General features: G+C 43.4%; 3 protein-coding genes, 1 non-coding gene and 1 pseudogene across 11 annotated transcripts in view; 2 read left to right on the top strand and 3 right to left on the bottom strand.

The window, feature by feature from the left end:
• ADAMTSL1 (ADAMTS like 1) overlaps positions 1-76,041 on the bottom strand; it is a 591,693-nt gene extending 515,652 nt beyond the window's left edge. Inside the window, exon 1 of the mRNA XM_044427603.1 lies at positions 75,823-76,041. Within this exon, the coding sequence (XP_044283538.1) occupies positions 75,823-75,909 (87 nt within the window). The 5' untranslated portion in view covers positions 75,910-76,041. The remainder of the gene's footprint in view (positions 1-75,822) is intronic.
• Positions 50,863-56,089, top strand: LOC123022209 (annotated as a pseudogene).
• Positions 76,042-140,034: 63,993 nt separating the features above from the next.
• On the bottom strand, positions 140,035-247,538 carry SH3GL2 (SH3 domain containing GRB2 like 2, endophilin A1). 2 transcript variants are annotated; one of them, XM_044427917.1, is made up of 9 exons: positions 247,374-247,538; positions 166,613-166,681; positions 161,788-161,860; positions 155,811-155,954; positions 154,727-154,860; positions 150,930-151,088; positions 149,112-149,215; positions 144,374-144,498; positions 140,035-142,058 (listed from the first exon to the last, which is right to left on the bottom strand). In XM_044427917.1, the coding sequence occupies exons 1-9, from the start codon at positions 247,416-247,418 to the stop codon at positions 141,859-141,861; spliced, it is 1,053 nt and encodes a 350-aa protein (XP_044283852.1). In that variant the 5' UTR covers positions 247,419-247,538; the 3' UTR covers positions 140,035-141,858. The 2 variants fall into 2 exon arrangements, with proteins under 2 accessions (XP_044283852.1, XP_044283853.1); XM_044427918.1 differs by lacking the exon at positions 161,788-161,860 and having other exon boundaries at positions 247,374-247,436.
• A 6,673-nt stretch (positions 247,539-254,211) lies between these two features.
• Positions 254,212-254,283, top strand: TRNAH-GUG. Its single transcript has one exon. It is a non-coding gene; the product is annotated as a tRNA-His (tRNA).
• A 28,331-nt stretch (positions 254,284-282,614) lies between these two features.
• CNTLN (centlein) overlaps positions 282,615-288,358 on the bottom strand; it is a 213,942-nt gene continuing 208,198 nt past the window's right edge. For all 7 annotated transcript variants that reach the window (XM_044427774.1, XM_044427777.1, XM_044427780.1 and 4 more), the window contains one exon: positions 282,615-283,522. In XM_044427774.1, the coding sequence (XP_044283709.1) occupies positions 283,421-283,522 (102 nt within the window). In that variant the 3' untranslated portion in view covers positions 282,615-283,420. The remainder of the gene's footprint in view (positions 283,523-288,358) is intronic.

Here is a 288,358-nt window from a genome sequence, read left to right as displayed (position 1 = left end):
TCAACTTGTCAAAAGACAGCCAAAGGATGGCTCTAAAGGTAGTCCTAACACAATTCATACTCATGGCACCAATTTGGAGCCTAAACAGAAGCTAAACCATTATTATCTTACCCATATTTTTTAGTATTTGATAAAAATTAGATGGAGATGGAGAACCTTGCTAATGGGGCTTCCCCTTAAGGTTCTCAATAAGATTTATGACTTGTGCATTTCATTCTAGACCTTTGGTTTGAACTTTGTGACAGCTTAAGCTTACTTCTTCACTCCCTTGGAATCATAGCTATCCATTCTTATTGAGCTTACAGAGTGGCTGAACAGCCTTACAGGACAAACCGCAAATATGTGTACCATGAACACAATTTCAAGGACTTAATGGGCACTTTACAGAATGTGTAAAGTAATAGATTCTCTGAGGCAATGTAGTTATAAGATGGTTCAAATCAAAAAGCACAGAAAGGGAAACTCTACCTGGGGAAATGTGGAATTAGAGTGGCACAGGTAGTTGTGCTTGAAAAAAGTAAGGAAGAAGAATGTTAAAAACAATTGGACCCCAGGTAATTCTCAGAGCTGAAACAAACCAGCATGGGCAATAATCAGAAAGACAGACAGACAGAAGAAATGGGCAATGGCGTCCCGAAGTCCAGGCACAGTTTTAGGATTCAAAACAAAGATAATAAAGAATGTGGTAGCTCAGAGGCTGGATCCATCAAAACAATATGACTAAATCGTATAGTTATGAAGACTGAATAGGAAAGCTTCAGGAAAATACCCTTGCTCCTTGAGTAATTTACACCACTATTCTAGCTATTCAAAGTAACCTATTAAAATACACAAAACAAAAGGTGTCATTAAGGTAGTGCTTGATTTTGCTGATTTGTCTCCAAGGTTGGAGGTACTTATGATTGGGCCATTTTTGTTCTAGTGCTGAAAGGTGCCCTGGTGAATTAGTTGGCTGAGTGTTAGTTGGCAATTAACCAAGCAATTAACTTTTCTTCAAGTAGCCTTCTTTAATCTAATTCAGGAGAAAGTATCTGCTTTTCAGAACAAAAATTGATTTTTGAGCCAATCCATGAGTCAAAGAGACAGAGCATGTGAAGCTCCTCTGTTACAGTAAGAGCATGTCAGCTTCAGAGATTCCTGAGTGAAACAAATTCTCCAAGCTGATTTCAATCCAGCTCCAAGCCTGATTCTGGGGCTGAAATAGCTTTAGTCACTTTGCAGATTATCTATGCCGGGAACTAGACAAGGGGATTTCCCAGTGGTGTTGGATTAGGGAAGAAAAATAGTTCAGTGGTAAAGAACATATTTGCATGAAAAAGATTCCAGGTCAGTCTCCAGCACTAGGGCTAGAAAAACCCTGAAGAGCTATTGGTGTCAGTCAATATTGGCATTACTGGCTAGGCAGACCAGTGTAAGACAACGCCCTATGCCTGTGATACATGAGCCACTGTGAATATCTGGACAGCCTGGTGGGAATTGGTTTTGATGCTTCTGTTTTGCATTGTTTTAATCTTTCCTTGGGGAACCATTCCAGTGTGTGATGTGGGGGATCCCTTTTGGATACCTAAGTGATTGGCATATGTGGTCCTCCTCGGATCAATTCTGTCCCCCATGTTATTTAAGATCTAAATGAAGAGGCAAGGTTTAGAATCCTTTGTTGTCAATAGGCTGATGACACACGGTTCTATTTCTTTAATAGGATATGAAGAATGGAATTAGAAGGAATGAAGGAAGCTGCCTGGGTTAGAATGAATCTACAATGAAAGAAGCTGCCTGGGTTCTGAACCAGAGACTGGATGAGGGCTGGCAAACTGAATCCTGCTTAATCAAAAGGGAGATAGACTCCAATGTGGTAATTAACTTTGGTAGCATTGTGCCCTGAGCCTCCATAACTGATATACCATCGTATGATAGAATTTGAATGGTCTTTCCTACTCTCACTATTTTATTTTCCTTTCTTTCCTTTTTTGGTTTCATTATTAGATCAACAAAATAAATTTAAAAGCTGTTAAGTGTGGTTGTTCAGTTGTGGATTTCCCCCCCTTTTTTTAACCTGAGGCAGTATAACCTTTTCCTCCTGGCAATTCCACTATGAAATCATTTTCCATTTAGTTTTTGACAACAGACCATGTATTTTCCCTTGAAACAATATAATAGTTTATTGTACATTCTACAGTTTGCCAAGACCAAAAGAATGTTAAACCCACAAACTTCCAAAATTCATTTTGCCTTGACAATATTAGCTCAGGTTTTTCTTTTTATTCTTTTTTAAATGTTTACATATATTACATGCATAGTGCAAATGTATCATTAGATTATGTTTTCTGTGAGATCCCAGACTGTTTCACTGAGGTCTATGGCTTTACACAAATTTTTATTCTAAGCATCTAATTTTTGCTACAAATGTGGAACAGACAAACTCAGCCATATTCACTAACTGCATCATCATGTTGAATCAACCCTTAACTAGACCATGGATTTCTCAAGTAGAAAATATCGAGTACAACTTTTCAAGCAGCGGACTGACTACTGCAAAACTATACAGCACAGTCTTACCCCAACAGTATGGGGCACACCATGGAGTTTAACCACTTCACTCTAGGGCACATCATCATCGTCATCATCTTGTAGCCCTTGAATAACTCTAAAGTTGTTTAATCTCAGAGCCAGTGTGGTGTAGTGGTTAAGAGCATGGGACTGGGACTCAGACAACCTGGGTTCTAGTCCCCACTCAGCCATGCAGCCAACTGGGTGACTTTGGGCCAGTCACAGACTCTCAGCCCAACCTACCTCACAGGGATGTTGTGGGGATAAGATGGAGGAGGAGAATGATGTAAGCTGCCTTGAGTCCTTTGAGGAAAAAGGCAGGATATAAATAAATAAATAAATAAATAAATAAATAAATAAAAATAAATCCACATTCACCAGGATTGCACATTAATCCCCCCAAGTGGGATATGCAAAGAGGCAATTTTTTAATAATTCATGTGAATCAATATACTATTGGGCCCTCAGTAAGATGGGTAGGAGCACTGAAAAGTCCCAGAGCAGGTTTACCAAGCTGGTGCCCTCCAGATATTTTGGGCTTCAGTTCATATAAGCGCAGCCAATACAGTTAATGGTGAGGTAACCTGGGAGTTGCTTCCATAGACCCTGCTGCTGTATGTATGGTTAAATAAATAAATAAACAAATAAAAATAATGCCAGGGATATAAAGTAATGTTTCCCATGCAGGAAAAACTATCCAAGAAGAAAGGCAATCTGTAAGATGCTCTTGGTCCTAAGCAGCTTGAGGGTTTAAAAGCTAAACCTAGCACCTTGAGTTGAATCTAGAAAAGAAACTGGCAGTGAGTGTAGCTCCAATAAAATGGGTGCCTCATAGACTTCTGGCTAGGCAGGGAAGCAATAGACTTCCCTGGTCCCACATTCTGGTTCCTATCTATCAGGAATGAATGGAATCTCTTCAAGAAAAAATCAGAAGGATGCTATGTTCAACAGTACTGAACGCTTCTGAAAGATCCAACCGAATCAACAGGGTTGCATTCCCTCCATCTGGCTCTTGACATAAGTACAGGTAGTCCCTAGATTACGAACATCTGGGTTACTTACGAATGCACAGACTACCAAAAGCCCTCTTTTGGTTCCATCAACAGAACCATTTCCAAAACTGAAACATCAATGTTTGATTCAGTCTCTGATGGTGGGAGTTCTGTTCATGGAACCTTTTAATCATGGACAGAAGGGGCAATTTTCACCAATCCTTCCTTGTCCTGCAATCATTGCTCCCACTAAAATCCGTTCCACAGGATGGAGGGATCCTTCATAAAAGTATGGAGGTGACACGGAAGGCTATAGGGGGAGATCACCAAAATTGTCCCCTTCAGTGACCAACCTCCTTTGGATAGCCAGCCTTTCTGTACTGCAAACAAATGAAGTCCATCTGGTCATGCAAAAGCAACTCTGAATCCATGTCCTTTACTACAGAACCACTGCTGTGGCTCAATTAACAATGGTTATGAAGGCAGCAGGATCACAGCTGTCCCACTTCCACGTATTAAATTTTATTTATTTGTTATTTATATCCTGCCTTTTTTCCTTCAAAGGAATAGATGGTGGCTTACATAATCCTCCTCCTCTCAATCTTATCTCTGCAACAACATCCCTGTGAGGCAGGTTGGGCTTAGAGTCTGTGACTGGCCCAAAGTTACCCAGTGACCTTCATGACTGAGTGGAGACTAGAGAGTAAACTGTCCATTTCCCAATCCTACAATCTTAGCCACTACATCACACCAAGGCTTACTCACATCACACCTGATTATTGACTGATTGATCGATTGATTCATAATATTCTATGCCACTCTCCATCTAGCATGATTCTCAAGGAGCGAACAATAAAACAGAAATAAAATAGAAGATTAAAAATTGTAAATCAGATTATGCCAACAAAATCATGGCTGGTCAGACAGAAATATCTTAAGCAGATGCAAAATATCACAGGGGCCACAAACAGAGTTCCACAGAGAAGGAACTGATACACTGCACATTGTATTCTTAGCAGCCTCCAAATGGACTAGAAGGCCATGCAAAATTATCAGGACAGGCATTCATCAGCAATCCCAGTTGGTCCCTTACATAATAACCTCATATGGATAATGCAGTATTTTCTGGAAGACACCATTATTTGCTGCAGAAGCCTAGGCTAAACCCTGGTCTCCAGAGTCCTGGTTGAATATCCTACATATACCACATTGCTTGGCACATGAACAGGGCTTTTTTAATATATATGTATGCAAGCATTATATATTTAATATGCTCCCAAGAACAAATATTCTCTAGGTAGATTATAAATTGCTAAAAGACTAACATGCCGTGCGCGCGCGCGCACACACACACACACAATTAATAATATAAAATACAATACAAGCATTAAAATACCCATAACAATCTAGAATTAGATTTCTAAAATGACTTGGAGAAAAGAAATGTCTTTGCTAGGAACAAGAAGATGGCAGTGTTGCTGCCAAATCCCAACTTCTTTGGGTTCAAAGATGTTCCATAAGTGGGATGCCAGCACTTAGAAGGTCCTTTATCTTATAAACTCCCCATGCAACTTCCTTTGCTGGAACATGCAGAGGAGGGCTACAAAGATGACCTAAGGATCAAACCCCTGAATACAGGAAGAGACATTCCTTTACAAACTGTGGCCTCAAGTGTTCACAGCTTTCAAGGTCAACAATAACACTTTGAGCTGAGCTCAAGAATAGGCAGGAAACCAAAGCAACCTATGAAGGCTTGTGAACTTGCTATCAGAGAGCACAAAGTAGTAGTCATAATGTATCAAATAAAGAAGCACATACTTAGCTCTTCAGTACATACAATAAAACATATGCAGAACCACCAGGAAGAAGATGGTTCTAAATATTCAATGTCAAAATGTAAAAGGCATGGTGGAGATCATAAATGGAAGTGTCATTTCTCCCAGACCAGGAGATGACCACGTCGACCCTGACGCGATGTGAACATTTTCCACATGTTAACATGGCAGGGCACTCTTCTGTTAGCAGTGTAGTTCCAGGGTAGACAAAACTCTAGCAGGCTATATACCATACTACAGATACGCACACAGGTCAACTGATAGTCACATGAACGGTAAGTTTAGGTAGCCTTACTGAGTGGGTCCATTCAAAATCGTCTTAAAAACAATGGGCTTCATGCCCTGTCTCACGGTTTGTAGTCTTTGAACTGATGTTGCATAAGTCTGAAGTGTCTGCATTGCCCTTAGTTCCTGCTAAAATGAAAAGCAGAGAAAGTTATCCACTCCCATTCTAAAATACTATGAAAAGTATGTCATACACTTGCTCTCTCCACCCCCATTAGTTAAACTCTTCTACTGATTTGATTATTGTGCAGTGAAGAATTACCAAAAAAAAAAGCAAAAAACTGGGCAGCTGTCAACATTGCATTTGGCAGGGCCTGAAGTTTATTATGTAGTCCAGCAGCCATCTGCCAGACTTGACCCCTGCATCTTCCCTGTTAGCAATCTTCATATACAATCTCTTTCCAACTCCTATTGGTCCAGCCAACAGCATTCACACAGAAAGACCTTGCAAATTTCCCCTTGTGAATTATAAGCAATACACAACACTGATTCTCCTAGGAGTGGAGATACCTTATGGTGTTGTGTGCAGTGCTTGCAAATTGTCTTGTAATCCCCATAATTATACTGAAACATCACACAAGCTTGTAATTTCTGTGAAGAGTAGCAAAGCAGGACAAAATGCACGATTCCTCCTTGCCTTCTCCTGCTAATAATTCAGAGGCTGCCAAAGTAACATGAACCTCTCCCCTCTACACACCCAATCCCTAGGTCACTAACCTCCCCAACAGCACTGACTGCAGTAATTCCCTGAAAAAAAAGTAAGAAAGAAAAAATCTAAAAACAACTTCCCATACAGAAAGAACAACTTGTCAAGGATCTGAACGATGATCAGAACATTATACTACCCACGACATGTCTGGAATCTTTCCCTTTTGTTGTTACTGTAAAAACTATTTTTCAACTTGCCCTCAGTTCTCCTATCTTCTTGTTTTTATGCACACCCACCCACACACTTTATGTCGTTATTACATCAGAGAATACTGCCTCAGTGATGTAGAAGAACACAGGACATCTGGCAAGTGAGGCAATAAATCATGCGGCTGGCTTTTGGAGAATTTCTTTTTTAAATGAAAATGAATAATTTTATCAGCTGCCTCTGGCCTACTTGCAGCTCAACTCTTTAGGCTCATACAGCCTATTTTAGCTTAAAAGAACTTATTCACTAGCTAACCCCCCCCCCACATGCACGCACACGCACACAAACACACACAGAGAGGTGATATGCTGTGCTTCATTAACTCCAAATCCAGAGTGACATTATAAAATTTCATTTAATACTCTCTTCCCCTCCCCCACATTTCAGATTTCTATTTGCTGTATTCTGACAGAATGACAGACATATTGAAGATCGGCCCAGCCCTCTTGTTTGGCAACAGAGTTCTTAAACAATCCTAGTTTTTTCAAAGCTAATCTTCTGGTTTAAGAAACTCCCACTGCCTTCTAAAACTGCTTGTTGTTTCTTAAATAGTTCAGCAAGGCACCCCTCCTCCTTCATTGCCTCATATTTTCTTAGCATTCTGGGAAGCATAATTTCTTCAACAGTTTTTTCTAATTAGACTTAGAATATGCATGTAACCAAATTAAAGGTTTTTACTAGTATCAGGCATATACTGGTCAAAGCGTCTACCAGTTATGTGTTCTCCCATAGAAAAAATCTTTGAAGTTCAAGGTGGAAAATACACACTCACACAATAGCGGGAGGGAGGGGGGAGGACTCCTTTTGCTGTTTCTGATGAGCCATTAAGTTTGTTTTGCAGAATGTTTCAATTGTGAAGTTACATGGCAACAGAAGGAAGCAACATATATTAGGTTTTCCAAGACCAACAAATGCCAGGTGCATTCCACAAAGGTATTCTTGCTACAGAGAGTCTTCTAAGTGACACAAAAGATACTTTAATTATAAAACAATCATTGCTTTTCATGGACCAGAAGTTGAGTTCAAACTGTAACAGCTAGCAAAACTTTATGTATTTATTTATGACATTTGTATCACATGGCAAGACATAAAGTTCTCCTGTGGGTTCTCAAATGTTTCAAGTCATGAGCAATGCCAAGTATAACTGTTCTCCTCAGATTGGCCTGGAGATCCACTGTAACCTTTTGATGTAGTGGTGCTGAGAAACTATAGAACAAACTGTTGTTTCTGTTTGTGTTTCTAAAGACCAAACATACCATGCTGAAATACCATGACAGGGTTCAGATGACACAAGAGACCTTGGCTTGTTGTGTTGTGTAAAGCAACCCTTTGGATCAGTGATTCTGCATGTCTGTTGGACCAAGAGATAGGCACTTCCTATTCTACGTCATCTTCCAATGTCATAGGTATCCTATTATTATGTCACACATCCAAGGAGATATACACGAAAGCCTTTTGTTTAGCAGAGAACACTGTCACAATATCTATACAAAACACATTTTCCATTGTTGGGAACATGCTAATGAATACAATAGTTTCCACTGTGTTGAAAATATCTTGTTGTATCTCACAAATTGTGGAAGTAGGAAGAGTTTAAAAGTGGATGTATGCACTGAAATGGGCCTTTTTAAAAAGTCCCCCATTTATTAGCTATGTACAAGTGTGAAACTGTAGAGGAATGGGCTCTGGGCAGTTTAAAAGAGATTAAGAATTTGATCATGAATGGTTTGATACATGAATGGTTGCCCCCTTACAGATAATTCGCAGACCAAAGCAAAAAAAAGGTGACAATTATTTTATTTATAATTTATAATTAAATTATTTATTTATGTACCACCCAACAGCCAAAGCTCTCTGTTAAAACAGGAAGAAGTAAAATTATACACAAAAATCTAAAATGATTTACAAATCTTACAAAAAGATTAACAATGCCATATCCAGTCTGTCTATTCAAAAGGTACAGCAGATCTGCTCTTACCAGTATCTGCATAAAACTGGGGAACTACACAACTGGAGCTTCCATCTAGGTGACTAGGTGATTCCTGCTAAAACAACACCCCAGTAGCACATCACTCCCACCAAGGCGTGGGCTGCAAGTTAAAGGCTTTCAACATGTACCTTCTTAGGTCTTTAAAGCAGGCAGTCTTTACACAAACGCCACAAGTACCTACCAACAGTAACTAACGCAGTCACAAAAACTATTAAACAGAAGCTTTGCCCTCTACAATGGGAGCTCATTATTATTATTCTTGTTTATTCTTTTTGTACGCCACTTCATTAGCCATAAGGCTCTCTGCAAAGGTCATGGCAGTAGGACTCCCGCACTGACTCAGTCTTTGTCCAGCAGAAGTAGCTGGTCAGCCATGCTCTGAAGAAGATGGCAGCTGAAGGCAAATTCTCCCACTGGGGAGCCACAGGGAGCAGGCAGGCATCCTCTTACCTCTTCTCCCACACACTGCCTTACATCTGAGTAAGCAACATGGAAGATAATGTGGTTTATTTCTGAGTAGATGCGCAGTTGTTCTTTATGGGAGGAGGGGAAAATGCATTGCATTTATTCTAAAGGATAGTGGGCAAGTCAGAGAAAGAGAGAGAAGCTGGGAGGCTTAGGAGTGCAGGGAGGCTGGAAAGCAATGGAGGCTGATTAACTCAAAGCCTGGAGCGCAGTAGGACCCATCCTCTTGCAGCACCAATCCCCACCAAAAGGCCTCTACCTAGAACAATACCACAAGTGTAGCACGCACTGGAATTTGTACATTAGGAAAAAGTAGCACATAAAACAGTGATGCAACTGGTCTCGAGAAATCTGGAATATAATGGCAGACTGGGGAGAAGGTCAAATGACATACCAGTGAGTTAGGCATTATGCATGGTTTACATATAAAAGCCCCTGGTAACTCCAAATACAGCTGGGAAAGATTCCTGTTTGAAATGATGGAGTTAATACCATGCTAGGCGGATCAGTCTTGAGCTAGATGTATCAGTGGCCTATCTCTGTGCTAAGCCTCCTTCAGGGAATCAAACTGGTTATGCATGTTCTTTGGATCTCTGCTTATTTTTAAAAAAATCAAAAGTGACATCTCTTAAGAACTACATGCTTGGTTATGCTGGACCAACTCTCTTATGAGGAAATATTACAACATGTGGGACAGTTTAGCTTAGAGAAAAGGTGAAGGAGGGGAAGCATGAATCACAGTGTACAGAATTATAGATGTTGTACAGAAAGTGGATAGAGAGGCATTTTTCTCTGTCTCTCAAAATACTAGAACCTGATTGGTAGGAGATTCAAGGTAGATTAAATGAAGCACTTCTTCACACAGTGCATGAACACTGTGGCTTTAAAAGGGAATTAGACATATTCCTGGAGGAGTAGGCTGTCAATGGCTGCTGGTGTTAGGGGCTATATGCTACCTCTAGTAGCAGAGGCAGTAAGCGTACAACAGTTGCTGAGAGACATAGGCAAGATGGTGCTATTGCATTCATGTCCTGTTTGTGGATTTCCTACAGATAGTTGACTGGCAACTGTGTCCAAAATGATGGACAAGATGGTCCTTTGCTATGATCCAGCAAGGCTGCTCTCATAGACTCACCAGGAAATTGTAGCAAAGCAATAATGTTTTCTAAAGAACAACTGATGGTCAAACTAAAGCTTTTGGTAGACCCCAGTCTGTCCCTCTGTTGTTTTCCACTGAATTCAAGTTTCTTGAACCAGTAAGCTTATTTACTTATTAAAATAATGATTTGCAATAACCATTGTTTAAATAAATCATGACTATTACCATCTTTTGATTCAACTTCACAAAGAAAATAAGATGTAAAACAAGGCTTTAATTCATTATGCAAGCAGTATGAATTTTACCATGTGTGTTTTTTGTTTGTTTTTTAATTAGATGGTACATTACTCTTGCTCTAAAATGTTTTCTGTTCTTGTTCTCACTTCTCAAGTTGCTTGATAGCCAGTAGTAGGAAAAAAGTATCTGTGTACTCCAACAATTGAAGTGGAGGAACCAGAATCAGTCTTAACATTCCTCCTGTTATGGGGTGGTACAGAGTTCATGCTGTTGCAGAAAGCATTACTGAATGTGTAATTTTTCTTCACCTTTGAATACACACTACTGTTTTCAGAAGACCCTTTCTCCTCATTTGAATCTGTGACTGGATAATATCATCTTGTTTCTACTATATGTTTAAACCAGCCTTCAGTCATGCTGTTTCTATGTTTGTCTTTGTTTTCAGCTTCTCCATGTGTCTAAAGCAGTCTGCCCCCATGAAAGGCAATCACAGAGAAGTTGGCTTCCTCACCTCCTTATGCATACCAGTCTGATCATGAATAATGAGGGGCATTTCACTTGGCCAGCGAGAGGGGGTCCTAACAGGAGCTGTGCCAACTGCTGCCATGTGTTTCCTTAACTTGAAAGTTACAGTAGGCAAGCTAACATTAGACAAGTGTCCTTGGGAAGTTATTAGCACAAGAGGCTGCTAATTGCTTAAACATTCTTCAACCAAAATAGAAATAAGTTAAACACTCTGCCCTAGGTTACTAGAGAGTTTGTACACAGCGATTACCCTTCTCTCTTTTCTCTCTTCTCTCTCTTCTCAATAATAGTCACAGGCCAATGTAGTAATTATGTTCACCAATAACCACTTCCTGCAACAAACTTACTTAAGCATTATATGAAAAAGTGGCCCTGAATCTGTCCAGTTGAAGCACTTAGGAACCCATAACATACCAAAAGAAATACATACTGCTTCCAAGGCATTTATATGGTTATGTTATCCTTAGGCAATGACCTACCACCAGATCCTTACCTGGATCACTTTTTCGACTTTCATTTATATACTGACCAAATACATAGTGTGACTGCCTGGACAGAAGGACAACCCATGTAGTTCAAGGGGTCTTTCAGGGCCCCTCTCAGTGAGCACAGAGGAAGGAGATCCTATCTTGAGAGTGTCCTATATGTAGCACATATAAATATATGGCAATGAGTCATCACCTACTCAGCAGAAAGTAAAGGGATGCCATTGGAGAGGGGAATCAGCTTGCCCTTTGTCTCTGCTTATCTCAGCAGGTTTGCACATCTCTAGTCTTGATAGCCATAGCCAGGTGTAGTTTGTTCCAAAGAAATCCATGCAAACCATTCAAACCAGCTCTAATGTAAATACCCCATTTGGATTCCTGCTTTCTTGGAGCATGGGGATGTGTTAAAATGCTTACAGAAAGGAACTGTATTTTTATTGGGTATGTGAAATTGATATTTTCATTTAGTTATTCCATTAATTTAATTAATTATTCCAGTTAATCATTTGTTGTCATTTAAGTTTATTAAGGGTACAGTAGTATGCTAGTTTAGACAGCAAAAACGTACAGGTCTTGCTGACTGGGGCATACTGAGGATTTTAGGCTTTTTTTCCTGTGTAATCATCCACAGGATTTCACTGTTAGTCATGGTTACAAAAATGGATGAACGAGTTTCAAAACTCCTGTTGTTGTTTGCCACTGATTGCAATGAGACCCCTACCAGTCTTTAACAAACTGGCATGCCAATTTTTCAAATATTCTGCTATTCCTTCAAGGCATTAAAACCCCCAGTTTTAGGAAATATAGAGACTAAGAATCATGTTTTTACACATATTAAAAGGAAAGTAGTAACCTATTTTTTCTGAATGTTATTACCTTGAAAAAGAAACAAAATGAGTTGGAAGGCATTCAGAGAGCTATTGGGAAAGAGCAAAGTACAAGTTTGAATTCTATTGTCACTAATGATGCCACTAGATCAATGCTGAAAGGAAGTCTACTGGTTAACAAACACAAAGGTGAAAGGGAAATTTGATGCTACTTAGCATGTGTAACTGGAACAAGGAATGTCAGAAGTAGGAATCAAGGAAAACTGCAAACCGTAAATCAGGAAATGGAATGACTAAACACTGCAGTACTTGATGTGAGCAAACTAAAGTGGACTTGAATGGGACATTTTCAATCAGAAAAACCCAAAGAGTTTTACTCTGGAAATGAAATGCAGTAGCCCTAATACTAAGACAAGAAAAAGCACAGGCAATAAGAGGTTATAATGCAACATCCAATCAAAAAATATCAGTCAGGATTTATGGAGAACCTATCAACATACCCATCATTCAAGTCTATACTCCAACAAAGACTTCTGTGCAGGTGTTCAGGAGGAAATTGATAACATTAAAGCCCTAGAAGCCTTGGAAAAATAAAAAGGTTTCAACCTGGCAATTAAAACATCACAACATAGGCAGTAGGTGAGGAAAACATTCCACAAGAAAGATACCACCAGTGAAAATAACTACTCTTTAGTAGCCACTAAGCTCAACTCATTCATCAGGGGCATCATTTCTGGGAGGACAAACATAGATTTTACCATAAACTTTATACTGGACTTGTGTTACCAGGGACTAACTCAAATCACAAACTCTTGGTCTCACCTGTATATGCGCGCATATATATATGTATGTATGTACATGTTTGAATCTACTTTAGGAAAAAGGTAATACAATATGAACACAAATGTCAATGGGAAAAGATACTAGTTTGATAATAGTAATCTGTTGAACATCATTTTTGATTAGAGGTTCCTCCAAAACCAATAATATTCACAACTCAGTCTACAAGCATACTGACTCCCTATTTTTCAGCCTACATTTGCAAGCCAATTGGCTGGCTTTGAAAATGACTGAACAGCAAAGTTCATTTTAGCTATAACTCAGTCTTAATTTTACCTGTCAGCAATTTTATTCAGCTTCCCAGACATAATAGCTTATTGCCAAGTTCATTTTTGAATGAAAACCGCCCTTCTGAAAAAGTACTATATGAATATGTCAACAAGCAAAGAAGTATTTTCATTGCACAGTTCTTGTTATGAACCAACTATTTTTAAATGGCAATTTTATTAGACACTACTATGAATATTTATTTGAAAACATCTCTGTTTAGTGGACTCCCATTTTCCAAATCTCTGGACAGAGCAGCTCTTGCAGAAGACTCTTAGGCCAACTTCTATGTCAAAATCAACAAATGAATACACTTCACCTTAACAAGAAAATCAATCAAGTATCAGCAATTTAAAAGGTTACTTTAGCAACAAAGGTTATAAAGAAGGAAGAGCACCAGAATTGGATTCATTTATGGATTCATTCATCTTGTTGCTAAGATGAAAGAGAATCAAGTGAAGGACCTCTAATTCTGTCAAGGGTTCTTCAGTGCACCTCAGCCTTTGATTGACCCCCATGACTGTCTGAACAAATCAGAGGTTGAAGCATCTCAAAGAAAGTTAATGAGCCATTATCCCAGGATGACCTGTTACACGAACAGTGTGATTCTGGTCCTAAGACAGACCCCAGGTCTTCTCTTGTCAGAAAACCCAGCAAGACACCTTCTGAGGAAAGGACAGATTAAAGCCACTGCTTGTTTCTATAGGCAGGCACATCTGTCTACTCTTAATCCTAACAGCAATACAAAAGGGAATCTGATCCCCTGTCCTCAAACACCAGTTCCTATCTTCCAAACAGAACAATAAACCTCATCATTTTCTTCATCATGAGGGAAACACATAGGTTATTTTCAACACATCTGGTAGACAACTCTAAATTGTTCCCTTTGGCTTAAGATGAAAGATAGTGTTGTTCTTTCTTTCATTATTGGCTAGGAGTTCTCTTTTCTCATCAAACTACAAAAGGTAAGTGTTAAGATGCAATACACACTCTACATGTTGTTTTTATGAAGCGCGGCAGTCCACAATATCTACCACAATTCATCCCTATCATGTCACGTGGCTATATTACTTGCCAGTTGTTTAAGTTAATTTGTGTACTGTTGCTGCAATATTAACCTTTTTCATCATTTAAGTCAAAGCAGACAACTCAGAAAATATTTATCAGGATTGTTTATCTGCTTTTTGAGAGGACCGCATAGAAATAATAGCTGACTGTGACTAATTATTAAGCCACAACACATTTACAAGTTAGCACATAGAAGCAGGCTAGCCTTATCACACTACGCTCATTCAAAACAGCATGTTTCAGTCTTAGCAAATATACCAGCGTGATGTGAAAAGTAGTACCACTGTTTTTGTTACAGATGATTTCTCAATGTTAATTTGAGTTACTGTAAATTTGAAAAAAAATCTGAAATCTGAAAAATTTCTAGAAAGTACATATGCTTTAAGAAAGCTAGAGATGCTTTATTGCAAAGTGTTTGTTCATAATCTAACTGCATGAAAATTTTGCAAGGCTCATTAAAATATTTAACAGGATTATAGAGTACAGGAATATGCAACATTTTTTTGTCAGCTATTAGCTGTTCTGAAATACCGAGAATTCTTTATAAAGTGAGAATAACAAACAGCAGAGTAAACAATGAGAGGATCATCCAGTGTTTGGCCAGGACTCTTCTTCAATCAGAATACACATATGAAGAATTAAGAGCTCAAGGGATTTAGAAACGTGTGTGAATGTGTGTGTGTGCCCACACGTGCATACAAGCGTAGGTAACCTTTCATTAGTTTTGTTCATTTTTGTTACTAATGCTTATTTAATATAAGCAAGCATTGCTTAACTTGTCCTAGTACTCAGCTTTGCCTCTATATGTGAAACTGATCCATCAAGAGCATGTGCTAATGATTTTTCAACAACAGGTGTGCACCTGCACTGTGAGTTTAATTAAATTTGGATGATACTATAAGCATTCCAAGAGTGTGGTTGATTAATTAGTCATTTGAGTAGTAGGCCTGAAGCACAGGTATAAAGACTCAAGCCACTGTGCAATTTTCATTTTGGATATGTACAGTGGAATAAACTCTAGAACTACAGCAGGGGGATGAAGTTAGTGTTTGACAAAGTGAAAAAAAAACTTAGACAGTAAGTATATGAGAACCAATGTGGTATGATGGTTATAATACTGGACTGGAAACCTGGGAGATCTGGGTTCTAGTGCCCACTTGGCCATGAACCTCACTGATTGCCTTTGAGCCAGTTACTTATTATCAACCTAACCTACCTCAGATGGTTGTTGTTGTGAGGATAAGATTGAAAGGAGGAGGAAAATCTAAGTTTGAGTTCCTTGGAAGGGAAAATAAATGGAGGAGAAATATATTAAATAATTAATAAATAAATGTTCAGAGAAAAAAATGGGAGAAACTCCATATATGCTGTCACATTCAAAGGAACTAAGGTCACATAATGAGAAACATAGAATTATTGGAAAGATTTCAGTCATGTAAAAGCCCAGAAACTTACTTTGTGCAGCCTAGTGCAGATAAGGGAAAATCTAAAACCCATGCTTCCTTCTGAAGGAATCTTAGTGCATCTGTACGATGAGTAAATTAAATGGTAAGCAAAACAAACCCTGCCAATGTTTTATCCCACTTCCATTTACCTGACAATAATTGTGGGTACACTCTTTTTATGCAAACATCTCACCAAAGGATACATATAAAAATGCCCTTCCAAACTGATAAAGAGTTAGATCATAAGTCTACAATATTTGGCAGGAGGAATAAGGAACAGGTGTACATCTGGAACTACAGTGAAGTCTTTGTTTTCTAAACTGGCCAGAATTCAATCTGAATCCACTCAATCTGCTGGACATGACAAAAAGGACTAATTCTCCAAGGAGCAACATGGAGCCCCAATTAAGTCAACTAGTTTTTATTAAGTACAAACCTTACAATAAGCTCTAGATACTCACCTATTGAGTAGCAACTTCCATTAAGTAATTACAGCCAAAGAGAGTATTTGTCATGATTTCATATTTCAAACACTTTTTCAATCAACCTACCATTTCAACAGGAAATGACACAGAGCTAGAAACACAATGGTGTGTTTCAGTAGATAATCTTGCAATGTAGTGTTCTAATTTTAAGCTGAAATTCTAAAAATATTATTTGAAGCCTTGGCTTTCCCCTCACCGTTTTGAAATATATGTCATGAAAATAGTAATAGAAAAGTATACCATTATTAAATAATTCACTTGTGCACCTTAAATAAGGCATCAAATTCATGAGAAATAGAAAAGCCTATTACCTTTCATATACCAGGTGTGGACAACCTATAACCCTCAAGATTCTGCTAGACCCAACACTTAGAATTCCTAATCTTTGGCCATGCTGACTTAAAAGAGTTGGGTCCAACAATTTTTGGAAGACTGAAGTTCACAGGTCACATGCTATACTATGATGTAGAATGATACAATTCTAGGTACTAAGGGGATGAATTGTTCGATTTTGCATTCTCTTCCTTTTTATTTATTTGGCCCAGTGCTTTTTTTGTCATAGAACGCACTGGAACAGAGTTCCGGCACCTTTTTTTGACAGATTTTCCAAGTTTTAAAAATAACTTGAAAATTTGATGTTTGGTCCACGTGGATTTGAATCGCCCTGTCGAGTGTAGCAGGTCGGTGGCAAAATCATTAAAATGGTGCATGCGGGCTGCTTGTGTGTCGAATCCGATGCATGAGTACTTCGTCCGCGCTGGTTGTGATGGCGCTGCTCGGCTTGTGATTGGTCGTGTGGTCGCGTGCTGAGTGCTTACTGCATGTGGCAACCGTTATGTTTCGATACACAACTGATGTGTGTGGGTGTGTGTACAGTGATTGACTACGTGCGAAAGGTAAATAATTTCATGGGTTCCAGCACCTTTTTTCTTACAAAAAAGCACTGATTTGGCCATTGGACTTTGTCCTACCTTTCCATTTCCTTCCTGCTTTGAAGGAAACAGAATTCAAAGCAGCATTAAAATTCTTCAGGCCTTGATCTCAAACTTAACTAGTGTTGATACTATTTTGATATAAAGGAACTTTGTGAAACAATGCCATATATGCTAGGTGCAGATAATAACTTCAACCATTTTATGGCTGAATTTCAGTTATTTTCAATGAAACCAAATTTGGAAGAAAAGTAATTTCAGTCTAACTTTCACAGGTAACTAACTGCAAAAGTTTTTTTGATCTGAAAAAGTTAAATATGGTTGGGATCAGGCAGATAAGGGCCAAAGTGCGTGTGAAAGTGTGTCAATACCAGTTCAAATGACCACCATAGTCCACTCCATAGTCTGTTGTAGGTATATTTGAGGGTTGTTTAACACTCATAAAACCCCTGCCATCCAGGTCTAGATGGCACAGCAAAGCATAGCAATGCTCCACTGGGTAGTGAATATTCAAAGTGCCCCAGTATGCACTGCAACCCCCTGTAGATTAAATAAGCCATGATGGGCGGCAGTGATCATGCATACCCAGTCAATGGCATAATGCACTCCTGGGCACTGCATCACCTAGCTTTAGTTATAAGTATGGTGGGGGAATTTTTCAGCAGAGGCATAGAGGGAGGGGAAGTTCTGGTGCCAATGGGAATGTTTTCGTCTAACCCTCATAGCCATAGAAGAAGATCTTTGTTGGGATCACAGCGCAATAAAAAAGAAAGAAGAAGAAAAACCATGTATCACAATTAAAAAATATCTCTGTTCTCACAAAGGACCACCTTCTCCCATATATATGCCACTAAGATCTGGGCAGGAGGTCCATGGAAAGGAGCCAGCACTGAAGGAGATTAGAGGGATGGCAAATAGAAGAAGGACCTTCTCCGTGGCTGCCCTCCGCTTATGGAATAAGCTTTCCAGAGAAAGACACCTGGCACCAACATTATTATCTTTTCATTGCCAGGCAAGTACTCTTTTCTAGGTACAGTGGTAGCTTGGCTCACAAACTTAATCTGTTCCACGACTCCGGTCACGACCTAAATTGGTTGTGAGCCAAGTCAAATTTCCCCATAAGGTTCAATGTAAATAAGGTTAATCTGCTCTGTAAATTCTTTTTTAATCACAGGGAAGACAGGCATGCTCTTGGGAGCGCTTGTGGGGAGACAGGCACAATTGCGGTCACATTCATGCAGGGAAGACGGGCGCGATTGCAGGCGCGCTCAGGGGGAGACAGGTGCAATCACGGCCATCTCCCCCCCCTCCCCAAGTACAACCGCGATAGCACCCGTCTTCCCTGCATGAGTGCGACTGTGATCGCATCCATGCAGGGAAGATGGGCATGAGCGTGATCGTCACCCGATGCGGAGTTCATGTCCTGAGGAAAAATTTTCCTGAAATTTCTGTTTGCAACCCGATTTGGTCATGAACTGAGGTGTTCGTGAGCCAAGGTACCACTATATTTTAATAAATAACACTTGTAACAGCTAGGTTAATGTTTATATTGTCTATTTTGGTTGCCTCCCCAGCAGTTTTAGTATTTTATTGTAATGGCCTATTTGTTGTTGTTGTGATATTAACTATTTAATGTTTTACTGTTTTTTTTTTTTTGTATTGTTTTAATGAGTGTGCTATTATAAGCATCGTAAGCCACCCAGTGACTTTATTAGGAACAGAGGGATGGCATATAATGCAAAAATAAGTAACTACTTAAAGTGCAGAGGAGATCCCACTTCATAATGACACATTAAATATTATGGGTCATTTAGTCCTTAGTCAACTTGCAGTTAAACAAAGGCCACAAGAAGAAAAAAATCTTGTGTTCTACAGTCAAGCAGATATTAAGGGATTCAATCTGAACAGGTTGTGCTTCCTGCAAAGAACTAGGAGGTAGTTAAAGGCAATATCCACTACTTCTGGCTGGAAGAGGGAGATGCTACAGCTTGAGAAAGCTCAGGGGAAAGGCTTTGTTTGAATCAAGGTTACAGGTTTGTTTGAAAAGTAGAGGTTGCGTGATCCTGTAAGGCACAATCCACCAACTCTGAAACCCAAGACTAGAGAAACAGTTGAAGACGTTATCATATTATGTTATACTATGTTATATTATGTTATACTATGTATTTAATTAATTAATTAATTAATTAAAAGCTTTTGCATGCCGTCCTATTATATGAGATGTCAGGATGGCTTACAATATTTAAAGAACAATTAAAACAATTTCAATAAATAACAGAACAGAACAAAACAATAAATCACAAAACAAGCAGAGTGACTGAACTTAAAAGCTGTTAAATTTTAAAAAACTGTTTAAACAAAAAGATTTTGGCCTGGTGCCGAAAAGAGTATAAACCTGGCGCCAGGCGTACCTCTCTGAGGAGTACATTCCAGAGTCTGGGTGCCACAGCAGAGAAGGCTCCACTCTGAGTTGATGACCTTTTTACTGTTCTTAGAGAGGGTTCCCGGAGCAGGGCTTCTCCCAGAGATCTTAAGGGGCGTGAGGGCATATAAGGAAGAATACTAGTATTATTACTGTATATAAAGTAATTGGAATGATACTAGTAACCAAAAACATTGGCTAGCAACCTGTTTCCAGGACCAGTTCAAGGCTTGAAAGAGCAATCTGGTCTGTTTCGCAAGTATCCCAGGTGCCATCTTCTTCTTCTTCCAGACAGACATCACTGAACATTATAGTACGTAGATTTTTTATTGTGAAATTGTAAAGACACCAGCATAACCTTCCTTGAAATTATTTAAATTTTAAATTGTTTTCAAAAAGCACTTACTTAGAACTGTTGATACAGAAATCACTTTTGGCAACCAAAAAACTATTGTCACAATTTTCTGATAACCATCCATCTGTTTTAACTAAGTTTGACTCTATTCCACTAATGAGAGTTCTTGGGGTACCTTCAGTTGCACTATCACTATTTATTTGCTCAATTTTTATTCTGAGAGATATATGCATTTCTATAACAAGTATGTATTCCTTATATGCAGGCTAGTGATAATCACCTGAGAAGCATTAATAACAGCATTGAAACTGCCAAGATTGGCTAATATTGTATTTGCAGTTGGCACCATTCATTTTTATTAATGAACTTATGAAATGGAAAAACCGTCTGCAGAGAAAATTTTCCACCCCGTATCACTAGTAGTAAAGAGCACTTTATTTCATCATGCCATTTCTGTTTAGTGTTTCTTATCTATCTGAGGTCTCTGGAAGCTGTGCCAAAATCTTTTAATCTGCTATTTGCCAGTTTGGCTTTGTTCTGTCAGTCATATCAACTTATGTGTTAATTTATATAAATTTGGTTCCAGAGAAGAAGAAGAGTTCTACTTTTTTACTGGCTGTTCTGACCCGAAAGCCACAAAATGACCTAGTTTGAACTGGGACTCGGGAGGTCCAGGTTCTAAACCTCACCCAGCCAGGGAGCTCATTCAATGACTATGGGTCACCCACGGACTTTCAGCCTAAACTACTTCACACAATAAAATGGGGAGAAGAACCTGGTAAGGTACTTTGGCTCTTTACAAGAAAATAAATATGGGCCATAAATGTAATGCAGTCATCATCATCATCGAAGATATAGGATGCCCAGCAATAGCTAGCAAAGGCAATCAGCGGTAATCAGCCACCCGACCCCATCCCACCCCTAGCAAGAAGAGAAGCCTGCTCCACTCACATGGTAAACTCTCTGGATTGATTGGTTGGTTTTTGGAATTCAAAAACCACACCAATTATCCTAAATAGATGTTATGAACTTCTTTGAAAACTATTACAGTTTATTATAGTTCAACTATCACTATTATAGATGAAACGTAATATACAAAGAACTTTAACATATGCAACTTAAAACAAAGAAGCATTAGAAGAAGAATATGATGAAGGCAAACTTAAACCCACTGAAATCAATGGGCTTAAGCATGCCTAACTATGCACTGGATTTAGGCCTTACAATGAATCTGTTTTCCATGGATGGTATTTTAATGGATAAGGCATTCCTCCATTTTTCAGTCTAATCAACTAGAAAATGAAGATTTATTTTGCCAAATATATATATAGTGAGAGAGCTTGATTTCTTCATAGTAATATTAAGTATTTATAGCTGAAGATGCAGAAAGTTGGTTAAGCATTCTGTTCTATGGTTCAAGGGGGACTCCTATTTAAAATCGTCCCATGGAAAATTTTACAAATGTACTGCCCACGCCTGTGTTTTCAATGACATGAAAAGCTGGTTCAGGTTATTTGCATGGCATCAAATTGCACACACAGCCACTGACAGCTGAGCATTGCAATGCATGGCAGTTACTTAACCTTTGGTTTTGCCAACTATGAAGAGAACCATCATTTGCAGAAGTAGCAGAGTATTTCAGCAATTGATATGGCTGCCCTTCTTCGGGAGCCAGGAATTACCTAAGCTTTGTCATGGTGCAAGGAAAGGAGAGCCCTCCGGAATCACTGCCACCATACTAACTGTACTGCTGTGAGCTGCGGGGGAGTGTGTGTGCATCATCACATTCAATGCAGCCTATTCTACTGGGCCACATTTCCCACTTTCTTTCACACCATACTAGGAGAAGAATGATTTTGTGCAGTGTGCTCAATACCCATAAGCTTCATTACTAATCCTATTTTCTTGAAAATGCATCAGTCACTGCATGGTCACACAAACAATGCCTTAAAAGAAGATAAACAATGACCTCCAGCTCAGTTCAAGCTCTGTAATGAAAAGCTTCTCCGAGGGCTGATTCACAGGTCATGTCCCTTCCAATGAGGAAAGATCTGTTTTAGATTCTAACGCAGAATTGCAAAGCCTACAAACAGCAGCCACTACCATCAGTGGAAATAAAGTACTGCAGTACTGACTTATCAGCCTGGTTCACACATAATGGAAACCTATAGTTTAAATAATCCATGGGCTCTAGTGGGAAAGAGCGGGGTGCTTCTCATGCACCTGCCTGCATAGCTATACATCAAGCTTGCATGTCAAGTTATGTTTGCGAAGTTGGAAGGTGCAGGCCCACAGCTGGACACATGATCACACATGGAAGTGGAGCAAGGATTCAGACTTAATGGCCTTATAGGCCCCTTCCAACTCCTATTCTATTCTATTCATCTGCCACTTCTGCTTTTACTAAACATTCTACATGCTTGATATGTGAACTTAAAATGCTAGTCTGTTCAGAGGCTAAACAACCTAGCAGTTAACCCATAGTCCCAAGATTTGCGTTAACTCATTCTCACCTTGACTCATGATGCTAGCAAGTATCCTACACTATGCGTAACAAAGTGTCCTGTGGAACCTTAGAATGAATATTCATTTTGGCATGATGAACTAATAATCCTTCCATCTTGCAAAGGATTAATGAAATGGACCGAAGAGTTAGTTCCGATGATACAAAGTGCTACAAAAACTAGTTTCATAGAGCAAATCTTTTAAAAAAAACTATCAGTAAAATACAGTGGTGTGGCCATATAGACCATTATTTCATAATAATTATGCACTTGAGGAAAAGCAGAAAATGTTTCACAAAGGCCAACAAATGCCAAGTGTTCATGAAATATCTGGTGCACTTTTCATCATTCTAATGCAGATTACTGGAATTGTCAGGAAAAAAAGCTTTCTTTCACAATATTTTGCCATTAAGTCTCAGTCAGCTATCATGGTAAATATTATTTGGGCTGCAATATCAGGCCTTCTAAAGATACAGTCACACAAGGCAAAAAGGGGGTGTGCAATGCATTGCAATGTTGTACGGGCTGCATCCATACCAGTTAACTGGAAGGACTACTGAAGATTTTAAGGGTACCTATGTCTTTAATTACTTTTGCTTTCATTTTTACACAGCGATTTTTAAGTATGAAAATAAACCAAATGGAACTAAATCACTATTTATCTTCCTCCCATCCTGGCACATTTAAACAGAAAGTGACTTTAAGAAAAAATTAGGGCAGGTTGCTTAAGAGAAAACTAATACGCTATTATTAAACCTTTGAAGAGCCATGCTCAATAAGGAAACAGTAAGACAAGTTGAAACTGTTGGCAGAAAACTTTAAATTCATAACGAATGCACTTTCTAATGAATGGGATTTAATTATGGACTTCGTTTGTTTTAGCAACTTCTCACTTATTATTATTTTTTTTTAAGGCAAAGGATTCCATTCTTGGAAAAAGGCATTTCTGTGTAATATAGTTCTGAATGAAGTGTTGTGTAGAACCACTGGGAGATGTGCAAAAGTCCTATTAAAGGACCCTAGAGTTAGCCAATCAATCCCAAAACAGTTATGTGTGCATAAAAATACAGATGCAAAACTGTCACGAGTAGCTTTATCCATGAAACAGAAGAATAAAAATTCACGTGAATGAAATGAGAAGAAAGTAAGCCAAACAACTCTCTTAATACAAAGTTGGAAGCTGCTCAGTCCCAGGCACTCTTGCAAATCTAGACACTTGTTCCTCTTCATCCAAATCTGCTTGCTTTCAGTGACTTTTAGTCTTGTCCTATTATTCAACACATGATTCATTTGAATACTAAGATCTGTTGAGTCAAGCAAACTTCTCACTCTTCCAACTAATGTATCTCCTCCATACAGCCATAGCATCCATATCCAACTGAGTTTCTACGTGTTGGGGGTTGACCCTGATAAACCCCAGTACTTAGGACTGAAAGCAACTAGCTAGGCATGGCCCATACAGGCAAGTTGTCGCATATGTGACCACTCAGAATATTGTTCCATGAAAATTCTGCCACCAGCATGAAACAGGAGGAAGTAAACACTGCAAGCCATTCGATGGGCACCTCCTGCTGTTGCTGTGTGAGTGACAGTTTCAGGAAACTTCCCTTTAGCTTGCAGTTTGCATTAGAGCATTCAATTCAGCCAACTTCCATGGGGATCCACACACTCAACCAGCATGCCACCAACCAGTTTTCATGCACTTGCCTTTTTAAGCGGTCACCCACATTGTTGCGTAATCATACAAAACTGTCTTTCAGCTATGTATCAAAACAGGTTGACAACTTTGGTAATTTCAACCTACTCTGATAAGTATTTGCATGTAGTTTGCATCAGGGTGTATTTGATTTAAATCAAATTGATTTAAATCTCGATTTAAATCACTTGTCAGTAAGACTAGATTTAAATCATGGTTTGCTACATAACTCGCATGCATGCATGCCTTACCCATAGGTAGAAGCATTTCATCAAAATATTCCCACACTGGGTCTCTTTTACATTTTAGCTGCCATTATAGGTTTTCTCCTCCAGGGAAAGAATAATATGATCAACCTCAGGCTATTCGCAGAAAGAGCCAAAGACTTGTGGAGTAATCTGCTCAAAAAATCTCACTTTCATTTTTATTGCTGCCAATCCCTCTTCACACTGAGCTTCTTCTACAGATCTAGTCTACTCCTAACAAACTTCTAGTCATTGAATTTTTTGAAATTTAGCACTTAGGAGGTAAGGGGTTGTTCTGTGTACAGATATTTGCAAAGGAACAATGGGATTACGGTCTTTTCTCAACTCTGTATATTTCATAACAGTTTTGCTGTGAACAAGAGGCATGTGATCTCTGCAGACACAAATTCACAGTTCTGGTAACTGTAAAACCAAACATCTGTTATAATATCTTCTAGAGAGAGAAATTGCGCAATAATCTTACAGAAACCTTTGAAAGAGCATGACACTGTGAATGGGTTAGTGGAATTCATTTACCAAAAATGTTAAACATTGCAAAAATACACAGCCTCATGTTAAATAATGAAAAACTCATCCTTATTTCATGATGAATAAGGTATCTTAAATAGGAAAGTATCTTTAGGTAGATTTTTCCTCAAAAAGCATTTTATTCTAAAAAACACAATGTAAATAAAAACTGATTTACATAAAATAATTAGATTTAAATTTAAAAATCTCATTATTTTTTAATCATTGATTTTTATCCACCCTGGTTCACATTTGATCCTGCAAGTGCTTGTTGTTCTTGTTGTTGGTTTTGCAAAGTCACGTCTGACACATCGCGACCCCATGGACAGCATTCCTCCAGGCCTTCCTGTTCTCCACCATCCCCCAGAGTACACTTAAGCTCACACCAACTGCTTCAGTGACTCCATCCAGCCACCTCATCCTCTGCCGTCCCCTTCTTCTTTTGCCATCTGTTGTTCCCAGCATTAGACTCTTCTCCAGGGAGTCCTTGATCTCCTCCAAGACTGATTGGTTTGATCTCCTTGCAGTCCAAGGGATTTGCAGAAGTCTTCTCCAGACAGTATACAGCCTCGCCCTGCCTATTTAACTTATATGCAGAGCACATCATGAGAAAGGCAGGCCTAGATGAATCACCAGTTGGAATTAAGATTGCTGGGAGAAATATCAACAACCTCAGATATGCAGATGATACCACTCTCATGGCAGAAAGTGAAGAGGAACTAAAGAGCCTCTTGATGCGGGTGGAGGAGAGCACAAAAGTTGGCTTGAAACTCAACATCAAGAAAACTAAGATCATGGCATCCGGTCCTCTCACGTCCTGGCAAATAGGTGGGGAAGAAATGGAGGTAGTGACAGATTTTATTTTCCTGGGCTCCAAGATCACCGCAGATGGGGACTGCAGCCAAGAAATTAAAAGACGCTTGCTCCTGGGGAGGAAAGCTTTGGCAAATCTAGACAGCATACTAAAAAGCAGAGACATCACTCTGCCAACAAAAGTGCATATAGTCAAGACTATGGTTTTCCCAGTTGCAATGTATGGCTGTGAAAGCTGGGCTCTAATGAAGGCTGAGCGCTGAAGGATTGAGGCCTTTGAATTGCGGTGCTGGAGGAGACTCCCGTGAGTCCCTTGGACCGCAAGGCGATCAAACTGGTCAGTCCTAGAGGAGATCAACCCTGACTGCTCTTTAGAAGGCCAGATACTGAAGATGAAACTCAAATACTTTGGCCACCTAATGAGAAGGAAGGACTCACTGGAGAAGAGCCTAATGCTGGGAACAATAGATGGCAAAAGAAGAAGGGGACGGCAGAGGATGAGGTGGCTAGATGGAGTCACTGAAGCAGTTGGTGTGAGCTTAAGTGGACTCTGGGGGATGATGGAGGACAGAAAGGCCTGGAGGAATGTTGTCCATGGGGTCGCGATGGGTCGGACACGACTTCACAACTAACAACAACAACTGTCCATGGGGTTTTCATGGCAAGGGTACTGGAGTGGGTTGCCATTTCCTTCTCCAGTGGATCACGTTTTGTCAGAGCTCTCTGCTATGACCTGTCCATCTTGGGTGGCCCTGCATGGCATAGCTCATAGCTTCATTGAGCTACACAAGCCCCTTCGCCACGACAAGGCAGTGATCCATGAAGGGGCAAATGCTTACAATACTGATAATTGCCAATATTTCTATGTTTAAACATGCTTATGAAAACCCCTATTTTTGGCATCTCTACTAAGTGGCAAATGTATTCTATTCAACTCTATATCCTCAACCATATAACTAATTTTTAAATAAAATACTTCACAGTCAAGTTATGAGAAAAGTAAATAGTTAATATGCAAAATACAAAAATTGGATCTAGATATAACTTTCTGAAGTTCCAGAGCATTTAAATCAAGAAGCTTGATTTGGCCTTATTCCAGCATCAACACAGAATTAACACTCAGGCAAAACTCCAATATAAAAATATTGCAAACTTTGAATGTAAAGATAGGTAAGCACAGAATAGTTGGCCTTCACTTGTCTTAGCAGCTTCTCTCTTAATTTTATTTTTTAAATAAGTTTATCAGGAATGATAGCTGTCTTAAAAATAAACAAAATTGGTACATTTTCTTGGCACAAAATTACAAAGAAAAGGTTTTATCATATTTGCAGAGATCAGCATTTTTTCTATATTTCCTGATACAATTATGAGGAAACTAGGTTATAAATTTAACTAAAGTCTCCAGAGTTAAGTTATTATAGACAAGCTAAAACATGGAGTTGTGGGCAGACATAGTCAGAGTAAACCCCATGAAATCAAATCCCATCCATTTCTGGGGTTTCTCTAAGTATGATTTCATATGGATCCCAACCATGGATGCAGCAAATGTTTTAGCTTCATTTTGTTTTGAAACTGCATTTTCTACAAGCTTGAAAACAGAGTACTGGCAGTCAAAGTAGAAAACTGCCATTTAAAGTTAAACATGAGTTAGAACAACAAAGAACTAAACTGCAAGTCCAATCCATAACAATACATTACCCAGAGCCTCTAGGAATAACAATATTGGGGTGAGAAGGAAGAAAAGGCAGAGAAATAAAGATGTCTTATGTTACGTAAGTACTCCCGAAACATTAGGCGGAGTAAATTAGACACCTGGGGAAGCAGGTGCTATGAGACCAGGGGTCTCATATGTATGCCACTCAGTCTGTCTTGTAGCCCCCGCTGTCCTCAGGTGTGACACAGGATGTTTCTGGTCCCCACTGCTGAAAAAATATGCAACGGAAAGTCTGGCTGACTTCAGCAGATGGAATGTGAGGGGACTGCCATCGTTTCTTTTGCCTCCAGCAGCAAACTGCCATGGGCCAGGCTTGATCTAAGGGATTTATACTCAGGGCCAAATTAAGCATGTTTAGGGATGGGCAGCTTCTACAGCTTCCCGAAGTTCTTTCCTTTTCAGCAGGTGTTTGTCCTACTAATTTATCATTCTTTCCCAACCATGACACCCTCTAGATGTGTTAGACTCCGGCATGCTGGGAGATCTGGAGGGCACCAGGTTGGGGAAGGGTGCTCTAGCAGATCAATTTGTCCTTGTTGTCTCTGCTGCCTTTGTTTTCAACTGTATCTTTTTCCAGCATCTTAATATTTTGTTTATATTGTAAACCACCTCAGAGATATTTCTGGAAATGTGGCTTACAGTATATTTTACACAAACAAGATATAAAATGCAGAGCTCAAATATAAAACAGCAGTTTTACAAGAAAGCAGTTCTTCTAAACATTAACAAAAGCAGCAGTCCTAGTACAATTACCCTGACCAGAATTCACTGTCTACCTGTGTAAGCTGTCCTTTACTTTCCTTTTGCAAATAACAGTCCATTAACATGTGCTCACTGGAACACATGCGATTTGGCCTCAGTGGAAAAACTGACTGGACAAGCGTGTGCATGCATGCATCCCTGTGAAGAATAAACTCATCTGGGCTTTGATAAGGATAATCAGGATAATCCTCCTGTTTATTTCTTCTGTGGACACTGGTGTGAATGCACTGTTAATATTTAACCGTGTGTTCTGCAAGTGCGGATAAAACTAGTGGATGTCCATCAAATCATTCAGTTATGAAGCAGGTTCCCATTATGCTTATACTACTAGTTGGGCAAGACATTGTGTTACAGAGTGTTGCAGCAGCAGGAAAGCACTGTGGACATGCAAATACACTTGAGGTGGAATGCAGACCCTGTCTATGAACTGCAGTGGCCCAAGCAGAGGAAGCTGCTGTGGCTCACAGACAAGAACAAAGAACGGACATGGACTTTGCTCAGTGGGGCTTCTGGGATATGTGACAAGGTAGGGAGAACAGAATGGGGAGCACAGACACTGCATTGTTGTGGGAGCCACATGATCATCTGACTGTGGAAACAGCACAGGTTTATTTGCTGTGGCACGTGAACCCAAACAATAGATTGCACAAGTATAATGCACACCTACTCTTGTATAAGTATTGAGCTAAAGGTATTGTCATCAACATTTAGTATGATGGTCATATTTTGTTTGAAGTACATGCTATTTCTCTGCAAAGAATTACAATAAAAATGCCATTATAAAATTCCGGAAATGGCATTGCCAAATATTCATATGCCTTTACCAGACTGGTAATGTCTTTGAGGGAATGTTTACCAGTAAAATTAGGATAGTATGGGCTAGTAATTAATGACTTATAATGGAGAGTGCAAAAGATAAATAGCCTTTTAAACAGGAGCATTCCATTAGAGTCATTGTGCCCTTCAACTTTATCCTTCAAGTTCCACATCAATGCTCTATATTCCTAAGAGCGGCTGTACGAACACTGCTGCGTCCAGCACGCAGCCAGCCTATCCACTCTATGAGTAGTTTTCCAGATGGAGTTGAAGAAAGCAGTATTTGTGTATAATACTTAGCTCCTTTTACTTCTCAAAGTCATTAAAGGGAGGAAAACACACAACAGTAACTGAGGAGAGGCAAATGGGAATAGCTGTTCTTGTTTGAGAGTGTGGATGGAAATTGGAGTTGAGTCTGGCTCTTAAGCAGAACAGTCATTCATCAGAGGTGGTTTACAATGGCCAGAGAAAGAGTCTAACAATGGGAGGCATATTGTAAATGAAAAGATTATGTTATGACAGCCAACCATTCTGCAGAATGTATTTTAAACAAGGAACATGCTATAGAGATTTCCAAACAAAATATATTTTCCTTCATCTCTAAATGTGATACTGTTAAAAAAAGTGGAATTTATTCATTTCTTACCTGAAAATCTCCATTCTCTCTGGGAATAGGACCATAACGTGGTCCAATGAGAATTCATTCTGTTTGGGTTTGCTGGATGCAGAATCAGAGTTGAAGACTTCCTCCCAAAGGAGGTGACTTCCTTGAAAGGCCTGTTCATGGAAAGTCCTGTTTAGAATAACTGAAAAAAAATGTGGATGCTGAAACCAAAATGAAGTAGAAAAAGTGGAGAATTCTCCAATAGGAAGAAAGGCAGGAAGGAAAAAAAACAAAAATGCCATTGAGGAATGTCTATAAGAGTTCACTTATTAAGTAATAATGTTCCACCGTTGCCTGTTCCACAAGCTGTCCGGCCAAACAATACTAAGAATGAGCTTTCCTCGTCTCAAGGAAAACACATACACAAAAACAAAGAAAATCTTTATTTGTATTTTTATTTTTTTGTGGAAATGGGATACAGCCTGCTCCAATGTGATATACTGAAGTTATACGCAACAAAAAGATTTTAGAGTTCAGGCTACTGCTACTCCATGAAGAACTTCCCTCCAAAAGGAAAATTCTGTTGATGCCTAAGAGTTAATTTTGTAGTGGCCAGGAATGGTGTGAGTCATTGGCCATGTAACTGTCTTAGAGATAGCTTTCAAGGGAGAAGTAACCCAGATGTCTACATGAACTCTTAAGGAAATGAACTTCCATGGAATTGCCACAAACACCTGATGGATGTTCTTTGCATGATCTAGACCGGGGTCAGCAACTTTCAGCTCCTTTAGATGTTCTGGCTTACAATTCTCAACATTGCCTATGGTAGGCAGAGTTGATGGATGTTGTAGGCCAAAACATCCAGCACAGCACAAGTTGCTTACCTCTGCTCTAGACATTGATGCTCAAGGAATGATAGGGCATGCCAAAACTTCTCTTCTGTATGTTTTTGATCAGGACCAAATGAGGCAGATGAAATTTCTGGGCTTCATGGAAGACTAAGTTGACCTTTTCGAGAACAAGCAATCTAGTTATAGCCACCTTATCATAGTAAAAGACACAGAGCTCCCTCGCCACTGACAGAGCTCTGTACTCTTCTGCTGGAGGTTACGGCAACAAGAAAAACAACCTTTTACTCATAAAGTCTTTCAGAGAAATTTTGTCTACGGGCTCAAAGGGAGAAACTACTAGGTTAAGGCTCTAGAAACAATTGTAATAGATGATAAAATAGCACCAATCCAAGCCTTCTGTTTGGACAAGAGAATAATACCTGCCTTACTGAGGACTGTTTGACAGAATTCTAAGAGATGTTTTCTCTCTTGGAGGAGGAACCTTCTTCAAAGCCTTTCCAAACTGGAATATAGATACTATTGGTAGAGTTTGTTTGATACATTAAGCTTCTAGATGATTGTACAAGTACTCTAGAGCAGGGGTCCTCAAACCTTTTCACTAGGGGGCCAGTTGAAAGCTGCCGGTGCTGGGGGTGGGTCAGAAAGGTGGTGCCGGCCGTGCGCTGGCGCAGGGGTGGCGTGTGTGCTGAGGCACAGGTGGCAAGGGGAGGCAGGGCATGGGCGGGCACGGGTGGCGGGGCGGGTACACGAGGCAGCGGCTTGCTTTTTTGAAGATCATTTTCTCTGAGTTAGAAAACTGCTACCTCCCATGTGCAGAGCAAGGTGGGCAGCGGTGGGCACACGCGTGGGCGTGGGCACACACGCAGCAGGTCCAAATGGGCATGGCAGGCCAGATAAATGGGCATGGTGAGCCAGATCCGGCCCCTGGGCCATAGTTTGAGGACCCTTGCTCTAGAGAATAGGTTAGGCCTCAGTTAGTCCCTGTCTGTGCATATCCAGAATGCTGAGAAGGGGGATTCCACTTCTTGGAGGTATGGAAATAATTACTATTCTTGGCCAATAGTTTATACACCCACTGTTTGGACACTGGAAAACTTTTTTTTTGGGGGGGGGAGTACTTCCTTCCTTTTCTGATAGGAAGTAATTGCCACATACAAAAAAAAAAAGGAAAAAGAAAGAAAGTAGAAATCTAGGAATTCGGTTTCAGCAGTAGTAACTAATGGTAACAGCAAAGGCAAGCATTCACGATCTTTAAATTCAGATCTTATTAACATTTTTTTTCAGCGTTAGTAAGCCTTAAAAATACCCTGACCATGTGTGCAGATAAAGTTCATCATTGTTATACTTATAATGGTGGACTCAAGACTGTGGCTGAGAAAATGTGGGCTACACCAGTCCTACAAAATAGCCCGGTGTTTTTCCCATGTGGGGGAGGGTAGTTTAAAGTAGCATGTAGTACAATTTTGCAGTGTAGTCCAGTCTTCTTACACAGTCTCCTGGTGTGATAACATTTTAGGGAAATGCAGATGGAGCTCTGAAATTAACTGCAGCAGCAGTGCAATTTATTAAAGGCTAGAAGGGTTTGTTGTGAAGTGCTTTGCTTTATAAGAACCTGCCATTTTTACCTTCTCCAGGGAGGCCCAAGTAGAGGGCTTTTCTCATTTCTTCTTGCAGGCCTTGGACATGAGACAGTATTCCATGTATACTTTTCAGAAGTCAGTGTTTTCTCATATATTTTAGCAATACCGAACCTTGTTGCAAAGATACATCAATTTATTCTGTGGTGCCTACTGAGCAAAGGTGAGGAGTAGATGGAAAGCTGAGTAGATCACCTTGTTTCCCTATTCTGTATTAACTATGCTCTTCATCCCTGTAATGGCAGTTAGTGCAAAGGCAGTTACAAGGATAAAAGGTACGAGGGGAGAGCACCAACGTTTTCAGCTGCAGATGGAGACATTCTCTGGTCACCAAATCTACCTACTGAGCAACAGAAAGAAAGACCTAGAATACACATTTCTCAGAGTCTAGATCCACCTGTCTTGCTAGACCTGGTGCCCAGGCCTTATTGCTGCTTAGTCCCCAAAATATCATAAAGGGTGTGTCTGTTCTCTGATGTTACCGGGCCTTTTTAAAAATGCAAACATACAGAACATGCGTAGCTTCAGGAAATGCATACGATTCCAATAGAACATTGTTGCAGTTAAAAGTCAAGCTGGGCAAGAACTATACTGATGTCACTGATAACAATATGAAAATTCAAGTGAGGAATCCAGGCTCCTGTATAACCTCAACCCTGCTCAAACATCCTCCATTCTCTGCAGATCTGACTGCTAGCCTCTAAAGCTGCCTTCCTCAATTGGGTGCCCTCTGCATGTTTTGGATTTCAAAACTTAATACATCTGGAACAGACTAGGTTGGGTAAGATTGCTATAGAGAGTTTTCCCAGTGCTTCCAAGATGAATGAAATCTCCTTTGTACTAGTGCTGCTCATTTTCTAGGGCCTTCTGCTACTCTGTGTAGACTTCTAAACCTCACAGGAAAATGCTGCTAAAGAAAAAGGCACACAGAGAAGCAAACTGTGCAGGTGTGTTACAGCACTGCAGGTGGCACACATGAATTGCAAACACAAATTGTCATGCACTGCAGCTTTGCCCATGTGTTCTGGAAAAAAAATCCTGCACACACCCATGACACCTTAGACTACAGAATAGGTAAGACATATATCACTTCTATACCTGAGTAAAGCTATGTGAAACAGGAAGTTAGGGAATTAGTCAATTTCTGAGTGACAAGCCTTTGACGTACCTGTTCATTTTTTTTATTTTTTTATTAAAACATTTTTACGCCGCCCCATTCGCCGAAGCCTCGGGGCAGCTTACAACAATAAATAAAACCAGTAAGTTAAAATATACATATAAAATAATCATAATAATTTAAAACACACATTATAAAATAAGCCGCCCTGGCCAGATAAAATTCAGTGGTATTAACATTTAAAATGTTGCTTAAATAAAAAGGTCTTTGCCTGGCGCCGAAAAACAAATAATGACGGCGCCAGGCGGACCTCTCTGGGGAGCGCATTCCATAACTTAGGCGCCACCGCTGAGAAGGCCCTCCTTCGAGTAGCCACCCTCCTAATTTCTCTCACGGAGGGCTCCCAGAGAAGGGCCTCTCCCACTGATCTCAGGGGGCGACTGGGCATATATGGATGTAAGCGCTCCTTCAGGTAACCAGGACCCAAGCCATTTAGGGCGTTATAGGTCATTACTAACACCTTGAATTGGGCCCGGACTTCAATGGGGAGCCAGTGAAGCTGACGGAGAACTGGAGTCATGTGAACATAACGTCCAGTCCCCGTCAGCAGCCTGGCAGCTCTATTCTGAACCAATTGAAGTATCCGGACCATCTTCAAGGGTAGCCCCACGTAGAGCGTGTTACAGAAGTCAAGACAGGAAGTCACCAGCGCATGAGTCACTGTTGCTGTGTTAAGTGCTATCATGTCCCCTTGTAGTCTTCTTTTCTCAATGTATGTATCACATATGTAACAGTAAATGAGATTCCATGAACAGAAAGTGTTCTCACTTGCACCTGGGGAAAGGGAAAAGTCTTTCCAGTACCAGCTCCCCACATGAAGTGACAATCAAATGGGACGCTTAAAAGCCCCCATGTACAAACACACCTCTGCATTTATAATATGAACACAGGGCCCATACCTTGAATAAGATACTAATAGTGAACACACAACTGTACCCAATTGTATGGTTAGTCAAGGCTATAGTTTTCCCAGTTGCAATGTATGGTTGTGAAAGCTGGACCATAAGGAAGGCTGAGTGCCGAAGGATTGAGGCCTTTGAATTGTGGTGCTGGAGGATACTCCTGCGAGTCCCTTGGACCACAAGGCGATCAAACCGGTCAGTCCTAGAGGAGATCAGCCCTGACTGCTCTTTAGAAGGCCAGATACTGAATATGAAACTCAAATACTTTGGCCACCTGATGAGGAAGAACTCCCTGGAGAAGAGTCTAATGCTGGGAACAATAGATGGCAAAAGAAGAAGGGGACGGCAGAGGATGAGGTGGCTAGATGGATTCATGGAAGCAGTTGGTGAGAGCTTAAGTGGGCTCCTGGGGATGGTGGAGGACAGGAAGGCCTGGAGGAATGTTGTCCATGGGGTCGCAATGGGTCAGACACGACTTCGCGACTAACAACAACAACATTTGCTAGTGTTTCACATGCTTACTTTTTGTAATGCTCTTTCTTTTACAGTGCCACCAACTGGGAATGCTGGCATTGAAGGTACAGTATACACATTTTAGAAATAAGGTGGAATGCTATGAAAAATAAATGTAAAAAGGCCCACCTGAACTAGGAGGTTTTAGAACAATACTGCCTAGTTGCAAATATTCCATTCCTTTTGCAAATATTCCTTGATCATTTGGAAAAAGTGATCAAGAGGATTCAACCAGTGCAGAGATTCCTGGATACAGCAGATTATCTAGAACAACGTCAGTTTGGTGTCAGTGGTGAAACAGTCTTGGTCTGGATGATGGTTTTTGTGGACCTTTTTGGAACCTTTGGGCCTATGCCTCTTAGCATAACCTACCTCACAAGTTTGTTGTGAAAAGAAAAATGTGAAAGAGAAGAATTGGATTCCTCACAAGAAAAAGGCAGGGTATAAATATAATAAATAAATATAGGTTTTCCATTTTTTCAAATGAGCTCTGTGAGCAGCAGGTGTGAGAATCCCTGTCCTACAGTGTCTGTATAGAACAGCCTCGAATATGGTGGCATTCTCTGAACACAGGGATCACCAAACACGTGGGAAATGACACTTCTAAAATAATATTTATTTATTATTTATTTATGTATTAAAACATTTTCATGCCGCCCCATTCGCCGAAGCCTTGGGGTGGCTTACATCACTAAGTTAAAATAATTATAATATAAATTAAAAATATAAATATTAAATTAAAAATACAACAATACAGTATAAAATAAGCCGCCCTGGCCAGATAAAATCCAATAATATTAACAGTTAAAATGCCGCTTGAATAAAAAGGTCTTCGCCTGGCGCCGAAAAACAAATAACGACGGCGCCAGGCGGACCTCTCTGGGGAGCGCGTTCCATAGATTGGGCGCCACCGCAGAGAAAGCCCTCCTCCGAGTACTCACCCTCCTAATTTCCTTCACGGAGGGTTCCCGGAGAAGGGCCTCTCCCGCTGATCTCAAGGGGCGGGCGGGCATATATGGACGTAAGCGCTCCTTCAGGTAACCAGGACCCAAGCCGTTTAGGGCTTCATAGGTCATCACCAACACCTTGAAGTGGGCCCGGACTTCAATGGGAAGCCAGTGAAGCTGACGGAGAACTGGAGTCACGTGAACACAACGCCCAGTCCCCGTCAGCAGCCTGGCAGCTCTGTTTTGAACCAGTTGAAGTATCCAGACTGTCACTATATTAGAGAACTCATCCAAGTGAGACTCAGGAAAATATTAGCCAGGCACTTCCTTTTGCACACAGTATCTCTAAAACAAACTTGTAAACCCATCGGGTGTTTTCTTTTTTAACAGAAACAGTACTGTATTACTACATTAATCAGAAAATTGAATGTAGCCATTCATCAATCATTAATAGCAGAATCTTGCAACTGAAAACTGTAATAAACTTTATAATCATATATGTCAATTTTTATATGCTACTGGAATATTATTTATTTATTTAAAACTTTTATATGCTTAAGGACGGCTTACAATTACGGACTAAATAGGATTTATGATATCCCACCACAGTATCTAGCAGCTATTTTTTTGTTTTTACTCTAGGGTAGGCACTGGGTCCTCAATATGGATCTTAAAAATTCCCCTACCCAAGGCTTCTAAACCAGATCAGGGACCCCTGAATCTACATCTGAGTAAACATTAAAGAAAAAATAATAATGCTCAACTATCCTTCAAGGGAAACACACACTACTTTGCCCCCCAAATTCCCCCCCCCCCCACACTGATGAAAATGACAGTTTCAGAGCTGATTTGCTTTAGGGCCTTCTGTACAACTTGGCTTGAACATCATTCAAACTGCTGGCAGGTTGTTTTCAGATAGATTCCTGTAGGGTATAAACTTACACAACTGCAGAGATAAACACACGATAACTTACTCCTTTATGAATGATAAAAAATAAGACAGATCATAGTAAAACAGCTATTTAGAGCAACAAAATGACACAAGAAAAAAAAGATAACTATTCTTCATTATGAGTTTGCTTTTAACACAATTTTTGAATTCATAAGCATACAAATTTGGTATCACATATGAGGATGGGTTAAAGAAATGTTAAAACACAGAACACATGGAGTTTCACATTTTTATGCTTTACTCTATTTGGAAACGGTGCACACCTGTGTGTGTCCTTTTAAAAATGCACACTCTTGCGTTCAAAAAGGAGCACAACTGAACACAGGCGCTGCACTTCAATGCGGTGTTCAGAAAAGCTTAGCAAATGCAAAAGGCATTTTTCCTTCCATCCATATTTTTCATCACTGCATGTTGTTCCCTATTTTCAATGTATAATAATGTGATTTCAACTTGTAAGGCACCTCACGTGATACATATGCATCAACAAGGAGGGTAGGAATTATCATCAGGTGGCATTCATTCATCAGTTTCCCAATGCCAATGCTAAGGATTCTTGCACAACATAACTAGTGCAACAGGTAGCAATTTGCTGCAAAAATTCAGCAACCACATGACTTTTTTCAGAGAAAAATTACTTTCATCCTATTCTTAGCACACTAACCAGCTTTTAAGAAAGTTCTTAAGAGGAAAGTTCCTCTTCCCTACTGCACAATGATGCATAAAACCAGAAGAGAGCTCCATCCCATCCCATCTGTTCTGTCTTCCCCTTAAAGCTCTAAATCAGCCTTGCACAAGCTGGTGCCATCCAGATATTCTGAGCAAAAACTCTCATTAGCCCCAACCACCATGGCCAACAGTGAAGTATTATGGAAGTTGTCGTCCAAAATCTATAATGGGTGACAGGGTGGGGAAGGCTGCTCCAGATGGACACCCTGATCAGCTTTTCTTTTAGAAACTCACACATTCTTTCATATTCGTGCATTTATCCAAACAGCCATTTAGCTTTAGCAGCAAGCAACAGACACTGAAATGCTGTAAGAGGCATAACCAATATATCAATTTTTCAGTATTGGTTAGATCTTATTTAGATATAACCCTTATATACACCAAATTTGTGGCTGTGAACAAAAACAGAAGCAGTTAACCAGAGCAGAATAGCAAGTTTATCCTGAAATTAACAATCACAGAAATAGCAGTAGTAGTATTCTTTCCTTGGCACTAATTCATACACTAACTACACCCTGACAGTGAAGCCTTTGTTAGTCTATAAAACCTAGTTCTACAATGCACTGGTTTACAGTAAGCCAAAATGTACAAAAATATCCACAAGAAGGAGTATTGCTTGCAGTTAAACATGAATAAGAACACAAGGGATGTTTGATTTATCTATTGTTTTATCTATTTTTACTATTTGAAATAAGGCTATTCAATAACAAAATACACTCTTCCATTTTCCAAATGTTCACTATAGCTTGAGTATTATGGTATATACCCAGAAGCATATGCTATAATAAAATAGATGTTTCAAGGTGCTACAATTGTTTTGCTGCAATAAACTTGCCTGTCTATATGGAAACAGGTTAATTTTCCTGGATATATTAAATCCACGACTTTTGTAGTGATAGTGCAAACTAACCACCCTGTCTTTTGAATACTTATAGTATAATACGATACTATACAATTTCTTTGTCCTTCAAGAGAGAGCGTTTGATCTCAGAGTAATACACCTGTATGCCTTAGGATAAGCTATAAAGCATCTGTACTGCAACAGACACAAAAACATGTCCCTGTGTACTTCATGGTCCTTTAAAAGAGAGGAGGAAAGGAAGATTTTGCTATGAATTATTATGTCTTTCTTATTATGTCTCTGACTTTGTCAGCCTATCAGCTGCACCAGGAAAGCCAAAGCAGGCAGAAGTAAAGAAATGCAACACCACACAGTACCTCTTTTCTGTGTGTGCCATCTGGTGACTGACAAGTCAAATTATAGGGGCATATTATATAAGTAACTACGAGAATTCCTTTTAGCTACTTTCTTGAAAAAAATGCAATTATTTCACCAGTGGGATTAGATGACTTGTTATTCTATAACAGAGTTTTGTGGTTTTAGACATAGTTTCACAAGCATATTTGAAAAATAACTTGTGGAAACAAAACCAACAAAATTTGTTTGTTCGAACAAATCAACAGTCTGCATTTTTGCAGAGTACTTTTGCTTTGTAAAGTAACTTGCTTCTGCCTGGCATTTAATTTTTAGTATCTTACTGAGAGTGACACTCACAGGAGTATCAGTTCTTTAAAAGCCCTGCATCTGAAAACCTTTTCATAGATGCACTAGAGTGGATGTTATTGGTTTCAGAGCACAGAGAACACTAACATGTATAATATTTTTTCTAATACGATTATACACGTTCAAAATTAAAATACCACCCCAACAAGAGAGCCTAAATAACCAGCTGAAAGTCATGTGAACTCTTTAGAGCCAATTGATGCAAACTGCAATTCATTGAATTCAGTAGGGTTTGTTTTCAAGTAAACATACATACAAATTACCCTAACACTAGAGGAAGAGTTCATGTTTCTTGTGTGCAAGGAGAACAATTTGGTGCCTATAATGTCAAAGAACAGTTCTCACCTCTAAAAGGCCAAGTAGAACACAGCTTTCCCCCCACCAAAAGTATGTGGGACAGATAGTGGCAATCTCTTATATAATCCTGGATTACATGCAGTTGTTTGTGGAGGACTTCTGGCATTCATTATGAGATATATTTATTTAAAACATTTATAACTTCCCTTGTCAAGGCAGCTTCCAGCAGAATAAACAATTAAAACAGGACCAAAGCTAAGTTAAAACAATCAACACTGTACAGGACTACAGGGTCCTTTCAGCATCCATAAGCCTTTTAGAAGAATTAGGTTGTTTCTCTTCCCCAAACAGCCACAAGAGCAGAGCAATTTCTTCTAAAGGTGATTTCACAGCCTCACTGTTCTTCTCCTTGCATACTGTCTTTCTCTTACACAGTTAAGATTCACAATAAGAGAGAGTGTCTAGCTTAGCCTGGTGTACTTTGAAGGCCAGTGTATGAGCACAAACAGCCAATTTGTTGGACACATCACATGAACAGACCAGAAATAGGTGGGACATCTGACCCTGTACAAAGTGATCAGGGAATCTGAGGTAATGAGAAACTCCAAGTAACAGGCATAGTTTTACTTGGTAAAGTAGGAACTTCAGAAAATTTTAACTAGCAGAAATAGTTGTGAGTAGGTACTCGGAGGAGGGCTTTCTCTGCGGTGGCACCCAACCTATGGAATTCACTCCCCAAAGAGGTCCGCCTGGCACCGTCGTTACTGGTTTTTCGGCGCCAGGCTAAGACCTTTTTATTTAAACATCATTTTAATTGTTAAAATATATGATCTGGCCAGGGCAACTTCTTCTTCCTTCTCTTTTCTCCTCCTATATTCTTTATTTACTTATTTTATACTGTTAATTTTAATTTTATATTATTGTATCTCAGTGTATTTTTTGTATTTTTGTATTTAGTGGTAATTTATTATGTTCTATTGTATTTCAATGTATCTTATTGTGTTGTAAGCCGCCCCGAGGCTTCAGCAAGGGGCGGCATAGAAATGTTATAATAATAATAATAATAATAATAATAATAATAATAATATTAAGAAGACCCATACTGCAGCAAATTATAGCGAACCAGAGTAGAGCTTCTGACATCCTTTGTGTGGGAAGCTATATAAAAGATGTGAAAAGTTTGAAAGGGGCCCCCTCTACAACCATGACGTACAGAGGACCTTTATTTTGCAAAACAAACCTTTTTTATTCTTACTCCCTTGTCGTGTGTATTGGGCTGGCACAGCAAGGCAGAACCCTATTGTGGCAAACAAATATACAGTTATATTCATCTCACTATAAGGAGCAGCAAGGAAAAATGATGCTATAGGTAGCTATTTGTCCTACTTTACAAAGAACATTCTTGTTTGAAAGTATCATCTACTGAAGGGCTGTCCGGCCCAAATCCAGGGTAAAATAAAGAACATAAAGAGTGAGAACAAGGAAAGGCCCTGAAGTTGCCCATCAGCAGTCAGCACATGCACAGGAAAATGGGCAGCAGCACTCAGCATGCCAGGTCATGCTCTTCATCATGATGGAAAGTATTGTATTGTTATCACCATTATCTCTAAATACACATAACTGCATATGCACACAATTTATGCAAATCTATCTCCTCTTTTCTGATAATACATTTCCTATTTTGTAGCAATGTACACAAGGCCACCCTTGGTTATTAACATTCAAGGATCTTATCTAAATAATACAGGTATGTACAAATGAAAATCTTCCTGGATGCAGTACACTGCTGGAATCTAATGTTACTCTGAGACCATTTAAAAGCAACAGGTGGTTGCAAGCAAAGTAAAATGCTTAAGCTGGCAGGGACTTCTAAGTGCTACGGAAACACACTGTTTTACTCAGATTACTGCATGTCTGCACTTCAGAGGTGCAGCCATTAAAGTGGCTTTTATGACAACATAAAAGATTTTGCTATAGAAGTGAACATCTGAAGGAGGGAAGGCATGCTCCCTTCTCTGTCCTGCTTGCCACCTTCCTACTCACCCTAATTCCAATTTATAAGGGTATATAGAAGGATTTCATTCTTCTACTTTTCATTATTACTGTTACATTTATAACTCACCTTACTTCTATCAAGGAACCCAAGGTGACTTCTACGATCCTGCAGCTCTCCATGTTATTCTCACGCAACTTTCTGAACCAAGTTATGTTGGGAGTCCATGAGTGCCTCAAAATCATCTAGTGAGCTTCATGGCTGAGTGGGGACTAAGACCCAAATTTCTCAATTTCCCATTCCAACACTCTAACCACCTCTCCATTAGTCAGACCATACTTGTGAACTGCCCTTTTCCTCAGGATGCATTTTTAGGAATAGCTTCCAATGATATCTGCCATGCCAGGAAGAGGCTCAATGTTTTGTTTGGGGCTAAAACCTCTGTGATGAGGCAGCAGGGCAGTACTATTTGCAAAGGTCTAAAGAGGGAGTTATTTAATGGAAGATGAGAATAAAACCAGAAAAGCAAGCCAAAGTCAAGAAAGTCAAGCCAAAGTCAGTTCCAACCCAAGTAGGCAGGATGGGCCAGAGGAGCAAGAAATCTGGCAAGGCTTGAGAGTCAGACAGCAGTAAGGGTAAGATTAAGGGAAACACTGTAAGAAGAACTGATCAATCATGTTAAAGTTGAGTGAAATACAAGAGGACATTGGTGGGGTTTTGGAGACCGATGCAATATATTTTCCAAGGAGGACTTAACTTATATGCATAGTTAAATAGCCAACGCTGTCTTGATATTTATTGCTTTCAGGAGGATCCAGATTAGGCTATATATCCAGGTAATCCTCCCCAAACATGAACTGGGTGAGGCAGCAAATACTCAGGGTTGACAAACTTTAAAACGCTGTTTAATGACCTTAGACTGTATTTGCCACTGTTATGTCAACGCAGCAAGGTGCAGGTGCTTTCCAGCCCATGATGCCCATAATATCTCAGAGCAATTAGTGAGACACCAGCCTGTGCTCTGGGGAGCCCCAGAGGGCCATCACCGCTTAAGCAGCAAAATAAAAGCAGTGCTGCAATGGTCAGCAACAGGAAAAGCAGATCAGCGCCTGGCGCCCCACTCCTCTCAATCTGACCACTGAGGTCTTAATGCGCCTCCTGGGAGAGACAGGCTTGAGGATCAGGGCTTATTGTATACTAATAATATTGCTGCTCTTTTCAAAGGCATGATGATGTTTAGTAAATAGATATAACAGGATGGCTATAACAGATGGAGGATATGCAGCACAGGTGTTCTTTCCTGAAGCAGGTTGTGCATGCTGTGAAGTTGCCAACTCTGTCATCCATATTCTGAGAGACGGAGTGCATGGGTAATGCCACCATACCTGCAAAACACCGTAACTGTGTACTCTGCAAAACAGTGCCTTGAGAAAGTTCCCATGTTGCCAAGCATCAGGTGGCATATGCATTAAGGACACAATTCTATATATACTTAGACAGAAGAATGTCCTACAGCTCCAAGAATTCTCTAGTCAGCTAGCTAGCTTGGAGAGTCCTTGGATGATTGATTGTTGCAATTCTACCAGGCATGGAGGAGAAATTTAACTACTTCAGTCTCCCCTGTATTCCTTCACACCTATGCAAAACCCTGACAAAGCAGAGGAGCTGCACACAGGAATAAAGAGAGAGGAAGTCCCATTGCATTAGAAGACAACCACTGGTATGATGCTGACTTTAACTCAGTTTCTCCAGGGTGACCCAGAGTGTGAAGTTTGGTGAATGGGCTGCAGGCAACTCTGATGGGTATGCCAGGACCAGGGCACAGATGCATCAGGTTCAGAGGATCCGAAGCAAGAGGTATATTTGCAGAACAGTCCAGAGTGAAAACCAAGGAGACAATAGATTCAAGCAATACAGTCCAATAGTGCACAGTCCAAAGGCCCATGTTCTGGAGCTGGCAAGAAAGGTGGGGATGGGTACAGGTACCTGGGGAAACAGGGTCAGGCGGAAGACAAGGAAGACTGAGGCAGGAACAGCCTGGAGCAGAGCAGAAGGCAGGCTGGGGGCCAGGGGCACGCGAAATTCACCAGGACAGCTTGAGTCCCTGTGGCAAAGAGCAGTGGTGCAGGGGAGCCTTTTATGCTGGTCTCCAGGGCCAGCATACTTGCTCCTCAGCTGTTCCCTGTGAGCCCCTGCAAAGGAGTTCCTTGTTCTGAAGGCACTTGCAGGGTCTCTCAGGCTCAGACCCTGACTGGGGAAAATCCTTCTTGTGAAACATCAGAGAGGGTTTTTCCACTCTGAAAAGTAAATTCCGGCTTCAGAGAAGGAATTTTGGAGCACAGCATGGGAGGTAAGACTTAAATCCTCCTGTCTAGGCCTTCTGGCATCTCCGTAATCAATGAGCTCCCGTTCAGCTAATGCTATTTGCATTTTTAAATCATTGCAAGTTAATTGCAAAATGCCAAACATAGTTTGACTGTCATACTCATAGATACCAATAAGAAAGCTTGGACACTTTGACTAGGATATAAGTTTGCAAAAACTTACAAATTCTGTACCCCATTTGGCCAATACCATCCGGTAAAAATTCCTTTGCAAGTACTAGACTAATAGGCCCGTGTAGGAAATGCAGCAGAAAGGGCAGGATACTGAGTGAGGATTGTTCAAGAAGCCAGTATTCAGCATTCTTTTATTTTTCCCTTTTGTTTTGTACTGTCCTTCTGTGGCCTGTGCTCTTTAACTTTACTTAAGCTCTGAACTGTCTTGCAGTAGGAAGCCAAGTGGATTTGAACAAAAAAGTGAGACTGAAGCCATTAATTCAGGGCTTGTGTGTTAAGTACACAAAAGTGCATTAGTTAATTTGAGAGAGAGCGCGTGCTTAGTTAAGAACTAATTTAATCTCATGGGGTTATATTTTTTAACATCTCCCAAAAGTTCAGGGAAAAATGTGAAGCCTAATTCTTCACATTTGTCTGTTTTATTACATTGCCTCAGAAAACAAAAGTGTTTTCCCAACACAAAAAGTGCTAATTGACATATAAGCATTAAAAATACATGCATCTTATCAGGAAGCTTTAACATTAAAATGTACATTATGCTATTGTATATGAATGTTGGTGGCATTCACCATAGGAAAAAGGCATTATGCATGTGTGTGTGAGAGAGAAATGTGTGGGGGAGGCTTAGCTTAATTTCCCCCTTGAGATATGTATTTCTATGGACTATTAGAATGCCATGGCTTGAAAAAATAATACTCTGATAACATTCCCTATAATTCACTCTTACTTCTGAATAAATACGCCTGTTTGCAGCAAACTAGATGATAACAGAAGCAAATCTCTTAGCAGTGGCAGGAGTCAAATGGAACCTTTCACTGTCAGCCAACATCTGTTCCCAATAAACTCACTTGAACAGGTTGCCAACTAACAGGTGTTCTTAATCTCGCATTATAAAACCTCAGTGACAGCTGTCAATAATGAAGGTTTTCCTCTGATTTTCTTCCATGAGCAAGATGTTAAAACATTAGGAAGATACGTTTTCATTAAACCATGTCAATTAAATATGGTCAAAGCAAAAGGGTATTTAAAGAAACTAGCACCAAATGTTATTGGCTGAAGTGTGCAAATATATTGGTAACAAGCATATCATCCATGATTATTTACTGTGGAATCATCCTACCATGAAGGTCTTGAATAAATAGGCTGCTAATGCTTAAACAAATGACAGTTTAATTCTTTTCATTTGTCAAGTACTCCTTGTAATGGCTATTTTTAGAATCAGCTAGTACTGAAACAGGGAATTAGCTGACAACAGGTCTTTCATCTTAAACACAGCATTGCTGAATAATCAGTTTTTAAAAGGTAGTCTTTGAGGCCAGTTCGTATGCCTAAATCCACCACGCAACTGCATATAAACAGGGAAACATTCTTTTTGGCTCACTGAGATTGCATGAATTAGCATGTGTAAAATAAGTCCATTAGGCCCTGCAGTTTGGTTCATAGGCATGTATGTGCATTACTGAATGATGCATATCTCCCTTACAATAATAAAAACCTGCATCACAAGTTACAACTGAACAATTCAGATCCTTTTGGGAAATGTAAATTTGTGCAACTGCAAATGCATACAAGTACTAGAAAGGGGGAGAGCAGAAGATGGAACAAAGGGCACTTCACAATCCATGAAATGCAGACAGAACAAAATCATGTATCCCTAGTTGAGCTCCATGACGATGGGGGCTTCCAGAGTGTTGGTCTACTGGTGTCCCGAAATTTGGGCACTCCTAACCTAAAGGAAGACTCCCAAGTCTCAACACCAAGTTGCTGCACTAATACAAGAAAGAGATGCTATAACGTCCCCAAGTTATGAACAACCCATACTTATGAACAAATTGCCACAAAGCCTATTATTTTTTTTAAAAATGCTGTAGAAGAATTGCCATTACAAAAGAGAGAAAGGAAGAGAAAGAGGAGAGAAGGGGGGCCTTTGAAACATCACCACAGAGAGAGAAGAAGTGAAAGGGTAGAGAGGAGGCCTCCAAAGTATGCCTTCCTGCCCTGCCCATCCAGAAAGGGAAAGTTCTCCAGCATTCCCTGACTGCAAAGAGGAGACACATGAGTGGAAGGTAGGGATATTTGTGGGGGTCCCAGCTCTACAAGTACTTTAACTAAGTGACTAGAAGCATCTTTCACTGAGTGTTCAATAACAGTGGTTTAAAAAAAAAAACAGAATAGAGACAAACTCTTAACTAGTTTGTTGTCCCCAGCATAAGGGTCATACAACGGTCCTGTAGCTAACCTCTCAGGATGGTTTACAAGAATGCATAGAGCAAAACAATAATACAATGAAATATGACATAGGAACGATGATAAAAGAAGGTTAAAATTAATTTTAAAATAGCTTAAAACAGTAAAATAAAATAAGACCCAGCAAGAAGAAGAATCACCAGGATAATCCCCTCTGCCCTCCGGATAACCACAGAGATCTTTAAAGGCCTCTTCATAGAGGGCTGCTTTACCTGGCGCCAAAGATGTCAACTTTGGCACCAAGCAGGGTGCAGCAGGGAGGCTGTTCCAAAGACAGGGGGCTCCCACAGAGAAAGCTTGCCCCCAGTTGCCACCCTCTGAGCCCCTTGTGAAGTTGGCATTTGGAGGAAGGCCCCAAAGTTTGAGTGTAGCGTATTGCCTCTCTAAGTTCCGCCGTACAGGGCATGCATATATATTCCATTTGCTTCCTGTCAGGACTTTCTGCGCTCACTGGGGTCTCAGCAAGATCTGAACAAGTTGGCATTCACTCTGCTGCAGAATTGTTAAAGCTTAAGAACACTGTTTCATCTGTACACAAGCCAACAAAATACATGAAAAGGGTTTATAACTCAACAAAGATCTGTTTTCTTAGACACAAATGTACACTCCTTTAACCTCAGGTATGTTGCCTTGCCAAAGTGACATTTCTGTTTAAACCCATGAATCCAGTACAATTGGACATTTTAAAACTTGAACACTGAACAATGGTTGGATTTCTGTGGTCAATGATCTCACCATCAGCAATGGTATTACTTGTTTTCTAAACTATGAGGTACGGTGGTTAATATAATCATATTCACCATTTTCTATTGATGCTGAAGTTGAATTGCATATTATGAGAATTGCATATTATATTTTCCTCTAGAATGCTAACATAAAGGTGGGGTGAGAGAAATATGATGGGGGCGGTATAGAAATGTTTTAAATAAATGTGCAAACTGAATGGAAGAAGTGGATCACAACCACTCTGTGAGTTGCCCATTTTGCCCTGCAAAGTGTCATTCTTCCCTTTTTTAGTGAGCCCAGCTGGAAAAATTAATAGGATACATCACTTACAGGGGAGAATTAGTGAAACTGGGAAGGAATAAACTCACCCTTCCTGACAGTTGTCCATTGCAAAGGCACCCTGCCCCCAATATTTGCATTACCTCTTTAAATTCAGGTTTGAGAACATTTAATTCTTGCTTTGAATTTTTGCTCCCTGTACTGCAGTTTCTGTTTCTGGCATTTGCTGACACAGATACAGTTCAAAAGGTCTAGAATTCCAATGGACAACCCCTTGTACCAAAAGTTGACTTTGATTCCTGCCCCCGCCCACACTCTCTGAAAAGTTGGATCATACAGTAGGCTCTTTTTGCCTTGTAATCCTATCATGAAGAGCAAGATTAGCGTGAAACATTCTGAGTGTCAATGCCAAAGTACATCTGTCATCCATACCACAAATGTCAAAGAAAGGTCATGATATTATATAATATTTCACAATCAAGAGTCCAGGCAAATATACCATCAGAATACATAGACCTGCCAATTCTTCAGAAGTTTTTCAGTAGCTCAAAAGTGACATGTTGGTAAAGATGTATGAGGCTGGGCAAAAATAACAGAGAGAGAGAGAGATACAGCATCTTTCATACTGGCTGATAAGAGTTTCATTTGGCAGCACTCATAGAAACATACATGTGACTACTTGTTATTCCCCTTACATTATCTGATGAATATTATTTATTTATTATTTATTGTATTTGTATGCCACCCCATAGCCAGAAGGCCCTCTGGGTGGCTCACAGCACAATCATAAATAGTGATACAGAATAAAAAATTTAAAATACAGATAAAAATAAATGACAATAATAACTAAAACCATAAAACTTAATAGAGTAAAAATACAATAAAATACAACAGGAGGATATGTTAGCATGAACACTTTGAATTGGGCCCAGGCAGTAACAGGCAACCAATGCAATTGGCAGAGGACCAGTGTGATCTGTTCTCTAGAGTTGGTCCTTGTTAGTAACTGTGCTGCTCTGTTTTGGATTAACTGAGGTACCCGGACCATCTTCAAAGGCAGCCCCATGTAGAGTGCATTACAGTAACCCAGGCAAAAGGTTACCAGCACATGGACAACCATGGTGAGGCTCCACTCCTCCAAGTAGGAATGTAGCTGGAAAATCAGCCTAAGCTAACAGAAAGTGCTCCTGGCCACCAAGGCCACCTGAGAAACAAGTGAGGGCTCAGCGTCCAGGAGCACCTCCAAGCTATGAACCTTATCCTTTAGGGGGAGCACAACCCGATCCAGGATTAGTTGAAAATTTCCCGGTTGAACAAATGTCCTGCCCACCAACAGAACCTCCATCTTGTCTAGACTGAGCTTCAATTTATTGGCCCTCACCCAGTCCATTACCGAACCAAGGCACTGGTTCAGGACAGTCATCACCTCACCTGGGTTAGATGAAAATGAGAGGTAGAGCTCAGTGTCATCAGCATACTGAAGACTTCAGTCCATACCTTTGGATGACCCCACCCAGTGGTTTCATGTAGATGTTAAAGAGCATGGGGGGCAGAATGGAGCTGTATAGAACTCCATGGTGCAAATGGCATGGCACAGAGTGACAGTCCCCAGCTCTACCACCTGGAGGCAGTCAGCCAGGTAGGAGTGGAACCACTACAAAGCGGTGTCCGCAGCTCTCAGTCCATCCAGCCTCTCCAGAAGGATACCATGGTCAATCGTATCAAAAGCCACTGAGAGATCCAGGAGAATCAACAAGGTCACGCTCCGTCATCTCTCTCCTGGCATAGGTCATCCCACAGGGAGACCAAGGCAGTTTCCATTCTGAAGCCAGGCCTAAAGCTCAATTGAAATGGATCTAGATTGTCTGTTTCCTCCAAGAGTGCTTAGAGTTGCCTGGCTGCAGCCTGCTCAAGCACCTTGCCCAGGAAAGGAGTGTTGGCTATGGGTTGATAATTATTTATGTCTTCTGGATCCAGATGTGGCTTTTTAAGGAGTGGTGGAAGCACCACTGTCTTTAAAAGGGCAAGCACAACTCCCACTTTCACGTAGGCATTCACCACCTCCTGGATACAGTGAGGAGACCCCTCCTTCGATCTTTCGATTAGCCAAGGTGGGCTAATGAACAAGTTGTGGCATAGACATAACCCAGCACCTTGACCACATCCTCAGGTTGCAATAGCTGAAATTCATTCAGTAACATTGGCCCAGATGGCACACTGGATGTGTGGCACTGGACTAACTGTAGTGTCCACCTCAAGTTGAATTCGAGTGACTTTACCCTCAAAATGTTGCACAAACTTGTCACAGCAAGTGTCTGAGGGTTTGATGGTATTGCATCTTGGGCCAGAGTGTAAAGGACTATGAACCACACAAAAGATCTCCGCAAGATAACAACTCAAGGCTGCAATGGAGGTCTTTCTTTCCCCTTCACTGCTGGGGAATAGTCCTGACACTGGGCACTATGCCATGTTTGGTCAGATTCATTCCGAGTTTTCCTTCACCTGAGCTCTTGCTGTCATTCCTCTTGCTTCACTATATGCAGCTCTGGTGTGTACCAGGGAGCTGGGTGGGCTCCGCAAGAGAGGAGAGGGCACCTGGAAGAGATCATATCAACTGCCCAAGTCACCTCCTTATTCCACAGGGTGACCTGGGCATTGACCAGAGCACCAACCATGCCAGCAGGAAAATGCCCCAGATCCCTCTGGAAATCATCTGGGTCCATCAGACTCTGGGGACAGACCAACTTAAGGGTCCCCCAGCCCTCCCGAGGGGAAAGGGGGCCGAAAGTCCAAACCTTAGGAGGAAGTGATATGACCATGACAATGGGGTTGATGACAACCCCCCTACTATCAGATTGCCGTCTGCCCAGTTGCGAAGAACAGGAAGCATGTGACCTTTTGTATGTGTTGGGCTGGTGGCATATTGAGGCAGCCCCACGGCTGTCCTGGCAGCCGTAAAGTCCTGAGCTGCCCCAGACAATGCCGCCTCAACATGAATATTGAGGTCCCCCAAGACCATCGTCTCGGAGACTTCAATATAGGTCCAAGATGATCTCCGCCAGCTCCAGCAGGGAGTCTGCTGGGTAGTAGGGTGGGTGGTACACCAGCAGGATCCCTAATCTGTCTTGGTCACCAGTGCTAGGGATAAACACTTAAGGCCCGCACTTGACTTGTCCACCCAGAGACTCCATTGAAATGGGGGTGACATATAAATGCATAAATAAATAAATACTCCAGCGCCAGGTAAAGACCTTTTTATTTAACCATCATGTTAATAATTAAGGGTTTCAGATGTTTTTAAGATTTTTTTCTTCACAGTCACACTTTCCATCTTCTATCTTCCCTTTGTTCCCTCCTTTTCTTTTTAGTTTATGAGGTTCAGTTTTATACGGTTTTAATAATCGTGGTTTTCTTTATTATTGTACTGTTTCAATTTTATGCTATATAAGACATCCTGAGCACTTGTCGGAAGGACGGAATACAAATGTTTGTAATAAATAAATAAATATTATAATCATTTTTGGAGCAAGAAGCTCCTTAATCTTTCATTCCTCTATAGCCATAAAGAAGTGAGAAGGACTCCAGAGTACATTCCTATTCATTCATTCATTCAAGAAAATATATCACCTGCCCTTCAACTGAAGTTACAGTATCTAACTATATTGTATGATACATAGTAGCCAGTTAATTCTCTTTGTTTTTTACTCAAAAGTGTGCTTGCTTGCCTAAATTTACCTGAATATGCTATGCTATGGGGCTAACAGAAATGTAGGTTGCTTCTAGTATGTTAGGAAATGGCACATTCGGATTCTGCTTTAAAGAAGCAGACAATTCATGCAAGTGATAAGGTATTGAAAAGTGGAATCAGTGACAGTGACCAGAAAGTTTATATTTTAAGCACATAGCCTATTTTTCCTCCTCTATGGAAAGAACACAACAGATCACATCACTTGTTCTTGCTGCAGATTTGGATTAGTTTGAAGCAAGTTGTTTCTTTCTAGTTCTGTGCACAGATGCAGACCAGACTATTATTAAGTCATCTTTAGCGAGTCTGAAAAGCATTTTCCCATGTTTGCTTGCAGTGGTTTGGTGGTCACTGTTGTTTAGATTTCAAAGTATGCCCTATTTTTAGTTACAACATTTTGGACTTTACAAGCACCTTTACCTATTAAGCATGTTACTAACCAGACAGTTCTCGGTCTGGGCTCAAACTAAAAAATTGTCTATAGAGCACCACAAAAGTATTAACGCAGTCAACAGAAATTTATATAAGTGTATGCAAATTATGACTTTTCAAAACTTAGCTGCAGCCAGAAGACTTGTATAACCAATGTGGTCCATGGTGCTGAATATACCCCTTTTAATGCACCAGAAGCAAAATCAGTTTTATATGCATATGCATATATAGCCAAAATGTGGGAATGTGACCTCATGTTTCAAGCAACTAAGAAACACTTATGCTTTGAAGCAGACCTGATAGTTTGGATAGTCCATCCATACAGGTGCCCCACTGAAAGTAAAGACAGAGGCACAGAATTTAGCAATACCCAGGTTACACATGAGAAGGAAGGTCAGTTTTCTATAAGAAACTAATGGAAACTAATTAGAATTTTTTTTTTTTTTTGGTAGACCACTATTGTGGGGTAGATAGTTTCCTTTTGTTTTTTGTTTTTAATCCTGTTTAGTCCTCTGTATGAGTTTCAGCCCTGTCAACTCTAAACTGATTGGTACAGGTCCAACCTTATATATTACCCTCCAAAACAAGGATGCTGCTAAAGACTAATGCTACTCCTGGAATACAGCAATACCCTGAAAACTCTGTTATCAAAAGACAATGCTGTAAGTGAAGTGCTTGTATGAATAAAGCCTCTTTTCCCTGTACCCTCTTTTTAATTTGGAAAAGGCAATGGAGTTTCATGAAGCACACTTATCTCTAGATAAATGGAATTACTTGTACAGTGATGGTAAAAGGTAAAGCATTCAGAAACCCAGAAGATTATGTTACAAAAAACAAGTCAGCAGAAGTTTTCTACTTACCAGGTTTGAGAATATTTGACTGGCTATTAGAACAAAAGAGGGTGTGAGGATAAGAGGACTAACTAATACCTACATGCTGGAAAAATTAAGAAAGAGGTCAGAGATAAGATATATGGGATGAAAGAATGAGAATTGCATCCAGCTTAAAGTGAAAGAAGTTCATGGACTTTGAACTAAAAATTCCCAAATTCTCTGCATGCCAGTGTGTGAAAGAACTGTGTGTATGTCAGAAGAAATAAGTTGGATAAATAATTAAAAAGTTCCTGTGAGGCCAAAGTAAACCATGTGCAGATGAGACGTGTCTGTAAAATTTACTATTTGAGAGGCATAAAAGTAACTTACACAGGAAGCATAGAAGATAATAATTTTTTAATATTTAGCATTGGTATTTAGATTTAATGTTTCATTAATTTCATTTTTATAATGCTTAATAGCCAGAACTCTCTGGGAAGTTCACAGCAATGCACAAAGCATAAAATAAGATAAAATAATAAAACACAGCATGAAATTTCAACATACAATATTTAAAAGAGTTTCATTTTTTTAAAGGTAGACTGGCTAGAACAGCTGTCCTACAACTTGCATAAGCCTCTGGAAGTGGGGGACAGTTTCAACGTGGCACTAAAAAGATGTGAGTGTGGATAACAGTGTGCAGATCACAAATGGGTTGCCACCCTCTGTACTTCCCTTGAGGCAGCACTCAGAGAAAGGCTTCAGATACAGACTGTAGTGTCAGAGTAGACTCAGAGCAATAGTTGCATCAGGTATTGCAATCCCAACTGTGCCGCACTGTACAGGTTAAAACCAGCACCTTGAATCAGGCTCAGAAGCACTGCACAGTGAGTTTAAGAGGGACACAATTGGTGTTGCGTGTTCAGACCTTCTAGCCCCTGTTAATAATCTGGCTGCTGCATTTTGCTGAATACTTTTCAAGATCGGTACCATGTAGAGTGTATTACAGTAGTCTAACTTGGAGAACAGAGATGATAGAAAACAGACTATCTCTGTCCAGAGGGGGGCATACATGGGTCTCCAGCTGAAACTGGTAGAAAGCATTCTGTGCCACTAAGGCCAGCTGAACCTCAAGTGGCAAAGGTGGCTCTAGAAGAACACCAACTTGCAAACCTGCTCCTTCAGGGAGGGTGCAACAGGTTGTGCTCTCCAACCCCTCAAAAGAACCACCAGAATAAGATACTAAATGCATCTTACTTTAGTCCAGTAGCGGGAAAAAATAGGGACTGCAGGTGGCGCAGTGGTTTAAACTGCTGTGCTGCTGGGCTGGTTGATCGAAAGGTCGCCGGTTCGAATCTGCACAACGGGGTGAGTTCCTGTTGCTCCATCCCAGCTCCTGCCAACCTTGCATTTCGAAAGCATGCAAAAGCAAGTAGAGAAAAAGGTACCACTTTGGTGGGAAGGTAACAGTGTTCTGTGCACTTCGGTGTTTAGTCATGCCAGCCACACGACCACGGAGAGTGTCTGCGGACAAACGCTGGCTCCCTCGGCTAGGAAACGGAGACGAGCACCACCCCCTAGAGTCAGGCATGACTGGACTTAATGTCAAGGGGAAACCTTTACCTTTACTAGGGAAAAAAATCACAGGCAGTTGTCTGGAAACATTGAATCTGTAACTGAATTTCAGAAAACAAACACTCATTGTCATTGCTCTCTTCTGAAGAGAGATAGTTTTCCCCTTTAAGCTTTTTGACTTGCACATATGCTCCTTTACTAGCTTTGCCAGTAATGGCTACATGGGATATTCTTTTTCAAAAGATAAATACACACGGGATACATTATGATGTCCATAAAAGGCCATGCTCTGTGAGTTTCAAAGGTTTGCAATATTTGCAGTCAGTGTCATGCTGAAAAACAGAATTACTTGAGGAGGCGGCGGCAGCGGCAGCATGACTTCCTGTACACAAAATATGACATCCAGATTTTTAGAGATGTCTCAACTCCTGTTTTGTTAAAATGAACTGCAACCCATTTCCATGTATTCATTTATGAAATATTTTAGGCTACATTGAAATAGTGGGTGTATCTAGTGGTGGAGGTACGTGCTTTCCAGACAAAGGTTTTTAATGTGCAACGACAACACACACTTCTTCACACACTTTTACTGAGGGACAGAGTATCTGGATGACTTCATATACCAACTGTACTCCTGCATTTTCCTGCTATTGCTTCTATCATTTTTTCTTATTGCTGAAAATCTGTAAGGGAGAAAAAGAGCTAAATAACCTCTTTCCAGGTACAGTTATAAAGATGTATAATTGAGGCAGAGATGGGGGGGGGGTTGCCCCAAAGGAGGCAGGAATGAAATGGGAGGGGTGCCTCTGCTTTCCCTGTTGTTTGCTATGTATTTCCACTTTCAGATCCATTCCAAATGCTTCACTGCAAGTTATTTCTCCACATCTACTGCCTCTCAGCTTTAATTGTTTCCTGAAATGAGGTTTCTTCAACCCACACACTTCAATTAGATATTAAATTAGTAGATTACATTGGAAACAGTCATACTCATTTCCAAGCACAGATGTGTATGTTCTGGCTCTAATCTTGCATGGTTGCAAAGCCCTGTGCTGAGTAAACAAGTGTCAGTTAGTTCCAGCTGCAATCCTTTAGCTCTGTAGTGCAGGCACAGCTGAGGTGGGGCACTGAAGTTTGCTACTGTAAAAGAGCAAAATTAACAAGCAGGGAAACACCAAGCCAGCAGATTTTCTAGCTGGAGTGTGACACTGACTAGACTGGAGAGTAGGCATTCTTACTGAAAGTGATAGATTTCTAGCCCAGGGAAGAAGGAGATTTAGCTGTGATTCTTTTGCCCTGGGTTCATCTTTAAAAATAGCCTTTAACCCTCTTGTTTAAAAAATAAGAAGGCTTTTATAGTGTTTGCAACTATGCTGCTCCAAAAACTGTAATATTCTTCACATACACATCCAAGACAGGGAACTAAAATAGTACTCAGATGCATATGTGCATCAAAATCTTTATTTTTAAAAAATGTTATTCTTTAAAATACAAAGTACAAAAATTACATAATAAAGAAAAAACACACTCAGTACATAAAATAAAGTTTAAAAAACAAAAACAAAAAATCACCCTTAGTGCATCTTACATGGCTGCTTTTTTTCCCTACTCTTTCCAAGATACCCCCTTCCATCCAAAATTGCAATATATCCTTTGAGGGTTTATTATTTTCCCCATTTATTAACACATATTCAGCAAACATATCTCATATATTATAAAAATCGTTCTTCTTTACCAATCCTTTTTTCACCTTTATCTCGCATGTCCACTTGTCATTAACAGTTATATTCTAAACTTCTTTATACCATTCAATTAATCGGAAATCCCTTTTCTCCTTCCAATTCTTTGCTATTAACAATTTTGCTGTGGATAGTGCATCAAAATATCAAGAAAAGGGACTGGAGTTGTTACTGGCAGAAGCTAAGAGTGGAGGTGTAGAATTATCATCTTCTGCTAATCTCTTACTTGGGCAATCTCTTCACTCAGTTCATTCCTGCCATAACCACCATGACCACTTTGAAGGGAATGGCCCCCAGCAGGCACAGCAGTTCCAGGGTTCTTCAGCCTCCAGGTGGTAGTTTCAATTTCAATTTGGGATTTGATTTGCTAAAACAGCAGGCGGGAACAAAAAGGAACAAGATGGCATCCAGTATTTTTGGAACTCCAGAAGAAAATTCACCTTCCTGAGCCAGATCAACAGCCAGGTCCAGTGATGTCAGTGAAAGTTCTGAAGTGCTTGGGACACAAAGGACAGACTCTCCTGATCCAAACTCTGGTGATTATGTAGATCCAAAGGAAAGGGAAGGTGAGGCTCCTGAAAACAAAGCGGTTGAAACAGAAGCTGCTTCAGGCCCAAGTGAAGATAAACCCACGCCAGTGGCACCTGTTCCTAGACTGGGAGCACCAGCGCCAGCCAGGAGAAAGCCACCTGGTGGGAAGTCCAGCCTACTCCTCAGTTAAACTTTATCTTCCTTTTGCTCCTTCTAACTACTTGGAACTCATGTGTGTTATCTTTTTCTTCCATGCTTATGAACTACACAGCGTGAGCCTAACTTTACTTCTCAAACTATCATTAAAAGAAGCACTTTATGTAGTGTGTGTCAGGAAAAGGTACGATGATGACCAATGAGAGGGAAAGGAATAACACGGCCCATTGAGCTATGTCATGCTCATTATGTGGATGGAACATGTTGACCTTCATGACAACCCATGATTTCTTTTTAGGTTGAAATGTTGTGTTGTCTTCCTCGGTAACTCAGAGGGTGATTTGTTGCACATCATGCCAAGCAACCCAGGAACCATTGTTCTCTAGACCAGATGAAGGCAGATGGGCTGCTCCATGATTGGTCCACTTAACAGTATGTTAGCTTTATTTCTTCAAAAGATAAAGAAAAAAATAAGAACAGGGGTTGAACTAGTTGACCTCTGAGGCTCTTCCAACTGTTATCATTATATGAACAGCTCTGTTACATAGCTCTATCACTTTCTAAAGGCAGCCAGACAGCTGCTAGAATAGTCTTCCCACAGCTTCCTCCAAAATCATGTATAGAATACTACATTTTTAAAAAGAAAAGAGAAAATGAGCTAAGCAGTATGATACCTCCTATTGTAAGGCTATCTTCTTCTATTCATTCCCATATGAATAACAAATTAATTGCATATTGTGCTGTTGGCAACTTCGTTTTGCAGTCATCCATGTTTGTTTGACTATCCAAATAAAAACACAACTGATTCTGATAATGGCATGAAAAACAGCAATATCGGTTTTCTTGGTTGCAATTTGCTAAAGTGCAGTTCATTGACAAGTAGTAGTAGTTCCCCTGTACTCCTCACTAGTCAGACCTCATCTGGAATACTGTGTCCAGTTCTGGGCACCAAGATTTAAGAAAAATGCAGAAAAATTAGAAAGGATCCAGGGTTTGGAAACACTGCCCTACGACGACAGACTGAGAGAACTGGGCATGTTCAGCCTTGAGAAGAGAAGACTGAGGGGTGACATATATCCCTCTATAAGTACCTCAAAGGCTGTCACAAGGAAGAAGGACAAGATATCGTCTCACTCATCCCAGAGTGTAGGACATGGAATAGTCAACTCCATGTTGCAACAACACAGATTCAGGCTGGACATCAGGAAAAGCTTCCTCACTATCAGAACAATAGGACAGTGGAACCAGCTGCCTAGAGAGGTGGTGGGCTCTCCCACACTAGACACATTCAGAAGGAAACTAGACAGCCATCTGAGTGGGATGGTGTCCTGCAACAGCAGGTGGTTGGACTTAATGGCCTTCATGCCCTCATCCAACTTACTATTCTAAGATTAAATACAGCGAAATACAACCATATTCTACTGTATGTGCTTGAACTGTGATCTACTGTATTATTTGCCAGTGATTAAGCAAAAAAACCCACTGATTTATGCATGCATGCACACAGAGCTAGGTCCCTGTCATCAGTATAGCCAACCTTTCTGGAAGGAAAACTTTATAATTAGCCAGAATAGCCAGAAAGGGCCAGCCCAGGACATTTTGCTGCCTGATGTAAAGGACGAGATGACTCCTGCATTCCATGTACATCAACTGACCAGGATTGCCAAAGCCTCCTTTAGAGGACACAAGCAGAATGCATGGTGTCCACACCTCTGTCCTTCAACACGTCATCACTGGTTCCTGCATCTTCAATTCTGCTGACTGATATAGCCACCTTACTCTATCCAATACCAGGGCTGTTCATTGTGACAGGGACTGGGACATTCTTAACCAGACAAGGAAATTCTTAAGTCCCCAAACATTAATCTGTTAATTCCATCTGTATTCTCAAGGGCTCTTATGGAACTGAAAATAAAAGTGTGGATTGTCTCCATCTGTATAGCCAAGCAGTCAAAAAAGCTTAGGAGATCAATCACTTTGCTTGAGGAAACAATGCTTTTACAGCAGAATGAAAGAAAAGAAACTTTCTGTAAATTGAAATGTTATTGTAATCAATAAAGCATATCTTCATCAATATGCCCAGTGCAAAGGAAACTGTACTATCAAAAACATGGATTAGATGAGACTGCCACTAAAATGGTACCAACATAATTGGTTAATAGTGGTGTTACCAGGGATATTCTGAAAATCATTTCTGACTGAACTATCACAGCAAGTCATTTACTAAATTAGTCCCCATGCTTATCTATTGGGGATGCAGGTGGCGCAGTGGTTTAAACTGCTGTGCTGCTGGGCTGGTTGATCGAAAGGTCGCCAGTTCGAATCTGCACAACGGGGTGAGTTCCCGTTGCTCCGTCCCAGCTCCTGCCAGCCTTGCAGTTCGAAAGCATGCAAATGCAAGTAGATAAAAAGGTACCACTTCAGTGGGAAGGTAACAGCATTCCGTGCACTTCGGTGTTTAGTCATGCCGGCCACATGGCCATGGAGACTGTCTGTGGACAAACTCTGGCTCCCTCAACTAGAAAACAGAGATGAGCACTGCCCCCTAGAGTCAGACACAATTGGACTTAATGTCAAGGGGAAACCTTTACCTTTTTTACTTTTATTACACTTATATTCTGCCTTTCAAGGAATTCAAGGAAGTTTACATAATTCTCCTCCTCCTCTCCATCTTATCCTCAGAACAACAACCCTATGAGGTAGGTTGCGCTGAGAGTCTGTGACTGGCACAAAGTCTCCCAATGAGCTGCATGGCTGAGTGGGAACTAGGACCCAGATCGTCTGAGTCCCAGTCCTGCACTCTTAACCACTACACCACACTGGCTCTTATTTGGTGATTGTTTCCCTGAATCTGACAACTCTTAGTGAATAATATTCAGGGGAGGCTGGTGGCTAGTTTGAGTGGTACAGCAGGGGGAAGCCATGAGCAACAGAGCCAGGGAGTGACAAGCGGCGGGTGGGGGGGTCGTCACAGGGGTGGAGCAATTTTTGAATTCCTTACAGTCAACAACTGACACCACAGAAGGAGCAAATTGAGGCACAAAATGTGCAAAGGTGGAGAGAGTAATTACACAGCGACAAAAAGTATTCCTTTGAACCCATATTTTCATATTCCAGCAACAATTCATTCCACAGAGAATCAAGTTACTCTAAAATTATTAGTGGGGAGCTATCCACACAGAAAAGTGAGACTTTGAAATACAGGACCACATTGAAAAAGCTTAAATACTTTTGTATATTGTAAAGAATCCAGCAGAGCAGGCCTACTCAGAAGCAGCACAGTACAACATTCCTATGCATATTTTATAAGAAGTAAGGATTCAGTTGGGAGAAAGTATGATCATCCCTTTACAGGTAACACTAATTCCAATAACAAGTGCACCCCTTGAGAAAGTCCCTGGAACAAAAGGACACAAACAAAGCCCCCTTTCACATACACTAAGAGCAAACCATAATAACAAGAGAGATCATGATGATAACAATCATGATAATAATTAAAACAAGGCAATGTTTTCAGTGGCTAACAGAAAAGCAGCTCTTGGACACACTCAAATCCCAGCCTATATACACAGATCCCTAGCCAGAGTACATGCAACACCACATACGCAGTCCTTCAAGATATAAAAAAAACAACCTACTTCTGGAGCTCTTGCTCTTTCTCTGACCACCGCCATAAGGAAGGCACACAGGATGTACCTGCATTGCCTGCTGGGCACCTCAGCTTCACTAAGACAACTCCTTTCCTTGTGGAAGAAGGCCCTGGAGTGGCAGGAATGCTCTGAGCACATGCAGAAGTTGGCACATGCTCAATTGCAAATCTGAAGTTCCTGCACTTCCAGAGGTGCACCTGTGGTAGCTCAGCAGCAGCTGCCAATTATGACAAAGAAAGAAACTTCATTTGAAAAGGTACAGCAGGAGAGAGTGGGGGGAGCAGTGGAGAAACAGCACCCAGATCACTCTCTAATTGCAGCTGCCTGATATTAAAAATAATAATAATAATAACAGCAGCAAACCTGAAATCAGAAGGGACAATATTCAGAAACCATTGAAAGAACATTTCAGCATCTCAGGCCACCTGCTCACCTGAAAGTAGTCTTTGCTGACAAGGTCATTCAAGGTAGACCTCAGAATAGAACTGAGGAATTACATTCATCAAGAAGTTCTATTCCTTAACATCTCAATTGGATCAAGATATGGTTTACAAACATAAGAAGAGATATGCTAGATCAGACCAGTGGTCCAGCTAGTCCAGCATTCTGTTTATGCAGAGGTGAGCCAGCTGCCCACAGGATCCCACAAGCAGGTGGTTCCTATGAGTGCAAAAGCCCCCTCCTGCTCAAGTTCCCTGGCAACTAGTATCCACAGACACACTGTCTCTGATACTGGAAGTTACAGAGAGTCATCAGGACTACTAGCCATTGATAAAATTTGTCTGATTCTCTTTTAAAGTCACCCAAATTGGTGGCCATCATAGCTTCTCATGGAAGTGAATTCTATAGTTTAACCATGCACTGTGTGAGGAAGTACTTCCTTTTATCTGTCCTAAATCTCCCACCAATCAGCATCATGGGATGACTCTGGGTTCTAGTATTATGGAAGAAGGAAAAATGACTCCCTTTCCACTTTCTCCATAGCATGCATAATTCTGTACACCTCTCTCACATCTTCTCTTACACACCTTTTTGCTAAGCTAAACCGGCTAGTCACACCCTCAAAGGCCCGCTGTGACGACTTTGCCAGGCATTTCAGGGAGAAAATCGCTCAGATTCGTCACGAGCTGGACTCCACTAATGAATCAGAGGTCTCTGGGGAGACGCCAATGCTACCATCTGGTCCAAAATTATTGGAGGAATTTCAATTATTGAGGCCCGATGATGTGGACAAGGTGCTTGGACGAGTACGTCCCACCACTTGCCTATTGGATCCTTGCCCGTCTTGGTTAATAAATAACTCCAAGCACAGGATTGGGACCTGGATCTTGGAAGTGGTTAACGCTTCTCTGTGGGAGGGTAGAGTGCCTGCCCCTTTAAAGGAGGCGGTAATACGACCAGTCCTGAAGAAAGCGTCACTGGATCCAGAGATGGCCACTAACTATAGACCTGTGGCCAACATCCCGTTTCTGGGCAAGATGTTGGAGCAAGTGGTGGCGGGACAACTCCAAGCACTCTTGGATGAAACTGATTATCTGGATCCTTTTCAGTCTGGCTTCAGACCCGGGTACAGTACTGAATCTGCCTTGGTCGCCCTGTACGATGACCTGTGCAGGGAGAGAGACAGGGGGAGTGTGTCCCTGTTGGTTCTTCTGGACCTCTCGGCGGCTTTCGATACCATCGACCATGGTATCCTTCTGGATAGGCTAGCGGGATTGGGGGTTGGAGGCACTGCTTTGCAGTGGTTCCGCTCCTATCTCAACGGTCGATTCCAGAAGGTAGTGCTGGGGGACCATGTCTCTGCGCCATGGCAGCTATGCCATGGAGTACCACAGGGCTCCATCCTATCCCCTCTGCTATTTAACATCTATATGAAACCGCTGGGAGAGGTCATCAGGAGGTGTGGGCTGAGGAATCATCAATACGCTGATGATACCCGGCTCTACCTCTCATTTTCCACTAATCCAGGTGAGGCAGTGGCTGCGCTGAACCGGTGCTTGGCCGAGGTAATGGAATGGATGTGGGCCAATAAACTGAAACTCAACCCAGACAAGACGGAGATCCTGTTGGTTGGCGGATCGGGCTTCGGAGAGGGTGGATTTGACCTGGTCCTGAATGGTGCAACACTCCCTCTTAGGGACAAGGTCTGCAGCTTAGGAGTACTCCTCGACCCGGAGCTTTCATTGGAAGCTCAGGTGACAGCGGTGGCGAGGAGCGCCTTCCTTCAGCTTCGGCTGATTAATCAGCTGCGCCCCTACCTGGAGTACGACTGCCTGGCGACGGTGACACACGTGCTGGTGACTTCCCGCCTAGACTTCTGTAACGCGCTTTACGTGGGGCTTCCCCTGAAGACAGTCCGAACACTTCAATTGGTGCAAAATAGAGCTGCCAGGTTGCTGACGGGGACGGGGCGTTATGCTCACATGACTCCAGTCCTCCGTCAGCTTCACTGGCTTCCCATTGAAGCCCGGGCCCAATTCAAAGTGTTGATTATGACCTATAAAGCCCTAAACAGCTTGGGTCCTGGCTACCTGAACGAGCGCTTACGTCCGTATATGCCCGACCGCCGTTTGAGATCTGCGGGAGAGTCCCTTCTCCGGGAACCCTCCAGGAAAGAAATTAGGAGAGTAAGTACTCGGAGGAGGGCTTTCTCTGCAGTGGCGCCCAACTTATGGAATTCACTCCCCAAAGAGGTCTGCCTGGCACCGTCGTTATTTTTATTTAAACATCATTTTAATTGTTAAAATATATGATCTGGCCAGGGCAACTTTCTTCTTCCTTCTCCTTTCTCCTCCTATATTATTTATTTACTTATTTTATACTGATAATTTTAATTTTATATTATTATGTTCGTAACTCAGTGTATTTTTTGTATTTTTGTATTTAATGGTAATTTATTATGTTTTATTGTATTTCAATGTATTTTATTGTGTTGTAAGCCGCCCCGAGGCTTCGGTAAGGGGCGGCATAGAAATGTTATAATAATAATAATAATAATAATAATAATAATAATAATAATAATAATAAACCAACATTTTAGCTTTTGTAATCATTTCAGCTTTCCTCACAGAAGAGTTGCTCCAGCCCCTTGATCTTTTCAGTTGCCCTTTTCTGCACTTTTCCCAACTCTACATTATCCATTTTGAAATCCGAAGACCAGAACTGCACACAATATTTTATGTGCACTCATATCATAGATGTGTATAGGGCAGTACGATATTGGCAGTTTTATTTTCATTTTGTTCCTAACCATGCCTAACATGGAGTTTGGCTTTTCCACAGCAACAGTTCACTGTAAGCCACAAGCCAAATCTCCACTAGCTCAGATCCCATCAGCTTATATTTGAAGTTGGGATTTTTTTGCCAAACTGCTCACTACTTTACACTTGCTTACACTGAACTGCATTTGTCATTTTGATGGTTGTTGCTGGACACCTTGGAGAGAGCCTTCTGGAGTGCCTCACAATCCCTAAACAGGTTGGTGTCATCAGCAAACTTGGCCGCTTCACTATTTACTTCTAGCTCCCAATCATTTATGAACAGGTTGAAAAGCATTGGCTCTAAATCAGCTCCCTGTGGGATCCCACCATTTACATCCCTCCATAGGGAGAATTTACCATTTAGATCTTAACTTTTCTCCCATGAATGAAACAGTTCACATTCACAAAACAGGGTTGCATCCTGTGCATGCATGTACACATACACATAGACACACACACCAAAAACCATTCCTGTATTTTGGCAGAACCTTGAGAATAGAGTGGGATGCTAAGCAAAGAGCTGTGAGTGGGTGGGAGGGCTGGTGTAAGCACCTCCCCATTCACCCATTAAATCCAATCCTTTTTTCCTCCTATGCCATCATAGACCTTAAATGTACTTTCAAATGTTAAGATGTTTGATCTGGTATCAGTTACTGCTGTTGTGAATGGTCACTGTGTTTATCATATACACACATATGCTTTAATGTAATGGCCACTTGTAGTATTTTTTGCATTTCATTACCAAACAACATCACTGTTTACATTACTCTACCTCTCCATGCACACACCCCCACACACACACACACACACGAATGAGGAAAACACTTTATCCATCTCATGACCATGCAAGAAGACTATCACACTTCCAGTTGGAAACTTCTATGTGACTAAATCAGAAAATGTATAACAATAAACACATATAGGGCTACTTTGCATGCAAACATGTGTCTGACTTCTACCTCCTATGCATGTCTACTCAGAAGTATGTCCCACTAAATGCAATGTAGCTTGTTCACATTTAAATAGGTACATAGGTATATATATACCTAAATAGGTATCTATAAATAGGTATATTACAGCCCTAGACATTAACTGTGACAACAAAGTGTTTACCCAAATATCTACAAAAATGATTATTACTGTTGATATCTGAATTACAGAAGGAGAGAGAAAACTGGTTAGAAAGCTCTGAATACGAGCTAGAAAGCAAAGCATGATGCTGGTGTTTGGGTTTTTAAAAGACTGAACTGGGCAGATCCTCAGGGAATTCAGCAGAGGGGAATCATTGGGCTCTCTCCTGGATTCTGAGGTTACATGCTATAACTACTTAATCTAGACTAAGTAACTGGACAAACAAGGAAGCTTCATGACTGCTGAAGACCAACAGGTGGTTCCAGATAGTCAGTGCTTTTTTTGTAAGAAAAAAGATGCCGGAACTCACATCTTGTTAATCTTTTATTTAAAAAATTAGGGTTGTGTAATGAAACATAACGGTTGCTGCCCGCAGTAAGCACTCAGCACTTGACCACACGACCAATCACAAGCCAAGCAGCACCACAAGCCAAGCAGCACCATCACAACCAGTGTGGACAAAGTACACATGCATCGGACTCGTCACACAAGCAGCCCACATGCACCGTTTTAATGATTTTGCTGCCGACCTGCTACGCTCAACAGGGCGATTCAAATCCACGTGGACCAAACATCAACTTTTCAAAAGGTACTTTTAAAACTTGGAAAATCCGTCGAAAAAAGGTGCTGGAACGCCGTTCCAGTGCGTTCTATGACGAAAAAAAAAGCACTGCAGATATTACTCCCAGAATTTGAATATGGCTGGTTTACTATACTAATTCTACTGGTCTATTTAGGCATTGAATAAATGGCCTGGTTCAGTGCAGTGTTCTTCTACTAGCAACTACATGAGGAGGCATCAATGTATTATTTTTGTATGCACACTCCTCTTGATTTCTAAAATATTTCAGAAGAAATAATGTACCAAGATTATATTAAATTCTCCATTATTATGATAACAAAATAAGGCTGCCATACTAGTTGATGAAACAGTTACAGCAAATATAGTGCAATCCTGTACATATCTACTCCAGAGTAAGCTACCGAGTCCACTGGGAATAACTTCAGCTACAATATAGAACCTTAAAAGCCTATTGATCAGCTAAATCATTTCCTCCAATTAATCAGGCTGCAGGAGTGTGACACTTACGTATGTTTGCATTATTTTAATACCAGAATTTAGCAAAAAATTGGGACCTTAGCATAACCTTAAAATAGATACTTCTTTTGTCTCTTCTGTACACACTCTACTGTAATGATGTCTCCCAAAACATGTGTGCATATTATCTGTTAAAGAAAATAACTCTATTTTCTAATTCTATTAATATGCAAATATTTAAGGCACTAATACATTAATCAAATGAACTTAAACATATTTACTTGTATGGCAACCCTTAATAAATAATAAACTTACCAACATTATGGCTATATTTGTTGAGATCTTTATCCCTACAAAGAAATAAATTCCAAAGTCACCCATAAGATCAAGGAAAATCAAACCTAGACTTGTTCCAGCAGTCCTTTCCCTTTTCAAATCCACTTCTTTCAAATTTGTTTATTTGGCATTTCAAGTAATCAAAACATTTAATGTATATTTCCTTCTTTGTTTTTTATTTATTAACTACCTTAATACAATACCAAAAAGCATCAATAACATTGAAAGGATTAAAAAGGGAAAAACTTAAAATACAAATAAATTGAATCATATAAATCAAAGTAATTAACAATTGTTATATAAATTGTGCTTAATATATATTTCCTTAGTACACTTCACACCAGTGTTGCCAACCAAATAGACCAAGTCTCTCTCTCTCTCTCTCTCTCTCTCTCTCTCTCTCTCTCTCTCTCTCTCTCTCTCTCACACACACACACACACACACACACACACACACACACACACGGAGTAGATAGAGAACTGAACCTGAACAAATCATAGCTTGGGTCTAACTGGAAGTTAAATTTCAACTGGAGTTTCCCAAGTTCACACTGTTTGCTACAACAGCAAAGCTCTCTAGTAAGTTCAGCTTTTCCTTTTTGATCTCCTCAACCATGGCAGTGTCAAATCATGTGTTTGCAGCTGTGTGGTCTTTACTAGATACATTTGTCAAACAGACAAGTTAAATAATGGGTCAATTTTTCTCACCTGGTACTTGCTAGTGCAAGCGCGTTGTACTGTATCTTTTGCAGTGCCATGCTAGAAGTAAGACTTGTAATATGCATGCATTAGAATAGTGGTGGGAGGGAAACAGCAGATACATCAATTGAAGGTACTCAATTTGTCTTTGTCAAGAATCCAACATCTGCTCCAAGTTTAAAATGTTAAAATAGCAAATTACCCATCATCCTATGATTGGCTGATGGCTTTTCTCGTCAGGCAGCACCATGGTTCAATTCCATTCCACCCTCAACAAATACTGGAAAGGAATGTACATCAATATTCATTTACAGGGCTATTGACAGTACTCTATCACCCCCAAACCTTCTTCACATGTTTTTCCTTGGGGAGCTGTCTAGATAGTCTCCATCTGTGACTTGCTCTCCATTACTTCAGCCTCCAAAGTCCAAATACAAGCTCCATATGTTCCTTCTGGGCCAATAGTTCCTCTGGCATTCATCATATCTGTCATACTAAGCTCTGCTTCAAGTCTTTGAAGGATCAATAAGAGCTCTTTCAACTGCCACATGTGTGATAGGCATTTCCAGAGTCAACTTCATTCCAGAGTCAACTTCATTCTTTGGAACAAAGTGCACAACACTCATCTTGCGTACACTGCTCACTGTAAATAGTTGAGTAGCTAGTTCTTCCTCTCAGAACTTGTTTAATTGGCCCCTTATCCTGAGACAATAGGTCTTGGACTCTGCTTTTAGCTAGACAGTACTAGGTCTTGAGAAAATTGCTCAGAAAGGGGATTTTCCAAAATATTCTAAAACAAAAAGCCCAATGGTCAAAGGGTGGGAAAAATGCACAAATATGCCATTTTCTGAATGGACTTTCCTGTTCTGTAATGGCACACTGGACACGTTGACACTGATTTCCTGTTTATGTAGAAATATTTCACTTCCCCTGTGCACAAGACAGTATTTTCAAAACACATCTTCAGTTACTATGTTGTCCATAATGAGCAACTTGAATAGGCAAAATATGACCTCCCAAAGAGAAATAGAAATACAATTAAAATATTTCACAAATTAGAACAGGATTTAGAAGACATGTCATGAAAGTTAGAAAAATAAGAAGAGGCAGTATGGGAAAAGGGCCCTCACAACTAATCATAAATCTTCAGGTGATACATGGGTCAGCAAAGGAGCTAGCCTTGGGCTTTAATCAATGCCAAGACATGCGGCATATTTTTTGTGAACCAACACCTACATGCATACTTTCATGTATGGGTAATGTCCACACATTCCGTCCACACCTTTTTCTAGCAGCAGATTAAGGGGACTCATGTATATGTTAGACATCTGATCACATAATGCATTCTACATGTGGAAGGGAGGGGCCACTCATGAGCCCAAGTTTTTCTCTTGCTCTCAACCACAAGCTGAGCCTATATGCCAGGCCACAGCATAATTGAGCCCATGGAGAAGGAGGAAACACCAACATAAAAACAGAGCACAAGCAGCAGTATTCACTTGTGTTTGGCCTGCATATTCTAGTTCCTAATTTCCTGTTTAGGGGGGAAATAGATGAGCAATTGCTAGCAGGATGCAAGAACAGTATATTTCCTAAAGTAGTTCTTTTTACTATAAAAATACCATAAGCAAGTGCTTTTTCAAACAAAACAAACTTTTTTTACCTCTTTTATATGAGATGGGATATAGAGTAGGAGTGGAATCTAAATATTGGTTGATTTCAAACTAAGATGTCCTGGCACTAACAATCAGAAGGCATTGTGTACTTATTCTGTCCTTTTTTTTCTTTTGTACATGTTCTGGAAAGAATAAATAGGGTTATAAATAGAACTCTTCACTACCCATGAATGAGGCAAGATGGTGGTTTGATAAAAGAACACAACTACTCAAACAACAAAAGTTAGCTTTACAGTCTGTCTCCTGGACTTTGTTAATATGTACCCACACCAAGTAGAAAGAATTACAATACAAAAGATCACAGTGGTGCCTCATTTATGGAACTTCAGAAGATACATGCCTGTGTTATGCCTTATTGTTCCAGTGGCCATTAGTCAATACAGTCAGTGGTTTTAAAGGCTACCATAATATCTCTAGAATAATTCTATCTGGTTTCAGAAAATGTGTTTAGAACAGGGGTGCGTGGTTATTTAAAATATAGGAAATTTGCTATTCAGTCCTACAGATCTCAACACCAATACTCCCACTTCATTGTGCATTAAGGCACTGTAAAACACATGAAAACAGGATATTTCATGACTGCAGTATTCTGAAAAAAGAAAAAAAGCAAACACTATTTCATTCAGTCCTGAAGTTTGTGCTTAGAATGCAGAAATTCATCTTAGTTTTTATAGGTACATATGGAGTCACTGAAGCAGTCGGTGTGAGCTTAGGTGGACTTCGGGGGATGGTGGAGGATAGGAGAGCATGGAGGAATGTTGTCCATGGGGTAGCAATAGGTTGAACGTGACTTTCCTAAACAACAACAACAATCCTTATATGCATTTAGGTATGTGAATACACACACCTCTTTAACTGAGCACACAGCATTCGGTCCGAAGTATTCAAACTAAGAAAAACTCTTGGTACCTCCATGTTTCTGACACACACACTTTCCCAACAATAAAATCTTGTATATGTATATTGGTTGAAATAGAGGTATTCTTCATGATCAGGTAGCATGACCCAGCTGTGCACCAGCTGTTTTTTCAGCAGTTGACACAGCTTGGCGCTAGACTGGTTCCCATTCTTTTCTCTTAAAGGCAATGCAAGTTTCCAAAACCCTAGGCAGTCTCAGAGGGACAAATGTAACTTATCTACCCAAAGGAAAGTTAGCTCTCATTGTTAGAAAGAAAGGCAAGTTATAATATGTGTTACCATTCCCTATTACAAGGGTAAACCAGAACCAAGGCAGTTTCAAACAAGCAAGCAAGTGTGACATCTTGACCCCTCTTGTAGTGTCTGCTGTTTATGCATGCAGTTCTATAAATCACAGGACACCAAACCTTTCTATCAACATCAACATTTAATAAGCTGGCCCATGTATAAGGTCTGAACACTCTCAGGGAGGAAGACAAAGCACCAAAGGAGCTTGGTTTTAATTTCACATTTGCAGGAGACGCATTTCCTGCAACTTTTTAAAAGGAAGAATACACCACACTTTTGATTACTGTTTGGCCATGCAGATTAAAATTGCATGTTCCCCAGCTGCCAGGCTACTACAGTTTTCAGATGTGAAGGTCTACCATGCTCATAAACTAGCAAACGTACTAGCAGCAAGTAATGCCAAAGGTGGGGGGAATCCCTAAACATATTTTGATGATGCAGTTAGCAACCCAACAGAGCAGTCATGTTTTACTACCTTTACACATCTCTTACATAAGATGTGGCATCTTGCCCATTTTCCATGCAACCTAATATTGTTTTTAAGAAGTGTCAATTCAGTCTTACTTTAAAAACAGCATAAAGTTTGTTACATCTGATCTTTCTGACACACTTCTTTAAAAACTCTTCAAACCAGCTCCAAAACTGAAAACAAATAATAGTAACCAAGAGGGACAGGTTCTCACATTAGCATACTTTCAGCTTCAAGAAAACAGCATTAAAGTAAATTAAACTTGTGTTTGCCCCTTTACATCTGTAAGGATATCTGTTGCCCCTTCCTCCAAAGCTAAACTATGATCCATTTCCCTAAAGCAACATCTGGGCAATGAAGATTCCATGACTAAGCAAAGGGAACTACCTTGTAGAGAATACAAAAATGACATCAAGTAGGTGTAAATTATACTCATGGGAAACACAATGACACAACCCAGCTCAACATTCTGCTTTCAAGAAATGAAAAACTCATTTGAAAAACAAAACAGGAGACTACATGACTACTTGATACCTTGGAAAATATTTCTTCCTCACAAGAGGATATCTAAGAACTTCAGTCTATAACATTTACTGCAGTTTCTACCATTTATAATAAATACCATGCAACTTCCCCTTCCCAAGAGATAGAAAACAAACTTCATTTGGCTATCCAGACTACTTTACTGGGGAAAGTTAAGCATACATCTCAACATCCCCTTATTTAGGAATCACAACCCCTCCCACCCATTTTCAACTGAAAAAAGCAGTGGACTATGACTCCAGTGTCATTGGGGTAATGTATCCACTGCGGGCTGCAGTCTGAAGGTTAAAGGAACTAATCACGGTGCTGAACCTCTTTGGGGGTCAGAGGACAGTACCATGGATAGTTCCGTAAATGTTTGGACGAAAAGCTCTTGTGGATACACTGCCACATGGACCCTGCAGCTGGCAGCCTTCACTGCAGATTATCCAAGTCTTCTACAAAGAGCAGAGAAGATTTACAGAGCCCACCTGGTGCCTGCTCAGTGCAGACCAATCAGACCAGACAGCCAAGACTCTCCAGTGTATGTCGAACTGCTTTGTCTTGTGCTTCCACTGCGCCTACAGCACTTCCCTAACACAAACATTTATAGTGAACCAGATTGCATTGAGCCACCATTGCCACTAATGATATTTCCCAGACACAAGTGCGAAAAATAGCAACACGGCCATTCTTCCCTTTGTTGCTAGTTGCTTTTGCAAAGAAACTGGATTATTTTCTGTTCCCTGGACTCTACAAACAGACAGAAGCCATGGAAATTTCTACCCTTCCCTGATAATTAAGTCTGCCAAAATGGCATTCATTTATCAGTCTCACTCTTACCTCCCCTTGCCACAAGCCAAATGGCAGGGCGAGGCAATGAAAAGCTCATAATATAGCAGAGAAAAGCTTCTAAGAATGTAAGCAAATCCTAGTTCAGCTATGTGAGGAGGGCTTCTGCTGCTAGGGCTCCAGGAGGTTCATACTGGCAGAGACTAACCTCTTTGGGGCTCTAAATGTGATCGCCAGGAAATTCAGCACTGGTTGCCTATGCATCCGAGTTAGTTCTATATGGTCTAATTGCCCAGTGCATGGATGGGAAACCTAGGATTGACTCTGCCCAACCAATTGTTATGGATGATGCCCACTGCAGTTCAGCTGGTAATCTGCCCAGAGACACTGGTAATTGGATGGCATACAAATTTCATAAATAAATAAACAAACAAACTTCATCTGGAGATCCTCTATTCCTGGCTTGTCCCTGCCGACAACCAGAGTGTTGCATCCTGAACCAAATGAAGTTTTCAAATGAAAAGCACCCCTACCAGAATGCATCACCATAGGAATGTCAGAGAGCAGACTTCCAGATGGACTTCAGTTCCCAGCATTCCTCTCTATTGGTCAAGGTAGCAAGGACTTCTGGGAACTGAAGTCCAACCCATCTAGGGATTTACATTCTGCCCCTTGCATTGCAGTAGTTTACTCTAGATCTAATCAGGATATGAACAATTGCAGTATGGCCTACTTTCTCTAGACGGGGACACAGCCGAAACAACTGAAACTGATGTAGCATCTGTTACCAGGTGGTGACATTTGCTTCCACAGAAACTGCCAGATTCAGGAAAAGCCTGATGCTGCAGACTTGGCTTTCCAGGGAGAATGCAACCCCATCCAACACCAGATCTCAACCCCATCCACAATATTTCTGCTTTTTCTGAATTAAGGATGAGTTTCTTTGCTTGCTTGCTTGCATCCCAAACTACTTTCATACTCTAGACTGGAGTCATAAACACAAGGCATACCCTCAATCCTACCTTGTATCAAAAGCTAGTCAGAAGTCCATGACAACAAGCAGGGTTGCACTCCCTCAGCTATTCTCTGATTTAAGTTATTTGTCAGGGCTGCTTCTGTCCTAAAACCAGGCAGTAAACCTGCATGGAGCAGATCCAAATGATTATCATCCAAGACTACCTAGTGTTATAAAGGCGCCACCTTTCCCAGTATCATATCCAACCAGAGTTCACTGGATACCAGACACTAATTATTCAGAATTGAGGGATCCACATCTGGGGATTTTAAACAAAGCTTTAACCATTTCATTAGCCACTGCTGCGATCCAGATTTTAAGCCCGATCTTGCTTTGTTTCAATGTCTAGGAAGAATATGGACTCAAAGGGCAGGTCTCAAACTTCCAAGTTACTTCTGCACATCATCAAGCTGCATGAGCTGAAATCTGTCCCTACTAACGTGACTGGATATAGCCCTAGCAGTATCCATCTATACCCCTGTCAAAACAATGGCATCCATGCTGAAACAAATGAAAATGGTTTTGTCAGCAAAAGACAATGCAGATCTGTCACATGATGCTTCAAGGGCTCCCTCTGAACTCCAAATCGTACAGAGATCAAGCTTATTTCAATGGGATCAGTGAAGCACTTTTGACAATGCACCAAATCAATGGTAGCAGAGTAGTTAGCTTCTTCACAGCCATCACTACTACAACATAAGTACCAATGATTTTTCACCTGTGTTCAATTGTACTCATGAGAGGTGTTCTGTTACTTGTACTCTGGCTGTTGTACTAGCCATTCCATAGTCCTCAGTTTCTTGCAATATCAAGGTGCTGATACAGTTCTATGACTAGTTTAAACTGTGGGAGTAATTATAATATTGGCCTGTGTCATCTCCCTATTCCACAGAGAGACCAAGGCCTTGACAGAACTGCCAGGTAATAACTTAGGAAGCCTTCCAACACCTCAGGAAAGCCTTCCAACACCTCCTACCATGCACATTAGGTTAAATTTTTCTGAGGCGAGAAAATGGTTGCCTTAGTAGCCAAGTAATCTCAGGTAAGATGCCCTTGTAATACATATTGAAAACTACCAAGTCTACACATCTTGGAGTCCTAAATCTCCCCTCCAAAGCCACTTCTGTTAGCTTGGACAGCAGGGTGGAAAATACACCAACATAATTCCCATTGTCATTCAAATTCCCAACACCAGGTACAGACCCTTGGAAAGCATCTTGTTCAGGGAGATGGAAACCTTATAGACCAAGTGGGATACACTTCATCCCAACCCCCTCTTAAGCTCTACTTGGTGCTGCACTCAAAAACCTGATGAATAATCTGGGAAAAATTGTCCCCACCCGGATTCAAGCAAATTTCAATCAGTTACACACATCTGGTCAGCAAGTTCTTCCAGGAATAGGATTGCTCTTCTGAGGTGATTCTGTATGAGTCAGCAGAGTTATCAAAGCTTGAACCAGAAATGGAAGTGGCACATAGACTCACTTCTCCCTGTATCCAATATCCATGTTCACTCCATCATTTTCACCAGGCTGTGTGCATTACAGTCACTGTGACAGCAACAATTCAATGTAGCACACAACACCTAAATGCATTTTCAACAGCTGTTCTATTTCCTGTCTGTGAGAGCAATCCCCAGCTGGACTAGATATTTATTGGCTTCCCTGCTCAAAGGAAGACTTCAGTTATAACTTACAATGCCCTAAATATTAGTATTGTAGAGAACATGTTCTCACATGAGCTTGCCTTTTCCTTAAGAGTTTCTCAAGAGGCATCACCACAGATGCACATTAAAAACATGAAGTGCCAATACGGAGTAGATCCTGCTGTTTTCATGGATTCACTCAACAGCACTTCATAGCTTTAGATGAGTGGCATGCAAGTTGTAAGGACGTACAACTTCCATCAGTCTTAGGCAGCATAGCCAATAGTGACCAATGATGAGAACTGAGGCCCAAACATCTGGAGGGACACAAGTTCTCCACTTCTGCTCTAGAAACGTCTGAATGAAACATTATGTTCTGTCTTGTCTTTCTGGGTAAGCAATTGCACTTGGAGACTATTCTGTTTTGAGGGCTCAGTTGGATGGCTCATTTAGGGCATCAGTGCCATAACTTTACAGCTAATACTTCACTGGTCTGTTTTTCATTGTTTCTAGTGTTGCTTGTACTCCTTGGATTTTTAAAGCTATTATTGACTATATTGTTCACTGAAGAGTAACCTTAAAAAGAAATCAAATAAAATGCTGGTCTACAAATACATTGCACCCAAGTCAGAAATTTCTTATCAGTAGAATCAGTACAATCATGGTGCACTTTTGAATATGGTGAGCTTAAGCTGAGTTTTTGAGACAGACAAACTGGCAAGTGATACAGGCGAACAAGGCTTTTGAAAAATCATATACTATTGGTATTATGACAGATCCAGCAGTTTATTGGTGTGCTTCTAAAAGGAGAATGTGATCTATTTTTTAAAAAATGGACAAAAATAGAATCTGGCAGTATTCATACTATGGGTTTTATTTTGGCATTGTAGGGATCAGAATATGCCAAATTTATTATTCTTGTGGTAGAGACAGAGAAAAATACCATTTATATTTGCCGAAAGTGGCATTTGCTGAAAGTGTATTTTAAAATTCAAGAGGATGCTGGCATAATCCATCCTGGCATAACTCCCACAATGGATATAGGTGCTTTTGGCAGCATAAATACTGAAGTTTATTCAAAAACTTTGGGGAGAAGAAAGATAGCATTGAAATGTAACTGGTCGAATACAATTTATATTTTAAATTTAGGTTCCATTGCTTTTGAAGAAAAGCAACCAACCTGGCAGCACCCATTTTCCAAGTCAGGTTCAAGTTTTACTGTTAGCTGTTAAGTACTTCCTACAAAGCATGATACAAAGAGAGTTCTATTTCTTTCCTCCAGTTCACTGTTGAGAGAGAGAGAGAAAGAGAGAGAGAGAGAGAGAGAGCAAGCAATTAACCTGCTTAACATACTTTTCCCCAAATGACACATGGCCATAGCCCTGTCCACAGTGCCAATTTGCTGGCAGCAAATGACAGTCTCTGAATCCTGCCCCAGCTTCTGCAGGTTCAGTAAATTCTTATTTCTCCTGCAGAAGACCTGTCCTATATTCAGGTATTTTAAGCAAGTATAAAGCCCAAAGTCAGCTTCTCCTTTTTCCTGCAACTTATATGCACTCAAGTAGAAACGAAGTTCCAGGAAATGGACAGATTCACTCCGCAGTTTCTCTGAACACACCAGAGAGACACAGAAACTGCACAGCATGACAGAAATTAACCCCTCATTAGCATCTCTGCAAGATATAGAGAAATGTAAACGCCTCACACTCACAGACTCGCCTACAGATGCGAGATCAAAACGATTAAGAATCAAAAGGCAATACTCTGGGAGATCACTTGACATATCCTGAAAGTTCAAAGTCCTGGAGTTGTCATGTTCTGGAACAAAAGTTCCATTATTTTAAATGGTTTCAGAGAAAGCAAATGACACCTGTCAACTTTAACTTAAGAGAGTGGGCATTGAACAGCATACGCCTGGAGTTTTAAAGGGACCAGTGAAAGCTGGTTTATCTGCAGACCTCAGGTTTCCACGCCACTCTGCTGCTACCAGTGGCAATCCGCCGGCCCCCCCTGCCCAGCGCCCGGCAGCCTAAATGAGACCCCCTCCCCTTTTTAACAGGGCCACCTGAGCAGAGTCCCTCAAGCAGGCAAAGACGACGAGACACCACCGGCCACTCTGAAGCCACGATTCCTTCCTCTCTTCCGTGCATAAAGAGAACGGCAAGACCACCGCACCTATGCGCCTCCGCTGGCCTCAGGCAACCCCACGGCACGCACACACAAGTGTGTCCACCTGTCATTTGCCCAACAGGGGGCTCAGCAGCCTCGCACCCCAGCCGCGAGGGGACACCGAGCCAGGGAATGCCAGGCGCCGCAGGTTCTCTTACCTGTGGAGCCGAGTAGAGCAGCCACAAAGTGACTGACACGATGGGGGCAACTGTCCGGCTGCACTGCTGCCCCACCGGCGCTGCCATAGTCCTCGCCCTCCTCCTCCTCAGCTCCAAGGGCGGGAAAAGAGGGAGGCGCGCAAATTCTGTCCGGGACCCTCAGGCAGCTCCCGCGCCAATTAATCCCTGCCAAGGCGGCCGCGCGGCTTCTCTGCCCCGCTCCTGCAGCCGAGCTTTCCCAGGGAGCTCCCTTGCTGGCCAGGGATGGGGCACGCGCTCGGCGGAGTGGTACATGCGGAGAGGCCGGGGCGGGGGGGGGGGGGGGGGGGAGCGGCGGCGGTTGGGGGGCTGGGGGGGGCGGGGGGGGGTGTTGCTGCTGCTGCTGCCCCCCCCCCCCCCGCTCCTTGGTGTCAGGCTCGGTGGAAGGCGGAGGAGAGTAACAAACACCATTCGCCATGGGGCTTGCCTCTCCCCCCCCCCCTTCTTTCTTTTTAAACGCCGGGCTTTTCGCCTTCGAAGTAACTTCAGGCGCTCAAGGCACATTGTTACCATTTTTTTATTTTTTTATTTTTTTGAGAAAGTTTGTCGAGCAGGCGGGCGGCTCAGTGGGAAAGGGCCTCGCCTGTCTTGCAAGTCTTAAAGAGATACCGCTGCTTTCCCCTTAGGGTCTCTCTCTCTCTCTCTCTCTCTCTCTCTCTCTCTCTCTCTCTCTCTCGCCGCCGCCGCCGCCGCCGCCGCCCTCAGTTCGCCGCTTTCTACAAGGCGCTGCCAGGCAATTCCCTCGCGCCCCAGTGCAGCGGCGAAGTCCACGCGGGGACGCGCGGCTTGTGCACGCCCAGCTGGGCTTAAAGATCCGTTAAGTAAAAGAGTCTCCAAAAACCCGCGTGGTAGCAGGCAGTGCATTTACAGCATGCACGTTTCGGGGCACCTCATCCGTTTAAGACTTTTTCGGAAGACGCCTAAAGCTGCGGTTCTGTCCACACTTGCTTGGAAATCAGCCCGGAGTACCGTTTGGCTACCTGCACGCAGCACAGAAGAATTAAAGAAGCTGTCATTCTGCGACGGGGTTTAGATGTCGCACTAAATATAACAGGAATGGACTGCACGGTTTATGTTTAATTTTAAAAAGATACCATGCCAGTGTGTTCAACAGGTAACTTCGCAAACGATTTTATTGTATAGGTTCACCTCGGAGGCAGAGGGACTTCCAGACAAGGCTTTTATAGCTTAATTACTCTGACAAATTCTTGGAATTTTATAGGGATCCGAGACTGTTTGGCCTTCCACTTGTAACCAGCTGTGCTTTGCCTCTACAGCTTCTGGGTGCTTTCAGATGAAGCATTTGTTATGTAGTCAGCCTGCCTGCCCCCTTCATGCAATGCTGTGTTAAATACCCGCTGTGCAGCTTCTGCTGCTGATTTCTGAGTAGATCCTTGGGACACAGATCTAGATTGCGGCCATCATGGGTAGGGAAACCTTTCCACCCACCCACTTAACACCCCGTGCCACTTTTGTAACCTGTGGTCTAAAAAAGCACAAATCGAGCTCCTTTGCACGATCAGATGCTAAGTTTAAACCACAATCTAGAAATAGGAACATTTTAAACTGCACATTCCTCAGAAGTAATCCCATTTACCTGGTTTGTGCAATCAAAAAAGCCTGCTGTGGTTTGGTTAAGCCACAATATGCTTGGCATGGGCCAAGCAGGATTTGCCTATGAATTGCTCAGCTATAGCCTGTCCTGCCAGGCAAACCCAGAGACCATGGCTTACATGAGGGTTGTTTAGCCCTCACAGCATCACAGCCACAGCATCTGGGTTCACTTGATGTGACAAACTATGGCTGAGCACTCAGTATGCAAAATGGCTGCAAGCCTCACAGTCCTCTGGGGCTTAAATAAATCACAGTTGGATGTTTAATTGTGTGAACTGCCCAAGGATTCAATGGGACATATGCCAAAGTCTATATACCAGGAAAGAATCATCTGATAAATATTTGTAAGACTGCACAGCAGTAGTCCAGAAATAATATAAATAAATAGGGGCAGCTTTAGTATCTACCAGTTACACTTTGAAAAGGATACCTGCCACTGAATATTTTTCATGTAACAAAAGAACCGAGGTGCATCCCACCTCCAACAGCACCCTACCTCTAGTCCTGGAAATGGACAGGCTACCACCCTACATGTAACAGCCATCGTTACTGAAACGGTTTCTGTAGAGTTTTTGTGGCTGATTTTACCCCTCCTATCCAGTTCTCTGCGTGTGACTTATAAATTGGGTTGGTTTGGCTCTCTGGCAGTTCTTTCATGGCCATTGTTCGAAATATGGATCATTGCCTGAACAGTTCACATGCTTTCTGTGGAAGTTCTGTGGCTTATTGCATCACTTCTAGCTAGCCTTAGCTGGCTGATGAATTTGGTTGGTCTCAGTTGCTTGGAAGTCAGTGTTCTGAGCCATTTGGTTTTGCTCCAAATGGGTTCTGAGCATGGGGTGGAGGTAACAATATTCCAGGGATTTCAGGCCTCAAATATTGTTCTCTGGTGTCTTTGTTTTTGGCTTGGGGGCGGGGGTGAGATGAGTATTCTAGTCTGTTTTGTTCCAGCTTTTGCATTGTCCTATCCTATTGTCTTGCATTGCGTATAGGGGGACTATAATAATTCAGAGTGTAGCCTCATTTCTTCTGAATTTCTTTAAGATTATTAATACTTAAAATAGTCATTATTTTAAAGGAACAGAAGGAAGCATGCTACAAATGTATATATTAGATTTCAAGATAAGGTATGAATATTGGAAGTAGACATCTTTGGTAAACTGATGAATGTTGATAATGCGTAACTGTGCACCAACCAAGAACTAATCTAACATGGAAAACAGCAGATTGCTTACTTCATAGTACTGAGCCAAAGCTAGACTTGTTAATAATAATATAAAATCAGCAAACCTAATTATGCTTACCTGGGAGTAAGCCCCACGTGTGCTTAGTGGGACTTACTCCTGGGGAAACATGCCTGGGAGTAGACCACAATGATTATTCATAAAAGAATTGCTGTTTTGCATTGGCCACAATCCAGTAACTGCAACCTGACACAGAAATGAAGCAGGTGAGGCTTTTCTAGACACATCAGTAATGTGGAATCTTCTATTGGTCTTTAATCTTTTCTTTTGGGCTGTTATTAAAGAGAAAGATTCAGAATCAGTAAAAACAGCAACCCCTCCCTCCCCATGCACCCACACACACAAGCACACACACAACGCTTCAGAGCTGCAAGAAGTGAAGACATCTGAAGATCTAGGCAGTCCTTATTTAGGAACTTGCTAAGTCTCTTAAACAGTTTTGATTCTTATTTTTAAAAACTTTGGACTATATATCAAGCCAGACATCTGTTAATGAGAAAGTCGCAAGACACATTTCTAACAATAAAAAAAAAGAAAATCAACCTGGACACGTTTGTGTTGGCAGCCTGTGAAAGATTCGGCTTGGATCCCCAAAGCCTCTTGCAAAACCACAAGAAAATGTATTATTATTATTACACACATTTCTCAGCTCCCATCATGAGTATATGTGAACACTCCCTTAGCATCTGGGCATATAGTATTTACATACTTGGATTATCCATGGAAAATACACACCTCACTGAAGAGCCAAATACATCATATGGGAATCCTAAATAAAACTATTTGGTGATTAAGCAGCCTGCATGCAGACTGAAGACAAGCACTGCTCTCTTCATCTTTTGTGCACTATGTCAGCTGTAACTAAGACACTTTTTGCCTCCTCCCACCCCACAGAGAAGGTGAGGTGGCTTTTAATATTTAAATTCCAGCATCAGCCTCTAGAACTGACTAAGCAATAGGAAGGTATGCGATATTAAATACCTTATTTAATCTCGTAAATCAACCTTTGTTGTGTGCATGATGAAATCTAAGCAAGTGCTTCATAAAATAAAACCCCAAGATATATATTCAGCAAATCAATGGCTGCATGCCCCCCCCCCCCCCGCGAAATAAACTATGGCTAACTAAAGAGAAAAATACCCTGCCTTGCATTTCCCCATAACACACATTTATAATTCTGCGGCTGAAAATGGTTTCTGCCCTAGAATGATGCATTTTGAAATTCCACCGAAATAGCACAACCCTTTTGCTCTATAGGATGTCCTGGTTTGGCAAGAATAAGCCATTTACTTCATTGGAGAACTGTTTATGGCATTGTCACCTAATGGCTAGATTAGGACAACATTTGAGACCCACTGAGGCCCAGATTACACCCTTTAAATATTTGAAAGCGACAAAATACACACAGTCTTTACACATACCTTAAATACTGATGCCTTGAGCCTATTTTCTCCTAATTCTCACTCAGGAGGGCATTCAGATGAATTTGAGTGTGTGTGTTTTGTTTCATGGAGGCGTTTGAAGTTATATGATTTACAGGGAGGTGAATAATGCACTGCAGAAAAGACAAGGAATTTGCTTCTTTTGACAGTGAATGAAAATCATCTTTCCATCTTAACTTACTGTGGAAAAGATGAAAGAAATGGACACCAGTTTTGTGGCTGCAGTGGTTACTTATCTACAGGTATGGGCCTGATGTAATTGCTTACCTAAGGGAGGGCACAGCAGCACCTCCTGCCACTGTAGCTTGCCCATGGAGCTGGCTTGGTTGTCCATGCCAGATTCGCCCGCTGGAATTGTCAGGTCAGGCCTCAGCCTGCTGCTCTGGAATAGCACCTGGGTTTAGTCTCCACATTGTTTTGATTCCCAGCAGTTGCCAAAATCACCCAGGTGGTTCCCAGCCAACTTTCAGATTTTCAGTTATGAGATGTTTGACTTCATTTGCTATGGACCTTAATTCCCCCTTTTTTTCAAGCTGCTGAAACTATAATAATTTGCTGTATATGTTCATATGGGAAAAAATGTCTAGTACATGATGAATGCGAGGACAGGGACATAAAGATCACTTCTGTGCACTCCAAGTTTTGGGCCTTTCATGCATTCCAATAGGATTGCATCCTTCATCACCAAACAACTCAGAGTGCCAGGTTTGTTCATCACAGGAATAATCCATCAGCAGGTTCTTTGTCACAAAAAGCAGTAAATGTACCACTGTGGTGTGGCAGTTGAAGGTGTGGAACTGGGACTCAGGAGATCTGGGTTCTCTTCCCAGCCATGGAGCTAACTGAGTGACTTTGGACCACGCATAGACTTTCAACCCAACCTACCTCACGGGGTTGTTGTGAGAGTAAGATTGAGAGGAGGAGGAGAATATTGTGTAAGCTGCCTTGAGTTCCTTGCAAGGAAAAAGTATGGGATAAATAAATAAATGGGCAGGGGGATTCCATGTAGCCACACCAATTCCTGAGTGTTGAATATAATATTTATTTATTTATTTTTCGATTTATACCCTGTCTTTTTCCTACAAAGGGCTCAAGGCAGCTTACATAATTCTCCTCCTCCATCTTATCCTCACAACAACCGTGTGAGGTAGGTTGGGCTGAGAGTCTGTGACTGGCCCAAAGTCACCCAGTGGGCTCCATGGCTGAGCAGGGACTAGAACCCAGATCGCCTGAGTCCCAGTCCCACAGTCTTAACCACTACGCCACACTGGCTCTCATAATATGCAAACTGTGTGAGTTAGTATTTTTCATCAAACTCACAGAGCTGAACTAGGAAACACAACAAGAGGCCTGTGGAAGATAGATGGAGGAAGAAGCACAAATAACCTGGTCCCAGTCCAGCATTGCAGCCTTTTTATTACACTTGCTTCTTCGACTTTAACAGAAACCCAATACAGAAATTTATCAAAGAAAACTTTTCCTGGCATAAAGATGGATGGCCAGGACAGCTTCTCCATTCTCTAATATGGATACCTGTATTGTTCTAAAACTAAATTGGTAGGTAGCTTCAGGCATGGTTGTGAGAACATAAACAAATCTTTAAATTAAATATGAGAAGTGGCCTCTTTGTGTTTGTATTACTGCGTGTTCTCCAGTATCTCTGGCAGAATTATGATTCTTGATTTCCAGCATAATAGAAGCTTTTCTCCCATCAGTGCTACAGTATAAGGAAAAAAATTGGTAGCTTAACAGAGGTTGGCAACTTGTGGTACTCCAGATGGTTTGGGTTATAAATCCCATCAGCTTTACCCAGTGTAGCCAATGGAAAGGGATCACAGGAGCTGTAGGTCAAAACATCTGGACAGTCACTTGTTCTCCACTCCAGTTTACAGGGTATTTTGAACCGTGTCAGCCAGAAACAGTGTTAGGTGACAATTTACATCCAGCAACCTTGTTATAGATCTGAGTTTACACACACAATTGATCTGGTTGGTCAGTTGGGTCTTTGTGAATTGCTTGCATACTGAAGAACAAGTAGATAATAACTCACTAGACATTGTCCAGGTATGTTGTTGATTGGTTCATAAGCAAGAGACTTTACACTAGAAGAAATTGGATGGCAGGCCAGAACCTTGATAGGCAGGATATGGTGGTAAAACCAGTCAGTAGGCTTGGTATCAGTCCGATGTTTAAGCACAAGCACATTCATTTAGAACCAAGATTGCCATTGTAGGAATATTTACAAGGACTCTATTCTCCTCAAGTGGAAGCTTCTTCCAACTTTTTGGATCATGGTGCTAAGTTGTAACCTGCCAATTCACTGTATTCACACATAACAAGCCACAGCAGGAATGGCTTGTCATTACCATGTGAAGACTGGAAGCATAGTGAAACGTAGCATGTTTGGTTACCATGAATCACCAACAACGGTTTGTTCTAAGGTCTCCACATTTCAGCATTGCTTCTCATTATATGTGAAGCCAGTTACAGTATTTTTCTTCTGTTTCCTCCTTTCAGCCAGTAAGCTCAATGGCAAGAACATCCACATCCAGCCACCATTTTTCTGCTGGCTGTTCACTCATCAGTGGCTGAGCCGCCAGTGCCAGGGCTTGATTGGCTGCCTCTGCCCTCCCTCTAGGCACACACTCCCAGTCCTGGCCACCCTGCCACCTCCGTGACTGCTGCTTCAACCCCTCACCCCATCACCTCTTCACCAATTCACCCTCATCCCTAACCTCTTTGTCCCTTTGCCCCCTTGCCACTCCACCCCATTGCCTCTTCGCTACTCACTACCACGGCAACCTCAGAAAGAGGTAAAGGGGCGAAGAGATGATGGGGTGGGGCAGCCAAGCTGTGGGCAGGGAGGGAGGATGGGGAGTGCCTCCAGGAGGAGTGACCACGGGGCAGCCAGGCATGGTTCTTCTGCCCAATCCCTTCTCTGCTGCTCCTGCAGAGCTACCATGCTCCTCGAATAGGGGGCGGAAGCTCTGCAGAACAACGGGGTGCTGGGGGAGTGGTGGCCAGCCAAGAATACACCCAGGGGAGTGTTCAGGCCAATGTGGAAGAGGCAGTCTATACAGGCACGCGCGGGTTGCGCCGGGATTCGTTTCCAACCATGGGGCTGATGCCACCGTTTGGAGCATGGGTCCTCAAACTATGGCCCACAGGCCAGATCTGGCCCACAATGCCCATTTATCCAGCCCACCTCAGAGGTTTTGGACTTGCCCCGCATGCGCCCAGCGGCGGCTTGCTCGCAAGGAGATTGTTTTCTCCGAGTGAGTCCAAAACTATTTCCTTGCGAGCAAGCCGGCACCTAGCCGTGCGCACCCGCCCCTGCCTCACCGCATGTGTGCCTGCGCACCCCCACCCTGGCCTGTGCCCCCCACCCGTACCGCCTTGGTGGCCCACGCCCATCACCAGCACCTTTCAACTGGCCCCCTGTTGAAAAAGTTTGAGGACCCCTGATTTGGAGGGAAGATGGCAGTGTGTGGATGCTACTCATAAGTAGTTACCTCCTGAATGTATGACTACAGGACACAAGGTAAGAAAGGTAACTTCCTGGTATTCCTTGGCTTTGTGTGTGGACATCGCCACTGAGTTTGCATGATCAAAGGAACTACCCTGGCGGATTTCTATATAGGATTTTATTGAGTGTGTTAATGTAAATTAAGTTAAAGCGTGAACAAAAATGAATTTACTGAGAAAATATTGCAATGTGAAATAATGAAGGTATACCAAAGTGCAGATGCATACAATAGATTTACTCATCCACTGCAGGTATAACAACTATGCCATTTTAAAAAGAAAGAAGAAAGTGCGAAAGTAGTGCTAGGGTAGGTTTAATCTCACTTGTAGAGATTAAACAACATTTGCATCCTTTTTCTTTTTTGTTTTTCAGAGTCCATTTTCTTCAATCCAAACAGTGATCTTTACATTTGGGTGTGTACAAGGTCAAATATCCAGATATGTCTTCTCCAGCATTAACTGTGTATCCCCTGAGATCATCATCCAAAGAGAAGTGACTATGACCAGAGAAAAAGGCTTTTCCATGGTAGTTACTATCCTTTGAACTGTCCTTTCCAAGAAAGCCCGCCTGAGAATCTTATAATTACCATTTAGGTACCAAGCAACAACATTTCTGTTTCTTCAGGCTTTTAAGAACTGCAAATCTTTACAGTAAAGCTGTTTGATTTATAAGTGTTTCCATTCTTTCCAGCTGCTCCTGGAACTGCTGGTTTCCTGTTGTGCAGGCAGTGAGTCTTGCTAGTGCACAGGAAGGATCGGATAGTTCCCCTAGTGTGGAAGCACAACGGATGTCATAACCTTTCTAGCAGAATTTATTTTATAATGTTCTTTGGAATAACCCCTGCAGCACTGTTAAATTTGGAAGATACTTTTTGTTTTTCCATTCAATTGTACATTTGAAAAAGTCAAGGCAAGTCTTGTTTCTAGGATTTGCTACCTGAAGGATGGCTAGATACAGGTGTAAGAGCCCTGTTTTCTTTTGTATTAGATAAGGAGAAGAGGAAAATTCAACAGGTGTAACTTCTGATGCAGAACTATTTAAGGTACAAGAGCCCTGGCTTCCTTTGCATCTGGCCACCCTAATTACATGGAATCCTTTCATTATTATTTTTGGCTTTGCTGTATGTGAAGCTTTTGGCCAAGATCCTTTCTAACACTGATGTGAATTGCTATTGTTCTTTTCTTTTTCAGTAGAATCAGAATGGAAAATGGCTTAATCATGTGAAATGTTCAGGCAATGCAGCCATATGAATGCTTTATTCTCACATTAGATGCTCTAATACATAAAATCAAATATGAACTGGTCCAGCACAGGATTTAAAACAAAAATCATGAAGTGCAGATTGGTGGTCATGAAGCAATGCACTTAACAGGGTAGCCACTTGTGAATATGCATTAATTTTACATATGCTAATATATGTATAGATGTATATTTTTAAAAGGGTGATAATTTAAGTGGAAGACTGCAACCTTGTGATTATGCGCTTTGCTCCGCCTGCAATTCATGTGCAACTTGTAAAGTCAGCTCAGATTTCCTCTTTTAAAATTAATTAAGATAAAACACAAGCCACAATATTTTTCAGGATGTCTTTCTTCCTAACTATTGTGATTCTCTTTACCTTCATGTGTCCAGTATATGCTACAGTTATCAATTCCTAATTCAAACTTACATTTTATTGATTTTGCTTTCATCAAATTCCCCCAACAAAAGAACAAACACCAGGCTATGACTGTAAAGAGAGCTGCTCACAGTGCTAAGCTAGGCACGCTAATGCAGAAGTGAGTTGCACTGAGTTTCAGGGGCTTATTCCCAAATAAGTGATCATAGCAAACATAGCCAAAGTCAAGTAAATGTATTTGGAATTTCGGCATTGTAAGTCTTGCACTGGGACAATGTGAGCTTTGCTGCCCAATTTCCACTCTTGACTTTTTCAAGATCTGGGACATTCCTGACAATGCTTCTTACAAAAAAATTGTAGGAGCTACAGTCTTTAGAACTGTGAGCCAATAAACATGAAGAAGCAAAGCAAGCTTTTTACATGTTCACCCAACCAGCTATTTATTGACTGTATTCACATCCCCTGGAAGTATGTGAATATGCATGAATTTTTAAATGTTCATTTACTATTTTCTCCTTCCCCTTATGGCCATCAAACACCAATTGAAAATGAAATTGGAATATTTCCATTTGTTTCAGTGGGCGTTGGATCAGACCTCTTGTGAGTAATGAAATGAGCAAGATTTGTAGCTGAAAATGCACAAAAGTAGCTGAAAATAGCAGCTGGAAATTTATATTTGAATTGTACTTAAAAAATATTTTTTTCTTTAAGGATTAACTTGCCCACTGAATGCAAGTTATTTCTAACATGTTATTGTTCCATTAGCAAACTTGACATTTATAGTAATTGTCCAATGTGTCCAATATAGTAAATGTCACTGTGTACAGATCATGCATACTTATATGCTAGAAATGGCATGCAAATCTCAGACTATAAGTACAGCAAACCATCTTTTTCACAGAAACTTAAAAGTGTACTCACACTACCTTATGCAATTTATTCAATATAACCCAGTTTTGGGATTTAAAAATAATGAACTTATATTTTCTGTTTTATCAAACATCTGCCTTAACCAAAGCAAAAAGGCTAGATTTGAAACACTTAGGGTGCATTCCGAAGACTTCCTGACATTGGCTGGAAGGCCATTGGATTATTTAGACCCCAGCTCCAAGGTCGTGTGCCCTGAGACTCTGAATGCACTCCCCTCCCACCCCCTCACAGCCAGTACAGAAAGGGGCTGTTGGAAATTATCCTTGCAGAGCAGGAAAGGGGGAGGAGGAGATGGGCCAACAGCTTATGCTGCACCCGAGTGGGACCCCAGCCTTCTTCCCCCGTGGTGCTCCATCTAGGTGTCTGAAAAACTGGCCAGCTAGGGGAATTGTGGGAAGCGAGGTGCAGGGCGGCAGAAATCTCTGCCACCATGTCTTGCACCATGCTCTGGGTGCACCTAAGCATCTGAGTTCAGAGTTCATCAAGCACGGAGGACATTGGCTTGCGCTCTTAATCCATGCTGTAATAGCATCTAGAAATAGCTGTTTCTGGGTGAGGCTTGCACAGAGAGATTTACTTATCCACATAATTTTTAATATAGTAAATATTAAATAGTTGATATTATCAGAACCATTTGAGTATGTTCATAAATCATTGTCTAGGACCATGAAAGATACTGAGTCATTAAGTTTTGTTGATTTTGCAGAGTTATGAATACATCATTTTATAGTCTTGTCACAAATGAATATTGATAAAGACCAGCCCTCCTTCCTTTAAAAACAATCTGCACTGAAAACTACAATTCTTGTTTTAGGGTAAAATCAATGCAGGGGCCATTGCACTTAGTGGGATTTACTTCTGAGCAGTGGGGCATCGGATGTTCTGCTAAAGCATATATAATGCAGGTCCCCAACGCAGCAACTGCAGGTCTCCAATTCAACAACAAAGCCTTCCATTCGCTGCCCCTTCAAACATTTGATGGTGATGGTGATGGTGAAAATGGCTCCAGGTTTTCCCTCCTATTTCTGAATTTGTGCCAGACAGGAGGAGAAAAACTGGGCGCCCAAAGGCACTGTCATCCACTGGTAACGCTCCTATATTTTCCCATTGCTTCTTCCATCTTTTTCTTTAGTCAACACAATCCAGTCAGGATGAAAAGGCAGAATAATGTATTTTGATTGGTAATGCTTGCGGGAGCTTCCTGTCTGGAAACAACCCTGGAATACTTCTCAGTACTATTGGTGGGGCAAGAAGGTAGATGGAGAATAAAACAGAAGAATGCAGCAGAGAATTTAAAAATACAGGGTGTAGGAAAATAGAGAGTGGCAGATTCAGAAGTAGAAGCATGCCTTTTCAGACCTCTAGTTCTAAAGTCAGACCATGGGCCCATCTAGCCCTTTGCTGCTGTCACTGACTGGCAACATCTCTCCAAGGTTCCAGGGACAATGTTTTTCCTTCCTATCCGGAGATGCTGGGGAAGGAATTTGGGACTTTCTGCATGCAAACCACTGAGCTACAGTCCCTCCCTTCAGGGCAGAACTTCCTTTACCCTCTAGAATTCCTGAAAGTGAGCCATTGGACTCTTGTGTACATAACCACATGTGTGAGTGTGGTTGGGGTGTTGTGAGAAAACCACAGCCAACGCAGGCAGTAGGCAAGCAGCAGATCTTGCACGGGGATTTATTCTTTCCTCTCCGTGTCCCAGCTTGGTCCTACCCAACACCACCTTGGACAAGAGAGTAAAGGAAAAGGCAGGCCTTGAATAGCAACTTAGCAAGTAATTCCTGAATTCATCGCCTGTACTATTAAAGACACAGAACCAAGACCAGGAAAAGAAGCTGGGAATATCCGTGCTGCTTGATGACATGTAGCCCATAGGCCTGTTGCGCATTAGAGCTAAGCCATTTTATAGGGAAATAATCATAGAAACACAAGGTAGAAACAAATCAGAAGTGAAACATACTTGCGTTATTTTTTAACACTCGATGACAAAAAGGTTACATATAGTGAAAGAAATGAAAACTAATGGAAATTCAGGCTTCTTTACAGGCTAGAACATAATTTTTACACAAAGTATGAAGTAGTCTGGAAGATGGCCAGTGTTCATGTGCATCTGTATATGGATGCAGTAGAAGAAATAGTTTAACATTGTATTGCAATTGATTAGGCTGCATGATTCAGTCCATGGTAGAAATGGCCTAATTCCCTCAAAGAGGCCAGAAGTGTTTGAGTGTGTGTGTGTATGTGAGTTTTCCCTCTAACAGCACATTCAGGTGGGTGAACACTGATCTACCTAAATCAAAGCCAAAACAGGACCCAACCCTAACCCTAACCCTTTGGTCCTTTAAGGAGCTGCTGTGATCTCCACCACAAAATGGCTGCCATGGAAGATGTAGCTAATCATGCAATGGATGCCCTAGGATCTGGCTCATCAAAAGACAGGAGAGAAAGGGTGTACCTAAAACTAGCAGGTGGAGAAACAGTGAGAGAAAGAGGTGAGGGCAAGCAATACTTAAGCTAAAAGCTGAGAGTGGAAAGAAAGAAGACTTAGGGATGAAGAAGGCAGAGAATTAGGGAAGAGGGTTGCAGATGCTACTTGTTCATACTTAGCATACATCCTTTACAAAATGAAACACAACCACTTGTCCCAAACAGCTTACAACCTAAGTTAGTGGTGCTAAGATCAAGACAAGCTGATTAGGTGATGATCACAAATGTGGGTGATGGTGATGAATGCAAAGTACCGGTGAATTCAGACCACTGATTCTAGAAGGCATAAAATGCAGCAACCTCACACATAAGAGACAAATACCACCACTGAGTTTCTGAACAATAACAGTCTTTAGATTACAGCAGCATTCCCTTTGCCTGGTCCTCTGATTATATATAATTTTTGTTATTTTCCTTCATCACTCTTATTTAACATGAGAAGCTTAATCAGTTTCCTTCCTTTTAAATAGATTATCAAATGTAGTTTCCTCTCACTGCACAAAAATGTCCATTTTCTGCTTTGGCTCATCATAAAATAATATCCAGTTGTCTGTGGCATGTAATCTACTTAGACAGATTGTAAATCCTTAATGCCTATTGATCAGAAGCAGGAGCATGTTAAACAAGGAAACACAAACAAATTATAACAAGTTCACTTACCATAGTAAGAAATTAACTGCCTGACATTTTTGTGATCAGTAAGATTCTTCCTCTCTTTTGTTTTGTTTTTTGGCAGAAATATCCTCACAAAAGCCTTGTGTTTTAGCCAGGCAGTAACTACAGCTTTTTCTCCTGCATAATATTTATGTCAAACCTAACTGTATTTATGTGCAAGTTAAGTGTATTTCAGCAAATCTTGCTCTCAATTAGGCTAGTTTAGGAATACAGTTGTTCAAAATGCATGTCTGTAGAGTTTATTTCCCAAAACTCTCCTTATGAACCCACTTGCGATCCAGCCCTCGGGGAGGCATGCTGTGGAAGTGCGTGCTTCCTTTTCCCCCACACACTTCTTAACCAACTGCACTTTTCGCTGCTGCTGCCACCTAGCCACAGGGGCTATCTCAGAGGGAAGCAGCTGGTCTCCGCTTGAAGATTCCTCATTCACAATAGCCCGTCCTGTTTCCTGTACCTCCACACTGTTCCAAAGGTCAGTCTCTGCCTCTGCCCTTGAACTAATTGCTGGCTGAATCCTGGGGCCTTGAGCAAAGTTCTGCTCTTCAACACCGTGTAATTATTCCCCTTCTGAATTAGAATCCAAATCAGCAAAATTGATACGGCATGTGTCTGGTAGAACACTTTCCCAAGCACACCATCCAGCTTGCTCCCAATATACATTACCTGCTTTGGCTGCTTGGCAGGTGAGAGGGGTCCCACCAGGTAACTCAGGGTAACTAAATTCCTGCCTAGGTTGCTGATGGCACAGATGAAATATCCCCATTTAGAACTGCCTCTTGATTTATGCAAATGAAAATGCTGAGATGGGTATTTAGAATTATTTACCTTGAAGACACTGTATTAGGGAAAATGGGACCTTCAAAAAAGGCGAGGCGAGGCGAGGCAAGGTGAGGGATGGAGGAGAAAGGCTTGCAGCATGGAGTTTTCTCATAAAGTGTTCCAAACATTCTCCCTTCTAATCTGTTTCCTCTGCACCTACAGCAGCAGATGCTCAGCATTCTGTAACCATCGCTCTGTCGACATAGACTTCATTAAGTTCCCTTTCCCATATCTTTTGTACTTATGCAATCCTGAGAGCTTTCCCAGAGATTTCTGATACCTCCTTTTGTTTCTCAGCTGGGCCAATTTGGCTACAATCCGGGCAGTACTCACCACCTAAGTTTACTATTCGGAAATAAGATTTTACAATGCATATTAAGAAAATTATCATATGGAAGTCAACAGACACAGTAGCAGATCTTTATGTGGGATTTGCAAGGCTTCAGCTGGAATAATGTGTCCTGTTTTAAATCTAAACCAAATGCGAAAAGTCAATCAGAAAAGAGAAACAAAACTGATAGTGCAATAAAAGCAGACTAGAGGAAGTAGAGGAAACATAAGAACACAACACCAACTGTTTCATAGCACATAAAAAAGATAGCTGTGCTAGTCCATGAGTAAAATAATCTAAAATCCGGAGCACAATCCCAAATCCACAATTAGGCAATATTTCTGTTAGGACCAGCCAAAACGCCACAAAAGATTGTGCAAGCTTTCTGGTTCTGGAATACTCTCCACCACCAACTACGTCACCAACTGTGGTTTGTTTGCTTGTTTATTTTAATCCCTGTTGGAATAATGAATTGATCTCCCAAAAGTGGCTGGATGAAAAAAAAAATCAATTCCATACCACATACAGTTCAGAAGTAAGCTTTGAATACTTAGGCAATGCCTAAGGCACTTAGGCAATGCCTCTACCAGGCAGAGCGGGATTGGAGCCCTTGACCTCTTCTTTGCTCTGCTGGCAAAGGCAGGACAGGAGATAGGATGGGGGGAATTCCTCCAGCTCCCTTACCAATGGTGGGCAGAAAAAGAGTTGTGAGATCCTCTGGATCCATGCCTGTTCTGTCCCTTCCCTGTCCCCCTTCTTGACTTCTAGGTCATGCAGGGTCGCTGTTGCAGTGTCTTCTGCAGCACCTGCAAGGGGGACGGATGTAGCCCTGGACCCTCCCTCTCAAGGCTTCAGGAGTATTTACTCCATCCCACGGTCCCTTCAATACTCCCTTAGGAAGCACAGGATTGCTCCACTAGTCTTTGAAGGAAACTGGCTCCCATGCAAGTGGTACAGAGTTGCAAGATACAGCATTCAAATATGTTAATACTGTTCAGGAAAGAGCTGAAGTCAGTTTCTTCGTAGGCAAAAGTGCCATCTTATATTCGTCTAGCATTTTGATCGCTTTTTACTAAATAAATTCTGCACTTGCATTCTCAGCATTTGCTCGGTGCTTTCTCCATGTGCTCTGCAATTCACCCAATACATCAACACTGGTGGAGTTCATAAAAGAAAGCAAGAGGCTGTACCAATATCGCCCACCATTTATTTGCAGGACTGGCCCAAGACTTTTTGAGCCTGAGGGGTAGGAAAAGACAGCACCTATGTCCTATGTGTTCCTGTCCCTGGCTCTGTAAATTCAAATTCCAGAGACAGAAGTTGGCCGGGGTTAAATGGAATATGGGTTCAACACTAGCGATAGGACCACGTCCTCCAGGTTTTATGATACACTGTTCTGTCTGGCAACCCCTTGCCTCTGCTTCTTGCCCACCTGCCCCCCCCCCCCAGCCTCTGATGCCTAATGGTAGGCCAAGCTGTGTGGCAGAAGGGTTGTGGGCCCCTTGCTTATCTCTCAACAAGAAAGCACATAAAAGAGAGGGTCCAGCCACAGGAGACGTTAATCATCTAACATGTAGGTGAGCCTTATCTTTCCTTTTATACTAGAATATGGTGTGTGGCCCTGATTCAGAACTGGACCACCATAAGCTTCCCCACACAGCCATTTGCTTCCCAACTCCCAATTTCCCATATCGGGTGGGGAATTTGAGAAGCAAAGGGTTGTGGGGCCAAGATCAGTCCCTCCCAGTATACAGTGGTCCCAGTCTGAACCTGGATTCTCTGCACTGGGCCTAAAGCAAAAAATAAAGAAAAGATTCAGCTACAGTGCAAAACTAATGCAGGTTAACCAAGAGAAAGAGAGAAATCTAAGCATGTCTCCTGGAAGATAAATCCCACTGAATTTCATGAGGGTTACTCCCAGGTAAGTGGAAACAGGTTGTCACCTGAGGTACACAATGATGTCAAAGAGTTCTTTAGGATCAGGGCTTAGCCAGGGGCCAGCTGGAAATCTGGGAGTAGGCAGGGAGGTTTGATTCCCTGGTATATTTGATCTGCTTTTTAAAAAAATGTTCCTGGGTCTCTTAATGAGATCACTCTTGGATAGGTTTCTAAAAGTTTAAAAAATACTCTTATCAAAAGCTTCACAACAAATGGTACTACCAGTCCTCTCCAGTGGGTTTTTTTTAGGATAGTACAAGGGTCTAGATTTAATTTAACAGCTAGAAGGTGTTTGGTCTTACTTATGCAGCATTCCACTGTCTTTGTAGAAAGCTGGCTACCAGCGGTGTGAAAGGTGCAGAGCTGCTTTCAGAAGTAATAATCCCTTCAGGGCTAAGTCCAAATCGGTATTCAAGTTTGAATGAATAACGAAAGACACATTTAATTATGATGCCAAGCAATATTAATTTCAAAATATATTAAAATGACTGCAACCCATCAATCTGAATGAAGATAACTTTAATGAGGCTCAATTGTCCTTTTCTTTACAAACTTAACCACTTACAATGGAATTTTTGCATGCCAGAAACACTTACATTGTTAGGTCAATGGAAGAAAAAACCTTTTCCCTCAACAAATCATTAATGGCTTTGAATAAATGAAATCTTGCAGGTATATTTTTATTTGCCAGATATATTCTGCTGTCAGTATGCTTATTTAAAAAACCTAAGTTGTTATTGCCAACTAATTTCTACAAAGTCCATTTAAGAAAAGACACTCCTCAGAGATTTCCCTTTCTGCATTAACAGAGAGCCAGTATCATGAAAATGATAAGAAACTTCTACACTGTGGTCATATTAGGATATCTGTTTTCAGTCTAACAGTTTTGTCAAAAAGATGAAGGGATAGGATGCATATGCGTCCAAGTTGACATTAGGCCGGTTTCAACAGTACTCCATAGGCTGGATCCGGATTTAGGCGTAGTGGTGTATTGGTACATTCAGAAGTGGAGTCGGAGCCACACCTCAAGGCCACGCCCCCTCAAGGCCACACCCCCAAGCCACACCTATATTCAAGATAATGCAACCTATGATTATACAATAAAAATGAGCTTTATCACTTGGTTTGAATTTCTGTTGAGTAATGAATACAAGGTAAGAGTATTTCTTTTTGAGGTGAAACAATGACAGCTTTTAGAAGTTACTTATTATTTATTATGAATGAATGATTTTTTAATTACATTCATAGACTGCTCTCCAGCCAAAAATCTTATGTGGAATTCTTAAGGCAGCTCCTGCCCACAGGCTTACTATCTAAAACATGTCATAAAAGGGAAAGGGGACAGGGAGGGAGGGGGGGGGCAAAAAGGAGACTCAGCCACTAATTGCCCACACTTATAGAAACATATATACTTAACATTTTCCCAAGTGCAGCAGTCTGGACTGACAATCACTGCTTGGCTTCTTTTAATTTTCTGTGGTTTCTGCAGCCACTGACAATGTTTGCGCATTTGTGTGGCAGATCCTCCATGAGAAGCCGCCCCGAGGCTTGGAAGCTACCCCAAGGCTTTTGCAAATGGGGCGGCATATAAGATTTCCAAATAAATAAATGAGTCCAAGCATTGTCCATCGTTTAGGGGTTCTGGTTTCTCAAAATCTCCAATGATCTTTTATGGTGCTCCCATTGGATCTACACTGAATCACACATGAAGTAGACTAACTGAAGTAAGAGGAACTTAAGGCACAGCTATTTTTCCCCACTGATTCCAGGGAATACACTGCAGTTACAAAACCTTTATTCCACTTTAGCCATTATTTCTCTGAAATAATTCTGGGGCGTGTAAAAGCAGTACTGATGGAAGGGAAAGGCTGTAATCCTAATCAAGAATATATGAATTTTTGGAGAGGATATGGGTATAATTAAAGTACATTATATACTGTTAATTGTTACAATATATGAAGCGAAATGGAAGTATCAATTGGTCTTCTGGGGAGCAGGTGCCTGTTGTTTGTTAATTTAGATGCTAATATTATTGATATATTTTGAAGAATATGTATTTGTATTTCAGTTGTATTTACGTTTTGTTTAAAAAAGGGGGGGGGGGAATTCTGGGGCTAAGAGTTGCTAGAAACTCTTTGCATCACAAAGCTGTCCTTCCCAGAATGATTTATGAGGGATCCCGTGACCTCCCTGGAGGCCCCCTCCAAAATAAGTGGGGGTGCTCTGACCCACTGAGGACCCCATCCACTACACCCTTGTTTAGGCATATATAACTAGGCTGGTAGAGGTGCTCTTCCTTGCTGCCTCCTCCACACAGCAGCCCCTCCAGCACTCAAAATGTGGTACACAGACGCTTGGGAATACTCTGCACGAATGAGGTGAGCAGTGACATGTGTGAGGAGGGATTTCCCCAAAACTGGGTGGAGGCACCTTCCACAAGCAGAAACCTTCTGTCCATGGAAGGCAGAACCTGGATCCAACTTCACAAGCCCAGTCTGAGCACCTGTACAAAGCTGGTATGAAAGCCCTGCTTCTGCCTTCTGTGCGGGAATAGCTCATTTCGGCAATGTCTGTCCACACAGCCTTATGCACATAGGCAAAACTATGTGCTTTATTTGGAGGACTGACCATATAATGTTGGCCCGTATGCCTAAAACTGCATATATCTTGACTCCAATCTGTCAGGCCATCCCTATGAAGTTGGTGGGGGTACAGTTGCCATGCTGGCACGCAGCATATAGAAACATAGAAACAGAGAGAGTCAGAAGGGGTCTCCCAGGCCATCTAGTCTGACCTCCAGCACCAGCCGGCTCCGCTCATGACATGCCCACCATGTGGACGTCCAGCCTATCCTTGAACACCCGCACCAATGGGACCTCAACGACCTCCCGTGGAAGCCCATTCCACACCCTCGGGGTCCTGACTGTCAGGAAGTGCTTCCTGGCATCCAAATGGAACCTCGGCTCCCTGAGCTTTGCTCCGTTGGAGCGCGTCCTGCCTTCCTCTGCAGGGGAGAACAGGTCTCTACCCACCTCCGTGTGACATCCCCTCACATACCTGTATGTCGCCAACAGATCCCCTCTGAGTCTTCTCCAGGCTGAAGAGACCCAGTTCCCTCAGTCTCGCCTCATACCCCATATGACTGGACTGGACCCCTGTAGTATCTTCCAAGCTAGCCTCTCGTGGCTTCGGTACATACTCATTCCACCATCATTCTCTGTCACCCTCAGGGACAGAAAAAGCATGCATGTCACTTCATGTGGCCTGGATCCTTCCTTAATAATCTGTCACTGTGCTACAGATAATCCATTGATTGCGGAGCAGAAGTTAGACTTCTCTAGAAAAAAATAGGTTTCAGATTCCATCTTTTGAAAAAGTCTCTCTTGATTCTGGTTCAGGCTGAAGAGTAGTTGATTTGCTGATTATCAGCCAGTCATTTTAAGACTACAAATTGTCCCTTCTATGGATAAATTTCAAAAACAAGCTAGACACTGAGATGAAAAACAAGGGTAGAAGAAATTGAGGTTATTCAGGTGATGGAATTAGAAAAAGCAAGCATGGCTGGAATCCTCATTACACATTCTTAAAAACTATATCTTGTCTTCCATCCAATTGGCAATATATATGCTCTTTCCATTTCATATTCACAACAAACCTGTTAGGTAGGATAGGTCTGGAGAAGGATATCCATTGAGCTTCATGGCTTCAGGGGTTTAAAATCTATCCCTCCCCCACCCCACTGCCCCCCGACTTCTTATCCAGTCTTTGCTTGCACTTTTAGCAAGGAAATGCTCTTCTCTCCACTCAGCAGCAGATCGGAAGGCTTTCCTTCACTGAGCACTGAAAAGCGCTCTCTTGCTCAGCACTCAGCACTGAAAAGCTCGCAATTTGCTGCTGATCAGGAAGAAGAGCTGCTTTCTGCCAGGGACAGAGGGAGAGCACTGCTGCAGAATTCAGGCCTGCCTACCCGGGAGTCTTATTCTGCTTGCTTGTGATTAGGCACCCAGAGGCTTGGCATCTGGGATGCTATTTGCCAGGAGTGCTGAGTGATTAATTCTTGCTTACTCCTTAATTCTTGCCCTGCTTACAGATGAAAAGAGATGCTGCACATGCTTTCCTCTGTGTAGACATACAGAGGCTTGTCCTGCTAACTCCTGAGCAGGCATAAAGCCAAGTTGTACACCCAGTTTTCTCCACTTTGGGCTACACCTACTTTACATTTACCTCCCTGTAGATGCAATGTGGCCCCTGAGACCTTCACCAGATTTGTACCCTGGACAAAGAAGAAATCTCCACCATGCATCAACTACTATATTACACTAGTAGTCTTGCTGTAAGCCACCTAGAGATCCCTGTGGGATGAGTGAATGACATACAAATTTATAAATAAATAAATCCAGCTGTTAAAATGTCCCCACATTCGAAGTGGTATGGTGGTCAAAGTGTTGGATGGGGACCCAGAAGATCAAGGTTCTAGTCCCTGTTCAACCATGAAGCTCTCTGGTTGACTTTGGGCCAGTCAGACACCTTCAGCCTAACCTACCTCACAGGATTGTTATTGTGAGGATAAAATGCAGCTCTGTGAATTCCTTGGGGCACCTCAGAAGAAGAAAAAAGGGCAAGGATAGAAATGCAATGTAATATAATAATAGAAGAACAATTCAGCCTTTGATTATGTGGATCTAAGGGCCAGCTTTAATGAGATGCCAGGTGTGTTGGAAGCACTTGTCCATGCAGTGTTCCACATAGCTGGATTCCTGTTTAGACCTGGCCATCAGCTGCTAGGCATGCATTGTTAGCATACCAGTCTGGTGCCTTCCTGCGCCACGGTTCTAGCTAGGCAAAGCAACCCACTTTAAAAGAGACACTGGCTGCATGTAGCATCTCATGGGTGAGCTTTTTGGCACGTCTGGCATTTTATTAGCAAAGTAGGGGAAGCTAAAACGAAATGTGAATCAGGGGAGGCCAGACAGACCTTTATGCTGCATAGTGTTGATAACTTTACGTGCAAGAAAATTGATTCCAGATGTAAAATTCATGCATATCAGGCAATCCTCTGAGATTAGAGATGAGCACAGGCAAAAAGTGAAGATCTAACTAACTAGCTCTGTAATGGACTAGTGCATATTGTTGACAAATTTATAGTCATTGCAGTCTTATGATAAACCCAGTGTTTTATAAGTGACATTTTATTGCATGGGATTATAAATCTTCAGTAGAATGCACATAAGTGAGGAATAGAAGGTATTTTATTATACTGATTCACAAGAAGGCAAGACTCACTGGAGAAGACAATCCTGCTAGCAAAAGTTGATGGCAAGGGACGGGGGGAACAGCCATGAGATGAAGAAGCCACGGCCTTGAATCACAAGAACTGAGCAGAGATTTCATGGATAAGAAATTTTGGAGGGCTTTCATTCATAGGGTTGCCATAAATCAGGTATGATTTGATGGCACATAACAAAAGCAAAGTATACAAATATCTTTATGCTTAGTTTTTCTGCCGTGTATTTCTGCTTTAGAATTCATATCCACCTTACACACAAATTAGCAGTTCGCACAGAGATTTAAGAGTCAGCAACACCCTTTCAGGATGAATGGGCAATTCTGTGGTGCCATAGTATTAGGAGTGACTGATCCGTCAAATCACATCTGAAGCAGGAACGTGGGAGATCTCCACACAGAACAGAGAGGAGGCAAAGTATCAGGAGCGGCTCCGTGAGCAACTGTGCTGTGCAAGCTACTGAACAGCCAGAAAGCTGCAGCATCTGCCTAGGCAGAGTAGAACCGTTGGGCCCTGGACTGACTTCATTCACCCACTGAGGTCTCTTGCACAGAAAGAAAACCTCTAGTTAAGTGAGCCTCACTCCGTGGTCCGGCTCAGTTTTGGAGGGAGTATCCTTCAATGGTTCTCTGGTTTGGCCTGTCCTCTTGCTGGCTCTCTGATCCTGCTTCAGGGTTGGTCCTACCAGCAGGCAAAATGCAGCGGCCACTTCAGGCAGCTGATCCCGGGGGGCACTTAGCAATGGCAAGAAGGTGGAGGGGAGGGCTATGTTGCCATGCCCTGGGCCCCCTGAGCCAGCATCTTATGGTCAGGTGCTGAGGACTTGTTGCTAACACTGAAATGAGATTCATCTGCCAGCCCAGTCAGCTTCTGTATGTGGAATTAGGATGGGAAAGGATCTTGTCCTTTGACTCAGGAAATAAAATCCCTAGGCCAGCCCTGTCCTGCCTCCTGGGTTGCCTTTCATTTCTGACTCACACTTCGGTTTTAATGGCAGTCTTTGTCCCTCAGCTCTGATCTCCCAGAGCAACTCCTGTGTCAGCCCGAACACAGAATTGCAGCAGTAAATCACACTAGGAGACAAAATGAGCAAACTGTTCGATGTGGGAACTTAGTGGCCATAGGTGCTTCTGATTCGTTTAGCTGTCACGGTGCAACCAGAAATTCCTCTGCAGAGTTTTAGCGTGGCCCTGCTGCACACAGCTGGATAACTATTGCTCTGCCAGAGTTCCCCAAGCAGGTGCCTCCAGAGGTGTTGGACTCCAGCTCCCATCCTCCCCAGCCATAGAAGCTGTACCCCAGCACATCTGAAGTGCAGCAGCTTGGAGAAGTCTGCTCTTAAGCCTTTGTGAAAATGAAGGACTGGTTTATTTCTTTTAAATATGCAGACCTTCAACAGAAATATTCTCAACCAATGCTGTATATTTGTTTTCTGTGTTCCTCATTGCAAGGATATGCAAGGTAGGCTAGGCTACATGAGTTGCCCAAGATCACCTGGTGAAGACAGATGTAATCATGGCTTGACGAAATAACTGTTTATTTTGCGTGCAGCTATACCCCACATTACTTCTATTTACCATAGACCCATTGAAATGAATGGGACATAGATTACTCATGACTAACAAGTCCTATTCATTTCCATGAGTCTATTCTAAGGAGGACTAACAGTGGATATCATCCATTGTTCTCTACTGTAGGGGTGAACAGAGAGCCTGGTATTTTGGACTTCAACGCCTAGAAACCCTTGCCAGAATGGCCAATTGGTCAGGAATTCTGGGAATTGAAGTCTCAAATATTCAGAGATCTACTTTCTTTTCACCTCTGATATATATTAACAAATATACATTTGCTGTAACAGCAGCTTAAAACTTAAAATCATTACAGACCGAATGAAAATGCTCTTTGCCTGTCTCAGTAAATGAAAGCAAAGTAGATGAGAGATTAGTGTTTGTGGGCAGACAATTCCTAAGCAGGACTTGACCACTGAAGAAGAGGGTCCTCTTTCTCAGCCCCCAGCCACCTGACTTATTACAGTGAGATACCTGAAAGAGGGCTTGTGGCAAACTTCTTGGAGTATAGGCAGGCTGATATGGAGGCACTCTGATACGAAGCCTAATGAATCTAGTATGACCCCATCGCCTATTGGTAAGTTTGGGCCAGAGGTGGATAATTGCCATGGATTAGTAAGTCCATATAAAGCAGTTTTGTGCATGTGCCCAAAATGATACCCCCCCCCAAAATAGAGTTCTGCATTAGCCTTCTTCCTCACCCCACTTTCAGAGACATTGTGGCTATTCTGATGATGATGATGATGATGATGATGATGATGATGATTCCTACTAAAACAGCTCTGAAGTGGTTGGCAATGTCAGCTGTAGCTGCTTCCCATTTGCTTAACTTTATAAACATTTGAGAAGATTTAAGCTATTTCCTGTGCTTCATGGTATGGCCTCCCACACCCGAAGTGCTTTACATCATCTGGCTAGAATGCACCTAAGGGAATAGTCTGTGCTATTCAGCAAGGAACAGCTTTATTTAAGAACAACTGCATGATTTCTTTGGGAGCTGTTGGCCTGCATACATTTCATGAAACTACACAAGCAGCTTGCTGAAGTTACTCCATCCTGCGTTTATATGAAGGTGTTAGGTTGGATCCAGATTTAATCATGCTTGGAGTACATTCATTGAAATTGTATCCCATCAGTTTCAGTGGATCTACTTCAGGCATGACTAAGCCTGGATTCAGCCCACTGAATGGAAGAAATCAGTGATCACAGTGGAAATTGGTATGGATCAGCAAAATGGAAAGGCAAAAATGGTATGTCCATTGATAAATATTGGCTAATTTGCCCAAACTGCGTTAAAATTCCACCAGGCTAAGGCAGTATTTGCAGTGAACAGTTCGTATAAAAAGTTCCCTAAGGATCTGTTCTGGGGACTAGTACTTTTTAACTCGTTTGCAAATTATCTGTAGGTATGGATGGCCAGTTCTACAGACTAGCATAAGAAAGCCAATGCAACTTAGCTCTGTGTAAATTTAAAAAAAAAAAACAAAACCTCTCCATGATATCATCACCCATTTTGTCAACATTTGGTCTTGCCATTAAAAATTTCCATTTGATTATTTGGCCAGATCTTCCAAATAAGTGGTTTGTGGGTCTTATGTAGAAGTGGTTTACTTCTTGGTGGTTTTCAAGTTGGAGTCATGCCATTTAAATTGGTGCAACTTAATGGGGCCATATTTTTCATTCTGTTTTTGTTCTGATCTATCCATTGTTGTCCTACTGTCCAGCTTCTCCTTTCTCTTCTTGTGCCTATCTCTGGATTATAAAACTCGACTCCAAGATCCTAGTAATCAGCCACAAGGTATTTGCCGCTAGCAGACTTTCCTGATCCTCTACATGGGGAATCATTCTTCTGCTTTTCTTGGATTTCAGAAAGTTTGAAGGCTTTTCAGAAGTTTCCTCCATGGTGTTCTGTGATGGTCAATAATAACAACCATAAATGTCAATTAATACAGTACCTCAGTTGTACAATGATTATGTTATAAAGAATGTATTATATCCAGGAGCATACTGTCTAAGAAAAAATAAGGGTGCCTAAGGGATGCAAAAAGGAGAAGCCAGATCAAAGGGTTGAGGGGTTGTAGGCTCAGAAGAAGAGGTACAATTTCAGAAGTTGTTTTAGCTGCTGCAAGGAGTGAGAGGTGTGGATTTTAGGGCAGGACTGTGGTACCCTGAGCAATCCAAATAGAAGTAATTCAGAGTTTGGACAAATGGAAAGCATTGGCAGAGTGGAGATGGCGGGATGGTTGTGGGGAAGCAGAAGGATGATAAATCACAAAGGAATGGAAACACTAAAAACCAAGGAACAGTAGCAGGCTTCAGCCAATAAGGCAACAAGAAGCAAAGAAAGAAAGACATGGGCACCATGCAATATAGGAAAGAGGGGGAAAGTACAGCAAAATTAATAATAGTAAATGTGTGTATTGGTTGTTCCTTGTACAACTACCATTTTACAGAGTAGCACAAGAAAGTCCATGTACCAAAATGGGTAGCATGTTGGACCGGGTCTCTGGAGGTCCAGGTTCTAGTTCTACTCAACCGTTTGGGCACTTTGGGCCAGTCACTGACTTTCAGCATAACCTACCTCACAGGGTTGTTACAAGGATAACATGATGGGGAGGTAGAGGAGAATTGTATAAGCTGTTTCAAGTTCCTTCAGGGGAAAAGGTGCGATATAAATAAAAGACATAAAGTAAACTGGAAATTTCCCAGCTTCTTTGCAGTGTGATTTACACATTTATTAACATTTGAGGAGGAGGACCTGCAAGGATGGCAGGCAAGTTTAACTCCTGCCAACAGACCATGGAAATTAACACAATCACATAGGTAAACCTTGGGCAAGGTGGGTTTTCAAAAAATATATATTTATTTTTTGGCAGTGGATGTGATACAAAAGGGTTTGCTTATAAACGTGATGGCAGGGTCAAGTGGAAAAAGCAACATGAGCTGTGCTAAGCTGCATAACAGACCATCCATCAGCTTAATCTCTGTGTTAGCCCTGGAAAGCTGCTCTCATGATGCATTCCCTCCTAGGTTCAGCCTTGAGACAGATATAGGAAGAAACAGCCTCTATAGAAAAAAATTGTCTCAGAGGCTCCGTTTATTTAAGTCTAATTCATTATCATTTTCTGCTGCCCCTCATTGTCCTGCACAAATCTTGCAACAGCAGATGTTATTGTACAACCTGTCCACAGCAAAAATTTATCTTGCCTGTGAGAACTATTTGGCTTTTTTCCTGTAAATTTCTTTTCAAGGAAAGCAACGTAGCCCAAAATTCACACCCATTGCATATATTTTGGAACACATCTTGAATGACTGCATTACTAAACTTTGTGGTGAAGCAGTTAAAATTACTGCACATATGTAGAACATACTTGATGCATGAACCAAGGAGCTACACATATCACTTCCGAACTAGGGGCAGTTCACTCTTTGTCCAGGGGAGATTTTCATGTACTTAGGTATGGGAGGACCAGATATTTTTGTGCTTGCCTGAATTTTCCAAAAATCGTGTTAACACTCATTTTGGCTCATTCGTCTTTTAATGCTCAACCTGCTTATTTGCTGCATTCAAATGGGAACAGTATGCATCTTGAGAGGAAAAAGTGAACATGTATATTCATGTTTTTCAAAAGTGTACTCTTTTCACACTGACTAAAGCAACGTTGCATGTTTTGAAAATATACTTTTAAAAAGTATGCATTTTTCTAAAATGCATGTTTGAATGCAGTTTCAAAGTCACGGGGGGGGGCGGGGGGGAGCACGCCTGCTCACCTCTGAATTTCGGATTCCTAATGGCACGTGGTTGCATCAAGTTCCAGCAGAAGCAACGTTTTTGTACAACCTTCCCAGCAATGGGGGCATCTCCTTCATGAACAGTTGTACAGCTCTGCTTAGCACTGGCACTGCATGAGGAAGTTGTGTCAAACAGTTCACTGGCCTCCATGCAGGAAGAGTAACATGAAAATCAGACTTTTATGCAGGGAAAATACATATTTGATCTAAGCCTAAGTTCTGAGAGAATGTGAAGTTAATTTAATTATCCCTGTTATAACAGGAATCAGGTAGGTTTAATTCAGGTCCCAGAAGGAGATATAAGAGACATTTATTTTTAAAAATAGAACTTTAAAAAGTGCTTTCTTGCACAGTATTTTTCAAACATCTTGACACCTGTGGACAGCCCCTCAAAGACCATTGTGATTAATTTCATGATCTGTAAAAAGAGGGAGAGAGAAAAGGAAAGGATGAAAAAGGCTACAGCTCATGAGACTAGGGACACCTGTGGGATGATTAAGAGGGGAGGGAGGAGACAAACAGGCCATTGTGAGCTTGGTCAACCACTGGGCCACCAATGGGTTCTTCACACAACAACCAACTCACCTTGGCTTATTGCCAGGATGTGTTCATATAATGTGCAAATGTGCCCAGTGAGAGCAAATAAGTCAGTGCCCACATGAGGTAGATTAAAAGAAGCGACAGAAATCAACGTTATTTCACACTGATAGCATGAGAGAAGATCTAGATCTTCAAAATAAAAGCTGACTTTTCAACACGAGCAGAAATAAATGAAATGCTGTAGAAATGCTACACAAACTGGGTTCTCATGAGCCAGTTTCCTTTTTCCATTTTTAGTATAATTCTTCACCATCCAAAAGCCAAAGCACTCTGGGCAGTTTACAAAACTGAAGACCATAAAATACAATATAGGACCAAAGGAAAAGACAGCAGCAGCAGAAATGGAAGGATAAGGGAATTCTCTACATGTGGCATATAGCCTGGCATTGTGTCAAGACTTCTTCCATTTCCTTTGAGGAAAGTTTAGAGTTCACATGAGTTTTTCCCCCTATCCCCAAGGATTTTGCTCTCTGCCTTTCTATATGTTCCATTTCAGAAAATAAGGGTGTGCTCCTGTATGGAATGGAATTATATAGACACTAAGCTTCTGTGGAGAGTAGCAGTGCCATCTAGGAAAATACCACTTTTCATGCTCTAAAAAGCTGCAAAAATGGCTGGAAAACTTGGGAGAGACCCTGGAGGATGACAATGTTGTGAAAAAGGCTCCGCAAACTTCTGTGAGTGAAGGATCATGGGCTTACAATAAATACCTTGTTCGCAGAAATGCCTAAATGTCTAGAAATCAGAAAATCAAATGGCAAGAAGTTTTAAAAATGCCTTCTTCCTCTTCACTATGGAAAATCTAAATGGACATTAAGAGCAGGCTTCCCCAATGTGGTACGGTCCAGAAATTCTTCAGTTCAACTCCCATCAGTGTCTGTCATCATGACTAAGGGTCAGGGATGCTGGGAACTCTAGTGCATGAAATCTGGAGGATCCAGGCTGGAGAGAGCTGGTCTAAACTGAGGCCAGATCTGGCACTGGGATGTGCTGTTGGTATGTGCTGAGTAGGAAAGAAGCCAAGCCAAGCCAAGCCATTCACGTTCCCAGAGAACGCAAAAGGAGCATGGAGACAGGCAAGCTAAGGTTTTAAGTAGCATTAACCAACAGCCACATCAATTAGGTCACTGCAGTGGGGAAGTCTGATCTGTTCTCATAAGTGATTCATTCAGGATCCTGTCATATCTGCAACCTCCCAGGGAGCGATAGGTATTACGTACCTCTCAGGAATACATAACAACTATCCTCTACCACTCAGTTGCAGTTACTCTGCAGCACCTTATGTTTAGTATCTCTCTCCCATCTCATAAAACAATGACTCCCCTTTATCAGGTGTGGATTTCTTGACTAAATGTGCTTTTCATCTGTTTGTTTTCTTCTTGTTCCACAGTGCCATAACTTCAATAATCAGTTCAAGTTGCGACAACCCAGATTCAGGCTGGACATCAGGAAAAGCTTCCTCACTGTCAGAGCAATTTGACAGTGGAACCAGCTGCCTAGAGAGATAGTGGGCTCTCCCTCACTAGAGACATCCAAAAAGAAACTGGACAGCCATCTGAGTGGGATGGTGTAAACTGGTGTCCTGCAACAGCAGGAGGTTGGACCAGATGGCCTTCATGGCCCCTTCAGGCTCTTCTATTCTATAATACTATGATTCTGTTGCAAGCCAAATGACAGGAAGACCCTTAGACACTCTCTCTGGACAGGCCTCGCGGGCCTGTGGATACCTGTCTGTCTCCCACATTGTCTTAAAGGCCCAGGAAGCTGATCAAACTATGTCACTATCTAGCCTCGCGTGCCTGACTGCCTGACTGACAGAGGCTGTCCAGGATCTCAGGAAGATCTCAGCCCCATCACTGTCTACCAAGATTTGATCCTGCAGAACCTCTTCTGCACACAAAGAATGTGGCCTACAGCTGAGTTATGGCCATTTCTCCTTCAAAAATCCTTGTTCAAAAGCCAGTATTGAGCAGCATTCATGTACTATGCAAGTGTGATAGTTCATGCACCACAGACACATGGGGCTCCTATGGCATCTTCTAAGACTATATAGCCTTTCCTGATGGGCCTGAACTCTTGCAAGGCAAAGCTGCACCCTGCAGTTTCTCAGATGACTTTGGCAAGCGCCATCCTTCTTGTGCCTCTGCACACGGTCTCCCCGGCAGCACACACCGCTTCCAACGGGAAGAGACGGGCCCCTTTTGCATCCCCGCCAGTGCCCTGCCTGGCAGGTGCAGCTTGGGTCCAGTGTAGCCCGTCCTGCAGGCGCTTGGGGCGCTCATGCACGTTCTGCAAGCTCCAGCACGGACGGTCCTCACTGCCATCCGGTGAACCGCTGCCCTGTGCTCTTGCGACATTCTGGAGGCCAGAGAGAAGAGGAGGCATTCAAACAGACTCTTCTTTATTGCTCCGCTGTTCTTTTGACTTTACACAGGCCAGAACAGAGAGTGCAAGGCAGTGTGATTAATGATGGAGCTTTCCTGTCCCCTGTACTCCATTATCTCAGTCGGTAGGGCAGGGATAGTGCCCTGCAGATGCTGAGGACTAATACTGGCCTAGACCCTGACCACTGCGGTGTAGAGAGTTGTACTCCTGAGCATCTGGAGGGCAGCACACCCTCCGCCCCTGCAGTGGGGGATTGGAATTAGGATTGTTACTCACTCTCTGCCACAGGCAGCAGAATAACTTTACATGTCATTGCAAGGAAGGGAGAGAGGAAAGACCTGTATCCCCTGATGTGGAAGAAAAGCCTGTTTGTGTTTAATACATTGGAGAAATTGTTCAAGAACAGTTCATCCATGTGAAAAATACGACCACTCTCTTGCTGCCAAGTTTAGTAAGTCCTAGTATGATCGGTAGGTTTCGGTGCCAATTCTGCAAGTTAAAGCTGTGCGGAGGCAGTTTCAAGTTATGTGCCTGATTTCTCTTTATGGAGAGGAAAGAAGTCTTGCATATTTGGGTCAGATATGTTATGACCCCATCATTTCGACATGTGTGTCTGGCCACTTCTACGGCATTAGTAAAACTGAGTTTGTCCAAGATTCAAGAAATGTTGCCCTGTGATCGCATAATTCAGCAGCTGCAAGAAGTACTTAAACACATGATAAAAATCTTGTAATTCTTATTTTCGTCAGAACTTGAGTAACCTGGATTTTTTGTTGTTGACACTGAAAAGAAAAAAAAATCCATAATATTCCAGTTGTGTGCGTATTAATATATCATGCCCCACCAACAAGGTAGTTGATGTGTTACATCATTTATTTGATAACCATGTAATTTCATTTGCTTTTCAAATTGGAGTTATCACCCAACCCTGAGAAGTAGGCTAGGCAGATGGTGGCTTGCAGAAGGCACCTCCAGCATGAAAATGCGCCTTGCATGCTTTGGCGCTCCATCCATAAATACTGCCAGACCCTGCGCCTAGGAAAGAAGCATGCACAGAAGAAGGCAATTTACGCATGGCAAGCGTGTATCACATGGAGCCTAGTCTGAAGCGAGGCAGTCTAGACAGAGATGTGCTGCCTCTTTGGGGTATGAGGCGCTCTAAAATGGCATGTCTCCATAAGAACTTTTGGTTTGATCCCCCCACCAGGATTCTGTATGCAGTGGCTCTCTGGTATGCTTTGACTAGATTTCCACATGGAAAACCTGCTCCATGTAAGGAAATACACAGTTTTGTGGAGAAATGTGACCCTGCCAGTACATCTTTCTATGGGGTAGCTATACCTTTCCCAAGCACCACAAACACAAGAAGTCGTTTTAACTGTCCCCATGAACCACTGGCCTCACACGAAGCTTCATGTACCCACTAGCACAACTGAATGTAGACCATAACCTTTCTATCTGTGAGTGGACTCTTGACTGTGACGTTGGGTCCTCCCACACAAAGCTTTTCTTGAGGCGTGATGCTTCTGTCCCAACACTGGTCAGTAAAACTCCATATCCTGAACAATGCAACAGAAACCCCAGAGCTCCTCTGTGGGCGCCTCAACACCCATGGGGGCCTTTAGCCATGCCCACATCTCTCTCCCCTCCTTTCACCCTTCGGAAATCTTTAAAAACAGGCAAAATGTTAGCGCAGCCTTCTTTCCAACTTGTTCTTTTCTCCCGCCCACTAATTTGCCTTGTTATTTCACCTTCCTTCCAGCATACAGCTTCACTATTTTGCATCCCCTGTTTCTCCTCTCCTAGGCCCTATCCTTGCTCTTTCTCTGCCCTGCTATTTGCCCACTCTCTCAGATTCTAGCCTTGCTATTTCTCTCTCGGTGTCTTTCCCTTGCCATTTCATCCCCTCCTAGCTTTTAGGCTCTCTCTCTCTCTCTCTCTCTCTCTCTCTCTCTCTCTCTCTCTCTCTCCCCTGCCCACCTTTTTACCCTGCTTTTCCCCCTTCCTCCCACCTTCTAGTGTCACTATTTCTCTGTCCTGCCCTCCTTAGCTCACTTTTGACTCGCTCCCTAGCCGGCCTTTGTGACTAGCCACATCCTCAGCGGGAGGCAGTTTATGGTGATGCCTTCCCACAGCAGCTTCCCAAATTCCCAGGTGTGTTCAAGGGTCTGAAAAAGTTGGGAACTCCAGGCCTAGGACATCAGTGATCAGGCTATGCTGTTAGAAGCACACATTAGTCCTTGACTTCCCAGAATACTTCCTAAAATGAATTATTTGTAACACCTAAGTTAGGCAGTCCTGGGCAGTCCTTTTAATAGTGTAAGTTCAGAGCCACACTCATTTCTGATTGGACACAAAGACCACTAACATCAGCGATGACGTTGCTGTGGCACAAACAACAGCCCCCTGACCATCCACTGGCCAAGCACCGACACCAGGTGCTCCCCAGCAGTTCAGCTGGCAACTGCCTGTGCTACCCAGGGGCTCTGCCCAGCTGGAGAAGCCCTGCACACAGCAAGGCGACCCCAGCTGAGCCGCTAGAGGGGCGATCCAACCACCACCTCACCAGAGTTGCTTCCTTCTCCGTGGAGGGAGGTGCAGTGAGGATAAGGCCATTCCCAAGGTTTGGAGCACCACAGCCTCTCTTTTGTTCAGGGCAGCTTTGCCCACACTGTGCTTTCCTCCACTAGGAGGATGAACTAAGCAAGGCGAGCCCTTATTATCTCCAGTCATTGATTGGAAGTAACAGACGGATTCCCTTCTCCACCCCATCCCTAAGCTCCAGTTGACCAGAAGATGGCAGGTCTTGGGAAGGGTCTGGGAACCAAGGGAACCAACCTCTCCATGAGTCTGTTGGTGAAGATTTGTGGGGCAGAGTTCCTCCATGTCTGGCCTAGAGCATTCAGGGGAGGATTGGTGGGTGGGACCAACCTGGGATCATGTGAGTAAATTTGGAAAAATCTGGAAAGGTTGAGAAATGAAATTTGCCTCTTTTACCGAGCACAACTCAAGTGGACATGGAAAACAGCAGTCAGAAGCATAGCAGAGCTAAGTTATCTGGAACTAAAAGTGTCAATGCCAGTTGCGATCAATATTTCTAAACATTAAGTTATACTGACAAGCTAGCAAAAACAATCTCTGGCTGAAATCCTAAACACATGTATGAAGCAAGTAAATCCCACTGAATTCGGTGGAACATATACCCAGATAAAAACACATAGGATTCCATTTTGTTGTAGTGTCTATTTTCACTTAAAAGTTGAACATATACATTACAGTTCCAAATTCAATAGCATACAGAAAAAACTAATCAAGACTAGATGTTTTAGTCAACAGCAAGAGATGGAACATGGTGGTTTTCACTCTGAGAATAGTATACAGATGTGCACAAAACATGGTGGCTTTCATTCGTAAGCATGCGGATGTTCTGTTGCATCTTCACTGTGGGTCTTCCAGCTGCAAATGATGGCTACATTTCAAAGGGCTCCTCTTGAGGAAACTTCTCCAGTTTTATCTATTTCAAAAATTTAATCAGAACAGAAATATAGCTTACTTTCATAATTATACATTCAGATAGTATGCGTGAATGCATCGCATGGAATCATTGCTTACTGAACTTCAGTTTTTTTCTACATGGTTTTTTAATAAAGCAACTGGCTACAGATTTTAACTGATTGTTGAACTGTATGCTGTATAGTCACCGTATTGGGTTTTTTTTATGATGTTAGTCACTTTTCAATGCCTTGCTGAACAAGCACACATAAATATTTTAACTAAGAAACAATTAATTATGGGATTTCAGGTTCAAATAAAGTCTTCTTGACATCTGAATTACATCCTCTTTCCCCTGACCTCCAATCATTTGGTGATTTTTCCAGCTTTTGCATGTTTTTGCCCCATTCTAAAATGTGTTGTTGTTAAAGTACTGGACTGGGATTTAGGAAACCTCATTTGTAAATCCCACTCAGCCATAAAGCTCCCTAGATGAATTTGACCCAGTGACTCTCAGCCTGACCTACCTCAAAGCATTGTTGTGAGAATAAAATGGAGAAGCGGATGACTATAGATTCCTTGCAAGATGAAAGAAGTCAAGATATAAATATAACCATATTTTTAAAAGGTTGAAATGCCCCTTGAGCCTCAGCTGATAGCAGTAACATCTTCAAGCTAAAATATGCTGGCCTGTTTCATATGTTGACCCCATCTTTTCTGCCTTTGGTCTCACCCACCGTACATGAATACAGATCCCAACAGTACCTCCAAACATGAATTCAACCCTTTGCTAGAAAAAGTTCCTACTCCTGCTACCGGAAAACAGGCAGACCTCGCAGTTTTGTCTCTAGATTGAGTCCTACTTTGGGATTTAGCATTAATTGGAAGAATCAAATTGTACCTTTCTGTCAAGGACAATATGGATGAGGTTACATATTTATCCACATTACAAGGTAGGTGGGGTTGAGAAATGCTGGCTGGCTCAAGATCACCAAGTTTGTTTCATGGCAACCAGCCATTTGAGCCCATGATATTTTGGGCCAGCTCATCAGCATCAAGTTTTGAATGTATCTCCACACTGGAAGTGGAATGCAGGTGAAGTCAGTGTTTAGGACGCCTTAATGCAGGGTTAGGCAAACTTTTTGAGCCATAACCTTTTCCGCCATTTGAGGAAAAGTCCTTGGTATCACCATGGTTGGCACAGAAGATGCGACCAAGGTCAAGTAACTTGCTCAAAAGCCTGAGCATGAGGCAGAAGTGGGGTCTCATCTCCAATACACTAAACACTTTCTTTGAACTCACAGTTTTCAGCACTGCTGGAAACCTCTTTAACAGCTAAATATATTTATTTATTTTAAAGTGGGAAGGTAGGGCATCATGGTGGATGCCAAGAATGGCATCCGGGGGCACACGGATGCCCACAGGCTTCACCTTGCCTACCCTGCACTCATGTATCCGTGATAAAAGCTGGATGTTTACACTGTTTTTGAAAATAAGCCCTGAAACAACCAACTAGGAGTTTAACATGATTCTCTCACCTTCCCTTTATAAATATTTGCTCTCCTGAGACCAATGCCTCTGGTTAAGCACAGGGTAAATGAAAGCAGTTATTATTAACACTCAGATGTAGATCAGTCTCCGCACAGCTGGGTGCTTTAATATAAAACCAGGGTCTATAAAAAGGGAGAAGTCAGAATGCTGTGGTTTGGCTGGAGAGCCCTACCAGATTTCAGCAGTTCTGTTGCTGGAGCCAGAAAGCCGTTCTCGTGCCAAACATTAAGCTGCGCAGAGACACTGTGTGGACAGAACTTCGCTTTGTCAAAGCCCCTTCCCTGGGATGCTAGCGCTCCGCCTTCTGGTCCCCTCATCCTCACAGACGACAAGGCCGCACCACATGTTAACCAAGTCATGTTGACTGAAACTATACAAGGAGGACCACCCCCCTTCTCTCACACACCCAAATAATGCTTGATAGTCGTTGCCTTTTAAAGGAATGATGAGGCTCTACTGTTATTCCAACTGTTTGAGCATGTGTCTTTCTTTTGGCTCCCCTTTATTGCCAGCCGCCTGTTTGGTGTTCTGCTGGAAAGCCACATGTTTGGGAGGTCAAGGAACAGCAGTTTTTCCCCACAAAATGCATGGTTTTTCCAAATCGTAAGATCTCGTCCTGAAGAAAAGCAATTCCACTGTGCTACTTCCTACCTCTACACCAATTACTTACACATTTATTAGCTATTCTAATGCAACTCTGTTGTTTAAATTCAATATGTTGACACAGAAAGACACGCCCATCATTTTTGGCTCTTAAGCTGTCTTTCGAGTTTTAGTTTATTTAAACACATGAAGCCCAGGAATTTTATTATAGGCTTAATAGGTCCCATGGTCCTTCTCCTGTATCTTGACAAAACTCAATAGTCAAAACATTCAATAGTCAGTTAATCAATTACAACTGATTAAATGGAAGTTATCAATGTTAAGTGTATAAAAAAATTAGAGGGGAGAATGGGCGATAGTGTAATAGTTCCAAATAAAAGATATACACCTCCAATATTGATTCAGATGTTACTCTTTTTCTGCACAAAAAACATTTCTGTATAGGAAAAGGTGTGAAAACCACACAGAGCAGGCATGGTTACAGGACAAGGAGTACTTTGGTTACTCTGGTAAGTGATCTAGGTAGGGAACTGATTTTGAGGGACCTCTCAGTGGCTTCCATACCATCAGCCACGATATCCTTCTGGGGCATATGAGATGGGACTGGAGACACTGTTCTATGGCCTAGTCTTTCTTGGAGAAGTAATTTCAGATCCCTCTTGGTCTGTGGTGTCCCTTGGAATTCATGGGTGTCCCCCAAGCTGTTTAACATATGCATGGAACCCTCAGGAGAAATTGTCCAGAACTTGGACAATTGGTGCCACCAGTTAGTTAACAATACCTGACTCATTCTCTTCTTTCCAACTAAATCCAAGGGAGTCAAGTCATTCTGGTTTTAAATCAGTCAGTGATGTACTGGATGAGAGTGAACAAATCAAAGCTTAGTGTACAGAAAACAGAGAGGCTCCTTAGTTAGTTTAAAGGATGGATCAGACAAAAGGTCCTCAACCTGTCCTGCAGGGGTACACTCCCTACAAATGCATTCATTTTATTTATTGTTAACATTTATAGACTGTTTTATCTGCTAAAAAGATAAATGCACCACAATTTAACATAAACATAATTTAAGACTCATGTCTTGCATTTTGCATGTGGACCAGAAACCAGCCTTGAACCTGGATGCTCAGGTTTGGTTAGTGGTCAGGAGAATGCAGAATGTCTGCTACGTGGAACTAGCACGTCAGCCTTCTCTGTTCCTGGAAAGGCCTGAATCGGCCACGATCATGCACTGCCCCCCGTCTGGACCTGAGTAACATGTGGCCTCCTTTGAAGAGTGTTCAGGAACTTCAGCATCTGTGCCCGGACTGTTGACAAGGTCCATTATAGAGAACATGTGACTCCTTTGTTAGAACACCTTCAGAAGCTACAGGTCTGATCCTGAGCATGATTGCAAGTGCTGGTTTTGAGCTCCCTAGGCCCATGCAGCTTGGGACCTGGAGGCCTAAGAGACCACTTCCTCCAGGTTTTAGGGGGATGAACGCCATCAGAAGGGTGGGGATGGAGAAAGGGCCTGCTCAACCCCTCTCTGCCAGCAAACAAAGGCATTTTTATCCTTATGAGCCTTTTGCATATAAACAAGCCTGTTGCAAAAAAGGGGATTTAATGGGTTGGTGTTTCTTCAGTTATGTTTTTTTAATCATCCTTGTTGTAATTTTACATTCTAAGTGTTTTTAATCTACTTTTTACTGTTAGGTGCTTTGGGTGATGTTTTTGGGCAGAAAGCCCTGAACTGATCAGCAAGGATTGTTGACTCTTACATGATATGGAATGGAATAAAAGACATTTAAACTTAATAATAATGTGTACAGGTCCTAGAGAGACTAAACTAAAACGAAAGGCTTCTCCCCCCCTCTCCCCCCCCCCCCCCCCCCCCCTCCCCCCCCCCCCCCCCCTCTCTCTCACACACACACACCCTGGCCACTGTGAAACTTTCCTCTTCTAGTTCAATTTAGGGCAAACATATTCCTCTTTATTCATAAAGCACTGCCTTCAGTCTGGTTAGGCTATTTAATTAGGCTGTTCACCCCCATGCTGACTGCATGTCAGATGGATCATTTGCCACTTAAGAAGATGCAGCCCCTTTAAACAAGTGTAGCAAAGCAGGCGCTGGGACTAGCAGGAAACGGGAGCAAAATGGTACAAAAGACACAGGCTCTTTTGGGAGGGGTGTGCCTTTGGGAGAACATTTTAGGGTGGCAGGAATTTTCTTTCTTGCGAAAGTAGCTAGAAGCTAGTACCACCTCCCCCACCCCTTGCCCGCAGGCTTGTAGTGCATAAAGAAAACCTTAGGCGAACTTATTTATCTAAGACACCAACCATCGGTTTTGTATGATATTTGGTTTTACTACCCTTCCAGTGTATACAGTCAGTGTTGTGGTTAGCACTGGACCTTGGGGCCAAAGTCCATGACCCCAAGAAATGACGAGACAGAGAGCAGCAGGAGATTAGGGCTTCAGAGAAGGAGAAGAAAACACCCGTTTCATTTCTGCCTTCGTGACTGTGCAATGATTCCAATGTGTTTAAAATGCAAAACTGCAAATGTGCAGAGTCTGTTTGTTTATTTTTAATCAGGGTTGCAAACCGTTTTGGAAGTGGTGTTGAAGGAACATATCAAAAGCATAGAAGCAGCTTTAAAGCATGGAATTATGATGCAAGGAGGCATAGTGTTAAGTGTGTGCTTCAAAACTGATACACATGGCCGCCTAACAAGGGTCCCATTAGATCATCCAGTCCAGGGTCTAAAACTACTTAGCTGCACCAATGTATACAACAGGTGAGGTTCTGAACAAACAGAGCATGAGGGTTATTAGGTCTTGCAGTATGTACAATGCTGTTATCATGCTGGTTGACTCCCAGATATTCTCATAACGGTCAATAAAGGTCAACTATGATGGAGGAATGCCTACTTCGTTGTCCACTGAAACAGGGCCAAGCCTTCTATTAAATAGCAGCAGATTGTCAATGATTTAGTTTATTATTACACTTTTTATCACAGTAAGGGAACAGCATTGCAATTATCTGACTCGGGTGACACAATGTTTGGGGTTGTTCTATTGAATTGCTATCAATTTAGCTATTTAAGAGAGCAAAGACAGCCCAAACTACTGAGTGGTAATAATGTTCCTTGTTCTAGTCCCTCATATATGTGTTTTCCCTACTCATGCCAGTAAAAAAAGATGGATAGCATGTTTTGTTAGAACTCCTTCTTGGTCCAAATAATGATCCATAACGGTTTGCTGTTTCTTACATACATGACATTGCTCACTTTTACCACTTCTTGTCTCTTTAAAGGGGCCATCTTACCTCAGGAACCAGGGAACTTGCCACCACAGCCTGCCTGGAACCAAATTTACCAATTTTGTTGGTGCCAGGTTAGGACTGCCATTTTTCCTGAGGCCTTTTCCTACTCCAAACAGCACATGGGCAGAGGCACTGTCACTTGCTTTTAGCAGGGCTAACGGCATGTCTGAATCACTTTATGCTTATTCATATCTTATGCTGCATTCTATCAACTGTTGTATACCATCCAAAGAGCTTTGCCTGTTGGGCTGTATAGCAAGAAATTCATAAACATACAAAGGTTGAAGACAACTTCTTTCCACCACTTGTCATCTTCTGTAGGCAAGAGACCACTTTATAGTAGTTGCAGCTTCATCAAGGATCAGCATCATCATCATCATGTTCAGCACCTTTGTGGTTTCCAGTTGGACTACATCTTCCCTTTTGTAAGATGAGGCACCCTCTAATTCACAGAAAAAATAGAACTTAATACTTTCATAGCTGTTCTGCACATACAGGATTATGCTGTTGTGTTAAGCACAAAAGAAACATTAAACATCATCTATTGAAATACATCACCAATTTACCTTGCGGTTTCACACATGCCAGGCAAATTCTTAACATTGTTTCCAAGTCAACTGGAAATCTTGGGCATCTTTGGTGTTTGCCAAATTATCCCTCACTCCCTTTGTTTTTTGAGAAGATTTGCAGTTAAAACGAAACTGATAGGGCAGGACAATAATTTATTTCCTTGTTTGCTCTCATATAGCTTCAGTCATCAAGAATCAATTGAAGAGAATAAAGCAGGGTTTCAAAAATCCAAGTGTGGGTGTATCATAATGTAAGTCTCACAAGTGCTAAAAAACAAAACAACAAAAGACTGACAACAGTGTTCAGTGTCTGAGAACTGACTGGAAAAAAAATTGCACACAGAACCTACTGAAGGTATTAGGGAACACAGATGTTTGGCTTAGTTGTCGTGTACTTGACTGCTTGAATTCTTTTCTCACTGAACAAAATCAGTTCATATGAACACATTTATATACAAATTAATACCTCTCCCATTGCTTGGCCCAGACGATAACCTTCCTCAGGTCCTCTCCAGTGGCTTCTCATCCTATTTAATAACCACAGCAATCTTTTTGTCCTTATTTTTAAAACTAGCCAAAGACTCCCCGCCCCATTTTTTTTGGCTCTTGTCTCCTATGTTCCTGCTGCTGACATGTGCTTTTCCAATTCTACCAACTTCCATGAAGTGAAGGTCCTTCAAAGGCACAATCGTGAGCTTGCTTAGCCTAAACAGAGACTTACAGGGCCCAGCATCCTGTACTCCAAGAGACCTCATATTGAACAGCTGCTAAGGACGGGAGAAGCTCATGCATTGCAACAATGGATCTGAAAGGCCAAGGAAGGGCTGAACCCGCGTTCACACTTAGAAGGGCACAGAGCAGTTCCTCCTGGCACTAGCCGTCCTTCTTGCAACACTCCCGCAGCAGGCTTAGCTAACTTTCAGGGCACTCCTATACAGATTTCTCAGAAGTAACCCTGGGGCTGTACTGAATGGGACTTGCTCCCAGATAAGGGTATTTAGGATTACAGTTTTTGTAATCCACCGAACCCCAAACTGTCAGCAACACCTGGCACTTCATTGCCCAATCCCCTCTTTTGGCAGTCACAATGCGGGCAAAATCCAGTTTTGGCCAGTGTACTGAGGATGAAACTCAAATACTTTGACCACCTAATGAGGAGGAACTACTCCCTGGAGAAGATCCTGATGCTGGGAATGATTGGTGGCAAAAGGAGAAGGGGACAGCAGAGGATGAGGTGGTGAGAAGGAGCCGCTGGGTCAGTGGGTGTGGGCTTGGGTGGATTCCAAGGGATGGTGGAGGACAGGAGAGCCTGGAGGTCTGTTGCCCATGGGGTCGTGATGGGTTAGGCATGACTTTGCCATGAAACAACAACAACAGCGCTTGATCTGGTGGTCACAGACTGCCTTGGGCTGCTGTAGGCAGAGCACCCTAAGCAGCGGTCGGCACCCCTCTTTTCTTCCTGAGCCCCCCAGACCCTCCCTACTCTTGCAGGATAGGGCACTTAGAATCACAGAATAGTAGAGCTGGAAGGGGCCATGAAGGCCACCGGGTCCAATCCCCTGCTGTTGCTGGTTGCCACATGGCCTGAACAGAATCCCCTGCATTGGCCCCCTGCCTAGGTGCAGGGACCGGATTCTCTCCTGTCTCCAACAAGGGCACTTGAACTGACCACCATTCAGTCCAGTCCAGTCAACAGCTGTCCATGGAAGGAGCCCAGTGGGCCATCCTGCCCTGCACTTGCTTTGGGCCAGCCCTGCATTTTGGTGACAGAAGCTTCTGAACTTCCCCTCCAGAGATGACCTTCTGAACACTGCCACCTTCCCGGTAACCCAGGGCTGGTACAGCAATACTTCCTTCAAGGGTTATTCTGCCTAGGTTTGTGAATCTGATGTGTTCTTTGCAACCTTTTTTTTTTTTCTGCTGTAGCCATTCTGTACTCTCAGTGAATCTTTATGATAGGCAATTCACGCTAACCTCAAGTATACCTGTACAATATGATTGGCTGCTACTTCTGTGTAAAGCCCAGGTGGCATTTATGTATTTATTTATTTATTTTTCGATTTATATCCTGCCTTTTTCCTACAAAGGGCTCAAGGCAGCTTACATCATTCTCCTCCTCCATCTTATCCCCACAACAGCAACCCTATGAGGGAGGTTGGGCTGAGAGCCTGTGGCTGGCCCAAAGTCACCCAGTGGGCTCCATGGCTGAGCGGGGACTAGAACCCAGATCGCCTGAGTCCCAGTCCCGTGCTCTTAACCACTACGCCACACTGGCTCTCCTGTCCTGTCCCTCTCTTTCCTGATGTGAGCGGTCAGAGCATGCATATGGAGTTCATGGAATTCTTTCATTAAGACTGTGATCCTATATCTATTTACCTGGCAGCAACCCCCACTGAAGTCTTCTCATCGGACAAGAATCGGCTTATACAGTAACACTGTATAAATGAATCACTATTGGGTTGGCTGTCAGAGCAAAACAGGCTCTTCCAACTAAATCTGGGCATTTCCATTTGCCTGGATCTTTAGAGCACAAATTAATTCTATCATTAAATGTGCGATGCTCTCATCAAGGGTTTCATCAGGGCAAAAGACTTCAGTACTTGTTTAGAGGACCAATTTGGTTAGCCGCCTTTATGTTAAACCAACAGCCGTGAGTACAGATCTACTCGCTACAGGAACATCCTCAAGATCCTCAATTGGAAGACAAAAACCCTAGGAGAACCTTTGCTAAACAAGAAGAACATGGAACAGTGCCATCTATTGTTTAGAGCCGTTGCCGTGCCCATGTAGTACAAAACAACTAAAACTTGTTTTAAAATAGCTTTTTTAAAAAAATTGGTACTCTCTTTCTGCCTCCAAAAGCAGATGTGTTGGTTGGAGGGTGGGGATAAGAATACTTTCTGGCCCCATTAGTTGATGCTCCAGCATGGCTTTTAGGCGTTCCTCCAGAGAGAGGGAGGGCAGGAGGAGCGACAAGCAGATGGCTCCTGAAATTTTCTTATGGCTGGTTGTTTAAAATGTGTGTGTGTGCATGTGTGCATGCACATAGGTCTTTTGTCTGTTTATATGACTGCATGTAAGTGGTTGTATACTATGCAAAAGATTCTATTTTCATACTTTTAATTGTTATAAACTGCCCAGAGAACATCAGCTATTGGGCACTATAGAAATGTAATAAATGAAATGAAATGAAAAAATGAACTCAAGGACTGGCAGATGGTAAAAGACTAATTCCATTTATCTTTGATTAAATGTGCAACTAAGATCTTCCCACAATAATGGCATTGGGGAGGGGGTGAGAGAGAGAGAGAGAGAGAATTCTCTCACACCCTCAAGAAGATTGCCATCTATTATTTCAGCAATTTTAACTTAGTTTATTTATTTATTTCAATACTGCCCCTTAGCCAGGGTTAAAATATACAACAGTCACAACATACAATGCCAACAACAATAAAATCAAACATACATAATAATTCAATAAAATACCAGCAGTGGGCGCAGAACAACCACACTCAAATTAGTCTAGAGTTACAGCAGCGATAACATACAATAAAATGCTGTATGAACCAGGAAGATAAAACTTAACTATTAAAATGCTGTGTAGATAAAAAGGGTTTTACCTGGCACTGGAAAGAATAAAGAGTAGGCACCAGGTGCACCTCTATGGGGAGCTGATTCCGTAACTGGGGTGCCACAACCAAAAAGGCCCTTCTAGTAGGCCCCCTCTTTGTTTCCTTTAGCTGGGGCTCTCTGAGAAGGACCTCAGATTATGTCTTCAGGGTACAGGGAGGCACATATGGGAAGAGGCTTTCCTTCCGATGACCTTGCCCCAAGCTGCTTCGGACTTCAAATATTAATGGTGCTACTTTGACTCAGGCCTGGACCTCAACTGGAGTTGCAAAAGGACTGGCATAATATGTTCTGGTTGGCCAGGCCTTGTCAGCAGCCTCACTACCATATTTTGAATCCACTGAAGTTTCTGGACCACTTTTAAAGTTAGGTCCACGCAGAGCATGTTACAGTAATCCAAATGAGGTTACCAGAATATGGATCACTGTTGCAAGGCTCTGCCTGTCCAGGTAGGGTTATAGCTGGTAAATCAGTCTGAGCTGATAAATGTATTCTGTGCCACTGAGTACACCTGTGACTCCAGAGACAGTTCAGGATCCACGAGCACCCCAAACTACAAACTCTGTCCTTTATGGGGAGTGCAACCCCATCCAGAATAGGTTGCATATCACCCCACTGGACAAGTGACCCCCACTAACAGCACCTCAGTCTTATCTGGATTGAGTTTCCATTTGTTGGCCTTCTTCCAATCCATGTCCAAGCCCAGACATTGATTCAGAGTGGCCACTGCCTTGCCTGGGTTAGATAAAAAAGAGAGGTAGAGTTGAGTGTCATCAGCATATTGATGATGACTCATCCCACACCTCCGGATAACCTCCGAAAGTAGATGTTAAATAGCATGGGGCATAAAAGAGAGCCCTGAAGTACCTCATGGCATAACCGCCATGGCACACAGCAATAATCCCCAGCACCACCTTCTGGAATCAGCCCATCAAGTAGGAATTGAATGACTGTAGAGTAATGCCTCTAACTTGCAACCCAGCCAGCCTATCCAGAAGGATACCATGCTGAATGGCATCAAAAGGCACTGAGAGGTCCAGGAGAACCATCAGGGTTGCACTTTCCCTCTCTTTCTCCTGGCAAAAGTCCTCCCACAGGGGGACCAAGGTAGTCTCCATTCCAGATCCAGCTCTGAAGCCTGATTGAAATGGATCAAGATAATCAGTTTCATCCAAAAGTGCCTGGAGCTGTTCAGCCACACCAGATGCTCAAACTCTTTTCCCAAGAAGGGGATATTGGCCTGTAGTTATTGACATCTTATGGGTCCAAATTATTTTTTTTCCCAGGATCCTCTTAATTACAGCCTCTTTTAAAGAGGCTGGAACCACTTCCTCTTTCAAGGTGGCATTTACAGCCTCCTCGACCCAGGAATACGTCCCTTCCATAATTCTAGTGCTGAGCCATGATGGACAAGGATCAAGCATGCAGGTGGTATGCCAGACTTGACCAAGCACCTTGTCCACATCCTCAGGCCTCAATAACTGAAGCTCGTCCAACAAAATTGGACCAGACAGTGCTCTGGATATCTCTATTAATGGAACTGTATTAAATGTGCAGTCATGACAACTTTATCCACAAAGAACTGCACAAATTCATCACAGCAAGCTCCTGACAGTTTCTCTCTGTGGCCCAGTTTGTAAGAAGCCACAAACCACTTGGAAAAATCTGCCGAATGGCACTGAGAGGACATGATGCTAGCGGAAGAGAATTGCCTCTTTGCTTCCCTTACCACCACAGAATAGGATCGATAATGGATTCTCAGCCACGCCTGGTCAGACTCATTGCAAGATTTCCTCCACCTGCACTCTGGCCATCTCTTCTCCTGCTTCATTGCTTGGTGTATACCAAGGCACTGACTAGGCCCTTCTCAAGGGAAGAGGGCGCTTGGGTGCACTTGTCTCAACTGCCCAGGCCATCTCTGCATTCACAGAGCAGCTTGAGCTTCAACAGGAGCACCAGCTATATCATACGTGCTAGTTACCTTCTTGCAGGATGGCTATTACTGACAGGTGTCCAGCTGAGCTTGGCAAGAGCATCAAAGACATTTTTTTGGCCATGCTTGCCAAGTGAGTTGCACCTGTGCGCATAATAGGGTTGGTTGCCCAGGCTTGGATGATGTGACAACCCATTCTGAGTATAGCAAACCCTAGAACAACCCCTTGCCCTCAGACAAGCCAGCCCAAACAAGCGGGGATCAGTCTGAGTCCACACGACACAGCAAACTTCCATGGGCAGAAACCCAGAATGACTATCACATTGTACAAATCCAACCAATGTTAGCTGTCCGGATACCATCTTGCTAATAAATGGATATGCCAAGAATCCAGGAATTCTTTGTCCAAAGTTTACTTCTACACCATACCAGCTCACGAACAGCTTACATATGAAAAGCATTTCTCACATCATCTCTGCATGAGGCTGAACTTTTTACTACATCCCTCTCAAACGATTTTGAGCTGGCATGTTAAAATACCTGCTCACACAAGCACCAGCAAGTGTGTGAGTGATGAACCAAGCCCCTCTCCCCTGATTTCAGTGAACTTTTGATACCTTTCAGAATTTCTCTCTTCTTTTGCCCAATCAAAATGTTGGTTTCTTTGATCAGAGAAAGGTGCACATCAGTATTCCCTTAGAAGACAAGCTTTCATCCTAGAAATAACTGTTTATTAAGGAGCCACCCCTTAAACAAGAAAAACAGAATTCTGAACAGTGTTTCTATCGGCGATGACAGCCACCCTTTTCTCTGAGCCAATTGCTTTAATGGCCCTGCATTTCAAATGCATTTCTGATTGACCTCTGCATAAAAGTATCCACTGCTAGGCAACCAGGGTTTTTTTTGCTGGTCTCTTGGGTGGTCACTTGAGACTGATTTCTTTGTATTTATATGCAAAAAACAACTTCAGTTGGCCCATCATATTCTATATTCCCTTTGCTATTTATTATCTGACAGATTTTTGCTTGGATAATAACTTATTGCCTGACAGCTATAATCCTGTATTTGTGACAGTCCATTTTGTTGCTATAGAAATGAGCGTAGTGTCAGAAATCCAGCATTATTACAACTTGACTGTGATTGGAAGAAGCCTTGGGCTCAAAGCAGGGGGAAAGCCACTCAAAACTCAAATATCATTAGCTGTTACTTGGAACCCTGAACAGAGGCGAACGGAATAAAAGGGCAGGTATTTCGTTCCATAAATTTCTGACTAAAATGCTAAACATTCTCCCATTTCCATTCCTCAGAAAGCCAGATTTGGCCCTAGAGCTGCCAGTGGCTGATTTTTTAAAACTATGAATTTGTTCTCCATGCATCAAACCTACATTGGATGTTTCTGGAACACTATAAGACAAAGGAAAAATTTACACAGCAGATGTCCCCAACTGGGTGCTGTCCAGATGTTTTGGACTTCAACTCTCATCAACCCCATCAATGTTGAAGGATAGTCCAAAACAGCTGGAGAACTACAAAACACCTGGATAGCCATGCCTGATATAAAGCCTCTCTGATGGCTGTTTCCATCCACTACCTTCCCTCTCAGATCCTTACTGCTATTTAGAGAAACGTAGTACATTCTCAGTGATCAGTTAAAACAAGTTGAACATTTCAGACTGGTTAAATGGTGCTAAGGTGGAGACATTTTTTTGTCCAAAATGAGGAAGAAGGATGGTCATTTATTTATTTATCAAAAGCTTTTCTACCCTGTCCCCCATTAGCATCTTGGAATGGCTTACAATGAAATGAGTAGAATTGTAAGCTGCCTAGGAAGGCCCCAGCAATTACAGGAGGTGTATAAATATATGTAAATCAATAAATAGAATAAAACAAAACACCACAGCACATGTAAAATGGTTTGTATGTAGGATGGTTTGAATTAACAGTACCAGTTATGGATATGTACCTGTTGTTTTAAAGCAAACACAGAAAAACAGATTCTTTATTAACAACATCTGGTCCATACAAGCAGTTTTATCACCAGGAAAAAGCCCAAGTGGCAGTGCGGCATTTTGAACAACACTGCAGGCTGAGATGGGGAAGCCCTACCTTAATTCCACTTTCTGCCTCTGTGGCCAATCACTTTCCCTAATGTACGTACCCTGGCCTACAGCCTTGTTGTGATAATAATATTCGGAACAGTAACGGGATACATTTGGAGTGGCCTGAACTCATTAGAGGTATGGATTGAAACGAAAAAATAGAGGTGCTAATTCATACATTCTCTTTCATCTCTTCCAGATGATTCACATCTGATGTTAGTAGTGGATGTGAGGAGGAGAGAAGAGGTTGAAAAAATGGGCCGGATCAGCCTTCCCTGACTGGTGCCCTTCATATGTTTTTAACAACAATGCCTGCCATCTCCATCTATGGACTGTAACAGCTGGGGCTGATAGCAGATGTAGTACAAAACATCTGGAGAGCACTAGGTTGGGAAAGCTGGGTTAGATGAACAAATGGTGCTCTCATGGGGACTGTGAATAACGTTACACCCACATTTTGTCTCACACCTACTACATTAAAGGAAGCTTGTAAAACATATTCACCATTCTGTTAAAAAGGGTGGCGTCTGTGTAGCAACATGTTGTTTCATGCACAGTTGGACAAATCCACTCCTTAAGAATAGCTATATGCAGACTAAACAGCCGTTAAACTTTACCAGCTGGCTGTTTCCAGCCCTTGGAACTGGGTGTGCCATGAAGGTATTTAAATAATAAGCATTGATTCTGATGGGTAATGATTTGAAACAAGGCACTTGCAAGTGCCATCATCTCCCTTTATGAGAACTTTATCCTGCACTTACACATGGCTAAAAGAGATGTTAAAACTGTTAAAAGCCACTAGGCAATTGTGTGTTTTGCTTTCACCCATTACGGCTTACGTGTTGTTTCCTGAATCACTTCATAATTTTGGACAGAACTCTCCTATTGTGAAGAATGCTCATTAGAGTTACAAGTGTCTCCCTTCTGTGTCCGATCTGCAGTAATAAAAATCACACGCCTGTTCAAATATGTGCAGGGAAGGCTTAAAGTTGGTTTGCACAGTTCATGTGAAAAATGCCCAGTGAACAGTTTTACTAGGCCTCCTTTACACATAAACAGAACAGTGTGTGAGATGCTTCTCTGCAGTGAAATTCCACATTTGCTGTGTGAATCAGCAAAACTCAAACTCTCTCAAAGTTCTCCAAATTCCAACTCTAAGCCTATTCTGATGTGAGGCTGAATTAGATTGCAAGTGTGGTTTTTTTTCCTTTTTGTGTGAAAATCCATGTATGTTTTTTTGCACATTTTCCCAATATGTGCATCATTGAAATGCACACATTCTTTTCACTTTGATTAAAGTATATCTGCGCGCATTTTTCAAATGTACACATGTTTTCAGATAGATGTTTTTGGTGCACAAATAACATTGTGAGCTTTAAACGTATACATGTCAGCTGCAGGCTGCATCTAAGTCCATTTTTGATCAAGAAAGTATGAACTGAGTAAATCCTGATTTAAAACAAACTGAAACAAATTTCTCATTTATCTCTACTACAAGGAGACACATGCTTTCTGTGTGTACAGATATTGCAATCAGCTTGCGGGGTGGGGAGCAATTTGTGTGAATGCAACTTAGGTCTGTTTGAGGAATTCGATCTTGGATCTGATCTGCATTTCCCAGACTAATGTGTGGCTGGAAACAGAGGTATGTACCGCATTTTGCAAATCCTGACCGTTTGGATGTAGTTAACAGCTTTTAAAAGGAACAAAATTCTAGACATGAAAATGGTACCTTTTGACAGAAAATAAATTGAGAAATATAAGTTTCTGAGAGAAAACATGTTCCAAAATACATATTTAAATATGTATTTAAATGTGAATGTGAGGATTTTTAAACATTTGCTCATTAATGAAAACCAAGGACAGAATGGATATTCTGAAGTGACATTGACTAGAAATAGGCTGACTTGCCAATCTTCCTTAATCCTTTTCACCCATCAGACACTTTCATTTGCAACTGGGATGGAAAAACAATATGATTATCTTTACCTAAAAGTAAGTAATCACCTCCCAAATTATTTTGTGCATGAAACTTTACCAGGTAAAGGGTTTTGTTTTGTTTTGTTTTGTTTTTTGCATCCTGTCTCAAAGTCTCAGTAGAAGGCTTCAGCACATTCAAAAACAACTAAATTATAAAAGTGATGATAAAAAGACACCCAGTAAAATTAAAATCTTAATTTCCAGTCATTAAAACCTAGCATTTCTCATTACCTTTACCCTGTATTTCCAAGTGTGTTATTCAAAACCTTTACAGATCTTTGATGGAAGTGTTTATAAGCATTAGGTAAAGATTGTCTGAACATAACATGGCAGAATACATATAGTGTTTCTGGCCAGTTGGACTAATAACTACAAAATATTAATAGCAGCAACAACAGCACAGTGCAATTTATATTAAAGATACCTACCTTCATCTTCCTGGCCACAGGTTTCCCAACCATGAACAGAAATGCTACTTATCTTTTGTATGTCCACATAATATGAAAATTGCATTAAAACATGACTTTTCTGCACTGACTGCATGTTACTTAAGTAGAAATAGCTGAAGGCAGGCAAGTTAGCTACTAATTTGTCACCTATACAAAGATGTTGAAAGCTGAGACATGCATCATCCTCATCTAATGTATCTGCTTTAACATAATTTATCTGGTAAAGGCATGTGACTGAAGCCAAATCAGTAACGTATGCATGTGCATTAACTTTTGAAATTAATCTTAATTAATCTTGGATTGCTGCAGATAACCATTTAGTAAATGATAATTTGTCACGGTATAAATTAGCAATGCATTAAACTGTCAACTTTAATTTTGCTCATTTGCCCATTTTTCCAATCTTAAATTCATTCTGTTCAATTGTAGCATCACTTTGTGATTTTAATGAAAATTCATACATGATTCCTAATATATGCTTTTATGAATTTTGTCAAAATACTATGTATTGTGCAAATCATTTGGCCTAATATAATGTATATTTTACACTACTTTCACCTCCATATTATAGATAGATATATATGAGATATATATCTCATAGATATAGATATAGATGATATTCATGAGTACCCTTTCAGCTAATAGATACATTTTTACAAATTGTTTGATTGGAGAACTACATTACAAAATTTGGATAGAAAGGTGAATAATGAAGAATAACTGTCTTGATTTTGCATAACAGTTCAGGAAGTGCAAATCAGGTGGTTTGCAATTAATTTCTGTCCCATCTTTACCATTAATACAAACCTATGGAAGCCATCATCCTTCACTCGTGGGATGAAGAGAATTTTACCATGCATGAATGCCAGCCACATAGCAACCTAGGGACATAGGAGCAGAGATGTTGTTCTGCACTCCGTGACATGCGTCTAATGTAATTGGCCACCTTGTGTACCATGTAGAATGGCAAATGAGGAACTGGTATCAGTTCAAATTGGATGTGGAGGTTGTTGTCTGACTCCCCAGTGGCCCTCTGCCCTTGCACTGAAAAACACGGTGCATACGCATACATTGCTTTCTCCTTCCTCCATTCCGGCGGCAGGAGGAAATGCTGCCCTCTTTAAATCCCCCTCTGCATGAAGAACGGCAATAGCTAACTTGCACAAGAGCGAGGGGCTGGTCAGTATCTCTCTCATAGTAGGCTTGCTTATTTGCAAAGATGGATACTTCAGATGGTGCAAAATAGAGCAGCCAGGTTACTGACAGGTACTAGGCGTTATTCTCATATAACCCCAGTCTTCTACCAGCTTCACTGGCTCCCCATCAAAGTCTGGGCTCAATTCAAGGTGCTGGTTATCACCTATAAAGCCCTTAATGGCTTGGGACCTGGATACCTAAAGGAACGCCTGCTTCCATATATGCCCTTCCGCCCCTTGAGATCGGCAGCAGAGACCCTCCTCCGGGAACCCTCCGTGAGAGACATCAGGAAGCAAAGCACCCGGAGGAGGGCTTTCTCTGTGGTGGCGCCCCATCTGTGGAATGTGCTCCCCAGAGAGATCTGCCTGGCACCGTCGTTATTTGTTTTTCTGCTTCAGGCAAGAGCTTTTTATTCAAACAATATTTTAATGTGTAATATTTATAGGTTTTAATTGTACAGCCAGGGTGTTTCCAGGTTTTAACTGTGCTATATTTATTTATTTGTTTGAGCCGTCCCGAGGCTATATAGCAAGGGGACGGCATACAAAAACTTTAAATAAATAAATAAAAAGAGGTGTCTTAAATGATTTTGTTTTTAATCATTGGAAGCCATGCTACATGACTTTCTAACATGGAAAGCCCGGCCTGAAGCAGTACAAACCTGCTTCTGCTTCATACTGCTGTATGTGTAGACTGGGCATCCCAATCAACTTGCAAACTTCAGCTTTACCTTCTAAGCACCCTCCATAAAGCTGCATTAGCTACACAGCCACTTCATAACTGTTGTTTCTCTTATCTTGTCAGCTTGTAAATCATCATGAAAGCAGCCCCAGGGATGCCACCCCCCCAGACCGAAGAAGCATTTATGATCTATTACGATAGCAGGCCCATGTGAGATGCTTTGAACCAACATTATGATTGATTATTTCGGTACAGCTAGAGGCGTGAACCCCAGCAATTGTGGCAGATGGCACTAAAAACACAATTAAATCTTCAGGAGAAATGTCAAGGTTTGTTTTAGAAGACCTTGGCTTTTTATCAATTACAAAGGGTGTGCCCAGAAAACAAAAGCACAGGGCAGGGGAGTCAGCGCTTCTAACTTTCCCACTTCATAACTGAGATTCTTCAATGACAGTCAAAGTGAATGGCATGTCAGCATGCCACACGGCCACAGGTACCTGCTTTCTGTCCAGCCCCTGCCCACAACCCCCAACCTGACGCCAGGAAATAATGGCTGTCAAGAAGCCAACCAGAATACAAAGGTAACCTTGTTTTGCGTACAAATATGCTAACTTCTTCCCCTACATGTTCACTAGTTTTTCTTCAATCTTGCTCTGCTTGAGATCTTGCATTTAGTAGCTATTACTTGACCAATGCACATAATACTGTTTTTTTTAACTGTTGACAATCGTCTTCAAATTGCAAATGTTATTTGCATTTTCTCCTCTCTCTGGGCTGAAGGGAGAGACCAGAACAACAGTAAAGACAGGACAAAGGTGCTCCTTTTGTTAAAAAAGAAAAAGAAAGGAAAGGACAGAAAGAATATGCATGGCATTTATAGTTTGCTTTTGCTCTTTGAGCTCTCAATGCTTTCTGTATGAGAAAATTAGACGGAGGAGAGGTGCAAAACCTCACATGAAACATGATCGCAGCCAAATTGTTCCTGTAAGGTAAGGCCTATCAGCTCACTCCAGCAAAACCCTGCCTTCAGTAGAGAAGCAGAAGGAGACATTCTCCTTACAATCTTTTTGAACCTAAGGCATATTTGGAGAAATGGCCGTGGGCACTCCCATAAAATGGCTTCCAAAGATGACATGGTTAATCACATAATGCCTGCAGAATGACCTGTGCATACAGAAGAAAGCAAAAATGTTAAGAAAAATGTTAAGAGCCAGTGTGGTGTAGTGGTTAAGAGCATGGGACTGGGACTCAGGCGATCTGGGTTCTAGTCCCTGCTCAGCCATGGAGCCAACTGGGTGACTTTGGGCCAGTCACAGACTCTCAGCCCAACCTACCTCACAGGGTTGTCGTTGTGGGGATAAGATGGAGGAGGAGAATGATGTAAGCTGCCTTGAGCCCTTTGTAGGAAAAAGGCAGGATATAAATCGAAAAATCGAAATCGAAATCGAAGAAAAAAAGCAAATAAGACTGTTTTTCTTCCTCAAGATGATAAAAGCTTCTTAGTTGTGATCCCTGCTGCGAAAGCAGTGAGGTTCGTTATGCACAAAGTCAGAAGCACCATGAAAATGTAAAAGGGTATCACATTTCTATAGCGTTCACCCAATAATGCTGCAGGACATGTAGCTATGCATTGAAAGAGGCCTCTCTCTCATTTACTGAATCCTACTCTTACATTGACATGTTCACCACTCTATTTATTATTTATTTTATTTATTTATTCATTAAAACATTTTTATGCCGCCCCATTCGCCGAAGCCTCGGGGCGGCTTACAACATTAAGTTAAAAAAATACAAACATTAAATTATAACATTAAATTAAAATGTTTGTAAAATACAAACATTAAGTTAAAATGCAAAAAATAACAATATAAAATAAGTATCTACCCGCATGGGTGGATGGATGGATGGATGGATGGATGGATGGATCAGCATGGACTCAGAGGAAAAGCATCAACCCACACATCATGCTCTTCAATTAAGGTAGTTTTCCATGGTTAGCCAAAGAGGCAACTCATGAGCTATCAGGGACTATGCATGCATTCTGGTATAAACCTCCCCTCTGTGCAAGCAGTAGAAGGGCTGAAAATCTCAAGTGTTCGAGTGAGCATGCTCTGTGTGAGAATATAAGACTAGCTTCGCTAGATCTAGTTTGCAGCTCACTCCCAAATACAGGCTGAATATGGACTGTTGACAAATCATGGGATGATGTTGTACTGTGGTTTGTCATTGCATGCAAATCCTGTACTAGGACTTAACTATGCGTTGTTAAACATAAGCAAGCCAGGAAGATAACCTATGGTTTGTTGTTGGCTTGAGAACTCTGGATTGTATGTGGTGAACAACTCACAGTTAAATCATAGTCTAGAGTGTGCTTATTCTAATAGCCCATATTCAGTTCATGTGTTCTGTTGTCTATGTGAAAATGAGGCCAATAAGTATATGCAGTCCAGTATCCTGCTTCCTACAATGGCCAGCCAAATTCCTGGAACATTTTAAACCAGGAACATCTTAAACTGGGATATAAAGGCAATAGTCCTCTCCCACTGTTCTTCATAACCAACTTTCATGATCCTGAAGGTAGTATCTATGGATAATGACCAGTAGCCATTGGGAGACTCAGTAATTAATCTCAATTTAATTTGTATAAACAATTGAAGAGAAAAGTGCATTATATTTTAATGATTATTAAATGCTATTTGTATTTTATGTTGCATTTAATGTGTTACTATAAACTGCCCAACAATGAATTGGATGAAATAGAAATTAATTAACTGATCAATCCATTTGTGTCATTTTTCCATTAAAATAATGTAAAGTGGGCATGGCTGTTACCACATCATGTTGCAGAAAAAAAAAATGCATAGTTTAACCATGGGAAAGTGTGTATAAAATTATTGGAGCAGTGGGTGAACAGATGTTCTTCTTAGCCAAAAAATGAAGTAGGCTTCATAACAGAGTAAGGCAGTAAGAAAGATGTAGATTTACACCTGTTGGATTAAAGATTTTTGAAGAAACGTGGGATGCCCATCTTGCTCACATAAAACAGAAAATTTTCCTATGTAAGCTGTTGTATGCTGTCTTTAAGGCTCAGGTGTACTGTGACATTTTGGGAATTGGGAGTTAAAAATTTGTCAAAGAACAGCCTGCACAGAGACAACTCCCAGGCTGATGCTGGCAAACACTTCAGAAAAGCTTTCTTTTCTCCCTGAGGCAGGAAGACACACCCAAACTTCCTGCCAGAGTCACTTCCTGAGCTTTCAGGTCCATCCCCTATGAATGAGCCACACCTTTGGGGAGCCTTGTGTTTGCATGCCAGAAAATATCGGTCAGCCAATGTTATTGAGTCAGGGCAGTTTAATTCACACACACACACACACACACACACACACACCCCTCTACACCTCTTTTCCCTTCTGATCCTTGACTGTTCGGAGGGAAAAGGCTTTCCAGAGAGAGCTATTTCTCAAACCATCTCCTACTGAATCTGATGTGCAGGAGCCCTGAGAATTAAGGTCCCAGATTCTGGTAACAATTCCTTTGCATGTGCCATGTTCCCATGGAGGTCAAAGAGATGTCGGATGCATTTGACCCTGGATGGGGAGCCTGTTCCATCCCAAGGGCCACAGTCAACATTGGAGAGCTCTTGATGGGGAGGGGGGCACAGAGACAAAAGAGGCAGGACCCACAACCACAGGCTATTGTAGCCTAAAATTCTTCCTGCAAGCAACTTAGCCTTAGCAGAAGCATTTCAAGCTTTTAGAAGAGAAAAGGCTGCGGCAAAGCTGTATGACCACCAAGTAGTTGGTGGACAGATGAAGGGCCAGAGGAAGAAGCATGGCCCTCTGGGCTCCCAAGAAGCCTGGGTTTGGCCCTGTTCCATTTCTGTTTAACACACTTTATATTATAGCTATTCACTGATAATGAATAACTGTAAACATAGATCATGGGTGGATATAACTGAGCAGCTTCAGTAGCGTTTCCAGTAGTAGAGGAGACTGGATCTGTAAAGACTGCAGAGCCACACCTAAATTCTAAGAAGTGTTGCTGTTGCAATAATGCCATTCAGTCATATCAAGCAACTCACATTTGGCATGTAAGTCGAAATGACAGAAACTTGCCATCAATGCCCTCTAATTGATGTAAAGTAAAAATCAAATTCACTTCCTTACCAATGTTTGATTAGGCATGTTGCCATGCAGTCAATTAGGCATGCGAAGATGAATCAAAATGCGATTTATATAATATTATATGCTGCAGGTCCCTAGAAGTCATACCTGTGAGAAGCACATGATCCATTTGAATATGCGAAGAACCGTATTAGGAGAGAAGATCCAGAAATAAGAAAGATGACAAACCTAAGTGGGAAAGGCCAACGTTTAGCGCAAGTCAACAAATAGGCCAAATGATATGAAGCAAGTCTGGAAAGGCAAACCCAGCTTTAAATTTTTGAAAATATTTGGCAGGCATAGATAGAGGAATTCCACATACAAGGTAGACAATCCAAGGTGCCCCATTTATCTCAAGTGTATTAATCTTACTCCACAAACTAAGGTTTAGTACTCCCCACCTGTCTATAATCCACGAGTTCTCCTTAGTCATTCTTTGGAGTCTAGCTTAATCATTGGACATATACCTCTGGGGATAAATATTCCCCAAATAAATAAGGAAATCTGGACACCACCAAAATTATGGATTAGACAAACAGTTGGTGTTATGAAGTGACTATCAGAAAAAAAAAACACACACACACACACACACACAGAGAGAGAGAGAGAGAAAGAGAGAGAGAGAGAGAGAGAGAGAGAGAGAGAGAGAGAGAGAGACTACTTTGCATTCTTCTGTGAATTTCCTTTCATTCAGTTATCCCAGGAGCCAGACCATTGTCTGTAAAATGCAATTGCTGAGAAATGTGAACATTTATTTATTTATATCCTTTAAGGGATATTATGCCACCCGTCATAAACATCTAGCCCAAGGCACTTCACTTCTGTGAGCAGCCCTTAGACTTGGCAAATGTCAGACCAATGTCAGCAATAATGCATCACCTATTTAGCATTTCCCAGTCTCCTCTGTGACTTCAGTTCTTAATTTCCAGCTGACCGAAGGCAACAAACAGATTCAGTTAGTTCAGTTTTGATATTACGCAGCAGACGCAAGTGGAAATGTCAGTAGAAACCTGCCCTTTTGTCAGCGATCTACTGTGCAGGGTTGCCAAAGGGAGCCTGTTAACCATCTGAAAATGCCAGAGTGCCCTCTACTGACATAAGCTTTGCTATCCTTAATACGGCTCAAGTCAAGGCTGCAAAGGAACCCCGTGGAACCAGGCGCTGCACACCAGCACTCAGCTCTGCTTTACGTTATTAATCGCATATTATGAATGTGGTTAAAGCACACTCTAACCCCTCCTGCCTTTTCCATGGGCCCTACAGATGCAAGGAGGGGAAAGCAAGCAAAAATGCAGGAGCTCCATTTTCATTTTTAAAACATGCATGAATTTGAAACCTTCCTTGCTGCGCTGTGACTCCTCAGTTGGTCTTAATAAAGATGTTGCTGTCAACCCTGTCTGGGGCTATTTGCTCTCTAGACACCACCTCCCGTGGTCCAGCCGCTTTTGTGCTTTGCGCTCTGAGCCTTGCTCCTCTGCTTCCTCTAGCGTGGCAACAGCCAGGGGCCGTGCTTGGTTCTGAATAGATCTGGGATTCAGGCCCACAAAAAAAGAAAAACAAAATTGCAAACTTGCAGATGGTATTTTACACATACTGCAAAGTGTGTGTGTGCTTAAAGGACTCTCTCTCCTAAAGACACCTGTCATTGTAAAAGATACATATGGACAAGGGAAAGGAGGGCTTTTTATTTCAGAAAAAAACTCAAGCAGAAAGATTCAAGGGGGAGGCAGTGTTGGGAAAATTTAGATAAATCCTGGTAGAAAAAGCCTGCTTATAGGTGCCTTTGTGTTATAAAAAATACCTGTACCCCTTTCTCAGAAAGCAGCAGAATTGCAAGCCAGTTACTCTTTAGTGTTGCTGTTACTTTAAGAAGATGGAATTCTTAACTGGGCTGAGAAGCTGCTGTAGGCTAATAGTATCAGTGAGGAAATACCCATGTTCTCAGCAGCTGCAGAAAAACTGAACTAATGGTGTCCATTTCTTTCTGAATGGACACACTGAATCATCTAGTCCCACAGAGGCAAGCACCTGCGCAGTTTTCCTGAATGGTGCCTCAATCAGACACATTTGCATGTTTAAGCAGGATCCAAACTGCAAAGAAATCTACTGAATTGACATGTCAATAAAGCAATCAGTAATATTTTCCATACTATAGTTAACAGTATTTCGGATGGGTTTAGAGCATTATGTCATGCCTAAGGACATCAAGATGCTATTGTACTAACATTATTGGGAAACGTAACACTCTGTATTGGTGTATGTGACTAGCGGGTTATGTCTGTGCATGGGCTGTGATTTTGCAGTTGCGTTTGTCACTACCCAGGGCATGCCATTGCTAGTTACTGCAGGAATTGGGGCACCAATCCAATAAAGCCCCAGAAACCTAGATGTGTAGACCTTCCCCAAGTCTGAGTGTTCATTCCTTGCAAATTGAAAACTGGGAGTCTGTCAGCAGCAGGTGGCAAAGCATATGTGAGCAAAAGACCCCTAATCCAGAGGCTAAAGATGCAACAGAGCTCATGCAGGCCCCTGTACCTGCCTTTCGCAATACCCATGGACAGCAGATGGCGAGCAAATCCCCCCCCCCAATTTGCATTAACAAACAAAAGATTTGGGTCCCCAGGCTTAGTCAGACATCTCCTAATGCCATTTCTGACATGAAGCAAGAGTGCTAGCCAGGGGGGTCAACTGAGGGAAAGAAACTTCACGCAAGGATTCACTGAAGTGTGTTTCACTCAGCCAGTTTAATAAATATCTCAACTATGACAAAGGCCATCCCTGTCTTTTGGTGGCCATTCCTGCCTTTGGGTTTCAAAATGATTCCAAGTGGATTCTGAATATATGCTTAGGCAGGCCTGTTAATGTTTCAGCCAACTGCTGTAATGGTATTTTTGACAAAAGTGCCATATGCACTTAATAGCAGGTGATAATATTTATTTCCTTTTCATTAAAAGTTTCATCAGCCAAAGTCTGCCCCTCAAACTACAGTTCTAGAACAAGATCAGACCACGGGCATTTTGCCCATGCAAACAATGAATATTTAGGGTATTGTCTTATGCCTGTTTAGAGAACAATGAGGACTACAAACAGGCTAGGGGATGCTAGGATTTGTACAACTTACTGCAGTCTATATACACCTAGGATTGCTTCCCTGAAGGCTCATCTCAATTTATACTTTAAATCATTTTCCTTGACACCACTTTATGACTTGCAACATTTTACAGCATTTTAGTTTAAGCCAATGATTCTATTTCTAGTGTCCAGGTTATGCGTGCCGATGCTTATGTAGATAAAATAACACCACACACGTGCATGAGAAATAGGAATTAGTCAGTCCTGGGGAATACTAAGGCTTGCTGAAATCTTAAATGAATATTTAGAAAAAATAATTCCCAAATGTAGGGATTCATTGGCCAAAAAAACTGAACTGACTGAGGCCACAGAATGTGGACTGAGTATTGGGGGTGGGGTGTGAAAACGGGGCTGGGGAGGGAATAGAATGGCTGAAATCCTCAACATCACAACAGATCTCACTTGTAACTCCATAACCTGGACCATCCCCAATGTACTTCCTTCCAGATATTTTGGACTACAACTCCCCTCATCCATAGCCAACTTGAAAAAATGGAAGCAAAATCTAGGTGTAATTGCTGCCAAAGTTCTGGTGGGCACAACATTTGGGAAGGCTAGTATAGATTCAGCAATGCTTTATCTCTGTGGTGTATAGGCTTCTTTTTCTTTTCCCAAACTACTTTAGCCACTAGAGGGCCATCTGTTTCCTTCCGTCAGCCATATTGCCAGGATTTCCCCAAGTCATATTGGGGTATAAACATTAGAAGTATTTAAGATAAAGATGTGAATATCTGCAATCAGAAATTGCCTTCGCAAGAGACAGACTCCTAGAATTATTCTTCCCTGAGACTATCATAAGAGCCCTGCTTGATCAGACCAAGCAGGATATGAGTGTGGCAGGACTCACACATGTGCACGCACAAACACAGCCAAGCCACCCAGCAACTGGTGTGCATAGAGATTCTGTCTTTGATACTGGAAGCAGCAAATAGCCATCAGGTCTAGTAGCCATGAGTAACCTTCTCCTCCAGGAATTTATCCAATCCCCCTTTAAAATCATCCAACATAGTGGCAGTCCCTGTAATTCTCTCTGTCTCTATGTGCACCTGTCAGGAGCTAGGTTCTTTCAAACAAGAGACAGTACTTTGATAAAAGCTCTTCATTTCCACTGCATTTCCAGCAAGCTATAGCCAGCAAAGAAAGAGTCTCTGAGCATGCGCAGAGTTTGTTGAGCCCAAGCTAGCAACTATTTCCAAGAACTCATCTCATGAGTAACCCTGGATTCCATCCCTCCAGGAGTGCCCCTCTGGAGACAGGCAAGCCTCTTGCAGTACATGGGCCCTCTAGTTGGCTAGCCCATCTTTCCCAATGCTTGGGGTTAAGGACAGATTGACCCTGGTTCCTCCCAACACTTCCCAACCCTGTTGGTTCCCAGGGTCTGCCTGAACAGCTGGAAGCGGCGGCCTTGAGAGAAGCTGCCCATCCACTGGCATCTCCATGCCTGAAGACCTCTCTTCCCAGGCTTCACCGTCTTCATCCGAAGAGCTGGTGTCACCCTGGCCTGGAGAAGTGCACCAAGAACAACGGTCTCTTTCATTCCTGACCATTCCAAGTGAAAACGAGTTTTCAAAACGTAGCGTAAGAATACTAGAGAAGCAAATCTCCCCTCTGCAGTATGGCTACCATCTTAGTTTCCAGAGTGGGCTTTCATGTAACAGACAGAAATTCAGCAGGTGAAGATTTCTCTGTCTCCGTATTCATGCTAGGGAAAGTTTCCTTTCCTGAATGTTTGCCTGTCAATCAGCCCGGAAACATTTAGTTTCTAGTTTCAGCTCTAGAGCTACATACCTAAAACTTCTTAGTTCACCTTCCACATACCCATTTTTCTTAAAGAAATCATTTTGAATAATCAATCAATCAATTAAATGCCTTTTCAACTTTTTTGACAGCGTGCTGTCAAGATGGCACACAAAGTGGTATACTATTAATTAAGTAGTTATTTCATCAATGTCTTTTTAATGCTTTTTTCAGCTTTTTCGACAGCACGCTCTCAAGATGGCATACAAGCTTTTTAAAAAGAAAAATGTATGCAAACACCCAATAAATTAGTATACAATAAAATACTATAAAACACTATGGAAACCGATCTGCCCGCTCCACCCCCTTCCCTGTTGTCCATAGATGAGGAGCAAGGCCAGCAAAGACAGGTCAGTCTCCAGTGCCTTCCTGAAGACCTGAAAAGAAGGGACCTGACAAATTCCCAAGGAAAGCTTGTTCCAGATGGGTAGGGATGTCTCGGGTGCAATCCTAAGTTTCCAAGGAGGGCAGCTAACCGGGTCGTGAAATGTTGCTTGCCCCCATTGGCTCTCAGACCTGGCTTGCTGCAAGCAGAGAGGCTGTTCTGGCAGAAGCGTTTGTTGCAGCTGTGGAAAGCTCTGCCAGTGCTGGCGGCAGGGCTTGGAGGAACCTTGGACAAGTCACCCCCCAGTAGGTGGCTTCACATTCTTGCTGCCACTGGCCTCTGCTCCTCATCTTCTCATCCTTTCTACCACCGGCTTGCAGAGGCAGAGAGACAGTGAGCAAGAGGGCAGTGGCGTCTGCTGCTCCCCCTTCTCATCACCAATGCTGTATGGGCCGGAGTGAGAGGCAGCAGGGCAAGCAGGTTGTGGTGCTGGAGAGGAACGCATCCAGGGAGGCCTCTTAGTGCCCCCTGCCGGGGCATGGGCTTCTTGGACGGGTGTCTGGGCATGCTCAGCCTGGACCCAGCCCTGAGCTCTGTTATCCTGTTAGGGTGGTGGTAGCGAGATGGTCCAGTCAGGCCTGGATTCTGAGAAGCCTTGGAGCCTTCAGAACAAGGCCAGCTTATTCCACCAGGTTGTCCTAAGAAATACCAGAAGGTGCCCCATCTCTGGAGCTGGTTGAGTATTTTCCTTCTTGTCGAAGCCAGCAGGATGGGGAAATGGTTTGAAATGGTGGAAGTGAGGGACTAGAAATGGAAAAGGCCAGTTCCCCAATTTTTGCCTAGTAAAACTTCAGAAGTGATGGTGAAGAGAGAAAAGATGATTTGTGAGGACGAGAAGTTGCATTTAATGGAAGAGGAGCGCATTGTTGATGCTTATTCATAGCAGAGATGGGGAAGATGTGGTCCTCCAGATGTTGAACTGCAGCTCCCATCAGCCCCAGCCAGCAGACCTACTGGTAAGGGATGGTGAAGGCCTTTTAACGACTACAAAAGGATCAGCCTCACTTAGATGGCTGATATTCTGCTCACACTGACTTGTAAGAAAAATTGCTCTTGAGACTGTATTTTTTTTAATTGTCCTCTAGCAGCAGCAGCTGCTGCTGCTGCTCCTCTCCTCTCCTCTCCTCTCCTCTCCTCTCCTGTTTTAATTTCCTCAATGGAATGAACACACTTTCCACAGCAACACAAACCCCAGGAAGTTAAAAATGAAACTGAGCAAATCATAAATGTTTAAAGCACATGGCAAAGCCAAAGGGGACCCAGCCAACAGACAAGCTTGCCACTTAAACACTGCGTTATGTTGACGTGTGGAAGTTTTGAGACGTTTCCGCAAATGCCAGACCATAACACTGAAATAATCTCCTGGACTTTCCCTTGCACAGGCACATCCTGCCGCCAAGCTTCTGTCAGTCAGGTCTCTCTCTGTGAGACTGAAGGGAAGCTGGCATGCCCCCCACTGCAAACAAGGAACAGCTGGAGGTGCCTTTTGTGCAAAGTAATGATCTTCCAAGTTGTAGCTATTCACTAACTTGAGAGATACAAGGATAAATCTCAGGCTGTTTTGACTGCCCGGCAAGCTCTCCAGGCTGCACGAGGAGGGCCGCTCTCCTGCCTCTTCTCTTGTTCCTGTTATACCAAAGTTGCAGAAAACTCCATCTTACACTATGGACAGATCTGCAGATCTCTGTTTTGCTGGGATTGTCTTTTTTTAATGTCAGGCACATTTGGTCATAAGCTTGCAATTTTGAAAAAATCATAACAAAATCCATGCTTTGCATGTGTTTCCTTATGTATGCATTTTGCACACCTAAATATATTTATCCCCCACACTCAAAACATTGTATAAATACATTGTGTGTGCCCTTTCTTCATGTATATATACATTTTGTGTCTCCTTTCTCCAAATAGACATATTTTGAGCCACACAGAATAAGATTATTCCTTAATTGTATTAGCATGCCTTTCTGGAGTGTTGGGGTGGGCTTGGATGTGAGGTATTGGTGAAACATTTCCACAAGAGCAATCACCCTAAATTCTTTCAAACCAGTTTCTCACTGCATCTCCTGAGAGGAAAAATTTCCCATTTTCCCAGGAAAAACTTCCTAGGATTTTTTTTCCTGTCCCCACCTTTGTGATGGCTACCAGTAGTGTCACCAGGTATTTCTAGAGCACATTTATGCCCTTCAAGATTGGCAAATGAAATTTTAAAAAAAATGGCATGATTTGATATGTTATTTCTGATATTTGGGTCAATCCTGCCTTCTGAAAAGTTTTACTATGAGGCAAGATCACCACATGTGAATTAGAGAGCATCTTTCCCTGGAGGCAGTGGGAGAGGGCATGTTAATCATGGGGAAGGCCTCTGTGTGGGACCTGGGAGACCCCCTGCCCATCAGAGTTGAGGCAATACTGGACTATACAGCCCAATAGGGCAGAAGGCCACTTCCCATGTGACTTTGGGAACTCAACCTGAGTGCACGCAACCTGCGATTGCACAACGTGTGGTGGCACAGCCAGCTCCCGGTTTTAGGAGCCCCTGGGCGAGGGCCCTGAACGGGCTTCCCTTCCTCACTCAGCCTGCTGCTTGGAAGCCACTGTCGCCATCTGCCGCTGTTTCTCTCCCTCATCATTCCTGCTGGCAGGGTAAGCAGAGAGCCCAAGGAGCAAACAGGCCTTGGAAGTTCACAAGCGCTGCTTGCTTCCCATCCACTCGCTTGTTTGCTCGCTCTGCCTGGGCCCCAGTGAGAGATGGCCAAGCAAGCAATTTCACGGCTGAAGAGGAGCCGGTTGGGGGTCTTCCTGACAGCGGGGCCCCTGATGAGCTGTGGGCTTCAGCAGATGCCCTACCAAAGCTGCCCCAGGCAGCAGTCAAATGACGGCAAAGACAAGGCACACGCACCCATTCCAGCTTGTCAGCCAGCATTTTTATTTGAAAGATCAATGCTTTCCACGATGTAGTTTACACGTTAAAAGCAAAAGGATTGCCTTCATTTCACACAGTCCAATACTGAAGTGGCACATCTGAAGCAGCGCAGGAAGAGGCTGTACAGGTACATAGAGAGATAAATAAAACTCTGCGTAACTCAGATTCAACAAATTCATACAGAAGTTACCAAAAAGAACAGTGAATCAGCTAGACACGTCACCATACACACAAAATGCCGGGAGTAGAATGGGAAAAAAAGAAAGATACAGAAGACGCCAGAGAGAAAACAAACTGAACTGTCTTTGCATATATAGCCACATGTTGCTTTAATTGCTCAGCACAAAGATTCTTTTTATTTAGTCCTCATTGAGGGCAGAATATACACAAATGATGTTCAAAGAACACAAGGTAGATGAAAAGAAACATATGTGGTGTGAGTTGCTCTGCATTCTTTTCTTTTGTAGTGAATGTGTAGAATAAGGGTTCTCGGTGTTGTGAAGTGGTAAGCTTCTTCTTTGTGCCTCGGCATCACAGCAGCCTTCCCCAGTTGGATGCCCTCCCGATTGCTGGAGTGCCACGTCCGTAGTTCCCAGCCAAAGGCAATGGTGGTTGGAAACAGTGCGAGCTTCAATCCACGGCAACTGGAGGGCACCAGCTTGGAGAAGGCTGTTTTACAAAGTGAAATAGTTACTTTTTTGGTCTTCCTTTTCTTCCAGCTTCGTTTATCTGCTGTTGGCATTCTGGGTTGTTTAGGTTCAAAGTTTCTGAGCAACCACACTGGGCTTGTGGTCTTGCACGTTTCCTGGCTTGGCCATTGGACCTTTTTCCATTTTAAACCCAACAGGGCCTTTATTTAACAATGCTGTACAAGGGTAAGCAGATGTCAGGTTTGTCTAATCTACTTTGTTGGTTGTTTATGTCTCCCAGAATCCCAAGATCCACCAGCAAAGCCAGGTGCAAGAGACGTATACTGAGAATGAAAGAACAGTGTCTCGGTGCACCTCATTGTCAGTGCCAGTAGTGAGCTAAATTCACAGTCTTTTCCTACCAATGTCCACTCCTGCTTCGCCTCACTTCTCTTCATTTCAGCAGTCTAATATGCTGTAAGTAGAAAAAGCTATTTTGCTGTTGCTATTGTTAAATGTTTCGGGGGTCAAAAGCCATCTCCAAACCACCGCAACTCACTCAGGGATCCACCAGTAGATCCTGATCCACCTCCTGCCCACCCCGACCTAGGATATCAAAGCTGGTTCTATGCCAACAGCATGTACAGAATAGTGGTGGCTCATTCCTGGAGAAAACCAGATAGATGCTTTGCTATATCTCCAAGGACAGGACTCAGCCATTTTTGAGATAGGACACAAAAAGCTGGTTAGTGGATTTAGGCCTGCATAAGCTGCCTCTGGCAGGGAGGGAACGATGCAATGCCCAAGGGCACGTCCCCCCGCTCTGTCCAGACAGAACTGACCTGGCCTAAGAGTGGTGATATGCCTTATCTTCCGGAAGAATCCAAGGGCTCCCCTGTCCGTAGCTCTCTTGTTGAGCCACATCCACCCGCACCTCCCCTCCCCATCACTGTGCAGACATCTCTGAGGCAGCTATGGGAACGACAGGAAAATCCCACGTGCCTGGCTGCAGCGTCCGGAGAAGATACCACGCATCACCACTACGCAGCATGACGACACGGAAACCAAAGATTGTCTGTGGGGGCCTGATGACTACTTTAACCACTGCAGCATGTACTTGGGTTGTGGAGCAGGCAGCCATTTTCCTATTAATTTAAAAGCAGTGGTATCAACACATGACTTTTGGGGGGGAAGTGGGGGATTCAGCCACGGTGACTTGGCCATCCTAATGAGGCAAAGGGACAAGAATTTCCACATAATTGATGGGGAAGAAGCCGGACTGGCCATGCAGCATCCCTTCATACCAGTTTTCATCGATCTGGTTTGTGAGGGTGATGATGTCACCCTCTTTAAAGCCTAGCTCCCCTTCGTTTTCTGGATCAAAGTCATACAGAGCTCGACAGCAGGGCTGGTCCATAGGAAAACCTATGCAGAAAGGGAAAAAGCAGAAATAAAAGGTTTTGGGGAACACACGATTGTCATAAATCTATCCATGGGTATTGACCATGACTGGCTTCTGTGATCATAGGCGGAACTTCTATGATCAGAGGCAATGCCCAGTAACCAGCTGTTAAAGCAAATGACACTGCACTAACTAGTAACTAGATTCCAAACTTGCCATATGAGTAAAACCCAAGTAAAGCCACATTTGCACGAGTGGCTGTGTATAACTCTTGTGCAATTCACTCTGCAACTGGTTGTGCAAGTGTACAATCTGCTTGCACAATGGAAAGTTTTGCTCACATTCCTCTGGTGGTATTTGAGTTTGCGGAATGATACCATTGGAGACTCCCCGATGCATCTCTGGTTCTTAAATGTTAGGAGCCTCCCCTCTTACCATTCTCACACGAGACAAACTCTTTCTTATTCTCCCAGGCCCTTTAGGAATCCATCATCCTAGTTTTGAATGACTGTTTATGGGCCGTGTAGTTTCAGTTTCGCTGTAAAACTGGTTTTATTACTCTCTCTGCTGGAAGATGATTTATGGCATTGCATTTTAATATTGCATTTTATTAGTATATTAGTTTATTAGCTGCTAACAAATAAATGGGAGTGAACAGGGAACGGCAGTAGCTTATTGGTGCAGCACATGGTTGCATGCAGACAGTCGCAGGCGTGCTCCCTGGCAACTCCAGGTAGGGTTGGGAAATACCTGGAAGGGCCACCTGCAATACGGGGCTGGGTGGACTACACTGCCTGATTCCATATCCCGCAGCTTCCTCTGTTTCTGTGCCCAGAAGTGACGTTGCCATGATCATGGACAGCAATCTTGCTGGATTTTTGTCAGGAAAATGGTGCAGGGGAAGAGTGAACCCCCTTTCTCCCTGTGCCACTGCCCCAACATGGCTGCTGTTTTTAAAAATAAAGATACACACATGCGATGGCACATTTAAGGTATTGCCTCGTTTGGCCCTAAGACAGCTTTGCACAGTGTTGGACCCACTAAGCTGAACACAGCCCAGCAGCCTTGCCAGGATGAGAGCAGGGTCAGTGGACCATCCAAACAGACAAGTGACCAGGAGGCCATCCTGGGGCTCTTTTCACTTTCAAAGTCCATGCTGACTGAATGCACGGAGGTGGGAGTGAGATCGTGCCTGTTGGTCCCATCCTTGATTTCCACCTCTTGGTTTGGACCCAAATTTAGTCAGACCACTGAAATGAATGGGACCTGTCTTACCCGTGCCATTGATTTCAGTGGGACTATTCTAATGCTGGGAACAATAGATGAGAATAGATGGCAGAAGAAGAAGGGGACGGCAGAGGATGAGGTGGCTGGATGGAGTCACTGAAGCAGTCGGTGTGAGCTTAAGTGGACACCGGGGGATGGAGGAGGGCAGGAAGGCCTGGAGGAATGTTGTCCAACAATTCTAAGTCTGATTAAATCTGAACCTAACCCATTGAGTAAAAGACACGAATACGGTTCTACATTCTGCATGCACCATCACAAACTCTGACTGGGAATCCCAATCACATGGGAAAAGCCATGTCAGGGACAGGTGTCTTGAAGTCCTCCTCCTCCATACATTTTGGTCTACAATTCCTAACCACCCTTGTCAGCGTAGCTAATGCTGAAGGGCTGTAAGAGCTGTAGGTCAAACCTCTGGAAGACTGGCTGCTCCAACCCCTGAGTTATGTGGATATAGTTCATATGGAACTCAGTTGCATGGAACTCATATATGTTCATATAGAACTCAGTCCTGGTTTGTCACAGAGGTTGGGGTGGGGCCAGAGGTGGTCAGTCAATACCGGTTCTAATGGAGGGAACTCAGCTCCTGTTTCACTGCTACGGTCTTTTTCTTCCTCTTTTGACTTTGCTCTCACGTGGGTTGATCTAGTTGTCAATGGGACTGAAAATAAATCCATCAACCCAGGTTTGATAATGGATGGGTGGGAAAAAAAATACGAAGGTTAAGCAAATGGTGTAGGCTACTGAAGAAAACGCACCTAGAGAAAGGACCACTGCCAGTACTTTACACGGTTGCTTGTCCCATGTCCAAAGGGGAAATTTGTGCTTGTCTCCTGAGGAGAACTGCATGAGGTATTCCAATATCTGATGCCCATGCATTTTACCAAGGAAGATATCCATGATTTCATTCTTTGGGTATTATGCAGAAAAGTGAAATGTTGGGGCATGAATCACTCCCGTGACTGCTTGTTCTCCTTCAATACAGTATCTCAACAAATTCTTAGGGAAGCTGTCCTGCCATGTGGTGTTCAGCCCCTCTTCCAGTTCCTCTTACCTGAGGGCTTTGGAGTGGTGGCATTTGAGATCCCGCCATTCTGTTGAGTGTTCTCACTCAGTTCCAAGCTCATGCGGGGCTTTGGCTGATATTCTCTCCTGGGCTGAAGTGATGCTTCTTTTATCCTGCCAGGGAATGAGCAAAGCCTGTTATATTCCAGCCAGCAAAACCAAACCAAATTGGCCAGCAGAACCAAACTGCTATTGATTCTGACTTGCTTACGGCAAAAACATACCTCTGCATTCTGAAGGAACCAGAGGGTCTCCAACAAACAAGTCATGGTATGGAGGATATAAAATTATGCATGTCTCTCCCAAACTGGTTTTTCCCAGATGTGTTGCTTTATGTCCCCCAGCTGTTACCCAACACATGGATGGTTGCTGGATGCTAGGAAGTGTAGTCGACACACTGGGAAGCCACCAGAGTGGGGAGAGCTGATGCAGACTAGTGAAAGCAAAAACCTTTGTTGTTTTGGCCTTATAACTGAATCAAAGAACCATTTCTGATGCCTCCATTTCACATGCAACTTACTCTAAACACTAAATATACAATACAATACTATGATATACTCTACTGCACCATACCGTTCCATTCCATATAATACGTCTCAGGAACCATTAAAATTGTGTCACATGCTGTCAAATCCATGAGGGCAGGGCAAAGTCTTACCCTGACACAAAAAGTTTGTGCCAGTTGGCCTCCACTAGGACCAGCATTCCATAGCTGGTGGCCACCACCAAGCAGCCCATCTTCCTTGTTGCCATGCCACAAAGGATGCTCTTGGAGGAGGGCCTCAGATGATGGTTGCAGCACCTGGGGAGATTCATACCTGCATGGATGTTTCATCAAGTATTGGAGTGTCAAGCCATGTGAGGCTTTCTAGCTCAAAACTAGCACCATGGATTTGGTTTGGAAACATAACGAACAGGGAGGTTTTGGGCTTTCCCACATTGGAGGCATTCAAGAGGCTGTTGGATAGCCCTCTGCCCCACATGCTTTAACCTGGAATCCTGCACTGAGCAGGGGGTTGGACCTGATGGCCTTCTTGGCCCCTTCCAACTCTGCTATGATTCTGTAAGTTTCTATGATTCTGTAAGTTTACAACATCTGGTCCTGGCTGTCAATCTGGCCACTGCATTTTGCACAAACAGTGTTCAAAGGTAACTCTTTGTCGAGTTCACTGCCAAAATCTGATGTAGAGACAACTACAACATAAACAACCAGCCAGTTTATCCCTGTCCGAGTATGGACAGGAAGCATGGGGATCGCTCAGCTATGGTCAGGGTGTCTTAGGTGATCGGAAAACCTGGTTTGCAGCCCTGGCATGCATGAAACAGGTCTAAACAAATTGAAGCAAACATGAGGAAAAGAGGTTTTCAGGCAGACTGTGGCATCTCAGGCAACACCACAACCATTTGCTGGATAAGGCCAAATAAGACCTCGTTGGCTGCTCAGGTCACTGGAGGCTTCTGGGCTTGGAAGCTGCAGTCCCCCTCTGGCCATCCACAGTAGCTGAATTCCAAAGTATGTACCAGAGAGCAGGCCCACCCTTCCCTCCAGCCTCCTTGCCAGGAATATGGTGACCTGGCCTTACTCTGGGCCTGAGACTAGTGCCTCGTACCAGGGCTGGACTGAAGGAAGCTCTCCAGATGTTTCCGACTCTCATGGCCAGTGGTAAGGGATGCTGGGAGCTAAAGCCCAAAACATCTGATGAGCTGCTCTTTGTTTACTCCTATTTTTCCCTGTGATTTTGAGAATTGCAGGCATTTACTCTTTGCAATTTTCCCTGGAAACTTGCTTGTTAAAGACCTCTTTCCTTAAAAAGAAACCAGAGTTCCTACAAAGTAAGCATGTTCTGAATTTTTCACATCTGAAATGTGAAGATTCTCAGGCTTGCTAAATTAACTGTATGTTGGTAAAATGAAACAGCGAGGACTTGTCCAAGGTGCTTAATGTTGAAAGCAGCCTGCTCCAACACAGAGGAGCTTACAGTGGATGAGAAGGACAAAGGCGCACACACATAGAGCTAGAGTTGCACTGCTGGTAGATCATTAAAAAAGCCAAGCAAACCAGTGAACCACGAGATTTGCAAATTATGGACACTGAACTGAACTAAGTGCAAGCCCAGAAGAGGCACACACATCTTTGAGGTGAATAATCCATCATGATATCTGGTACCTACACATATGTCCTGGTGATAAATGAAAATTGCACAACTATTTCTCTTTGTAATTATTCCATTATCATGTTGCCATCAAATATTGCCCCATGTGCAATTTGAAATATATTCAGATTCTAACATCCCAAGATCATGACTTTTTAAATTGAGTTCAAAGAAGCTCAAGCAACTCTAGTAAGAGAAGCAAAGATTTCATCATCATTTAAACATAAAATAATCCAAACAGGTCTTATTACCGGTCATTCCTGTTAGTGAGCAAAAGATAAAGAAGGGAGCAGGATAGTGTGGGTTCACAGCATGTTTTAGGATCCACAAATGGAGAAGCAACTGGAAAACACACATAAGCAGCCCCTCCGCCTTCCTCGCCCCAACTCATACTGGATGGGGTCTCTTCCTCCTTTCCTTCTCCTTTTCTGTCCAGTCTGGCCTGGGAAAATGCAGTTTTTAAAGACCTACGAACATTGCAGCCTTTGAGGTCAGGCAGCAAAGAGTGACAGGGATGCCTTCCTCCCTTTTGCTGCTGCTACCAAAGCAACAGCATGGCAAATTGGGGAGGAGGAAAGGGCCAAAAATGTTGGGGACCTCCTGCTTGCCTCATTTTTGAAATGAGTATTATATGTCAGTATGAATAAAGGGAAATTTCTACAAAAGTGTGCGGAAGTGGTACCTAACTCCAATGAATTTGTGTTGTATAAATAACAAATACTCCAATTTATGTTGGAGATGTGATCGTGGGTACATATTTGCATATGTGGTGGGAATGTGAATATATAATGAAATTATGGAAAGAGTCTAGTAAATGCTAAGTCTAAATATAGACATGTGCCCTGGAATTGCATTACTTTCAGTATACAAGAAAAATAATGGAGCTGGAATAATAAAGAATTAATAACAAATTCAGGAACTGTAGTGAGATTAATTAACACTAAGAACTGGAAAGTAAAATATGATTACCAATTGGCTGATTGGTATAGAGAATTTTGGAATATAGCTACTAATGACAAATTAACATATGAAATTAAAGTGAGAAAGAGCATATAAAGAAAAACAAGTTTAATGATATTTGGGGCATATTTCTTGAGTATGTCTGAAAAACAGGGAAAGGATTTGAACCATCAAATAATCATTACAGTTTTGAAAGTGGGGAATGTCCTGAAATCTTTGAATACTTTTTTTTTTTAAATTGTAACATGTATGAGTCATAAGTGGCAGGCAGCCTATTCTAAGAATAATTTTAATTGTATGTTTAATTTTATATGTTTTTGTTTTGAAATGTAGTGTTTTGCTTGTGTTTTAGACTGAACATTATTATTATTTAAATGAAGTATTACAGTCTCCAAGACTCATATTGCAGAATGTGGAAATAAAAGAGAGAGAGAGAAGTGCCCATTGGCCCTTTGAAGCAAATTATTAGCACAGATAATGGGGAGACATTCTCTTCATCTTGACTGGTTACAGCACCTAACCAAGACAGTATACAAAATTGGAAAGGAGTTTTTATTACGCCCAGCACTGATTCCAGGGAAAAACTTGGAGGGGCCTGAGGTAATACCTGCTGTTAAAACAAAACAGCAAATTGAGGGACCTTATAGCCTCATGTTCACTTTCAGACAAGAAATGTAAAGAACAAGCCCATAGAGCACTCTCCTCCTAGAAGGACATTTCATTGTTGTGTTTCTCTAGTCCAGGGATCCAAAAGTAGCCCGGTGGTCCCACCAAGCTCAACCACTGCAGCTGGGATGGATGTAGCATGTCCCTGAATTCCAGCAACCCTGGTTCTCAGAGGCAGACCCCAGGGCCTGCCCCCCGCCAGCAAGTTTCATTGCAAGACATCAAAAACACTGCACTTCTGAAACACAGAAATGGCTCACCTTTGTGCATGATGGATCTGGACAATATATTCTATTTGACACCAAAACCAAGATGCCACAATGGTGAGTTCTCACCCATTCACACTCTTTTATGTTTAGAAGTACGTATCCTAATGTTGGACTTTGCAGTCACACTGTAAACCCCCATGCCCCAAGATGTGGCCATAGGACATGGCGCCCGTACATGAAGATCAAAAATGCAATGGCATGTTCAGCGTAAGAATGTGCCTTTTACATGCACATTTACTTGCTTTCTTTTGCATTGTTCAAAGGCTATAGAAAGTTTCCCACTCACATGTTTAACCAGATTAGAAACTGCATTGGAAAGGGCATCCCTGAATGTGATTTTGAACTATAGATAGCAATAATCCATGTGAACAGAATGCTTGACATGTTCTCTTACTGGCATGAGAGCCACTGTGACAACAACTATGCTTGGCAGTGGATGTCGGAGGCGAGATCTAAGTGCTGGCAATGGGGTTGATGGAGAATTGCTTTGGTACAAATGTAACATGCTCCAGCCCTTCATGTTCCCATGTGTTTTGCTTAATGGCTCCTGGAAGCAACTGGAATTTTCTCCTGTCTTAAAAAGACAACACAATCCAAAGCACCATGCAATTTCATGTCAGTTTTTCTGGCTCAACACTAAATGCAAATAATGTGCAGCAAAGAACCGAGGGTGTGTTACCTTTCTTCCAGCCTGGAACTAACTCGTTGGAGGATCTGGTTGGCTTGTTTGTGGTATTCCAGCTGGGCTTGTACAAGGGCACTCAGCTGGCTCACTTGTTCAATCTGAAAAGAGAAAGCCTTGAGGTGAAGCGCCAGCCCTCTGTCACTCAATAGGCAGTGAATAAGGAGCAAGCCATGTTGACCTGGATATCACAAGTGAATATAAATGGATAAGGCCTCGTGTGACAAGCTTTCTTCACCAGGGTTCTTGTGAACTATCCAAGTACTGGGAGGTATAGAAATGAATAAACAGATGAAGGTTTAGACTTGTGGGCTACCTGTCCACTGTTGGTGTTTTTCTGAAGGATAACCTAATGCCAGGTGATTTCCAGAATAAAACTAAGGCAGGAATGGGGCAACAGGCTGCCCTACAGATTCTTTGGATAACAGTTCCCATGATCCCTTACCATTGGCTATGCTAGAGCTGATGGGAGTTGTAATAAAAATATCTGGTGGGTATCAAGCAACTAACCTGAACAGGACAATATGGTCTGATAGAGCGAGACACTTTTTTTGCTCCTAAGCAAGGATGCATACACTTAGCACACAATATGCCTAAATAATTAAGGGAGAGTGGGTGTACATACTTGCTTTCTAAATTTAATATTCAATTAACAGCCTGCAGAGATTTTTGTTAAAAAGAAAAGATCAGACCATGCAAGACTGAAGTCCATCTGGCCCTGTTTTTATATGAATGAAAATAATTCTTCCATTTATCTAACAGGTGTCACCCGCCTAATTGAAGAAGAGTCCCTTAAGTGATAGCTTACACTACAGACCTTGCCAACTGTACTCTGATGCGTTCTGCTTGTGTACAATTGGCATGTTGATGGACCTCTTAAAGCAGGGACAGGGATCCTCCAGCCTCTGGGGTCCTAATTCACTTGCAGAGGTTCCTCAAGCTGAGACACTTTATTCCATGAGTGAAGAAAAAAGGATTATTTTATCACAAGAAGGACATAATTTGTCCATTTGGAATCATACCGGATGCTTTTACTTTCAGTGGAGAAGAAAGTTATAATACATGGAAATTAATTTAAGTTTTTTACACATCCTAAGTTGAAGCTTTAAGACAGCTTTCCCCCACTTGTATGTTCCATCCTCATCAGTTTTAACCACCAATGTCAGGAATCCATAGTATTGTACTCCAAAACATTGGAAGAGTAGCAGATTGGGAAAAATTGCTTTACAGCATATAATACCGGGAGGGAACCTCTGTCTATACAAGGCCACCATCAGTTTTGGAGATACTTTTGGGGGTTGGATGCCAGTGGTGGGCAGGGCCTAAGGAAAGGGGTGGGTCCCCAAAATAAACATTTGCCAAAATCCTTTACCATTATGCTCATATTGTCAGTAATCCAATCTTAGAAGAGACATTTCAACCTTTTAAAATGGGGGAAAACTACACAAAATCTGGAAAACTACCAAAATGTTACCAAAGTGGGCTTTTCCATGCTTCCAGTTGCAGAGAAAGTGGTAGCACACAGAAATACTTTACTGATGGAAACCAGTCAGGCAGAACATTTCCAATGTCTTGTCCTTGGAACTCTACCAGTACAAACTCACTCTTACAAGAGGATGTTCAAAATTCATTTGATATAGAAGACCTGACCTTGAAAAGCTAGGGCTCTACTTATTTATGGATGAGAGTCTAGGAAACATCAATACAGAACTCAGTTCTTCTGCTTTTTGCTAGTCATTTTAGAAATTCATTAAAGTGCCAACAAAAATGTCAATACCACGATGCATTCAAAGGATGTAAGAGGGATTTACTCACATCCATCTCTAGCAGATTAAACATGCTTGACTCAGCAATCTCCTTTGACTCATCAAACTTCTCCAGAGCTTGACGGAGTTCCTCATCGGGGATTTTGCCTTGTCTTTTCTTCTTGTAATCAAAGTCCAAGCGTCTGCCTTCTAATTTCTTAAGGTGGTGCTGAAAAAACGTTGGTGGAGAGAGTATCACAGATTTCACAGGTTTGAACTTAACTGGCATTGCTAAAAATACTTATTCAGAAAAGCACTAATTTATCCACAACCAACAAGTATGATAGACCTTATTTTTTAAATGACAGGCTGCAGGAAAACGATAATGCTTAATAATTAAGAATTGTTAAGAGAACCCCAAAAGTAAAAAGTAATGGTTGCATTAGGGGAAGACGCAAAGAGGGACACAAATAATTCTGGGTAATTTATCCAAAATCTAATTTACAAGATGGCCTGAATAATCTTAAATAAATGCAATCATTGCGTTAATGTCCTATCACCAAGAGCTCAAAGCATGGATCCTCAAACTAAGGCCTGCAGGCCAGATCTGGCCCGCCATGCCCATTTAACTGGCCTACCCCACAAGTTTTGCACTTGCCGGGTACATGCAGGAGCGTGGCTTGCTCACGAGGAGGTCGTTTTGGACTAGCTCGGAGAAAACAATCTCATGAGCAAGCCAGTGCCTCCACTCACGCGCACGTGCCCCCCCCCATCCCCTCACCGGCCTGCACCCTCCACCATTACTGCCTTGGCAGCTCGCGGCCACCACTGGCACCTGTCAACTGGCCCCCTTTAGAAAAAGCTTGAAGACCCCTGGCTCAAGGGTTCTTTGAGAAATGATGCTATTTTTATACTTCTGACCTTAATGTTCATGTGACAAATTTATCTGAAGTGTATTAGATTATCAATCTCTCATCCAAAGTCCAAGGTGTACTTAATTTTGCATCTCAATCAATGGTCAATGCTTAATGATCAATTATTAATGTGTAAGGAATGAGAGTACGTAAACTGGGTGTGTTTGTATGTGCACGGGTGTATGTGATATAAAGGGTCAAGTTGAATTGAGACTATGAAAATGCTAAAATTTAAACAGAAGATGATTAATTCTGAATTTATAACAAATACATTATGAATCTTATGACTAATTTCTTAGGAATTTTATGACAGTCGTTTGGATATTTGTGTGTTTCTGTGTGTCTACTATCTGTTCTAAACACAGATCTACAACACTGTATTTTTAGACATCCTATGCATGTTTGGACAGAAAAATACCCCACAACTCCCAGCATTCTCCAGCCAGTCATGCCTAATTTGGAGAAATAGCTTATGTTGGAGAAGATATTGATGTCATCCTTTGAACAAGAAAGTGCAACTGAACTGCAACATTTGAGGCCGTGGGCTTCTTCACACAAAGTTCATGCCTGCAAGCTGGTTAACATAGCCAAAGTACAGGGCAGACTTCCTTGGACTTCTGCTCTTGAATTATTAAGATCTGGTCCTCATTAGCAGCAAGAAATATTTGCAAAGTCTATGGGGGCTGGGGCTGAAGGGACTTGCAGTCAGAACATCTGGAATGCCGTAAGTTGCTAACACCTGCAATACTGCAATGTTTATGCTTGTTGTTATTGGAAGGAGTGCGTGATTCTAAAATAAGAATGAAAAGCAGACCCTTAGTTTTTGCCTCTTAGTAATTCTAGTTGGGGTAAAAAGTCATCACTGAATCCACCTAAAACAATTCTTGCTGTATGATTCGCTTGAAGCGCATTAGTATTATTATTACTACTACTACTACTATTACTATTATTATTTATTATCCTGCCTTTTTTCCTCTTGCAAAGAACTCAGGGCAGCTTATATATGGTCCTTCTCCTCTCCATTGTATTCTCACAAAAAACACTACAAGGAAGGTTAGTGACAGGCCCAGAATCACCCAGGAAACAAGCGTCATGGAAACCCTCACATGAGACCATGGGGGGACTTTAAAGATCCAGATTGGGCTCCCTGCACTCGCACTAGAGTGGGAGTTTAACAAAGATGCAGCTGCTAGATACTGATGTAATGCAATGTCTGTTTTGGTCCTAATTCTCATAATCTCAAAGAATGCATGAAAGGGCCTTCCCTGTGGTGGCCTCCTATCCCAAGATGCCAGCCCCTCTTTTAGAAAGCTGGTTAGCTATTTTTATTTGGGCATGAAATCTGAGATGATATCACAAGCCTGAGTCTTTGTCTTTACATGTCCCCTTAGGGTATTTTTGACCAAAAAAAGGTATAAAGCACATGAACATTTTGTTTAAAATGCAATGAATTTATTTCTATAATACTTGTTATAACCACAAATGTCTCTGTGGATTCAGTGACCAGAATCTGGGAGGAAAGATGTCCACCTTGCAAAAAGGACATGTAGCCACTGTAGAATAGTTTTTCAACAGATTAAATAATGACGTGAAGAGGCCCATATGGTTCAAATTTAATTTGTTAGGAAACAAGTGCCACTAGTCTTGAATGAGTGGCTCTTTGATCCTATTGCTAAGTTTTTATCACTCGTTCAGAGATGGGGGCTTATTCGTTTGCAATTTATGAGTTTCATTTAGATCCTGCCTTCCTCCCTGAAGCCCAAGAATCTGCATGTCCCCTCCACTGTAACCCCAAAACAACCCTGCAAAGTAGGTCATTGTGAGAGTCAGTGCCCAATCCAATTTCATCCAGTGAGCTTCACGGCCAAGGAAGATACAAACCTGGGCTTCCTGAGTCCTAGTCCAGCACCCTGACCTGATGGGCTCTTGCTATAACCACAAAACAAACGCATGGACCTACTTTTCTCCAGGGTCTCCAGGACCTACTTTTCTTTGCACAGAATGCCCTGAACATTCATTCTGTTGTTCAAAATGGCAGGCACCAGATGGAGCCGCCATCATTCATTTTGCCGGTTGCCATTGTTTCTCCAGATGTCCTGCAGTCATACAACATCTGGGCATTCTGGAGGCTGCCAGGAGATCACTGCCAAAATGAGCTTGGCTGTTGCTTGCAAACAAAAGCAAACAGTGACGTATAGATATTTTTGGTAAACAATTTACATTGAATGCATCAATATTTGAGCAATTACTTAATAATTGATAGGAATGTCCAAAGAGCCCTTCTCTGCTCAAGAAATTTCACATGTCTTATTGAGGCTCCTCAAGATTGCTCAAATCCAAAGAGATCCTGGACATCTTTGGAAGCCGCAACCTCCATGCTATTGCTCTAGCCTTACCAGAATCCTTTGCACTTCCTCCAAGAGCTTCTCAGATGTTTTACTTGGGAAAGACTCCACCACCCCAAATTTGCTTCAAATTTTGCTTTAGGTGACATTCCCACGCAAATACTATATATTTGCTTCTGAATGTTTATTGTATTCTTTTCTTTCACCATAGTAACTTCTCTGCTTTTATATGATGGGAGAAACGGAGTAATTTGAATTTTCCTATTTCAGTCAGAACAATCCTGTGCTTTGATAGTTTGAAAGAAGTAGCAGCAGGCTGGGTTTTCAGGCCTTAACTAAATGTTGTAAGAGATATGGCTTGCAACTGTTTTATTTCCTTGTAACATCCTGGAAAGCGTGACATTACTGAATTGTGTATTTCTCTGGTCCTAATGTCTGTCAAGGGCTGTGAATTGGGGCAATGTTGCCCTGTGCTGCATTCAGTTTGCCATTTAGTTTGCATTTAATTTGCCTTTGTGAAGAACAACAGACAAAAAGCTGTAGACAATAGCTCTGTGGCTCTTGTAATAGCCACTTAATCTTTACAGAAATCCCATTTATGACAATACCTGTATTTCCCTCAGGTCTTTGTCATGGAGATTTTGAAGGGGGTCAATAAAATTCTGTTTCACTTCTATGTCCAAAGAATCTTTCACTTCAGAAAGCTCCTTCATGGCTTCTCCAACGTCCCCTAGAGCAGGGCCTGAAAAAGAATAACAGGATTCTCTTGGTCTTGCTCTTGTTGTGAACGCAAAAAGGATGTGCTTCAGCATTAACATGGAGTGATCAAGTCTTAGACAAGTGATCATATAAATAAAACGTTACACCTGGTCTTATTAGTTTCTCAGGAGACAAAACCACAAGGCATTTTGGGAAGCCGGACATCCATACCTTGGAAGCCATAGAAACTGGCCATCAGGGACACATTCTAAATTCAAATTCTAACTGGGCTGTCAGTTGGCCCAGGAATGCCACATTCATCTACGAAAAGATTTCTCTTACTGCCCCACCTGCAATTGGGTGGCTAGAGCAGCCAATGAGTTTAAATGTGGCAGGGTAAAGCTTTTAGGCGAATTGAGACAGACAGGGGAGGGAGACGCCACGCACAGGATCCACGTCCTTTCACACTGACTGCCTCACGCACACGCGGCCTCCATGCGCAGCACACCCAGGTCCCGGCAGAAGGTTCTACGTGCGCTGGCACCTGACGCCCGTGTGCGCTGCTGCGTGTGCATCTGCTCAGTGAAGCCGTGTGTGAGATGAACCAACATTTTCAAGGCCTTCTATACCTGATAAAGCCTGAATGAAGCCGCAAGAAAGAATCTGGGTGACTATTTGGGAGCCTGCATTTGCTAGACTGTTCTCCACATGTGGACATCACATTAAAGAAGGGACCAGGCCTAAAGATCACCCTAACGCAACTCTGGCTGAGACGTCCTAATGAGGAATGGGCTTTGATTACTCATTTTGTACCACATTCTCTGCAGGTGCTCAAAGAGGGGCTTCTGTCTTGCTCTGGGTGTCAGCATAGGAGGAAAAGTCTGTCTTTGCTTGTGAAGTGGAATAATCGCATTCTGGCATCCTAGCAAGATCCGCTTGCAAGGTAAATAATGTTGGAGGTGTTTTACACAATTAAATAAAAGAACTAATTACCAAAGTTGCATTCTTCTCCAAGTTCTCTTCCAAACTTTAGCATTGCATCTGCAAGCAGTGCCTCAGCTTGAGGGTACCCTGGTCCTTTCTCCTGGCCTCTGATTTTGGACATGGTGTTTAGCATGCTGAGTTTGGCTCTGGAAGCTGCAACAGAGAAACAAGCTAATCAGCAAGAAGATGAAGAGGAGAACAGATGAGTGATGACAACATTAAGAGAAGAAAAGACATCGCAAAGCGTTCTTCAGCCAGAATGTGAAATCGGATTCCTCCCTGAAAACTGAAATGGGAGCTGGACATGTGGACAATTACTTACCCATTGCCGAAGGAGAGGAAGCACATTGCTCAAAAGGGGATCCGGATTTAAATAAAATTTGCATACATAAACATGAACATTTTGGAATGGCTACTAGTATTTAAGCCAAAATACAACACATTTCATCAGAGTGGGGAAGACTGTGACCCTGATAGCCATTGATGGATAACGTCAAGGCCCAGTTCTTTATCTGGACTGGACAAGCCAAATTTCTACTAGACGGTCTTTCAAATAGAGGACATTTTCATATAGAGGACTATCCTTTGGTAGCCCTTGAAATAGAGGCCCATTGTCTGTAAAGAAAGACACCTGGATACCCTAAGGCAACTCCTAATGCAGTCAGCAGTCTTGCACCTTCTGCTGTGTTTCAGGTGAGCTCCCCGTCACTGTTGTAGCTGTTGCCTCCACCTCTTCCAGTTGGTGAAATTGGATGAAGCTGTAGAGACAGCCCCCTTCCTGTAGGAGTGATTCTGTTGGGAATGAGGTGTGTTTGTTTGTTTGTTGTATTTTTATGCCACCCCGTAGCCTGGGGTCTCTCTGGGGGTGCGCACAGAAAACTGCGTCATTTGCTTCCCCTTTCCTTTACAGACAAGATCAGAGCAAACTAAGGAGCTGCCCTCTTCCTCCTTGTCAGGCTCTGAACTGAGCAGAATTACAGAAGGCCAAAGCAAATTTGATTCTCCAAATCTTTGTTCCAAAGGAATTTGCTGTTTAAGAGACATTTTGAATGCATGAAACACGCATCTCGCTTCATTTATGCAGAGGGCGTGCAAATGTGAACTGCTTCTTTTTGCCTTCAGATGATGCACACTGTAACCACAAAAGGTGCAGAGCCTCATTTGTATTTATTTTGAAGGAGGCTGGAGTGATTTATTACTGATGCAAGACACATATAATTTGCAGTTGGCGTGCCAGCAAGATTGCCATGTACCAACCTCTGAGTACAAAACATCTCACAAAAATCTCACCAAAAAATCACATTATCACTGTGATTCATTTGTGTTTGGCTGGGTTACCTCTGCAGCACAAACCACTGAGTAATTCATAAGAGATGCACCTTAACCCAGCACTTAAGGCAGAAGGAAGCTTACAAGAATTCTTTGTACAGGACATCAGCGGGATACGGGATGGGGAATAACAGCTATAATACAAGGAGCTACAGTAACTCCCCAGGTACCATGCATTCTGTTTGTGCCAAAGAAAATCCTTCTTGGGGCATAAAATCCAACCACTGCATTGTTTCTGGTACTCTTGAAATCTTGAGCCAGGGAACAGCCATTCCAAGCAAGAGCTGGAATGCTGTCTTCAGCGATAGACTACACTGTAACTAATGCCCACGGTCATGAGAGCAATCTGTCTACCACTCCGGCTGATCCCAAGAGGATGGCGAGGCATTTTAGTCATTTCCTTGGTGGAGAAAAAAGCCCCCTGTGTGTTGCTGGTCCCACTGCCCCTGCTGGATCTCCAAATGGGTGCATAATCCAGGCACCCACAGGATGCTGAGGTGTCCTGTGCTCTTTCAGCTCAAGGGCTGAAGTGCTTTCCGAAAAACTCTGGGCCACATTCCAGTGGTGGGTGGAGAACAAGGCAAAGGTGCGGACGGACAACAGCAGCCTATTTCTGTTGAACACTCATGGCCCATAATGATGCATTAGGAGAAACACCCCAAGCCCTGAGAAGGTAAGAGAGAGCTACTAAAAAGCTGGCAAATCACCAAAAGATCTGCAGTTGGGGAACAAGGGAGACCCCAAGAGAGCCAGGCCACTTCTGCATCCCCAGTGTGGAGGCACAGGCATGCTGTCTCAGCCTTTCCACCAAACATGTGCTAGTGTGTGTGGTGGCCCGCTCCTCCTCTTGCAATTATATCCTGCCTTTTTCTCCTCCTGCGAGCAGCCCAAGATGGCTTTCGTGGCTCCTCACCACCACAGCCCTTTGAGGTGGCTTGAGCTGGGAAGGAGTGACTGGCCCAAAGACACCCAGTGAGCTCCATGGCCAAGTGGAGAACAGAGCCTGGATCCTCCGGTCCCCAGCCCACCTCTGCACCACACCAGCTGTTACGGAAATAAATGCATGGATGTAACCCTGAGCCAACAGCACTTCCATATGCATTCAGATTTGCAAGGTCCGATTTCTGCCCGTTCAAATCTATTACGTTATCTAAGAGGGAAGTGACTTCTGCAGAAGTCAGCACTTAACAAACACTGTTCTAGCGCTAATCACAGCAGAGTTTTCAGTGCTAGGATGTGAGCGGACTGAGTTGTTTAGAATCTCCAACTGAGCCTTTGAATCTAATATTATTTCAGCAGGATGTCACAGCGCCTTGCCTCATTAAGCAGCCAGCACACTTCAAGGGCACTGATTGGAGCAAATTTTGCTGTATTCCTAACTCTGGGAATATGAGGCTCTGCTGGCATATCTGACACAGAATAATCATGGGTACTACATCACCGCTGTACTTATGGAAGACCATCCTCAGGGAAGGGACAAGGGAAAGGCAGGCCTATCGCTTCGGCTGGATCTCTCCGTGGCTTTTGATACCATTGCCCACGGTACCCTCTTGGACCCACCCTGTGAGCTGGAAGTTGTAGGAACTGCTTCATGCTGCTTCAACCCAGAGTTGTGGGGTCAGTTCCAGAAAATAGCACTGGGTGACTGCACATTGGCCTTCGGGCAGCTGAACTCTGTGGGGTGCTGTGGGGTACCATCTTGTCTCCAGCATTATTTGCTCTCTATACAAAGCCACTGGGAGCAGTCACTGGGGAGATGTGGCACAGGGGATCACTAGCGCATTGATCACCCCCATTTCTGCTTCTCTGTGAGAGGCCGTGCACCTGTTGATGCAGGGACAGCTCAGGTGAGGGCTAATACACTGAAGCTGAACCCTCGTCAGACAGGGATTCCACAGGCTGGCACTTCCCAGGTCTGGAAATCGGGCCGTCTGCCAGGTCTGGCAGGGGTAGCTTCCCTCTGAAGGAGCAGGGACATCGTCTGGGGATGCTCCTGGATCCACCTTTGGCACTGGAGACCCAGGTGACCTTGGTGGCCTGGAGTGCCTATTGTCAGTTGGTATCAATCCAATCCAGCCATGGTCAACCATGCACTGGTACCCCTCACAACTGGGCTACACGATGGGACGTGGAGTTGCCCTTGGGTCAGCTCGGCTGGAAGCAGCAACTAGCAGAGGGTGCAGAAGCCAGAGTGCTTCCCCGAGCACCCATGTTAAAAGTCTTGCACCGGCTGCCTCTTGGCTGCCAAGCATCGTTCAAGGTTATGTTTTTGACATACAAAGCCTTCTGACAGTTAACGCCAGCATGCTAGGCTTTGCTTTGATGTATTCAGCAGATTGTTTGCAACATTGGAGGAGCCCCTGCTGGTCTTTCCAAAGTGATGGGATGTCCCCAGGACAGCCACCATATGGAAAGCACTCCCTTATGCAGACTGGGATGCAGGAAAATTGGCGTGGACAAAGCGCCTTCTGAAAATGCACCTGTCCTCTAGGTGCTCAGAATTAAATTAAGGATGCTGTTTCATTTCACAGCTCCTGTACATCTTTGTAGTATCATCATAATATTGTTTTTAAATGGTAGTTTAAATGTGCCTTGAATATTGATATGGAAACATCTCTTAATATTTAACAGTGCAGAAATAGTACAAATCATAAATGAAATTCTCCGTCTCTGAGAATTTCAGCTTTTTAGTTTACATGCATGTAATGAAAACACATTTATCATGAATACAAAGACTACACACACCAAGAAGGACACATGCCAGAATTGCACACACGTACAGGTACACACAAACAGAAGTGGCATGAAGTGGCAACAGGGCAGCCCGGTGGTCAAGCACATGCTCTGCATGTGTTCAGACTCCTCTTTATATTCCCAGCTTCCTGAGGATGGCTTGGAGCCAAGTTTTAGCTGCACCAGGCAAGCCTACAAATAGGGTGAGCTGCGGGGTGAGGGGGGCCCCCTAAAACAGAGCAGAAGAGATCCGTAAGGGGAGCCCTCCCTTTGCGGAAGGTCCCTCCATGCGGTGGAAGTCAGATGCTCGATCCCAGGAAGGACCTGCCAGGCAGCACAGACAGTGGCTTGCTTCTGACATCATTCTGCTCATGGAACTCCACCACTCCTCTGCAGCCCCACTCTGTTCCCCAAAATCCTGTCCTGGGGTCAGAGCAGGATGGCATGTAGTGCCGGGGAAGGGAGGATGGGCAAATACTATAGGCAAAGGGGAGCTGGGTGCGTCCTTTGTGTCTTCCGCTCCTTCGGTGGCTCCCCATGTCAGCTTTTAGGTGCTGCTCACCTGATTTTCACTGAGTAAAGTACAAAGGAAACCTCAGTGTTGTGCTTTTGAGAATGACGAGGCAGCGAAGTCCTGTGGGGGACCCGAGGGAAGCACAGCGTTCTACATACCTTAGGCTGTGCCTTGTAATGCAGATCATTTCAGAACTAGGCTAACAAAATTCATCAGCTGGATCACGTGACTTTTGCTTTCCTGCCAAGCTTTGCCATGTCTCCTCCTTGATCAAAGTAATTGAGATGCTTTTAAAGCCATTGATGTGCAAGAATGAGAGGACACTTGCCTGTACGAACACAGTGTACAGGCCAAATTGCAACTGGGTAACCCACTGCTTTTTTTAACTTTCCAGAGGGGTCCTTGGGGGTTTGGGAGGCTGTTCTCACTTTCCCAAAGGTGGATAACACAGAGGCACAAATGGTTCCCCTACTGCGCCCCCTCCCAAGATCCCGTAAGGAGTCCTGCTGTGGAGGACACTTCTCAATTATCCCCCCTTTCCAAGCAGGATCATAAAAGGTTTTTTTGGAGGGGGGTTCTAGGAAGCCCCAAATGCCCCCTTGGTTTTGCAATTCATCCCAAGTGGAGAGCACCTTGGAAAGTGGCAGAACCTGAGGGAAAGCCCAGTTTGGCGGGTCAGGGGTGAGTCCCATGACTTAAAGAAGCAAGCCTGCCTCCTCATGGGGGGGCTTCCCAAAATGTTAGAGCATCCCTGCTGCTCTGAGTCAGTGCCAATCGGGGGGAACACCTGGGCCAGCGGACCTCTCCAAAGAGGCGTTGGCACGGCAAACGGGAACCTGGCTCTTCTGCAGAGTGAGGCCTCCTGGTCATACTCCGACAGGTGGACTTTGTGCAAAGGGGAGGCCATACTTCATTTTAAAAATATAAATAGTGACAATCAGGGGCAGTCCTCCCCCAAGGTATTCCTGGAAATCCTTGGCGGGGATACCTCCTGGATGCCTCAAGGCTGGACTGGGAAAGATGCCTTTCATGATCTTTAGGAATACGGAGGGGGAAGAGGTGGGGGAAGCTTGCTGCCTGGTTAACATTCCCCAGTGGTTTAGCTTGACGTAAGGAGCTTCCCATTCTCTTTCTCTACTCAGTGCTCTACTGTGAGGCAGCAGCGGCAGCACAATTGGAAAGAAAAGGGATGCAGTGGAAGCCTTCACTATGAGTGGTATCCAATGCTACTCTTGCTTAGAGTAGACCAATTGAAATGAATGGGGCTTAGGTTGGAGCAATATCAGATACATGTGTAAGGGACCAGGGTGGAAGTAGAGAATATCTCTTACTCGTTGTTAAAGTCCTCTGGGAATAGATACACACACTCTGAATCTCAATGCACTCTGATTCATAGAGAAGCCCCATTACCTGGGTTGGGTTGAAGGTACTCTATTGTCTTGGTCATTATTTCCATCACAGCCCTGCTGGTGACATCCACTTTCTGCAATTACAGAATGGAGGATAAAAGAGAAGATGGAATGAGGATGGAAAAACAACACTCGGTCCTTTGTTTTCATCCTGTGCTTATTTCTCCATAGTTCTTTGAATGTGTGTCTTTTACCCAAAGAACAATGGCTGTATCCATAGCAACTGAAGGTTCGCCAGCCCAATCCACTGCCGTTCTCTCCTAACAACCTACGTGGTATGTGGCAGAGCCCCATGGCTACTGGAAGGTCTACAGGGCAAAATGCTTCCTGCAGTCACCTCTGAAAGGAGCTCACCTAGGAAAAGAAGCCTCCCAGCGGCCGTAGCGGCCACTAGTCCTGACAGCCACCGGTGATGGTGGACCTGCTTCCAGATCTCACCTTGCCCCGTTTCTGGGAAGGAGAGAACTGCCGCCACCGCTGCTCTCTCATCCTCTGGCAGTGCCTTGCCTTTTCTTGCAGAGCAGATCAAGGAAGCCACTTCCTGACTGTTTCCCTTCCTTGTTCTCTCTTAGCGTGGCATTTCCTGCCTGCAGGTGGGAAGGGGAAGAGTAGGGAAAAGCAGCCATTGTCATATAGGACAAAAAAAGGAGAACGACAAGGGAGCAATTTGCTACTTCTCTTTCCCTCCATTTTTAAAAAATGCACTACCAGTAGGTTGGTGGGCAGCTGTAGTCCCTCTCTTGCCATCCTTCCAAGCCTCTGGCATGGAACCTGTGGAATTGCTAACAGCTTGGGCAGAAACCAGCAAATAGTCTTCACACACTTGCTTGGCTCCTGCCCCTAATAAACTAAACCCCTGTTTGGATCTTTTCATGACACCTGCATCGATCTGTCTACACAGATACCCACTTGGGTTATTAGTCTCCTTTCGGTGGCATCTTTCTATTTGTTCACCCACCTGCTTCATTGTCTGAGGAAAGTAAGCTCTTGGGGGAGGGGATGAGGAGTAATTAAAGCTTATTATGTGTCATTAAAATGCCTAGCACAGTGAAGCATTGGCCGAAAAGAGATCTCGAAGCACCAAGATAAAATGGAAGGGCAAGAACAATGAAAGCAGTGGAGGTAGACCTAGAAAGAGCTGTCCCAGTAACACTGAACTGGAGGTCCTTAATTCAACTATCAGTCATTGGTCAAATTCTGGCAATGTTCTCTTAAACACAACGGGATTGGATTCATTCATTTATTTCTTAGATGCATATCCCCCCCCCTCCTTTATTCTTACAACAGTCCTGTGAAGTAGGTTAAGCTAAATAAATGCGACTGGGACAAGGGTACCCAGGAGAATGCACAGCTGAATTGAGACCCAGCTCAGCTCTGCACTCTTAACCCCTGTTCTACCCCAGCTGTGCAAAGACCAAGGAAGAACCAATACGCAGTCTTCTCTTCCAGGCTACTTCTCTGTTTAAAGTGGATCAACTGGCTCTAACTGTAAAATGCCACAATCTCACCAGGTGCAATGGATTATCACCTGTGCAGGGCAAGGCACCATTTTGAAGGTACTTCCAAACACAAGACTGTAGAATGGAGGGCCAAACTGGACCTGACATTCGATGCAACTTCAGTGTTTGTGCTTGGAAAAATGCAGGTAGCAGCTGTGGGGTGGGGGCGGGGGGTAATAACTGGTGCCGAGATGAATGATTTTCATCAGGGTCACAGAAGGGTAGGAAAATCCGCTCAATTGTCTCTCCCTGCCTGCTGCTATTCTGATAGTTGCTTTTTTAAAAAAAATGTTTTAATGTGCACGTTGACCACAAACGCATTTCATTTCATGCCCCGTTTGGCCTTGATGCCCAAATGTGCCTCCTGGCCCAAAAAGTTGGGCGCACCTGTTTCCCCATGTGGAGAAAGGTAGTGTTCAACTGAATGTAGTTTGAAAGTCTAGAAAGGAAAAATTCCGGGTGCTGGAGCTCTCCAAGCTCTCCATCACAAGGTAGAGGCGCTCCATTCCACCACTGGTGATCACTAAAAAGAAGCAGGCCTGTATTTAGGAAGAGTTCGTATCCTCCCCCTTGATCCGTGGGAGGCCCTCTGTGTCACCTCTGCAAGGCACCTGGCCATTCTGGAACATTGCCATGAAGCTTTTTCTTCACCTTTCCTTGTCCTCACCCCTCAGACTTGTGGCACAGCTGTTGACACCTAATAATCATCTCCTTTCATTGTGAGAATACTTGACAGCCCCCTGATTTTTAAACCAGCATATACAGACTCCAAAAAAAAAGACAGAAGAATGAACCTACGGTCAAGCTCATTCATGCCCATGCTGCAGCTTTTTGGTTATCATTCAATTCTCTCCATTCCTCCAATGCATGTGGGTTCAAAGAGCTCACAAAGAGATTAGCAAATATTCATGGGAGTTGATAGATCAGTTTGTGTTGCTGGAACTGTGGAAATTTGTGCTTGGGTCCCGACGTAGTCACAGAAGACCATTTTTGTAAGACCTGGTCCTCTTGCACACAGTCAGGCAGCCCCGATCTCTTCAAAAGAACATCCAGATCAGTGTGGTGACTGAGATGCGTATCAAGAGGCGTCCTCAGGCTGGCAAGGACACCTGTGTGGTCCTCTCATACAGATCAGGACATCAGCATTTACTTTTTAGATCCCTTTATTCCTTTGAATAGCAGATGAGGAGGTGGAAGCAAGAGCACCTCTCCAATGTGGCAGTCATAAGACACAGGATATAACTGACATATCTGTCTTTTCCTGAAGCATGTTTAGTACTTTATTGTAATTAGTTCTGACACCCGATTAAAGTCATCTAGGTAAGTTAACAGTGGGGGTTTTGCAGGGCAACCCTATGCCAAGCAAGTCTCAGTGAATTCATAGAATAGCAGACTTGGAAGGGGCCTATCAGGCCATGGTGTCCAACCTCCTACCAAGTGCAGGACTCCAAGTTAAAGCATCCCTGGATGTCCAGCTACCTCTTGAAGGTCTCCAGTGTGGGGAAAGCTCATGACCTTGCTGAGTATTTGGTTCTAGGGAGTGAACCCTAACAGGAAGATCTCCTGGTGTCCAGTTGGAATCTGGGTTCCTGTAACTTGGGCTCATTATTCAATGTTCTGAACTCTGGCACGAATAGGAAGAGAGTCTGGCTTTGCTCTGTGCGAAAGCCATTCACGTATTTGAAAAGCTATCTTATCTCCCCTCAGTCTTTTCTTCTCCAAGCTAAACATGCCCAGTTCTTTCAATCTCTCCCCTTAGGACTTAGGTCTCCATCCCTGGTCATCCTTGTCATTCTTCTATGAACTGTCTCCAGCTTGTCTACATCCTTCTTGAAGTGGGGTGCCCAGAACTGGCTACAATGCACCAGATGAGGCCTAACTGGGGCCGAATGGCAGGAACCAGTTCCTCACATGATTTGGAACTAGACTTCTGTTAATGCAACCCAAAAGAACATTCGCTTTTTTAGCAGCCACATCGCATTGTTGGCACATATGCAGCTTGTGATCCACAATTCAAAGAACCTTTTCACTTGTAGCATTATTGAGCCAATTATCCCCCATATTATAACTGTGTATTTGCTTTCCTGTTCTCAGGTGCAGAAAATGGCATTTGTCCCTGTTGAATTTCTTCCTGTTGCTTTCAGCCCAGTGTGCCAGACAATCACGATCGCTTTGAATTCTGTTTCTATTACCCAGGGTATTAGCTATTCCACCCAATTTCGTGTCATCTGCATATTATTTATTCATAGATACAAGGGCAATGGAACTGCATTCTTACTGACAAGCTGTGCAATCCCACGATGTCTAGTTAGAAGTAAGTCTCACTGTATTCTTTGGGGTTTATTTCCAGGATGCAATTAAGTTGCAACCTTAACTGAATCAATCTGCATGCATTTGCATGTGAAAAGGAGGCTCTGTTTTCAGATGACGCACACCTATAACCCAATAGGCCCTGTTTACAAAAAGCATTCCCTGTCCTGAAAGATGTCTTTTGGAAGTCCTTGAAAGTAAATCATTTGTGGAAAAAACTCTGCTTCCCACTCAGGAGCGTGGTCCAAAAATCGATCAAAGGGTTTTCAGGTTACTGATCTAATTGAAGCTAGATAGGTCATTGTCACTGTGGGTAGTTTCCGCTTCCTGAGATCTTCAGCGCAAAACATGTTGATAAAGAAACCTTACCAAACCTCACTTGCTTTTGCAGCAGTGGGCAACCTCTGCCTCCCCACCACATGTTTTGCAATAGAACTCCATCAGTACCATCCAGTGTAGCCAAAGGTGAGGAATGCTAGAAGCCGTGGCCCTTCAGATGCTCTCACCTGCATGTGTTCTGCAGCAACCGTAAAAAGTATGTACCAGAAGATTTTAATGGCAGCATCACCGTACCGGCTTGCTCTTCTGTTTCTAGTGGCAAGGGAATTATTTAGAACCATTTTACATTGAAGCAAAAATGGACATTTGTATCCATCCAGGTGATTCAAGCTTCTCTTTGAATAGGCTCGAGCTCATGCGACGCAGAGGCATGTGGGTGGCAATTCATTCCATAGAAGAACTTTTGCTCACAGCCACTCAGTGAAGTGGAACTGTTGCCAGTAGCACTGCCAGTAAGCACTTCTAAATGCAGCTTCTAGCAAGATTTTTCAATGACATGGTAATGTTTGCTGGGCAATGCCCCAAAATGTAAGTATCACCAAGTATAGGTCTCGGTGCCCGGCCTACCTTGATTGAATTGGGATTTGGCCACTTGTTCTTCTTGGTCAAAAACAAACTAGGTAATTAAGTAATGCTATCATAAGAAAAGAGTAGAATAGCAATTATGGTCAAACTTACTCTTTCCATTTCTTTGAAGTCATCATCTAGCTTGGTTCCTTCTGCTCCACCAACCTTCTCACTCACTTTCTGTAGGAGGAGAAAAGCAACATGGTAAGTCCAGGTGAAGTTGATAGACTAGAAGAAGTTTTACTACAAAGCTTAGTTCGCAGTACAAAATGGTTTTCCTTGATGACGATATGGGCACAGTGACAGTGATTGTCCTCATACATAAGGAGGAGGGCTTTCTCTGTGGTGGAGCCCCATCTATGGAATACTCTCCCCAGAGAGGTCCGCCTGGCGCCATTGTTATTTGTTTTTCAGTGCCAGGTGAAGACCTTTTTATTCAAATGTTATTTTAATTGTTAATATTATTTATTCATTTTATTCTTTGGCCAGGGTGACTTAATTTATATTGTTAATTTATATTATTCTATTTTGAAGTTTATTTATGGTTGTGAGCCACCCCGAGGCTTCGGCGAATGGGGCGGCATAGAAGTCTCCTAAATAAATAAATAACGGCGTAGGCATATTTCATAGCTTCCGAATACCCCTGGCATCGAGAGAGTTTCACATGATAAAGGGCACAGTCCAGCCAAAGCCAACAGCTGCTAAGCTACACTGTTTTCTCTAGGAGATACTTATGCTCTTAACTCTTCCACTGAGATGGGCATGATCATACTACCAGTGCTTTCTGATTTTTATTTTTATTTTAAGCACTCCTATCCTACTTATTTCCCTGAAACAAGTGTTGTAATTTGACATTTGAAATTTTGCTTTGAATTTGACCATCTACAATTTTAATAGCCCTGCTTATTCACTATTAACAAATTGATTTCTCACAATTACACAATCAGTTTATAATCTATGTACATCCTCCACTAGCTAATTAGAACCACTAAGAAAAGAAAGGAAAACTTTCAAAGTTTTTTTAAAAATCAACTTTTTTGAGTATGCATGGACACAGATTACTATTTTGTCACATATTTTCTATATATTTGTAACAAAATGGCAACATCCTCATTACCACTTGGAAAGATGATAGAGCTTACCAAGCTGTCCCAGAATGAGAGACAGCTCAGAGTAGAATAGCACTGTTGTTTCTATGGGCTATGAGATTACAAAACCTTGACAGAGGTATTTACAGTATAGCTAGAAAGGGCATGATGCAGTTATGTTGTTAAAGCTAACAGAGCTGAGCTTGGTCCATCCCTGGATGGGAGACTGCCTGGGAAGCTAATGCATGCCATCTTGAGAATTATGACAGAAAAGAAGAGCAACAGCTTTGGCTATTGGGCAGTATAGATTATGCAATAAATAAATCATTTTCGTAATGGCCCTCTGTATTATAGTATACAACTCATATATGCATGTAAACACACGTGCATGCTATCACACAACAGTGTCCATTCTCGATCACATCTCTGTATCAGGAGCACAAAACAAGGCACAATGAAAATAAGCTGTTGGTGGTTCATTCTCTGACCCATGTTACTCCTGACAGAATTTGGCACTCTATGGTTTGCCATGGCTTGCTTCTCCCTTAGTTCTCCAACCCTCTCTAGCAGGTATCAAATGGATTATTGTGGTGGTGCAGCCTCTCACATCCAAACTGTGCAAATTTGCCTATCTCCTATTTATTTTTGTCAACAATACAGATCAAAACCTCCTCTGCACATGTTGAAACCCTGAGTGAACTTCATCACTGTTTTGCATCTTGAACTGTCAAACGTCCTTGTCAGTTTCCTGCCTCACTTTGGTGCTTCCCTGGATCCTAGACTCTAAATATGGCCTAAATGTGTGAGTCTAAATGTGACTCTAAATAAGGTGGAGCTTTTGGGGTGTGCATCTATAATTACTGTACAAGTATAGGTGTACTTACAGCAAGAATATTGTGTATTCACCGTCTTTTCCTTGTCCTTCACAAGTGCCCACAGAACAAACAGAACAAAACAAAACACGAAATTGTGCTACATTTCCTGCTCCACTTCAGTGCTTTTCCTGATTGCTTTTGTGTTCACTACCAAGGGAGGTACTGAAGTGAGTAAGGAACTTACAAGGAAAATTGTAAGATAACTGTAATTCTTCTCCAGACTATGCAGAGCAGGTGGGTCTGCACATTTGTGAAGGGCTGGGAGAAATAAATGTGTGACTCCATTCTCGTATTTTTGATGCATCACTTTTTAAAAGACTTCACATGACTTAAGTCATAAACTAATAGAATAGCGGAGTTGGAAGGGACCAGCAGACAAAAGGTCCAGTCCCCTGCCCATTCATCTTAGATGGCTGTCCAGTTGCATCTTGGATAGTCTGAAGAGTCTCCCTTCAGTCATCTCTTCTAAAGGCTGAGCATACCGTGTTGTCTCAATCTCTCCTCAAGGGGCTTTGTTTCCAGTGCCTGGATCATCCTCATTGCCCTCTTCTGAACCCTTCCCAGCTTCTCTGCCTCTTTCTTAAACTATGGTGCCCAAAACTGGACATAGTACTGCAGGTGAAACCTAATCATGTTCTATGATTCTATGACCAAAAGGTCCCCCTTGTTCATCGTCTGATCATGACAGAGATGGGCAACACCAGCAAGTTTGCCCGTTTTATATTAAAACCCCCCCTTATTGTAGTTACTCACTAACAATACAGAGAAGCCCACCTCCAGTCGGGACCAGCTGCCACAGTCAACATGCACAACCAATTTATATGCTTAGCTTTTTGTAATGATTAGGAGCAGAAAACATCTTAGTAGGAAATATCCAAGAAAAGCAGGGCACACCTATCAAAAAGGAAGAGCACCTCTCTGGTTCAAAAAGGGCTGGTTACCTCTTGCCTAGATTAATGTGCCCTATGTGGGGCTGCCTTTGAAGATGGTACAGGAACTTTAATTAATCCAAAGCAGAGGAGCGTGATTACTAAAAAGGACCAGCCTTAGAGGATGTATTACGCTGGTTCTTCACCAATTGCATTGGCTGTGTTGTTACCTGGGCCAATTCAAAGTGCTCACACTAACATATAAAGCCCTAAACAGCTTGGGGCCGGGATATCTGAAGGAACACCTGTTTCCGTATATCCCCACCAGACCACTCAGCTCATCAATGGAAGCCCTCCTTTGTGACCCCACCCCAATGAAGTGAGGTTGAATTGGCAAGGACAAGGGTCCCCTCTGTTGTCACACCTCACCTCTGGAACTCCCACTTTACCTTAAGTTTGGTGCCAATGTAAGACTTTTTAATTTAGTATCTGTTGTTATTGGTCTATTGGTCTTGCTGCTGGTTTATTGGGGGGTTTTTTGTCTTATTGATTATTCTGTGTTTATCCTCCTGTTGTAAGTATTTATATAGCATTTTATTGTACTCTGTTTTATGGTTTTTCACTGTTATTGTCATCTATTTTTACCTGTATTATTGTTAGGATTGCACTGTGAGCTGCCAAGAGAGTCTTCTGGCTATACAAATGCAATAAATCAATGTATACATAAATGGGGAAACATCATCAGCAGGGAATGGTCAGTTACATTTTGTACATGCTTAGCTTGACCCACATCACCTCGTAGGCCATCTGATGTCAAGGAGTGCCTTATTCCGTATATTCCTGCCCATTGCTTAAGAGCATCAACAGAGGCCCTCCTATGCATCCCTCCCCCTGTGATGGGGAAGATGGGGTGGTGGGGAAGGCTGCAAGGAGGACAGCCTTTTCTGTAGTGGCAACACAATTATGCAATGCTCTACCTTCTGAGATTTGCCAGGCGCCTAGTTTGTTGAGTTTTAAGTGCCTAACAAAGACCTTCCCTTTTCGGCTCACCTATGGGACTACTTAAGACTTTTTAGACCAGTTGCACTGGTTTAAATATATTAATTTGTATTTTTATTTTTACTTAATTATGTACACTGTGATTTTATCTTATTTTATTTTACTATGATATTTTAACTGTATTATTTTACCTAATGTTTTTTATTGGCAATTTTATTTCAATGGCCACCCAGAGAGTGTGATGATAATAGGTGGTTCTCAAACAAATCTGATAAATAAAACAACACAACAATAACAATAGAACATCTGCTCCCAGGCTTATTTTTACACATTCTGACCTTGGCAGAAGTTTTTTTTTTACATTTTTGACCCTCTTATGTTTCTTGTATACAATACTTAGTAACTGACCCTTGCTGTTTGGTCATCAGGAAAAAATATACTCTACAGGTATGATAAATTAGGATACTTTATAAGAACTGATTAATACCCAAAAAGAACAAGCCAGGCAGAACTTCTAATGGCAGGCAAGACTTCCAAGGGAGCAGCAGAAAGAACCTTGGAAAAGAAGAATCCAAAGACCAAGAGGTGGTAAGTGATCTTGGTGCACGGCCAGAAAAATCAGCGTGATCCACTCGGTACAAGGAGCACGCTTGACAATCCCTCGATTCCCTCACCTGTTCAAAGACAGATTTCTCAAATGTGTCTGACTGATCTATCAACAAATTAGCCAAATACGAGGACTGTGGGGAACCGTAGGCCAAAATACCTGGAGAGTTGCAGGTACCTACCCAGCTCTCTATCCTTCTAGATTAGACAGCAAAAAGGGTGACAAGCTGCATGCCACTTTTCAGCACAAGGTAAGCAAAGACAGCTCATTGCCTCCAAAAGCTTATGATCAAAAGCATCATCCTCACCACCACCACCACCACTGATTTTTTTTCTAATGCTTCTAACTATTTATTACTGTATGAACTATTTTCAGTGCTGTAATGCTTTTGTAATATTGGCTTTATATTGCATTACATTTTTTTTCTGCTGGAGTTGTGACCCGAGACAGCTGATAAAATGCACCAGTGTCTACAGACACCACCTGTATGTTCAGCTGCAACCTCTAAGGCTGATACGTCTTTTTGCTTTGAAGGGCTGGAGACAGGCACCATGGGTCATGCTCCATGGTTGGCAGAAGAACCTAGAGGTGATATGCTGCCAAGGTTGAGCCCAGATCTGGAATGGGGCAAGGAGAGTGAGACATGCCAACAGACCCCACACATGTCAGAAAACCCAAGGAGCCTTCCGAACCAGGCATTCCAGCTGCACGGCCCGGGATCTCCACATTGGTTTCTTGGTTTCTGGATGATCCCTTCCTCAACATCTCCAGATTGGGCCCATGGGCTGGAAGCTGTGCGTGGCTGATTGAAAGATATTCAACATGCACACACATGCACACAGAGCGAGAGAGAGAGAGCTTGGTCCCCATGAGGAGCTGAGATGCAAGGGATAGCAAGACTTTGTTTAGACCAGCCTCTCCCCCTCATGGCTTCCAAGCACGTTTGCAGTACAACACCCAGAAATCCCAGTCAATGATCCTGCTGGAAGGGAATTCTGGGAGTTGTGGTCTAAATACCTCTTAAGGCCACCAGGTTGGGGAAGGCTGATTTAGATTCTTGTTAGCAGCAGGACAAATTTTGGTTGCTTCCAAATAAAAAAAATGCTGGCAATTCCCCAAATAAGGGTAAGCTATGGAAAACTGTGGAGAGTACAACTGGTGGAAGAAAGAACCAAATGCAGAGTTTTCAAATACCCATTAACTGACATTAACAACAATATAATCTTTGCATAAACAAATGTAGGTGCTTGACACTGAGTTAATCTTGCTGTAGATGCAGCCTTAATAAACTTTAGAGATAACTTGAGGTCAATCTAATAAATAAATAAATAAATAAATAAATAAAGGTCAATTTGAATTATTTTTTTTTAAATGGCACAGCAGCAGATACACCATGTTGTGAACTTCTTAAATACTATATGGGTGATTAATTATGCAGCTCAAACCATTCCTCATTGAGGGACAATTAAAATTGTTAGTAAAATATACTTTAAAAAGCACTTTTAAAGCAGCATGACTTAGATATTTATAAGCACAAACTATCACTCATTGTAAGGCCCATAAACAGAATGGCTGTAAAGGCACTTCACTAAGGAACAAAAGTAACCGAGAAGCTAGCAAACTGCCCTTGAATCCTTTTGTTCTCACCCATGCAGCTTTTCAAAGGAAAAAGACATACCAGGTGAAGTGCTCAGTAGGACAGATGACCTCCCAGGAGCTGTTGGAAGCTGTTAGAATATGACAATCTCCATTTCCACTGTAGGAGACTGCAGTCCACCAATATCTCAAGAACCAGAGGCTCCTTACCCAAGAAGGATGCCAGCAAAATGCATAGTAAACACTATAATGGATGAACCTCGTGGGAATTTACAGGAGGGGAAAAGAAACAAGCAAAGTATCACCCTCAATGCCTTTTCAGAAAATACGATGCAGGGTGCAAGAGCATGTGCAGTTAGTTGTGAGTAAATCCAGCTGGCCTCTCTGGTATTTACTTTCAAGAAAAATGGCACAGGCCAGGCCTGTGGCATTCTTCATAAAACTTTGCCATTCAATGCAAAATGCAAGGAACTGGGCAATGGGTTATCAACTTCCACATGAAAATCCAATATCGCACACTGATAATTGGGTTCTTTCCATCTTTTTAACCTACAGGTGTGATTCACAAAATATTTCCAATAAGACAATTAAATAAAACACCCCTATGAGCCCTGAGCAATCGTCCACAGTGGGTGACCTCCAAGCAGGACGAATTTAATGCATCTCTGCAATGGACAAATCAGAATGCTCCCCTCACCCCAAGAAAGCAAGAAATCAGGCTGTTCTCGAGGTCTAAGGAAAACAACCACAAAAACTCTTCCAGATGAAGAAGCACTGTTGTTTTCAGTGTTCCACTTCTAGGTATCATTCAGACATGTATTGTATTATTTTTATGGACTGCTGTAAGCCACCCAGAGTGCTTCAGCTAATGGGTGGTATAGAAAGGAAAGAAATAATAAAAACAGTGCTGATGACGACGATATTGCTGAAACTGGCCTCACGCTATGCAAACCTTCTGAAAAAGAGCTACCCCCATCACTGCCCGGACTAGCCAGAGACATTCTGCTGCTTGATGTGAAGGATAGGAAGGTTCACCTTCCCCACTCCATCTAGAGAGGGCACCTGGACTGGCAGGTGAAGCTGGCAACAGGGCAGTACTGTCCACTGCATCCAAGCAGCAGGTCTGTCCATAGCAGAAGAGAACTGAAGGGGCTTCCCCTCAGCATCTGCTGCCTGAAGCAGGCATCTCACTTTGCCTAATGGTAGGGCCGGCCCTAGACATTGCTGTCACCTGGCCTTCCTTGGAGACAAGAAAATTCTACCTGAGAATCTGGACTCAGAGGAATCTTTTGGAAGAGAGGCACCTGCAGGGACATGTGGTATTGGGTGGGGGCCGTCTTCTGAAGCAGCTAATTGTCACTTTTTCAGCACTAAAATCCACCTATTCAGAAATTAGATGCAGTGCACGTCCAGTTTTGATTTGGAAAACAGAGTTGCTCAACTGTAAGACCTTTAGAAAAACACTCAGCTACAGCGATTGGTAAAAGATCTGGTGCATTGATGCTGTAGGAACACTTCTGACAGCATAAATACCAGTGTTTAGTCAGTGCTGATATACGTGCTCTGATCTTGTTCATATTGTTTGGAATCAGTGTCTGATTCAATTTATTTGTGGATAATCTCACATCCCTTAGAAAAAGCAGCTTCCTTGCGGCTGCCTGTGCAGCAGTTCAAGGCTGAGCGGTCTAGGATTTACTTCCCTGCTAGTTAGGCGCAAGAGCCGAATGCACGAGTGGGAGCTGGGACCTTGCTTGGCATCGGAGGTACTGCTGTGTGTTCCTCTGTTTTGCCAGGCCATCACTGCAGAGTCTCTGCTGCAGTGCTCTTGCTTTGCATCGAATGCTGCACGTCCACAGAGGGTGAGGAGGCAGCACAGGCGTGGGAGGATGAAGGAGCCGTGGCAAAGAAAATGCCCAGCTGCTTTGCACAGGGCTGGATCCACCACCAACACAATCCCTGCTGCGTATCCTAAAAGCACACCAGCTCTTGGGATAACATTGTGGTTGCATTGTCAGTTACATGACAAAGTTCTTGCTCGTATGTACAATAGTTTTGGCTGTTGGGCAATATAGAAATGCTACGAAGGAAGGAATCAGTCTTGCTAATTCAGTGAATGATCTGCAAAACACAATGTCAGGTCAGCAATGGTTAAAAATGACAACACCAGAAACATTTTAAGGTAACAAAGCTGTTTTATTATGATCCTGGAAGCACAGGTAGAATTGCTTTTCCAAAGACCTTGGGAACAGCATTTTCTTTCTCTCTGCCAAGTTTTTGCTCAGCAAGCTGGCTTTAGCTTCCATCGCCCTCTGGCTGACAGGTTAAAACTTACCCACTGGACATGGATATCCAGTGAAATTTAATTCCATCTATTACCACTTCCTGTACAGGGGAGCATTTTCCTCAACAATAAACCACTACAGAGGCTGTCCAATCAACTTCTATTGTATGAGCTGCTCTGATAATTGTTTTTTATTGGACAGAATACAAATAAAATATCAAATAAACAATTCAGGCATAGAACATTTCTCAGCTTGAGCTGCCTAACTGGAATATGGGGATAAGAGCGGCTCACCCTCTGGAACTATAAAGCATACCACAAATTGGGATCTTTTTATGTATTACTCTTTTAAAATGTTATTTCCATTGCAATTTCCACCAAAAATGTAGCTGGTACGAAAACAAGGCAAGCAACACTCTCAAGCCAGAGAAGGAAAATGAAAATAGCTGAGTTTTATAACTTGTGGAAATGCTGCAGGGATAGCGCAAATATATCAGTAGAGTCAAGCTAACTGGGAGAGCATTAAACCAGATTTAGATTGGGAATGGAAAGTTCTTTGTTTGCAAACATAATAAATGGTAAACATGTACATGAACACATCTTTTGTCCCAAAGTCATCTGCTTTAACCTCTTCGCTTTTCAGCTGATTTGCCAAATATGTGAATCCCTTTTGTGACATCCAGTGTTTTGCCAAAAGCAATGCAAGTAATATCTTTATGGATTAAAATTATGGATTATGGACTTGTATGGATTAAAATTCTTTAATCCATACAAGTCCAGTTTTAACCCAGTTGCAGGACTTTTTCTGATAGGACTGTGCCCTGAATTGCTAAAGGAAGCCTTTGGGACAAAGCATCAGTAAAAGGCCCAGAATAAATTCCAGTGCTCTATATCTTGTTGAACTTTCACAAATTATTCTGATACTTGTGGATAAATTAGTTTTATGTCAGGATGCAGCTACCACATAGGAATTTAAATTCTCTGCTCTTTGCATCTCCTCCCAGCATAAATGGGAGCCATTTTATCAGTCAGGAGCCATCTGATTAGTGTTAGGTGTCAGCTATGTCCCAGCTTAGTTGTTGATCCATAATTAATAAAAAGGATTAATTTCCAGATCTAAAATTGCTCTGACTTCAGAGCTGGTGATCTGTGCTCATAACCTCTTCCTCTGCCTTTCACCCCAGCATAGGAAGAGCTGTGTTGGCTGCATCTTCAAGACTGCAGCAGCCTCAGAGAAAGGTAAAGGGGCTATTCCAGAGGGTGTGCATAGGAAGTGGGTGTGTGTGCCAATGCAGACGTTTCCTACAGTGGAATTTTTAAGTGCAGGAGGAGAAGCTGTGTTTTATTCTATCTTTTGTCTTACCGTTAAACCATCCCGAGACTCTGGTAAGGGACGGTCCAAAAAAGTTTTAAATAAATAAATAAGCTGACACTTTTTCTAGAAGTTCCAAAATGCTGGCAGACAGCGGATGATGGGGATGAGGTAACCTTGGCTGGAAACACAGCAGTTACAAGAAGACCCCGATCAGGCTGAGTTACTGTCGTAATAATATCTGGGCTCGTTGTGAGAACACCGCTGTCTTGTTCCGTTTATATAACTGAGATCTACTATCTATATCTAGGAAGCAACTTGATGTTGCAAAGGAGGGTTGATTTTCTTGATAAAGATGGATGATGTTCTGCCGCACATTGTCGTGAGCTTCTTCCAGGAGAGATCATGGCTAAGAAATATGATCAAACAAATCGTCAAGGCCAGAACTAAAGAAAGGTGTACTTGGGTCTGTTGAAAATTGCATAAAGTATTCTAGAATAACTGGTCTTGATTCTTGTATAGGACCATCCAATATTCTTGCTGAATCTACCCTTATACATATCTGGATTTCCCTTAATACACTGGCCTGCCTTTTTCCTCACCACTGTGTTTAAAATTAGTGCAACAGCCTAATCTTGTGCAGGTCTGTTGAATAAAACTTCTTGCTCAGTGGGGCATATGCCCAAGTGAGGGTAAACAGGATTACAGCTTTAATATATTCAATGTTAGCGTTCTAGGTAATATTCGCAGCATTGCCACAGCAGAAAATCCAGAGATATTTCAGAAGAAAATCCAATATTGCTCCAACAGTGCTACACCTGACTGAAATTCCCTTCTCTGCACAACCATTAAAGGTAAAAGAAGCCCATTTCCCACCTGATCATCCTAATAGCTGCATGGTACACCTTGCCGTCTAGACACATTTTATTTGTCTCTCCAGCGTTTCAGCCAATGAGATTCAGAGCTATCTAGAGCCTTCCTCTGACTGTCACCTCCAAGGAAGGTCCAGAAAGAAACAACAGGGAAGACGGCCAGTTCAGTGGTGTCCCCCAATTGTGGAATGGTCTCCCCCTTGAGGAACTCCTGGCACCAGCATTGTCATCTTTTCAGCATCAGCTTAAAACCGCCCCCTATTCCCAGGAATTTAATGGCATTTAACAGCATATGATGGGTTATGCCTGCTGTTTTGATAAGATCTAGTTTTTAATGGAAATATTTTAGATGCTAGACTGTTTTATAGTTTTGCATATTTGAATGTTTAGCTGCTTTGAATTTACACTTTGGAATTTTTATACTGTGTTTTATTGTGTTGTATTTTTATTGTATCTTTTCTATTTGATTAAATGGTTGTAAACCACCCAGAATGTTTCAGCTATTGGACAATATAGAAATGAGAGAGAGAGAGAGAGAGAGAGAGAGAGAGAGAGAGAGAGAGAGAGAGAAGGGAGGTACCCATTACCAGCACCAATCCTGCCTTCTGCAGCTCAAAAGGCCAGGTAGCAGGTGATGCATGACACCTGTGAGAACATTCTAAGAAGCTGCTCCTACGCTGGATGGACCAACAGCTTGACTTGGTAAAGGGCAAATTCCTACATTTCTAATCAATCAAACAAACTGAAAGTGTGTTTTTTAATACAATCTACACAAATGTTATCTTCAAGATTACTGCATTCCCAAGAGTAGGTCACCACAGCAGGACAAGATTTGAGTAAATAAATGCTTTACACCAGAAGTAGTTACCCTGATGCCCTCCAGATGTTTTATATTATAATTCTCAGCAGCCTCATTCAGCATGCAATGGCCATGGATTGTGGATGTTGTAGTTTAACACATCTAGAGGACAGAGGATGGCTGGCCTATTAAAGGTGATAGGAGGGACCATTTGTGTCAATAAATACTGTAGACTCATTGCGGTGACTTGGGTTTATCACATTTCCTACAAGTTTTACTTTGATAAATTTTCCTGTGATGCTGATATTAACAAACTGTTCCAAAAGGTCAATCTTGCTTATATTCTGGTGCCAAAGTCCCTGGTGAGACCACTGGTGGAGGCTCTAAAGTGAAACTGAAAAGAGATGGCACACTCTTCTTGTGTTGAAACCCATGACCCACATGATTTGGTTTACAGGAATAGTGCACAGAGGATCACAAAAAAGAATTCTCATGTGAACTGGAGATGGCTTGGTGCAGTTTGGCTCGCCGGTCTCAACAAAACCTTTGCACCTTCATTCCCTTCGAGGACTGAAACAGAGCCAGCTTTTCAAACTCGGGTGAGCTGAAGAGGTTATTGGCTCTTCACAGGACTGCTTTTGCGATTCTGATCATCTTTCCTAGGACTGCGTTGGGATGATGCTCTAAATTGTTAGACAGATTAAAATTAATTTGCATCCCATGGCTCAGTTAATTATATTTTAATCAAAACTCTGTGTGATGCCTCATCTAGAATAAACCACAGCTTTGCAAATGAAAGGTTGCGTTTCTCTGGAGCAAGCCAGATGTCTTCCCAGTGTCTGTCTTACATGCAGCAGCCTTGACTGGGAAAGTGACACCAACAGCTGGAATATCACAGCTGGCAAAGCACCCCCCCCCGGGGCTGTGCTAGGCTTGGTTAGGGATTATTATACTTTTGGGGGGATTATGACAACCAGGGTGATGCAGTGGCTAAGAGTGCAGGACTGGAGGTTCTGTGGAGAGCTGGGTTCTAGTCCCTGCTCAGCCATGGACCTCCCTGAGTGACTTTGAGCCAGACCCAAACAAGCAGCCTAACCTACTTGTGAGGATAAGAGGGACAGGAGGAAGAGAATCATGTAGGCTGCCTTGAGTTCCTTGACAGGAAAAAAAAACAGGACATAAATATAATAAATAAATGTAAAAATAAATTATTCTAGGGCACCTTGGATGGGGACATGAGGCTAACTGCAGCACAGATTGGCTTTCGATGGCGGAGAGATGTACAGTGACCATCCTGTTTCAGCCTAGGTATCCAAAACACATACACAGGTAGTAGCAACCCAAAGTTCAAGAGTGTGCATTCCACAGCAAATTCCACACACTCTTTAAATTGGATATTTTGATGTACAGCTTCTTTTCTTTCTTTTTTCATTCATTCATTTATCTAAATAAATAATCCTACCTTTCCTCCAGAAAATGTTACTCAAGGCAGCTAACAATAAAAATCCTAATTAACAAAATCTTGATTAAAACACTGCATTAAAAACAAATAGATTAAATGCACCATAAAAACACAACTATAAGATAAATACGTTGCACCAATCAATGAAAGCCCCCTTCAGCAACAACCAGTTTATATGCCAAAGGTTTGCCTGAATAAAGTTATCTTCATCCATTGGCAGAAAAAAACAACAGAGAGGGACCCCTGACAGGGAGTTTCAGAGCCCGGAAGCAGCTGCCAAGAAAGCTCTATCTTGGGTCCCGACCAAGCATCCCACTTGTCTTTCTGTCCCATTTTACTTGATTTGGACCCAGGCAGGATCTCCAAATCCCATCCCAAAGAATTAGATTTTAACCAAGATAGGGAGCTGTTCTTCCTGCCATCCATTCCATGCGTCATCCCAAGCTTTGGGGTTCTCATTTCTGCTCCTGTGCTCTGCTACCCCAACTCAGCATCTCATGCCCCCAGTTAAGTCCTGCTCCGCACCAAGCCAGTAGTGGCCACTGACACTGGTGATTTGCAACAGGCCCAAGAACCATTTCTGCAGGGTGGCACAAGAACTCTTGCAGTTGGGGGTGAAGAGCCAGATGGCGCCTGCCCCAATCCCATTCCTAAAAGCCAACTGCGCTTGCAGATTAATCTGTCTTCAGTGGTGAAGGGCACCAAACAGACCTCGTGGCGCACAGGTCTCTCCTCTAAGAACTTGCTGCCCCCGCCCCCCGCCCGCATCTGATGCCAGAAGTGACTGCTTCGTTCTCCTTGAGGGGGCCTGGTCTTTCCATTGGTGCACAGGCCCTCAGACAAGGATACTGGGAATACTTCCACCAATACTCTGTGCCTAAACTTTAGGACCAAACGTCAGATCTCAAGCTGCTGGAGCAGTTCAATAACCTCCAGAAACTAGGATCTTGCTTTGGTGGGAGGAAGTAAGCAGAATGGTTCGAAGGGCCCTCTTTTGTTTCCTCGTTATGCTCCAATAGACGCTGCATTTTGAGCTTCTGTTTACCTTCGAGCATCCAAGGATTAGGTCAGCTCTGTCCCAGTGCAGCCGTATCTAGAAGTGGCCCCGAAATAGCAAGGTCTAAAAGGGCACTGTGACACACAACGCTCTGACACTTTGCACAAGAGGACTGTGGGCTCTATGATTCACAGAGGCCCCAGCGCTGCCACTACTTGCTGCCGGGCACTGACTTTCCACTTGTATCATCTCAGCAGCAACTGGGGGCAGTGCGGCAGCTGCTTTTACGGAAGATCCAAAGCAACATGCTCTCACACAGCAGACTTTGGGGCTCACCGGGTTTTTCATGTTTACTGTTTTATCACAATGGTATCCCATCTTCTCTCGTAGGGGACCATTAATGCACAGTCATGTATTGTTGAGAAAGGACACAAATGAGGGCAGGGTTCTGCATGCAATGCACAATTTATGTTCTGAATAACACTTGGAAATTATAGAAAGTATAATTTAAGAAGAAAATCTATTCATGCCACCATGACCAAGGGCCTTTGTGCCTGCCCGGTTCCGCCATTGACAGGCTCGCTGTAGGTGGGCGCCTTCAAGGTCCCCGTCTCCTTTCATGCGGCTCTTAACCTTAAACCAGATTTGGCATGGATAGCCTAGACTGTCATCTGCAAAGTAGGATACGGGACCACCCAGCCTTCTCTCCAAGGCGGTAAACATGGCCTTTCCCCACCCCATCAGCTCCTAAAACATTCTCAGTCATTTAGGCTGAGAAATGGCAACTAGTCTGAGCCACCCAGTGAGACTCATAGCTGGACAAGAATTTGTCATGGCTGATAAGTCTGACACATTAATCCAGACACCATCTTGGCTCTGCTGTCTTGTGCACAGAGTTGTCATGCAGATCCTTGTCCCTTTGTCTTAACTTTAGCGCCAGACTCCAGTGGGAATGCCCTTGGGAAATGCTTCAACTTGTGTAAGGGAACAGAAAGGGCTGGCACACAGCTGAAGGTGCTTTCATGAAGGGTTCCCATGCACTGCACTTATTTTACGGCTGATGGGAGAAACAGTGCACAGCCTGTGCTGCTTCTCTGGTGATCTCTCTGCATACAGCGTCTTAAAAATCATGAGATGGGGGGGGGGGAGCTAAATCAAGGCAGGATGTGCAATCATGAGGCAACAGTTCCAATTATGCAAAGAAGAGTTTGTTCATCTGCTACTTCCATTGCTTTATTTCAAATTACAAATAACAAGATAATAACAAATTACAAATAATTAAAGCATGGATTTTCCTAAGCTCAGAATGACCCATTATGTCACACTTATTCTCCTCTCTCTTGTAGAGACTCATGAATTGAGTGACTTGAGTTAATTTGCCATGAAACAAATTAGGGGCATTATGGCTGAAATGAGAATCCTAACCTTGTTTTCGGTTTGCCAAATACCCCTTCTTCCAGATCATCATAATTATCTCTATAATGTCAATGTAAGTTTCTTTTCAGATAGTAACCGATTTGTGTGTGAGAGAATAGATTTGTGTGTGCTTCAGACAGAATATAAAATACTGCATTGTAAAAGATGCCTTGCATTTGGAAATTGCCAACTACAGTGCTGTAAAAAAAGCAGAAACCAAAGCCAGATAAACAGTTGGCATCTCCCAGGCTTGCTCTGTGCCACAGGCAAACACGGCGCTGCCCTCAGGGGGTGCTATGCAAGAAGCACCTCTTTCACAAAGCCGCCTCGTGCCACAGTTCCCTCTGTGATACGTGGACCATAATGCGGAACTACCTGAATTTGACCTGGTCCTGAATGGTGCAACACTCCCTCTTAGGGATAAGGTCCGCAGCTTAGGAGTACTCCTCAACCCGGAGCTTTCTTTGGAAGCTCAGGTGACAGCGGTGGCGAGGAACGCCTTCCTTCAGCTTCGGCTGATTAATCAGCTGCGCCCCTACCTGGAGTACGACTGCCTGGCGACGGTGACACACGCGCTGGTGACTTCCCGCCTAGACTTCTGTAACGCGCTTTACGTGGGGCTTCCCCTGAAGACAGTCCGAACACTTCAATTGGTGCAAAATAGAGCTGCCAGGTTGCTGACGGGGACAGGGCGTTATGCTCACATGACTCCAGCCCTCCGTCAGCTTCACTGGCTTCCCATTGAAGCCCGGGCCCAATTCAAGGTGTTGATTATGACCTACAAAGCCCTAAACGGCTTGGGTCCTGGCTACCTGAACGAGCGCTTACGTCCGTATATGCCTGACCGCCCTTTGAGATCTGCGGGAGAGTCCCTTCTCCAGGAACCCTCCATGAAAGAAATTAGGAGAGTAAGTACCCGGAGGAGGGCTTTCTCTGCGGTGGCACCCAACCTATGGAATTCACTCCCCAAAGAGGTCCGCCTGGCACCGTCGTTACTGGTTTTTCGGCGCCAGGTAAAGACCTTTTTATTTAAACATCATTTCAATTGTTAAAACATATGATCTGGCCTGGGCAACTTCTTCTTCCTTCTCTTTCTCATCCTATATTTTTATTTTATACTGATAATTTTAATTTTGTATTTGTAAATCAATGTATTTTTTGTATTTTTATATTTAATGGTAATTTATTATGTACTATTGTATTTCAATGTATTTTATCATGTTGTAAGCCGCCCCGAGGTTTCGGCAAGGGGCGGCATAGAAATGTTAATAATAATAATAATAATAATAATAATAATAATAATATAAGAACTGCAGAAAGACAATGGACATGCATGCTCTGAATCATTATATAAATTGTTACTGCATTTATCCTATTTAGAGTAGACCTAATGAAAGGAATGGAACTGGAGTTAGACCAGCATTGCTAGCTGCCCCGATTGGGATGGGTCTATTGGCCCCAGAAAACTGCGGAAACGTCAGCTTTGCTTACCCAGATGAAGTAATTTAAGATGGCCAAACGAAGTGCTTGCTGCTATTACAAGATAACAAGCCATAGACAACCGAGACTTATATAAACTCTCTTGAGCTAATGACATAGTTGAGCTATTTCCACAGCAAATCCCGGTGCCTAATCAATGGTTTTCACCACAGCAAACATTTTCAAATAGGGTAAGTGTCCATTACAGTCCCCTTTTGCTGGGGGTGCTGTTTTTTCCTAATTACATGAATCAATCTTCCCAGTGGTGGACACGGCTAAAATAGTCTTCTCTTATTCCTCTCCACTGGGCATTTCAGTGCAATACGTGATCCAGAAATAAATCGGGAGAATCCCAGCAGTCATTTATTGCCATATTCTAGTTTTACTTTTTACTTCTTTCTGTTTAGGATGGACAGGGATCTTATACCTATACCCACAGAAGAATAATTTTTGCTGTTCCAGTTGTCATTTGATGAGGCCACACTTACCAAACTAAACTGCCACAGGCTTACAGTGCTGGCCAGTGAAGGGACGCTTTGACATTTACCCAGAGTTAACAGACTCAGTGTTCTCTGAGGAACAATCAAAACAAATTCACAGTAATCTGCAGTCTGGGCCACATGCCACCAAGACTGGGAATCTCAGGACTCAGTTCCCAGCCACTCAAGCCCTTCTAGTGTCTTGCCCCTCTCAACAGCCAAAGGGCAAAATTCCTACGCTGATTGATCGAAAGGTCGCCAGTTCGAATCTGCGCAACGGGGTGAGGTCCCATTGCTCCGTCCCAGCTCCTGCCAACCTTGCAGTTCAAAAGCATGCAAATGCAAGTAGATAAAAAGGTACCACTTCGGTGGGCAGGTAACAGCGTTCCATGCACTTCGGCATTTAGTCATGCTGGCCACACGACCACGGAGACTGTCTGCGGACAAACGCTGGCTCCCTCGGCTAGGAAACAGAGATGAGCACCACCCCCTAGAGTCAGGCATGACTGGGCTTAATGTCAAGGGGAAACCTTTACCTTTCAGCATCAATGCATGTACCTTTCAACTCATCCCACTCATTTACTTACTGTCTTTCCTTCTTCCCTCCAATCTTTCCCTCTTCCCTCCAAATACCACCCCCAAAGATAAGATCTTCCTAGACTTCCAAAAGGAATTCTATCCCCCAGTATACCTGCTCAGTCTTTCCTGTCTGAGCTTCCTTTTTTCTCTTGAAAATAAAGAAGAAAAACAACATACACGGCTCCCCACCCACAAGTGGAAACCAGCCGGGTACTGTCCAGTAGCTGAAGCTCTCTGGGCACTTTAAGGTATTAGAGGCAGGCCTGTGCGCATTTCAAATAATCTTGGTTTATGCTAGTGCAGCAGCTGCTGGCATAAAACCAAAACTCAGTTTTCTAGTGATTTAAGTATTCCTCAGAGTTTCACAGAAAGCTTAAAGAAACCTGCTTCTTTCTTTGAGGGCTTCAAGATGAGACTTTTACTGTTCAATCTCTTTGCCTCAAACACAGAATTGTATGGGGAAGAGCTCCGGACAAACACTTCCATTTGTAGCCCTTGTATTTTCCCACTATTTCTTCTTACATTTCCATACCACAAAACGTGTTAAGGAAACAAAGACTGGAAGGGCTGCAAAATGTATTCTCTTTGTCAGTGCTGAAAGCCATGTACCAGGAGAAACTCCCTTTCTTTTCCTCTTCATCTTATTCTGGCCAAAAAAAAAAAAAAAAAAATCAAGATAAATTGAATTCCTTAAGAATCCAAGGTACCGGAATTCTATTTAATTAAGGAAGCTTGTGGAAAGGATATGAAAGCTCATTGAAAGGCAGAAATTTAAAGCTCCAGTTACAGTTTTATTCGATTCGGTTTCCATCCTTATTAACCCTTCTACTTGACTTTAGGTACCAACCTGCCTGCTCAAGGAAGTCATTTTGGAAATTCTGAGCACAAGCAACTTAAAAAACATTTTAAAGTGTTGTTTGCCACACTGAGTCTACTAGAATGGTGTGTGTGATCCCTCTCTTCTGGATGGATTGAGGCACCATTTCAAACAATCTAACATACTGAATGCACATAAAAGAAAGTGTGATTATGATGAAGGCAATCTGACCTATGTACACACGCCGTGCCATCCATGCGGTGAGTGCTGTCCTATATGTCTTACCAAGTATATGCACATAGGTGCTGTGTGCACAGTCTAATAACCTAAAAAAGCAAGTCTCCAGCTGCAAGTACCAACCTTAAGGGTGGCATGCATTTATCCTGCAACCCCAGTATCCCAAAATATGTATACTGTGAGTGCAGCCCATTTAAATCATCCACATTGTTTTGGACATTGTCTTTTCAGTGGCATTGCACCGCAATGAAAACAACAACACAACACTGAGTGGCTGCAGTGGTTTTTGCTGGTTTGCCACCAAAAACGTACTCTTCCGTGGTTGGGCAGTCATTAACAAACGTTGCCACAAAAGAATGAATGGATCCACTCCGTGCCCCCTCGCATTTCTCTGCTCGCCGTGAAAGCAGAGCTGTTTGCTCCTTTCAGACTCATTAATCTGACTTCCTCCATTAAGCCAATGCTAAATTGGAATTTCACTGGGTACGCAGCTCCTAAAATTAGACCAGATTAAATATGCAGAGAACAGAGACTATTAAGCGAGTATGACTTATCAGTGCTCTGTTAGACATGAACGAAGTGGAAGTGTATGAATAAGGAGAGGATTTTCTGTAAGGATATATGAGAAATTCATTTTTGCTCAGGATTTACCCAGCCCACCCCTTCTGGGCAAACCACCACTCTCAGGTGCATTCTGTGATCAAAATTCATGCATTTCCAAGCTTGCAATATGATGAATGGACCAAAAGAAATGCTTCTAACAGCCCCCTCCCTCCACTGCACATGCTTTCAGCACTGGCAAAGAATACATTTTCAGCCCTCGGCAGGCTGGCTTGTGCTGTCACATGAAGCCACGAAGGGGGCTTGTTGCCATGGTTAACAAGCCACCCAAAAGTCCTGCCCTAGCTGGCAGGCGATCAGGTAGGCGCATCCGAAGGAAAGACACGCGGAAAGGCCTTCTGGATGTACACACACCCAGAGCTCAATGAAAAGCAACGACTAAGCTGCTTTTTATCAGATTGGGGGGCATTGTAATATCTGTCTCACTGGCACATCACCCTCCACCCTCACACACATTAAAGTGGCAACTTTTCCTCCAAAATGGGATTTCAAAAACTGGGCAGAGCATAAATCCAAAAGCCTAAATCAGGAGGGTCATCGCCTGTTATTTCCCAATTCCTCCCCAGCCCCTGCTCCTATATTAAGTCAATTCATCTTCTATTTACAATTAGAAGTAACTATTTACAATTTCAGTAAATTATGTGCCAGTAATTATTCTAGTCATAACTTTCATGCAAACTAAAACAGAGCGCCCAGTTCCATTTGAGGGCAGGCTCCAAATTCTGGGCAGGTGATGGGAGGCATGGGGGGGGGAGGGAGCTGGCAGAGGGTGGGGAGGGGCGAGTGGCACCCAGGCAAGGTTTGCTTCTAAGCTCAGCTGTCAGGCAGGAAGGGACGTGAGAGGGGGCACCACACATGGGCAGGGAAGGCTTTCCCATTCATTCTCCAGCTCGCAACTCCTGCCAACGTTCTTCTCCCCTGCATGGCAACTAAGTTTAGAAAAGGCTTGCAAATCAATCCCTGGATGGCAGTTACTGGCAGGGTCAGGGCCTGGGCGCAACTGGGCCGGGTCTAACAACAGCATTTGAGCCTAAGCAAGGCAGGAAAGTAGCATTTATTTTATGAATGCATCTCCCAGGGTCCCCTCCTCACTGCTTTGGCTTTGCCTCCGCTTTTACTTTTTAGAGGAAGAGTCTTCTTCCTGTTCAGGTTTTCATGCCCAGCTTCACAGAAGGCAGCAACGTACAACCCATTTCCTAGTCTATCACCAAGATAACATTCGAGAAGCTCACCCGCTCTCAAATGGCTGTCAATATTTGCCAGACTGAAATTAGCCTGCCATTTTTATGCCACCTCTCCGTGGCATAGCGATGCCTAGTTAATGTGTTTGCAGTTAAACATACGCTGATGGTTTGCACAGCACTCGACAGCTTTTATGCAAAACACATATGACCTCTGCTTCTCCGGGTTCATTATAGCTGATTGTCCGATTTGCATGCCAGTTCCAGATAGCATTCTAGTCTGTGAAATGAATGAAGCTTGCAAACGTAACAGCCCATACCGGCAGGGGCAGGAGGCCAAGCGTAACAGCCTGCATGAGGCTCCCCACCACCACCCACCTTCAGTTTCACACAAGAAAGGGGTGTGAGGTGCCCCCAAGGCCAGCGCCCGCCTGTTGCTACCGTACTGGGCGACCGATCCTGCCGAGGCCTTTTCAGCAGGCTTGGCGTGTTCCAGGAAGCATCTAAGCAGTTTTTGCAAGCGTATCCATCCACACTCGCCAGCTTGCACTCTGCCAAAGTCCATTCACAGCAATTCATCGCAGAGTCCCTCAAGCCACCCGGCAGGGAAAGAAAAGACTGTCCGCAACTCCTGCCAAGGAACGCTGCTGTTATCAGCGACGACTCCTTCGCAAGAAGACAAGTAGATCCCCTGGAATGACTCAGCCAAAAATTCATTTTAATGCTCTGTCACTGAGGTCACCTCTCCACGGCAGTCACCTTTTGGAACGCCATCTCTCTCCCTCTGGGTATCCTACGTCGCATGGTCAATGTTGCACATGTGTCAGAGTTGATTAGTGCTAAAGACATCATCACTCAAATGGTTTATTTTAACTCATGGGGGGCTACAGGCAGCACAAGAGTTGAATCATTATTTCTTAAAATTGAAACCAGGGGAGGAAATGATGGTACAACACGCTTCTCTGCTTCAGTCTCTAAATCAGAGGTAGCGATGCATCTTTGACCCAAGGATCTTCATTGTCTTACAGCACAGTCATATGGCCTCCCAGTATCGTTTGGGAGGCCATAGGATCTTCTGGAGCTGAAACACTGAGGGACTCTCATTGTGAACTCCAAAGGCAGAACCTCTGGCAGCTGGCTCAGCAAGAACAGCATCAGCTGCTCCCGCCAAGGTCACAACAGGACCATGGAGCCAGGAAAGGGGCATGTCAGGAAGTGTGAGGGGGAGGAGCTGGGGCCACAGAGCCTCCTTCCCTCCCAGGACCCTGAGAAGAGGCCGCTGTGAGTGCGTGGTTCATCTGTTACTCCTGATTTGTAGCAGAAATCCTTGTTTCCTTCTTCCCTGGGAGCACCATTTTCTGCCAGTGGCCCTCTGCAGTTACTGGCTCTTATTTCCATGGGATGAGGTGAGTGGGGTGGGGTGGAAACAGCATGAAAATACGCTGCACCAGTGTCTTTAAATAATGTGTGTATGTCAAGTCAAGTTTAAATCATGCATAATTGGGGTGTTTGGGGTGTGCATGTGTTTTGCAGCTGTCAATTACGCCAAATGCAGCAGGCATATCAGTGAACTGCTCCAGAGCAGAGATGCTTAAACATACCAAACGGCCATTTATTTTAAGAATCCTGACAGAGCATTATGTAAGTTTCATAATGCAGAGCCTTGGCGAAGCTGGGGCCCTTTGAAGCTGCAGGAAGGACGGAAGGAAGGCTGGCTGGAACTGTGTCACACACGGCAAAGTCCAGGATGAGGAGGAGGGCAAGAGGGCCAAGTCAGGGAGAAAAGAGAAGGACGCAAAGGATTCCTCAGGCCTGTTCCAGAGGGACTCCACCTTCCCACACCTCTGGGTCATCCATCATGAACTGCTTTTGTTGGAAGGATCTGGATGAGTTTGTGTATCTTCACATGGTCTGTTGTGATTTTATTATTCAAATGCTATGCATAAGCCACCTTGGCAAGATTTGTATCCTGAAATGCAGTGTACAGACAGCTGTAATGAACCATCCCTGCCTCTTCTCAACTCACATAGGTATACATAAGTTGCGGTGGGAGGAGAAAAGTAATTCTGCAGTTTGAGTGCTACTTTTAAGTCCCCCCCCGCCCCGAGCAGTTAGGAGATTTACAATAATGCTATTCGTCACGCAGGCATCAGCATTTGGCAGCCCTTAAGAAACAGCGGCCCCTTAGAGAGACCTCAGCTCGCCTCTGCTTGCCAAGTAAGAGCAACTCCGGGCTTCACAATCCTTAACTTACAAATTCTGCTGTTTACTGAACGCCACAAGAAGGGAAACATGGAAGCGAGCCGCTGCGCTGGAAGGTGGCCGGGCCAGTTCCCCCACTCGCCTGTCCGATGAATCGGGCCAATTCTGGGGGTGCCCGTTTTCTCCTGGAAGCTGTTGCAAGCAAAGGGTGGGACCACAAAAGAGTTCCTGCCCATAGGAACTACCCTCGGCCTCCACCTGATGCTCACTTGCAGGGGGTTGATGGGGCTTCTGGCAGAGGCTCCTATAGCCTTTGCCTAACATGCTCAACATGCCCCGACACTCACAGGGACAGCCACTGATTCTGGACGCCCCGTTTCCTGAGACAGAGAACCATCGTGGGCTGAATGCCAGTGCCAGGCCTCCCCTTCGACACACGGAACATTTGCTTCTGCTGCAGCTGTTGGCAGCAAGCTGTTGGAAGAGAGACCTGCACACCAGGTAGCCTATTCCCTGGCACCTAAGTTCGCCAGCTGCCTCTGCTGCTGCTGAAGACAGATCAGCCTGTCGATCTGCCATGCTTTGCATGTGGAATAGTGGGGGACGCCACCTTGGTCTTCGCCTGAGGAGGTAAAATGCCTTGCGCTTGCCCTACCAACAGCCTAGAGGTATAAAGCGGAGCGACCAGGCGCTCGCCCTTTCCTCAAGACGACCGAGTGAGCAGCACACAAACCAGCCTTGACAAGAGGTTTCCCCAGAGCTGCTCACAGCTGCATTCAGTACTGATGCCACCAGAAGATGCACAAGAAGCGGAGGCAAGTGCCAAATGAAAGAGGAAGCGTCTGTGTGTGGGGAAGCCTTCTGCATGCTGCAATTGCTCGTTCCTAGAAAGTAGGCTTGATGCACCATTGTTCACTGGGCCCCCTTTCTAAATTTGGTCTGGAAGTGCCATTGGACAAGGCAAGGTGGCCTACTTTACTGAGAGCAGCTCTCTATTTCAAGGAAGGTTAGAGGACAGTGCTCTGTTTGAAGGTGTGCTCCTTTATCTGAAGGGCTGGTTTGAGGATGAACCCGCTCAAGAGGGGAACTCAGGCTTGGAAGGTGCCCATCAGGGATTAGGGCCTGGGCAGCAGACCGGGCGCGCTCACATGGAGGCCGCCTGGTCACCATCGTCCTCACTAGGGTGAGACGTACCATACTGGTCTTCAGCTTATAGCAATCACTTCCAAATGTGCATCTAAATTAGCATATGTGCATTCTGCACAAATCCATCTCCTAGTTTGCATTTCTTTATTCATTGATTTATTTTTATACTCCCCAATAGTCAAAACACTTTGGGCAGGAGAGAGATTTGTCTTTGCCCTCCTTTTTGGTAATCCGTAAGTGGCCACTGTACCTAGAAGATGTAAAGCACAAAATAGACTACAGCCGCTATGCAAAACGGTTACGGGTCTTCTCCATTTAGGAGAGGTGCATTGCGCTGTCAGACCTTGCACTAAGAATGACCAGGAATAAGGTAATGCAGCGAGCTGCCTGCACAAGGGCTTTGCTGCCTTGATGCAGGGACTCTCCCATTTTTACCACTAACACAGCAGCCTTCAGGGTTTTACTCTGCAGCCCAAGGCACTGGGTGGCCACTTATGAATTGCCAAAATGTGGAAAGGTATGTCCAAAAGAGAGGGCAAAAGAGGAAACCAATTTGGATACAGTTCGCACGTGTTGATTGAGATGCATGGTTGCAAATATACCACCAGTGACTATAATTTAATTAGAAATATACTGCATGGTGAGACTAAGTGAACCGTGTGTCTTGCTTAGTCTGCTGTCCAGGTGCTGCTGATGGGCAGCTTTCTTCTTTCTTCTAAGGCTTATTTCTAAGCCAGGACATGGACTGGCCAGTCCTTCAGACAGAGGATGCCTTCAAAACAGAGGACAGTGGTCTGTTAGCCCTCCAAATTCAGCTCTATCCTCTGCAAAAGAGGGCATGTGACCACTGTACCTGCACAAGACACTAATTATTCTTGGGAACTGCCTGCAGCTTGAAAGTCATGGAGTATCTTGGAGCACCATGTTTTTTGGAGGAACAGATTTGGGATACTTTTAGGCAGAGCACATCTGAAGCTCCAGGGAACATATTACCCCCACCATATGCATTAGGAAACAGGATACATGCAGGGAGAAAGGCATACACCCACACACAGTGTGCAAAGACCCTATGCCTCCACAAGGGCTTTCTGTTTTTTCACCCCTTCAAAAGAAAGTCTTACACTGATGAAAAACAACTGGGTGTTAGAATCTGGGCTTCGTCCGAGTGTGCCATGTAGCAGCCAGGGGCCACCGTGCTGCTGTTTTTAAACTAGTTGATTCACTGCTTGCATTTCCATTTGTACCAAGACACCGGCATACCTCTGTCTGTGTTTTTTCTCTTCCCTGCCCTCAGTCCCTTCCCTTCTCACAGCACTTCTAGTATTTTTCCTCTTCCTTCACCCTTAGCCATATGCTTTCTGTCCATCCCTCTAGCACGCGATACATGTCATTTCATAAGTTTTGCATCATTATTTAATGATAATCATTATTTAATGATTGCATAACAGCAGCTCTGTTGTAGAAACAGCAAATATGCTGTTGGAAAAATGTCCTAGGACAGATTTTCTGGCATGTGCCCTCAAGGACAAAATGACTTTTTGGTTGCTAAATTAGACCATAAGTAATGCAGGATGCACAGTGAAATCAACTTTGCTCCTGTCTGTCCTAAATTAATCCTTCCAAGAACAGGCTTACTGTGTAAATTGCAAGAGAAACTGCTGCAGTTCGACATCCCTTTATGAAAATGCACAACAAGGAAACATTTTGACTTGGATGAACAGGCAAGCAATCCAAGCTAGCAAACGAATTGTAACAGCAAATGTGCTGGTTATTCATGGACTTGCAAAATTTTATGAGAGACTTCAAAGAGAGGCAGGAAACAAGTCCGGAAACCAACCAACCATCAAACCCTCTTTATTCCTCTATTCCTAAAATGAAAGGCCTCTTTAACCACCTGCGGCTGAGCTTTGACACTGAGCACCTGAAATAATCAGAAATACTAAAGACTGGTGTAATAAAGGTACGATACCTTGTTATCTATAACTATAAGCTATGCTCTGTAAGATAATAAAGAACGTAGCCACCATCTGCACCCCAGTTCCAAGACTGTGAATCTAGGTATCGGAAATTTGACATGTACACTTTGACATTCATTTCTTAAGTGCATTTGATTTAATTTAAATACGTCCAGGGTGACTGAAGCAGTACCATTGTCAGCGCATAACTTAGCAGTTGATAAAAGTTGGAGCTGGGGCAGAGAAATAGTCTGAGGGGCAGCGTTATGGACCTCCTTGTTCCCCTGCTGTGGAGCAGAACTGCCTCAGGAACACAGAGTGGACAGCCCCCTTCCTTCGGGGGCTGCAGCACTGCACCAAGGCACAAGCCAGGCCTAGGGGTGCAGCTCGTGCCCCTCTCTGAGTCTGACATGGCGATGCCCAAATGCTCTGCTGTATTAAACTAAGGGTGATTTCAATCCATGTGAAGCCAGGCCTGTTCACTGGATTACGCATAATGGACCTATGGGAATAATACCCAAGTCTCTCATTAGAGCGAACCTCACGAAGGTGACACAGATGCAACACCAAAATGGGGGTAGGGGGTGGAGGAAAAAAGAAGGCATGATTTCTTTATGTATTTGCATGTGTTAATTTGCAAATATAGATGCAAATTTGGAAAGAATCACTCTAATTGACAGAGAAATGTGCTGCATGTCAGTCTAGTGGGTGCCTGGGTGCTAACTGCTGATGGGCAACTTCCAGGGCCTCCCTGCTTTCCCTTCCTGTGGATCTTTGTCTCTGAAACAGATATGAATGGGAGAAATGGACCAGACTGTCCTCTGCAAAGCAAGCCACAGGTCCACCCCGGACACAGCGGCTCTTTAACCAAACAAAACGACTTCATGGACCATTTCACGGGTTCCGTATTTATTGTGCACATACGACTTTTTACGTCTTTGCCTCATTCTAACACACGTCTCAGCAGAAAAGCCAGGTTGACTGTAGTTTCCTGTTGGCTGCCCTGTGTAAGATAGCTTTATGCGATCACTAATTTGAACTTCTTGGAGCAGGGAAGAGAATACATTTTTTATGCTAAGCTGCCACATCGGTGCAGAATGTAGCAGCTCAGCTGTTGCCAGGACTTGTCACTTCTCAGCGGGCAATTTCCTTGCTGAAGGAACTGCACTGGCTACCTATTTGCTACCAGGCCAGGCTTAAGGTTGCAGTGCCAGTGTACAAAGGCCTTGAACAGCTTGGGATCAGGATATGTGAGCGAGCACCTTCTGCCTTACCGACCTGCCTGGTCACCAACCTCATCAGAGGACTTTCTCCTGGTGGTTCCATAGGACCCATGTTGCAACCTGAGTCCACTGGGAGAAGAGTCTTTGGTATGGCAGCCCCTTACCTATGGAATTCTCTGCCCCAGGAGGACAAACAGGCAACAACATCACGCTGTTTTCTGAAAAGAAAATCTCAATCAGGGAAGTTTTTCTTGTTGATTAGCCGCAGTTTTAATGCTATTTTGTTTTTAAAGTTTTGAATGTATTGTTTAGTGTATCTTTTAACTTGTTTTAACTCTACACTGGTCACTGCTCAGGAATCTGCTTGGATGTGGAGTGGTGTACAAATATTGTCGATGAATCCATCATCATGCAACACAATTTTCACAAGGTCGCAGAAATAGCTACATCCTGCTAAATATAGCCCAAGGCTGTGGGCCTTCTTCCAAGTTAAATGTTATCCCCAGACAGCTGAACGGATGAAGACTGACTGAGCTACGCTCGGATAAAAGAGTCACACAGGAGGCATGGTGCCTCTCGTCCAGGTGCGCATCCAGGTGCAGGTGGATGCTGAGTGCAAGCCAAGATGAGCTCTGCCCCAGAGATTAAACTTGTGGGAGATTAAGGTACTAAATCGGGAACTCTGGCGGTTCTCTTGAGGATGCTCTTTGTTACCTGTCATGGAGGGACTCTTGCAGAGGTATAAGCAGAAGTGTGGGGGGAATCCCACATTCATCTCACACGTGAAGCTCACCCAGTGTGATGTTACATGCACAGTGCTATAATACATGCATATTAAAAGGTGATTGCACAGAGGAATGGACTGCAATCTCTCCCTATAAAACATCTGTTAATTCTGCACTGCTTGAAAAAGGATGAAAGCTTCCTTTGGGGAAAAATGTCACATTAACGCCATTTGTGAGGTATGCTTAAGACTATGGCCAGCTTTATGATGCTATTAAAAGACAGTAAAATTCTTTTCAGTAAGTAATTTTAGACAGACAGAAATCAAAGCCCCCTGTCTCTCTTATGCCCTGCCAACAAGAATCAGGTAGGGTCCAGAAAGTTCAGTGGGTCCAAAGTATGCACTATGGAAATTGACCAACTTTATCATATTATAACAACGTTTTCCCAGTCTCAGCAGCTGCCAGTCCACATCCAAACCAGATTCAAAGCGCTGGTATTAACAATTAAAGCCCTCCTAGCTTTGGCATAGGTCACCTAAGGGATCACCTGCCCAGGTTGTTCTCCATAGTCCTTTTCAAGGAGTCCCCACCTAATGAAGTGGGTGGCTACTAAGAAGTCCTTTTCTGTGGTGGCACCCCAGTCATGGAATGGGATACACTGTGATCTTTTTTGCGGTATAAAAATACAATAAACCATGTGGGAGGGACGAGGGAGGGGCTTGGTTTGCCTCCTGCTCCCCCTTTTAAAAAGCCAAAACATGCTAAGCTGAACAAGTCTCCGAGCCTGTGCCTGACTGACTGCTGGTGGCCAGGAGGGTCGCTGGAGACAGCAGCCACAGCAATGCTTTCCACGGCAACGACAACCGGTGTGGCTACAGGAGGGGATCACCCACTATTGGACGGACGGGAGAATCTGACCTATCCTATTGTCCTCAGAGCAGTCTTCCAACAACCATAGGACTGCTCTGTTCTAGCAACATTTTTGTGGGTTCATTCTATTTTAAGCTGCATGTAGGAGGTGACATGCTTAAATGCTTTCCCACGGAAGAGGCACTCTCTTCATTTAGAAAACTACCATATCAGGGAGAGAGGACTGCTCATCTTTTCCAGGTACGGGGAATTCATGTTCGCAAGGAGCATTCAACTACATCACCTCCTACTTACACTTGGAGCCTCCATCAAGAGCTTCCTCGTGCTTTGATCACATGAGCTAGTCTTAAATGGCTAGAAATTTAAGCCCTAGGCACACCACCACAGGCTATCCAAAGCTGGACCTAATTTTCTTACCTGAAAATGAAGGGTATTTTCAGACTTGATACATAAATTTGGCCATATGTACGGGGAAAGAGTACATTATGACGAGATAAATTTAGCAAGCATGGTACACAAAAAGTGGAGCAAGCTGACCTTTCCAACAAAGCTGGACCCTCAAGTTCAAAGGATCACCTGCTTCCTAGTCAACAATTATCCTGCACAATCTGCTGGAACATCAGCTCTGCTTTTGCACAGAGGCTGATGAAGGCAATTGCAGCATGTGCCAATACATGGAGTCCTTTCAGACAAACCTTGTATGAACCGCGCAAGAGACCTGCAGGTGTGACACAAATAGGTAACATGATGGCTGAGAGGTCTGGAGGATGAGCGTTCCTGGTGGGAAGCAATTTCTGTCCCCTCAGTCTGTGGATTCATATCCATTTTTGTTCCCTCATATCATTCACACAAACACACCCTTCAGGGACTGCCAGGAGTCCCCACTTCCTTTTTTTTAAAGACACCCCCCCCAAGTCGTTCCAAATCTTAGAATTTATCGGGTGAAAAACTCATATGCAAGCTAGCCCTAGTCAATTGCATGGCAAATTGGTGTTTCCTAATGGGATAACTTGGTACAGATGGGACAACTTGTGGTTCTACTGAAGTTTCATCCTATAGCTCCCATCAGCATTAGTCAGCCAATGTTCAGGCAGGCCTGGAGTTGTGGTCCTTCAGATGTTTAAGCCTATACATTGCCCATCCTTGATCTAGCAATTTGAGGCAGTCCTACCAGCTGCTAAATAAGGATTGTGAATTTAGTACAGGCCTAGCAAACTAAAAAGGAACATCAGAACAAAAGTGGGTAGCTCTGGAAACACATGTACAGGAGATATTACTAGTCTGAGAACTGTATCACTTGCATATGTATGGAGCATGTGTATGGAGTACTGAGCAGATGATCCCACAGGATACTACCAAGTTAAGGAACGACCTACCACTGCAATCACAGCCTTTGGTCTAACAGTTTTGGTATGGAAGATCAGCTACATCCTAGCAGTTATTTCCACTTGAGCAGCAGGTTCTAAAGAAAGGGAAAATACTCTGAGGATGAGCCAAGACTGGCCACACTATACATTTTTCATTTGTTCTGGAAAGGCAACAGGAGACAGGACTAGTACTGCCTAGCAGCCTCCCAAAACCACGCTGCATCTGACCTGTATGTTCTATCTCTCTCTAGCTGAGTAAAGTAGCGGTAGGAAAATCATGCACTCAATATGAGCCAAAGCAATTGAGAATGGAGCACACTGAGGATGCACTTCCTTCCTAGGTCCAGAGGCGCCCATGTAAATATCCCTGGGGCCATGCTGGACCTCTGTCTCACATGTCAAAAGGTATCCCACTGTGGTGACTACATTGGAAGCATCTCCTTGAACATAAGGAAAAAAGGTGCCCAAATGGATTGAAGGATCTCTTCCAGATTCTGCTCTCCCTCTAAGCTTTATTTCTTTATTATTTAATTTGTATACCACCCAACTGGCAAATGCAGTTGAGGTAGTATGCAATCATAAACCCAACCAACGACAGAACCACCACTACAAAGCGAAATACAAAATAACTATATCAAATTAATACAGTGCTAAATATTAAGCTATTAAAATATTTAAAACATTAAGGATTCAGAAGTAAAATGCAATAATTAGAGCAACAGATTAAAGATTAAATGCCTGTTTGAAGGGAAAGGTCTTAATTGGGTATCCAACTGAATACAGTGAAGATCCCAGGTGGACCTCCCTGGGGAGGACATTCCACAGATAGGAGGTCCAATGCACCACTCTTTACAACCCATGGTATGCTTTGGGGTGGAACCAAATGGCTTGGCTCATCAGTCAAGATACCAATGAACTGGAGATGCTGTATTTTATATTGCATTTTATCATGTCACATTTCATGGTTTTAGTTGCTGTGAACCACCAGATAGCTTTGGCTACTGGGAGATATAGAAATGTAATAAATATAGAATTTGCAATATGTAAGGTGTATCTTTTAAGAATCCCCCAGCCCTGCCCCACAAGTTTAGCAAATGTTTTTCTCACTCAACTTGCTGTCCTGCTGATTTCTATATTGATGCAGTTAAACACCCAGGTAAGATGAGCTGGTAAAATCTGGGAGTTTAATCTTGCAAGGGTGTTGAACTATAGACTTTTTTCTGGCCTTATGATGGCACAATCTAGTGATAATGAATTATCAGATAAAGAAAACTTCAGCTAGGAAAGAAAATGATAGGACACGGTTTGCAGCTATAATGCTTTATTTACAGATGATGACATTGTTATTTGGTGGTACTGATAGCCATTAAATTTCTGGTTGATGTTCCTGCAGCTTTTCTAGGTCAACTCGTTGCATTTCCAGACTGCTTTCACTTCTCTCATCTTGGCTAATAGACAATGCTTCTATCTACACTGTGAGTTAGAGGGATACCTGGAACTCATACTTAGTAGCAGTGTAGCAAAGGACACATTCTATTAAACTTTTTATTCCCCCAACCCACAACAAAATGTGCCCTCTTTCTGAGCCTCCATATCCCTTTGTGAGTCTAACGTACCCTTTGTGTACACCCAGGGAAGCAATGGTCGTAAAGTGGTGCAAAAGTAAAACTGCAAAAACTTAGAGGGGATTTTTTGATGGACATTTTCACAACTTTTGCAGCAAAAACTGGATCTCATAGGGAAAGACCTTGGCATAGCACTAGTAACTTACACAATGGTTTGCCTTATTAGTCATTCCAAACGGCTGCTATTCAAAATGTAGAGGGAGAAGGAAACACAGCCCAAGATACTTTTAATGAGTTGAGACCCAAAGGGAACTGCCAGCCAACCCACCCCCAACACACACCAAGTCTGTATAAATACAGAGAATGTTTGTTCCAACGTCCGTCCCATAATATCTTCCCCAAAATCAGGATTTGTTTCTGATCCTTCACAATTTCCATAATAAACTTAACATTCATAAGATGCAAATTATTTCCCAGCCTAGCCGTGTACTACAAATTGCTTGACTTGCTTCAGTCACAAGGGGTGTGCTAATAGGATCGGTCATGATCTTTCCCAGTGAACCAAAAGCTAGACATTCATTCTTACAGTCACCAAAACACAAAAACAAAACCCATGCAAAGCTTGGCTTGACTTCAAATTATGCCACCATGCACCTGATTCTATCTATTCAAATAGTAAGCATGCACTCTAAGATGTTGTTGTCAGCTTGCAAGCACTGTGTTTTAGTGCAAGTTAAATTCAAAATGTTGGAAGTTCCTACCAATGGCATGCCACTTTGTCTACTGTTCAGCAATTGACTATCTTGCTGAGATTTTGCATTATTACATGGGCCCCATGTGATTGTCCTAGCCTTCTGTATATCTATTGGTGGGTTAAGGAAATGTGATCGTGGGAAAGAATTGTGTGAACAAGGGTATAAGAAGAGCTATGCTGGATCAGACCAAGGGTCCATCTAGTCCAGCATTTCCCAGTGGCCAACCAGCTACCTGTGGGAACCTCACAAGCAGAATGTGAGTGGAACAGCACCCACCTGTCCAAGCTCCTATTCATATCCATAGACCTTACAGCCATTGAGAAGCAGGTGACATGCATGTGAAATTTGCATAGGATGTAACTGCTGCATTAAAAGATGTGAATCATTCATTCCTTGTTGCTGTTATGTGCCATCAGGTTGTCTCTGACGCATGGTGGCGCTATGAACGAAAACCCTCCACAATGTCCTGTCCGCAACACCGCTGCTCAACTCTTGTAAGCTCAAGGTTGTGGCTTCCTTGATGGATTCATTGCATCTCGTATTTGGGGTCGCCTGAATTCTGTTAAAACAGGGCTAACTTGCATGTTGTGGTCATCATGGTAGGTAAAGGTAAAGGTTCCCCCATGACATTAAGTCCAGTCATGCCTGACTCTAGGAGGTGGTGCTCATCTCCATTTCTTAGCTGAGGGAGCCAGTGTTTGTCTGCAGACAGTCTCCGTGGTCATGTGGCCGGCGTGGCTAAACACCTTTGCAGTTACCTTCCCATCAAAGTGGTACCTATTTATCTACTCCATTTGCACACTTTTGAACTGCTAAGTTGGCAGAAGCTGGGATAAAGCAACAGGACTTCACCCCGTTGCGCAGATGCGAGTTGCCGACCTTTTAACTGACAAGCCAGGCAGCTCAGTGGCTTACACCACTGTGCCATCTGGACCCCCATCATGGGAGAGGTCACCTTAAAGTCACTCCATGTCACAGCCATGACCACGCAGCAACACGACAGTGGCATCAAAACAAATGGAGCTTATACTATTTTCTCCATACAGGAGGAACATCCATTGCACAAAGATCTACAGCAACAGGGACATACGACCTAAACCGCTTGGGGAGTGGCTATGCATTCACACATGCCATCTTTCAAAATCACATTTCAAAGAAAATGGGTTGGAACCAGATGGTTAGGCAGAGTTCTACTCACAAAAGGGAGGGGTGACTCAGCTGTCATTAAGAAAGGGAGGAATTCAGTGATTCCTCCTCCCCATTATAGCAGTCTGTGTCCTACCCGATCTATCCAGGGAAGCCAGGGGACTCCTCAGAACAGCGCAGGAGGTGACACAGGCCTCTACATGCCTTACAGGCAAAGGTTGCCTCTCCACCTTTTATTTATAGAGGCCTCCACGAGATCAGATTTTCCTCCACAAATGAAAGAGCTCGAATCAAGTCCACGTAAATACCCGAGACATGTCCTTCAATGTAGATTCCACAGTGCCACAGAAGTAGCAGAAAGCAGTAAAACTCGGGCTAAACAAGATATAGTCTGCATCAAAGAGCTCTCTCCCAGCAGCTGGTGTTGTTAAGCAGCCATGTGGTGCTTTTCAATTGACCAGAAAGTAGAAGGAGTGTGCATGTTGTGCGGGAGGGATGGGGGGAAATGAGAAGTTAACTCTTCGCTCCCATGTCAGAAATCACGTCATAAAGCTGCTGTCCTTTTCTGTAGGAAAATCCCATAGAATGTATAGATCATTTTCTGGTCTTTCTTTCAGAATGGTACAAAAGTTGATCCTGCCTTAGAAAGTAGGTCAGCATCTACACACATAAAAGAGTGTTCCCCAAGGATTTTCCAGTTTGGTGGATTTTTCTCATTGCTGGAACATTTTAATGATCCACCTAAATTTTCACAACTAAGCAGAACAGAGACAGAAAGTGGGACAGAGAAATCTGTCCAAGAATCTGATCCACCTTTTCTGCATAATTTGGAAGTCCATTCCCCCACAGGTAATCAGAAAGAGCGCTGTCCACTGCGGACAGGAGACCTGGTGAAAGGCACGGGCACTTGGCAAGAAGGTCTATATGGTGGTGAAGGTCTATGGACTGGCATTCTAGCTGTCCCTCTCACATCACACTTTACATACAATGGATGGAAATTGATTCGATTGCATTTGATTACAATCTCACCAAGACATACATAAGGCTCAGAATGCTGTGAATTTAGGTCCAGCATTTAAAGGGCCCAGATTTGCACAAACTGTGTCCTGTGGAGTCCTATTGTTGTATATGGTGGCTATTCAGAGGGTCCCATTTTGCTGCCAGCTTGGAACTCCAAAGATCAGGTAGATGCCCAGTGCTTCACAAGCCACAATGCCTTCTACTGGGCTGGCTTGCTGGTTCACACAATGGAAGGACCTACTATTGTGCCAGGCACGGGACAAAACTGAGACTTGCCCTGAAGATGCTACGAAGATGATTTTGAAGAAAACTCAGCTCTCTCCCAAAGCATAGCACCTATCTCTGTTCTGTCATGGCTACTGAACTTCCAGATAGAACTCAAGGCTTGGCATTTCACTAAATCATGCCAACTAAAAGTGAAAAACGTGACGTGACCGGGAGATATTTTAAATCATATGCATCATGTGTGTATATTCATCAGCAAGACAAAATAGTTTCTGTATAATCCAACAGTCAAGCAGAAAACATCTGCAGATTATTGTTCTATGTATAGTTTCTACACACTCACACACACACACACACAAAGGCACACAGAATTCAAACATTCTCCATAATTAAAAACTGTAAAAAGCGTTGGTGTACTGTTTCCCTCGTAAACCTTGCTTTGTGGAAAAGAGCATCTGACATTATGCCACTGACAGCTTCCTTGAGTTTAAAAGGGGAAGAGAAGGAGCGACAGAGGAAGAATCAAGCAAAACAGCAGTTGGTATTCACTGTCATGAACAGCACAGTTGAGGTTGCCTAGCAACAAAACAGAGGAAAAGTGATGGGTGAGCAGCCTAAAAAAACTCAGAATTTCTCTGGAGAGTCCAGGTTTGCATGGCTTAAATTGGGCCAATAATGAGTGAGCAAGTGTGTGAGTGTGCATAGATACACACACGTACATAGACATATATCATGGCCCCTTCCAACTCTGCTATTCTATGAATTAGCTCTCAGATCAGATAGTATACAGTGGTACCTCAGCTCACAAACGCCTCAGTTCACAACCAAATCGGGTCACAAACAGAAATTTCAGAAAAATTTTACCTCAGGTCACGAACTCCGAATCGGATGATGATCACGATCGCGCCTGTCTTCCCTGCACGAGCACAATTGGGGTGCGGGGGAGATGGCCGTGATTGCACTCAGGGGGAGAGATGGCCGCAATCGTGCTCATGGGGAGGGAAATGGTCGTGATCACACCTGTGTTCCCAGCCTGAGCGCACCTGCGATCGCGCCCGTCTATGGCCACAATTGCAGTCGAGCTCGTGCAGGGAACATGGGTGTGACTGCGGTTGTGCTGGTGGGAGAGATGGCAGCGCTTAGGGGAGGTGGGGGGGATGGCTGCAATCTTTGTTGTTCTTTGTCACTTTGCTTCAAATTATTGTGATTTTAAAAATAGTTACAGAACGGATTAACCTTATTTACGTTGAACCTTATGGGGAAATTTGACTTGGCTCATGACCAATTTGGGTCACAACCAGAGTCGTGGAACAGACTGAGTTCATGAGCCAAGGTACCACTGTATAAGGTAAGGGTTGCTAGCCCATTTTACTCGTGCTGGGCCAAAAGTCCTAAATGGAACCTTGAGCGCATGTGTAGGAATGGGGGTGAGGAAGAAAACCAGGATAAATATACTCACAGTCCTTGCTGGCTTAGCAAAATTCTTCCAGCTTGAGGGGCGCTGGCCAACCTACATGGCAGCTATGGTGCTCTGCCCTGCAATGCCCCTGGGTGTTCAGGAAGCATATAATTAGGTTGCAGGCATAACTGGCCCAAGACCTCATGGAGGTGTGACCACCACTTTCCTGTGACAGGCAATTTGAACAAAAAGGGAAATAAAGAGAAATTGCCATTGCCCATTTCAAAATCACTCCCTCCTTAAAATAACACTACTCTACCAAGCTCGTCCCTCCTTCACAGCCTGAGAATGGCGGAGAGAGGTCTTGGCTCAGCACCATGGTAATTAGTGGCCTTCGGTACCATTAGATGAGGGTATTTTGGCAGGGAACGTTTTTCAAATCACCCAGTATTTCAGCATGAGATGCTGAAACACACGCCTAATTTAAAGGTTCAGAAGCCCTCCTATGAGAGGTGTCTGCCCCTGATTTGGCAGCCATATTTGGCGTGTGGGCAGGAATATCGGATGAGCTGGAAAAGTGCACAGCCAGCGTGGACGTATTTTGTTAATCCTCCTGAATATATACCAGCCAAAAACCTCTAAGGGAGGGATTTTACTTGAGGGCCAGGTGTTTGTTCTGTATTACAATGATGGTATGTCTTCAGATTCCTCAAGAAAACTTGGCATGTGCTAACAGCACTTGGAAAAATACAGAAGCAGCACTGCAACTTCTGAAGAGGTAACTGTTCTTTCCTGTTTGTCTACAGATCTCTTCAAAAAGTCAATTGTGAAAGGAGCATCTCTTTGCCACCCCACAACAACACCCAGAAGGCACAACAAAGAAAGACTTTAAACTTGCCCACCTTCTCTTTTTGGGGACCAGAAATGGAATGTGTGAAGGTCCACCACTGTGCAAGGAAGGAGTGTGGCCCTTGCCTCTGGCTGTCAGAATGGTCAGTTTAAAAGACTTGGGAGCCATATGGCATGTGGGCAGGTGGCTTACATGGAGGTTTATTTATTTTCTATCCTGCCTTTCATCTGAAGAATAGCACTCAGGCTGGCTCTTAATAAAATCTGGAGCAAAAACACCAACTTTTTTCAAAGAAGCATTCAGGAACAGACCCATTTATATGTCGAAAGCTTGCTTAAGCAAAGCAACCTTTGCCAGCCAGTGGAGGAACAGCAGAGGGGGAGCTAACCAAGGAGATCCCATCCTTTGGCAAATGGAAGGGCCCAAGCATAAACCCTGGGACCTCCATTTAAAGAGATCGGGAAGAAGAGATGGGAAGGAGCTTGCCCTGAAAAAACCACAATTAATCAGAGGAGACAATAACTGCGTTCATACAACTCGACACAAGGGATGAATATGGGGTGAGTGCTGGTTAAGCTGAGGCACTGTTGTTGAAATGGGGGTTATCGTGGCATCTGACTCCAGCTGAGATAACGAACCATGATAAATAACCTACAGTTCACAATGCACCAACAAACCATGGTTCTCTTCACAGGTTGTTGGAGGTTCACAAGCCATGGGTCACTGACAGAGCTGGATTCAGACAACAAGCAACCCATGTTTAAATAACAGCTGGAGGTAGAGCGACGATGCACAGTCAAGCCAAATTGAGCAGTGGGCTAGATGCACAAATGGTCTGACCTGGTATAAAACAGTTTCCTACTTTCCTTATGATAGGTTAGTTCAGTTGGGCTCAGGTGGGCAGCCTCAGGTGGGGAGCCTCAGGTGGGCAGCCTCAGGTGTTCCCAGAGCATCCAGTGAGTCCCTTTTCCCCTTGTCTAAGATGACAAGCCATGGCTCAATAATGCAGCCACCCAAGGGGCAAATGTGTTTTGCAAAGAAGGTACAAAGAGGGAGAGAGTAACAAGGGACTCTCAGGTGCCCAATGCCTTTTGGAAAATGTGCTTATCTTTGGTCATGCATGTCCCTCCCATCAGTCCTAGCCAGCACAACCAGTGGGGAGGGAGTATGGGAGTTGCAGTCCATAAATACTTGCGGGGGCGGGGGGCACACATTCCCTGTCTCTGCCTCACACCCTTAACAAAATGGATATCAAATGCTATATGACTGGAAATAAATGCCTCCTGTGATCTTTGCATGTGCACGACTAAACAAATGAGTACACGTGGCTTCTCTGAGCTCCACTTGCAAGCAAACCGGTATGCAAAGAACCCATCTGCCATCTGTTCACTTGTTCCACAAGCAAGGCAATTCAGAATAAGATAAAAGTCTACAGCTCCAGTCTTATTTCCTGTTCCCCGGTCACTTCGTGTTCTTGTATGCCTTCGATATGCGTAGCCTATTTTGCTTGGCTTTGTAACCTTTTCATGCTTGCCTTAAAGAAAATCTAGTGAGAAAGTACATGCTCATCAAGGAAATGGGCCCAATTAGTAGGAGAGCTGTAGAAGGAAGGAGTAATGCACTTGAGTCTGGCTGTTAGAATCATCAGTTTGAAACACTTGGGAGCCATGTAGCATGTGGGCAGGTGGTCTAGATAGCTATTTATTTAATTTCTACACTGCCTTTCATCCAAAGAAGAGCTCAAGTTGGCTCTCAATAAAATCCACAGCAAAAACACCAACTTAAAAAAAAACCCTTCAGGAACAGACCTATTTATATATTGCTTTCCTGAATGAAGCAGTCTTTGCCTGCCAGGAGAAGAGCGGAGGGGGAGCTGGCCGAGCCTCCTTTGGCAGAAAGTTTCACAGCCTGGGAGCACACTGCACCCCAACCAAATGGGCCTCTTAGTGTGGTGGTAGTGAAGGAAGGGCCTCCCCTGTGCTTCTTAATGCCTGGGCAGGCGCAAAGGGGAGAAGTCTGTAGGATCCCATCAATCAGAATTAGCACTTCACATGCTCCCTGGGCCCAGGCGACGTTTCCACACAGTGTTCCGGCATCACTAGCTTTGGACTATCTCACACTAGTCCAAACATGATGCAACTAAACCAGGCATGGCTGTGGGAAGATCAGGCATTCTGTGAATGGCCACAGCTGGCACATCAGCCTTAGCTCCATAAATGTACTTGCTGTATTAATTCAGCTGTGCGCTGAAGCTACCATCAGCGCTCAACCAACCCCAACTATCAAAACTCCCAGCAATAAGCCTGAAGACTGATCCAGCAGTGCAGCATCATCTGTAGCTATGCAGGCTTGAGCTAAAGCATGGATCTTGTCTGGTTTCAGCTTAAAGCTATCCATGCACCCAAGACTGAGATTCATAGTCACACACAATCCACTGAGCTTCTTGTAGCCTTAGATTTTTGTAGCATTTTAATAATAAAATATACCTTTAACATATTTTATTTTCCTTCCCCCCCATTACATATGTATTTTTAAAAAATACAAGTTTATTTGCCTTTTCATTGTGAAAAAGGCACTCTTCAGGCTTGGAAGATGCAAATCTTCAAACAACACCTTTAGGTCTGCCCTCCATGATGAAGTATGATGATAATTTTAAAAATAAGTCCTATGCTACAGTCTGCAGCATTCAAGCTCACCAACATCAGGGGAAATCAGAGGAAAGTTTCAGATTAAACCCTCAACTACTTTGGAGATATTGAAGTTTAAGTTGCAAGAATGACAGCATATTGTGAATAGAAGGGCTATTACTTTCAAGGCAGAGCATCTTCTGCATAGACAGGCACCCACAGTCCGAAACAGCATTTCAATTCTGGTTAATGTTCTCTTTAACTGCGGGGAGAAGGTGATGAACTGAAATGGGGAGATCTGCAAATGAGACCTTTACTCAGTGCAGCAGTGATCACTTTTGAAGTGCAGCTGCTTATCATGACAGTCCCTAGAGCCACACTCCCAACAAGTCCAAGAGTGCAGGCAGCTGTGCTGATCCATATCAAGAAACCAGGTCTAGATGTTCTCATCTTCCCATGAGGCAGATCTTCGTAAAGATAATGGGAACGGGGCACCTTAAAATACTTTGCATTTCAACAGGTAACTATGTGATGTGTTAAATTGTTGGAAGGAAAATTTATCTCCTGCTGGCTACTGTGAAGATAGGAATCAAGCTCAGGGCAAACAGGGAAGTCTGAGAGGGAGGGCAGCAGATGCTAGCATCATCCTGCTATTCAGAAGGGCCCACCAGCCCTGGTTCTACCACCCTTGCCATTCTTTGCATGAGCCAGACACTCACGGCCTGATGGTATGGCAGTCTCCACTGATGCAGAAGCCAGCGTTGAGGTTTTGCAGGGCTGGGTGGAACCCTGTTGACCCGCCATGGACCACCCGGCTCAGCAGCCAGCCACTCTATCATCCAGTAGTTCAGAACAAGAGAGGCAGGCATCCCAGTGCTGCCCCCATGGGTGCCATGTCTCCTGCCTGTACCTCCAGCTTCTGCAAAGCGTTCTATTCCCTCCTTCATTCCAAAATACTTAGATTTTAAAAGACTTGAAAAACAATAGGGTTCCAGGTTCTGCTTCTTGTTCTGTAGCCTGCCATTGATCGCATATTTGGTGGCAGAAGTAGAAGGAAAGTGTGGCTTCCTGGACCCAACCTATCTTCTGCTTCTCCCCACTTCTGGCTTTAGTCTTGCTTTTTCTTCTTCCCAACCCATCTCTTTGTTGCTCTTCCTTCCACTCACTTTGTTCCTTCGCTTTCCCCTAGATTCCAGGCTCACTCTTGCTCTCATTATGCTCTACTCTCTCTCCTTCTTTCCTAGCCCTTCTCTTTGCTTGGGATCAAGGCGGCAGGGTCCTTTGGAGCGAGAGAAATATGTGTGTGCGGGGAGCGGGGGGACCAGATGAGCAGAACAATCCCATGTAGACCTGCTCAGAAGTAACGCCCATGTAGTTCCATGAAAGCATGCCAAGGACTGCAATCTTGGATGTTTTGTTGAGCTCCTGTGGGATCGAATATGGGAATGGCTTTAGAGTTCAGACACTGCTTGCACTCAGGTTCATGAGTGACTTGTCTTCTGACTAGCCAGGTCAGTGTGGCAGCCATTATGTGGCTAGCCACACCTTCCACGGGAGCTATTTTTGTGATGGTAGCCATGGTAGCTTCTCAAATTCTCATATGGGTCCAAAAACATTGGGGCACCTTGATATATTAGATTACTATACTAAATACTTAAGTTCAAGTTCTCAAGTGAACTAATTTTTACTTTCCTTTTAATGTAGTATCAAGGTTTTCATACCAAATTGGAGTCTCATTAATAAATGGTTAAAGTAAGTTTGCAAGCGCTTAAGGTACAAATCTATGCCAGTTTAGGGAGACCAATTTTGACAACTTTCCAGTCATTAAGCTTGCATAGGATTCTTCTTCTTTACTTCCTCTTTTACTGCTTCTGGTGTCGAAGGAGATACAAAGTTCTGGCTCTTGCACTTCTAGCGGCATCAACCATTGTTATGTGACATTGTTGCAGTGTGTCTTTGATGTTGTCTCTTGAACCCCTAATAGAAAGAATTCCTTCTTTAGAAGGAATACAGAATTTCCCCCAACATCTGAAGTTGTCTAGATAGATTTGGGAGGTATTTGTTTCCTCCTTGCCTTAAAATTATATGGGAAAAGATCACACCTCCTTTTTTCCACTCATTTTCATTCCACACATCCCTGCAAATGGACTTCATCATGATGCTCACCATTAAGTGAACACTGCAACACTGCAATCCAAAAAGGTGAGCTCAACATCCTCACTATAAGCAAGGATCCTGCATTGCTGGATGCCCACGGTATGCCATGACCACGTACAGAAGCCTTCCTCTCCACGCATGAGCATGCAGAGACTGAGCTCAACGCCTCCCCTGCCATACAATACCCAGAACCATCCAGGGGATGCTGCTGAGCGGTAACCAAGAAGCAGAGGCTGGAAGAAGTCCCAGCATGCTCCACTCCACTTCGATACACTAAGGTCCTCGCACCCTGCCCAGTGCACAAAAGGGATCTGGCACTCAGTTAAGTGGCCATCATGGATTGAAGTCCTGATCCTTCATCCTCAAAGGATTCTAACCTCTTGTCCTCAGATAGAGCTACAGGTTTAATAGTTCAAGGGAAATCACTCATGGAAAGGTAGCATCCCTCAGCCTAGTCCAGATGTTTTGTACTACAATTCCCGGCATTTCTGAACATTTGTCATCCTGGGACAGGTGGGAGTTGAAGTCTGAAACATCTGAAGAGCACCAGGCTGGAAGGATACTGAAAAGTTTCATGACGTTTTTACCTTCCCAGGACCTAGTTCTCCCAAAATATCCTGAGAAGTCTACCCACTGAATCCAAAGGAGATTGTCTTCCTATCTTTGGAGTCTGATTATGGGGACAATCCTATGCTATCACAGCTTCAGGTTGCCAAAACCGGCCAGGCCCTTTTATGAGGCAAAGTTTCAGGCAGTGCTTCAACAGAACCAAGGAGCCTACATGCAAACTTCTGCTTAAGCTTCAGTCCTCCTCTGCTCCTTGTTGGAACCACAGATAGACAACTCCGTCTGGTTTCCAGGCTACCTGCACATTTATGTGAAACAGATTTCTTTCTGTCTTGTTGTCTGATCTCTGCCAAAAAAAAAATCTGGCTAGAACCGAACCCTGCAGTCCAGGCTACATCACAAAGCTTAATCAGAACGCACAGTCTGAAATGGTACAGTAGCCATTACATTCCAAACTAATTGTAAGAGTACAATATGTTATATGGCTAGTTTCTGCTGGAAACATCAAGAGCTTGAATACAATTTTCCCTAGAGCTGTGACTTCTACTTTCAAATACAAATACTTGCGATACTCCATTGCCCAAACATGTGTGGAGAGCATCATCTTAGAAGAAGCATCTCCCATTCTGCTTCTTCCATGCACAAGAGAAGATACTTCTTCCAAGATGGTGCCCTTTATGTATATAATACCTATGAAAACAAGGTCTTTTTCCCCCTTCAGAACTATTTCATCCACATGCATTTAATAAACGAATGGCTTCAAATGCCTGTATTTACATTAACCAAGATCTCATTCTTGTTGCAAAAGACTTCCGCTCTGTGCTAGAACCTGCTGGCATGCAGAAGACCTCTGGCATTACCAGGTGCAGAGCGGGGAAAGCTCTTCCCTGACAAAGAGCAAAGCCACTGCAAGGCAGCGTAGACAAGGCTGGGTAAAATGCATCCACGGCCCAATTCCGTAGAACACACCTTCATATCCTAACGCTTTAACTGAGTGACAATCCTTATTAGCATCCAGACAGGAAACTCATGTATTTAACAACTGCTGTGCTGAATCACTGAACACAGAGCCTCTCTTTCCCAGGCAGGGGGAAAATGTTAAGATTGTATTTTATTTGCTTGGTAACCTTCTGTTCCGTAACAGAACACTGGATTTGAGGCAACATGTTAACTAACTCCGATCAAGCTCCCTTTAGGTTTTGATTGTCAGTTCCATGCTGGTAAGGTGGCAGCTTAGTAAACGACACATGTACCTTTCTTGGCCCTTCGTTCTCAGCCTCCAAATCAATCTCAGATAGGAAATTGAAGGCTGCCGTGCATCACTGTGATTATTTTGATCTTTTGCCCCCAAATAAAAGGTAAGTTATTTATTAAATGTATACTGCACTATTCTTCCAAAGAGCTAAAATATAGTTCTCCGACAGTGGGCTATTCAGTTTACAGGACTAAATCTTCCTTCACCAGAAGAAAAGCATCCTATATCTTTATACCCTTTTCCAGCTAATGACTATCATGCCATAATCTCTGTTTAGGTATTAACTGAGAGTTGAGACAAGTCAGAGGATTTAGGCATGATCTTATTACTTACTTATAAATAAGTAAGAAGTTCCAATCTATTCAATGGGACTTATTTATGGATAGTCATGTATAGGATGCCACTGTTAAGTTTTTGGCAGACCACAATACACGGCTATTATCATGCCAGGCATAGCATGGTGGGGTCATGGCGCGTAAGATGGATTTAAGCTTCATTCCAGGGACACAGGAAGTGGTCTTACACTTTGTCAGACCAATGGTCCATCCAGTGTTATTGACACAGACAGGCTGCAGTTCTCCAGGGTTTCAGGCAAGGGTATTTCCCAGCTCCACCTGAAGATGCCCTGCTTTGACCTGGGATATCCCACCACTGAACGCTCACCACGTCCCTGGACTGATATCGGATGAAATACGGTACCCACCAGAATGGGCAACTGGTGAATTAGGATCTAAATCTAAAACTCAAGTCTACCTTAAGCAATCATGGCAAGGGGGCCGCTTTCGCAAGTTTGAGATGCCAAATCCTTTTCACACTGATCTTGCAATCCTTCAGTCTTGGCTCCATTTTTATGTTCATCATAAATATCCCATTAGACACTCAGCTACTGGAGAGAGAATACACAAGGCCTGTGGCACCAAGAAAGCATCAGGTCTGAAACCAATGGAAACAATCTGAGGAATATAAATTGAATAAATAAATAATGGTCGAAGACTGCCTGTATCGAGTGACTAAATACACTAGGAGAGAGCCATAGCCATCTGTGTATTAGAGTGGGAAGCAATACTTGGGTTCTACAATCAAGAAAACACACCACAAGGAAAACTCATTTTATACACATATTCCCTTTGCTATCTCCACTTCTCATATACTCCTTGAGCATATCCATGGTGCTAAAACAGAATCATTTAGTAAACAAGTTTTGGTTTGGGGCACCTTTCTTTAAACCAGTTTTTCATTATGCCAACAATTCATTCAGCTTTCTGCAAAGCTTCCATGGGAATTCACTGATATCCCATTTGAAAACTTGAAGTAATAGCATCATAATGTAATTAGTTAATTACAGGTAGGAGAGCCTTAAAAATAGACAGAATTCCTGGGCAATGCAGAAGCCATCAAAAGATAAGTCATACTTTAAAAAATAAATAAAGCAAAGCCAGGGGCGGGAAGGTTTCCACAGGTTGTGTTTCTGATCATGTGTAGAAACCACTCTAATAAGCTATCTTATTTCTAGCCCAAGAGCAGTGTTTTATTGCTTGCCAACAAAAGTTAGTCCCTTCCAGCCCCACACAGCTGGTAACACAGATAAAATGCCTTATCCCAGAACTCTGGCAGGCTTGCTCGCTGTATACCACATTCAACATGAACCAGTCCTAAAATGGGAGTACAACCAATTGGGAGGGAGACTGCAGTGCCACAGTGGCCCACTGTAACAGTGGGTGTACTCCTCGTGCAGGGATTTGTGGGGAGAGGGCCATCTCCTAAGACTTGGCAGGCCAAATGGCCTGACCTGGCAGGCTGCATTAACCTTCCGGCCAGAATTCTGCATCCCTGTGGAAAAGACGCGGGTGCAACGGCAGGAGGAGACACAGCACTTATGAAGGCACCAGTAATTGCTACCTTTCTCCTTGACCCTTGGAAAACTTAGGGCTGGCCTGACATTTCCTGGTAGCAAGGAGACCATGGAGCACTTCTGAGAAATAGGCCTGTTCCTACCTGGCACACCTGACCTTGGGCAAGGCCAAGCAGAGCGATGGGAGCTACCGTAGGGGAGCAACAGTGAACTGCCAGCCTGGTTGGACAAGGCATTCCAGCTCATTTGGGGTACAGTCATGCTTCCTTTTGGCTGTTCTTCTTGGCTTGTTTGAGGTATGTAGTGCAAGGTTATTGATTGTGGAGGCCCTGAGAAATGGCTATGTGTATAGGAGGGTATAAATACAAACAAGTCCTAGATCAAAGCAAGCCAGAACTTTCCCTCTAAGCAAAAATGACAAACCTGTCATTTTGTCATTGAGTAAGAAACTGTCTTACTTTGGGTGTATCATGACAAGGCAAGACTCACTGGAGAAGACAATCATGCTAGGCAAAGTTGAAAGCCAAAGATGAAGAAGGCCAACTACAAGATCTATTGTTTCCAAAAGGAAAGCCTCAGCCTTGAGTTTTCAAGATCCGAGCAGGGCTGTGAAAGACAGGACATTTCAGAAAGGATGCATTCATTGGGTTGCCATAAGTCAGGGACAACTTGGTGGTATATAACCACCAACTTATGGTGGATGGCATGAATTTTGATGCTGTCCATGTGTGCATGATAAGGAACTAGCAACCCTGCCACTATCAACAGGGACAGGATGAAGACCAGTCATCACATGATTAATCTTATAAATTGGTGGGTTGGGATGATTCAGGCTAAAGAACATTGGTTTAAGGAATGTGAAAGAAGTCTGTCTTTTGAATACAGTTTGTTTGTTTGTTTAATGCTTCTGATTCAGTTAATTGCAACGCGAGTGAGTGGCAGGAAAGGAATTGAGCTACTATGGATGAGAGGGCCCCTAGATTGGAGAGCCTGAGTTTAGAGTTTCTGGATAGATAGAGAACCAACTAGGCAGATCTGGAGGGCTGTCCCGAATGCTGATGGCAGCCCATCCAGCTGCTCATCTGCGATTCTTCTAAAGAAATAGGACTATGGGCTCAGCAGGTGACACAAGCTTGAGCCAGGGGGACTTTACTGCAACCTAATTATGCCAGTTCACCTATGTAATGGAATTTAGGATACTGACTATCTGCCCCACACTGCTCTTGTTCTAGTTTAGCAGAACTCTGCTCAATCTTAAGCCCAGCCCAGCATCTGCAAATGAGGTTCATTTAGCAGCCTAGTCCAAAGGAGGTATTCTTCCCTAAACCTAGCTAATGTTATTTGCAGAGTCTCCCACCAGGAAAGAGTCTCCAATCTTCAGATATTAGGCAGCTGTACATATGGGTATCACTACTGCTACCTCTGGGAAAGAAAATAATCTGTCAATCTCAACACAAGAATAGGCAGATTTTCTTTCTTTTTTTAGGCTTGCATTCCCTTATAGAAAATCTTTGGAGGTTGCATGTTAGCTGAGCCCAAAGCCAGCAGGGGAGAGGGCCGGAGCCAAACAGAGATGGGTCACTGCTTTTCCTCCTTCTCTTCCTGCCAACTTCTTTTCTTTCTCCTTTGGTCAAGCCTCCCTCCCTCCCTCCCTCCTTCTCTCTCTCTCTCTCTCTCAATCTTTATCTCTGTCTCTCCCCACTCAGCACATTGCTTGAGATAGGAACAAGTTAATCTTACCGGATGTCTGAGATGGCTTTTGAAATTAGGCTGAGGGTCAGATAAGGCCCAGCCCTTTCTTCAGGGCACATAACCTTTGCCTCTGAATAGGCCACCTTAAGAGGGAACACGGAAAGAGCTCGGCTTGCTGTTCTAGGAATACGCAGAGGAAAAGCTCCGCAAAGTGAGCGGTTGCCTTCTATTTAAGGAGGCAAAGCTGGACGCTGTCCATGGACAGCTGGTGCTGATCTAAGCAGGCAGCGTCGTGGCGGCAGAACGCGGCCCCCTGCGTGACAGACGCCGCCGTCCCTGCTGCTCGCTGAAGCCAAGCCGCTACCGCTGCAAACGGGCCGGCGCAGCGCAGAGATGATGCAGCGCCCCTCACGGGAAGGGGGCTCCTCACTGAGCGGACGGATGCTCTGAAGCATCTCGCTGGAGACCCTTTTAGGAAGCATTCGCACTCGGACGTTAACACTGGCCAAATATGTACTTGCACATTCATGCTCGATGGGAGCTCCGTTCAGGGCTCCGAACATTGCCAGCAATGGTCTCACATTCAGAGCAGATGTGTTGGCTTTATTAAGCTGTAAAACAGCAGCTGTGCATTATTTCAGTTCTGATCCCCTCTCTGAGCTGACACCCTTTCCAAAGACTTCCACTTGAGCAGCCGGCAACCAGGATCAGACAGGTACGGCGAATGAGTCATTTGGGCTTCGGGGCCTTTATTAGTGGGGGATAATGCGCAAAGAAAAATGAGCCCAGCTTGATGTAACAGAGGCTGGCAGCAGCCCGAGTTCCCGCTAAATAACATGCCGCTTACAGAGCAGCAGCCACTGCACGAAGAGCGGCACTGAAGGATCCCGAGTGGCACGGCAAATACGGCAGCTGATGCCAATATCCCCTACAAGAATGACAGGCGAATGCTGAGAGCTGAAGAAGTTGCTCCGTGGAGAGGCAGAGCAAGTCGCAGCTTATGCTTGGTGTGTCATCAGCCGCTCACCAAAAGCATATTTGTCAAACATGCACGTTTTGGCATAGCTCGCCTCCAAATGGCTCTGGTTTGTTGGATTGTCTTCTCCTGACATGGAAAATGTCTTTAGTAGTTAAGCAACAGGCATGATGGGAAGGGGAAGCAGAACGCAACATGGTTATAACCTATAAAACCCTAAATGGCTTGGGTCCAGGATACCTGAGGGAGCACCCATGTGCCCTCCCACCCCTTGAGATCTGAGGCGGAGGCCCTACTCTGGGAGCCCTCCTTGAAGAAGATTAGGAGGGAGAGTACCCAGAGGAGGGCCTTCTCTGCAGTGGCTCCTCAGAGAGGTTCGCCTGATGCCAAAGTTATATTCTTTTCAGTGTCACCCAAACCCTTTTAATTTTCCCACTATTTTAATGTTTGATTGATTTTAACTGGGGTTTTAGTATATTAATGGTTAGATGCTGTGGGTATTGTTTTATTCTACTTACTTATTGTAAACCATCCTGAGATGTTTGTAGGGGACAGGACAGAAAAACTTTTAATTAATAAATAAATAAATAAATAAATAAATATTCTGAACTGAGGATGACACAAGGCCAGACTAGATGTGACATCACAATGCGTATGTGCATTGTACATGGAGATTTTTAAGAAAGCAGATCGCATCAGTTGGGCTGACATAGGAGTAGAGGGAAAGAGAAAGCTCTTCCTCCTTTGAAGCTGCTATTTGCAATGAGGGGAGGATGCATCCTGCCACTTGCTCTGGGACCTGTGAGGAATTTCTTCCAAGTGCAAGGCATGGGAGGGATTTTCCTCAGGACTAGAGGAAGAAAGGGGAAAGGGGGTTAAGCCCTCTGTCCAGACCTTCTACCATCTCCACAATTATCACTCTCACTTCCCATGGCTCATGCTGTATGCATATTTCAGAAAAAGGTGCAGGTTAAATGCAAAGACGTATTTTCACATCACGTCTACTTCGGCTCATGCTTGCCAGTGACAATAAAAATTCCAAAGTTGTGGAGTTGTTTGCTGAACTGTGGTTAACTTGTGGATTACAGTGGTCTATTTCTTCACAGTCTTGTGGCTCGGAACAGTATTACCTTCCAACAATGCACAGGATTAACTGGATCCAGAAGTTATTGCTAGGAAAGTGTGGAAACAGCTGGCACACCAACCGAACAAGGACATCACTGATTAAATGTGTCATGGTCTATATAGCACACAATAGCATTTGAAAAGGCCTAGATTATCATCTCATTTGTACACCATGTAGTCAAGGTGAGTATTGTACCGCAGCACAAGCAGACAGACTCTTTTGGGCCTGTGTCAGCTGCTATGCCAAATGTGAGACAAACACAAAGGCAAAAACACTTTTTAAAATGTCAGGAGAAAGCCAACGCCAACAATCTGGAAGTTAAGAAATTTATGCAGATATTTTTAAAGAACTTGGAAAGATATAAAAACGATTGAGCTATGTTCAGAGATAAACCATTCACAGATGCTCTGAATGGTGAAAGCTGGCCTTTTCCTTTCATCTGGGAAATTATCACAGCCACACCCGCAACCAATAAAAGTACTCTTTGACAGAAATAGCCTTCATTTCATGTTTCTACAAGTGTTGATTTATTCAAAAGAGGTATTTATAGTCTCAATGAGATTCAATTAATACAACTTGCTTTTTGTTCTCACAGTGCATTTAATGCTTGATTAGAGTCAGTCAGAACGAGTGTGCATTTATAGTCCCTTTCTCAGGGATGGCACTTGAGAGAGTCAAAGGTACTTTTGCAAGATTCTGCTTATCTACATTTAGACCCAAATCAGTCTGGATGGCAACCTGGGTAAGGGACCAGCCTTGGTTAGTCTGATGGATGTTGTCAGAAGAGGGACAGGGAGAATGCAACCCCATTAATTTTTCTCAGTCCCTCATCAGCTTTTAACACCATTGATTAATGCCATTAATATTCTCCTAGTTCAATTCTGCAGACTGGGCATCCGAGGCACTGTGTTACCTGATGTTTTGGCAAGCACTTTGGCAAACAAACCAAGGGCCTCCTCCACAAATGCACAGATGAGTACACACACAAAATTAGGTGTGATTTACTGTGTCCACAGAGCCAGGTATTTCTATGTACGTAGATGCATCATCTTTTCTTCTTAGATGCTCTCCACCCTTCCAGTGCGGGTTTGAGCAGCCCTGGGCAAAGTGTCCCCTTTTCCTCTGCCCCACTTCACTCTGCAGAGCCCACCAGGATCAGCATACCAGGCAGTGGACAGTGGAGATCCAGGCTCCACTGGATGCTGAGTAAACGGCTGCAGCCGCTTGGCCTCGCACTCCCCGTCTCCAGTTCCTGACCCAGTTTGTTTGCTTGCTATTCCATGTATTAATTTAAAGGGACAGAGACCAATGTCAGCCAACCCTGTGGGGCTGAAGCATTTGCCCAGCTACGCTATGTGCAAATCCCAGGCCTGTATCAGGGTATTACATTCCTGTCCTTTGCCATTAGACAGGACAAGCAATGGGTATGATCTATCCTCACCCAGGTGCAGCTGTTTGCATGAAGAGGGATTGCTATAGGGCTAAGTGAACACCCCATATCCCCTTTCCCCTCCCAGTCTTTACTGATTGATCTTTTCAGGGCCTCCCTGAAGCAAATGGCAGACCTCTGAGCTGAAATCTCCTTAATAGCATGGACCAGTGTTTTGCCCAAATACCTTATACAGGCCGCCTCTAAACAGTGCAGAAGACTGAATAATTCAAGGAGTGTGGCCTGAATACGGCTTGTGGATTAAAATCAACAGTTCTAATTGAGTTGCTTTTAGGATCTAACTATATAAAATTTTAGTTGGTCAGTTATTTGGTAGAATAGAAATATGAAGAAAGCTACACATAGCCCAAAAAGGCTGTGCATGGAATATAAATGGTCAGATTATGCTGCATTAATGCTCTTGGCTACACCCAGGATCACTGCTGGACTTATGAAACATTTATATTTGCCAAGCACTACCAGAGGCATCATATCAGGCAGCAATGAAGCTACCTGCTTATCACTAATGCAGCGCTTTTTGAAAATAGAACAGAGATCCAGCAATGTATTTCAATAGCTCTAAGTTGAAAATCCAGGTTTTAAAAATAAAATATTCTCCAGCAATGTGCTTGCATACTAACCAGTTCCTGAGTCACAACAAGGTGTGCACTGCTACATTGTCCTATCATAAACGGGTTCATGAAATATGGGACCCTCAGGAAATGGATCTCCAACATACATAAATGTGGATTCTACATAAAATATGAGATCCACACTTACCAAGGCAGCTTTGCGTCTAATAAGAAACTGAATGCCCATAATATGTACCACTGGTAGGGTCTCTGAAGGGAGGCCCAAAGAGCTGTTTTGTCTACATAAAGCCAAGATGGTCTTTGGCAAAGAAGAACCCCATCAGACCATCCCTTTCAATCCCCAGCAGGCAGAGATTGAATTTGGCAGCCAAACTGCCGCTTCTTTGGTGCACTCTAATTGCCAGGCAGAGCAATTGCCCAACTCATGCCCTTTCTTCAAGCAGGGTGACTGTGGAAAGCAAAGCAGCTCTGTGAGAGTTAATAAATGGTGACTCCTCTCATCAGAGCTGTGGTTGTTTCCTGGACGGCTCCACTAACACTTATGTAAAAGCTTCCAAATCAGCCAGGAAAACCACCAGTACAGTTTCCTCCAACCCACCTCACAATTTCCAAATGATTACAGCAACTTTGCAGCTCATTCCTGTCAGATGAAAAGGTCTTTTCATCAGCTTCAGTGAGCAATATTGCAAAGAAGGGACTAATGAGCCCTTCAGAGCCTGGGCCCAAATCTGGGGGACGCTTTCCTTTGGCGTCCAACTCTGCTGCATGAGCATGATCAGAGCAGTTGTCAGCAGCGGTTCCTGCACTCGCTCTGCTAGAGATGACCGGGCCACACACACACGTTCGGACTCACAAACTAGAAATGCAGAGCGGCACACCCTCGGAGAAGCTCAGAAGACTCAGGCCAAGTATTTAGCTATGGCGGAACTGATACTTAGAGCCTACACAGAGTCCTGCAAGGAACCTAGACCAACAATAAAGAGAACAGCCGTTCCCTTCAGCCCTTAGGGGAAGAAATTACATTTACTGATCCAGTCTCAATAATATGCTGTAGGCACATAACTTGAGCTACACTGTTGAATGAAATGAAATATCCCCTAAGGCCAGTGTAGTAGATACCTCGGCCCTGTGAGCTGCACTTAGGTGACTTCTTACCCAGGTACCTTACACTGAACAGGCCTGGAATGCTTAGGCGATTCTCTTATGACTTCCTATATGGAAGGGCTTGTTCGACAGTTCAAGTACTAATGTGTGGCTAGGGCTCAGCCATCAGCTGGTTTGTTTGCTCGCAGTGTTGAAATGCTTTTCCTAACAACTTAAGCACAGTATAATAATCACTTAAATACATATTTGGGAGGAGCTTCCTGCAAAATGCAACATGCAGAAACAGAGCGGAAGTGTGGCCTGGAACATGTAAAAGTGAAATGGACAGGAATCCAGATGAATCCATTGGTGCAAGTTGAATTATACTTGGTCTACAAGAATGGAAGCCAGTCAAAAAGTGGCCAAGGATGCCTTTCTATATCTGCTTGACTGAGGGCTGAGAGGGGGGAGAAAAGCAAAAACTGTTTTTCCTCATTCTTTTCCAATGACATTTTGTTCCTTTTTCTGAAAAAAAAAAGGATTATAACATGCCTTTTTGAGTGACAAATAAAATGTTTAAGGCAACTTTTCATGTGCTATCATATATTGCTACACCCCTTAAGATGATTGCTATGTAACTGGAAGATTTATGCAAAGCAGAGATGTATCATCTTTAAAAATGTTGCAGTCATAAGGAAAACTCTAAACCTTTCCAGAAAATACATAACTGACCTAAAAATTTAAAGATAACCCTTTCATATCTGACATGCCTCATTCGAGTTTTGTTTACTAAACATTTGTCATGTTAATTTTATATCCTGTATAAATATATGCAAGCTTTTTCCGTAAGTAATAAATACCTGACCTGGATAGCATTAGATTGCTAAAGCACACTTTGGTGGATGTGTGAGAGAAAAGATCGTTCATGCAGCACACTCAGACGGTCAGAAGTGACGCCTCCTGGTTCAGAACATCTGTGGGCATTTCTTAACATCAAGGCAATTCAGCCCATAGTACAGATAGGGCAGTGAAGAGTGAAGAGACCAACCTATTCATAGACCAGAATATTATCAGCTGAGGTATGGTGAACATAAATGTGACACAAACCACATAAATATGGTCAAGGTTTGTAGAGAATGCTTCAGGAAATGCAGGATACATGACACCAATAAGGTGATAAATATCAGATGTTTTTATTTTACAGCCTCAGAAAAGACCTTAAGTGGCAACTAATTTTCTGAAGTTCTGCTAGGGTACCTTATTTCCCAAGTGAGTGAGAACAGTATTTCATATTTCAAAGCTTTGGTGACCCATTTTCCTGTGTCTAACAGATGACACACATGTCACTGTTTTATTTATATCCTCTGGAATGTCGGGTTATCTTAATTATTTATACAAGGAGAAGCAGAATGAAACACTTATATGTTTGCTTCTCCCCTTTTCCTCTCATCCAGAAAACTAACTCAAGTCAAAGTTATTTTCGCCCTCTATATAAGCAAAGCTCTGCACATCTTTGCACATCTCAGTCAAGAGTTCATGGCAAATGGCTTTGGGGTGGGAGGACATTTAAAATCATAATGAATTCTGAAGACAGGATTTCAAGAAACAAATCACAAGACTTCACTGGACAATGCTGTCAATACTGTCACTTCAAAGTAAAAGCACATCCTTTCACTCCAAATTCTATAGAGTATCTCACTAGATGGACTGCAAAGAGATCAAATCAGTCAATCTTAAAGGAAATCAACCCTGACTGTTCTCTAGAAGGCCAGATACTGAAGCTGAAGCTCAAATACTTTGGCCACCTAATGAGCAGGAAGGACTCATTGGAAAAGACCCTGATGCTGGGAATGATTGAAGGAAAAAGAAGAAGGGGATGGCAGAGAATGAGGGGGCTGGATGGAGTCACTGGGGCACTGGGTGTGGGGTTGGGTGGACTCCAGGAAACAGTGGAGGACAGGAGAACCTGGTGTGGTCCATGGGTTCCTGGACAGTTGGGCATGACTTTGCGACTGAACAAGACAAGACAAGATCTCGATAGAGCAAAGGAAAAAATGGATTGTGATAATACATCTCCAAGTTGTGGAAAGGTGGTGATGGCACCGAAAAAGAATATATATTGGAGAGGCATTCAAGTAGTAAAGAGCATTTGGTGAAGAAGAGATTAGGTAAGATTTATCCCACATATTTGCTTTTTGTTTCATCTATTTAGACAGTTTCCCAGAAAAGGACATATATAAAATAGTCTCTCGGTTTCTTTGTGAAACCTTAAAAGGAATGGTAGCTGTGTTGGTCCACAGGGAAAAATCAAAAGCATGGAAATAGCTCCTGGCTTTCCTGCAGCCAACACAGAAGCAGAATACAGGCACTGTGTTACATTCCTGAGAAAATGTCGAATTTGTATGTAACTCTGATCATGTATAGTAGGCCCTCCATATCTCTGGGGGTTGGGGCCAAAGGACCCCTGTGAGAGTGAAAAACCCCCAAATATTTCAACCCCTCTCCCCAGTTCAAACTCAACAGCCCCTCCCCTTTGCAGCAAGGAAATGCCCGAGAGATTTCCCAAAGGATTTCCCTCTCTGGGTGGGTGCGGCAGGAGGGCCTGCTTTGGAGGCCCCCCTCTCTCCCCTTTTGTGTCCTCTCTCTCTAGGGAGATGCCTTGCAGGCTTTCCCTCTCTCCCTTTCACTGCCTCTCTCCCTATGGTGATGACGATTTCCCACAGTCGTTTTAAAAATGAATATGTTTTATGGCAGTTTGTCCACAAGTACAGGTTGTTCATAATGCGGGCTTTTGTAATTCAAGGACCGCCTGCACTTAAGACAAAATGACAAAACTATGCTCTGTTTACACAGGCTGCAGAACTCACACTTTCCATTGTGTGGAATTTGGATTTGCTTGATGGAGGATTTCAAATTCAGGGAGGACAAAATCCACATCAAATTCTCTTGATTCGGTGCCTGCCCCAGGTCTGTGACGCACTGTCCAGTCACAGTGGTAATGCCACAAAACTACTAGATGCCTCGATTTTCTTGCAGTCCACCTAGCTTTGGCCATACTATTTTTGCATACACAGGTCTATCCACAAACATGTTAACAAACATGGCTATTGCTGCCCTGGGCCTGGCTAAAGATAGCTCTGTGGCATCCAGCACAGTGGCACCACAATGGCCTGGCCTGTGATGCTCACACCCCAGAGAAGGAGTCCCAGTGCATCTCCTGCCTCTCCCTTACAATATCATTCTCGCTCCTTCCATCAAACTGTGCAATGTAAGCAGGTAACTAAAGGGGCTCTGGGCACCTGAAACTAGCAATGGCTATGGACCTGGAGTGCAATGCTTAGTCCATCGACTAAGGCACATGGAGGCCTCAATTTCACATTATAGTGCGAAAGGGGGAACCTCCACACCTCTTGCCCCAGAGGAATATTGCACATTCTCCAGATTGCTAAGAAAAGAAACCCATTAAATGAAGTTCTTTATAATTTTAGGAGGCAAGTGTACAGTAAGATGAACAGATGCCACTATAAATTGTTTAAATCATGGGTGGGCAATTTGCAGGGCCAAAACAGCCAGAGGACCACAACTCCCTCTATTGGCTAAGCTGGATAGGACTGATGGGAGAAGTATACTAAATGCTCCGGAAGGCCACCATTTCCTCATTTCCACAACTGGGCTGCCTATAGTTCTTTGCCTGCTCCCAGAACTTTCAAAATGTCTATCAAGCCTACATCAAAAGAGAGCAGAACGTACAGAGACAGAATGGATACGGAAATAACAGTGGCCTTCATCCAGGTTTTCCTTTTGAAAAGTGAGAAGTCCAGGTTTAACCCAGCTAGAAGAGAGAGCACTGACTTGAACCCTGGGGACCTGCAGCGGAAACAACATCGCACTGCGTGATCTCAAAACCCAGAACACAATCGGTTTTATTCTTGCTGAAATCAGACATTTGACTGACAATACCCCAGAATGAGCAAGGCATCCATGTCTCATTCCCATTCATCTCCATTTAGCCAAGCAAGGAGACGTTAGAAATTGTGCACAAGCTGGGTGTTCGTTTGTTTTAATGCTGCTTTGGTTTAAATGGAAAGCAAAAGCAAATGGTACCCAAACAACCTTGAGGCAAGAGCAAGGTCATTAACTGGCAACAGATAAAGCAAAGGAGTTTTTCCCATGAGTTTCCCTTTCAGCTGAGCATCTTTCCTCAGGGCCAGAAGAAAGATTTCTATGCATAGAAAGAAATGTTCTTTGCAAGCTCTGAACACTGGCCTAAATGCACTTATATCTGAAAGCACAGAGATTCTGAAGATACTGCATATATAGACTCTGCAATGTACAAATGGAAGCAAGAAAAAAAAGTGCACAAAAACCTCACAGAACTTTCCTGGTGACACTAAGACATTATAAAATACTTGACACATATACCCCACACTGAGATTAATCCTTTTACGACTGGAAGTAAAGCATCCCTACAACAGCCTCTTGAGCATGCCTAGCTGTAAACGTATTTTGCTTGTTCATGCTTCTCTGAAAGAAGATCAAGAGATGTGAAGAGAAAAAGGAGCAGAAATTCAGTAAATAATGCATATTAAAATAAAGCCGCATCAAGAACCACCATCAAAATCACAACAGCCCAAATTTAAACTGGTTTCTTTCATGGCTCCAGAGGGTTCCCAAATTGGGAAAGTCTTGCATTTTGTACTTGCTAGCACAATCTCAAACAGATCTAAGACAATGATGGTGTGTATGGGAGAAAATGTTTAGCAGGGCATGTCAGGAAACCCACTGGTGAAAGGGGCAATGGTGGCCTTCCCTACCGTGGGGCCCTGCAGGTGTTTTGGACTTCAACTCTGATGTGCCCCAGCCTGCATAAGCAAAGGATGGCAGTCCTGGGATTTGTAGCTCAAAACAGCCAGAGGATACCAGGTTGGTGATGACTGAGCTATGGAATAGGATGAAGTATGGTTAACAGTAGAATTGCTATGAGGTCATTCAGGCACATGAAAACAATCGTCAAAGGACTTTAAAATGTGCTGAACCCTGGTTTTTAAAAGTCTGTCCAGCTGGCATCCTACATCAATATTTAAAAAATAAATTGTCCAAATCATTTGTTTTTGTATGGCTGAATGAGATGAAAAGACTAGAAGATCTGTGATGAGGCCAAACATCATCTCTTAAAAACCAGCGCATTGATCGCTTCATCGATTTAGTCGCTGAACGTGGGCACTGCTTATATCCTTTGCTTGAGAAAAGTACATTCCTGGCTTGACACAGTAGCTTCCTACTGCACTGGGCAATGTCTAACGTCTCCTGGGACTTAATATCAGCTGACAGACCCTTTCAAACAGAAGCTCCATAGAACAAACATTCCCACAGGAGCACGTTATCTCTGAAAATGGGGTTGCTTGCTGTAGTAAGGTTAAATTTCCCTGCTAATCCATATATGCATATACAGGGAGGCACAGGGAAATGGGAAATTTTGGAACTAGGATTTGGCAACCCTGGGATGTTGGCAATTGTTTGGAACCAGTGCGCCCTTGTTTAGAATCCCTTGCCATTCGTTATGATGGAGCAGTGGAGTGGTGCGCAATGAGCGTTCGACGTAAAAGCCTTTTATAAGAATGGAGATCGTGTGACTGCTGCACAAAGGGAATTTCAGCATCATTACCAGTTAGGATGTCAGGATCATGTCCTGTCTGCTCATAAGATTACAACAGGGGTGTGTAATTTTGAAGAAACAGGTTCAGCCTTAAAAAAAGTCCTCAGGTGGTGTTTGAACGGCCCGCACACCAGAGTGTATTGAGGCTGGTTGAGCCACATCGTGAGGAGTCCTCGGTGCTCCATTTGACAACATGCATCACCGCTACATTTGGGGTGATGAAATGTGCGAAGAATACTGCGCGAGTTGAAGTTCCATCCCTACAAATTGCAGATCGTGCAGGAACTCAAACCCAATGACTCTTGGGTCAACAGTTTTGTGAACAATTGCTGGCTAAAGTAAACAAGGATGCCAATTTCATTAACAACTTGTGGATTTCGGACAAAGGCCATTTTAATGGATATGTTAACAAACAGAATTTTGGAACTAGGAGTTGGTGACACTGGGGCGTCAGCAAGTATGAAAAAGCCAAGTGTACCGCACACGTCCTGCAAGCGTTTCCAAACTAAAAAGGAGGACTGGAGAGGAAAGCACTGGCATTCGTCTTGACATGTTACGTCGAACAATACAGAATTTCCATGACAGGCTGCCAGAATGTGTACGGAGAAATGGACAACACCTTCATGATGTTATCTTCACGACAAAAAATGAATATTGAACGAATATTGATTACCATCATTAATTGCATATCCTGCACACTACATTTCATCACAAACTGTATTTGGTAATGTGTTTATTCATGCACTGAACATCAGTTGAAAAATTCCGGTCTCCCTGTGCCACCCTGTATAAAACTCCATCAAAGCCAATCATTTTCACAACAACTAGTGACAGATAGATGCAGGTATGTCGCTGCAAGGTTTTTACAACCATCACACATATTCTCACCCACATCACATACATACATTTGGCCTATTCTTGCTCTGCATATCTTGAGCAGCGATGAAGTTTCTCATGAGAACTTCTACTGTGCTTACACAAGCATATATGAAACATTAACATTAATTTCTGAAGTGTTGCTATGTGGCAGCAAACATGCAGCCAGGCAGAGAAAAGTTGTTCAGCTTGCCCAGCCTCACAGGGGAAACTCCAAGGCAATGCTGAAGACAGGCACAATGCCTCGGAGAGCTCATGGTAGGACCTTAACCACACACACAAGCTTCCTTCGGTTGCCTTCTTTGGCTATGAGAAGCAGGTCTCAGAGCCTAGATAAATAAACAGGTGTGCCAGAAGTTAAAGCAAAAGCAATGGTTTTAGTAGGATGGCTTTACAGAAACACACGTGTGTGACAGGATGCAGGAGAGCCAGGCTCAAAACACCATGCCCATTTGACAGTCTGCCAGAAAGGTGTACATGTCACAAAGCAAAAGAGAAAAGTATAACTAAGCACAGCAATTTTCCGTGTTACTCACTCTAGACTGTCTTTATAAACAACCGTTGCCTTGAAGAGTAACATTTCACTTTTCTTAAGAGTCAAAATTACAAGCATATAGGCAAAAGGAAAGCTTCCTCTCTGTGTTCTCTGCTTTTTCTACTCTGTTACAAAATTCATGTCATTCCAATCGAATCCTTTCCTTTCTCTGCTTCCTAACATGGGCAACTGGGAGCTATTGAGTTTACTCTGCCTAGCATATTAGTTTCAAATGGTGTTTATTTTCACTTCTTGCATCTCTTACCTGTTTATTGCCTGCTTAGGGTTCTGTGCATTTTTACATTTCATTACAAGATAAGCCATCCTGTTTTTTAACAAAGCCATGGTAACCATGTTTAGCAAAATAAAACTTCATTTGCTGAGCATACCTTGTTATGTGCTCTCACATACCAGGCATGAAGGCTGGCAAGGCACTGGAAGAGGTGATATGCTCCTTTTAAACACACAATACATAGTAAAGAGCCACCGGCCTATCTGCAAATTAAACCACTGCCCATCTTTAAAGTTATGGGAACATGTCAATGAAACAAGTCACCGCTAAACACGTATAACAAATATGGATACTGGAACAGTAATAGACAATGTTTTAAGCTCTTCTTCATATGAAAATGATCCTCTTGTATTTCCCCAGTCCTGTTATCTCCTTCCTCCCCTTCCCTTGCCTATAAAGCCAGAGATGGAGATTAGAAAACTGATTGTGTCTGCCTTTGCCAAAGAAACAAGAATCAAGGACAGTGGCAGTTATGAAATTTATAATGGTATTTATATAACCTAGTTGTCTTTATTAAGCATAAGGGAAGGAGAGTGGGAGGGAATCAGCAAATGTGCTAAATAATTAAGAAGAATTGAGAAGTTCTTGGGCATGACATATGAAATCCTGGTTGTACAGGCTTTGCCTAGCCAAATCTTTATAGTTCAGACCTTAATTAGGCAAAGTCTAGCAGAAGTCAAACATCTGATTAAATCTGCAATTGAAATGTATAATAATTAAGCAGGTGTTTAATTTCCCCATTAAAGAATCAGTGAGATATATACTTAACTTTGGCTGGATCATGCCCAGCTGGGTTTATACACTGAAGTTTTTGCAGCACCTAAATAATTCAATTGTACACAGCACACAAGGTACAAGAGGCCCCATGCGTGAAAAAGTTTTATCTGGTCACCTTCCTTCTCCTCCTCTTCCTCCTCCTCCCATTGCAGTTATCTCCCACCTGTCCTTTTATAAGGAACCCACGATGACTTGCATAGCTCCATTTTCTCTTCACAACAACAAAAGCATGAACTGGGTTAGGCTGCCAACCATCACACAGCGATCTTCATGGGCAAGTAGGGACGAGAACCCAGATCTCCTGGGACTGCATGAAATACTCCACCTGCCACACCACACAGGTTCTCTCCTAACGTGACGGAGAATCTTGGTTTTCTACAAAGCCAGCCTCTCACACTGGGGAGAAGGAGGGAAAACAGAGCAGGCATCATCACATTTTCACAGCTGCTTTATTAATGAACTAGGATTGCTGGGATGCCTTCTGTTCTGTCTCGCAGCCAAGTGTAAAGATGCATACCCTAAAGAGATCATTTATACTTATTCAATGCACTTCCCCTTACTCCTAACTAGAAGGTTGTTCTCATAGAATTCTCCTGCAAAATATCAACTACTGAGGTCAAAAGGAGGAAGCAAGAGAAGCAGCAATTGAAAAGTAAAACTGCTTGAGTAAAGATAATTGCCGTCAACAACCGAAATGTAATGTGTGTGCAGTGGAGCAGGGCAAATCCATACTGTCACTAAACAAGTTGTTACTAAAACTGAGCAAGAAGTCACTGCCTGAAATAAATAAGTAATCATAGCTACTCTTTGCTTCAAGGAAACCCCTTCCTGCATGCCTACCCTGGCTGATATTACAAGTCACGAAAAACAGAGCTCCGACATCGGGGGCCTGGACACCTAAAAGTTGACTGCCTGAGTCGTGAGTCTGGAACACACTGACTCTTGCCTCAGAGCCAGTGCAAGAGGACGTCAGTACCATTTCAGATTTTAGCTGGAGAAGAAGAAGCCAAGTTCCTCAGCAAGGTTCAGAGACCCACATTCAAACTTCAGTTCTGGAGATTCTGGTATATTGTGAGAACATTTGTTATTATTTCACTTTAGCTTCATGGAGACAACAATATCATTACTTTCTTCAAGCAGAGATCTGCATCTTTTGGTGTGCATATCTACAACACAAACTATATCAGAGGTTTAAATATTAGGTATGCCTAATGGAACAATAGATGGCAAAAGAAGAAGGGGATGGCAGAGGATGAGGTGGCTAGATAGAGTCAGTGAAGCAGTCAACGTGAGCTTAAGCGGACTCCAGGGGATGGTGGAGGACAGGAAGGCCTGGAGAAATGCTGTCCGTGGGGTCACAATAGGTCGGACACAACTTCACGGACTAACAACAACAACAAATGTTTTAATATTGTCTTTTCTATGTTTTTAATTGCAGCCAGTGTGGGTCAGAAATTTATTTATGTTATATTTTATATTGTAAGTCATCCTGAGGCTTTTTTGCGAATAGGATGGCATATAAATATAATAAATAAATAAATAAATAAATAAAATGCCAGCAGCACAAGTTGCAAATGTTCCTGAAGAACAATCATTTGTGGCTTAAATTGAACATTTTTTTTGGAGGGGAAGGGACTTGCATGCATGCATGCATGCCTTTCTGTCTTCTGGCCTAAAAGCAGCCCTGCACAAGGAGCCTTCATTTTCACCAGGCAGTACTCAACTGTTATTTCCCTGTGACAGGAGGTTCCATGCACATTCTGAAATCTACTGAGCAAGCCATAGCAAACCTGCATGGGATAGCACTGCAGGTGAACAGTCCCAATTTAATTGAGCCCCATGATGGCTGGAAAGTGTCTGCGCTTGTTTTAGTTCCAAAACCCATATGGTAATTGTCATACATTTAGTAGGTCTGCTCAAAGATCACAGAAATTTGCTAGCATGCACGATCTCCAGATGTCTTTATCAGACAACATGTTAGCAAAACACAACAAAGCAGCTTGGCAGGAGAAGAAGCGGGGAGATAGGCGGGAAGGGTGACTTTGCTGTTGCAGTCAGGATGCCTGCATGGTCCGAGCCTTCAAATGGTAATGGAGAAGGAAGGCTATAGATAGTCAAATTGAGCTGTTCTGCCATGTAATAGGATGGTTTCAGGTTTGACTGTCCCTGGAATCACTGGACAGAAGAAAATCTCAGACAACTGTAGATCTTCCCTTTTTGAAATTATAAATCCAGCCGTTAACACAAAGCTGCACCTATGCAAGGTGACCCAGGCAGGTTCCTTGATTCATTACCAGGGCTCCCACCACCTGAAACTTTCAGGTTTCGCCACCTGAAACTTTAATCCTGAGTCATTTTAGAAGAGTGCTAGAAGTTACATTATTTTCCCACACATGCATGTTGCTTGCCTGTTTGAAAAATTGTTAGTGATACACAGACTAGCTCCAGAATTGATGCTTGTCTTATGACAGACATTGAGCTCTACCTTACTAGAAATGAGATGTTACTAGATCCTTCGTGTCTAAACTTTGCTCTACTTATTCATTCAGACAATGAAATCAGATTGTAAAAAGACGTCGCTCTGTATCCTTGCATGGCTGTTGCATGATGTACTACCAAAAACAAAAGGCTTGCTAGTGAACAACAGTGTAGGTAGGTATTTAACTCCCTAAGCTGAGGCACCAGTCCATTCTGTAGACTCCCATGTCGGTTTCCAAACTCCCATTTTTATTATACAGTGGAAACAGAAACGGTCAAGGCTATCTGGTGAGAAGCCCTGTCCATGGTGCTGATCCAACGAGGCTGATTCTGTCTCCACTGTCTACAGCAGACACCTATTGGCTTTAATTCTGCTTCCAGAACTGGCTGGTGCAAAGTGCTGATATTTGACAGAGGCTAACCTGGCAAGATACTCATGTTGACAATGATGTAATTGTCTAATTTTATTAGTGCGCCTGGTGCCTGGTGCTTCACACAATACAAGAGGACAACTGGCTGCCCCAAATTTCTTACATTTAAATAGGCTGAATATTTTAGGACTGGATGTTTAGGGCTTTTACATGTTTCCCTAGACAGAGCAGCAATGACTTCACACACAAACATGCAGGGCTGGTTGACAGAATCATTAGACAAGCAAAGCATCCTATTTCTTGAAATTTGAAGTCCTCAGACTGTCAATCCCTTTGCTTTACTTCCTCTGCAGGAATGGAACGTGGGATGAATCATAATGACTTCAAAATTTTCTACGTCAATAGACTTCAACTGAACACAGGTTTCAAGAAAGAAAAAGTAACCTAACCATGCATTAAGTTGTTGTCATCGTTATAGTGCAAGGAATGCAAGCTGGCTTACCTAAGCAATATTTTATCCCAAAAACAACCCTGTGAGGTAGGTAGATTAGACTGAGAGGGAGTGACTAGCTCAGTCACCCAGTGAGTTTAATGACTGACTGGGCAGTAGAACCTGCGTCTCCTGGGCCCCAGTCCAGCATTCTCACTCCCATGACACACTGGCTCTACCAGACCAGTTATCCATGATTAATAAAATGCACAATCCCTGCAGTGTGAGGCCATTTTCAAAGGGAAAATTGTGCCCTACAGCAAATGATGCCTTCGCAAAAATAACTCACACTTTTGTGGAGTCCCTATTTCTCTCTCTTGCTCTCTCTCTCTCTCCCTCTCTCTCTCTCTCTCTCACACACACACATTATTATTGTCACAAGAGCTGGCACTAAATTAGACATTGGTAAAAAGGGTTGTTTTATTTTGATCCTGTGATAACTGCAGCTGCTGTGGCTTTTTACATTCTACGTGGAGTCATTTTACTGAGATTTCACAGCTAAAAGCACTCAGTTGTCAGTTTCACAGCATTCAATTAAGCTGTAATGCTGTGGATCCAGCCAGACTGCTAATTATGTCAAGTTCTATCCTAGTTCTTCAGAGTTCTGAAGTGCTGGATTTCAAGGGCAGAAATTCATTTTCATAGTGATTGTGATACCATACATCAAAACTGTGAGCTTATCTTTGCAGAAACAGGCCAGGCCATACAGTTTAGGAGCAATTCCATTTGATAATTTGCTGTTCTGGGACTGTGTATTGAAGGGCCCTGAAGAGATGGTGTAGCGGCCTGAGCACATGCTCAGCAAGGGCTGAATGGCCTATCCAATGATAACCGACCCAGCTGAAGAGATGAAAGGGGAGTATGATTCCTTTGGAGGTTAGAGTGTACATTTCGAAAAGTAATATCAACCAAAGATGTTTTTCTGTTGCTCTGAAATGCTTCACCAGGATTAGTCTGCCAAGCACCACCCTCTATTGCTTTGGTGGGTGGTGAAGAGATCTATTTAACCACAAGTCTGGTATCAAATCGCTATGAGTATATGGTAATGTTTGATCATATAGTCCTCATGGGATGAACATGTATGTGCAGTCCAGTTATTCCCTGGACCATAATTGCTACCAAGCATTTCATTTTGGGGGTCAGTGGCATTTGGGATTGTGGCTGCTACTTCCTTGATTGCACTTCAGTAATTCTTATTCTGTGAGCTTAAGTGGACTCTGGGAGATAGTGAATGACAGGAAGACCTGGAGGAATGTTGTCCATGGGGTCGCAATGGGTTGGAAGCAACTTCATGACTAACAACACATTTTTATTCCTATATTTTCAGACTATTCAGTACCAACTGCAAGTCATCTCATGCATGCCTATCAAGGGAAATAACAAAGTATTAAGGTAATTCAGTTCAGTCACCAAAAAGCTTCCAACTGTGTTTCTTTAATTTTAGGAAAAACAACAACACTCAGACATTTGGTAGAGTCTGCTCTTCCTCGCTCACAAGAAAACTGTCCCAAGGTCTAATTCCACACATGCATGAGCTCCTTTCCCTTGCTTAGTGGTTGAAAACTAGCAACTGAATGGATAAGGACAAAATCCTATGCATTTTTAGACAGAAAAAGCTATACAACTCCCCAGTCAACAATGCAGGTTGAGCCATGCTAGAAACCGTATGTTTCTCATTCTGCCCTAAACCTTCCTTGGAAGGGATTGCATCTAAAGCTAATGCAGACACCAAATCTGTAGGTTTTAATCTGGGATCACTCTTTGCAGATGTGGGCCATTCTTGATCTCTGAGTCATAAAAAGATAAGCATGCATGTGTGAACAAGCATTTGGTACAGCTCATTTACCAAAAAGTCCCTTGAGAGAAAAGGTATCCTGGGAAACTTTGTGGATTGAGAAAACCACTCAAGAGAGCCCATGTTTCCCATAAACGTGATCACAACAAACCTACCCTCGCAATTCAGAAGGCACTACAGGAGTTACACAATGCCTTTAAGTGATCTAAATTACAGCACAGTGAGAAAAGATTGGTACCTTTTGCTAATCTTACCGTGGGAGTTATCATAACATTCTCACAGAGCCTGATGTTTGCATGAAGAAACGGTGGCAAACCTGCCAAACTGCCATTTTAAAACCTCAGCATCGTTATGAGCAATACATTTCCAGAGTACACAGTCTGCTTTGTCTGAAAGTAATGTATTCCTCTTGCTGGCAGAAAGCACTTAATACATAATCCCACTCTGAGCTGCGGCATCGGAGAGTATGTGGTAATAATTGTTACACTTGGGTTTGCAAAGAAGAGAAATGGAGAATGCAAGTGGCCGGCCTGCCCACAGGGAGTTCTTAATTGGATTCGAAATTCAGACTCTGTCTCCAGCCACAGGAGGGAAAAGGAAAGCTGTCCTGAATGGCAGAGAGAAGAGAAAACAAACAAAACCTACAGCTTATCAAGGGATGTGTGTGTGCATGAGGAAACATGCCTTCAGAGCCATAGTCGGTACAAGCTGGGTTAATGACTGCCAACGGTAAAGGCGACACTGCAATGCAAACCCGAAACACAGAGTTGGGAATAATCGCACAGCTGTCAAGCATGAACTGAAGCCTCCTGAGGAACTGTGGAATGGCAGTTTCCATGTGCGACTTCAGCCTCAAAAGCAACAAGCTACTGAGAGATCTCAAGGTACCCTCCAGGCATCAAAGGGCAGACCCCACCATAGCGCCACTTGGTGCTCTGTGGCAGGGAAATCGGATTTCATAGTCAGCATAACCTGCCTCAGACAGGACTGTCATAATACATCAAGAGAAGGGAACGGAGCCAGCAGAGGCCAGAAGCACGCTGAGCCTCTCTGTTTCTAGCCACTAGGGGCAGAGGAGGAAGGCGAGCACCCTCTCCAGGCAGGTACAGTTGATGCACTATTCTGACCTTTGTGACTCTATTGGCACAATGGCAAATCGAGTGACCACAAGCCTCATATTTGCTCACAGGCCCAGGAATAGCGAGTTCCATATGCCTCCCAGATCACATTAGCTATTGGCAAGACCTTCACCCAAGATCCGGAAGCCTGCCTGCCTGCCTGCCTGCCTTCACCAAAGACCCTGAAAAGTTTCTTCAGGATCTTGCCGTGGGCACTCCTAGGATGGGTGCATGAAGGTCTGACCCCGTGGAAGGCAGCTGCCTACATTTGTCCATGATGTTTGCACAGAAAGGATTCAAGAAAGCTACAGCACTAATGTACAAGCAGCGGAATGGCTCAAGTCAACCAGTTTATTTTATGCATGTGGTATTTTATGCAGTTTTAAGTGGTAGGAAGGCACTGCCTGAAAGTTGTTATTGCTTTTAAAAAGGCAGAGGAATGTGTACAACATTTAAGAGGATGCATCTAATATTAGCAAAATCAAAAGCTCAAAGGTCTCAGCTTTGGAAAAAGAACAAAAAAGCAAAGACACAGCTCTCATACCCAATCCTGTAACTCAGCTAGCTGAACCATAAATCATGACTGAAAACCACAATTAGGAAAGTGGGGTGGGCAGAGGTTGAAGCATTGATTTAATATAAATTCAGGCAAATCACAGACCTCTTAGACTGCCACTGTACACACCTGAACTCACCTCTTCCACTCCATATGCATTGCTAGACAGAATCATCAATGGGCTTCACAGAACACTGGATGCTTTGTGCTGCTGCTATGGCAAATCGGAAGCTCCATTTGGTGGGATATTGAGCAGGGAAGCAGCCTTCTTGCAAGAAGACAGTGAGTTCAATTGCTCACTATCTCAGTGCCTTAGAGAATGCACTCATAACCTTTGTCTTTCAAATTAATCTTACATTTAATTGTATACTTCTATGTACATCTTTGCACATGAATCTGATCTTTGCACATGCAAGAATCTGATTGTGGAAGCGACCGATTTGCAAGAGCATGCTACCGTGATAAGTTTCAAAAGCACGGTGGCACAAGGGATATAAAAATCTCTGCCTACAGATGCTGCCAGTAGGAATTCCTTGTTTGCACAGTAATTGCATCTTCTTAGCACTGGTTCACACATGGATGTACTTCATTCAATTGATTTCACACATTAAAATTAAAATGAAATTCAGTATTCTAAATTCAAAAAGAAGTGCTATGAAGTAGCTAATTCCACTTACATTGCATAAACAGTTTCAAGAGCAGAATTCAGCTTTCGCGCGCGCACGCGCGCGCGTGTGTGTGTGTGAGAGAGAGAGAGAGAGAGAGAGAGATTGAACCCATTGTGGATAACCACCCATGGTGCGTTGTTATGTCATCTGAATCCAGACAGCTTCCTACATGGTGGCTTATTTTTTCGGAAGAAGTGAACCCATGGCTTGTTCCAGGAGTTGGGCACAGCACCGTGGATTGTCCTGTCAAGCCAACCCAGGAAAACAAATGCATTTTGTGTTGTGTGGATCAGCTAGTGAGCCACTCTGCAAAAACTGCTCCATTCTTTCCACTCTTGCTGTTGCCAGTGCCAGCAACAGGCCTCCCCCAATACCCAAGCAGCACCTTGAAGCTACCATGACTGGTACATTAACCTTTATAAAAACCAGGCCCAGAAAACTGTGCTATTGCTATTTTGCTTTTGCTAGTCAGTCTTTCGCAAATGCACTCTTACCTCTGTCCATCATGTATGGTCTTGTCTGGTTAACTTCCTTGCCTGTTGCAAAAGGTGTGGTGAGGTGGCGTAGATAGCAGGCAGGGAAACTGAGAAGCCAAGTTTGTGCACAGCTGCCAGGGCTAATTGCCAAGTTGTCCACTGAAAAACCAAAGGGGGGCAGGAACGGCAAAACAAAGTTCACCAAAGGGGAAAGGGTTGGTGCACCTTTATATTCCCTTTGTATTTTCTGCATTTGTAGCAACCATCTTGTTTTATAATAGCTCCAAATGTGTATGTCAGAGATCATGACCACAGTTGGCCCAGATGCCCCAGGATGTCCAGATCCTGCCAGAAAAGAAATGACAGACAAGCCACACAAATAATTGCCTACCTGTGTCGACTATTATGTAGGAACCTGGAGGCTCCAGCCAGAGGAGTATCTGCACTCCTCTCCCATCCCTGCTGGTATACTCTGAATATCAGTTCCCGGACAAACAGCTTCAGAAACATAAAGAGGTAACATCATGGACGACAGTTTTGAACAGGGGTAATTTCTTATAAATTAAGAACAGCTCTATTAAGTTCACGCCAAGAAGCAGCTCTTTAAGCTGCCTGCAACTGTGTAAGAAGCCTTAGAAAAATGCATGTACCGAAAGCGGGGACTGCCACTGCCTGGCATCCAGTCTTCTATTGTGTAAGGGCACCCACAGAGAAACGTGCAACACATGACAAAATAAGTTGACAAATGTTGAATGATCAGCTTATTAAGACGAACCTACTGTGGTTAATTCAAAGAAAGTTTCTACTACATACAAAAAGGAACACCTCCTTTGATTGAATGACACAATATTGCTAACACTGCAGCCCTGAAGGATTTTTAATAGCAGAATTTATGAGGAGGGTTCCAGTCAGTGACTGAGTTGTGGGCGACAGCACCACTGAACATGAATTACAGGTGAAATTATGAGGCAGCCAATTCCTGCAGCCTAGAACTACAGGGCTCTCTAGCAGCATACCTGGCTGGCATTATGCCATTGCTCTGTTCAGGTCCTATAAGCAGGATGATTATTTGAGTGTATTTGAACAGCAAACTCGAAAGAATCTGCAGGAGCAGCTGCATGGATCTTGGAACTGACTGTTGGCATAAGGTAAGCTTCTGTGTACATATACCTTAAACAATTCTTTATCCCCTGCTACTCCATAAAACAAGAGAATTTTTACTACCGAAGAATGCATAACCACTTCTTAATCACAACTCGAGTCTTTTTTTGTTTCATAAAAAACAATTAATAAAAGACAAGCAGTAACGTAAACTTCCTGCAAATACCAATCAGAGGCTCCTAATTAGAAGAACACTTGGTGAATAGAGCACATAGACAAGTGGTTTTAATTTCTTTCTACTAGAGAGGACGCCAAATAAACAGCCATCAAATGACTGACCCCTCCCGCTTCCAGTTGGGCAGCCCTAAAGGATATCATGACTGATGGTTCTGAAAGATCCTGAAAACTCGAACAGAATTAATAGAGATTTATTTCTCCTGTCCAGTTTCTGGGTTAGGTAATACACTGGGGCAACCAAGTCCAAAAGTGGGTAAAACTATGGGTGAGAAAGGATAAATATAATCCTCAACTATGCATTTTTTCTTTCTCCAAGAAAGTTGCTGATCCATGAAGCTTTCACTAGCCAGCATAACTGTGCATTGATAGTGGGATAGTACATCACTATCCCACACGTAAAAAGACTACCGAGACATACATGTTCCTATGCTGCATCTCTTTGTGGACTATTATCTGAAACTAGGTTGTTTCTTGAAAACACTGGCAAAGGGCAACTTCTCTCATCATTTCTCCTTTTGTGTTTAGGCAGCCACTATTCAACAAGGGACAGTACATCTGGATCTCAGTTTAAAAACAAGCAGATGATTTTACAAAAGAGCCTGGCACTGAATATTTCTCTGGATTCCACAATTTTTTGTGTAGCTGATGGTGTAATTGGTTTCTCGAAAGTAAGTTTTTTTATTAAGTGTGAGGGAGGAAGCTTAAGGGTTTCAAAAACATGTTGAGGAGGCGTATAGACCCCAAACAGTTTCGCACTAGCAGTCCAATATGACTGACTATCGTTCATTCTGAAGCAACTGGGGATACAGGATAGTGGAGAGAAAGCCGCAAAGAACAATGCAATCCTTTCAAAGGCTCCATCTGTCAAGCACAAAGCCACAGTTCCAGTTCACCACGGCAACTGTCAGTTGTCATAATCTCACTTACTTAGCAAATCTGTATGTCATACTCCATTTTATTGTAGCTGTTAGGCCTCATGCACCAAATGCTGACACTAACAGAGAACAGAGGGTGATACTTCAGGGAGAAAAAATACCCTAATGTTGTTTCACACTCGTCCTTTAGTCCAGGGATGAGCTTTTGAGAGCCAAGGGGCCGGGGGGGGGGGAGGCACAAGCCTCCATGGGCCATACAGGGACCCCCACAGGGCAGGGGTCCTGTGCCACTGCTTTAACTACTGCAGGTTAGCACAAAAATGTTCTGCTCCAAATGTTACCCGTATACTAACAACGAGCAATAAGAGCCCTCCTTTCTCAAAGCCAACAAAGGGAGCATGGAGCTTGCTGTAAGAGTGGTTCCACATGAACCTGTAGTCCATTTGGGATGCGCTCAGAATCGAACCTACCGTGCCCTTCCCTCCTTCTCTGTGGAACTCTTGGTCAGTAGATGTTCTCAGAGCCTGACTTTAAAAGACTTTAAAAATGTAAGCAAGCCTTCCTTCCCAACCAGTCATGGTTTTATTGATACAAAATTGAACTCTACTTGTCTTAATTCTGTTTAATTATTGTTATCATGTTGGATACAAAGCAGTACACATCCTGCAAATAAGTAAGAACAATATTGGTGTTTGTTCAAGGTCAAAATGGGTAGCAAAGCATGATGGACTTCAAAAACAAGCTCTCCCCTCTTTAGGGATGCCCTTGAGGTTGCTGCCAAGGGAAGGGCATTTCATTAGACTTAAGGAAAAACCGAGGGTTATTCTAGTATCGAGTAAACCAACACCTGTAGGTGCAAGTGTGTCATTTTGGTACCGAGTGCATATTAAGACTGTGAGTGGCAAACTGCAGACTGTTCACGGGTCAAGCTTTGTCTCCACCACGGACCCACCTGCGCTGCTCCCACCTCCAGTACGACAACAAGCATACACAACAACAACAAATACTGCCCTGCAGGTTGCTGAAACTGAGGTCAGGGAGGTGCCTTGGGCACTCAGAAAAAGGCCTAGGGGCCTCCAGAGGCACTTGTCCTTTCGTCCTGGGCCAGGGTCACCTTTGCTCCTTCGTGGGGAGTCTACCCTTCTCCCCACCTCCAGGGACTTTCTTTTCCACACCTCTCCTTCCTCTTGCCCACTTGGGATTTCTTCTCCCTCCCCCTTCCTGCCCAACAGCACCTCCTCCACCTGGCTCCAGCTCCTTCGCACCTGTCACTGCCACACTCCAGCTGCCCACGGCTGCCGCACTCGCCTCGACCTGCCCGCTCCTACCCTTAATTGTATTTTCACACCACCCAGCAGCTCAAAGGCTCCTTGGGTGGTTTGCAAAGTCCCTTCTGCTTCCTCACCTCTGCCCAAGGGCCACATTTGCTCCTCCCGCCCACCTGACCGTTCTCGCTCCTCCTCCTCGCTCTGCTTGCTAACTTGCCCTGTCCTCCCACTGCCGGATCCGTTGCTGCCAGCGCCATCCTGCTTCCCAGCTGTGGTGAGAAGAGCAGTGTTGAGACAGAGGAAGGAAGCAGAGATGATGGGGAAGGGATACGGACCCCAGGTCCTGCATTGCCTCCTCCTGCTTTTCAGGAAATATATCAGTGCAAAGATTACACAGGAGATTATGTTCTGTCGCAACAAGCAAGTGGGTATTTTGCCTTCTAAGACACATGCCAGAAAAAGTCAAATCCTGTGACTTAAGTCCCATAGATTCCCATGAGAATTAGTAGCAACAGTCTTTGCTAGATGGCCCTAAGCCCTCCTCAGGCATTAAAAAAGTAAGCTTAGAGGACAGACTGGGGGATGCACATGTCCGTTCCACCCACTCCGGCCTTGACCTCCCCATATTGTCATTGCTCTGAAGAGGAGCTGTAATGCAGCGGCGACGGACTGAAGAGGAGCTGTGACCACACGCAGGACTACAACCTGTGCTTCCTCACAGTCCCTCTTCAGACCTTTCCAATCCAGACAGGTAAGTTGGGGTCAGTTCTGAATGCTGAAACAAGCGTCCAATCCACACCTTTTCCTCTACCTCTGTTTAGATCACATCGAGTAATTTTTCCAAGTTTGAGGCGTTTAGCAAGCTTTGTCCAAGGGCCAAGGCATAGGAGGAAGAGGTCAAGAGAGCCTTCAGGACAGAATAAAACCAAGCCTGAATTTTCATATATACCTTTCCATTCCTTGATGTGGAAGCCTTTCATAATCGGAATGTCCATGACACAGTTTTGTTTTCCGATACAGAAGTTGCACACTACTTCTATACATACACGTATCAAATGAGAGAATGACGCATTTGTAACATGTGACAATGCACCCAAATTTTCCTCTACCGATTGTTTACGTAAGAAGGAAAAGTCATGAGTGAATTTGTAAAGCAAACAGAGTATATCCAGGAAAACAATAGGAATGAAAAACATGGACCCCCCAAGTCTTTGTTCAAGCACTGGGCTTTAAAAAAAATGGATCAATTGTTCAATTCCATGTGGTAATCAAATTGTTTCTCCAACTTTTCCCCATCACAGAACTCAAGAGAATGTAGGCAGCATTCCCAGATGGTCTCTAATCAAAGCACTGTCCAAAGCCACACTGCTTAGGGTTAGCAGATCCCCAGTGTAAAACGCCTTCAGATCAAATCCTCAGAGCCAAGAGGTTAAATAGCCATTCCTCAGAAGTTCTGACCTACCTAGTTAAGTATGACAACCAGTATCTTCATGGCTACATGTAGAATTAATTACAGTTCAAACCTCCATATAGCAGCCATTGTACAGAAGACTTTCTCTCTTTTTAACAGCAAGATGCTTTCTGTTGACCATTTTTTTAAGCTAGCCAAGCAACCACTGCTGACATTTGATTAAAGCAATCAGTTAAAGTTCTGAAAATGCTTCATGGGGCCTTCATTACATTGGAATCACTTTCTTCTGGAATCCAAATCAGCTGCAACCCCACAGATCCCTGGATCAGGCTTGGAAAGCAGAGGTGTATCTCAAAAACACAACTGTGCCATTGGTTTAAGGGAAAACGTCCTCTCTCCAGGTTAAACCATTCAACATATTGGATCATCAAGTGAAATTGGTGGCCCCCATTACGGCCTGCTGCTTTACTATGACAAATACCAGCATGTGATCTTAGCTTTGTGTGAAGGCTGAGATGGCCACCCTTTGATGTGAACCAATTATTTCTGCCACATGTTAAATATTGCAGTAAATCCCACAGCCACAGGAGACCAGCAAACAAAGACCTTATCAAGCTGGTTTCCAGATTTGGTTTGGTCTGCTTTGGTTACCAAGAACTAACAAATTAAGATTTCCCACTCACACAGCTAAATGTGACCTTTCTTGCAGAAAACACTGCAATATTCTGGCATAGGTACATTTCTCCCCTTCTTTTATACAACATAATGTATTTTGTAACACACTCCAAATCCTGCAGAGCGTTGGCTGCATTGCTATGACATCTGCCATCATTTGTTTCACGCACAGAGTTTAAATCCATGATTGAGAGAGCTGCAAAAGGTTACATTACACAGAATTTGTGATGATAAATATGCCTAGAAAAAAACGATAGTACATTTCCCCAAAGACAGTTTCTGCAAAGTTAAATAGCAGGAAAGATTATTCACATGCAAAGACATAACAGAAAGACCAAATTAACAGAACCTTTCACCTGAGAAGGTTTAGACTCACAGCTAGTGGTTATTTAGTGGAGTACACCACAAGGGCACAACCAGAACACACACACCAACTACTTTGAGTGCCTATTCCTTTCAGCTGCTCTATACCATCCCTCTTTGCTATTAGCCAAGCTGCCCTCAGCTCACTTATTAATAGCATGGTTCTTAGGAGTTTGGCTTGAGTATGGGTCATAATGGAATCATGGGCTGTTGATGAATCCTGTATTGTTCTTACATACAAACCCTGCACTGTGGTTTAATTATCAGTAGTCAATCCCAAACAACCCAAGAAGAAAACCCAGAGTTTGTTGTTCTCTTGTGAACTCTGGGTTGCACATGGTTAACAACCCATAGTTAAACCATAATGCAGGGTTCACATGTAATAGCAACCTATGATTCAACAATAGCTTGGGTTGCCATTTCATCTTAGCAAGCTCACTGAATTTGGTTTTTTCCTAAACTCTCCCAGAGAATAAACCATCTGAACTTTTACTGACACCAAACACAGTCCTCCTGCTAGTTTTTGCTTCCTCCACTCTTTTCACCACCTCCCAATCGCCATTTCCTAGCAGGAAGCATGTGGTTTATTTCCTGTGCTTTCTGACAATGTTATTGTATCACAGAAATCTAGAAGTCCCTGGAACCTCAGCAGAGAGGTTGGACAACTGGAAGTCCAACAGTAGGGAAGTTGACATGCTGAAGTATCCAAGCCAGTTGTCCAACTTCAGTGAGCTCTCTCTATTGCTAGTTATCTCACCCCTTCACAAATATGAGTTTGCTTGAAAAGCAAATGCCTTAGAAATAGGGAACCACATTAAAAGGGAGAGATGAATTCAAAATGGTTTGAATTCAGCTCATAATACTTGATCATAATTAGTTTTAAATGGGACAGAATCAGAATAGGAAACACTTAATCCAAAAGAGGGTGTCATGACTACTCTGTCAATAGTCAACAGCACATGTGATTGACTTTCAGCCTTGCACCCTTGGCCCAAAGGATTAAAAAATTAACAGAAGGTTTTATTTATTAAAAATGCACAAAGACAAAAGCACTTAGGAGAAATCAACAATTTTGGGGGAAATCACTTTAATTTGTTTTGTATAGGAACAGTGATTTATTTTTTAAAGAGCTTCTTATATACTCAGCTTCCAAATTTTTGGAAACCAGAATAATTTCTACAGAAGATTTGAAATTGAAGTGGGAGAATGAAATGGGGATGAAATCTTAAATAGTTTTACTTTTTAATAAAATTCTCTCTCTCTCTCTCTCTCTCTCTCTCTCTCTCACACACACACACACACACACACACACACACACAGAGTGATGTAAGCAAAGACCAAAAAAAGTAAAATAAAGTTATAATCTTTAGAAGCCAGGTGTCAACATTTAAAGTTAAGCTGAAACTGCTCATATTTCAATAGTGCAGAGGTGTCCCTAAACCTAAAGCCTATGGCAGAAAAGGGTCTTTCCCACTCAAAAAGTTTGGAAATTAAACACTGGCCAAATCAGGTCTGGGGGATTAGGCTTCATGTTACCTGCTAATTTAGCATGAGCAGAAATTGGCAGCAGGATTTCCACAATTGGGCATAATTTCCTCTGAAGCAAACATCCATTTGGATGCAGTCCATTGCATGTTTAGATGTAGAAGCCCTACAATTCCTTGCTGGCTGGGGAGTGCTACGAGTTACAGAACCCCCTTCCGTCTAAACATGGACTGAGTCTTTAGTCCTGTTGATGACAATTCGACAGGTGTTCTCACCGAGATCTTATCCCAGACGACTTAGCACACGAGCGGGGAAACTGTGGTCCACCAGCTTGGGTGGGCTCTCCAGTTGCTGTCAGCCTTAGCTGGTGTGGCCAGTAAGGGTGAAGGGCAACGGGAGACAGGGAAGACTGCAGGATCCCCAGCCCCGGGTGGAAGCTGGTTCGCCACAGTGGTAAACAGAAGAGGGAGGGTCCATCACATTGACACTTTCGCCCTAGAAAGGGTGAAAATGATGAAAATGCTATGAGACATGGATTGCATGCTGGGCTGCAGAGACCTGGGCTCCCATTGAATGTTGAGCAAGGCCCTGCTTGGGTGCCTCTTTCTAAGAATGTGCTGATCTTAATGAGAGAGTAGAGACATGCTCCGCTCCAGATGCCTTTCCCCGTTTCTGGTATGCTGTCCAGCCTCTTTCCTGAAAGATCTGGAACTGCGCATTTGGCAGGGTGCCTTCCGCCCTTGACTCTGGCTCTTTGCAGCAAGCTAGGACGCAGATCACAGGAGCTGCAAGACATCCCTTTCTCTCCCAGATTCTCTCCAGCAGGCTCCATCACAAGCACCACCTGAGGACTCCACTTAGCTTGACACTTGGCAGCTTTGTAAAAGTTCAGTGCCCTTTTCCTCCCCACTATAATTTCAACGCTTGCCAAATTGGTTTATGGCCCTTCAGTTTTACTCATTAGGAAGGCCATTAACAGCATTCCCAGTGGGGGCATGTTAAGCCTCTCCCAAAGACCTACTGCTAAATGATTGACCGGGAGAGACTTGTGCCTTCCTGACTATGCAGAACAGAGAAGGAAACCTCCAGCTGATTATGAGAGCTGAAGTTCAAAACCTTTGCAAAGCACTGGTTGCCTATCCCGAGGCAGAACAAGCAAAAGAAGGAGAGTCTTGAGGCCATCAGAAGGCAGCCGGGGCCATGTGAGACCCAGTTCACGTGCCTACAAAGAGGTAGCCAAAAGTGACCTTGCCTAGCACAGTACGTGGCAGCTGACCGGGCTTGGCCCGCGGCGTGCACAGCCCCGAGTGCTGCAGCTGGCTGGCTGCCAGGTGGGCCTGTGTAAGGTCTACATTGCCAGCAAATGATGGTCACAGTCGTGTGTTGGGTTTTTAAGTATACCAATAAAGAGTCTAAGGTGCCAAGTGCCAATTCTGTTCAAGCAGGATAGGCCATGTGTCAGCTGCGGTTTGCAGAACTTAAGAAAGAAACCCAGCCTAAGGAGCAACTTCCCCAGAAGAGGGTGTTCAGTGAGCACTGAGCATATCCAGGTAACAACAACCCTCCACAATGGAAGGTTGAGATGGGTTGTGGTTGAACCATGGCTATTGCTGAAATGTAGATTATCCTGTTGTCTGAACCCAGCCACCCCAAGAAGCCATGGTTGGTTAACCACAAGCAACCCATGGTAAGTTGTTCTGAACTGTAGGTTGCTCACAACCCACCAACACACCATCGGTCCTCTTTATGGGTTGCTCAGCTCTGGAGCCAAGTGAGCAGCGTTTTGCTCACCTAGCTCTGAACCTTGGAAGTGAGACAATGAGCCGAAGCAATTGAGCATTTCACTGCACTGATCAGGGCAGGGGCCGCTGAGATCATCAAAGCACCAGGTCTGTGCTATTGCTGGCAGTGGCGAGGCAGGGGAGGGGAGGGGTGGGGTGCAGTGGGTCAAAAGCAGGAACTTGGCCGATTTGCTTCTCTCCCTTTCCCTATTATTCCTCGTCGATCCCCCAACTTTTCAAAGGCCCATTTGTTGCACACATGCTTCATGTTTTCGTCATACACCTGAAAATGATAATCTGTATGAAGCAACTCAGAGAGGCACACAGAAGCCCAAGCCATACCAAAAAGAGATTTGATTCACAGGTTCACATGGAATGCCAAAGTGCGCCAGGCCTCTTTCTACCTTGCACAGGAAAGGATAAGAGGGATATCTGTGTGTTAGTCTTGTCAGATTATGCTAACTGGGAAGCAGCATAGGTTAAAGAGGTGAACCAAGGACAAGGAGTCACAAAACATATTTCCTCAACTCTGCCCGTAACAAATTTGGTGGAGACAAATCTGGTTTAAATTCAAATATCTGGAGGAACTACATTTAATTTGAGACAAATTGTGCCTCTGCAATGTTTTGAGTTTTATTAGAGACTTTTTTTAAATGTTCAGCACATTTTTTTAAAAAGTGAAGCTTTAAATGGCGCCGTTATATAAAATGTGATTTAACTATCACATTACATTCGAGGACTGCAGAATGATGAATCATACTTTGATACATGGAAATGAGTTTTAAGATTATAAATTAATCAGGAAAACACAGTCAGTATTTCATTCTTGTTTATTAACCAGCCTGAAAGTTTCAAAAGTGTAAAACACACAGAGTACAAGAAGAACACAGAATGGCTGGGCAGGGGGAACCCTTCACACACACAACCCAAACGTCTTAAAATCACAGGATTTTTCTGATCATTAATTACAGTGGGCGAAAAAAAAGTCCACTAAAAGTATTGTTCAAATTAACTGATTAATCAACTAATTAATGCTATCATGTCATCAAATGTCATTGAACCATCATTTTCCTATTGTCTTCTTAAAACATTTGCTTAAAGTATTTTGTAACTCATGTGAACACTCAGGCATTCAAAGGTCCTCTTTTTAACTATAGAGAATGATCTTCATCTTATTTTCATTGAATCATGAATGCACGGAGTGTCAAAGCCTAAGCTTCCCCTCTCACATGTACAGTTGAATTGGTTTGGTTTGAATTGGTGACAGGAAGGAAATGGGACAATGAGAAGATGAAATGAAGCTACATTCACTGTTTGTTCTAGCTATGACAACCCATCATGCCTTGGCATCAAAGGTTTTGAGCATAATTATTGCAATGCATCTTCACATTTCCCTTGGAAAGCATTTGTCCAAACCTGCTCTTTAAATAGGATTTACAGCTGTCTTTTAGAGCAATTTCATCAAGATGATAAATGAATCGGAGCAAAAAGCTAATACTGAGAGAGCCATGCCATTAAGCAAGTCCTGTGTTTCCTACTGTTAAGATGATGCAGTGAGCGAGGTCTTGAAAGGGAGGGTAGTGTGTCGCACTGCATCCCTCTGAGCAGATTTGCTAGGGAGATATTTTAAATAGCATGAGGTTATCTTGAAGTCACTCCATAAGAAATGTTACATAAGAAGTGGCCTTCAACTGTAAGTGAAATTAAGATAGTAGTTCCATTGTGATCCCACTGTCATTAAGACGGAATTAGTTTTCCCTCCAAGTTCACAACAACCTAAGGTGAATCAGAATCTTATCCTTGAATGACAATTCAAAAAAAAAAAATAACCCACCCTAATTTTAAAAGTTGCAGCATTAAAGCTGCAATCTGATCCACGCTGAGCTTGTGGAACTTACTTCTTGGTCACTTACATGGAGTTGCTCCGCACTGCATGCTCCAAATTAGTGTAGCTACTCACTATGCACACTGCAAGCTCACAAACCCACAAGACTATTCTTTTTAAACATACCTTTTTAGACTTTGTTGAACATCCCTTCAAACTAAGGCGAGCAAGAACCTCACAGATTAACCTTTGCCCTGTCCTGAAAGTTTTCTGGCATCCAAATTTCACCTTAAACCTTAAAACGCCCATGAGGCAAACAAGCACCCCCTCCTTTGCTCCGGCTTCTCAGCCTACAAGGTAACCTAGTAAACTTCAGACGGGGATTCAAAGCCAGAAGTGTGAGAGCGCTGCGGTGAGGATCTACAACGTCTGCCCGAGGATCGCCCTGGGGAAGGACGGAATGATTTCCCGGTCGACCGGAGCTGGGATGGGGACCGGAGCTGGGAGAGAGAGGCGGGAGCGACACGGGCGCGCAAAGCCCTGGGACTGCATCACTGCAAGGTCACTGGAGGGGGACTTTACATAATGCGAGTCCCAGCCGGGCAGCGCGCTGGGAGGTGACGGAAGAGGACAATTGGCCAGCGCTGCCCGGCCCCCGGCAGAGGCGGGCACGTGGCGCCCTGCGCTCCGCTCCCTTCTCCCGAGACAGGCTCCACGCAGCCCCCTCGCGCGGGCGGGCTCTGCGGTGGCTCCGGCGCCGGCGGCGGAGGGAGAGCGCGCCGCGCGCCCGCCACGAGAAGCCGGAACCGAGGCACGGCCAAAATCGCCGCCGCCGCCACCCCCTCCCGGGCGGGCGGCCGGGCCGGAGCGCGGCGTGCGCGCGCGAGTCCCCGCGCAGAGCTCCCCCACGTCTGCTGCAGACCCGTCCGGGTCCGGCCAGGCGCAGCCCGGGCCTCTTCCCGTCTTCTGCCGCAGTCACAGGGGGAACATTTGGCATCGCCCACGCTGTTCCGAAGCAAGGCAGGGGGCGCGCACGGAGAGGCGAAGCGGGGGGTCTCCCGCCGTCCAAGGGGGAGGGGGCACAGCGTGGCGGCCTTTCGCGGCAGCATCCCCCCCTCCCACACACACACACACAGCAGTGCCGCTTGTAAAAGGCAAACGCTCCCCGAAAGGCCGCCCATCTTCGCCGTCCTCCCGCTCTCCGCCCCAAGGAGCAGCGCTCCCTGGAGGAAAGGCTCCCGCTCGGACGGATAAAGCCGCAGCTCCCGCTGGAGAGCGAGCGAGCAGACGAGCGCCTCGACCCCGCGGCGGCGGCGGCGGCCAGCCAGCACCACGTAGCGGCGTGGCGCCTGCCCCCCTCCCGGGTCTGACCCTTCCCGACGCGCTCCCTACCTGGGTGGCTTTGTGGAACTGCTTCTTCAAGCCCGCCACGGACATCGTTGCGGCGGCGGCGGCGGGAAGGGAGGCTGAGGGGCAAGGTGAAGAAGAGCCGGCAGCGACACTTCCACGGGGGCTCGCTCGCTTCTCGCTCTCCTGCCAGCCGCACTCGCCTCTTCCTCGACCCCCCCTGCCTGAACGAGTTATCAGATGCTGGGCTCTGGTGCAGAAACAACCTGACGTCAAAGCAAGGGAACCCGGCCTCTTAAAGGGAACGCTCGCCGCCCTTCTTTCCGCCGTAGTAGAGCTGGGACTCCAGATGCGGGGTTAGGGGAGGGCTCACTAGGGCTGGAGCCCGGATCTTTCATGGAATCCCACGGAATTGGATCCTAGAAGCCAACCTAGGAAGCCCATCGGCTGACCACCCTGCTCAGTGCAGGACTCCAAGTTAAACCATCCCTCTCAGATTTGTCCCTTTATTTGGAGCCCTGAACCTCTGGGAGGCATCTAAGGGCTTTCCCCCATGAAGTCAGGTCCCTTTCCCTCCGCTCCGCATAACAGTTCTATCCCTCTGTACAAAGAGACATCCCCTTGGGAGACACACACAGCTTAGAGCAAATGCAAATTTATGCATGTTTTTGGTCCTGTGAGTACCTAGCACCACCCTTGTTGGCATATTCTTTTTCTCATCATTTGCCCCACACAGGGCCAGTTCCATCTTTGGGGTCCCTTTGCAAGACCCTTTGCAAGACCTCATGAGGCTGTTCTTTGCACGGCCCTAGCAGTCCAGCCTCCGCTTTGCTCAAATGTACTATGCAAATACTCTATGACTATCCCACAATGCAAGTAGTACTTGCACCACACTGGCTCGGTTCACACATCGCAACAAGCAACCTGCATGGCTCCATGGTTTGCAGGTGTTTCAATTAACGCACAGATTATCAGGCTCATGGTGTTAAGTCTCCTCCCACCATCTCCTGTCTCAATCCTCCAGGCAGCATCCCAGGAGACCCTGCGGGGAGGAATAAAGCTCCTCTCTCTGACAGGCAGCGGTCAGCACAAGCCCAGTTCTGCTCACTCCGGCTGTCAAACAGGGCTCATGCCTTGAAGCACAGCCGAAAAGATGAGGGATCGGGCACCCTGCCCTCTTGCTCCGGAGAGAAGCATTGGAGCAGGAGCGGGCTGCCTGATTCGTGCACAGGAAAAAGGGGGGAATCAGCTGGATGGCAGTGCAGAATGACTTGTGCAGCTCAGCTGATTCCCCTGCTGAGCCCCCCCCCCATGCAAATGCCTGAGAAGCCCCTCATGCAAGCAGGGGGAGAGGGAGAGAATTGGACCGGTGGTGGTGCCCAGCTGGGGTAGCACCACTCAGCTGATTCCCCTGCTGCCATCAAGGGAGCGTCCCTTAGGCCTGTGTGCTTCCTTTCTGCACTGCCACCCAGCTGGTCTTTAGAGGAGATGGGCGCAGCTGGGAACAGGTGGGCAGAGCTGTTTCGCATAACTGTCAGAGGCACCCACTGGCCAGCTTCTTAGCCATCCCTTTCTGTTTCTGACCTTGGTAGCACGATGGGTGGCATTTTCTGGGTTTGAATGATCCAACAAACCACCATGGAGTGTCTCCGTGGTGTGGAGAACCCAGAGAACAACCATCATCTGGTCATGGCTTCTAAAGAACAAATGGACCATGCTGAAATACTACAGTGGGGTTCAGATAACACAACAGACCAACAGTGGTAAAACAAAACAAAACAAACCCCACTGTGGCTTGTCATGAGACCCTGCCCACTGCTTTGGAAGAAATAATGTTGAAGTTGGTGTGAGATGGGGAAAATGGACTGCCACAACAAGGATTTTGCCCCATGATCAAGGGAAAAATACTGTTGTTTCTTTTTATGGGAAAAGGGGTGGAGGAAGACAACTTTTATGTGGACCTGCTAGATTAAATTCTTATAGCTAAAAGAAATAACAGACCCTGTTCTGTAGTCACCAGAAGTTATTTTTTCAATGGAATTTGTTATCTCCATGGAGCGAAATCTATACTGCACTAATCTGCAGGATTCAGTGGATTTGGTTTATATAGCAATTCACTGTGGGTGTAAGTTCAAAATCTAGAGCTTTTATTTATAATGCCTTAAAGTCTTCAGGAAAAAGAACATTGATGGTTATATTTAACAACCACATTGATTTACGCATTAGCTGCTGAAGCCCACAGGATGGGACTATCAGTTCTGTTCTTAATAACCCACCTGATCATTTTTCCCATTATAGGTATATAGCGATCCTACATCTGTTTACTCAGAAGGCTTACTCTAGAGTGACTATTTTCTGGATTGCAGTCTGAGGGCTAAAAAGATGAACAATGTCAAGCATCTTGCATGACTGGCTTTGGCAAAGTAACAGCAGGCATGGGGCACGTCAGAGGAGGAAACTACCATGGGAGCACCAGAACTTCAGCCCTTGGCCCCCTGCTGTGCACTGGGCATTCCATATGGGGGGGGGGGGAGAGAATTCCCTTGCAAATAGCATGGTCCAATCCAGAAGTTTAAAGCCTTGCTAAACCCCTCTGAGCCTTTGTCAGAACACAGATTCAGGCTAGTTTACTTCTGAGGGCCATTCATGCAATTGCTAATTGCATGAATGGCGTCTCCTCTGATCTTGCCTTTAGTTACATTACTTGCTCTCTCCTTCCCCCTCCTTCCTTACTTTATAATGTATTTCACAAAATAAAGCAGCTGTTAGCTCTCTCAGGACCAGTTATAGAACTATAGAAGCCATTGCCCTTGCCACATTTTGCATATTGTAAAAATGTGCTTAGTACGAATTGTATTGGGGCATTTTACTATGGGCCTTAGTGAGATTGTGTGTGTGTGTGTGTGCTTCTGCACACAGGTGTGTATTTATCAGCTCTGCATCCTTAATTGCTTATTAGATCCAAAGATACAATGCAGCATGCTGATACAGCATGTTGTCCTGCAGGACATTTCTTCAAACTCTCTCAACGCAAAGAGGTTTCTTCCAACAACAAAAATAACCAATATTCAATAAACAAAAAGGTAAGTAAATAAAAAGTGGTCCATTATTAACTGTATATTTATGGGTTTAATCTTCAGTGTAGTGGTCAATCTTCAGTTGATCATTGAACTGTCCAAACAGGCTTCTCTTGGAAAAGCTAACAAAAAATGTTGTTGTAAATGATATGGATCTGCTCAGTAGATGTCAAATCATTTTCAGTTTATTGCAAGAATAAAAAAAACTGGCATCCGTATTTTGCGTCTGCAATTTTGAAATGTTTCTTATGCAGAGTTATTTCCTAACGCTGCCATCCTCTGACGGGCTGCTCAGATTTAAGTCTCAAGCTAGTTGATGGAAGAAGTGGCTGATACCAACCTGAAATGTAACATGAGTAGCCAGGCTCCTCCCGAACTCTAAGACCAGATCAATCATACTAATTTTTCCTTTCAAGACTAAGTCATGGCACACAGACTTGACTGCTACTCTCCAGAGCTACTCTCCAGAGCTCCAATCCAATGCCCTCCCGAAGTTTTGGACTTCAGTCGGCCTCAACCAGCATGACCCATGGTTTGAAATGCAGGGAATGCATGCCCCAAACATCTGGAGGGCAGCAGCTTGGAACAGGCAGCCCCAGAGTGCCTCCAAGATGGAGGAAACCCTTCTAAGACAAGGCGTATTGCAATAAGAGCAAGGATGCCATCCAATATCTGATACTCTTAAGACAGTTTCTGCATTTGGGCATTGTTCTCTTATTCCCCTGGTGCTTTTTGCCCCCTGTTCCTCACTCTGCGTGGTGTAGCTCATGGTGCTTCTTGAATAAAACACTCCTCTGAACTAGTGTTGTTTAGTTCCTTGGATCCTCTATACTCCATGGTAGGCTTCTAAATATCATGGAACATGATGCTAAATGTGCCAGAAGAACCGCACAGCCAGGTTGCAGCAGCGCATGCTATAGGAATGACTTACTAGCAAAAAGTGCAGCGCAGCTTCGCTTCCACCCTAAGGAAACTCCTGCAGACACCCAGAACAGCTGCATTATCTGAGACTACAGAACTGATAGCATCAAGAATTTCATTATGCTGATAATTACATTTATATCCTGCCTTTGTTCGACTTGCAAGGAACCCAAGGTGGCTTCCATAGTTGTCGCTCCATTTCATCTTCAGAACAACCCTGTGCGGTAGCTTAGACTGAGAGTCAGTGACTGGCCCAAAGTCGCTCAGTGAGCTTCATTGCCAAGTGAGGAGTTCAACCTGGATCTCCCCGATCCCACACCATTTCAGCACTCTGACTCCCAAGTTCATCAATGCTATCCATCTGGGAAAAAAGTTTGCCAGCTGTACCTCAGCAGAAAATCCCAAACCCTTTAAAAATGATCAAAATATCACAATCTTATATTGTGAACATACGAACACTGGCCTGTACCTTATCTACAATTTACATCATTCAAACCATCTAAAGAGAATTATATTGCTTCACTGATGGATGAAACATATTTGCAATAATGAGAAACACTTCTCATGAAGATGTAATGAACTTACAAAACACCTCCAAGCAATGGAGATGCCCTAGTAGCTTGATTGACTACACTTTCAATCAAGCATCAATAACGCCCAGGGATTCACAGTTTATGAAGCCAACCAGCTTCTTGAAAGACACCATATTCTGCTGATTGTGGACTGCATTCCTGCTGCCTCTAATTTCCGCTAGATTATGCAAGATAGTTATCCTTATATTCTATTGTGTTTGTTTAATGGAAGCCATTCATTTTCTACCATGCATCACATTCGGAAAACCACCCAATTTATTTAAATTCCTAGTTAAAAACAGCACTTAAGTAAGATCTATGCAACCCAGCCAGGCTCATACCAATGTAAATCAGCCTATTGCATTTACTTGCAGTTGCCTAAAACAAAAACGAACAAGCAATCAAACAAAAATACCTTTTTAAAGAGCAGTTTCCAACAAAGTCTTGGCAATGGTCCTCTCCCAGCATTCCAAACAGCCACTCCTGATATCCATCTAACATTATAGCTATTGGGAAATGATGGGAAATGAAACATTTACCATGAAGTAGATTTTGAAATAACTGGAGATGCCCATGAATCCCTGGAGTCGGGGGATTACAGACCTCCTATGCACCACCTGGTGGGGTGTGGACATGATCCTTGCCCCTTCCGCCCCGCCTGAGAACCAGCTGGTTGCCCAGTTTGGGCAGTCTAATTCCTGTGCTTTGCCAGGGAGAAGGGAGACTGGTGCAGCAGCAGGGGGGCGCATATCCTGGCAGACTCATCTCCCCTCTTCTCCATCCACATTTACCCCTTCTCTGAAGCATCTCAGGAGAGGCAGGAGATCTACATGCAGATACTCCACTCTGTGATCAGAACTAAGTCCTGATCGCAGTTCCGAACAGCTGTAGCATCCTTTGGCCTTCTAGATGTTGTCCAGAGGCCATAGAATCGCTCTGCTAGTCTGTCTCTCAAGGAAGTGTGTGTGTTATACACAAACAGCAAATTTTCTTGAGAGTCTCCATTCAAGAGTTAACGTTTAAAATAAATGGCATTATTTCTTTTAAAACATTAATATCCCACCTTCCCGCGAGAGAGCAAATATCAATAAGAAACAATGATAATATAACAATGCAGAACTAATAACAGCAAAACAAAAGGTAGCCAATGAAAACAGAATTAAAAGCCGTTTGATCACACGGCTTCTAGCAGGAGGCCGTGGAAATGCATCCCTTGCGGCCCTAACGCCTTCCGAAAAGGGAAAGTTTCAACAATCTGCTGAAAGGCCGTTCGCAAGCGGCCAGCTGAGGCGTCCTGCGCGGGAGCTCCGGAGCCCCAGTGCAGCTACTGGAAAGGCCGCTTCGCGGAGCTGCTCGTGCTGATTGATGGCCCTGGAAGCCGCGCTCGAGCCCCCGGGCGCTTTTAAGCAAATGCGGTGACTCATCGCCGTTCCCTCGAACGGCGGACTCGGGAGCCTGGAGGATTCCGGAGGGCTGCCAGAATGCAGCCCTTCCACGGAGCGAGAGGAACGGATCTGCATCGTTAGGGGGAACCCCAGAGGCTGATGGAAGTACTGAGAAGTTCTACGGGGTTAATCCGAGGGGAAAGGAATTCCTTGAAATAGCCCATGAGGACGGACGAAGCGTGCTGAATATTCACCGAGCGTAGAAGCAGTTCACAAAGACAAGAGGAACACTGGGCGTGGGGAAGGAGTGGAGCAGCGTGTCTGGGGGAATATTTGTGTGGCACCCTGAACAGACGCGTTTCTGTTACGAGGGGGGATGCACGGCAACATTTTGCTGCAGGTCCTGCTTGGTCCCTCTAACAGTAAACTGGAGATGAGGGCCAACAAGTTCAGAGCCAAAACAGTGAGGGGTGCTGGAATATTTGAGTAAATCCTAAGATATGTAGAGGCAGGGTGAGCCCTGTTGTTACCAACCTCTGGTCATGTGTCTTTAGCAGCAGCTTCACCGTGTTATTGCATGTCATCAGGCTGTCTCGGATTTACAGCAACCTTATGAACGAAACCTCCAAAATGTCTGCCCTTGACAGCACGGATCAGCTCTTGTAAACTCAGGGCTGTGGTTTCCTTTGTGAGCCCATCCATCTCATATTTGGTCTTCCTCTTCTTCTGCCTTCCACTTTCCCTGGCATGATTGTCTTTTCCAGGGAGTTTTGCCTTCTCAGGATGTGCCCAGAGCCTGACAGCCTCAGTTTTGCCATTTCTGCTTCTTGGAAAAGGTTTGACTTGATTCGATCTAGGATCCACTTGTTCTCTTTTTCTGTTGATACAGGGTATAGAACTTCTTCAGCACCATGTTCCCAAATAGCTTGCCGTGATCGTATAGTGGTTAGTACTCTGCGTTGTGGCCGCAGAAACCTCGGTTCGAATCCGAGTCATGGCAGAATGGGACCTGCATGTTTTTAACAGAAAGGTTATTTATTTTTTGGGATATTTCTAACCCGTCCAATCACTAAGTGTCTCTGGACAGCTTACAAACAAAATTCAATAAACACAACAGTATAAAATATCATATAATACCCCAAACAACAACAATAATAAAACTAATAACCCACAACTGAAGTAAAACATAATTAAAATCTTTTAAACATTAAAATACTGGGTGAATAAAAGGGTCTTGACCTGGCGCCGGAAAGCATATAATGTCAGCGCCAGGTGGACATTTAAAGTTCTTCAGATAACTAATGGTCTAAAGACTTATTATTTTTCCTGCAAAAACAGGTCCTACCAGACAAACCTTGTGGAATTCTATGGCAAGGTTTCAAGGTGGCTAGACAGAGGGGATGCAGTGGATGTGATTTTCCTGGATTTCAGCAAGGCCTTTGACAAAGTGCCCCATGATATCCTGCTGGAGAAACTGAGGAGTTTTGAGATAGACCAATGCACTGTCTGATGGATTAGGACATGGTTGACAAACTGAAAGCAGAGGGTAAGCATTGGTGGGGAACCATCAGGATGGCGGCCAGTGACAAGCGGGGTCCCCCAGGGCTCTGTCCTGAGGCCGATCCTGTTCAATCTTTTCATCTATGACAAGGAAGAACAGGCGACCAGTCTGCTGATCAGAGTTGCAGATGATACTAGAACAGGGGCAGTGGCCACAACTGAGGAGCAGGTACTCCAGATCCAGAAGGACTACATGCAGAAGGATCCAGTTCCAGAAGGATCTGGACAGGATCTGGAAGTGGGCAGGAGACAACAGGATGGTGTTCAATGTGGATAAGAGCAAGGTCTTGCACTTGGGGCATAGGAATAGGTGTCATAAGTACAGGTTAGGCGACAAGTGGCTGGAGAGCAGCACTTGTGAAAGGGACCTCGGGGTGCTGGTTGACTGCAGGCTAAACATGAGTCAGCAGAGTGATGTGGTGGTCAAGAGGGCGAACGCCACCCTTGGTTGCATAGCCAGAAGTGTGACTTCTAGATCGAGAGAGGTATTACTACCACTCTACACGACTCTATTGCACCCGCAACTGGAGTATTGTGTTCAGTTTTGGGCCCCTCATTACAGAAAGGATATAGCCAGGTTGGAGTCAGTTCATCGTAGGGCCACAAGGTTGGTGGCCGGTTTGCAGGGGATGCCGTATGAGGTGAGACTGAGGGAACTGGGTCTCTTCAGCCTGAAGAAGAGGATACTCAGAGGGGATATGTTGGCGACATACAGGTATGTGAGGAGATGTCACATGGAGATGGGTAGAGACCTGTTCTCCCCTGCAGAGGAAGGCAGGACGTGCTCCACCAGAGCCAACCTCAAGGAACCAAAGTTCAATTTGGTTTGATGGTTGGTTTCGATGGCAGGAAGTATTTCCTGACAGTTAGGACTCCAAGGGTATGGAATGGGCTTCCACAAGAGGTGGTTGAGGCCCCATTGATGAGGGTGCTCAAGGATAGGCTAGACATGCACAAGGCAGGCATGTCATGAGCTGGCTAGAGCCGGGGATCAGACTAGATGGCCTGGGAGACCCCTTCTGACTCGCATTCAAAACATAGAAATGGAGCGTCTATTTTGTCCCTATCAGTTTCCTTCACTGTCCAGCTTTCACACCAGTACATAGTGATTGGCACTTGACTTTTTTTAGTTCCTTCATTTTTACCCTTCCAAGTCTCTATCTTCTAATTTCTTGGCTGCAGTCCCCATTGGAACTGATGACTGAGGCAAAGTATGCAAAGCTTTTCGCAATTTCAATTTCCCCAGAGTTGTGTGATTCTTCTATACTCATGATTTTTGCGTTCTTTTAGTTGCAGTCCTGCTTTTCCATTTTCTTCTTTCACGTTCTTTTCTAGTCGTTGCTGCTACCTGCCAGCAATACGGTATCATCTGCATATCTTACATTATTGCTGTCATCTTCTGCCAATATTCCCTCCTTCCTCTGATACTAATCCAGACTTCCCTTATGAGGTGTTCTGCAAACAGATTGAACAGAAGGGGCAATAAAATACTGCATTGTCTGATGCCTTTGCCTATGGGAAACCACGCTGTCGCTCCATATTTGCTCCTCAAGGTCACTTCTTGCCCACAGTACGGGCTGATCAAGTGCCAAGGCACACCCGCTGCTTCCAGGACCCTCCACAGCTTCCCATGATCTGCCCAGGCAAAGGCTTTGACAGAGTCTCTAAAGCACAGAGTCTCCTGAAATTCTTCGGTGTGCTCTAGCAGCCAAGGCACATTTGCAATACAAGCTCAATCCGTTTCAGAAACCGGCTTGAACAGCATGCATTTCCAGTGCTATATAGGGTAAAATTCATTCTTGCAACACCTTGAGCATCGCTTTGCTTGCATGGGGAATTAGTGCAATGGTCCTGTAGTTGCTGCATTTTTTGAATCTCTTTTCTCGAGGACTGGAATATATATAGAATGTTTCCAATCTGTGGATCTTTGCTCTTTCTCAGTAGCTGATTGAGTGCATTCTGACCTGGGAATCTCATCTCCTGGCACTATCTCTTGTTTTATTTTGGATTGTTTCATCATAGGCCTTCCAAGGTAAGATTATTCAGAAGTGGATTACTGTTGCCTGCTTATGGGTGTTGGGGAAATCCAGATAAATCCTGGTAGAAAAAGGTTGCTTATATGTGCCTTTGTGCTATAAAATCAAACCTGCAACATCTCTGCACCTCTTTCTCAGAAAGTACCAGAATTCTAAGGCAGGCTTCTGTTTAGTGTTATTTTTAAGCTGTTCCTTTAAGAGATGGCTACTACCTTTGGTTGGAAAAGCCTTTGTGGAACTGGGCTCCTAAGGAAATTTAACTCCTGTCTATTCTCATGCTACCAGCAAACAAAACTGACAAGGTGGCCAGACTAGTTTTTCTAGCAAATCACCTTCATTTACATACCCAATAATGCCCCCCTCTGTGATCGTTACCTTAATCTCTTGTATCAAGGCTATCGCATTACCTCTCCGCTGATCTCTCACATTCTTTTTCACTGTGTTCCCCTTATTCTGTCATCATGCGATCAGCTGCTATGTCATGTGACTCAGAATCTATGAAACACTCTGTGTATGTTCTAAAAGCTTGTAGCCGCTGGTGAGAACCACTGCCTGGTAGCGTGCTGTTGTAAGGAACTGCAGGGGGCCTGAATGATCTTTTCATAAACTGCTGAGGTTCAAGGCTAAAGGGCTCTTTCCGTACTATCTTGTCTCACGGCGCCCCGACATGGGCAATACCAGCCAGAGTTAGCGTAGGCATAACTCCCATTGTCTGTGAAAGATCTTCTGCCAGCGTCACCCTCACTCCCGCTCCTGCCCGCTAGCTGCCCTTCAGAAGGGTTTCTACCCCCATCAGCATTAGCGATGACCACTCTTTTCTGCTGATGAGACTGTTACTCCCGAAGGGGGGGGGGCATGTATCTTAGCCTGGTGTCTCCGCTTTGATCATCCCACCTTGGTCCTGCCAGGAGGCCAGCCTCTTGAGGGAGCCTGGCCTCCTGAGGGCATTGCTCTTGGCTTCCCTGGCGCTCTCAAAGACCCTCCCCAAGAGGAGGGCTTGCCAGGAGCTTGTCTCCATGCCGTGCCTGCCGATTTCTGCAGATCAAGCTGCCTGAAAGACGTGGGACAAACGAACGAGGACAGACTCTTTTCTGGCATGAGATTCTTCAACTGTGCCATGTCCACATGTTGAACAGCACTTGCCTTTTCATGTCCTTTCTGCCTAACACATTCTTTGGGGTTCCTCTCCAAAGTGCCATTTGTGGCCTGGTCGGGGTCCACTGGGCAATTTTCTCATCCCGTTGGAAGCTGTGTGGAAACCCTCCTTGGCTCTTGGAGATCTTCCTGCAATCCTGAAATCTGGCTGGTGGGAACAAGAGAGAGTGCCCAGCTTTTGAGACAACCACCCCAAAGAAGTGTATTTAGGCACCTTATTGCCTGCTTTTGAGCAGTCCCTTAGGAAGCATCATTTCAAAAGGCATTGGTTAGTGAAGGCTCATTAGGGTCAGCTGACTCTTTGCCTGCCCTGAGGTGTTTTAATGCCTTTACTGGGAAGGATCTAACACTGTCCATGTGCTGGAACTTGATGTGAAACCAGCAGAAACCAACCCGTGTGCAATGGCGAGGACACCTGCTAATGAAACAGGTCATGCTCGCAGATGCTGTCGATGGTGCACCAAGCGAATGGCGGATGTGTCTAGACACCCCTGGGTCCTTCCCATTGTAATTTCTACATGCTATTGTGATGTGGGGTTGCCTCCCTCCCTTTCTCTTTTTTTGCTATTGTGTTTTGCCTTTGTGTCTGGTTCTAAATCATTTTCACACACATTTTCATGTGCATGCATATAGAAGAAAAATCTGCATACACCCATGCCTAATATACAAGCTGATTTCACCAGGTCGGCTGGGCATGCAGCAGCAAATGGTTCTCCCAGCGCTTGGCATCCGTTGAAACACTTGACGCCCGGCCTGTGACTAGCACAGAAAGCCTGAAGGCAGAGAAAAGGTGTGGTAGGGAACTCTTCATGGCCCAAGAAGTGCCTGGCCGGATCCGCTGCAGGAGCTGGCTCGCACAGCCTTCATCCAGGTACCCCCAAGAAGCTTGTAATCCGAGCATGGAAAATAACACCACAGAGAATGACATGCAAAAAGTGTGCTTCGCATCTCCAGCCACAGACCCAGCAGCCCTCGGCCGGCCGTATCCCAGCGTATTCCCCACTCGCCCCTGAGTGGCTTTTCAGTCCTCCCATTTCCAGATGCTGCTGCCTCGTCCCTCCCCTGGGGCGCTTAGCTGCTGCACCTGCGCTCTCAAGCCTTCCTTCCTCTGTGTGGGGCTGCCGCTGCTCCAGGGCACCCTCAGCGTGTGCCGCTGCCCACAATCCGTGCCAAGGGGAGGCAAGACGCAGCGCCTGCCGAGGGACCATAGCAAAGCAGGGCTCCGCTGGGCAGAGCCCCCCTCCCTCTCCTCTCCTTCTGGCCCAGGCCAAGGCAGGGTGAGAGGAGCTGTGGCAACGGGCGTGCAAGGGAAGACTCCGTGTGCAACAGAGCCCGTTAGGGTGCCTTGCCCGAGGGCCCTCCAGAGACGGGAGCTGCCCCTCGCTCTGCGATATCCCCTTTGCTGGGCTCAGGCCTTAATTTCTAAGGCTAGAGGGTCCGGACACCTGTGACCTCTGATCCAAGCTTCTCTGCCTACCCTTGCAACAGGAGGCTGCAGGTGGTGATTCGGTGGCCATTATTCGAACAGTCCTCCCTTTATTTGACGGTCAGATGTCCAGCAGCTCAGGCCTTACTTTGCAAGCGGGATCCAGAGGTGCATTCTGGCCATGGGGGCCGTCAGCTAGGACTGCAAAATAAAACCTCCATGATGAGAAACAGTGTCTTTGTGGGTATTATATGCTAGGGACAAACCAGGAGGAAAAGCACCTTGCTGGGCCCTGTTTGTGATGCTCCAGGCGCACCTTGCTTGCCCCAGCTGGTCAGGACACAGGATGCTGGAGTGGACTGACTTTGGTTGGATCTGGCCAGGCCACCCGCGGGTCCATATACTCTGAACTGCTGGATTTCCGTTTATTTTCTTCTTTCCAGCCTCTTCTGTCCCAGTCCTATAGCAGCTACTGCACACTGGGATGTTCCAGTTATTATCTTTTTCATAAAGTGCCAGGAAACCACATTTGAATTCAATCTGTCTTGAATTCGGGAATGCTGCATTACCGCCAACCCCCCTTCTTAATTCTGTCTTTAGATGCAGTCCCTGGCACTCCGTCTTCCTCAGACTTTCTTCTTTGTCTTCTGTCTGGGGTAGGCAACCTGGTAGCATTTAGATGTTTTGAGCTACAATCCTCCACAGTTCCAGCCCAGTTCCAGTTCCCATTACTCCCAGTCAACTTGATCCATAGCCAGGGATAATGGGAACTGCAGTCCATAATATTTGGAGGATGCCAGTTAGCCTAGCCTAGACTAATATTTTTTTTCTGAGTAGCTGAAACATAAGAACCAAGGTTGAACCGAGAAAGAAAACTAAACAGACCTTCCACAGGATGCCACAAGGAAAAGAAAGTGCATCTCTAGAAGGTGGTGTCAAAGGCCAAGAGAGCAGAATGGCGGCTCCGCTTTGTTCTGCTTTCTGGCCTTGGGCTTATGGCTGCTACTGGGTTTCATCCTGTCCATATGCACCTTCATATCTATGAAATGCTTAACTGAAGGCATACACAGATTTGGAAGGAGGTGCCATTGGTGCTTTGTTGATAAAAGCCTCTGTTTTCTTTCCATTGTCTGATCCCAGAGAAGCAAGAGAAATCCTGGACCAGTGCCTGGAACTGTGAAGGACTGGATGTGGGTGAGCAAATGGAAACTTCATCCAGATCCACTTGACTGAATACCGTTGGCTGCGGGGAGGCAGATGGCAGCCTTCCTGAGAGAGCAACCAGCCTTCAATGGGGCTGCACCCCAGGAAGAGCCTGGTCCAGGCTGAGATCCACTCCTTGACCCCACACCACTCCCGGCAGCAGTGACTAGCAGAGATGTGAATGCACTATTGCACGTAGGGCAACCACGCCACACCCAGAGCATGCAGATCTAGCCACAGTTGTCTACGTTTGAGTAACTGAAAGACCGGATCGTGGCCATGTGCTTAATGTCAGAATGCCTTCACCAAGTGTCTGAGTATTCTGATGTGTAAAAAGGCGCCCCCAGGCTGTTCCTTGGAGCAGGCAGCTGCTAAATCTGTGCTGGTTCCTAATGCATTTCAGAGTTTAATTGATCATGTTGGTACTTGCCTGAAATGCCCTAAATGGTTTGGGATATGCATACCTGAAGGACCACCTTCCGCCAGGTTCCTGCCTGAGTGTGTCATTCAATATTTGAGCCTCTGCTTTGGATTCCTTTACCAGCTGAAAGCAGCAGTTCCGGCCCCAATCCTGTTGACTCCATCACGTCAAGCTTTTACAGTGCGATCCCCACCCCCTTCATAACTCAGTCCCACTGAGTGCAGTGGCGCTTACTCCAGAGAAGGTTTGGATTGCCTCCTGGTTTTCGGAGAGACCTTTAGTGCAGCCTACGTGTCGTACAAGAGGTTTTGCTCTGTCTTCTTTTTTCCTCCCTTCTCCTTCTTTGGGTTTCTCTCCTCTTCTGATCTGCTGTTACTTTCAGGACCCATTGCACAAGTAGGTCCCACTGCTTGTGCGACAGAGATCTAGCACTTCAGAAACCAAGCCCCAAATGAGAGGAAAGGCTAGGACAAGCTGGCTCAGTTCCTTTGTCATCTTTGCTGAGCTGCCCCATTCTGGCAAAGAAATTTTCCCTTTTTCCACTTCCAAAGTGCTAAGTCCCAGCTGCATGGACAGTGAGTCCTGCTGGTCAGTGGGTAGTGGATGATAGGACATGCTGCTGTTTATGGGGCTATTATATCTGCTGTTCTGCTAAATATATATTTATTGTTGTGTCGTTTTCAAAATATTGGATCCATTCTGATCTCTTCTGGAGAAGAATTGGGTATATGTGTTTACATTAAATATTATTATACTCAAATATTGAGGTCTTTTAATATAAAGTGAATTGAAAAATGGCTAGAAACCAGTGACCTATTATAGCCATGGAGTCTTCTGTCAGGTCCTTTGAACAAGTAGGAGAGAAGGAAGGCTGAAGGGTTCGGAGAAGTTTGAGTCTGTGCTCTGCAGGCAAAGCTAGTGTGGGGACACATCCTGTTCCAGGCAGCCGAGCGGACAGAGCTGATGGTTTTTACATCAGGCAGTGCTATTGTCTCTCATTTAAGTCATATTGATTGGCTGGATGTGAACGAATATTTGGAAATTGATTGACCTGTGACATTTGAAATGGCTTGGGCAGCATCATTTCTGTGAGAAGCTATCTTGTGACCAAGCCAGACATGGGTCTGAGAGGGCCTGATGGGAAGTGCTTTCTGATAGGCCCTTTATCTGCACACTCCAACAAGCACTTTTAAGCCAAGGGCACATCCTGTTTCTTTAATAATATAGCCATTTGTTCCTATTCCCCTGGAAGCTGATGGAGAGAGACATACAAAGCCACTGAAGTGAGGCTTTTGTGGTGTAGTGGTTAAGAGCATGGGACTGGGACTCAGGAGATCCGGGTTCGAGTCCCCGCTCAGCCATGGAGCCAACTGGGTGACTCTGGGCCAGTCACAGACTCTCAGCCCAATCTACCTCACAGGGTTGTTGTTGTGGGGATAAGATGGAGGAGGAGAATGATGTAAGCTGCCTTGAGCCCTTTGTAGGAAAAAGGCGGGATATAAATAAATGTGGAGAAATGTGGAGGCTTGAATCCAAACCTAAGGCCACCTGGATCATGCCTGCAGTGGCCCAGGTCAAACTGGAACACTTTCCGAAGCAGGAAGTCCTAAGAAGGTCTGGTCTTTGCTTCAAAGTCCTAATTTTTTACATCACATTTGAAAACAGGCCCCAGTTCGACCTATAACTCCAGTGAAGCGTTGTTCACTCGATATGTCACAAGCCCCAGGCCTAACCAAAAGCCAGTTGAAATCCGGTAGTCCTAAACATATCCTTAGGTTTGTTTTTTTGCCTTGAGGTTCTCTGGTGGAAATGTGAATTCAGGAAGTCTTCCAGGGCTTCCTCTGGGTCAAGAAATACCCTTTAGTTCTTCTCTGCTCTGAAGCAATGGCATCTCTTCCAGATCTTTTTGTTGGGAAGAGGAATGCCCATGAAGCAGATCAGATTCTGCTGCTTGGGTTACATCTCAGTGTCTGCAAGGCACTGAGCTATTCCAAGGAAGCACGAGCATCTCATTTGCCTGATATAATGTTGCTGCAAATTAGACTTTGAATCCTGGATGATTTCATTGTTAGCTGTCTTATTCTGCAAGGCTCCCTAATGCAATTTGAAACGTTCTGTCAGCCTTGGTTTAGCCACAGATCTGAGACAGGCAGACCATCTGCTCTTGCATTTTATGGGATGCCAAATTTGCCGGCTGGCAAAGAATTCCTTAGGTTGTGAATAGACTTGGCTACCACTTTCTCTTCTAGAATGGAGACCTTCCATCAGGGTAGCCACTTAATGCATGGCTCAAAAGAGTACCTGAATGAGCATGAAATGTGCACCTGCTGATTTGTATAGAGAGGCACATTGTTAAAATTATGGTAATCCTAATAGAAATAAAATCTATTTTATTTTATTGTCACCCATGTTGAGGAAGACTGTGGCCAGGTGACCTGTAGGCTTGCTGGGCCTTCTGCCCAGAGACGAACTGTTGATAAGCAACTTCAAGGTCCTTGGCCTCCAAACTTCAGTTGCCAATGGCCAGCTCCTCCTCCTTGACATGCCATTCCAAAATTTCTTCTGAACTTATCCCACCCACAATTGCATGACCTCTGAGATGCCATCCCACTCCCATTTTGAGAAAAACGTTCTTGTTGGACGTTCTCAGCTCAGCCTGACTAAACATGGATGAGGTCACCACCAGGGCAAATATGCTTCCAAGGCCTCACACTGCACAGCATGACTGGAACAGGCTTTGCAGTAGCATCATTCAAAAGCTATTTTGTCTTAGGACTGTACGCTACATCATGAGTAACCTGGCAGCGCATTCTGGACTGGTGGCTGGAGACTCAAGGAGGTAGAAGGTAACCACACCGTTCCACTTGGCCTGGCTTGGGCTGAAGTGTAATAGGCATGCATTCTGGTTTATTTAACTTATTCCTGACTTTCTCCTATGATCCTAAAGGTAGCATAGAATTAGACCTACCAGGAAATTCAGTGTGGGGGCTGCTTGTTTGTTCTAACGCAGAAGACCAACTTGGCACTGCTGTGGGTAAACTTAAATATAAAAAAATGGGAAGACAATGGAAAAGGGACAGAAGGCAGTCCCATCTGGGCAGAACAGTGGCAAAATTTTGCCCCTGAAGGCCAACCAAACCAGCCAGTCTTGAAGGATAATATGGCCAACTGTACTGAAAGCCACTGAAGGACCCAGCAGAACTAACAAGGACAGGCACACACGGTCCCTCTCCTAGTGAAAATTGTTCCCAGAGGCTCTCATCCCCAAATGGTCAGAACCCCGACTGAAATAGTTCCAGCTTACAGGAAAGGGTTGTGGAGAAGTACGTGGATGGATGTCCTGCTTTTAGGAAGCAGTTAGTTGGATGTCCTGTGGATTTCTGCCCCTTCTGAGATACAAACTGTAATGCATTCTGAGCCCACCATGCTTTGTAACACTGCTGGCATCTTCATGGCTTCTTGGAATACTGCTGATGCTGGAAGCCATGACAGATGCCTTCAGACCAGTGTTCCCATCTGCTTGTGATGGACTGCAACCATCATCCCCATCAGCATGGCCAATCCAGCCTCAGGGAAGGCTGCCTTAGACAGTTTAGGAGACTGGCTACAGAAGAGAACGGCACTCCTGCCTTATTATAAAAACACATGAGATTGTATCCTTGCAATTACACAAAGGATCACATTTAAGGCACGTAGAACTCACCATGGTCTAAACACCTCTTTTATTTATGGTGTGGATCCTTAGGAAAATCAAGGCAGTTCTCTGAGGGAAAGTTTCATGTCTTATCCTCCCCACAGCCACCAATTTACCTCCCATGAAGAATTAGGAGGGGCTTACTGAAAAAACAGGGATAAGCTCAGAGTAGGACTGGAGACGAATCACCCTGAACCGGCCTTGGGTCATTTGAGAAGGAATCTCACAGACGGTTTTCTACCCTCTTGTGCCACAGTAGCCCTTCCCATGCCCCACGAGAGCCCACAGACCTCCAGACAGGATTTCCTGGTGGCTGCAGTGCCATAAAAGGATGGGGAATCTTCCTTTATGAACTTCCTTAAAACTGACTTTATCTTGAGTTCCAAGTCAATTAATCAAACTCCAGGAAGCCTGTCATCCTTTTCATCTCATTGCCACGCTGACAGTGCAGTTCCATGCAGAATCTATTGGGTAAAGGTGGTTTTATGAAGTTATTTCTTTGTATATCCCTACATTTCTTTCTTCATTTGTACATATCTTGCTCCATGAAAAGCTCACTGTGGTTAGCATGACTAAACTAATAAAGAATTGGATGTAATTGTCAAAAATAATAAACTTTTATCCAAAGTTTTAAACTTTGTAAGCTTGTTTATAATCCAAAAATAAAACTTTGGATGAATATTTCACTAGGACTGTTGTTAACCCTAAAACCAAGGAAGAAGTGAAATGTTGTAATCTGTGGACTCTGTTTTTGGGAGCTGTGCATCTCACTACATGTGTTGTTAGTTGGCATTGCTTTGCTGCCCATAAGGAAAAGGGAAGCCCATTGTGTTACTTGTGTTAACACAAGTCTTGCCATTCATGGCAATTACTGTATCTACCAGTCTCATTTCCTATACATTAGCACCATCAAGTGTCAGACTGGAAAACATTTTCTCCCCAGAAACAATCCAAATTCCTAAAAACATGTAATCCCTGTTAGATCGAGGAGATCTATGTAGTCATTCTTGGAAAAGTTAAAAAATGATTCACTTTGGATGAACTTTGGAATTCACTTTTGCAAGGTAATCTAACACAAATCACTTAAAATGGTTCTTCAGTTTATAGCTTACAATCTCTGTGTTTAAAAATACAATTCTTATGTAAAGCAGTTTAAACCTTACTAAGCACAGTACTGAAAGCACAAGAAGATTGAAGAGCCACAACCACTAAAGCTGAGATAGCCAAGAGAATGAAATGAACAAGAAGGCCTTCTTTATCGGATGCTAGAATTAGAGAGGACTTGGTACCAAGCGAGTCTCTCTGAGAAGAGCGTTCCACAGCCGACGTTCCTTCCCAGGTTGCCTTGGACCTGCATTGCACCAACATCTGCAGAAAAGCAATTTCTTTCTAACGATCATGGCAACCAGACTCAGCTACTGGATTCATTTTAGGCTGCAGCTCCTTACACTATTTCTTCCCAGCCAGATGCCTTCCAGATGCGTTGGGCTACAACTCCCAGTATTCCTAATCGTTGGTCATGTGGCTGGGATTGATGGGACTTGAAGTGCAAAACATTTGGAAGGCACCAGCATGTTTTTATTTTGGAGAATGTACTTTTGGCTATTTCAGTCATTGGGGTCTTTTTACATATGGGTTTCAGGGCTGCAAGAGCTGTAACAGTGTGTTGCTTATTCATTTATTTCCATATATCACAGCAGCTGGAGCTCCCTGTGTAGTTCACAACAATTACCTGGGCAGCTCATCTTTCTCACATTTCTGTGCATTTTATTCCTCAAGTACTTTGCTGGAAAGACTACTTTTAATCAGGACTGGAAGACAGTGAAAAGGTTTATAAACTGGCAAGCTGCGTTCCAGCAGCAGTAGCTCAGGCCTCTTGAATTTGCTGAGCAGTCTCAGAAGGCATCCCTCATGCACAACTCATTGCAATAGTTCAGTCTGCAGCTGTTCTGTACAGCCATACAAGCCTGTTCTCACCATAATTGCACTATCATCATTACCTGTATGTCCTGCTTTCCATTTTTTCCATGAACCCAAGGCAACCTGTCCTTAGATTCATTTCACAGTCATTCTATATTTTATTCTCACAACACCCCTGTGAGCCAGGTTAGGGTGTTGTGTTTGACTGGCCCAAAGGCACCAAGTGAGCTTTGTGGCTAGAACCCAGATCTCCTGAGCTCCAGTCCAGCACGCTAACCGTTAAGCCATGCATGTTCTCTAAGAGGACGAAAGGCCCTTTCCCCTACTGATGTTCCTTATAATCGAAAAACAAAACCTAAAAGTACCCACAGATTTATAATCTATCTACCTATTATCAAGGGGAGTATAAATTTGTCACATTCCTGAATATATGCACCACCTATCCAAAGTACTTCCCTCATCCCTGGATTAACTTTTAGTTTCTTGGCTCTCATCCAGTTCGTTACTGATTATTCATCAGAATGGGGGGGGCAGGGAGAGGAAACCTAAATTTGGGTATCATCAGCATACTTAAATGTGGACAACTCTGAGGACTGGTATCATGGTTGGGCATTAGAAGCCATAGTCCAGCAGGTGGACCAACTCCCCACTGCTGCTCCTAGAAGGGCCACTTCCATGCCGTTCCAAGAAAGAAGGGAAAAGAGGACACCGTGCTGGCTGTGCAGAATTTCCATGTGCTAAGATAGATGGATAGATGCACGCTCAGAACTGCTTGTCTGCTCAGCTACTTGCTCATTCTGCTGTCTCAATGCGAAGTGTTCACAGCTCCAGGACATCCCTGCAAACAGAGGGCTTCCATCTGGAAAATGGCACACCGGGCCACCCTCTTTGTTCACCTGCCCTCACTGAATGACCAGGCAGCCACAGAACAAAGGGCAGGAACAGGGATCTCCCTTCCTCACTGGTTTGCTGGAAGAGGCTCAGAGGAAGAGACAAGCAGAAGGGCAGTGATGAATGGGGAAAGAAGAGGTGGGCTCCTCGAGACCCACTTTGCCCAAGAGTCCCCAAACCCAGTGCCAACAGGTCCTGATGCAGTGGTTTTATTTAGGAGTTGAACAGCCAGAAGAGGGCAATAAGGCCCAGCTTCAGAAGACAGAGGAATAACCTCTCCAAACTGCGCTCTGGAAGCAGGGGAGCACGAGGCCATGAATCCCCTTTCCAGGCAGCTGGACCAGAAGGATAGTTGTTTGATGGTTCTGCAAGTTGCCAAGATGTCCTGGGCAAGATCACGGGCTTCTCTTCCATGTGCCAACACCAGGCCTGAAACCAGCCATGGAGATAATCAATAGGTCATCCAGAGAGCCAGCATGTTTCCAGAGATGCTACACAACCACGCACTCAAGGCTTCCGAGGAAAATATTTGCAACCAGCCAGCTGGAGAAAAATCTTCTGGGTCTCATGGCTGCTTCAACGCAGTTCTCGCAAGCAGGCAATCAGCTTCTCTTGATCCAGCTAACCATCCTTCTCTTGCCGGACATTCCAAACAGGAGGAGCAAAGTCTGAGCAAACTTGCTGCAGGACCTGTCCCTTCCGAGCAATTCATCCACATCCTCAAACCTCCCTCAGAGCAATCCAGCCAACCAAACAGGACTAATGATGCTTTGCACACATTCAGAGGTTAAACTGCAGGATTTGGGGCATTCAGTTCGAGCTAGATGCAAGTGTGTTTACTCTCAGCGTACTCGGCCAAGAGCAACACTGTGCAGAAGCAAGTGTGGTGGGAACATATTCCTTCTTCCCCATCATCTCCACTACCACATGGGCCTCAGACACATGCTAGAGCCATGCTTGCAGTTGGACAAGTTCCTGGCCTTGAACTGGGCAGTGTATGGCACTGAGCAGCGACTTGACAGTGAGAGCGTGTGATTGTGGCTGTGGCTTCAAAAGGCAGACCCTGGAGGAAGAGGACACGGATACATACCTCAGACAGAACCAGGACTCCACACACTCCACAGAGGCTGCAGTGGGTGGAGTACTCAGATTCGCCCATCAGACTCTTTGCCTGTGAGCACTGCCTTCTCCTGATGTACCCAAAGCATGAGTTTCGGTGTTGTTGTTTTTGATGCCAAGGATAGTTCTTGCTTGACTTGCTTGAGGACCCATTTTCATCTTTCTGTCAGCCCAGGATGATCACAAAGCTCTCCTCCAGCACCATGTTTCAAATGCACCAATTTTCTCCCTGCCAGTTTTCTTCATTTGCACACTAGTAGTACAAAAGTACAAATTATTGAACTGCATTTTGCTTTTCCCACAGGAAGATGTGCAGTTCTGAAAATCTGAACATTGATACAATTAAATGCATTAGTAGTTCCAACAAAACTTTACCTTCATATTTTTGTTTTTAGAGTGTGGTTAACTGCTCTGACATGATTATTGGTAACACAGCAGTCGATCTGGAGGGAAGGGTTCCTCTTATAGCTGAGGAAGGGGACTTCTTTGGCTTCCCCTGAATGTTGCCAAAGGGGAAGGAAGAGAAAGTTCTGTTGCCTGTGCTGCTTCTGCAGAGAAAGTAAGAGGCATCGTTGCAGCTTGCGTATCGAGCGGCATGTCCAAAATCCCCACGTCTACACAACTTTTCAAACCCTGGAAAAGCTGCCTCCCTTTCTGTCCGGTCAGCCTATGCTTACAAAAGCGAGAGGGTGGCCAGTTCATGACAACGTCCAGTACAAGGTGACAACATGGCAAAAGCAGAGAGAGCCAAATCAGTACATGGGCACTGCAATATTTCCTGCCGCACAAAACAAATGTCTAATTGAAGGCTGCCATCTCCTGGATATAGTGAAAATCGGTTTACATTCAGCCTTTATTTTAAAACAGGAAAAATCACTGGAACAAACTCACTGACGGAAGTGATTAAAAGGATTGAGATACTGTTAACAGGCAATATTGGAAATAAGCAACTGTCATATTCCTTGTCACCCTAATTTTGATAGCAGCATGGTCTTCGTGGACAGCAAACCTGCAGTTTCCATGTGCAGTTCTCTCCACACACATTGAGCTTACACAGACACATTAGTGCAAAGCTAAAAAACTGTGATAGTAAAAGTGACCCACCACAGAAAAGCAGTTTCTCAAATGCCTGAAGCCGAAAATAAAATATTTCGTGGTAGCCTGTCAAACTATCTGAAGAAGCGGCAGTGTGGGTGTGCCAGTTTACCAAGGGGCTCCTTCTATTTGATTCAGGCTTAGGGTGGGTGAAGAAGCTCCATCCACCCAATGCGGAGAAGGTCTCACCCACTGATCCCATGCCAGTCTAAAGGTTTCTTGAGGGCCTCCAAGAGGCTGTTTATTCATTTCAATGGAGACATCATTTTACATGAAGAGATTTGACCTTGCAATGGAAACAACTGGCAAGGACACAACCTAGAGTGCATGTTTTATGTAAGCATAATTCAGCTGAGGAACTTTTGCAGGGCAATAATTGACAGATCTACTCAGAACTAAATCTCACTAAGTTCAAGCAAGGTACTAAAGTATCTATTACAGAGCAACCTTAAAGAGGTAGGACTCTGGTTTTCCTTCTACAACTGGGGATACCAGTCTTAGAAGTTAGAAAATGGACTGTAATGGACAAATTAGGAATTGCTACAACCTGAATGCAATACTAAGCTGCAAGACAAATTTATCACAACAGGGTAATGTGTTACTTTGCGATATCTAGCAGAGGAACTCATAGAAACAGAAACAGAGCGAGTCAGAAGGGGCTTCCCGGGCCATCTAGTCTGACTCCCAGCTCCATCTGGCTCTGATAATGACATGCCTACCACGTTCATGTCCAGCCTATCCTAGAACATCCTCACAGATGGGGCTTCCACCACCACCCATGGAAGCCCATTCCATACTGTAGGAGTCCTAACTGTCAGGAAGTACTTCCAGGCATCCACCTTGAATCTTGGTTTCCTGAGCTTTGCTCCACTGGAACGTGTCCTGTCCTCCACCACAGGAGAAAAAAGGTCACAACCCACCCATGTGTGACACCCCCTCACATACCTCTATGTCGCCAACAGTTCCCCTCTGAGTCTCCTCTTTTCAAGGCTGAAAAGACCCGGTATTCCCCAATTATTTTTCTCTCTGCTCAGTGTTTGGGAAGATTAAAAGGCAAAAATAACAGTTGCATGTCCAGTCCATCAAAATATATGAATTTGTCTTCTACATTATTGGGAAAGGCTCACAGGGAGAAAGAAAATGGCTTTGTGCCATTTTCCGAACACAGCTGGCAACTTTTCCACCACTAGGTGGCGCCTCAAGAGCATCTAATGGGAGAATAAATAAATTCTGGTGGGCACCGCTATTGTCCAGATATGCTAAGAGCAGGCTCTGAATTGCAGTTTCCTTCTTCCTGCTTGAGGAACTAGGCACATTTTAAATAATCCGCTCATTTAAAGCTGTACAATATTTCAACTACCAATTTAAATCAGCCAAAGTTCTAGAAATTACATCTGCTGTTTTAATCCTTGGAAAGAAACGAGCAGCAGGAAAAGCACATGGAATTAACCCAGCAATGGCCACATCCACATAGAAGTGTGCCAGGAGTAGGAGGAACTGCATGTGCAGTCCATGCTATGCACAGAGACCCTGCACCAGAAAAGCCCCGTGCAAGAAGGGGGCTCTCTTGGTTGGGAATAGTACCCATCACTCATTTAGGGGAGGGGTGGCCTGAATCCAGCCCTCTGCCCCTGCCTCCCACCCTCCTGAATGGCTGTGAGAGCACCAATCTGGATGGGTCTTCAGATGCACCCCCAACATACCGGGACAGGCCTTCCTGCCAGTACAGAGGCCCACCAGCTGGTTCCATAACTTGCCCTCAGTGAAGAGCTTGTGAGAATTCTTGCCAAACACCATTTGAGCCAGAGGAGGAGCAGATCTCTGACCAGGCTTTGAAGCAGGCAGAAGCACCTTGCCTTTCTCACGGGCTGCTGCTGCTTTGCTGTTATTGTCGAAGGTCTGAGGCAATCCATGCTGCATGTGCCAGAGGACTCAGGAGAGGGTGCTGGTTGCGTCACAAAGTGGCTCCCAGTCAGGAAAATGCTTTTGGTGGCCCTGAAGCTCAGTGTGCCTAGGAGCAGAGAAGCAAGAAAGCTTACCTCTTCCTTTCAGCTGTGAATTTGTTGGCTTGTTCAAATGGGAAAAAGAGTGCATCTGAGTACACACATTTAAGTGCACACCCAAATGCATAGCTCCCCATTGACTGAAGCATGAAAATACACTTTCCCCAAAACGCTTGCGTTTCTTCTACGTTGTGTGTTTTTCTTGGCGATCTGTGAGCTTTGCTCACAATGTATGTTCACTATTGAAGGTAGAGCAAGTTCTGGTCATAAAGGAAATGTCAAGAATTTCTCATACATGGGAGGCTTTGAATTCCTGGCTGGCTTAGGGAAGGAGGTTGATGCGCCTCCGTACCTCCAGGACAGAGCAGGACTCCAAGCCAAAGGAGCAAGGGGCAGTTACTCCTGTGACTAAATTTGTTCACACTTGAGCAATGGACTGCACCTCAGATGGCTGGGCTTCAAACAGAGCCCTTCTGCATAATGCAGGATGCATAAGTACAGCAAGGTAATAAATATATAATATAAATCAAAATACAATGGGGAATGATCTAATTGAAGAAATGGCTGCTAGCTGATGAGACACGGAACTGCTTGAGGAACTAATATTTTAACAAGGAAATAATGTAGTTGAAATTATTTGCTAGAAACTGATCTTTCATTACTCATTTAATTTTCGAAGTCTAGGAATTAATAGTCAGATGCAATTCAGCACACTTTGCTAAATGAATTGTTGATACAGCAACATATCATTAACAGAATGTATTCATTTGTTTTGTTTATAAACAAATGTGATTTGCTTATAAATGGATTCTCATTACAACTCTCCTTGGCTGGCTTTTTTTTTAATTTTGCCAAAATGAAATTTCAGTCTAATGCAGAACACAAGACTCCAGAGAGAAAAATATCCAAGGATATGAACTTCTCTTGGATAATTAGAATTATCAATAAACTAAGATTTGGGTAAGAGTTTGGGATAAGAACTGTTCACTCTAGAGATATTCTAAAGAAGGCCACAAGCTCACGGGGCTGCTTTAGACTTGGACTATTTTGCCTGAGGACAAGGGACATGTGCTTGATAAGGTCACTTGTAAAAAGGAACTGTATAAATCTGTCCAATTTAAATTTTTAAAAAGGAATGGTAAGATTTAGCCTAACCAGGTATTCAGTATGCAGGCAGTCCAGAACCTATTCTAAGCAATTTTTCCAGCCACGCAAGAAATGACTGCAGCCCCCCATCCTCAAGGGCATGTGAGCACCTCTCAACATTTTTTAATTTAAAAAAGATATTAAAGAGGGAAGTAGAAATGAAAATGATTAGAGAAATTAAGAGAGATGAAGGAAAAAATGAAGTAAGGGAGGATAGGAAAACAAGAGAACAGAAAAAGGAAGATGCCTTGCGTTTACCCTTAGCGTGCAGATCTCTTACGAAGGCTTGGGAGCAGCTGGTGCAAAAGGAAGATCTGGTGCGGCTTTCAGACAAAGAGATCTAATTTTCATGTTACACGATAAAGCATTTGGGAAATGTTTGGGAAATGATAAAACATTTGGGGAATCCGCCAGGAATTAGTGGAGAACGACTGGAAGCCAGGCATGTTACTCTAAGTGGCTGCAATTGTGGCAGAGATGCGGGGGGGGGGGGAACCCTGACTGAGGAAGTGGGGGATTCCTTTCTTTAGACGAACAGACGCTACGTATCCTAACAAGAGCCTCATATCTTATTTACAAAGCTCCTGGAAATCCACAAACATCCACATATATAGCAATACTTTGAAGATAAAGTTGCTCAGACCCATTACAAGTTGGACTCCACAGTTCATGCAGTTTCATTAGTCCGGTTGCTTCAGTTGCTGAGGTCTGAGGATGTGCCCCGGGTCCTTGGCCAAGGCCCGTTGATCACTTGCGTGCTTGACTCTTGCCCGTCATGGCCCATTCCTTATGCTGTGGAGGGAGTATCAGGCTGGCCGTAAACTCCTCCTTGGGAAAGCGAGTGGGGCCAGCCCCTGTAAAGGAATTGGCAATTGGAGCACTTCTTTAAAAGCCCGACCTGGACCCTTACGATGACAGCTACAGGCCAATAGCCTTCTTGGGCAAGGTACTTGAATTGGCTGCCAGTCAATTCAAAGCACTCTTGAATGAAGCAAATTGTCCAGCTGTCACTTCAGCTGGGCTTTGGGCTTGGTTTTAAAACAGATGCTGCCCTGGTTTCCCTATTGGATTATCTGTGCTTGGACAGGGACAGAGGCAGGGATTGCATGACCCTGTTTGAGCTCTTGGGCCCCTCAGCAACTTCCAACACCATTGACCGTGGTGTCCTTCTGGATAGGCTGCCTGGGTTAGGAGCTGGAGGCTCTGCGTGCAACCGCTGCATGGAACCATCTGCATGAAGTGTGGGCTGAAGTGTCATCAGCATGCAAGAGCACCCAGCTCTAGATCTCTTTTTCATGAAATCCCACAAAGCAGCAGCTGTTCTAAATCATGCTAACAGAAAGGACGAAGGTCAGTGAACTAAGACTCAACCCAGACAAGATAGATACTGTTAGTGGATGATTCACTGGCCCAGATGGATGATGTTCCAACTGTTCTAGAGCAGGTTGCACTATCCCTGAAGGATCACGCTTGTGATTAGGGATCCTCCTGGATCCAGCACTGTCACTAGAGGAGCAGGTGGACCCTATGGTGTAGAGCATCTTTTATCTCCTTAGGCCACTCTTCCAATTACATCCTTGTCTGGGATAGCCTAGTTAGTTAAACTAGCATGATTTGGTACCCTCTCGGCTGGATTACAGCCTCTGAAAATGGTCCAGAAACTTCCACTGACCTAAAATAGGGACTGGGTAGACCAATTGCACTAGGACAGCATCTCCATTGGCTGCCAGTCCCTATTCAGAGTGCCGTTGTCACTGCCGTCATCGTCAAGCCCTACATTGCTTGGGCCAGGTCACCTGAAGGATCATCTCCTCTCAAGCGGACTTGCCTGGTCCCCTAAGATCACCTTCAGCAGTCCTTCTACAGGAGCCCCCACCTGCCAAGGGAAGCCAGGTGGGTGGCCAGAGAGAAGAGGGCTCTTTTTATTGTGGCATCCCAGCTTTGCAGTGAACTTCTCAGAAGGTGCACCTGGCACCTATTTTGTACCATTTGCAGCACCAGCTAAACCCTTATTTTCCTAGAAAGTTGAGATCCTGTCCATTTTAAATCTAGTATTGTATTTCAAAGCTTTGTACTGCTGCTAGGGCTTCCTGTTTTTTACTTCACTTTTAAACCATTGAAATTTTTATACAGCCTCCTATTATGCGTTTTATGCTTTTGAATTGAGGTGAACTGTACAGAGAGCTTCAGCAACTGGGCAGTATAAAAATGTAATACAGAGATAGCTCCAAGAATGCAGAGCCATCACCCCACAGCTGCTTTCCTCGCAGCAGACCACGCACCACCTGCTGATGTATAATTCACAGCTAAGCTCTCCTCTGCACCTGCTGATGAACCTGCAGTATTTGCAGATATCAATACATGGCCTCCTGCTGCTCCAATGCCCCTGACTCTGGCAACTATCAGGTGGAAACTGGGGAAGCTCACAAAGCTGCCGAAGCACTCCGTCCAAGCCAGCCATGTCTGGTGGAGCCCCAGCTCATAAGGGTGTTCTGAAAGCAGCTTCCAAATGAATCGAGCGCAGTCCAAAAGACAGTACCTTGGCACATTTTCATCAAAATGGCTGACATTGTGTTAGGCAGGGAGCATGTTTCTCCAGCTTCCTGTTATAGTAAAATGGTTTTCAGAGTGTGCTCAAATGGCCCCATGGCAATAAATAAATAAGTCCGGGAGTGTTTACAGGAATGAAAGAATTCAGAAACTCTCTGGAACAATCCCTATCACAGTGAAAGCCATTAAAGTGTTCTGTCTGTCAACCTTGACCCTGTGGAAATCATACTGGTTTTCTCTACGGGGAAAGCAATATCCAAGGCCAATGAAACGCTAGCAAGCAAAGTTGCTCCCTCCTTCTTCACACTTACGGAGATGTAAAGAAGCTGACTCTCGAGTTTATGCACACTTCCTGGAAGAGCAGTTGTAAGTTAGCACCTGTTCTTTGTTCTTCCTGTAACAGTGCAGAACTGGCACTGTGAACTGAGATGAGTTTTTATTTTTTGAATGTTAAATGCCTGAGGATGCACTGGTGCTGTCCCTGAGGGATGATGGCACTGCGGGCTGACCCAGAGCTGAGAAAATTCATGTGATAGCGGAAGTGCTTGCAGCACGAGGAGAGAAAAATCTGTGTGAGTGCTCAGGAAACCAGCAACTGTGGAGCAAAAGGAGCCACTGAAGATGTCTGCAGTGAGACAACCGGCTGCAGCAGCCAGCATCACACACGCAACCTCCTCGGAGAGCTGGAGCGCATGTCGACACAGGCAAGATGTCTGAGCGCTCTTCCACTCCAAAATGAGGCTAGTAATCAAGAATCTTCAGTCCCTCTGCTGAAGTTTTGATGCGGACTCCTCTGGTTCAGAACTTGCATGGAGATCTTCAAATTACTTAGGGAAGTTAGTCTCGTATTCCAGCAGCTTGTAGGGCTGAACATACTGTACATTTCCACGCAACTTCGGCGCACTGCAGAAGCCAACACTGCTGTCTCCTTGCACTGCCCAAACTTTCTGAGGCCAGGCAGGCAGTTTTCTTTCTCACTACTGCCTTCAGCCTTGTTCTAGTCTTGGCATTCCCTACTCTTCATGAAGGAGTCTGAGGACAACACAGCTTGCAGAGTTTTCTCTTTTCTCCTTGATAAGTATAAGCTTGTACTTTGTCCTTTCTGGATGATGTACTTACAGTCTTCAGTAGGTATACAAAGCAGCAGCAAGGAGGTGAGAGCTACCATTTGTAAAATAAAGACACTGACAATGTTGGTAAAATCCCATCTGTTGACGGTGAAAGAATGGGATTTACTTGGTGGTTGGGTCAAGACTTTCAAGGATGAAGTTGTCACCCAGCCAGATGGAACAATGACACTGAAAGGGATTCAGCTGGTGTTCAAGCACAAGAGATGACAGGCAACACCAGGAGAAAGATGTTGGTGCTCTCTGTAATGAAGCATTTGACTCTCTTACTTGTGTTCTTCAATCAATGCTTTGTGGTTCCTGAATCAACACTGACCTGTTGTTATTATTTATCTGCTTTACAACCTTCAGTAAACCTAGAAGCAGTTCATGCAGGGTTAGGTAGAGACTTCAGTCTGGCAGAACTCTCACTAGAATATGAGAAAATACTTCAATTTGACAAGATCAGTGATGTTTGCAAGATTAAAATTTGATCCATTTTCCTGCATTATCCAAAGAATACAAAAATGTGACAATCAATGCTCATGGCATGTCTTCTAGAGACTAAGCCTCATAGTGCTGATGTTGAATATCTTATCACCGCGTGTGTCATGCTGAAGTCCACAACCTGACTTGGCTGAGACAAAGAGTCTCAGCCAAGTCAGAAAATAGGCACTTCTACACCTATCACAACATGGAAACCTAGTTTATCAGTGCTTCTGTGACTAAGTAAGAGTGCAGAAACAAGGACAAAAGTAGGAATTTTCTGAGGCCTCCAAACAATGCTTCTCTCCCCAGATGGTAATGATCTGGCCATCTTGAAAAAACAGGAAACTTTGAAGTGGTACATTCAGAATGGCACAATTGTCTTTGTACTGCTCTGTGCCGCTGTTGTATTACTAACATTTACTACTGATATGCAGTTAATACAAGCTTTTGACTGGTCAAGCAGGTGATCTCAATAATATGACAGCCAGTGTGTTGTGGTAATTAGGGTGTTGGACTAGGGACTTGGAAGATCTGGGTTCTAGTCTTCATTTGGCCACAAAGCTCACACTCTCAGCCTAAACGACCTCACAGGACTGTTGTTGTGAGGATAAAACAGAGTGGAGGAGCACTACGTAAGCTGCCTTGAATTTGTTGCAAAGAAGGGATGGATATGAATGCAATGTAATAATTACAGTATGTCTTAAGTTCATGAAGACATAAGGGAAGTGGTAGTCAGCTTAATCTTCTATTTCTTTACTTTTTTATCTATTTCTTTTAAGAAACTGAGCTCCCAATAAAAGTTTGTATTCCTAGCTGCACAAAAACATAGCTTCTATTGCACAAATTGTTTCCAACAGTATGAAATGTGCCCAGCGGCACATCAGAATAAACTCTGAGGCAGCCACCTGATCTTTTCTTGGGCTTGAAAGATGTGTTGTTGTACATAGCCAAATTCTTTCCCTCTACTTCTTAAGTTACTCCTATAACTTAAGGATCTGTGTCAAGTGCTGCAAAGTTGCCTAGAATTTCTCAGTGGATGCTTGTGTTCATGTGAGCTATTCTAACCACGTGCTGCCATATATTTGTTTTTCGGCGCCAGGTGAAGACCTTTTTATTTAAACGTCATTTTAATTGTTAACAATATTTACTTATTTATCTGGCCAGGGCGACTTCTTTTCTTTTCTTACTTTTCTTTTATAACTTCTTTTATATCGTTTATATTTTTTATTTATTTTATATTATTAATTTTAATTTTATATGGTTATTTTTGTACTGTACTGTACTGTATTGTATTGTATTGTATTGTATTGTACTGTATTGTATTGTATTGAGTTGTAAGCCGCCCTGAGGCTTCGGCAAGGGGCGGCATAGAAATGTTCTAATAACAACAACAACAACATTCCCTTGTCCTATAGGCATCTCTGACATGGCAGAGCAGATCCACTTGCGATCTCCCTTAGAAGTGCACTGGAGCCAAGATGCTGTGGGCTAGCAGGTTGGTAATACAAAGGCATTCTTCACTTCAGCACAAGCAGTCAAAGGAGACAGCTTTCCAGTTCTGCCACTGGCTGGGAATGGTGGAATTTGTAGTACTACACATTTGGAGAGTGCTGGGTTGGGGAAGGCCATTCAAGATCTTTCCGTCTATGAGTGTCTTCTTCAAATGGCTGAGCGGCATGTTCAGCAGAAGTATGCTGGTTTAACAGCAAGGAGGAAGAACTAGGCTAATGCTGACTTCCTTGTATTACTTTTCACATAGATGCATTCAAAGATACAATTCCTTGGGCTGCTGTGTAATTTGAGAGGTAATCTTCTGCACAGGTAGTTTTGTCCTAAAAATAGCAATAGCAGATTTGGAAACCTCCTTTATTTGAAGAAGAGGCTAGAAACTAGAGCTCTCCTTCATGGAACATCGTCTGTTCATCCTGCAGCTCCTCCTTCTTTGAAATATGTCTGGTGCAAAGTAAAACTTTTTTGGCTTAGAATTTATTGTAATCCAAAACCAATATGTTTCCATACTTGTAGAGAAGTCTAGAATCAATCAGAAAAGAGGATCAATTGGGAGAAATTTAAAAGCAAAAGGAGTGGAGAAAGCAAGTAAATTACCTCAAAGGATCAGTCTCCATTCTGGGTGAGGCCATCAGTCCAGATGCAGGAAAAATGAGACATGGCACATACAGGTTCCACGAAATGAAGCCTGACTCAGAATTGTTTCAGCCAGCAGGCATAAATATTGGAACACAAGTCAGAAACACGGAAAATGATTTAAGAAAAGGAAAGAACGACAGCGAATATTTACAATGATCAAAGACCAGTGTATTTCATATTAGCTCCACAATTCGGCATATTTGAATTGGGTGACTACCATACCGGTTCCCATTGTGCCATTTTTTACAATGGAGTTACATTAGGTTTCACTTAGAATGTGCTGAAGCATTTGATATATACATGTGATCGCATTTTTCTATTCCATAAGATTCAGAAATTCACTCTGCCATCTAGGAAAATCCATCTGCATGTCTGTTTATCAAGCAATAAAATACATCTGGGAAACAAATACTGTGTATCTGGTTGTGAATGTTTGTTCTCATGTTTCTTATCTTCTATGCCATTTAAATAATGTAATGGGACACACCATCTTTACATGATACAGGAAAGCTCAGCCTTTTCCATTTACAGCATCTTATTCATTTTTTTTTTATACTGCCAAAGGCTCTCTGGGCAGTTAAAAATTACAGAAGTATACACCCTCATTTAACTATTTTGTTGTGTTACAACCTGGAATTGTAATGGAGTAAATTAGCATTGTTATCACTTGATGTACACAAGATTCTTAACATTGTGAAGATGCAAAGTATTTTTATTATAGCACAAAGGTTAAGTAAAGCAAAAGCAAATGGAACTCGTTTGTGGCATAAGCATTCATCCATTTTACTGTGACATGTCTAAATGCAGCCCAGTATTTCCAGAAGCCAGTGCAAGTAGTTGAATGGAGGCTCCCTGTATGCAATTCCAGTGCCACTCAGACTCAGATTAAATGCACCTGCCTCCAAAATCCCTGAGTTTTCTGGAGATCGTATCCAAACAAACAGCATTATGAAGACTAAGGAGATTCCAAGGGAAAGCTGGGATGTTGTTGTGCATAAGCACCAATCAGCTGAGTTATGAAAAATTCCCAAACTATGAAGACCCCTGAGAAAACAAATAAATCCATTATCACAAAATGGAAAGAATTTGGCTCAACCACAGCTCTGCTATGAGAAGGTCACACAACACAGCTCAGTGACTGGGTAACGATGGCATTAGAGAAGGGCTTTCTCTGCGGTGGCGCCCAACCTATGGAACTCACTCCCCAAAGAGGTCCGCCTGGCACCGTCGTTACTGGTTTTTCGGCGCCAGGTAAAGACCTTTTTATTTAAACATCATTTTAATTGTTAAAACATATGATCTGGCCAGGACAACTTCTTCTTCCTTCTCTTTTCTCCTCCTATACTTTTATTTACTTATTTTATACTGATAATTTTAATTTTATATTTATAACTCAGTGTATTTTTTGTATTTTTGTATTTAATGGTAATTTATTATGTTCTATTGTATTTCAACGTATTTTATTGTGTTGTAAGCCACCCCGAGGTTTCGGCAAGGGGCAGCATAGAAATGTTATAATAATAATAATAATAATAATAATAATAATAATAATAATAATAATAATAATAAGTCACAGGAGCAACCAAGAGGCCATAGGAAACTCTGGGCAAGCCGAAAAGTTCCACAGCTGAGATGAGAGAAACCATCCATGGAACAACCGTCACTTGGATGATCCACAAAGCTGGGCTTCATGGAAGAGTGGCAAGAAGAAATCTGTTGCTGACACAAATCCATAGCAGAGACTGTTTGAAATTTGCAAAGAGGCATGTGAGAAACACAGCAAATGTGTAGAAAACGGTTCTCTGGTTTGATTAGACCAACACTCAACTTGTGTGCCTCGGAGCAATGAGCTGAGTGTGGAACTGTTTGTTTAAATATACTCTGCAACAAACTTGGGAGCCTTCCAGAAATAGGTGGATTCAGTCTGAAATCACGTGGCACTGAAAATTGCACACAGGAGGAGTCCATCTGGCTATTTCCCGGTCTGTGGAAGCACTGACTTACATGAGAGCTTATTTAGGCATGGCCTAAATTTGTGCTACCTTACTTTGCACCATTACAATGTTGTGCTAACACTGCCAGTTATTTTTTTAAAAAATGCCAGGCTGTAACACATCAAAGGAAGGTGGCATACAAAAGGTAGACTGTGGAAACAAAATGGAGAATATTGCTGCAAGATACTGTAATACCAAATTTTAAGCAGCTCTGTCAAGCAAGTAATCTCATGGTATACAGCCTTGTAAAAGTCCAGGTGATCTTCCCTGGTCATTTTTTTTACACGAGGGGAAAGAACTATGCAAATGTGGATGCCACTCACACGGAATGGTACCTCCATGCAATATTATCTGAATGGGGATGGGGAAAAGGGAAAGCTTTTAATGTTATAATGATTAATGTTATAGAGTTATACATAAGGTGCCCTGAGATGCTTTTGTGTATAGGGCAGGATATAAATCTTTTAAATAAATACATAAAATAAATATTAATGTTTAAAGTTACAGAGAAACTATAAAAACATCAAACTAATATGCATGTGTTATATAACTTAAGTTATCCCCAGAGGCAGCACCCAGTCATGTCATTCTGCAAACAGATATAGTGCTGGTGGAGCTGTGTCAAATCTTTCCCTTGTGCAACTTGTTGTACATTATGCTTGTGCAAATGTGATGTACAACCAGTTCAGCAATGAGCTGTGAAAGTGAATGCACAGCTGCTTGTGCAACTGTGATTGTGCAGTGTAACTTCAGTTGGCTTTCCCTCCTGTGTTTTATTCAGAATCTACTTTCTGCTAGAGCTTTCTACTGTCTTCCCAAGCATATCCCCTATGATTCTTTTTTTAAAAAACACATATGGGAAAGGAGGCAAAGTTCACAAAACAGAGCAAGCCACACTCTGCAGGAAGTCAGATAGTGTGGCTTGTTTGTGCCAGACGGCTGGGCAGAGAAGGGGCCAGAAGTACCTACTCCTCTCTTCCCAGGGGTAGGCCCAGGAGAATGTGAGTCCCTCACTGGCTGTAGCAGCCAGCATGGGGAGCAGGGAATGAGCCGCTACCTGCTGCCAGCCGGTCCCTCAAGTCACCTACAGGGTGTCAGTGGCACTGGCCACCTTGCAGGCACTTGCTCTCCCAGCGAGTTGTTTCATCTGGGTTTGGACAGCGTGGCAAGCCAAGGAGGAGGATGCAAACCCTACAACAAGCTATGCCCTATAAGCCACACTGATGCTGCCTTGATACCATCACCCCAGACTCTGACCACACACTAAGCTGCTGTGGCAGCTAAGCCACCATGGCTTAGCACGTTGTGCAAACTAAGTCAAGAACAACAAGAGCAATTTTTAAAATAGCAAAAGAAACATGGACTTGCACACATATTTCGGGCCCTTCCCACTGAAAAGAAAAACTCAACATCCTTTATTTGGGGGACATATTTCTTACATATCATTAAATATAACACATACTTATTACTTTTTCACAGTTAAAAAGTGCATGGCTGCTTCATGGATGCTAAGCCATTGCTTGTATTTCACACTTTTCTTTTTGATAATATTTTGCATTATAAAGTTAAAATTGCAAATCATATTAATGATAATGTCCTCCCTCCCCTGCCAGACAACAAGTAAGGTTCCAGAAAGCTGAAAGAATGACAACAGGATGAACATGTCTGCATTTGTGCGCAGATGACAACCTGCTAGCACATTCTTCTGTGCTCACCTCATTATAATGAACAGTAGTTGTGCATGAAAATAAGTTTCTGAGGTTTGTCATGAGTTGAACACAAGTGGTTCTTCTTTAATACAGCCTCTAAAACAACTAAGTCCACATTTTCTTTCTTGCTTAAGCCTTTCTAATGGGACATTTCCATTTTCAATGCTTTAAGACAGGCATTGCAAATTTGTGGGTCACCAGATGTTTTGGCCTACAACTCCCATGATCCCTCACAATTAGTGTTCTGGACATAAAAGGTAGGATTCATAAGCAAAAACAGCCACCTGCTTGAAAGCAATTCCTGTGCCAAATGCTTACACTGCTTCCCCCAGCTTTGCCCCAGCTGTTTTTCAAGGTATCTTGAGGGCACCAGATTGGGGAGGGCTGCATCACGCCAGTATCATGAACAGGGTCGCAGTGCACCGAAGGGCCTCTTCCTTCCTCTCTTTGAAAAGTCGGCTCAGCAGCACCCCTAGATCATTTGTTTCATGAGAGAACTGTATTCTTCTGCCAGCTTCTTCTGCTCATTTAGTTTTTCCTGCACTGCTTCCATTAAATACGAAGCAAAGGGAAACTAAGAGAGAAACAGAGTAAGAAAAATGATCAGTGAAGTCTATATTTTTCTTCAGCTAAAAAACATTTACTAAGTATCTTGAAGCCATTAGATTTCACTTAGTTCTGACACTGGCACACTTGCCCATGTCTGCTCTCTCCTAAAACGGATCCTCCTGATTAGTGTGTGTAACTGTTCCTTATCATAAAAATGATAAAAGAGCAGAATAAAATGAAAAAAGATAAACGCCTTATTGAACAATTCATGGTTTACTGACCATGTTAATGATGTAATCTGCAATACCAGCAGCTCTGTCATTTATCTTCAATCAGCTGATCAATATGAGGTTACAGTCATCTCTGGGGCACTTATAAGTAGACGCAGCACTGCATGCTGACTGCTCTCAGGAGAGGGAGAGACAGAGCTATCAATATACCTCCTGGTGCTGGGGGCAAAGGCTTTCAGAGGCATCCAGTGAGCAGAAAAATCTCTTCATGGATCAAGATGCCACAGAGAAGCCTACACATAACACAAACTGTTGGAGCACAGGGCGAACCCCCGACAACAACGCTGCACTGACTATTTGGAAATGTTGGTCGAGTTTGAAGACTAGCCTTCATCTTGTAAGAGCAGCAGTCCGCAGGTGAAAGGAAGAGGCTATCACTGTTTTGGGAACTGCCCAAAATCTCAAAATCTACACCATCTGGGGTTTACTGCAAGGGTGGGAATGGATGGGTCCAGCCAAACCAGTGAGATCAGTAACCAGAACAGAAAAAGAAATTAAACAGTTTCTGGTATTGCAAATTCAGTGATGGGGTGGTGCTGAAATGCACAAACAGTTGTCTAATTCAGGTCAGGGCACATGTGACAAGAAGCTGCCAGATTAATGGATTACAGAATCATGGGAAGTCAATCCACTGATAGAGAGAGCTGGGTTGGACTGAAAGATACACCAGCAGGAGCAATTTTAGCCAATGTCATGAGCAGGGCACCTCCCTCCTTCTCTCTTCTTCCAAACTCAAAATGAAACCTTAGAATCCATTGAGCAGTGTGGACAGGCCCCCTCTCCAACGTCCTGGTGATGTTCTACAAGCTGTTCCAAGGAGCTGGCAAAAGATTCGCATGCATCTTGTGCCAGAAGACACTGCGTACGAGATTATATGACGCTTTATGCTGGCACTACCATTCCTACTTGTTAGATTCACTGCTGAAATGCCCCAGTGGCATTTCTTTATGAAAGTTAGTCAGCTTCCATCTGTAGAAAGTGGCAGCTATCTTAGATCCCCCACATAATCCCTTCCAGACCACTATCAATTCACAGTCAGCCTCTCTGTTCACAGGCATATTTTTGTTGACATCCCATGTAAAAATCATGAATAATCATGAACATCCAGGCACTGGGATCATACTTCTGTCTCAGGACAAGTGCTAGAAAATACTGAATTTGTGATGTTTATTGATGCTTACTGTGCAATCTTTAGATACCTATGTAAACTCTAATCTGTTGATAATTTAGAAAAAGCTGTTAAAGGGGAACTGTTAAAAATCACGCACATTCATGGTTATCTGTTTTTGGTTAACCATTCTGTGGCACCCATGGATTCTGTGGATCTTGCTTCTTTTTTCACACAAGGAAACAGCTCTTCTGTTAGCCGAAGTCACCTTTTGCCAGCTGAAGACACTTCCAAATTCAACTCATAGTATCCAAGGGTTACAACAACAGAGTGAGTGAGGCTGGTGAATGAGTTTTGCTGAACCCTTGGCAGTAGAGAATGGGGAGTTCAATGCCTCTCCCCTCTTCAGAGACTACACACTCAAATCTACATTGAGCAGCACTATTATGTTCAATGATTAAAAACATTTTCTTTCTGCTCATGTCTTCAAATGTGGATTAATCCAAAAGCACTCCTGTAGTGGACATAAGCAAATGACTGCCTACACCCACACAGATGAGACAAATAAGATGAAAAATAAACAAACCTGAGAGAGCTAGGAATACACGCGCATGGGCGTGAAGGGTTGTTTTGCCACAAGAACACTGGTCCAGGTGATGGGGCACAGGACTACAGATACCTATTTCCTTACTTTCAGTTTTTTTACTCTCCGTGCAGGAAAAATATGAGGTGCAGGGCAGCTTTCACTGTACCCACTCTCCGAAGTCTCTCAAACTTATCCTTCACCTTGCAGGCCACATTAACTTTTGATACATCTATATTTTTTCCTAATAAAGTTTGGCTTTAGATAAATGCATTACTTCACCGCAGTGGTGGGCTTGAATCATTCTGTCTTTTACCTGCTGTCTGCTACACTCTAAGGTTGCTCTGTCACTGCAGAATGATTTTTAAGGAGGTGTTTCTATCTTAATCATTCAGTGCAATCAAAGATAAGAAAAGCTTGAAATGTTGCAGATGTCTTGCACATTTATCAGCTTCAGGGACATGTTCTTATCTCATTTTCTTTATAGGCATACATCCTGTGCTGCATCTTGGCAGTCTTCATCTTCGATAGAAGCCTGTCACCTTTTTATTAATGGTTTAATAAATGAACAGAGGCTTCTTCTATGTGTTCATAATTCCTGAATAAAAAGAAGGGTTTTCCCTCATATGGTCCAAAATTTGACTGTTGGTCAAAAGCTCTCTCTCAATATGACATCTCCACAAATGGGCACTTACCTTGTTATTATTTCTATTCTCTTACCTAAGTATATGACCATTACATACCTTGGCCTCTTTTTAAGCAACATCAATACAGTGGTATAGTGGTTCACTCTTAAGTGCAAGCACTCCTCATGCCAGTACTTGTAGCTACGCCCCAAGTCCAAAAATGTGTTGATCCGTATCAAGAAACCACTTCTAGCAGTTTTCAACTCCACCAGGAACAGGTCTTTTGAAAAGCTAATACACCCTAATTGCCCATTCAAAACCAAGGCACCCCAATGTACTTTGCATTACAACAGGGAACAATATATTGTTGCTGGCAAAATTGATCTCTCCCTAGCTACTCTGAGGGCTGCAGCTAAACTAAGAGGAAACAAAGCAGGTGACACCAGTGTTCCTGCTAACAAAAAGGTGTGGGTGCTGAATCCCCCTAAACCCTGGCCACCTTTCACCACTGGCGGGACAGGACAAAAGAGGAGGAGAACTGAGGTACACCAAACCAAAGAATTGGTTCTCAGGTGCTTGAATTAAGTGACAGAAGAAACAGGATAAATGTTGTGGGAGGACAAGATTTTATTTTCTCTAACAAGTTATATCAAGCCTTTCTACTCCTCAAGGACAGTTTCAGGAAAGGATGAGCTAGGGAAAGGCAAAGTTAATAAGATGCCACAATTAATAGCCTGGGGACAGAAATATATACCTTCCAATCTTAGTCTTGTAAGGGATTGAGTCTGAAACAAATGTTCTGAATTCTGGGTTCAGTTTCCACAGCACTGAAACCTGGAGAGCCCAAAGTGCAATGTGCTGGATTCTGCTGGAAGAACCACTGATTGCTTTACATTTGCAAGTGGAAAGCTGAGAACATTCATGAAAGATGCTGAAGGTTGCATTTTACATCCACTCTCTCTGACCACTACAGATGTGTGTGCGCGTGCACACACACACACGCGCGCGCGAACATTTATTTGCTGGAGGTGATAAGGAAGACTGATAAGTCTGTCTTCCTCCTTGTCCTTTGTTGCTCCTTATTGTCCTGCGGTTTGGCTACCCTAAGATCTCCAGCAGGATAATTTGATCCACAACAGTTGATTTAAAGTAAACCAGCCTCCACAAAGATCAGTCTTTCCACTATGCCAGTGGCATATTAAATATGAAAGTTATGCTCCCTTCTCCCTGCTGTGTGGCTCCCCAGTTTAGTGTTTTCTGAGATGTCCCCTGGCGCACTTTGTGCTGCACGCGGGCATAGCTTACAGCCTGTTTACTCAGCCAATTTCATGTGACATAATGTGTACCCACTTTCCATAAGCCACAGTGCTGCAGAGCTCCAGCTTGCACTGCACGATTGAAAAGCTGAGCACTGAGCAACAAGTCTGTGACAGCTTTGAAGCTAATTGTGCTTGTATTATGTAATGGATGATACAGATCCTTCTTGATCTGCCTATCATTTAAGTTCCGTCTTCTTCAAATGCACGGATGCTGGAAGTTTTCATCTCTGGGGATTTCAAGACAGCAAGGCCTCCTGAGAGAAAGGGCAGGCATCAGAAAAGCGGCTACTAATGTTTTGCTAGAAATGATTTCAGGGCCAATGAAGTCCACTAGGAAACGATTAAATCTCTCCTGGCAGGCAGAGAAGGGATGTGAAGGGGAATCAAGCCAAGGGCTAACAATGGGCCGTGCCAAGAGGACTGTGAAGAATCTCTGTCCAACTACACTAAAAAACTAATTAGAGCTGGGCCTAAGGAGCCAACTGAAAAACCAGGACAACCATTTCCTGACTGTGTCTACAGCAGCTGAAAGGCCATTCTACAGCTGGGGCACAAGAAAGGGCCAAGCCTCAAGACCACTCACTAGTTCCTGCTCCTGCTATCTGTTTTGCCTAATATATGCTTGCCTTTTCTTTTCAGGTCTGTGGTGGTGACACAAAGGCAGTCCTGGCTCAGGATGAAAGATGCACATGCCCATGCACACGGATTACAACGAGCAGGGAATGGCAGGTGGCCAATGAGGAGCAGGGCAGTCACAGGAACTGGCTCTTAAAAATCAGCAAGTGCTGGGTGTATACTAAGATGCGGTTCTATGCCATGTATTCTATCTGCGCTGGTAGCTTCTCTCCTCACAGGGGGGAGAGCAGACAGGGCAGAAGACCCCACAGCATGTTGTGTGCACAGCAAGGCCACTCTGTCGAGATTGCTGGCTCTTG

Source organism: Varanus komodoensis, unplaced genomic scaffold, assembly GCF_004798865.1.
Source record: "Varanus komodoensis strain SLA01 unplaced genomic scaffold, ASM479886v1 scaffold19, whole genome shotgun sequence".
In the NCBI taxonomy this organism is placed as follows: Eukaryota; Metazoa; Chordata; class Lepidosauria; order Squamata; family Varanidae; genus Varanus; species Varanus komodoensis.
This window is presented reverse-complemented; position numbering and strand designations above follow the sequence as displayed.

What these genes read in the sequence shown, in the direction of transcription:
- SH3GL2 (XM_044427917.1), bottom strand. Translation starts at nt 247,418, where the DNA reads ATGTCCGTGGCGGGCTTGAAGAAGCAGTTCCACAAAGCCACCCAG. An exon ending in AGTTCCACAAAGCCACCCAG is followed by an intron (nt 166,682 to 247,373) that starts GTAGGGAGCGCG and finishes CTCCTCCTACAG; the next exon opens with AAAGTGAGTGAGAAGGTTGG. An exon ending in ACTTCAAAGAAATGGAAAGA is followed by an intron (nt 161,861 to 166,612) that starts GTAAGTTTGACC and finishes CTGTAATTGCAG; the next exon opens with AAAGTGGATGTCACCAGCAG.